The following is a 275,216-nucleotide window of genomic DNA, read 5'->3' as shown; positions in this document are numbered from 1 at the left end:
TGTTGCCATCCTTCTAGTGCAGGCGCTTCTGTGATACTGTTGGATTGTGAGTTCCAGGATTTGGACCCAGCAATGATGGAATGGAAATATTCCATCATTGCTGTATGTGGCATTCAGTTGAACCTGAAGGCCTGCTGCCTTTGTCCTTGTGGATGAGGTTGCAGGTTGGGACTGCCTAGGCAAGTAACCACAGTGTGTTTGTCCATGTGCCACTACCTCTAGTCTTTGAAGTTTTGTGAGAAATGAATGTTTAGGTTGATGGTTGTAATTGTTATTTGAACTTGAGTACTCAACTTGTTGCAGAATGTTAACTGGTATTGGGAATAATTGCAAACTCCAGAAATGCTGGTGCTGAGCATATTTGTATATGTTTAGAGAAAAAGGACCAATCTAATTGCAAAGCTTCTTCCTATCCCAGACCAAGCCTTTCTGGAGGTTATTGCCTTTTAGTCAACATTGGGAAATGAGCAGGAAAATAATTAGGAGCAGGAATGGACCATCTGTCATCCCAGCCTGCTCCATTCATCAAGATCATGACTAACACCTGCTCTGTTCCTTGCATTTCCATATCCCTTGATTCCCTTTTAATATCCAGAAGTCTATCAATCTCTGTTCCAAATGAACTTGGTGGTTGAGCAACTACTGCAGCCCTCTGGAGTAGGGTATTCCAAAGATTCACCAACCTGAGTGGAGAAATCTCTCCTCATCCCTGTTCTGGATGGCCTACCCCTTATTCTGAGACGCCCCCCCCCCCCCCCCCCCCCCCACCATTCTAGATTCAGTTGGCCATGATATCCACCTTATCAAGCCCTGTAAGGATTTTTAAAGTTTCTATTAAATCGGATCTCTTCTGAACTGGTCTCAATCATGGTAGTGTAGTGGTTAGTGTAATGCTTTACAGTGCCAGCGACCCGGGTTCAATTCCGGCCACTGCCTATTCTCCTCGTGTCTGCGTGGGTTTCCTCCGGGTGCTCCAGTTTCCTCCCACATTCCAAAGACGTACAAGTTAGGAAGTTGTGGGCATGCTATGTTGGCGTCAGAAGCATGGCGACACTTGCGGGCTGCCCCCAGAACACTACACAAGATGCATTTCACCATGCGTTTCAATGTACATGTGACTAATAAAGATATCAATCTCTCCTCGTACAGTTTCTCCCTGGGTTACAAATGCCTGACATGTGGACACCCTATACCTACCAACGAGCATTTGGGGGACCAGTGGGATGGATTAGCTGGCTCCTGCAGGGCTGCAGGCATCTTCTGGGTGAGAACCAGGCATTTCTCTGTGCCTTCTCTCCCCAGACTGCTGCCCCTGCTCCCTCTGGAGCTGCAACAATCAGGCTGGGTTGAGCAGGGCTGGGTTGAGCAGAGCTGGGAGCACTGAGGAGACTCACTTGCTCACTCACTGACTCGGTGAGGCCGGCTGGCAGCTGCTCTTCCCGAGCCTGCTCGCTCTATTGCCACAGCTGTTTGTGATCTCCCATACATGGCAGTTTTCCAAATTACAAACAGTTCTTGGGAACAGAACCCTGTTATAACCCTTATACTGCCTGAACTGCAAAATAGCCATCCCAGGAATCACCCAAGTTGATCTTCAATGTATTACTGAAGTGGTGTGTATCTTTTTTAATTTAGTTGACCAAAACTACACAATACTTTAGATTTCATCTCAGCTAGACTCTATATAATTACAGTAAGACTTCTTTACTCCTATTCCTGTATCCAAATCCATTTGTACCACTACAGTACCCTGCACCTGGTGTCTTTGCTGGTGTTGCAAATAACCGATTACTTGCATTGCTGTGTGGATTTTTTTCCCATGTATACTACATGAAACTTAATGCTTTAAATGGCAATAGCTGAATAGAATTAACATCATGAAAGCTAGTGAACTTGTGCAGTGCAGATGTGGGGCTAGGCTTTGGCTCAATTCTTGCACAAAAAGCAGAGGGAGTCACTCTACCTGGAACTATTATTTAAGCAAGCCTCACTCTGGATATTGGTTCTATTTACCATTTGGTGCAGTTTCTCACTTGTAGAAACCCATCTAAAGATTTGAAGGATTGAAAATCATGTGGCTAGGGAATATATTGTTCATCACCACCACCACCACCCACCCCTTCCAAACTACTAATGGGGAAAAGTCAGTAAGTTGCAAATAGAAAAGGGCATTAATTAAGAGTAATTGATGGAATTGGAAAAGTGTGGCGTTCCTATAGTGGAGTGGGTGTCTGAAGTTGAAAGTGGAACTTGAAAATGCTGGGTGTGCATTTGAAATGCCTTAAAAATAATTGGTTAATGGATCAAGAACTAAAGAAACTTTTGGATCTGGAGATTATCTTGCTGTGTACTTTGAGAAAGTTGGAGACGTAAGATGGACCATAGTTTGTATTTAGGTATTTGAAAATTACATGCATCTTGCAGTCAGTACAAGATGTAAGTGTGTAGAACTGTTCAGATTGACATGAGCAGGAAACTTTCTTGCCCCCTCCCCTCTGTTTTCATGTGCAATGTAAGTTCAAACAGTGTCTCCAAGACTTGGAATACTTCAGCTACTTGGTCCTTACTAGCCCAATGTGTTGTCCATGCCGTGCACATTTTACAGCCTTCAGATGCAGCAATTCCATTAGATTTTCCAATTTGCCCATGGCAGCAACCCAACATCACCCCAGCTGGAATTGGACACCACATGTGTTCGTCTATACATCTATTCCTAGATGTATAAATTCCCCAAAACATTTCCCAGTTCTTTTTTACTTGCCACAAGATGGTGCCCTAAGACTGGGCTCAAATGCATCAAGCTGAATTGGAGATCTCCCAACAGAACAAACAGCAGAAGTAAGAGCATATTTAGGTAAGTCACAGGTGTTAAAATGAGTTAATAGTAATAGGAGATTTCAATTTCCCCAATATTTACTAGGATCACAGTGTAAAGGGATGTAATTTTAAAAGTGCATCCAGGAGAGCTTCTTGACCCAGTACATAGCAAGTCCTCCTAGAGAAGAGGTCTAACTGATCTTGGTCTTTGGACTGTGGAAGGAGGGTCAGTGAGAGCATTTTGGAGAGGGTGATCATTGCTCTGTAACTTTCAATCTAATCATGGTAAAAGACAAGGATAGATCAGAGATTAAGGTCCTAAACTCAGGAAAGACTGATTTCAACATTCTATTTTACCTTATGATGTACATAGAATAGTACAGCATAGCAATAGGTCCTTTGACTCACGATGTTGTGCTGAACTAATTAAGTAATTAAATGCTTAAATAAACTAACCCCTTCTGCTTACACAATGTGCATCTCTCTCCATTCTCTTCAGATGAGTTATCCAATTAATCCCATTCCTGTTGTTTTTCCATATGTCTGTAATTTATTTTCAAGTAGTTATCCATTCACAAGTCATTAGGCTGAAACATTAGCTCTGGTTCTCTCTCCATAGATGCTACCTAACCTGCTGGGTATTTTCAGCATGTTTTCATTTGTCCGATTCTCTTCTGAGAAATGCCTTTGAATCTGCTTCCCTTTCAGACAGTGCATCCCCAAGTAGAACAGTTCACATAACAGAATGTGGGAAGATATTCTGTAGCTAGTTATCTTAAGTTTATGGCCTCAGGTTTACTGACACCTGCTCTGGAAACTGCTTTCCAGAAATATAAAACCCAACCTCAAGGCTTTTGGACTGAGAACTGATCAAGGTGGTAAGGTGAAGTCTGAAGTCAGGCTGGACCTCTGGAATAGAAGAGAAGAGCAACAGGCAACACCAAGCTTGATGCACAACTGATGATGAATTCCTGAGCCTTTATTCAGATACCTGTGAGATGGTAAAAACCCTAAGTACTAAATGACCAAAGAACTGTGTGTCTATGCTGACCCTTTCCAAGAAAAAGGTCTTTCTTATTCTCCTTGGTGTTTCCTTAATCTCGCTGGGACCAGAGGCAGATGTACTCTGGACCAAGCAGGGACACCAACTTCTGTCTTCTACAGAACATTTGGTTAAACATGGCAGCTTTCACAGACATTTCTTTCTAGTGTCAGCCTGTAAATGACCAGATCTATAGAAATTTAAGAAACAATTTTATCATGGTATGATTTGATGGCGAGACATCTGGTTTAGTACTAGGACCACTGCACCTAGATCAACTGTGATAGAGATACCTCCTCTGCTCCATTGGTTGTGCTCAGGGATTTTCAAATTTGCAGGAAATTTCAACGTCCCATAACCTTCTAGTTTGAATAATGTGTTGCCTTGAAGAACCAGCTTCCCTTGGACATTTTTCTTTAAAAAAAAGTACTTGGGACTGGAGTTAAAATGGTCTCTATTTATGATGTATGATTTTGACTCCATGGAAAGACAGGAAGTTCTCTATGAAGAGACATATGTGGAATGGAATTTTGCTGTATGAGGTGGACACAAGTTACTGGGTAACCAAAAGTAATGAGCACCAGGTGGTGGGCCTAATTCCTTTGGTACTACATAAACTGGGAATTTGAGGTTTAAATGTGAAGTGATTAAAATCTGTGCTCAAAACAAAGTTGTGCACTCAGCAAGTCAGGCAGCATCCATGGAAAGAGAAACAATCTACATTACTGATATGAGACACTTCATCAGAACAGATACTGCCTGACCTGCTGAGTGTTTCCAGCATTTATTTCAGATTTCCAGCATCTGAATTTTTAAAACACTTTCATTAAATTCTCTGCATTTGGATAGTTGTTGAAGATGAACAGTGAGACGAGGGTTAGTTTGTGTCATAGCTGGTATTTCTTGAAGCATACTGAAGCAGGCAAGAGGTGAAGAAGAATGTCCCCTCTGCTTTGAAAGCAAGGTAGAAATATGCATGAGGAAAACCTCTTCAGTTACACAGGATAAATGACTGTTATCAGGAATGATAAAAACCAAGCTCTATCTGTTAATTAATTCCTGTGCTTATCCTACAAGTTCATCGGATCTATCTTGCTTTCAATGAGAAAATAAAATCATTAGATCTTAGTCCAAGTTTAAAACCATGGAGTAAATTTATTTAACAAATGATGAATGAACACATGATAGTCCCACAATATATTATCGAATTGGAGGCAAAAGTCAATTTGGTCCAAAGAAACTACTTCCTCTCCATCAAGGGTCTGATCTTGACTGCTGAGTAAATTAAGCAGAGAGGAGTTAATCAATTAATGACTTGATTTTCTTTTCTTTTCATGATTTTTAACCATTGTTATTGAAATAGTCTTGAGTGATTAATGGTGTAGGAGTTCATTCAGCCTTTGTTGACCTCACTCCATTGTCCATTCACAGCTTGTCAATTGGGCATTACCAAGCATCCCTTGTGGGAGCATTAACCACAATGGACCAAGTTGCCACTCTTCTGCTGTAGAAGTATATATCTGTAACACAGGGTGTAGGTGCAGCTAGTTTAAAAAGTTGTAAAAGAATAAATGTCCCTGTCTTATTAAACAGGTCAGACTTGGTTTCTGTAATTGAGCAAGTTGTCTTGAGAGTGCAAGAGCGAGCATATGCTGATAGCTAGGAGAGACTTCGTTGACCTGCTGGCTCACAGTGGAATGTTTTCCAAGACATTAGTGGCTGGCACAGTGGCAAAGCAGTTAGCACTGCTGCCCCACAGCTCCAGTGAGCTGGGTTCGATCTTGACTTCCAGAGCAGTCTGTGTGAAGTTTGCACATTCTCCCTGTGACCATGGGGGAGCTCCCACAACCGCGCCCGCCCCCCCCCCCCCCCCCCCCCCAGGTGTTTTGATTTCCTGGCACATCCCAAAGATTGACTGCTGGGAATTACCCTTAAAGTAAGGGGGTGACTTAAAGAAGCAGGATGGAGTTGATAGACACGTGAGAGTGCGTAGTTACAGGTAAATAAGTTGAGGTGGTATTGGTGGGATTATTCTGGAAACTGGCATGGACTTGATGGGTTGAATGCCCTCCTTCTGAGGGGTCACAGCAAGTTTCAAAATTAGTCAAGAAAATACTGATCTGTCACGTAACCTTAGAATTAGCTAATACAGGTCACGTAATTATGCCTAGGGTATAATAATTACTGTGTGTATTATGATTTTTAAGTCATCCAGAACTCTTCATCCAAGTAACTTCCTTGGATATACTCGAATAAACCAGTGAACAAAGGAACTTGAGTTTTGTCTGATCATTGCAGGATGCCAAGAATAACTAATACCTTCTAGTATAACCTGAATCACTAGGTTGAATTCTTGTACTTCCAAAGTGTTTGTGAACCACCCTGCAATGCCTTCCTTCTAATTGCACATCACTTTGATTCTAATTGAGCAAATCTTTGGTCCACCACAGTATTGTAATGGGAAAGATAAAGAAGTTGGTTCCTGCATTTTGTCCAGGCAATGGCTCACTGCTTTCAAGTAGACATATAAGTAAATGGGTTTAAAAGAAATCATAGTGCCAAAGTGGTGAAATTGCTGGATTAGAATCCAGAGGCCTTGGTTAATGATTTGGAGAGACAAATACGAAATCTATTATTCACCGTATTAAATAAATGAGTTAAATTATAACAACAATGGTGATCATGAAACCACCTGATTGTCATTAATTGTACCTGGATCTCTGAGGTCCTTCAGCGAGGGAAAGCTGCCATCCTTACCCAGTCCTACCTAAATGAGATTCCAAACCCAACAATATTGTTGACTATTAACTACCTCCTCAGTTCAGGTAATTAAGGACGGATGATAAATGCTTGCACTGCCAGTGATTTTAACATCCTTTGAACATATAAACTAAAATACAGGAAAGAATAGAGGACAGAATGAAGTAGTTCAGAAACAGGAGAGATCAGGTGGGGAAAAATACAAAGTCAACATTGGCATGCAATATACATAACCGTATGAAGTCTGGTAAATAAAGTTTGGTGGTCTGCAGGTAGAAACTACTGCAGGGGATTATGATATGATAGCAAATAATGGAGACCTGGCTTAAACAAGGTGAAGATTGTGAATATGGAATCCTTAGCCACAATATATTCAGGAAAAAATAGGAAGTGGGAAAACAGAGTGAGGTGGGAGTATTGGTCCAAGATATTGTTTATCCTTGGCATGCTCAAAAGTTCAACAGCAAAATTTGGGCAAGTTAGGAAGAGGGGAGGAGCTGTTTCATGGCTGGATGTATACTATAAGTAATGACATAGTAGAAAATCGATAGTATAGTTAGCCTAATGTCAATGGTGGAGAAACTTCGGGAGCGATAATCCTGGAAACAATTATTATTCACTTAGAAAACCATTGGTTCTCATTGACAGACTGTGTGAAATGTGACCAATTTGAATGAGTTCTTCGTTAAAGAAACGAAGAGAATAAATGAGGATAGTGCAATTAATCTTAATATGGACTTTCAAAGAGTGTTTGATAAATTACAATTCAATAGATGCTTGCAAAATTAGAGGGGATTAAAGAAATAGGATTGATACAAAATTAAGTGCAAGACGAGAAGCAGAGTGATTATTTTCAGATGAGCGATATTGTACAGTAATGTTCCCCAAGGGTCAGCATTAAGACTACCCATTGCTTTAATATGACAAGGGTACACCAAAGGAAATTTCTAAGTTTGTGAATGGTACAAAACAGGGGGAAGTAATGAACACTGAGGAGGATGGTTACGGTCTTCGGGAGCGCATAGACACTGGTAAAACAGCCAGATGAAATTTGACACAATTGTGAAGTAGTTCATTTTGGAAATGAGAATGCAATATAGAAGACCAACAGATTGCTAGCTGTGTTGAACATATGGGATCTTTGGCCATTTCAATGGAAGCAAAGGGAATAAACACGGATCTTTTTCTGAATCTTTATAAATCTGTCACCTGGAGTACTTGGGGCAGCATACTGTGGCAAGGTGATTGGGGCCTTGAAAAGGAGATATTCTAGAATGTAAATGAGGGATTATGAGCAACAAATTGGGAAAACGATTATTTCTACTTGGAGAGATTTGGGCAGGCACGGTAGTGTAGCGGTTAGCGTAAAGCTATTACAGCGCCAGTGACCCGGGTTCAATTCTGGCCACCGTCTGTAAGGAGTTTGTACGTTTTCCCCGTGTCTGCATGGGTTTCCTCCCACATTCCAAAGACGTACAGGTTAGGAAGTTGTGGGCACGCTATGTTGGCACCAGAAGCGTGGCAACACTTGCGGGCTGCACCCAGAACACTCTACGCAAAAGATGCATTTCACTGTGTGTTTCGATGTACATGTGGCTAATAAAGATATCTTATCTCTTACCTTAAATGTCTTCAAACTTATAAAGGGGTTTAATAGACTGAATGAGGAGAAACTGTTTCCATTGGCAGGGGGGTCAAGGACTCAAATTTAAAGACAAAAGCAAAATATAATGAATGTTGTAAGTCTGAAATTAAATTAGAAAAGGCAGGGCATACTCAGCTAGTAAGGCAGCACCTCAGGAGAGTAAATTAGAAAAATCATTGACAAGAAATGTTGACTCTCTCCACAGACACTAAGAACACACACCTCTCTGGTTTTATAATACTAGTGCAGCAGAATATTTTCCATAAATAAAATGGTTACTTTGCAGTTTGGTGGATAGACAGTTTGCTGTGTGCCCAGATTTCAGCTTGCTGACAGCTGTAATGCTGTGGCGTCCCCAATTCCCCACTGGAAGGAATAGGAACCAGGAGCAGAGACTCTGTGTACTGTCAGTTAAGGGGAAGCTGACACTACTCACAGAGTGATAATCATTCAATGGTCTCTCTGGACTGCAATATTTGTCAATCAGCCAGAATAATTATAACAATGCTGAAATTCAAGTGTGCAGAGGGTTGGAAGCGTGAGATTTCCTTTTGGTTAGCATGTAGCACGGAAACATGAAATCTGGCCCCAATATTCTGCAGTGTTATTTTTCTCACAGACAGCCACCATTCACCATCATTGTGCCATGGACTGAGTTCTCTATGTTCTCTGAACAGAAAATAATGTGTTCACTTTGTTGATATTTGCGACATAAACTGGCGTAATCACATTTTGTTTATTCATTTTCTGGAATGACGGGATTGCTGGAAAGGGTTTTCCACAGGAATATACTAGGGCTGTATCATTTAAAGTTTAGAAGAATGAGCAGTGATCTCATAGAAAATTCTTATTGGACATAATACAGAGGAGGTTCCCCCTGGCTGAGTTTCAGAATAAGGGGAAAGCTGTTTAGGATTGAGATGAGGAGAAATTCCTTCATGCAGAGGAAATGAGTCTTTGGAATTCTCAACTCTGAAAGGTATGGATTCACAGTCATTGGGTTCATTCAAAACATTGATAGATTTCTGGATCTTAAGGGAATCAAATGATATGGGTTTAGTGCAGGTTGTTAGGTTAATTGGCTGTTGTAAATAACCCTTAGTGTAATAAACTGGTGGGAGAATCAAAAGAGTGTTATGGTGCATGGGTGAGACAACTAGTTACAGGAATATAAGTGGGGGAATGGGATTGCTCAGAGGGTTGGTATAGACTTGATGGGCTGAACGGCTTCTTTCTATTGCATAAGCAAAAACGGAAAATGGCGGAGGTAGAAGATCAGCCATACTCTTGAAAAATAATAGAGTAAACTTGAAGGGCAAAATGGCCTACTCCTGCTCCTCTGTCTTTTTTTTTGTGAATAGTCAACATTTATTTTAAATGCCAAAAGGTGAGGGGGCAGGCTTGGTAGTGTAGCGGTTAGCGTAATGCTATTACAGCACTAGTGACTCAGCTTCAATTCCAGCCACTGTCTGTAAGGAGTGTTACGAACCAGTAACAAAGGAAACACTCCGAGTCATGTGTAAGTGGTAAAAACTATTTTATTAATAACTACTTATGATAATAAGAAAAATAAAAGTAAAAATGTTAGATCTTAAACATTAACCCCAAAAACTAAACTCAAAGTGTGCGTGTGCGTGTGCGTGTGTGTGTGGCAAATTCCCAAACTCCAAGTCCAGGAATAGTTCTCAAAGTTCAGTTCAGCAAGCCATAAGGTGAAACGTGAGCAAAGGCTTCTGCAAAACCACCGTTGACTGAAGACAAAACGTAGAGAGAAAATAGAGAGTAATTATGAAATCCAAATGTCCCACTTCAGAACCCAAACGACACCTCAATCATGGATGATCTTCATTCCTTTGTTCTGAAGTACCTGCCACCCCGAAAGGCATCCAAGATGTGGCTGTCCACATGAATACCTGTTTCCCTCTGCAGGTTAACGATGAAGTGGACTCCACTGGATTATTCCATAAATCCATACGTGGATTGTAGTGACAGATACAGTTATTGTTTCTCATCCATCGATACAGAGACCAGCAGGCTGGTCTCTCTCTCTCTCACGCTCTCTCTCTCTCTCACCCTCTCTCTCTCTCTCTCTCCACCCCCCGCCGCCCACTGACTCCGACTGTCTGCTCCAAAAATGTCATTATGCCCCCCACACACACACACACACACACACACACACACACTATGCTCTATCTTAAAGGGACATTCACCAATAGTAACCTAGTCTGTAACAGGAGTTTGTACGTTCTCCCTGTGTATCTGTGTGGGTTTCCTCTGGGTGCTCTGGTTTCCTTCCACATTCCAAAGACGTACGTGTTAAGGAGCTGTGGGCATGCTATGTTGGCGCCAGAAACGTAGAGACACTTGCGGGCTGCTCCCAGAACACTCAACGCAAAAGATGCATTTCACTGTGTGTTTCAATGTACATGTGACTAATAAAGATATCTTATCTTATCTCTTATCTTACCATCTGTCAGCAGTTGAGAGCAACTCTCTACCATTTTCTCTGTAGCTTCCAGGATTCCATAGCAGCTTTTGCCTGGCAGCCCAGAAACAGCTACCATGGTTGCTATCTGGAAACAGTTCAGCAACAAGCTGCAGGACTGAATATTCTCCTCACAACCCATCTGCACACAATTCCCAGCTTCTTGAAGGAGCTGCTCACATGTTGCATTTGAGAAAGGAGTTCCAGAACTCAGATCGGGCACTGAGGAAGGAATGTACTGAATGGAATCCTTCTGTGGCCCAAGTTCCGCTGATTCTGTGTGTCGACCGCACCTGCTGCACTGATGTCTGCTACAAGGCTGGAGGATATCACCTGACGGCCTTTGTACAGCAGTTTGTTGGAAGCCAGCACTGGTTAAGACTCCGGAGCCATTTTCTTTCACTAAGACAATGACAATCTTAAAAAAACTGATTTATTTGTCTGACTTCCCCCTCATGCTCCTGTTGCTACAGGAATCACTCCTCCACAGACAGGATGCCCAGAAAGTCTAATCCCACAGACTATAGTCATTCAATAAGATCAGAGCCAATATTCCCCCTCCACTCCACTTTCCGATCTTATCCCATATCCATCAACTTTACTGGTGTCCAGGAATTTGTAATCCTTTGTTTGCTTCTTCCCTGATGGAAGATTATCCTACTACTCTGTGCTGCCCTTTATTACCAGACATATTTCACTGGAAGGATAGAGACATAAGAGACTGCAGGTGCTGTAATCTGGAGCCAAAAACAAACTGCTGGAGGAACTCAGTGGATCGGACAGAATCTGTGGAGGCAAAGGAATAGAGGAGATCCTCGAAACTCCCTTTGCCTCCACAAATGCTGCCTGACCTGCTGAGTTCCTCCAGCAGTTTGTTTTTTTGACACTTGAAGGATATGCTGATTGCATTTGATACAGAGGTTTCAGGAGGCTGTGTGGAGCATTAACAAAGAATGATAGTATTAAAATAAAAAAAAGCTGCACATACTGAAATGTTAGACACAACAGACTGCCCCGGTTCTTCCCCCCCCCTCCCCTATTTCGTTCCAGTCCTGATGAAGCGTCCCGATCTGAAATGTCAACTGTCCATTTCCCTCCATAGATGCTGCCTGGCCCACTGAGTTCCTCCAGCTTTTGTGTGTTGCTCCATGCTGGAATGTTAACTGTTTCCAATGAGTGTCTCCAGCATTTTCTTTTTGTATATCAAATAGAATTGTTAAGGCAGACACTGTTGGGGCCAAATGGCAGTTTCTGCTCTAAAATTCTAAGTGATACCCGTGCAAATTATAACTGAGTGCCCCAAGTGGCGTACAATTTCCTGCAACAGTGAACCTTTCTGTGGGATATCAAGGCATTTTAGTGCACATTTGACACACACCAGTGGTTACCCGGTCCCTGAATGGGAACTCCCTTTCGCGGTGCCTGTTTCCAAAATTATTGCTTAAGTGCTGGATTGGCTTAATTTAGAGAGTAAAACTGAGATCAGTATTTGGGAATTTTACATCACTCCCTTTCATTCCCCCCTCCCCCACCCACCTACCTTCCCCCTCTCACCTGGACTCACCTATCACCGGCCAGCCTGTGCTCCTCCCCTTCCCCAACCTTCTTATTCTGGCTTCTGCCCTCTTTCCTTTCCAGTCCTGATGAAGGGTCTCGGCCCAAAACGTCCACTATTTCCCTCCATGGATGCTGCCTGACCTGCTCAGTTCCTCCAGGATTTTGTGTGTGTTGTTGCAGATTCCAGCATCTGTGGAATCTGTTGTGTCTCCATATTATATTGATAAGCATTAAGCAGAAGGGTTCAAGCCCTTCCCTGTATTATCACGGTGTCCCCTCACCTTTGAGGATAGTTGAGGTGTAATAGGGCTGTGTATCCCCCAGGGAAACCACAAAGAGATTCAACAGGGAAATAAATATTCCCATAATATTATTTGCAGACATTCTGAAAGTAAAAATTAGGTGTTTAAATTCTGTTGCTTTCTAAATCTTACCCAATCTAATAGGTGTATCATAAGTATCCCATTGTGAGAAAAAACTCAGTGTTAGATGCAGGTCTTTTCAAATGTCAGATTTGTCATCGGCCATTTCTTACAGGACTTTTGCCAAGCGTTTGTTGGGAGTTATAATGTAAGGATGGGGACCTCACCTCACTCTCCTGACACCTTACACCTTGGCCAATCAATGCAGGAAGGGCATGTTTTGGGAATGGATGCAATGCAACTTTACAGGGGCTAACTCTAAATGCTATTCTTCACAAAGGTTACAGGTAGCTCTTACAAGCAGGTGGAAAGGATGAACATATAAACAGGGCAGATTTTGATGCAGAATTAAATTTAATCTTTTAACATGTAAACTCCGTGAAGTATTCAAAGGCAAAGTAGACCAAAATATAAGATAAGAGATTTATTTATTAGTCACATGTACATGGAAACACACAGTGAAATGCATCTTTTTGTGTTACTGAGAATGTGCTGGGGGCAGTCCGCAAGTGTCGCCGCGGTTCCGGTGCCGACATAGCATGCCCACAACTTCCTAACCTGTACGTCTTTGAACGTGGGAGGAAACCGGAGCAGCCGGAGGAAACCCACGCAGACACGGGGAGAACGTACAAACTCCTTACAGACAGCGGCGGGAATTGAACCCGGGTCGCTGGCGCTGTAATAGTGTTGCGCTAACCGCTACACTACTGTGCCGTAATGCAGATAGGTTTTGATCTGTCTGCTAAGGCAACTATCTCGGTCGTTATGTAAAATTCAAACAAAACAATACACAGTATGAGAAATAAGGATTCCTGCTCTGATTGGATAAACTCCTGGAAGATGCCTTGCCTTGGACTCCTCTAGTCCCATGTTCCTGTCAGTTTCCCATTCCTTGAGCCTCTTCAAACCAACTGGAAAATAACAGACTCTAGATTATCCAACTGTCAAACAGTCTACCCCTCCCCCAGGACACCACCATTTCTTTTTCTAATCGATTAACATGTTCAAAGAAAATGGCAGAACCCCTGCACAATTTTCTTGCCTGGAAGTTGTTCGCAGTTGTATACTGGCGATTAATCTTCAATTCCAGTTGTTTTGGAGATTTGGCAACCCTAAGGTGAGAAGAAAAAATTAACTGTTTATAATTGTAGAGTTTCCAGTTGAACAAATGTAATGGCTGTGCCCCAAAGTTTCACATCACCACCTTATACTGGTAGATTGACGTCAATGTGAAAAATCTGTTGTAAGAACAGAATGGAAAACATAATTGCATTGGCTTTCAAGAGAAATTGTACTTGGTGCTAAACAGAGGGGTGGGGGAAAGAGGTTCTTTGTTCACCTTTGGTTGCTGAGCAGTTAGGTAGTGAAACACATCTAGTGTTACATATAATACTTGCGAGCAAATAATTCTTCACCTAATTCAGCAAATAATTCCGTCCTCCTTGAGGGATCTGCAGTGGAAAGGGTGAGCAGCTTCATATTCCTGGGCATCAACATCTCTATCTTGGGCTCAACGCATTGATGCAATCACAAAGAAGGCACACCAGCGGCTCTACTTCATTAGGAGTTCGAGGAGATTTGGTATGTTACCAAAGACCCTTGCAAATTTCTACAGATGTACGGTGGAGAGCATTTTGACTGGTTGCATCACCGCCTGGTAGGGAGGCTCCAATGCACAGGATCGAAAGAGACTCAGCCAGCTCCATCATGGGCACAACCCTCCCCACCATCAAGGATATCTTCAAGAGGCAGTGCTTCAAGAAGGCGGCATCCATCATTAAGGACTCTCACCATCCGGGACATGCCCTCTTCACATTGCTACCATTGGGGACGATGTCCAGGAGCCTGAAGACCTACGTCCAACATTTTAGGAACAGCTTCTTCCCCTATGCCATCAGATTTCTGAACAGTCCGTTATTCTTCTTTTGCACTATATATTTACTTTTGTAACGTACTAATTTTTATTGTCTTGCACTGTACTGCTGCCACAATACAACAAATTTCACAACATATGTCAGTGATAATAAACCTGATTCTGAATTTTCAGGACTATGGAGAAAGTGCAAGGACTGACTCCATGGGATAAATGGATATCCATCTGCACTATAGCAATTCCAAAATTCTATACCATTAAAACGGGTATTAAACAGATGTACCAACATTGACAGTATACCAATAAAATATCCATCTTGAGCTAAAGTTGTTGTCCAAGTTTCTCTCATCGGGGTGTGGAAGATAGATTATTCTTAAGAAGATCCTTTATAACTAAAGATATTAAGGAGTTTGGAAGAAGATAACGCATATAAGATGTGATGACTTAATTGAAAGGTAGAAAGATCTTGGGGATGAATCTCCTTGGGATGACCACTTTGTTTCAGAACCGTCCAAACCGGAACCTTATGTGGTGGATGGTGCTCTCCGCACAGGGGACCGTTTGTCGGGGTCGGACCCGCCGCCAAGGCCTAGCGAGGGCAGGCGCTGATTTCTGCGTCGATCGGCTGAAGGTTGAAGAAGAAAAGAGCCGAAAGTGGCGGCTTCACGGAGAATGGAGTGAAGGCGGCGGCCGCTGTTTGATGCCGGCGGAATCCGGTGCGGCGGCGGATTGTCGGAGCGCGGCCCCGGGGCTGAAGTGGCGGCGGTCGGAGAGCGGGAGGCGGGCGGAGGGCGGTCAGGATGAACCTGGAGCTGTTGGGTGAGCATGGAGGGAGGGAGGGAGATGGAGGGAGGGGAGGGGAGGGGAGGGGAGGGGCTGTGAGTGGGGTGAGGATGGGGAGGGGGTGGAGTGGAGGGAGTGGGGGGGAAGGGGCTGAGGCAGGGAGGGAGGGAGGGAGGGGGGGAAGGGGCTGAGGGAGGGAGGGAGGGAGGGGGGGAAGGGGCTGAGGGAGGGAGGGAGGGAGGGGGGAAGGGGCTGAGGGAGGGAGGGAGGGGGGGAAGGGGCTGAGGGAGGGAGGGAAGGGGAAGGGAGGGAGGGAAGGGGAAGGGGGGGAGGGGGGAGGGAAGGGGGGGAGGGAAGGGGGGGAGGGAGGGGGGGAAGGGGGGGAGGGAAGGGGGGGAGGGAGGGGGGGAAGGGGGGGAGGGGGGGAAGGGAAGGGGAAGGGGGGGAGGGAGGGGGGGAGGGGGGGAAGGGAAGGGGAGGGGGAAGGGGGGGAGGGAGGGGGGGAGGGGGGGAAGGGAAGGGGAGGGGGAAGGGGGGGAGGGGGGAGGGAGGAGGGAGGGAAGGGGAAGGGGGGGAGGGAGGGGGGGGAGGGGGGAAGGGAAGGGGAAGGGGGGGAGGGGGAAGGGGGGGAGGGGGGAGGGAGGAGGGAGGGAAGGGGAGGGGGGAGGGAGGAGGGAGGGAAGGGGAAGGGGGGGAGGGGGGAGGGAGGGAAGGGGAAGGGAGGGGGGGAAGGGGGGAAGGGGGAGGGAGGGAAGGGGAGGGGAAGGGGAAGGGAGGAGGGGGGGAAGGGGGAGGGAGGAGGGGGGGAAGGGGGAGGGAGGGAGGGAAGGGGAAGGGGGGGAAGGGGAAGGGGGGGAAGGGGAAGGGAGGGAGGGAAGGGGAAGGGGGGAGGGGGGGAAGGGGGAGGGAGGGAGGGAAGGGGGAAGGGGGAGGGGGGAAGGGGAAGAGGGAGGGGGGGAAGGGGAAGAGGGAGGGGGGAAGGGGAAGGGAGGGAAGGGGAAGGGGGAAGGGGAAGGGAGGGGGGGAAGGGGGGGAGGGGGGGAAGGGGGGAAGGGGGAGGGGGGGAAGGGGGAGGGAGGGAGGGAAGGGGGGAAGGGGGAGGGAGGGAAGGGGGAGGGGGGGAAGGGGGAGGGGGGGAAGGGGAAGAGGGAGGGAAGGGGGGAAGGGGGAGGGAGGGAAGGGGGAGGGGGGGAAGGGGAAGAGGGAGGGAAGGGGGGAAGGGGGTGAGGGAGGGAAGGGGGGAAGGGGGTGAGGGAGGGAGGGGGGGAAGGGGGTGAGGGAGGGAGGGGGGGGAAGGGGGTGAGGGAGGGAGGGGGGGAAGGGGGTGAGGGAGGGAGGGGGGGAAGGGGGTGAGGGAGGGAGGGGGGGAAGGGGGTGAGGGAGGGAGGGGGGGAAGGGGGTGAGGGAGGGAAGGGGGGAAGGGGTGAGGGAGGGAGGGGGGGAAGGGGTGAGGGAGGGAGGGGGGGAGGGGGGGAAGGGGAAGGGAGGGAAGGGGGGAAGGGGGAGGGAGGGAAGGGGAGGGAGGGAAGGGGAGGGAGGGAAGGGGAAGGGGAGGGAGGGAGGGGAAGGGGGAGGGAGGGAGGGGAAGGGGGAGGGAGGGAGGGGAAGGGGGAGGGAGGGAAGGGGAAGGGGGTGAGGGAGGGAAGGGGAAGGGGGTGAGGGAGGGAAGGAGAAGGGGTGAGGGGGGTGAGGGGGGAAGGGGAAGGGGTGAGGGAGGGAGGGGGGGAAGGGGAAGGGGTGAGGGAGGGTGGGGGGGGAAGGGGAAGGGGTGAGGGAGGGTGGGGGGGGAAGGGGAAGGGGTGAGGGAGGGTGGGGGGGGAAGGGGAAGGGGGGAGGGAGGGTGGGGGGGAAGGGGAAGGGGTGAGGGAGGGTGGGGGGGGAAGGGGAAGGGGTGAGGGAGGGTGGGGGGGAAGGGGAAGGGGTGAGGGAGGGTGGGGGGGAAGGGGAAGGGGTGAGGGAGGGAGGGGGGGAAGGGGTGAGGGAGGGAGGGGGGGAAGGGGGTGAGGGAGGGAGGGGGGGAAGGGGGTGAGGGAGGGAGGGGGGGAAGGGGGTGAGGGAGGGAGGGGGGGGAAGGGGGTGAGGGAGGGAGGGGGGAAGGGGGTGAGGGAGGGAGGGGGGGGAAGGGGGTGAGGGAGGGAGGGGGGAAGGGGGTGAGGGAAGGGGGTGAGGGAAGGGGGTGAGGGTGTTGAGGGAAGGGGGTGAGGGAAGGGGGTGAGGGTGTTGAGGGAAGGGGGTGAGGGAAGGGGGTGAGGGAAGGGGGTGAGGGAAGGGGGTGAGGGAAGGGGGTGGGGGAAGGGGGTGAGGGAGGGAAGGGGGTGGGGGAAGGGGGTGGGGGAAGGGGGTGAGGGAGGGAGGGGGGAAGGGGGTGAGGGGGGAAGGGGGTGAGGGGGAAGGGGGTGAGGGAGGGAGGGGGGGAAGGGGGTGAGGGGGGAAGGGGGTGAGGGAGGGAGGGGGGGAAGGGGGTGAGGGGGGAAGGGGGTGAGGGAGTGAGGGGGGAAGGGGGTGAGGGAGGGAGGGGGTGAGGGGGAAGGGGAAGGAGGTGAGGGAGGGAGGGGGGAAGGGGAAGGGGGTGAGGGAGGGAAGGGGAAGGGGGTGAGGGAGGGAAGGGGAAGGGGTGGGGGGGATGAGGGAGGGAAGGGGGTGAGGGAGGGAAGGGGAAGGGGGTGAGGGAGGGGGGAAGGGGAAGGGGGTGAGGGAGGGGGGAAGGGGAAGGGGGTGAGGGAGGGAAGGGGAAGGGGTGGGTGGGATGAGGGAGGGAAGGGGGTGAGGGAGGGAAGGGGAAGGGGGTGAGGGAGGGAAGGGGAAGGGGGTGAGGGAGGGAAGGGGTGGGGGGTGAGGGAGGGAGGGAAGGGGAAGGGGGTGAGGGAGGGAGGGAAGGGGAAGGGGGTGAGGGAGGGAGGGAAGGGGGTGAGGGAGGGAGGGAAGGGGAAGGGGGGAGGGAGGGAAGGGGGTGAGGGAGGGGGGGAAGGGGGTGAGGGAGGAAGGGGAAGGGGGTGAGGGAGGGAGGGAAGGGGGTGAGGGAGGGAGGGAAGGGGAAGGGGGTGAGGGAGGGAAGGGGAAGGGGGTGAGGGAGGGAAGGGGAAGGGGGTGAGGGAGGGAAGGGGAAGGGGGTGAGGGAGGGAGGGGGGAAGGGGAAGGGGGGAGGGAGGGAGGGGGAAGGGGAAGGGGGTGAGGGAGGGAGGGGGAAGGGGAAGGGGGGGAGGGAGGGGGGAAGGGGAGGGAGGGGGAAGGGGAAGGGGGTGAGGGAGGGAAGGGGGGAGGGAGGGGGAGGGAAGGGAGGGAGGGGGAGGGAGGGAAGGGGAAGGGGGTGAGGGAGAAGGGGAAGGGGTGAGGGAGGGGGGAAGGGGGTGAGGGAGGGAGGGAAGGGGAAGGGGGTGAGGGAGGGGGGAAGGGGGTGAGGGAGGGAGGGAAGGGGAAGGGGGTGAGGGGGGGAAGGGGAAGGGGGTGAGGGAGGGAGGGAAGGGGAAGGGGGTGAGGGAGGGAGGGAAGGGGAAGGGGGTGAGGGAGGGAGGGAAGGGGAAGGGGGTGAGGGAGGGAAGGGGAAGGGGGTGAGGGAGGGAAGGGGAAGGGGGTGAGGGAGGGAGGGGGATGAGGGGGGAAGGGGTGGAGGGGAAGGGGTTGGGTGGAGGGAAGGGAGGGGTGAGGGAGGGAAAGGGAGGGAGAGAGGATAGAGGTAGGGAAGTGGGGAGGGGGAGTGAGGAAGGAGTAAGGAAGGGAAAGGGAGGGGAGAGAAGGGGTGGTGGGGGAGGGGAGAGAAGGGGTGGTGGAGGAGGGGTATGTGGGGAAGGGAGGGGGCGAGGGAGGGGTGCACAGGGAGTAGGGGAAATGGGGAGGGGGTACAGGAGGTGGGGGAGTGAGATTGAGGGGGGAGGGATTTGGTAGTGAGCAGGGAGGAACGGATTGGGTGGGAGAGTGAATGGAGAGGGGATTGGGGGTGGGAGAGGATGGTGGAGAGGGGGATTGAGGGGGGAGTGGTTTGGGAGTAAATGGAGGGCAGAAAGGGATTTGGGGGACGGGGGTTTGAAGAGGAGGGAGTTGAAGGAGAGGAATTGAGATGGGAGAGGGATTAATGGGGAGGGATGGGGGAGTGGGTGTGAAATGGGGAGTGAAGGCTCATTGACCCAAAGCTGGGTCTTCTCTTTTGGTGCTGCCTTTGGGGGGGTGGGGAGGGCAGCATGGAGAGCAGTCAAGTGGGATGAATTAGGGGCAGCCAAAACGAATTTGGTAGGGATTGAGTTGGAATGGGGGAGTGGGCAATCTAGAAGGCGGCAAACCGGGCTAGCTGGGGGTTGGAGAGTTGAAAGAAGCAATCAAGCTGGGGAGGTGGGGGTGTCGAGGAGGGGAAAGCTGCCAAGCCGGTGGGGGAAGGGGGTGAAGCTGCCAAGCCGGTGGGGGGGGGAGGAGTGGCCAAGCCAGTGTGGGAGGTGGTGGAAGCTGCCAAGCTGGGAGCGAGGGGGGAGGGAGGCTGCCAATCCAGGGGAGGCAAATCGCATAACTTGGGCTGTGGATAGGGCTTTAAACCAAGTCGTGGGGGGTGGGTTCAACAGATTCAAAAATTATGGATAAAGTAAAAGGGAAGGAGAGTGCAGGAAAGGTTATTGAAGTCTCCAGAATAAAGAATAAGACAGAAAGTTAGAAAGGGATAAGAAATTAACTTCAGGTGACATGCAGACAAATTTGAGAGAAAATACAAAATAAGGTAGATGAGCTCATAGTGCAGTTAGAAATTGGCAGGTATGACATTGTGGGCATCACAGAGTCGTGGCTGAACGAAGATCACAGCTGGTAGCTAAACATCCAAGGATACACATCGTATCAAAAAGACAGGCAGGTTGGCAGAGGGGATGGGGTGGCTCTGTTGGTAAAAAATGAAATCAAACCCTTAGCAAGAAGTGATATAGAATCAGAAGATGTAGAATCCTTTTGGGTCGAGTTAACAAACTGCAAGGGTAAAAAGACCCTGATGGGAGTTGTATACTGGCCTCCGAATAGTAGCCAGGATGTGGGGTACAAATTACAACAGGAGATAAAAAAGGCATATAAGAAGGGCAATGTTACAGTGGTCATGGGGGATTTCAATATGCAGTTAGATTGGGAAAATCAAGTTGGCACTGGATCCCAAGAGAAGGAATTCGTAGAATGCCTATGAGATGGCTTTTTAGAGCAGCTTGTGGTCAAGCCCACTAGGGAAAAGGCAATTCTGCATTTGGTGTTGTGCAGTGAACCAGATTTGATTTAGGGAGCTTGAGGTAAAGGAACCCTTAGGAGGCAGTGATCATAATATGATAGAATTCACCTTGCAGTTTGAGAGGGAGAAGCTAAAATCGGATGTATCGGTATTACAGTTGAGTAAAGGTAACTACAGAGGCATGAGAGAGGAGCTGGCCAAGGTTGATTGGAAGGGGACCCTGACAGGGATGATGGTAGAGCAGCAATGGCAGGAGTTTCTGGGAGTAATTCGGAAGACGCAGGATCATTTTATCCCAAAGAAGAAGAATCATTCTAAAGGGATGATAGGCAACCATGGCTGACAAGGGAAGTCGAAGACAGCATAAAAGCAAAAGAGAGGGCCTACAATATTGCAGAATTTAGTGGGAAGCTAGAAGACTGGGAAGCTTTTAAATACCAACAGAAGGCAACTAAAATAACAATAAGGGGAGAAAAGATGGAATATGATGGTAAGTGAGCCAACAATATGAAAGAGGATACCAAATGTTTTTTCAGATATATTAAGAGTAAAAGAGAGGCAAGAGTGGACATCGGACCACTGGAACATGACACTGGAGAGGTAGCAATGGGGAACAAAGAAATAGTGGACAAACTGAATCAGTATTTTGCGTCAGTCTTCGCTGTGGAAGACACCAGCAACATGCCAGGAATTTGAGAGAGTCAGGGGGGCAGAAGTGAGTGTAGTCGCTATTACTAAGGAGAAGGTGCTTGGGAAACTGAACGGTCTGAAGGTGGATAAGTCACCTGGTCTGGATGGGCTACACCCCAGGGTTCTGAAAGAGGTAGCTAAAGAGATTCTGGAGGCATTAGTAGTGGTCTTTCAAGAATCACTAGATTCAGAAATGGTTCCAGAGGACTGGAAAATCATAAATGTCACTCCACTCTTTGAGAAGGGAGGGAGGCAAAAGACAGGAAATTATAGGTCAGTTAGCCTGACTTCAGTGGTTGGTAAGATGTTAGTCCATCATTAAGGATGAGGTTTCAGGGTACTTGGAAGTACATGATAGAATAGGCCGAAGTCAACATGGTTTCCTTAAGGGGAGATCTTGCCTGACAAATCTATTGGAATTCTTTGAGGAAGTAACAGGCAGGATAGACAAAGGAAAGTTATTTGCTTGGATTTTCAGAAGGCCTTTGACAAGGTGCTGCACATGAGGCTGCTAACAAGATAGGAGTCTATGGTATTACAGGAAAGGTACTAACATGGATAGAAGATTGGCTGACTGGCAGAAGGCAAAGAGTGGGAATAAAGGGGGCCTTCTCTGGTTGGTCACCGGTGACTAGTGGTGTTCCACAGGGGTCGGTGTTGGGCCTGCTACTTTTCATGTTAAATGTTAATGATCTGGATGACGAATTGATGGCTTTGTGGCCAAGTTTGCAGATGATACAAAGATAGGTGGAGGGGCAGGTGAGGAAGCAGGGAGTCTGCAGAAGGACTTGGACAAGTTGGGAGAATGGGCAAAAGAAGTGGTAGATGGAATACAGTCCGGGGAAGTGTATGGTCATGCACTTCGGTAGAAGGAATAAAGGCATGGAATATTTTCTAAACAGGGAGTGAATTCAGAAATCAGAGGTGCAAAGGGATTTGGGAATCCTAGTGCAGGATTCCCTGAAGGTTAACCTGCAGGTTGGCTCAGTAGTAAGGAAGAAATGCAATGTTAGCATTCCTTTCGAGAGGTCTAAAAATAAAAGCAAGGATGTAATGCTGAGGCTTTATAAGGCATTGGTCAGACCACATTTGGAGTACTGTGATCAGTTTTGGGCCCCATATCTAAGGAGTGGTCTGCTGGCATTGGAGAGGGTCCAGAGGAGGTTAATGAGAATGACCCAGGTATGAAAGGGTTAATGTGTGAGGGGTGTTTGATGGCTCTGGGCCTGTACTCGCTGGAGTTTAGAAGGATGAGGGGGGATCTCATTGAAACCTACCAGATATTGAAAGGCCTGGATAGAGTGGATGTGGAGAGGATGTTTCCAGTAGTGGGAGATTCTAGGATCAGAGGGCACAGCCTCAGAATAGAAGGGCGTCCCTTTAGAATAGAGATGAGGAGGAATTTCTTTAGCCAGAGGGTGGTGAATCTGTGGAATTCATTGCCACAGACGGCTGTGGAGGCCAAGTCATTGGGTACATTGAAAGTGGAGGTTGATAGGTTCTTGATTAGTAAGGGTGTTAAAGGTTACAGGGAGAAAGCAGGAGAATGGGATTGAGAGGGAAAAATAAATCAGCCATGATCGAATGGCGGAGCAGACTCGATGGGCTGAATGGCCTAATTCTACTCTTATGTCTTGGGGGGGGGGGGGTGGGCAAGCTGCCAAGCCAGGGAAGGTGGGGAGGGGGGAGAATGGGGGAAGCAGCAGCCAAGCTGGGGGAGTATATATGTGTGTGTGTGGGGGGAGGGAAGAGTTGGGGGCATAGCAGCCATGCTGGAGGAGGTGGGGAGGGGGGCTAAGGGAGAAGTAGCCAAGCAGGAGGAGGGGTGGGGTAAGCTGCCAAGATGGCGGTGGTGCAACCAACTATCTGCTGAAGGAACTCATTGGGTTGAGCAGCATCTGTGGGAGGAAAGGAATCATCGACATTTCGGGTCGAAACCCTGCATCGGGACATGAAACCCTGCAGGAGTCGTGTCTCGTCCACTCGTCCCTCCCAACTGATCACCCTCCTGACACTTATCCCTGCGACTGTACAAAGTGCCTCACCTGTCCCTACACCTCCTCCCTCACCACCATTCAGGGCCCTGGACAGTCCTTCCAGGTGAGGCAGTGCTTCACCTGTGAATCCAAGGGTGTAATTTATTGCATCCGGTGCTCCTGGTGCAGCATCTTCTCCATCAGTGAGACCCGATGCAGATTGGGCGGCCGCTTCGTCGAGCACCTTCGCTCCGTCCGCCGCAAAAGCCAGGATCTCCTGGTGGCCACCCACTTCAGTTCCACATCCCACTCCCATACTGACCTGTCTATCCACGGCCTCCTCTACTGCCACATTGAGGCCAGGTGCAGGTTGGAGGAACAACACCTCATATTCTGCCTTGGTAGTCTCCAACCTGACAGCCTCAACATTAATTTCTCTAACTTCTGGTAACCCCCTCACCTCTTACCCCTCTTTTCTTCCTCCCCCTTTTTCCCTCATTCCTGTGGTCCCCTCATCCCTTCTCTTTCCCTTCCCCCGCTCTCATGACCTGCCCATCTATTCCCCTCCTTCCCTTCATTCCATGGTTTACTGTCCTTTCCTACCAGATTCCTCCTCCTTCAGCCATCTGCCTCTTCTACTGTACCTCTCAGCTTCTTACATCACCCCTCCATCCCCCCTCACCTCCATCCTCCCTCCCTCTCTCACTTGCCAGCTTGTGCTCCTCCCTCTCCCCCTCCCCTGACCTTCTTATTCTGGCTTCTGCCCTCTTCCTTTCCAGTCCTGATGGAGGGTCTTGACCCAAAACATTGACTGTCCATTTCCCTCCACAGATGCTGCCTGACCTGCAGAGTTCCTCCAGCATTTTGTATGTGTTGTATCTTTAAAGCTTGAAACCATGACAAAGTTTAAGATCTATCATGTACGCAGAGTAGGGGTAAAAGCACTTTGAATAATTTTTGGTGATGTGTTTTGATATTTAAATTGATCTGTTTTCACTTTCGCTTTTTAAACAGAGTCCTTTGGACAGAACTATCCAGAGGTATGTCATTTTTAATATGTTATATTTTTCTTTTATTTGTTAGACTAGCAGCAATCTGAGTAATATAAATGCTTCCTATAATTTGTGATTTTATTTTAGCACATTGTTTCCTACTCTTTAGGCTTACTATATTGGTGCGGGAGAGATGGGTTTCTATTCATGGGACATTGGTGCCACTACCGGGGAAAGAGGGAGCTGGACCCTTGAGATGGGATTCACTTGAAATGAGCTGGAGCTGGGATTAAATCAAATAACTAGGGCTAAAGAGACGGCTTTAAACTAAAAATTGTATGTAAGGGTTATAGTGAGGAGAAATTTTTTAAAAAGGTAAGAAAAAAGAAAAAACAAGATGATAATGCAGAGTGGTGGAATGGTGTCAGAGTATGTCAGGAAGGGACAGAACATGCAAATGTATGATCATAACCTCCATTTAGAGTCAGAGCAAGGGAAATGGTGGCAACAAAATTCCATGCCCTTTATCTGGACGTTTTCAGCATTCGCAGCAAGGTTGATAAGTTAATGATATGAATAGAAATAATTGGCAGATGGTTGCAAATTTATCAAGGTTGGGAAATAAATATTGCAGGAAGATTAACTTTTAGAAGACAGGCAAAATGGATAGTAGGAGAGATAGCCCTGATAATATATAATGGGATTAAGGTCAGTGGTGAGGAAGATTAGAATCACTGTTAGTGGAGCTAGCAAACAGAAAGGAGCAGAAAACAATGATGGGAATAGGACAGCATAGAGATGCTGCAGTCTGTGTTTCTCAGCTCCAGTGACCTGTCTTCATTTCTGATCTCCTATGCTATACGGAGTTTCCATTTTCTCACTGTGACCTTGTGGATTTCTTTGGGTGGTCCAGAAACTTCCCACATCTATTGGGTACAGGAGTTGGGATATTATGTTGAAGTTGTACAAGAGGCTGAATTTAGAGTATTGTGTGCAGTTCTGGTCATCTACCTATAGGAAAGATATCAATAAGCTTGAAAGAGTGCAGAGAAAATTTACCAGGATGTTGCCAGGACTTGAGGAGCTGAGTTATAGGGAAAGGTTGAATTGGTGAGAACTTTCTGTGGAGTTCAGGATAATGAGGTGAGATCTTGTAGAGGTATACAAAATTATGAGGGGTATAGATAAGGTGAATGCATACAGGCTTTTCCCCTCAGGTTGGGTGAAACTAGAATTTAGAGGACGTAGGTTTAGGGTGAAATACATAAGGGGAATTTGAGGGGAAACTTCTTCACTGAGAGGGTGGTGTGAGTGTGGAATGAGCTGCCAACGGAAGTGGGTTCAATTATAACATTTAAGAGAGGTTTGGATAGGTCCATGGATGGGAGGGGTTTGGAGGGATATGGTCGAGGTGCAGGTAGATGGGACTCAGCAGAAGATCAGGTCGGCATGGACTAGATGGGCCGAAGGGCCTGTTTCTGTGCTGTAGTACTCCATGACTCAATCCCAAAGACTTGCTAGCTATTAAATAAATGGGCTGCTGATGTAAATTGTCCTTGGTGCAGGGCGGGTGGTAGAAGAACTCGTGTGTGTGGTGGGGTGCTGGTGGTTAATGAGCGTGTGTGAGAGAATCGGTTATAAGGAAATAAGTGGGGAATGGGATTGCCCTGAGACCTGGCATAGTCTTGATGACCGAAATCTGTATCATAAGGAAATAGGAAATATTGTTTAGAGTCCTCAAATAGGCCATGGTATAAATCAGAAAACTAGAGAGGCAGGTAACAAAATGACAGTGGCACTGATCCTGATTTTATTGAATGGTGGAATAGGCATGAGGGGCTGAATGGCCTACTCCTGCTTTTTTTAAATTTTCTTATGTTTCACCTCTGATTGTTTTGATTCCTGCCATAGAATGAAAGTCCTTCCTTTCAGTTGGCATTTTAAAATAATTGCATTGGTTTGTACTTGAAGTTGGTAGTAAAAGTCTCTAAGTACAGAACCACCCATTACTTGCCTTGAAGGAAGCACAGATCTAAAAGTTAGTATTAAAACCATATTTTATCTCTGAATTTACACCATAATCTGGGCTAACATTCTGCTACAGTGGTGCTGGGGCTAACATTCTGCTACAGTGGTGCTGCACTACAAGAAATACTGTGTATTTTTTCACATCCTCAATGTCATAGGGTGATTCACACAGTTCTTGCCCCACACAAACTTTCCCAGCTGACTACTGATTCCATCCTCCCTAGCTGGTGTCTGAGGTTTGAGACCTGGGCATCATGCTTGACCTTCCAGCAGCATATTTCTCTACATCATCAAAACCACCTACTTCTACCTCTAATTTTTTAGTCACCTTCTTTCATTTACCGTTGAAAGGCTCATTAATACTTCTAACACCTCTAGTCTCGAATATTTCATGTTGCATCCTTCTTAAACTTGAGCTCATCCAGAATTCTCAAAGTACCTTGGTTAGCACCAGGTGTGCTTGATGACTTACATTGGTACCTTGACACCTTGAATTTATAATTCTCATGGTAGTTTTAAATCCTCCAGTCCATCCCTAAATCAGTGACTTTTGCCAGCCTTCCAACCTCCAAGAACTTGGTTCCCCCAGATCTGGTCCTGTGCACCCCCATTTCCCTGGACCTTTTGTGTTTGACCTTGTCAGTGGAAGAAGCTCTTGAATTCCCTGCCTAGATCTCCTGCTTTCTCCAACCTTATAAAAAATACTTATTGATCAGAGTTTTGCTCACCTAATATCTGCAGGTGACTCACTTGAAGTTTGTCTGGTTCTCCTTTGTAGCTTCTTGAAATGTTTTTAAAGTTAAACTATGGTTGCTATGTAAATGTAAGTTTATATAGGTGTAAGACTGCTTCTCTCTCTGATGTGTCTCAGTGCAATTTTTTTTTAACATGTAGGAGGCAGATGGAACTCTGGACTGCATTAGCATGGCACTCACCTGCACCTTTAATAGGTGGGGTACGCTGCTGGCTGTCGGGTGTAACGATGGACGCATCGTCATTTGGGACTTCTTGACAAGGGGTATCGCCAAGATCATCAGTGCGCACATACATCCAGTTTGCTCGCTATGGTAAGTTATTATTTGTGTGGGTTTGCATGTGTTTGTATTTAACAAACTATATGCATGTTGCAAAGCCCCAGACTGACTCCTGGGTTAGAGGGCTTGTCCTATGAAGTAGGATTGCCTTACACTGTCTAGGCTTTAGAAGAATAAGAGGTAAGCTCATTGAGATGTATCAGATTTTGGTAGGTGCTGAGGGAATGGCTCCTTGATCTTGAGAGCACTGTGACTCCTGTCATATTCCTTCAGAATAATGGGTTAACCATTTAAGCCTGATATAAGGAGAAGTTTCTGTATGCAGAGGGTTGTAAATCACTGGAATTCTCTGCTTCCATGGGCCTGTGGGAGCTCAGTTTATTCAAAGCTGAGATCAGTAGATTTTTTTTGGGATTCCCTCTTGGGATTGGAGGGTATGGGGATAGGGCAATAGAGCGTGTAACATATAGGATCACCAATGATCTTGCTGCATGGCACAGCAGGCACATTGGGTGTTTATAGACTGTTCCTGATTCTTATGTTAGTTCCCTCTTTTCCCTTATTTTCTTCCCCCATTGAAACTGGTCATCCCCACATCGCCTCCTGAGCTAGATAATTCTGTCTACGAATAAGGAAGTAGAAGAATATCACTGTGCTTTTCTGTTTTCTTGTTCATTCTCAATGTGCACTCCTATAATCTGTCCAATTCCTTTTGCCTTCATGCAACATTTCCTGTTATCAATGTGGTTAAATATTGGAACAAGGATGGTGCATAATCTGCATTCTGCAGAGTCTCTCGTTAGTAGAGAATCATCCTTTTAGTGCTCAGCTGCAACAATCCCTACTACTGTTTGGCTACCATTAGAAGTATTTGAACTAATCTTGTGCATATTTAAAATCACATTTTATTATCACCACTTTGGCACAATTCTCTCTTGGTGAATTGCTTTAATTTTGGCATTTATCATGTTGAGTCTTTTAGTTTGATTATGCATTGGATAGATTTTTTTTACCTTTTAAAGCAAAAAAATGTTCCTAATAAACCTCCTTTTCCCTTAACCAGAGAGAGTTATTTTTTATTTTGTGTGAGTGCTTTAATATTCCATTGACTGAAATTTGTTAAGGTGCAATAGTTAACATAGTGATTATATAAAAAAAAGAAAAAATACCCATGCCAAACAAAATATTGGGTTCCTATCTCTTTGTTAACTAACATATTTATATCTTGTATCTTGCAGTTGGAGCAGAGATGGGCATAAACTAGTCAGCGCTTCCACTGACAACATAGTGTCACTCTGGGATGTTCTGTCTGGAGACTGTGACCAAAGGTTCCGCTTTCCTTCGCCTGTTCTCAAAGTGCAGTTCCACCCCAGAGATCAGTAAGTATTCCAAGAGCTGGGATAGATTTTTGGTAAGAGGCAAGTTGTCATGGAAGTAAAAACTCTCACAGCCTTAGTCTGCAGAACTTCCTTGGTACTGTGAAAGTAAGATTTGTGATGCACTTTTCAAACACTTCTAAGTTCCTTGCCAAGTTGTTGGACGATTCTTTCTCTGTCACATAGACTGTAGGAAGTTTACTTCTTCTATCTTCTTACTGCTTGGTGCTAGTATTGAAAAGTCTCACATATCCCAAACTTAACAGCAAGTGCTTTTAGTTTTATGCCTTTCCTTGCTGCCTTGCATACTCCAATAGTTCCTGATTCTGTTGTGCACTCTTTCCTGGGTGGTGTTGAGAAAGAAATTCTGAAGTGTTCTGAGAATGCCGTCACCTGCAAGAAAGTATTCAGCTTTGGTTCAGCATCTCTCTTAGTGTCAGGGGAAACGTTATAGTGCCAGGATTTGCAGAAGCCAAATCTACCACTCAAAAACAAATTCCTGTGGATGCTAGAAATTTGAGTGATAAGCTGGAAACACTTGGCAGGTCAAGGAACATTTGCTCAGAGAGAAACAGAGTTAATGCTTCAGGTTGATGAATTGTTTTTCATATCGAGGCCTTTGCTGCTGTGCAGTAGTGAGGAAGTTTTTCACGGTTGGAGGTGCTGCCTTTTGAATAAGACATTCAGCTGAGTCACTATCTAGACTTTCAAGTGGACATGGAAGATCCTGTAGCACTAATGTGAAGAACAGGAGGAGAAGTAACCTGTGCAAGTATTTATCCCTCAGTTGACATTTCTATAAAAAACAGATTATCTAGTCATTCTCACATTGCTGTTAGTGGGAGCTTGTGTGTAAATTGTTTCCTGCATTTCCTACATTACAACAGTGACTATACTTCAAAAGTATTTAATTGGCTGTAAAATGTTTTGAAACATTTTATAATATGAAAGGCACAGTGGAATTTATTTCTTTTTTTAGAACTGGAAATTGGCAGAACAGTGGCAGGGAATAAAGTGTGAAGGAAAGGGTGGAGTGATTAATGGTGATGGGGATATGATGGGCCAAGCTCTTTTAAAAAAAATGGATAAGTTCAGACAATGTGTAAGTAACATTTCCAACATCAGCTCTTCCATAAAATGAGAATAATGGCTATGAAGTGAGGTTAATGGGTAATTGATGTGTTTACAGTCTGTGATAACTCTTGCCACCAGTTGTCTGAATATATTCAGCATTGTTTGTAGTTGTTTTGGTGTTTGAAATATGTCTGTTTGGATTCTGAAAGCCATTAGTGGGTTATTAGTATGTGATAAGGAAAAGGTTGTTTCTGATTGATATTTGCACCAACAGGAACAGAGTTCTTGTCTGCCCGATGAAGTGTGCACCAGTGTTGCTAACTCTGTCTGATTCCAAGCACGTAGTTCTGCCTGTAGATGACGATTCAGATCTTAATGTTGTGGCATCTTTTGACCGACGAGGAGAATATATATACACAGGGAATGCCAAGGGAAAGGTGAGTATTACAAGGAAGCTTGTTAAGTTTTGATGTGATTTTTACAGATTCTTTAGGAGAGGTGAGCTGTGTTGATTGTGTATTTATACAAGTAAAATTTAATTTTCCTCAACACCAATCTTCTAAAAATAAACAATTATAAGATAAGATTTCTTTATTAGTCACGTGTACATCAAAACACACAGTGAAATGCATCTTTTGCGTAGAGTGTTCTGGGGGCAGCCCACAAGTGTCGCCACGCTTCCAGCACCAACATAGCATGCCCGCAACTTCCTAACATCTACATCTTTGGAATGTGGGAGGAAACCAGAGCACCCAGAGGAAACCCACACAGTCACGGGGAGAATGTACAAACTCCTTGCAGACAGTGGCCGGAATTGAACCTGGGTCACTGGCAATGTAATAGCATTACGCTAACTGCTACACTACTGTGTATCAGTTAGTTGCTCTTTTCAGTTCATCCTGATGAACCATATATGAATCAAATTCCAAATTTCCCATGCTCTGTCTGGCTTTATCTGTTGGTCTTTTCATAGCATTGGGGAGGGAGATTGGCCTATTTTATGGTATCCGATCCACCACTTGCCAACTCCTTGCCCTCTTCTTGAAAGCTGGGGAACAGTTCTGCAGTAGGATGCGATCCATTGACCTGCCCCATGACATCATCCTTCTGTGAGGTCTTACGGTGAAAAATTATTTTCTGTCGGTGAGGAAGAGGGAAAGAGAGATGAGCACATCTAACCCTGATCCGGACATTTCCAAATAAATGCCAGTGATGGTCAGAATTAACAACCCTAAGGCTTAAAACTTCCTATTCCATGAACACTGATGCCGGCCACGATGCTTTTATTATTCCACTTGGATAGGTTAGCTTAGTAGGCATAGATTAACAAACAAGCCCGGGATATCTTTAGCCTGCTAACCTGATGAGCTGCTCCAAGCTGTTATTGTTTTGTGTGTGGGCCATTTGTGGGTATAGATTTGCCTTGTCCCCTCTCAGTGCTCTGGCATACATTTACAGTTTCGATTTTTATCATTTGTAAACTTACCAGTGGTGAAAAATAACACTGTCATATAGAGCACTATAGCCTCCTGCCAACTCCTGTATTCTGACTCAATTTCCTGTGTGTTGGTAATGCTAACATGTGGCTTTCATTTTCAGATTTTGGTGTTAAAAACTGATACACAAGAGCTGGTGGCTTCATTCCGAGTCACAACGGGTACCAGCAATACCACTGCTATAAAATCCATCGAATTTGCAAGGAAAGGCAGGTGAGAAATTCACTGTTTCTCAGATTTCACTGGTAGTGAAACAAAGAACTTTGTTTTCAATCAGTGGTACACATCTGTCAATTGTTGTGCAAAGCCTTGGGGTATTCAATGGTTGGCCAATGAGAGAATTGAGTTCCAGTGAAAACTCACTGCATGTAATTCTATTTGCATGAAATTAAATTTTAATTTTCATGTATTTTTTTTTCTTTTTAGTAGTTTTCTCTCCTCATCAAAGTGAATAAACTCCTTACTTGAGAACTGGTGATGGCAGGTATCCTCTGGCATCACATGCAAGTGGCTGCTGTTCCTGAGCCTTCATGATGCATTGCCAAACTTTGGCTGTGGCAGTTACAATAACCCCAGTAGGCTTGTGCTTATGCATATACATTCCTCATAGGGTTTTTTGTTTGTTCATTCATTCAAGGGATGTGGGCTTCACAGGCTGAGCCAGCATTTAATTGCCTGTCCCAAATTGCCCTTGAGAACATGGGGGTGAACGTCTGCAGTCCTTGAGGTGTTAGAGAGGGAGTTGACCCAGCAATGGTGAAGGAATGCTGACAAATTTCCAATTCAGGATGGTATGTGGCTTGGAGATGGATGAATGAAACATCCAATCATGATTATTCTCCAGTTTTATAAAAGTCATTATTCATCTCCTTAAAGAAGCAGAAATATAAAAAAAATCCTCAGAAATTGGTATTGGAGAACATAATTCGGTCTGATCTATTGAACAGAACTGGAGTAATATGGACTTGACCCTCCCCCCACCTTCCCTTCAAAATATTCAGTTACCAGCATTTTAAATTCCCTTTTTTCTCCCTTGGAAATATAGCCACTTGACTTTACCACGTACATTTCGGTTTGTATTTAAATGCTTTGTACAACTCAGCAATCTTAAGGTGAATTTCACTGCATTTGCTCATGCAGGCAAGTTAATTCCTCCTCTCCTCAATGTGACAGTGTATTTACTTTCTCTAAATTACTCTTTTCCTTCCTGGCAGCTGTTTCCTAATTAACACAGCAGACAGAATCATTCGAGTGTATGATGGCAGGGAAATTTTAACCTGTGGGCGGGATGGTGAGCCTGAACCAATGCAGAAGCTGCAGGACCTGGTGAACAGGTAATAAAATTGACAATTCAGATGCAATTCCCAAACAGCTGGTTGTGTAACAAAATGATTATGCTTGCTACAAACACAGATGTGAGGTTAGCTGCTTATTAACTGCATGTTATTTTAGTCCTAAAGATGTTCCTAATGCTCAGGTTTGAAATTGATTTGAACATCCGATGCAAACATTCAGTTTCATTCATTTCAGTATGATTGTTTTGATTGTTCAAAAAAAAATCAGTGAGAATAGACAAATTTTATTTTTCTGTATTAACTTCCCAGATACCTTGCCCACACATTTCAGAGCCATGTTTTGCTAATAGTTGTTTAATGATGAAAAAAAACAGACATTCTTGTGTTTTGTTTAAAGCACTTGAATCGTCTGCATGTAGAAAATGGGTGGCGAGAACAATGCGTAAACACCAGTTCACCAGTTTCCTGCATGTTTTGTTTTCTTTGAAACAATGAATGTGTATACTTGAATGGTGTGAAAAGAGGCTCCATTTTTGCGATAAGGTCTCTCCAATTTATGTGATGTGGTGGATTATTTAAATCTCAGAACACCTTGGAAGAAGTGCTGTTTCTCTGGTGACGGAGAGTACATCTGTGCTGGATCGGCACGGCAACATGCACTCTACATCTGGGAGAAGAGCATAGGAAACCTGGTGAAGATTCTGCATGGCACACGGGGTGAGCTTTTGCTGGATGTAGCGGTAAGTAACCAATCATGAATGGTTCATGTTGTCATCATCTTAATTGCTAATGGCCATCAAGAGCTGCTGCCAGGATTCCTCTTCTAATACCAGCTGAATAATCCTATGGAATCTTTCACAACTAAAAACAAGAATAAGGCATTAATTTCAAGCCCTCTGAGAACCCTACTGTGCATTTTAATAGTATTAGTGTGAACTATAAACCTGTAGCCATCCTACAGCATTTAAAATATTTGACACTTTATAGTTTGAGAGTAATTGATTTTAAAATATTCTATTTAGAAATTCAGGTGTGTTTACATTTAAGTCATCAAGGTTGTATTTTTACTTGTTTTTTTTTCAGTGGCATCCTGTGCGACCAATCATTGCTTCGATATCCAGTGGGGTTGTATCCATTTGGGCTCAGAATCAAGTAGTAAGTGTCCAGGACTCATTTTAATTTCTTAGATTCTGGATCTGTATAATGCTTCATTCAGATGACTTGTGCCAGATGAAAGCTATTGGCTTGCAAATGGCCCTCCTACACTTGGCGTCCAGGTTCCTGTGCGTGGCTTGGTCATTGGAGTGAGCTAGGAGTGGATGAACCCCAGCCTGAGCAGCCATTTTCAGGAGTAAGGGAACGATAAAAGCACTTGTGGAGATTATTTTGGTATAATAATTAAAAATGTTGTTGATCCACTCTGTGGATGGCATTTTTCTTTTGCTGATTTATCAAAAAAAACACATCTAGCAAGCAGCCAATTCTAGCCACTAGGAAGTGTTAGAAAGTGGCTACTGGACATGTCTTGTCCCCCGTTTCTTCATTGTTACCTGGTTCTGGAGGTGTAGGCTGACAGCTTTTGAGTGAACAGTTTGCTTTGGATGGCAAGATATGTCAGTCTTTTGTCCTCTAAGTTCACTTTCAAGCAAGTTCCGCAGTCTTTGAGCTGTACTTCTTACCCCTCAATTTTTTTTTGTTCGATTTAACCATCTGGGGATTTGAGGGTAATTCCACAGAGCGGACAGTAAAAATGGGAGTAACCATAAAATTTTTTGAATACAAGTAAGGTGAATCATTCACTCAATTTAAAAGACTGGCATGACCAGCAGTGATGTATTGTTTTTTTTCACCTTGATTTTTCTGTGCAAATCAGCCTTTTATTTCTAGAGAAGAACTGCTGATGCTGGAATCTAGATGAAAAACACTCTGATGCTGGAGGAACTCAGCAGGCCAGGCAGCATCCGTGGAGAAAAGCAGGCGGTCAACGTTTCAGGTCAGGACCCGAAACCATCGGGTGAGACCAAACACAGATGAGGTGACTGTTTCGCAGAACACCTGCGCTCTGTCCGTAATCACGATCTGCATCTCCCCGTTGCCAGTCACTTCAACTCCCCCTCCCACACTATCACTGATATGTCAGTCCTCAGCCTCCTCCACTGCCAGGAGAATTCCAAGCGTAAACTGGAGGAACAGCACCTCATTCTCTGTCCTGGAACCTTGCAGCCTAATGGCATGAATATTGAATTCTGCCGCATTAAGTAATCCCCACAACAACCCCCTCCACCACCCCCCCCCCCCCATGCTTTTTTTCCCTCTTCCAGCCTTTCTCTCCTTTTCTCTTTTTTTCCCTTTTCTCTCCTTACCTTTGACCCATCCCCCAGTGGATCTGCTCTCCCCTCCTCCCCTGCACCTGCCTATCACTATCTCTTACCTGCATCTACCTATCACTACCTTGTGCCCACCCCTGCCTCCCCTCTTTTGTCCACCTTTCACTACTCTGCTTTTCCCTCCTATATATTGGGCTTCCGCTTTTCCTGTCTTCAGTCCTGAAGAAGGGTCCTGACCTGAAACGTTGACCACCTGCTTTTCTCCACGGATGCTGCCTGGCCTGCTGAGTTCCTCCAGCATCATTGTGTTTTTCAGCCTTTTATTTCTGGTTTGGACCTTTGTCGCATCATATCCTGAGTGGAGCCTGTTTGCCTAATCTGGTTGTATCTTTTTAGGAAAACTGGAGTGCTTTTGCTCCAGACTTTAAGGAGTTAGACGAGAACGTTGAATATGAAGAGAGAGAATCAGAGTTTGATATTGAGGATGAAGATAAGAGTGAGCCAGAGCAGACTGGTAAGGATATCTGTCTAGCTTTGCTGAGTGGCTATTAATGAATGTACTACTGCACCTGCTGAAACTTTGGTGTTACATGTGTTATGATTAAGGCAGCATATTGAGCAATAAAGATGCAAATGACTTGACCATTACATGACCACTCATATCTCTAATTAGATGAAAATGTTGCAGTCAGGCATGCTGCTAACCAAATTTATTTCAAAGGAGTTTAACCATATAGTAACGGGTTTACAGCAAGGAGCCAGTATTACACTGCTTGGCCATACTTAAACTGTTCAACATTTTAATACGTGTTCCACAATCTTTTAAATGAGCCCTTGTAGATATGCAGTGTGGCAGAGCTTTTCCATGGAGCCTTTCTAGTATTCCATACTAGGAAACTACCCTTGATTATACTGGGATTTAAAGATCAATTTTAAAATATACAAGGTCAAATCAGTTCTTTCTTACTATTCAAGCTTTTGGGTTTTTTTCTTAATTCTATAATTCAGCTGAGCACTCAAGTTCTGGTGGATTTGCTTATTTGATTGCCTGTCACATTATGAATTGTGAGATAAATTCTCCTTTCTGTTAATTCACTTCCAAAAATTTGCTTTCTGGTTCTCTTTTTGGCTTGGCTTCAAGCACAACCTGAATGTCTGTTGTGAGTCCATATGCTTTTACTTCCATATAGCATTGGGGAATTGCTGATGTACTTGTGAGTGCGTGCAGCACTGTTCAAGGAAACAATCTGGGTTCAAAAGTCTCCATTGGATGTTAGATATTGGCTTCAAAAATAATATTCTTAATAAAACTTATTGAAGGTTTATTTCAATATTTTGCCAAATTAATATATGTGAATTGTGACAGACTCTACTTCTCTTTGAGTTCATTATCTTATTGTACTGATAATCTGCTTTATCTTGTGAAGAACTGATGTTCTTTTAATATCGATTTTTTTTTTCTTTTGTCCTATTTCTATATGAAATAATTTTAGGTGGAGATGCAGCAGAGGATGAAGAAGTTGATGTGACATCTGTGGATCCTATTGCTGCATTTTGTAGCAGGTAGCTAACTGCAACCTGGCGTCTGCTGTTGAGTGATGTGGCAAATCAAACTTTCATTCTAAGGCTGGGAAATTCCCGTGTTGCTTGCGGATAATATTTGTTTCAACATCAAATTACCTTCTGCCACCTCTCTGATGTGTTTTTAAATATTTGTTCTTGAAACACAGCCATCTTTGAGAAGTCCAGCATTCATTGCTCATTGTGGTCATGGTGAGCTGCTGACTTGAACTGTTGCAGTTACGTAGTGAAGCTGCTCAGATGTTGTTATAGGTTTGAGAGTTCCAGGATGTACTCTCTGCACGTTGTTCTGTATTCAAAGTAAAAGTGAGTACTTTGCTGATACAGAATTGCTCTTCTTTTATGTACTTTGAAATTCTTGTGATAAAAGCAGAAAAAGCTGTAAATACTCAACAGCTCCTGCAGCATCTGATGAAAGTCAAAGTCGAGTTTATTGTCAGATACAAAAGTACATGTATGCACAGGTGCAATGAAAAACTTACTTGCAGCCGTGTCACAGGCACATAGCATCATATAAGCAGCATTCACAAGAAAAACATAAATTAAATGTAAATTATAAACAATTTTTGCAAGAAAAAAACACAATTAGAACAACATAAAAACAAAGTCCATCTTAGTACAAAGTGATCAGAGTGGTCTTAGTACTGCTAAGCTGTAGTGGTAAGAACCGAATGGTTGAAGGGAAGTTGCTGTTCTTGAACCTGATGGTGTGGGACTTCAGGCTTCTGTACCCCCTGCCTGATGGTAGCTGTGAAAAGTTGGCATGGCCTGGACAGTGGGGATCTTTGATGATCTGAAACTTTAATTCAGTTTCTCTCCAGATCTGCTGAGTATTCCCAGCATTTTCTATTATTATTTCATATTTCCAGAAATTCAGGTGACTTTGAAGCTCTTCATATTTATGTACCAAGCTAGCCTATAGGAGTATATCACATCGTGTGGTAGATGTTAGGACCAAATTGTTAGAGTATCACGGTGTGGCAGTCGTGGGAATGGAACTGCCCATAATGATTTGGGCTAAAGAGGAATCCACAATGGGGTCTTATTTCTGAATACCTTTCCATGATTTTGGTCTTGGGAATATTACACCATGCTTTAATTTGCCAAAATCTGGCAAAATTAGTTTCAGAGCAACTACTGTCTATTGAAGAGCACTACTTCAAATTGCTTTATATAAAAAAAATTGTATGTATTGATCTTGAGATCTTTCTCAGGATAGGATACCCACAACTGAGCATACACTAATCGTAATATGTTGGTCTAATGAGCTACTAGTGAATACTTCTCCAATACAGGATTACACTTTCTGTTATTGATGCACTAGTACGCATATGTGCGGCTGGATTCTTGGCAGTCTTCAACATTTCGTATGGAATCACGGCTGGAAAAAGTTGCTTTCTTTTTTTTAACTGAACAGAGCAGTTTACAAGTTTGAGTGTATCTGTAGTATTGTTTATTGCATTATTTTGTTGCAGTGATGAAGAATTTGAAGATTGCAAAGCCTTGCTTTACCTTCCAATATCACCAGAAGTGGAAGATCCTGAAGAGAATCCATATGGACCTCCCCCTGAGCCAGTGCAAGTGAGATTGGTGCCTTAGCTCAAGGGTATAAACAGGCGGGGGAAAAGAGATAAACTTACATAGTTGAATTCAGTATTCTTGCAAAATAGTCCTTTGAATGTAGGGAACAGGTTACAGTAACCTTATTTGTAATGTTGTATTTGGGGAGTTTACAATGTAAACCAGTTTGAAAGTTTGGCTCTATTAAGTATTGTCTTGGAATGTTTCGGGATAATATTTATGAACATCTTGAGCAGAATGAGAAATTGTATGTTAAGTGTTGGGTGTTTGGGAGGAACCAAGTGCCTTTTGATGTTAGATTCCAAACCACTAGGTTTTTCCTAACCTCACTAACCTCATTGGTGATTGCCATGATGGTAATGGAATTGTTGGTAATGCAAATGACCAGGAATGGTAGATCTGGTTGTCATTATCTGGTCCCTAACCACCAGCTCTGGCAGTTGACTAACACTGAACAAAACATGGCGCAACCTGTATGCCATATTTGAGTCTTAGATGAGCTTCTGAGCATTTCTGAATCACTGAAAATTTATGAGACACAAGGAAGATGTTTGGCCCACCATGCCAGTCTAAAAAGAGCTATCCAGCCATATCAGATTCAGATTAGTTTATTGTCACATACACCAGGGTGCAATGAAATTCCTTGCTCGCTTGAAGACCACAGAGTAAGCAGTGTACATGGTAAGAATGAATACAGCGACGAATGCAAAACAACAGAATGGTGCAAAGGTTATATGCCACCTTTCAGCATTTGATCTATAGCCCTGGAGGTCATGGCTATCCAAATGATGCAGATTTTCATACAGTGACATCCAGATCCCTACTTCCCCTTTTCCTCATCTCCCATATAATCGTTCTACCGTTTACTTTAGATCTGTGCCCCAGGGTTTTCAACCCTCTGTTAAGAAAAGTTGGCTCTTTCTAGCCCTTCATAATTATATACCTCTCAATTAAATCCTCCCCTCTGTTGCAAAGAAAACTCCCTTGCTCTTCTAATCTTCTTTCACAGCAAAGGCTTTCTAGTCCTGACATCTCGATAAATCTCCCCTGCACCAACTCCAGTGCAATTAAGTCATCCAAAGTTCTTGCTACTGAGGTGGACATCCAGGCCCTTATGCCTGCACAGTATGATCATGGCTGTTTCTTATATATATATTATCTCAGCCCCATTTCCTGCATTAATCTCAAATCCCTTGATTCCCTTACTATCTAAAAATCTGTCAATCTCTGATGGATGATGGTACAGTCTGGGTGTACTGAGACACAAGAGATTCTGCAGATGCTGGAATCTGGAGCAACACAAAATGCTGGAGCAACTCAGCAGGTCAGGTAATGTCTATGGAAGGAAATGAACAGTCGGTGTTGTACAGTCAAAGTGTACTGACCTTTGTTGGCTCACGTCCAAATTAGCCTCGAATTTAAAATTATTCTTGTTCAAAGATCCTTCCATCTTCTAACTCTCCCTGTCTGTGAACTCCCATCCAGCCCTATATAACCTAAAGAAAGATATACTTGCCTTGGAGTTGGTGCAGAGTTACCAAATTGTTTCCCGAGTTAAAGCTTTGAGCTATGAGGAGAGATTTCATAAGATTGGCCTATATTAATGGAGTTTACAAGAGAGGTGATTGCATTGTGACAGACTCTTGAGAGGGGTTTTCAGACTAGGTGTTGAGAGGCTATATCCTCCTATCTTCACACTCCCCTCCCCCACCTTGCTCCATCTGTTTTTTTTTCCCTTTTTCCTCTCTCTCTGTCTGCCTCCATCTATCACTCACCTGCTACTATCTTCCAACTCCACCCCCCGCTCACCTCCCCTACCGGGCACTACCTGTCTGTCATCTTGCACCCTTCCGAAGTCCACCAATCACCTTGGAATGCTTTCTTGCCACTCCCCTTCTCCTCTTTATTCTGGCCATCCCGCCTCTCCACTCTCAGTGCTGATGCTGGGTTTTGACCCGAAACGTTGACAATTCCTTTCCCCTCCACAGATGCTGCTCGATCTGCTGAGTTCTTCCAGCAGATTGTTTGTTGTTCCAGATTCCAGCATCTGCAGTCTCTTGTGTCTCTATTTCTTATGTTGTTGCCCTTCTCTGTCTCTCAGGTTCTGGCCTGTTGCATGTTTCTAGACTGTCAAGGCCCCGAGATCTAATGTTCTCTTCCAGTATCTCTTTCTCTCCTTTTCAGACTCTCCTTGAAACCTACCTGTTTGATCAAACTTTTGATCACCTGTCCAGGTATCTCCACATGTGTTTCTCTGTCGGGGTTTGATTGATAATAGTCCTTTGGGATTGCTATCGAAGGCATATTTGATGAACCTTAGTTTTTCAATTCCAATATCTGGCTCTCTGAAATGAAAACTTGCTGTCTTTAATTCTGAAGACAGTTATTGGAAATTTACTTACTCTCGTGTATATGTTGCTCAACACTTCATTTTCATTTGCCAGTTTCCTTAGTAATTTGTTCTTTCTTGTTCCTTATGTTGCGGCCTCTTTCTTCATCACGACATGGTTATTGTTACTTTATTTTCTTGCTTGTACTATACCAACCCTGCCATGGGTTGCATTTACCAATTTTGTGACCACAATAAGACAAGCATACACAAAGTAGGGTAGCGTTACAGTTGGTGAACTGTGCTTACTCCTAAAGGCTTTTTATTCACTGATATTTTGGCAGAACCCTGGAATTGATGACCTCAACAACCCAGAGAAAAAGAGGCAGGCATCAACTGATGGATCGCAACCACCCAAGAAGAAACCCAAGATGACTAATATTGAACTACAAGGAGTACCATCTGATGGTAATTGGTTTACTTGTTCTTCATCAGACCAGTTACTAGCATTTTCTTCTTTCTTTTGCTGTCTCTGTGCCTCCTGTCTGCTGCTTTGTTCAAATGCTGAACGTTAGTGAAGGTGTCATTTAAAATGTGCCTATGATGCTCTTTGGGAAGTTGAGAGGATTAAGAAGTACTGTGATTGAATGACTGTGTTTTTGATTGTGCTCAAATACCTCAAAGTTCTTAATGCTCACTTGTAAAGAAAAACATTGCCTCTGAATTTGACCCTCTCCCAACTCCAGCATTCTTGATAGGTCTCCAGACCCTTTAAATCATTGGTTGGTAATCACAAATGGCGATGCTGACTGAGTGGCATTCCGCCCCTCCTATCCAAGGTATTGGAGGTATTGATTTGTATTGTAGTTCTCCAGTTCTGGAACTAATTTCCCTGAAACAAGCAATTGACTCATATAGCTTAGTGCCTCTTTGGGCATTATATTAATTGACTGAGGTTTTAAGCTGAGTTCTTTGCTCCTGATTAATTAGATTTTTAATGGAATTTGCACTGCCCAGAAGGATGGTAGAAGGAGATTCAATAATAACTTTCAAAAGGTAATTGAATATGGAAAAAAAAATGGAGGTCTCTGGGGAAAGATTGAAGTAGTGGGATTAATTGTTCAAAGTACAGACATAATGGCCTCCTGCATTGTAGAATTATATTTAGTTACGTGTGTGTGTGTGTGTGTGTGTGTGTGTGTGTATCTAATATATTAATAATTTTGCAACTGCATGTATTTTCTTTCCTTGTGAATGTCCCCCTCTACTTGTCCTTGTATGATACTCTCAAGGGATAAGATTTGCACCAAGTATTTGGGCCTTCCCACTGGTTCATTCATAGCAGCCATAAAATTTCCTCTGTGTAGGCATTCTTTAGACTACAGAAATATGTCACACCATGTGAACTGCTAAAAAGACTCTTCAGCACAAATGTTAAAAGAATTTAAACTTGCCTTTCATGGCACGGAGAATGAGTTCTGCTGTGGGTGAGAAAAGATCCATTGATTTTGTGTTTTCTTTATATTGTATAAATATTGCTAACCAAGGAAGATAAGAGTTCAAGTTGCAGCTTTTACTTTTTTCGAAAACAAACTTGTGCTTGAGTGCAGTGGGATTTTGTTCAGAGGAGACGAGTAGGGGAGTAGTATGTGGTATTAGGGCCAATATCTACCCTTCAATAAGCATTTAAAAATAAATGATCTAGTGTGTATCTGTACATTTTTTGTGGGAGCTTTCTCTGCACAAATTACCTGCACTTCTACATTTCAGCTGTGACATTCCATAATTTCATTAGCTGCAAAGCACTTTGGGACGTCCTAGAATCATAACAATATTTTCTCTATAAATGCAAGAGCTTTTCATCCCTTAATCTCTTACTGAGTGTGGAATGATCAAGGCTTTATCCTAAATCTTTCTTTCAAGATTTGGACTAATAAATGTAGTAAAAGGGGAAGTAATGACTTCCTGAAGTGCTTTTCTGATAGGAAACAGTGCTCATTATATAATGAGAAGTACTTATGTGGGAGATTGGAAGATATTGACCTAACCTGTGCCCTTAATTGTAAACACAGCCCAGTCTATCACGCAAACCAGCCTCCCCTCCATTGACTATCTACACTTCCCACTGCCTCGGGAAAGCAGCCAACATAATCAAGGGCCCCTCCCAACCCTGTCATTCTCTCTTCTCTCCCCTTCCAATGGGCAGAAGATACAAAAGCTTGAAACCACGTACCACCAGGCTCAAGGACATCTTCTGTCCTGCTGCTATAAGACTCTTGAACGGACCTCTCTTACGATAAAGATGAACTCTTGATTTCTCAGTCTACCTTATGATGGTCCTTGCACTTTATTAGTCTACCTGCACTGCACTTTGTCTGTAACTGTAACACTACATTCTGCATTCTGTTATTGTTTTCTTTTTGTGCTAGCTCAATGTACTTGTGTATGGAATGATCTGTCTGGATGACATCCAAAGAATATCTTTTCACTGTATCTCGGTGCATGTGACAATAATGAACCAATTACCAATAATACAACTTAGTGGTCATAGCCTGACTTGAAATCCATTTTTATCTGTTGCTTCTCATAGGTGCAGGTGAGAGGGTGAGATGATGTTCAAAAGAAATAATGTTTAACAAAATGCTGTATAGAGAGTGTAAGGGCTCCTTGCCTCTAAATCACATGACCACTCGAGGATTTGCAGTGACCAGCTGTGTATTTTCAGACTCTTTGTTGATTTTTTTTTGAGAAGTTTAAGAAATAGAAACAGAAGAAGGATCAAATGAGGGTAAGTAAACAAGTATATGGAGCAGCAGTTGCTACATCTTCAGGGCTGGCTCTGGGTTCAATCCTGACCTTGGGTGCTTTCTGTGCAGAGTTCGCACATTCTCTCTGTGATTGAGTGGATTTCCTCTGGGTACTCTGTTTTCCTCCTGCATCCCAAAGACATGCTGGTAGATTAATTGGTTTTGGTAATTTACTCTTTAGTGTGGGGTTGTAGTGAAGAGAATCAAAAGGATCATCACATATGAGGAAGAATACATTATGGGGTAGAGGGAAGCAGGGAGACGAAGAATGGAACTGCTCCTCTGAGAGCCACCAACGGATTGAATGGCCATTTTTATCATTTTAAGTGTAAGGTAAGAAGATATAAAAGACTACGATGGAAGAGATCATCGCAAAGAATTGTATGGAGACAGTTTGAGCCTCTGGAGTTTTGAGCATCTAAATCTAGATTGCCATTGTGCAGATTAACAAATGAAAGAGGGATCACTGGCTATCTATGGGTAGCAGTTAATATCAAGAATGTTGACTGACCTTAGCATCCACCTCGCCCCTTCCAACCATTCTGCTGATCCTGAACCAGTTGCTTCCAAGGCCAGATTAATGCCACCTCTGTTTTCTCTTGCAGAAGTTCACCCGTTGCTGGGTGTGAAGGGCGACGGCAAGTCGAAGAAAAAGCAAGCGGGCCGACCAAAAGGAACGAAAGGTAAAGAGAAAGATTTCATTAAGTCGAAAGCCTTCAAAGGGGACAGAGGTCAACCTTTGGAAGGAGCAGTGAAGGGCAAGGAGCTGGCGGAAGTGGCCGAGCCACCCGCAGGTAAGGACCATGGTGGGAGCTCCTGCAGCTTGCCTGGTACCTGTGCTTTCCCTTTCCCTCTTCCCTTCATTTCCTCTGGTTCCTGGTTCTGCTTTTGCATGGGGGAGGGTGAAGTGAGTTAGCTATGTAATTGCATGGATTTACATAGAATTTGCAACACACAACCAGTGTGCTCTGCTCAACTGGCCTGCTGATGTATATGCTCCAGACAATGCTCCTCCCATCTCTCTTCATCCAATCATATCACCTTATCCTTTTCCCCCTTGTGTGTTCATCCAGCTTCCCCTTAAACATATCTCATCTACTCACCTCAGCTACTCCATGATAAACCACAGTAGGCCTTTTGATGGATGTGCAGAGTCTTTGCAAGGTCACCATAGTACTGACGTTTTTCTGCAAGTATTTATCAAATACCCTTTTGAAAATTACTTGTAAAGTTGTTTCCACAATTTTTTCAGATGCAGTGCATTTAAAATTGCAATAGCTTGCTGCATTAAAAAAAAACAATCTATTCATTTACCCTGATTCTTTTACCAGTCTTCTTAAATCTTTGTCTTCTGGCATTGTTCCACTTACTATAGGAAATGATTATTCTGTTATGCTCTTTATTATTTGCTGCCCTGCCTCATTTAAAAGGTCATTCCCAATCTTTCCCATTCACTGATGACTCCCAATACTCCCATTTACAATTTCTGTGCCTGGTGGATGAACCCAGAATGCACTCGATTCTACTGGAGTTGCACAGTGAGGAAAGAGAAAAGCTTTGGCAACTACTACACCTCAACTCAACATTCCATACTGTTCAATCCATTGTAAACTCATCAGAAGGCACAGATTTAAGATATTTGGCAACAGAACTGAAGGTGACATGAGAGAAAGCTTGCTTACTTGGTTAGGGTTTGGAATGCATTTCTAGGTGAGATGTAGGTAATAGTACTCAAAGGAAACCTGGGAAAAAAATACGTAGGGTTACATGAGTGAGACTAACTCGATGGCTGTTCTAGATAGTCTGTGCCGAATGTTGGGCAGAAGGGCTACATTCTGTGCTGTAATATAATGGATTGGCTTACCTGTCATTAGTTCATTTTACTCTATTTGCTTAATGCAATGACTTTCAAACATTTGTGGGAAATTTCCGCTACAGGTGAACTGTGGTTTGAAATGTATTAAACAACATGAACCACCCTAGACTTGGAGGTAAAACATTTTAAACTAGCAGGCACGGTAGTGTAGTGGTTAGTGTAACGCTTTACAGTGCCAGCGACCTGGGTTCAATTCCGGCCGCAGTCTGTAAGGAGTTTGTGTGTTCTCCCTGTGTCTGGGTGGGTTTCTTCCGGGGCTCTGGTTTCCTCTCACATTCCAAAGACATACAGGTTAGGAAGTTGTGGGCATGCTATGTTGGCACCAGAAGTGTGGCGACACTTGTGGGCTGCCCCCAGAACACTCTACGCAAAAGATGCATTTCACTGTGTGTTTCGATGTACATGTGGCTAATAAAGATACCTTACCTTAAGAACTGAAATCAATAAAGCATGCAGATTGCTGAATCACATAACTCAAAACAATAGAATACAAGGCAGTGGAGACACTGATAAAATTATGCACTTTAAATACTTTTTCCTGGTGGCCAAAGGCAATGAAGTTGTTCAAGTGTTGGACGCAATGCAACAAGAGCCAGTTGTCTTATAGGTAGGGGTCACTTATGGAAAACTTGCAAAACATGTGAACGTAGCCTTAGAATGGAGGCATCTGAGCAGTGACGTATATCTAAGTTCCAAATTATTGCTTTAGGAGAAGCGGTATTTAAAACACAAGAGTAAAACAGATATAAGTTTAACAAAGTAAATGGTACATAAGATCACAATAAACAGAAGCTGGAGTAGACCACTCGTCCCTGCCCCACCGCTCACTCTTTTATCTCTGTACCGCTTTTCTCTGCTAATATCCTCTGATTCCCGTAATATCCAAAAATCTGTTGATGAATCTGTAATGCATATACTCTTAGGTAGAGAATTCCAAAGGTTTCTGAACTTCTGGGAGAAGGAATTTCTTCCAGCTCAGTTCTGAATGACTGACCTTGTTTTGACATTGTAAGCCTGTGTACTAGGGAATCCAGCTAGGGGAAGCATTACCTCTGTGTTTACCCTGTCATGTCCCTTAAGAGTATGATATGTTTCAATTAGTTCATTTCTCATCCTTCTGAACTCCAGGCTCATAGGCCCAATGATCTTTTAACTGATGATAAACTGCAGCTTGTGTAATCTTAATGTTGTATAGACTTCCAATTGGAACAATGAAGACCAAGAAATATGTTCCCCAGTGGAAGGACTCTGATTTTACTTTGTTTAGAAGGATAATTAAAGAAGTGAAAATTAAAAGCTTGCTTAACTGTGATTATTTTGTAATCAAGTTAGTTTTGTGGTCTGATGCCCACCAATAACTCTGTAAGAATGTTAAAATGATGTGTTTTCCAGTTAAAGGATCTTCCACAGCATTGTTGCGGTGTCTTGGAGAACAGATGGCACAAGCAGAGTACGGTTTTGGTGATAGGCAGTGAGTTTTTAGCAAACTAAATGTTAATCTTTTGACTGGAACTCTATCATAATGATTTATTAAAATTCCATTTTCTTAAAGCAAAACCAGAAAATTTGTTTTAGGCACAAGATTTTCAATGTTACGGATTAACATCCAGAGATCAAAATTTTGTATTTCTGCAACCTAAGTGTAAGTTCAGCCTTCATGCCAATGAAAGTTGATTTGGAATCTCTGATAGCAATTCCTTATTCGCTTCAAGCCTTTTATTGGAATATGCCCTCAGAATATCAAAAAGCTGGATTATATTTGCCAGGGAGTTTTGATTAAGTGAAGAGTAATGAAAGTGTGATGTTAAGTGTGATGTTAAGTTTGATAGAATACGCAAGCTATTGAGAGTACTTCAAATACTGTTCTGTATCAGTATCCATTTCCGCTGCATTTCTCCCAATTTTAGACCCATTCCTCTTTCATTAATACAGAATCAAATGGCACATGAGCATCACTTTAGCTTGCTGGCCTGTTTCCTCCCCATGGAGTTCTACTCCTATGCCCTTCTACTAAGCATGGTCTTGCATATAAACTTTTTGAAACTCTGCTGCTTAGCAACATCAGTCTAGGTAACTAAGCAACTTATGTTGAAGCCAGAAGTCGAAAATTAAGAATTTGCTTTATTCTCATTGTCAGTCTCATCAGGTGTCTCACTTTTCATTTCTGTGTTTTTGGGTTTTTAGGAGGAGCCGTTATTTCTGACCTGCTGTGAGGTTGGGAGAAGATACTCCTTCATCCCCGCAATTATTGTGCTGCCTTCGTACTTTAGTAGGTATGATGCAATATCCAGAAAGAGTATGGCTGTTGGTCAGTTTGCATACCAAAGCCCTAAAGGACCTTCGTGAACCAGGAGACGCTTTCCCTTCCACCCTCCCGAAGAACTGTGGGCCTTGGAAAGTCGAATCAACTGGACATCTTGAGCAATTCACTGGGAATGCCAAGCTTCTGTCTTCAAATGTCATGGAGTAGTGTTGCATTTCACATTGTACCATAACAGAGGGCACTTACATCAGAAACATGTGCAAGGTTCAGCAGAGTGCATAACACTTTTTTTGGGGGGGTTCTCTTAACCTTGTGCAGTTTTGCATTTGAAGAGTTTTCTATGAGTAATTCTTTTAGACTCTGGAAGATTATCTGCTTTGAACACTGATTAGTCTGGTGCACTGTAAAGACCCATGCAGTCCAATTTCTAAGGATGAATCTCTCTCTACTCCATCACTCATTTTTTTTTAAATAACAAATTTGTAGTAATTTCTGGATGCCTTGGTGTTTATATTTCTAAGCTTTTGTATTGTTAATCTGATGACTAGCTGACGATGAAAGGCTAAATGTCATAGATTTTGTTCTTTGTGCACGGGCTGGGCTGATAATACTGTTTCGGACTGCGACTGATACCTTTATTGAACTGGAGTTGAGGTGGATATTGTCATTTCTGAGTTTCTATTGCCTCCATGTTCTCTTGAAGTCTAAATCATCCACTTAGCAGCTGTGTGGTGTCCTCTGCTGCTTGCAACAGATTTGGTCCTACCCCGAACATGGGCAGGCTCAACCTAACCAGACACTGTCAAAATGCTGTCACCTACCTCTCGGGTCCTCTGGAACCTGAAATTTTTCAGTTTTCTCTGTAATTCTCTGGCAGGAGACTAGCTGATTCGCAAACAGTAAAGATCGGTTACACTTGGTCTGCTGCTTCTAATAGGTGAAGGAGTGATTGTCCAGTAGACCCAGGGAAGTGAGATATAACTGCCTCCCGTAAGGCATGTGTTGCTCTCGTCTTTGGGATCCAAGACTGCTGAGCTGAAAGTTGGCTTTCTAACCTTGGGAGGGCAAAGAGGTCTTTGCCCCTCACAACCTACGAGTGAGGATTAATGCCATGGATTATAATGGAATGGTAAATGCCAGAGGTGTGTCCATGCTTATATGGCCTTCTCACTGCCCTTGCAATCCTTGGTGGGTTCATTATTAGAAGGCCCACCAGGGTTCTGGCCTGGGTGTCATACTACAGTGTAGAGAACAAGGAAAACTGACCAGAAACGTAGATACGAGGAATCTGGTTGAGATGGGATAGCCTGTCAAAGCTGTGATTTAGTTTTGATTTCATGTCCAAAAAGAAAAGCTTGACTCTTCTAATTGTTCTCAGTAAATTAGACCCCGCACGGTTTTCTCAATTGTTCAGCCTTGCAGATAGAGGAATGGGTAAATGAGAATTGTTGCTTACAGTTGAAAAATTCTATGACTTTATATATAATTATAAATTTGGGCAGCTTCTCAGAGCCACATGTCACAGCTAATGAATGGCTTGCAGGTGTTTACACATGTGGTATTCCTCCTCTTCCCCATCCCATACACAAAACAATATAAAGATCCCGTGCACACGACACCTAAAACACCCTGCTCCCCCCTCTCAGGTTACCTGCTCTGGTCTTTCCTTTGGCCATACTGGTCGTCGTTTAATGATTCTTTATTTTTTTTCTTGATCCTGGTCTATTTATTCAATGCAAAATAACATGCACAGCTGAAGGTGCAAAAGACATGCCCCAGATTGCATCTTCAGAACTCCTTGGTGTAAAAACCTGAGTCTAAGTAGGATTTTCTCAAGATTTAGTATCTGCATTCTTCACAACACTGCAGCCAAGAATTGAACTGTGGCTCTGTGCTTCTGTCCCTGTAATAGCTTAATTCTGTGATGCCATTTCAAAATTTCCACCTTCCACTTCTCTGATTGATCTCTTGTGGTAGGGAGGAGTTCCCTTCTGGAGCCCTCATCTATCATGGATACCACAAACAGAGAGGGAAAAAAATGGAATAAAATGTAACACTTTATTTTTAAAAATTGTGGTTTAACACACACCCTTTCTGAACTAGTCTGTGCTGGCGTTTATGCTCCAAACAAGCCTCCTTCCATCCTTTTTCATTCAACCCCATCTCCATTTCCTTCAGTTCCTTATTCCTTGTGTTTGTCAAGCTTTTCCTTAAATACGACTTTGTTAATCTCCTCAGTACTCACTGCAGGAGCAAATACTACATTCACACCAGCCTCTCTCTCCTTATCCTGTTCTAATTTATCACAATCCTTACTTCTGCAAGCCTGATTTAATGATATCTAGAGGCTTGGCCTATAATAATGCAACAGAATGGTCTGGGATTGAGACTATTTAGTTTTCGTCCCACATAGAAGTAAGCGTGTTAAAAGGTATCTTATTTCAATGCAGCAGTCCAGTTACTTGCTTTGTAACTTTTATTTAATTTGCAAAAAAAAAGTTCTTGAAGACTCCTACAGAATTGCCCTAAAAGCTTGGTTTTTTTTGTTAAACAGTTAGATGGTGGTATAGGGAAAGAAATCCTTACAACTCTTAACAGCACAACTATTCCAGATTTCAGTACAGTTAGGTGTTGTGATCTTCTTGATGAGTTCTTCAGAGAATGGACAGCAGTTCTAGATTTGTCCTCTGACACCACCAACTCACAGCTGGACTGCTTTACCTTCTCCTGATGTGTTGTATTCTGATGCTGCAGTGAACCCTCTCTGCGCTGGTAAGAAATAGCTTCATATAAACCCTACAGTCACTGGTTTTATTAAAAGCAGTTGTTGTTGTACCACCTCTTCCATTTGGGTCAGGTTATTTCATAATTATCCTTTTTAGTGTTGATAGAATAAAACCTGCTCAGTCCTCTGCTGCATTCAAACTGAACAGGTTGATAATATGTTTTGCGTGGAGGATTTGAGTGATTCGGGCAGTGTGGTATTTGGTAACTAATGCCGCTGTACAGAACATGTAGAAGAATAGTTTGAGCAAATGTGCATACATTTTTTTATTCCTGTAAATAATAAACATTAATCTGGTTTTAAATGTGTTTAGTCAATTTTAAACAAATTTGTTAAAAATGTATTGACAGGAAGTTGAGATGAAATAAGAATATAATAAGTAGAAGACAGAAAAAATGTTTTCCTGCGTTCCTCAAAATCCTGGCTGATCTTTACCTCTGCATCTACCATCAAACCCCTTCATCTACCATCAAACCCCTTATCAATTTAGTCTGTTTCAGTGAGAGCAGGGTTCGGTCCTGATCTCTGGCTCTGTCTGCATGGAGTTTCCACAATGTCCCTGTGATCATTTGGGTTTCCTCTGTGTGCTTTCGTTTGCTCTCACATCCGAAAGATGTATGGGTCGGTAGGTTAATTGGTCACTGTAAGTTGTGTAGTAGTGGGTAGGCGAGTGGTGGAATCTGTTGATGGGAATATGGGGAGGGAAAAAATCGGCTAGAGTTAGATTCGTGTAAAAATTGTGCTTGGTGCTCAGTGTGGACTCAGTGGGCTGAAGAGCTTGCATTGCTATGTGACTATGGCCTCTAATTCTTCTACCTGTGGAGAGTCTTGGCCTAGTCTGCTTACTCTTGCCTCACTCTAAACCTGTCATCCCCGGAATCAATCTGATGAATCTTTGCTGCTCTCTCACTTCCGTAGGTAGGGAGATGAGACCTGTGCACATTATTCCAGACGTGGTCTCACTAGCGTCCTATATAATTGGGCAAGACATCTGTACTCTTGTACCCAAATGTTCTTGCAATAAAAGCGAGCATATCATTTGCTCCCCCCGTGCCCCCCTGCCAAATGCTTGGTGTGCCTGCATATTAACTTTCATTGACTGGGTGCCAGGTTGATGTACTTATGTATGGCATGAGCTGTCTGGATGGCAGGCAAACAAAAGCTTTTCACTGTTTCCTGGTACATGTGACAATTATAAACCAATACCAGTTTCCTGTGAACACCAACACCTTTCAACCTCTCACTAGCCAACAATGCATTGCTTTTCTATATTTTCCCCATGAAAGTGGATGACCTCACAATTTTCCACATGATATTCCATCTGCCACTTCCTTGTCCATTCACTAATACACTTCCAAATCATTGGCTAAGAAGAATTGTGACTAGGAATGCTTACTGGGTCCATTCCTACTTCACTAGTTTACATCCAAAAGGCTCAATGCTTTGACTTGCACAATGTAAATGTCATATAGCTTTTTCTAATTTCTGTAACTCAGTCCATTTCCCAGTTAGTTCAATCCTCTGTTTCCTTCTGGCCACTGTCCTTTATCTCTCCTTGTCCCCAGCAGTGTTTTATTAACTCTGGGGAGAAAAAAAATACTGATTTTCAGTTAATGCTATAGGCAAAGTATTTTTGTTTAGTTGGGCAAATGGCTGGAGTTTCCAAATATCCAAGTTAGGGTTAGATTTCATGGTTATAAAGATGGAAGAGTTTTCAGGGACGAAGATATGAAAGGCTAAGGAGAGATTTGAAAATATGGTTGAGAAATTTAAAAGCTAGGCATTGCCAGACCAGGAACAGTGTAGGCCGACCAGGTCAGTTGTGTTAGCTTAACTGGACATGGTGAGGCAGGGCACATGGTAAGTTCAGTGATACTAAAAGATCAGTTTTAGTGTGAAATACAGAAATGTTAAACAGGGAAATTTTCTGCCTTGCTTATGCTATCTTTCCACGGACCAGTTCTCACATCAGTTTAAATAGATATTTCATCAGGAAGGTCATTGGGCCATTGTGATGAAACACCAGCATTGTTTTGCTGGAAGGTGATTTTGAGGAGGGTGAATAAAGCTCTGAAACATTAAGATTTTCACTTTTCTTGTTTGGCATATGGTTAGTAACCACACAGCATGGGATTTGAAGCATTTGAAACTTGATTGAACAGGATAAGTAACTAGGTACCTCCTTAATCAGACTGCAGGATGGTGCTATTATTAGCAAATGAACTGAGAAGGGAATGTAAATTGGGGTAGTTGATTTCAGAAGAGATGGAATGAGAGACCAAGAGAAAGATGATGTAAAATGTAAATAACATTAAAGATCAATAATTAAAACCCAAAAGAATAAGACTTAACATTGGTATTAGTTAATATTGTCACTTGTTAAAAAGCTAGTTGTGGTGAGTTCAGTTTGTATCTCAAAATAAACTCGCACATGCATGCTGCACAATGTACTTCAATATTGAGGCAGACTAAGATTCCATTTTCCTGATTAAGGTTTAAACAGTGCACTTGGACACCAACATCTTGATATTCACCCCTTACCTGAAGCAAGTGCACTATTTGAACATAATTGTGAGCAGCATTGGCCTACTAGTTACTTTGACATCAAATTCTGGACCATTGTACATCTGAAACCTTACTGATGTTGCCGTTGTGTAAGCTCACCCCGTATTGCTCCATTGTGCTGGTGGTTGATGTAATAAAGACTTATTAAAATAGGGTAATCTGCAACACTGAAGCCCCTCCTCTTATTCCTTCCCCCTACCCCACTAAAGAAATGCCACACCCTTGTGCTTCCCTCTACCTTGTCCTCATCTTTTTTGCTTTCCTTATTCATCAGGCCAACAGCCAAAGGGATATTAGTACCCTCCCTCCTGACTTGGAGAATATCACAATCACTGGGCTGTTGTTGGTCAGCGCAAACCCTTGTAGCAAAACCTGCGGGCTGGGATGGAGGTCCGAGTATTACTGTGGCTTCAACCAAACCGGGAAGATGAATAACTGCATCCTAAAAAACTCCCTGTGTCTGATTAGCCAGGACTGCAGTCTGATCGCCAGGACCACCACCGTAGGAGCCACCTTAAGCATCAGTTGCTTGGATGAGACGATTGAAACTTTAGGGTCATCTGATTTCATCTTTGTCTGGAAGATTGCAAGAGGACTTGTGACCACGGATAAATATCTATTCAAAATCTTCCTATTAAGAGATACAAAAGTACCATGGATGATAATAATCAAGGTATTAATTTGTCTTATTAAAAAGACATTTACAGAAGCAGTTGATATAATTTAAATTGGGACAGCTGGCCATCTGGAAAATATGGAAACAAGAATCCAAAAAAAAATCTATTCAGAGCTCTAACTCTCTTCCCTTGTCCATCCCTTTGATGGTTATTGTTATATCATTAATACTCCTCCCTGATTATATTTTTTGAAGCACTTCATAGCTTCTGAGGAATACAGATGCTGAACTTGGCCATTATGCCCCCTCACCCTCGTTAGCTCAAGACTGCCTTTCAGTTCTTTGCACCAAATCTCTTGATGCACTTCCCTAATGAAAATCGGCATCATGAATGTTTAAATTGACCTCCCATTTCCTTCTGATAAAGTGTTCCAGTTTTCCATTACCCTTTATAGAGAAGTGCTTACTGGTTTCATTTCCAAATGGTCTGCTTTAATAATAAGATGCCAAATCATGTTTGCTTTGGCCAGTGGTTTGGAAAGGAACTGGCAGCAGGCAGTTGCTCTCTCTTGTCTAGGTTCTGCACTTGCTGTAAGTCTGGGACGTGCTGGTGACAGATGCCAGCAAATCTGTCTCTCTATCAATCACTGGGCTCCATATAGAGCCTAATGGTGGAGCCATGTCCTGTTGTGGTTCCCAGCATTACATAGGGTAATCCACCTCTCTGATTCTGTGCTAGTCAGACCACATACCTGGATGGGGTTTCTGGGTTGGAGATTAGGTGGATATTATTGTTATTTCTTTCTTATATTAACAATTTAAATTATTTCAGTGTTTAATGAAATATTAATTCACTTTATCTTTTAAACTTTAATAATTTAATTCAACGTCAATATTTTTATGTCTGTGGAGCTAACCTGATTTGGCCCACAATTATTTTGACTTCTCAGAGTCAGAATCAGATTTATTATCACTGACTTATATGAGGTGAAATTTGTTGTTTTGAGGCAGCAGTACAGTGCAAAGACATAAAATTACTATAAATCACAAAAATAAATAAACAGTGCAAAAAGGGATATTGAGGTAATGTTCATGGAGCATTCAGAAATCTGATGGTGGAGCAGAAGAAGCTGTTCCTGAATAATTGAATGTGAGTCTTCAGGCTCCTGTACCTCCTCCCTGATGGTAGTAACGAGGAGAGGGCATGTCCCAGATGGTGAGGGTCCTTAGTGATGGATGCTGCCTTCTTGAGGCACCGTCTCTTGAAGGTGTCCTTGATGGTGGGGAGGCTTGTGCCTTGATGAAGCTCATCGGAAGAAATAGATTTTCTCTCCCTACTCATCTAAATCCAATTATCATTTTAATCCATCTACAGCCGTGGCACAAAATTAATAAAAAGCATGCTTAGCCTGCTCATTCGATCTTTTGAATGAGCAGGCTAAGCATGCTTTTATTAATTTTGTGCCATGGCTGTAGATGGATTGCAGCTATTCACTGAAGCAGATCTGTCACCGGCATTGTGTAAGTTTCAGCCATTTATATAGAACTTGTATGGACACCATGGAGAACCGACTGAGTTTTCAACCAGTAAAGACTTGACCTTGCCTGGAACACTTAATCACTTTAATTATTGGTTGGATCCAACCTCAGAATCAAACAACAAAGAACAGCCATTCAGTGACTACAATGACAAGCCCCATAAGAATTTTAAACATTGCAATGCAATCCTCTCGTGTTCTTCTAAGCTCCAGAGAATAAAGGACCATTGTGCTCAATTCATCCCCAGAGCGCATCCTCTTATCTCAACCTAGTGAACCTTTGTTGCATTATCCTCCATGGGAAATGCATAGTTCATTAATGAGACCACCACTCTACACTGTAGTCCAGATGTGGCCTTGCCAGAGGTATGTATAGATGCAGCTGGGCTTACTCTAATACACTATCCCTCGCAGTAGAGGCTATCATACCATTTGCAAAAATTATTGCTTGTCATTCCTTTTCATTAATTTACACATTCTTTGCTTTTATATACAAGACCCACAAATGCCTCCAGATCCAAACTCTCAATAAATTCTGTTTTTTTTAATTCTTCCTAGCAAAGCTGGTAATATTGCACTGTGTCACGTTATCCTCCATCTGCTGCCGCCTTGCTGAATCACCTGACTGGTTTGTGTCCATCTGCAGCCTCTTTACATGCTCCCAGTGGTTTACTTTCCCAAATACTTATTTTGTTGCTAGTATACTTGGATAAACTGTACTTAGTCCTCAAGTCATTGAAATAAACTGCAAATAGTGGAGACACAAGCCCAATATTCCATCCGAAGAAAGCCATTTTGTTTATTGTAGCTTTCTGGTGGAGGTATTCAATTAATCCTATCCTTCTGGTCTTTCTCCATTATTGTATAGGTCTGTTCTGTCAACAATGATATAAATATCTATTGTGTATGTTAATGTTCCCTAGATTAGTGAATCAAATTGGTAAAAGTTATGAAAAAGCAAAATGCTTATGAACATTTTTATGGGCTTCATGTAGTTATAAGTTACCTTTAATATCAAAACTAGAGTGGAGTTATCATTTCAAAAGCTTTTTGGTTAATCCAACACACGGACAATTTCAGCCATTCGAAAAGTACATGTGAAGGATTTGTTTCAATTGACAAAGGATTCCGTGTGGAGAGATTTCAGTTTTTTTTTCATTCAGGAAAAGACTGTTAACCTTTTACAATCCAATAACTCCACCGAATGTCCTCTGCACAGTGCCCTTGTATACAAATCATCTCTGATAAATGGTGGCTAACTTGTTTATGATGAGTTCACAATAATGACACATGATGAGCTTTTTTTTTACTTGGAACTGAATCACCTGAACTAAAGCAATTAAATAAAATATCTTGCAGAATATTGTCCTATATATGTGAAATTACTCTGACTTATAAGGATTGCTGTACGTAATTATAACAAACTTGGTTATGCTCACATTTGCTCCCAATAATTATGTGCCTCAGGTTCCAGTGGGATTGCAACATTCCCACTTTCACTCCAATCATCATAAATCCAAGTGTAACTGATGATGTCAGAACATTCTATCACCATGGTTTCACTGATTGTTTTTGTTTGTTCAGTGATGTCATCACTTTGCTTATTAATGGTTACTGAGCATATAAATTAATCCATGGTTCCCAACTTCCTTGCATTATAATCACACCAAAATAATTTGCACCTTATCCAGGGCACAATGACCTTCCCACAGCACTGGGCTTCATTCATCACTCAGTATATTGAAACATGGATTAAATTTGATTGAAAAGCAAAATACTGCAAGTGCTGGAAATTTGAAAAAAATTGAAATTGTTTTTCTCTCTGCCTCCACAGACACCAGCTGACCTGCTGAATCTTTGCAGTGTTTTCTGCTCTAAGTGATCATTTTTTTTCCCCATTCCCTGAGATTGCCAGTACTGTATTGAAGATTCCTAGCTCCAATTGTGATATTTTTCCTTCGGAGCCATTAACACAACCTTACCCGGGAATTCCTGTGCCCCATGATTTAGAGCTTGAAGCATCTTGTATTGTACATCTTTTGTGTACGTGTTCATGACCATCAAAGCAAATCTCTGAGCACAAGCTATAAATCCCCCAAACCTGGCTCTTGATTTGTGTTTATATTTAGTACAAAATTGTCTTCCTACATGATCTTTTGCTCTTAATTCTTTATTTCATGGATGCTACACATTATTTATGGTGTCTCTGTAATTATATCTTATTTTATGACTAAAATTGACCATGAGGCTGTCCATTCTCTTTCCCCCTTAAGGACGTCAAAGAGAAGAATGCCGGGACATACATGTGCCAAGTGCAGAACGCCAAAACGATGCAAGTTGTAAAGCGAGTGCTTATTGCAGTCCGAGTCATCCCTGAGAACTTGGTCCAACTGAATTATCTCAAAGTTCTGTCACCTGAGCAGAAAAAGGAGTTACAAACCTTGGAGGGCAACCCATCAAAGAAAGAGAAGAGATCATTCTGGAGAAATGTAAAGGATCTCTTTAAAAGTACTAACATGGCTGTTCGAGTGATTGTCACTGGTGTGGTAATAGGGGGAGTGTTGGGTATAGTTTTTGTAAGCTTATTTTTATACATGTCAAAAAAGAAATGAATAGATATTTTTTTATTGACTTTAATAACACTTGCAGCACTGGAGCATTGCTGTGCATGGTGACGTGTGCATTAGCTTTGCACTCAACCCATCCCCCTCTAGATTTGACAGAATGTTGGCTGAGAGGGGAAAGCACAGCCTCACTAAACAAGGAAAAAAAATGAGTTCATGTTTAAAGTCTCATTCCCTGTTGTGTCCTTCTGCAGAGGATGGAATTAGTTGGGAAATTATTCTGTTTTTGCAAGTAACCAATCAGATGTGGATACTTAGATCTGGTTAGATGAAGTGGGATGGGTTAAGGCTCATTGAAATGATTGGACCAGTTGAATTACATGGACTATTTCTGTTCTGTAAACTCAATAAACAATAGAACTTTATCTGGCATGCTTCAGACTTCTCAAAGTCAAAGTCAAGTTTATTGTCATATGCACAAGTACATGTATGCGCAGGAGCAATGAAAAACTTACTTGCAGCAGCATCACAGGCACATAGCATCAGAAAAGCAGTATTAACAAGATTTATAATTTTAATTTTAAATTTAAAAAATTATAATTTTGTTTTATAAAAAAAACAAAAAAAGCATTAACAACATTAACATAAACATAAATTATACACAATTTTTACAGGAAAAAACAATTACAACAAAAAAACAAAGTCCATTTTAGTGCAAAGTGATCAGAATGGTCATAGTGTTGCTGAACTGTAGTGGTGATTAGAGTTTTGCTGGTTAGTCAAAAACCGGATGGTAGAAGGGAGGTAGTTGTTCTTGAACCTGGTGGTGTGGGACTTCAGGCTTCCGTACCTCCTGCCCAATGGTAGCTGCGAGAAGATGGCATGGTCCGGATGGTGGGGATCTTTGATGATGGATGTTGCCTTCTTGAGGTAGTGCCTCCTGTAGACACTACCAATGGTGGGGAGGGATGTGCCCGTGATATATTGGGCAGAATCTACTACTCCCTGCAGTTTCTTACGTTCCTGCGCAGTCGCATTGCTGTGCCAGACAATGATGCAGCCAGTCAGGATACTTTCAACAGTACATCTGTAGAAGTATGTTAGAGTGTTCAGTGACAACTGAACCTCCTACAAAAATAAGTACGCTGGCACACTTTCCTTAAGGTTGCATCTATGTGCTGGGCCCAAGACAGGTCATCCGATATGTTAACGGCCAGGAATTTAAAGCTGCTGAAGTTAACAATCAGCCCTTTTGCTGACGTTGAGGGAGAGGTTGTTGTTGTGGCACACCTCAATCAGGTGCCCTATATTGCTCCAGTAAGCTGATTCATTGCCACCTGTGATTCATGCAACAACAGTGGTGCCATCAGTGATTTTGAAGATGGCATTGGAGCTGTGCTTAGCCACACAGATGTGCGTATAGAAAGTAGAGCAGGGGGCAAAGCAAGCAGCCTTGAGGTGCTCCTGTGTTGATGTTCAGCGAGGTGGAGATATTGTTACCGATCCTCACTGATTGAGGTCTGCTGATGAGGAAGTTGAGTATCCAGTTGCAGGGGGAGGTACAGATGCCCCAGTCTTGAAGCTTGATGATGAGTTTGGATGGGGTGACTGTGTTGAATGCTGAGCTTTAGTCGAGGAACAGCAGCCTCCTACGAGTTCCTGTCGTCCAGATGGTCCAGAGCAGAGTAAAGAGCCAGAGAAATCACATCTGCTGTTGACCTGTTGTGGTGGTAGGCAGATTGGAACGGATCCAGGTCATCTCTGAGGCAAGAGTTGATTTGCACCATAACCAACCTCTCAAAAAGCTTCATTATGGTTGATGTAAGCTCTACCGGATGGTAGTCATTGAGGCAGGTCACTACGCTCCTCTTGGGCACCAGTACAATAGATGCCGTTTTGAAGCAGGTGGGAACCTCAGACCGCAGAAGCAAGAGGTCGAATATGTCTGTCAATGCTCCAGCCAGTTGGTCCGCACAGGTCTATAGTACTCAGCCAGCTACGCCAACTGGGCCAGACACCTTTCGTGGATTCACCCTCTTGAAGGATGCCTGGATGTTGACCTCAGAGACTGAAATTACAGGGTCATCCAGAGATGTGGGGGCTTGTGCGGGTGTGTCAGTTCTCCCTATCAAAGCGTGCATAAAAGGCATCGAGCTCATTTGTGAGTGATGGGTCGTTGCCACTTATGTTACCCGATCTCGCCTTGTAGGAAGTTATATTGTGCAAGCCCTGCCACAGCTGTCGAGGTTCCATCTGTGATTCCAGTTTAGTCCGAAATTGCCTCTTTGCACTCACAATGGCCTTCCGGAGGTCGTACCTGGACTTCTTACATGATCTGGGTCGCCAGCCCTGAATGCCACAGATCTAGCCCTCAGCAGATTACGAATCTCCTGGTTCATGTAGGGCTTCTGATCGGGGAAGACTCAGACTTTAGTGGACAAGCAGATTTTCCAAATCATGGGATGTTATTCCATTAATACTCCAAAATACTTTTGATTCACTTTTTTTCCCCGGTAACACAGAAAAATAATACATTTTCCAGTGAAGCCAGTTTGTTTCAAAGTGCAGGAAACAAGGCCATGGGATGCTTGGGAAACAGAACCAGCTCAGTTTCAGTGGCGTGTAGTGAACATAACTGGGTGAATTTAAAGGAAGTGTGGGAACTGGGGCCCCGGTCAATGAAACAATGCTGGAACCAGGGTCCTGGTGAATGAAAGTGAAGGTGGGAACTGGACCCTAGTGTGTGGAAAGGAGCGCAGGAACCAGAGCCCTGGTAAGTGGAAGGGATTTTCAGAACAGGGGCTCCAATGATTGAAGGGAGTGCAAGAACTGAGGCCCCGGTGGGTGAAAGGGGAGTGTGAGAATCAGCACCCGGTGAACCAGGGACTGAACCATCAGCTTGTCTGAATAGTTGGATAGCGGATTATTGGAGGTTTACGCTAATCCGTTCTGATGGTTTTGAAGAAAAAACTATCTGGGACTGCTTGGATCCAATTTTGCCATCTCAAAGAGGACAATGCCCTTCACTTAATGAGTACTGAGACCAAGCGGAGAAAAAAACATGTTTATTCAGTAAATTTGAAACAATAAAGATAAAGCCACCAAATAATTTCTTTGGGACCATAATTAATAGAAGAACAGAAAAGGTTGTAATATTTTCTGTTTTTTTTCTCAAATTCCCTGATTTTTAGATGTGCAGAAATTACATCTACAGAACCCTACCCTAGATGCACAAAGCATTTTATCAGTAAATGAAATAAGACTGTTTGTTCTTTTGATTAAGTGAATAATTTCTGCATTGAAGTGTTCCTGCCAAAATATTGTAATCTAATTTTTTGTTATTTGACTGGACGTCATGAGGATTTTGAAGAGAATCTGACATAGACACTTATCAAGTTAAAAGGACTTAAGACTAATGAATTCTTTAAACGGTTTATATATAATCCTTGGAATAACATTTGCAAAGCCTATTACCCAAGAGGCTTCCTCTCTTGTTAATGAAAAGGTTCTATGGAACAATGGAACCAAATACAACAATCCATCTAACCCACATTGACCTAAGTGTGGGTGATATGTAAACTAGTGGAAACTACAATAAGTTGAATGTATTCAACACCCTGTCATGCAGTAAAATCTATCACTGGTTATTTTCTGGAAATTTGACACTGAATCACATGCAGTAAAGACATAGTTGTCAAGTACTTCATTAATCAGCATGGTCCAGTAACTATCATCAAGACAATGCTGAGAGATGCCCAGCCCAACACTGGGCAGCACTGACAGAGCAACCAGCACTAATATCGGGATAGTGCTTCGGAAGCACCTGCCACTGCTTAACATAATCTGGCACCTGTCAAGTCAAACGTGTGTTGGATAAAGATATGTGCTGTACAAAGATAATATAAGATGGATTGCTCCATTAATGAAGAAAGTTCTAAGGATTATTTTAAGTGAGCTGTGGGAGAAATGAGTATCAATTTATGGGCATTGGCACAAGTCCTGGAAAAAGGGGGTATACTTTTGGGAAGGGCTTCACTTGGGCTGGGATCAATTCCTTGACATAAATAACTAGGGCTGTAGATAGAGCTTTATACTAAATAATTGGGGTGTAGGGATGGTATGGTGTGAGGTGTTGATCCTGTGATTCAGGTGAGGTAAACTTAGCATGGTAAGGAGAAACAACAAACTAGCTTTACGATGATGATAAGAAGAGTTTGACAGTATATAGGTGCAGAGGTTTTGGGTGGTTAATACAGCTGCTGCCTCAAATCTCTTGCAATGTGGGTTCAATCCTGCTCTCCGGTGCTGTCTGTGTGGACCTTCTCCCTGTGGTCCCATGGATTTCCACTGGTTTCTTCTCACATTCTAAAGAAGTGTGGGTTGGAAGGTTAATTGATCCCTGTAAATTGCCCCAAGTGTGTAGGTGAGTGGTAGCACCTGGGAGCAGTTGACCAGAATGTGGGGGAATAAAGTGGGGTTAGTATTGGATTAATGTAAATGGTTGCTTGATGGTTGGCATGGATTCGATTGGCCGAAGGGCCTGCTTCATGCGGTATGATTCTATAATACTGGAAGGCATAGATTTATGCTGAGGTGGGGGGGGGGTGCAATTTAAGGGTGATGTGCAGGGCAGGTTTTTTACACAGAGCGTGGTTGGTGCCTGGAACACACTGCCAGAGGTGGTGGTGGAAGCAGACACGACAGTGGCGTTTAAGAGGCATTTAGACAGACACATGGACATGAAGGGAATGGAGGGATATGGATGATGTACAGACAGATGGGATTAGTTTCATTTGGCATCACGGACAGCACAGATATTGTGGGCTGAAGGGCCTTTTCCTGTGCTGTACTGTTCTATGGTCTTAGCATCTGTAAATAGGATTAGAGTAGGAAAAATTGTTAAAAAGTCAAAATTAAAAGCTCTTTATCTGAATGTCTGCAGCACGCTTAACAAGAATTTATGGCTCAAATGGAAATAAATGGGTTTGATCTGATAGTTATTGCAGAGGCACAGCTGCACAGTGACCAGGTCAGGAAACTGAATCTTCCAGGTACTTAAAGGAAAAGAGAAGGAGAAGGGGGAATCTCTTTTGATAATGGAAGAAGTCAACACAATAGTGAGAAATGAGCTAGCTTCAGGAGATCAAGATGTAGTATCAGCTCTTTGGGGCGATAAAGATACAACAAAGGAAAAATGTCACTGCAGGGAATTTCTTTTGGCTCCTAACAGTAAGTATAATATAGAACAGAGTATAACTCAAGAAATAATGGGGGCTTGCAAGAAAGCTTCTGCAATAACTGTGTGTGAATTTAATCTTCATATATATTGGACAGATCAACTGGCAGATGTTGCCTTGAAGATGAGCTTGTAAGGTATACTGACAGACAATATGTTGTGGAACCAACGAGAAACAAGTTATTTTGCATCTGGTCATCTGTGATGAGATAGGATTAATTAATGATTTCATTGGTTGGAGAAGAGTGATTGTAATGTGATAGAAATTCACATTCAGTTTGAGAATGAAAAACTTGGGTTTGAAGTTGGTGTCTTAAAAATGAGTACAGCAATTACAAAGGTATGAAGAAAGACTTGGCTAGAGCGATCTGAGAGAATAGATTAAATGGTAAATGTGCAGTAGTGAACATTTAAGGACACATTCATAATTCTCAACAAAGAGGAAATGCTGGATCTTATACCTCAGTCAGGTGAAAGCATGAACACCAATTGTAGAGCAAGTAATATTGTGGATAAAGAAAAAGTCAGAGTTTGGAAGGACGTAAGGTTGGAGGAGGTTATATAGGAAGGGCCAAGGCCAGGGGTTCTAGAATTCTTTTCAGAGTTGCTTTTCCGATGTGCCAGTAAAGGTTTAATGACTCCTTATGCACTGTAACAATCATCTCTTCTATATTTCTAAACTTTCTCACCAACTTAGCCCACCATACTGACTTTCTCACAGTAGGATTCAGCTATAACTTAGGGAAAGGTTTCAACTCACTAAATAACGATCTATAATTTACATAGACTGCAGTTATTGTGTGGGAATGATTCAGTGAGAAAGAAAAGATTAATTTAGTGCTAGGTGTCTATTTAATATCCCTCCATCCTCCTCTCTCAGACTAAAGCAGTTGTGTTTCTATACAGTAGTCACAGAGAGCAAGGGGCTATAGACCATTGTCCCATCAGCAGCTGGTGAACCATGTGCCAGCAGTTCTTGAATCGTCACCCAATTGTCAAAAATCTTCTTGTTTCGTTTTCTGCTCGCTATCCTCTGGCTCAGTTCAATAATACTAGATCCTGTCCTTCCGTTTCCTGTCGTCTGTGCACTTTCATTCACAATCTCCAGCCTGCTTTGCACCTTCATTTCTTTCTTCTGCCTCTTCTCTCTTGCCTGTGCCCAGTGTTGCCGTCTCTCCACCCGGCTCCAGTATCTTCCCAACTTTATCTCACTCAGGTTGTCATCGTCAGTAGTCATGCCCGTGCGTTCTTCTCCAATCTTCATTGCACGGTCTTTGAGGAGTTGTTCTCTCAGCTGTTTCTTGGTGGTGAAGCTGGTTCCAGTGACATCCAAACTACCGCCTGATCTGTTCGTTCCTCTGCCATCCACACCATTGTCGGACAAGCTTGTGCTACACTCAACCGCTGTCTTGTGCTGTACCAGCCGCATGTAGCTCTGATAATGCCGTGCGCGTTGTGGAATGTGCACAGAGCCCTGACCTGAATCAGACTCGAGGTTGTACCTTCTGACTGGTGATGAATCCGGCCCAGTTTTCTGCTTCTCCTCCTGCTCACTGTTTTCCCCCTCAGGGGCACTATTCCCCCTTCTGGTGATATCACAGACTGGACTAGGTAAAGAGTGCTGAGCTATGCTGGGACCACTTCTGAGAGGGGCAGTGGTATAGTTTTGATGGAAACGTTTGGATCTGTTCACATTCGGGGAGCTTTCACTGGTGGCAGGGTATGACTGTAGGCTTTTCTGCTGGTCCATAACTGGTGCCCTTTCTGTCAGATCAGAAGCTTCACCTGACCTGTGTTTCTTTAGTCCATCTTCTTCCTGAGATTGTCTCAGTTTAGCTTTGGGGTTGTTTTCCCATTTGCTTTTAGTCTTCACTTCTGTCAGTGTGTTTTTGCCCAGCTCAGACTTGTTTCTGCTAGTGTACAGTTGCCACTTCATCTCCAGGACTTTTTGAAACCTCTTGTACTCCCTGTGACTGATACTGTAAAAGCCAGAGTCGCTCCATTCATCAGAGGTGATAGAATCCCTGAGACAGGGCTCATCGCTCATGAGCTGGTCACTGCTGCGGCCCAGCTCCCGACATCTCTCACAGTTACCTTCTTCCCCTGTGGCATCTTGTTCTGACTCCTCCTCATTCTGCCTGCTACTGTCCATGTATCCCAGTCCACTGTCCTTGTCTTGAAGGTTAGGAGACTCACATAGGGTATCTGCATTTGCCTTGTTCTCCTCCTGTGCCTAAAATACAAGAAACAAAACAATTTAGCTGTGGCTCAGGGAAAGTCTGAGGTTAGTCTTTCTGCTCTGAGTATGAAAACTGTAAGTTCAAGCTCTAAGCAAATTCTCATCTGGCACAACAGTGTGGTAGAGAGAGAGTTTTGCAATGTCAGAATTGCTGGTCTTCAAATAAGTTAAGCTGAATATCTATCTGGCAGCTTAGATAATGTCAATATCCAATGATATAATTTTCTTTCTTTCTTTCTTTTAAAGGTTATCATATTTAATAACCGATATTCACCACAGTAGTGTAGCAGTTAGCACAGCGTTATTACAGCACCAGCGACCTGGGTTCAATTCCGGCTGCTGTCTGTAAGGAGTTTGTATGTTCTCCCAGTGACTGCGTGGGTTTCCTCCGGGTGCTCCGGTTTCCTCCCACATTCCAAAGACGTACAGGTTAGGAAATTGTGGGCATGCTATGTTGGCGCCGGAAGCGTGGCGACACTTGCGGGCTGCCCCCAGAACACTCTACGCAAGGATGCATTTCACTGTGTGTTTTGATGTGCATGTGACGAATAAAAGATATCTCTTCCTTTGTGTAAAAATTGCTCCCTGGCCTGGCTCCTTTTTAAGACCTGGATCCCTTGATTTCCCCACTAGATGGAGCAGTTTCTCTCAACCTACTTCAACAAATCTTTCAACAGTGAGAATCTTGGTCAGATATCTCCCTCAGTTTTTTTTGAGGAAGTTACAGACAGATTCTTGCAACTTTCCCTCATAGCTTAAACCAATGTCATTGTGTGAAACTGCAGAATACTGGTCTGAGACAATAAATATAGTAATCAAAACTGAAAACAGCATTGAGCTGGTATCTTACCAGAGGAACTGAAATTGGAATTGGTTGGAATCTATTTTTGTCACATGTACCGAGACACAGTGAAAAACTTTTGTTTGAGTGTCATCCAGGCAAATCATGACACACAGAAGTACATCAAGGTCGTAAAAAGAAAACAGAATGCAGAATGCCATATAGTGGTCGCAGAGAAAGTGCAGGGTGCTCCACATAATCAAAGCATACTGGCCTAGAAAATTGATTAGAGTCATAAGAGACAAAGAGTCATAGAGTACTACAGCATAGAAACAGGCCCTTTGGCCCATCTAGTCCATGCCGACCTGATCTTCTGCCTAGTCCCATCTACCTGCACCCGGACCATATCCCTCCAATCCCACCCCCCACCCCCCCATCCATGGACCTATCCAAACTTCTCTTAAATGTTACAAGTGAACCCGCATCCATCACTCCCGCTGGCAGCTCGTTCCACACTCGCACCACCCTCTGAGTGAAGAAGTTTCCCCTCAGGTTCCCCTTAAATATTTCACCTTTCACCCTAAACCTATGACCTCTAGTTCTAGTCTCACCCAACCTGAGGGGAAAAAGCCTGCATACATTCACCCTATCTATACCCCTCATAATCTTGTACACCTCTCTAAGATCTCCCCTCATTCTCCTGTGCTCCAGGGAATAAAGTCCTAACCTATTGAACCTTTCCCTATAACTCAGGTCCTCAAGTCCCGGCAACATCCGTGTAAATTTTCTCTGCACTCTTTCAAGCTTATTGATATCTCTCCTATAGGTAGGTGACCAGAACTGCACACGATACTCTAAATTCAGCCTCACCAATGTCTTATACAACTTCAACACAACATCCCAACTCCTTTACTCAATGCCCTGATTTATGAAGGCCAAAGTGCCAAAAGATCTCTTTACGACCCTGTCTACCTGTGATGCCACTTTCAAGGAACTATGGATCTGTATTCCCAGGTCCATTTGTTCTACCACACACCTCAGAGACCTACTGTTCACGGTGTAAGTCTTACCCTGGTTTGTCCTCCCCAAAGTGCATCACTTCACACTTGTCTGCATTAAATTTCATCTGCCAGTTTTCAGCCCATTTTCCTAGCTGATCAAGATCATGCTGCAAGCTTTGATAGCCTTCCTCGCTGTCCACTACACCCCGAATCTTGGAGTCGTCTGCAAATTTGCTGATCCAGTTTACCACATTATCATTAAATCATTAATATAGATGATAAACAACAACGGAACCAGCACCGATCCCTGCAACACACCACTAGTCACAGGCCTCTTGTCAGAGAGACAACCATCTACTATCACTCTCTGGCTTCTCCCACTAAACCAATATTGAACCCAACTGACTACTTCACCCTGAATGCCAAGCAACTTAACCTTCTGGACCAGCCTCCCATGCAGGACTTTGTCAAAGGCATTGCTAAAGTCCATGTAGACAATGTCCACCGCCTTTCCCTCATCGATCTTCTTGGTAACCTCCTCGAAAAACTCTATAAGATTAGTTAGACATGACATGCCACACAAAAAAACCATGCTGACTATCCCTAATCAGGCCCTGTCTATCCAAATACTTACGTGTCCTGTCCCTTAGAATGCCTTCTAATAATTTACCACTGACTGACATCAGGCTCACCGGCTTATAATTTCTGGGCTTATTCTTAGAGCCTTTCTTAAACAATGCGACAACATTAGCTATCCTCCAGTCCTCCGGCACCTCACGTGTGGCTAAGGACATTTTAGATATCTTTGCCAGGGCCCCTGCAATTTCTGCACTAGCCTCCCACAAGGTCCGAGGGGACACCTCATCAGGCCCTGGGGATTTATCCACCCTAATTTGCCTCAAGACAGCCAGCACCTCCTCTTCCATAATCTGGACACGGTCCATGACCTCACTACTCATTTGCCTCAGTTCTATAGTCTCTGTGTCTGTCTCCAGAGTAGATACGGATGCAAAAGATTAATTTAAGATCTCCCCCATCTCTCTTGGGTCCACAATATTATTCTGTCCTTGCTGTAGCTACCAGGAGATGCTACTAGCTTACGGGAAGCCTATAAACTTATCCCATGACTGTTAACCATTTATTAATCGTCTTCGCCCATATTGATTCTATATTCTATACTGCCCCCAGAACACTTGTGCAAAGGACACATTTCACTGTGTGTTTCGATGTACATGTGATTAATAAAGAGATCTTATCTTTTGATCATTTGGGCTTGGATCATTTCCTATTACTGTACTAGTTACCTGGGATATTCCCCCACATCCCTTCTTCTCCATTCTGCCTATTTTCAAAAGTGTCATACCCTGGAATAGTCAGTCCCCTTGCAACCACATTGGTTATTAAATCAAACGGATTTACCTCTATTTGTACTGTTAATTCATCTGTCATACAAATGGTTCTTGCATCAAGATAAAGTGCATTTCAGTTTGACCTATTACCACTTCCCAGGCTTGCTGGTGCACTGTTTTCATTAAACACTTTGCCCCTTATCTGTACCCAAGCTACAGTACTATTCTTTTACCTCAGTGGCTAATCAATTATCAGGAAAGAACAGAACATTTTCACTCATTTCTTATACATAATTTATGTTTAAAAAATTGACTGTCTTTGATGGCCAGAGAATAATGAAAGTGGAACAGTATTGGTTGGATTTCTCAGTGAATCAGAGCACAGAGGCTGGCCATTCAGTCCATAATGTCTATGCAAGCCCTTTGAAGAGGCTATTCAATTAGTTTAGCTCCCCTACTCCTTCTCTTGTAAAGTTTTTCTTTTCTTATTTGTTTTTGGAAGTTACTATTGAACCAGCTTCCACTGCTCTTTCAGGACAAGATATTCAAAATCATTAAGTTGAAGTATTTCCTCAACACACTGTCTGGTTCCTTTGTGTACGGCAGTATAGAAAGGAAAGGCACCAGCGTAAAATGATACTTCTGCAGACTCTACACATTAATCTCTAACATCTCCCAATCCAGAGGCTCTGGAAGTCTCTGGATTGGGAAGCAGTTCTCAGTTACCTCATGGTGGTGTTCACGTCCCACCCTAGGGGCAGTGTTGGGAAGGTGTGTGCTAGGGCTGCAATGGAGGTTGGCTGTAGATCCATGCAGGAAATAGCATCTGTCCAAGGAAAAATAAATGGGAATCAGTAAATGTTCCTTATCATCCTTAATGACATAGAATCAGACAGCAGAGAAACAGGCCCTTTGGCCAATCCTACACTAAATCCGTTTTATTCTCCCCACATTCCCATCAGTTCCTCCCAGATTCCATCGCTCACCGACACACCAGGGGCAATATACAGGGACCAATTAACCCTTTGACCCACACATCCTTGGAATGGGGGAGGAGAGTGGAACAGCCAGAGGAAACCCATGCAGTCACAAGGAGAACGTGCAAACTCCGCACAGCACCAGAGGTCAGGATTGAACCTGGTTCACTGGAGCTGTGAGGCAGTGGCTCTACTATCTGCCCCACTGTTCTTCCTCCTTCAACCTTGGCCCAGCATGGGTTGAGGGCAGTCAACGGTGCTGTGTAAATTATATGAAATAAGTATATATGAAATGTGTCCACCGAGAGTGTTGTTTACTAGGCCGACATTAATTGTCTTTCACAATTGCTCCTGAGATGATGTTCAGTGTCTGGTGAAGGTGCTCCCACAGTGAAGATTGGTAAGGAGTCTCCTGATAAATCATAAGAAATAGGGGAGAGAGCAGGATGCTCGATTGGGTGATGATGATGGAAGAACAACCGTGTGTTTCTCAGTCAGGATACTACTCAGGTGGGGAAATTTGTGGGTGGTGGCAGATGCATTCACATACTATACTCACTTTCTTATTTAAAGATCACAGGATTAGGAGGTGCTCTGGAGAAACCCTTGACAAGTGGCTGCAGATAGAGATATAGAGTCATAGAACTATACAGTAAGGAAACAGGCCCTTCAGCCCAACTCATCCATGTCGATCAATTTGCCTTTAGATAAGTACATGGCTAGGAAATGTTTAGAGGGATATGGGCCAAATGTGGGCAAATGGGACTAGCTTAGGTGGACATCTTGGTCAGCATGGACCAGTTGTGCCCAGAGGCCTGTTTCTGTACAGTATACTCTATGTCACTGAGCTAGTCCCTTTGGCCTGGGTTTGGCCCATATCCCTCTAAACCTTTGCTATCCATGTCATGTCTGAATGCCTCTTAAATGTCATAATTGTATCCATCTCCACCACTTCCTCTGACAGCTCGTTCCATATTCCCACTACCCTCTGTGTGAAAAGATTGCCCCTCAGCTCCCTTTTAAATCTTTCCCCTCTCACTTTAAACATATGCCTTCTAGTTTTGGACTACCCTACCCTGGGGAAAAGACTGTGGCTATCCATCCTACCTCTGCCCCTTATGATTTTATAAACCTCTACAAGGTCACCCCTAAGCCTCATACATTCCAGAGGGAAAAGTCCCAGCCTATCCAGCCTCTACTTATAACCCAACCTCTCCGTTCCTGGTAACATCCTTGTAAATCTTTTTTGCGCCCTGTCCAGTTCTAGCAGAGCGACCGGAACTGTATGTGGATGGGAAGTTGCAGATGGTAAACACTGCAGCAACTCTTGAGATGGTGAAGGGAGTGAACACTAAAGTAGCGGAAGGGCCTACTTTCTCCCGGATGATGTTGAGCTTGTTGAATGTCAGAGCTGCACTCATCCAGGCAAGTGGAGAATATTCCATCACACTCCTTGTAAATGGTGGAAAGAGTCTGGGGCGTCAGGAGGTGAGTCACTTGCTGCAGCATACCCAGGCTATAACCTGCTCCTGTAACCACAATAATTATGTGGTTGTTCCATTTATATTTCTGGTCAATGGTAACCACTTGACCTTCCTCAGTCTCTGCTCCTCAGCATTAATCCAACCTTATAACTTCCAGGTCTTCTTTGATAGTTCAGTTTCTCAAGCTCTTCTGATGGGTGCATTCAATTAGACTCCCTCCCATGCGATTTCCCTTCTACTTTTAAATGTCACAATAGTACCCATCTCTGCCACTTCCTCTGGCAGCTCGTTCCATATATCCACCACAGTCTGTGTGAAAAGGTTGCCCCTCAGGTCCCTTTTAAATCTTTCCCATCTCACTTTAAACCTATGCCTTCTAGTTTTGGGCTCCCCTACCCTTGGGAAAAGACTTTGGCTATTCACCTTATCCATGCCCCCTTATGATTTTTATAAACCTCTACAAGGTAACCTCTCAGCCTCCTGCACTCCACGGAAAAAAGTCCGAGTCTATCCAGCCTCTCCTTATACTCCTTTCACGGGGTACAGTGACAGTGCAGGAAAAAGCCAGTCCCGACTGGATCATAGGTGAGTAACACATCAGGTAGCTTACGCACCCATCCGAGAGTGAAGTGGAGCGTAAGGCTGGGGGTACTACACCCGTGTAACTGGGTAGATCGGTCTGTGTAGCAACATCTATCCTCCGGCTGTGCCAACTGCACACGTTTTTCCACAGCACTTGTACAACAATGTGCCCTCCTTCACTCTGGAATACTTCAATCGCTTCGTTGTGCGTGTCTTTAGAAATGTCTTCACCATTCACCTGTTGGATTAATAAGAACATATGAAACATTGCTGGGTTTGGTATTGGTACTGGTATTGGCTTATTATTGTCACTTATGCCAAGGTACAGTGAAAAACTTGTCTTGCATACTGATCATACAGGTCAATTCGTTACACAGTGCAGTTACACTGAGTCAGTACACAGTGCATTGAGGTAGTACAGGTAAAAACAATAACAGTACAGAGTAAAGTGTCATAGCTACAGAGAAAGTGCAGTGCACGTAGACAATAAGGTGCAAGGTCACAACAAGGGAGATTGTGAGGTCAAGAGTCCATCTCATTGTATAAGGGAACTGTTCAATAGTCTTATCACAGTGGGGTATCACAGCTGTCCTTAAGCCTGGTGGTACGTGCCCTCAGGTTCCTGTATCTTCTACCTGATGGAAGAGGAGAGAAGAGAGAGAGCTATCTCAATGACTCAGTGGGCAAGATGCACAAATTGGGTCCAAACAGAATTGCGAGTTGAATCCTCAGTCATAGAGTGATACAGCAGGGGAACAGGCCCTTCGGCCCAACTCATCCATGCTGACCCAGATGTCTATCTGAGCTAGCCCCATTTGCATGCATTTGACCCCTATCCTTTATGCTTTTTCTATCCATGTCCCTGTCCAAATGTTTTTAAAACATTGTAATGCACCTACCTCTACAGCTTCCTCTAGGAGCTCGTTCCATAATACCCACCACCCTGTAAGGAGTTTGTACATTCTCCCCGTGTCTGTGTGGGTTTCCTCTGGGTGCTCCGGTTTCCTCCCACATTCCAAAGACGTATGGGTTAGGAAGTTGTGAGCATGCTATGTTGGTGCCGGAAACGTGACGACACTTGCGGGCTGCCCCCAGAGCACTCCAAGCAAAAGATGCATTTCACTGTGTGTTTCGATGTACATGTGACTAATAAAGAAATCTTACCTCGTCTCTGTGTGAAAATGTTACCCCTCAGGTCCCTTTTAAAACTTTCCCCCTCATCTTAAATCTATGCCCTCTAGTTTTAGGCTCCCCTACCCTGGGGAAATCTCTGTGACCATCAATGCACTGGGATGGCTGGGGGGAGGCATTTTGCAATTGGCTGCAGAGCCTCTAATGTAGATGGCTGGGAGAGAATGCACACCATCAGATGTATCACACCATTACACAATGCAGACATTACCCAGATATTCCTTCCCTAGAGATGTAGCTCTCTTTGTAGCCTGGGCCAGAACTCTATGTGTAATGGTCATAGAGTTTTACAGCACAGAAATGGGCCCTTCAGTCCACACTGTCCATGCCCATTTAGAGTAATCCCATTTGCATGCATTAAAACCATATCCTTCAATGTCTTGTCTATTTAATTATTGGTCTAAATGCCTCTTAAACATAGTAGTTGTATCTGATTCCACCTCCTTCTCTGGCAGCACATTCCAGAGGGAAGTTATTGTCTGACATTGATCATTGAAGATATGCTGAACTAGATCCAGTTGCCTAATGAGGTTGGACAAGGATTCCCCAGACCCTAATCGGCCTTTAATTGTTTCTTTCACCTTCTGCAGGGTCTCCTGACTTTTGGATGGAGTGGGACTGTTGCAAAGCAAGTAGAGCTGTTGCCTCAAAGGAGCCGGGTTCGATTCTGACCTCCAATGCTGCCTGTGCAGAGTTTGCACTTTCTCCATGTGACTGAGTGGGTTTCCTGCCACATCTCAAAGACGAGCAGGTTAGTAGGTTAATTGGCCAGTATAAATTGCCCCTAGTGTGTAGGTGAGCGGTAGAATCAGATGGGGAGTTGATGGGAACGTGGAGAGAATAAAAATGGGTTAGAGTAGGATTAGTTGTAGATTGGCACCTGTTTCTGTGTTGTATCTACCTATGACTCTGTGGAGGTTGTTAATACCATGACCCTACACAATTTATCACAGCCATAGGGTGCTAAGGGATGTTTTCGTTCACTTCATTGCTTGAGTGGAAGCATATTGGTTGATGAATAATGAGTCCAGGATTCCACCACCCATCATTGATATGTGCATCAGTTGTGGTTCAAGAGACAGCCTCTTGCCTCTGAGCGAGAAGGCCATGGTTTCAAACACCACTGTAAAGACTTAAGAATAAAATCCATTCTGAGATGGTGGTAAGGAAAGGCTGATTACCGTTGGGCAAGGTACTAAATTGAATGAAAATATTCCAGGAGATTATTTAGCCAATATTTATCCCTGAGCAGCCATCATCTATTAGTTGTTAGAAGCACAAGAGTGTCTTGAATCTGGAGCAACAAACAAAAAGCTGGGGGAACTCAGCGGGCCAGGCAGCATCTGTGGAGGGAAATGGACAGTCGATGTTTCTGGTCAAGGCCCTTCATCTGGACTCAGTCTGTCAGTTGCTGTTTTGGCTTCCAAAAGCCAGCTTAGGGCTTTGGGACCTGGAGACATGAAAGGTGCTGTAGAAAGGTAAATTTTTTTTTTAATTTCTTTTTTGGAGTGGTTTAAAACGATGATGAAACAAAATTAAAATCAGGTCGTGACCTCTCAGCTGAGCCCAAGACTCATCTCAGTTGAAGTGATGCAGGTCATTAGACTGTGATGTGTGTAGACCAATGGAAGTCCATAGGCGAGTCGGCTAATTCTATTACCAACTGACTGGGTTAATGCAAAGTGCAGATGAAAGTGTGCAAGTAATGAAATATGAAGCTGTAAGTAAATTGAGGAAATCCATAACATAATTACGCCAGCCATTTATTTTTTCCCTGAAATTGGATGAAAGTTGACATCATTAAAGGGGGCGCAAGTTGATTGATGATGTAGGGAGATAATGCAGGAAGTACTGAGCAAGTGAGAAGGTGGGAAGTGAGTGGGAGCAGGAGAGACAAATGTGATCACATCTCAGACTATAACCTTCAGATACATAACACTGCAGTCACCTTGCCTCATTCAGCACCCTCCCTGCCCCTCCATATTCCAGTTGCTCCCTTATCTACAGATCATGCAAAAACAAAAGCTGTGGAAATTTGAAGTCAAAAATTCTGGAACGCTGGAAATAGCAGCTCAGGAGGCATCTGTGGAGAGAGGAAAAGAGTTAACATTTCCACCAAAAGGTTAGAAATATTATACTTTAAGGGATATGAAGTTAATGCTGGAAAGTGACACTGAGGTAAAAGATCAGTCATGGTCTTATTGATTGGCCGAGCAGACACAAGGGACTGAATGGCCTACTCTTATATTTTATTCAACGCACAAAATGCTGGAGGAACTCAGTGGGTCAGGAAGCAACTGTGGAGAGAACTGGAGAGTTGACGTTTCAGGTCGAGACCCTTCCAGATGAAGTGTCTCCACCTGAAACATTGACTGTTCATTTCCCTCCATAGATGCTGCCTGACACCCTGAGTTCCTCCAGGACTTTTTGTGAATTGCTCCAGATACATCCAGCATCTGCAGGATTTCTTGTGTCTTGACGAAAGGATTGATGGTCTTGGGTGGTAATGGATGAGTGCAGAAGCAAAAGTTGAGGAGGTGCATGGGAGCCGTGGAGTTGTTATCTGTTGAACTCATTGTTGAGTCTGGAAGGCTGTAATGTGCACAGTCAGGGGATGAGGAGTTTTTGCTCAAATGGACTGGTAGTGATTGTGGGGAGAAGGGAAACCAGAGTTCCAGCACCTGTGATATCTTGCTTTTATTTTAATGTTTCATTCCCTGCTCTTCTCCTCCCAAAATTCTCAGGATGGGGAAGTTCCTGTGAGAATTTCACTCACCCCTTTCCCAGTTCTGATTCTACTGTGAAGTTATTGACCTGAAGTGTTCATCAGGTGTTTCCCTCCACAGATGTTGCTGGACCTGCTGTCCATTCCGGTTCCACAGCACCAGCTCCTGAGCAGCTGGTTTATGAGAAGCATCAGGCAGTCATACTTTCTCGTCTTCTCCTTGAGGATAGGAGATTGGGGGGTCTGATTGGGATGTTGAAAGTGTCAAATATATTAGATGCAAGATGCATGAAGAAGTTGTTCCTTCTGGCTGGGAAATCAGGAATAAGGGAGCATAATTTTAAAACTGTAAGGGTCCATCTTGGAGGGAAGTCAAGAAAGATTTCTTTGCTCATTCTTTTTCATATTCTTTTAAAGCAAGAAGGAGGCCATTCATCCCACTGAGTTGATGCTAGCTCCCAGAGCATTTCCATCAGTCCCTTTCTCCCACTTATTTCCAAGTAACCTATTGTCTTACACACACCCATCAAGTCCACCCTGATACTCCGTCTGCCACCCACACTTGGGTAGTTTACACCACTCAGTTAACTCATCCTTTGGATGTGGGAGGAAACCAGAACACCCGGAGGAACCCCACACAGGGAGAACGTGCAAGCTCCACACAGACAGCAACCAAGGTCAGGATTGAACCAGGGCGGGTGGAGCTGTGAGGAGGTGGCACTAACTGCTGCTCCGCCACGCCGCCGAAAACATGGGACTCTCCTCTCTGGTGGCTGCGGTCAGGGCTGAGACTGGGCAGATGGGGGTGGTTTGGTTGAGGGGATCCCTGGATATGGAGCAGGGAGTGGTCAGCCTCTGGCACAGGCACCCAGTCAGACAGACTCACATTCTCAATAAAGTCAGTATGTTGTGGAGCACGGACGCATGCCCATTAAGTCTGCACTAACCATCCAGCACCCGCCTCTGCTAATCCCATTTTATTCTCCCTGCATTCCCATCAACTCCCCCTGGACTCTCCCCCTCACCTACACACCAGAGGCAATTTACAGCTGCCAATTAACCCACTAACCCATATGTCTTTGGGATGTAGGAGGATACTGGGCAACCCAGGAGAAAACCCATGTGATCACAGGGAGAACGTGCGAATTCCACACGGACAGCACTGGAGGTCAGAATCAAACCCAGGTCACTGGGTCTGAGGCAGCAGCTCTTCCGACTCCACCCTTCATCCCAGTGCACGTTCTCACATCACCAAAACCGCACGTGGGGCAATGTCCTGCCTGCTAAACCTTAGTGAGGGTAGAACTACCATTTCCATAGTCCCTGTAGTCTGACAATTGTCCACTAACTTACACGACTTACTCTAGACACTGGGCTAAATATGGAGAACCCCCATAGTGGAGGGACAGGACTGCCCTTATCCAGTCAGGTGACAGAGTAGGTTTGAGGAGCTGAATGGTCTCCTCCAGTTCCTATGTATTTCATAGAGTCATACAGCATGGAAACAGGCCCTTCGGCCCAACTCATTCATGCCGACTGTGTTGCCCACCAAGCTAGTCCAATCTGCCCCCATTTGGCCCAGAGCCCTCTAAACCTCTCCTATCCATGTACTTATCTAGACGGCTTTTAAATGTTGCTAATGTGCCCGCTTCAACCACTGTTTCTGGCAGATCATTCCATATAAGCACCAACCTTTGTATTTAAAGTAAAAAACAAACCCTGCAGATGCTGGAAACCTGAAATTAAACAAAAAACAGAAAATGCTGGAAACACTCAGCAAGTCAGGCAGCATCTGTGGAGAGAGTAACTCTGTTTCAGGTCCAAGACCTTTCCTCAGGACTCCCACATACAAAGAATGGAAGACAGGGTTCCTGGTGACCACGTCATGTACAATTACCACCCAGCTGTCAGCTTCCTCTTGAATTAAAGCAAAACCCAGGTTCACTTTCTGTGACCAACAATGGTCACCCTATCTGTTGTGCCTGACTCTGCTGTACACACCTAACCCTTCTCCTCAGCTACTGGGTGCACTGCTACCTCTTCTTCTGACAACTCCGTGCTCTTCTGCCTGTTTGCTCCTCTGGCCACTGAGGGGCAGCAAAGCACCAGTTGATGAAAGGTCCTAACCTGACAGTTGGACTAATTGACAACCCTGGGTAATTATGTTTATTACAGGGATGCAAAGTTGCATTTATTTTGTGCCTATGGTGCATTAAAGCTACCCAAGATGTTTTATTGAAGAGTAATCAGGCTAAAGGTCTCCATTGAGACATATGAGGAAATAAGAGCAACAAACAAGATGCTGGAGGAACTCAGTGGGTCAGGCAGCATCTGTGGAGGGAAGTGGCCAGTCAACGTTTCGGGTTGAGACCCTTCAACTGGACTGGGTCCAGATGAAGAGTCTTGACCCGAAACATTGACTGTCCATTTCCCTCCACAGATGCTGCCTGACCCGCTGAGTTCCTCCAGCAATTTGTTTGTGGCTGCATATTCCACGTCTGCAGTCTCTTGTGTCTCCCTGAGGACACAAGAGGTTAGGTGACAAACTTGGTTAAGGTGATAGGTTCTAAAGAACATCTTAAATAAGGTGGGAGAGGCAGATCGTTTTCAGAACAGAAACAAGAGTGCAAGGATGCCCTCTATAGCTTGGGCAATTTTCCCAATATATCAAACCAGACCATGGCTTGACTCCTATTGATGTGCTGTTAGGGAGAGAGACGGGGGTGGGTGTCGGTGAAGAGGAAATTCAGTTTTCCTCAGTGCCTGTGATCCAAAGAATGTGTCCTGAGCCTTGCAGAAACCCTGCCAGTAGCACAGGTAGATTCAGGATCAGGCTTTGGTGTGATGCAAACTGTAGTTGAATAAATGCTCAGCCCAACATAAGCACTTGGAAGAAATATGGAAGGAAGGCAATACCAGCGAGGAACTGAAAGCTGACTAGGAATCAATGCTAACTTTTGTACCTAATATACTGGAATGGGGCAAACATCGCAACCTCTAACTCAAGGGGCACAGTGACCCATGTCCAACCCTGACTTCCAGTGCTGTCTGTGTGGAGTTTGCACATTCTCCCTGGGACCATGTAGGTTTCTGCTGGGTGCTCCACTTTCCCGCCCACATTCCAAAGATGTGCAGGTTGGTAGTTAGCTGGTGTAAATTGCCCCTTAGGTAGCAAAGTGCCAAAAAGAAGCAAAGAGGAGTTGATGGGCACCTGAGAGAGAATAGATTGCAGGGCTTTCAGGAAATAAGCAGAGAGGCAATGGGACTGAAGGGATTGCTCAGTTGGGAGCTGACATGGCTGAATGGCCTCCTGCTAAATTGTTATAAGTAAGTAATAGAAACAATGATTCATATGAACCAAGTTGAAACAGACACTGATGTTGTGTACAGTCTGGTTCAACCCTGGGCAATCCGCCTACGTTATCCCGCTGCCTCCAAACAGATGGGGGAGGAACACAGACGGTGGCATTCTGTGAATAATAATCTCTCCTTCACATGTTTGAGTGCATGTATCTGCATTGCTTTGAATTGCTTGTCAAATATTAAATCCACAACAGCGGGATTTTGCAATGTTTTCAGAATTAGAGGTGAGCTCTCCACTGACAGATCATGGGTGGGAGGAATTTATCTCCCTTGATGATTTTGTATATCAGCTCTGAGCAGGTACCTCAGAAAGCTGTCAGTTCCTCTCCACTGCTACACAGCAAGGCACACTCAATGTTCTTGGTATAACCTGCAAAAACTCCAGATGCTTTCACAGTGCTCCCTTGCCTGAGCCAACCTCTCAAATTACATCCTCTTTATTAAAGAACAAAACACAAAGCTGATAAAAGGAAAATTCCACATGCTGGAAACGCAAAATGAAAACAGAAAATTCTGGAAGCATTCAGGAGGTCAAGCAGCATCTGTGGGGAAAAGAAACAGGGCGTACAAAGTACAGAGCAAAAAGCAAACTGCTGGAGGAACTCAGCGGGTCAGGCAGCATCTGTGGAGGCAGCGGCATGGTCGATGACTTGGGTCGAAACCCTGCAACAGGACTTGCCCTGAATCGTCGACCATGCCGCTGCCTCCACAGATGCTGCCTGACCCGCTGAGTTCCTCCAGCAGTTTGCTTTTTGCCTTACAAAGTACAGATTCTGCTGACAGGTCATTGACCGGCAACGTGAAGGTTGCTCTGCTCTTCTCCAGTGCTGTCTGACCCACTGAGTCTTCCCAGCTTTTCTGTTCTTACTGAGCGCTGAATTCTGGACGTGCTGGGTCAGTGGGATCTCCTTGCTCATGTCCTTTGCAAACTCCACTCCCTCCCATTGGCTTAAGCAACCTGTTCCCTCAGTTCCCAAATAATTTGCTTGTGGATATTTAACACATTCTTGCGCACAGATTGAGTCTGTAGATCTAAGTTTCCAATTGAATTATAGCTCGTTCTGTTTGTTCTGTTTAAAGGCTGCCTCCCTACTCCGATGTTCCACACCATTCTTTAATGAAACCATTTGTTGGGCTGTATTTTGCCTGTATCCCTGCTTAAGGCTCGACAGTGAAAGCTTTTGGGATATTTGGCTGTGGAAAGTATCACAGCCAAGCTAATCCAGATCTCATTTGAAGGTCTTAAAGTCATACAGTCATATAGCAGGGCAACAGACTCTTCAGCCCATTGCGTTCATGCCTGAAAGTGGCTACACAGGTTGATAGGGAGGTAAAGAAAGCATATGACATGCTTGCCTTTATTAGTTGGGGAATCGAGTTCAAGAGTCAGGAGGTTATGTTGCAGCTTTATAAAACTCTTCTTAGGCCGCATCTGCAGTATTGCATCCAGTTCTGATCACCCTATTATAGAAAAGATGTCAAGGCTTTGGAGAGCGTGTAGAAGAGGTTTATCAAGATGCTGCCCAGATTAGAGGGCATGTGCTATGAGGATAGGTTGGACAGACTTGGGTTGTTTTCCCTGAGCGGCAGAGGCTGAGGGGAGATCTGACAGAAGTTTATAAAATTATGAGAGGAGTAGATAGAGTAGACAGTCAGTATCTTTTCTCCAGGGTTGAAATGTCTAATACCAGAGGTCATGCACTTAAGGTGGGAGGGGGTAAGTTCAAAGGAGATGTACAGGGCAAGTTTTTTACACAGAGAGTGGTGGGTGCCTGGAATGCACTGCCAGGGGTGGTGGTGGAGGGAAATATGATAGAGGTGTTCAAGGGGCTCTTAGATAGGCACATGAATGTGAAGGAATTGGAAGGATATGGACATTGTGCCGGCAGAAGGGATTAGTTTAGTTGGCATTTGATTACTAATTTAATTAGTTTGGCACAGCATTGTGGGCCGAAGGGTCTGTTCCTGTGTTGCACTGTTCTATGTTCCAAATTCTCCAATCAAGCACCCAATTAGACTAATCCTACACAAATCCTACTTTATTCTCCCCAAATTCCCGTCAATTCCAACCCCCCACCACCAAATTGCACCACTCACCTACACACTGGCGGCAATTTTCAGCGGTCAATTAACCTACCAACCGGCACGTCTTTGGGAAGTGGGAGGACATCAGAGAACTCTGGGGACAATGCACGCAGTCACAAGGAGAACGTGCAAACTCCACACAGACAGCACCAGAAGTCAGGGTCACTGGAACTGTGAGGCAGCAGCTCTGCTAGCTCTGCCATTGTGCCAAGGGTTATTGTAGAAAGGGTCACAGTATATTGTTAAGAGGCAGGAGTCATGACTGATCTTATCTATTCCTGATTACTTCCAGCTCTGATTTGGAAGTCTGCAGGTTAAAATTGTGCTCCTGAGACTTCAGATCCAGTCGAGGCTAACATTCTACTGCAGTGTGAGGGAATGCTGCACAGTTGGAGGTACTGAGTCCCTGATGCCATCTTAGGTGAATGTTAAAGAACCCGAGGTTCTATTTTGAAGAAGGTCATGGGGTTCAAGGTTAGGAGGTTTAACCAGGATGCTTCCTGGATTAGAGGGCATGTGCTATCAGGAGAGGCTGGACAAACTTGGGCTCTTTTCTCTGGAGCGCCGTAGGCTGAGGGGTGATTTGTTGGAAGTGTATAAAATTATGAGGGGCATAGATAGGGTGGACAATCAATATCTTTTTCCCATTATTAAGCGATCCAATACCAGAGGGCATGCATTTAAGGTGAGAGGGGGTAGGTTCAGAACAGATGTGAGGGGTAAAGTTTTTTACTCAGAGAGTGGTGGATGCCTGGAATGCATTGCCTGATGGCTGTGGAGGCAAATTCATTGGGGGCTTTTAAGAGGGGCTTGGATGGGCACATGAATGAGAGGAAAATGGAGGGAAATGGGCATTCTGTAGGTGGGAGGGAGTAGCTATGTCAGCACAACATTGTGGGCCGAAGGGCCTGTTCTGAGCTATACTGTTCTATGTTCTATGTTCTCCAATATTTATCCCTCAACAATGTAACTGAAATGGATTATCTGGCTATTATTCCATTATTTTTTATGGGGAGTTTTCAATGTGCAAATTGGTTGCCACATTTCCTGTATTTCAACAGTTAATTGCACCTTACTGGTTGAGATATGTGAGGCTGTGAGACAAGTACAAGAATTCTCCTTATACAGCAAGATTCTGGGGTGATCATGATACTTTTAACCCATCCGATATGATCAGCTGATCCTATCTGATCTTTGGGGCTCAGACATGCGCTTGAACCCTTTGGGGAGTCTGAGGAGAACTAGGGGATAAAGTGAGAAGTGAGCAAAGAAGGGAAGAGTATCTCATCCCCAGCAGACTTGGAGATGACATTCTCGCCATGGGAAAGTTAATGGTGACTTCAGCCTCTGTTGTCCATCTGTGTTCCTCTTCTTAGCTACCCAGCTAATAAAGCTTAGTGCCAGCAATGCAAATTTGGATTAATCCCTTCTAATCCCTGGTGAAACTTTGATTTTGTCACCTGCTTCTGAAATGCTTGTTAATAATTAGAAATGCCTAGCAACAAATAATTAGACTGGATCCCTTCTTAAATCTGAAGTAGAAATCTGTAGTGTTCATTGGATGTAAATGATTGCATTAAATCTGTCTACCCCATACTGAAGCTCACTAACCTCATTCATTCTTGTCTATTGCAAAGAATAAGCTCTTATAATTTAATGTTCAATATTGTCAATGAATGTGTTCTAACAGGGCTATGCAGTGACTGGTAATTAAGAGCATGTTATTGCTTCTTTCATCGCCAAAAGTTGCTACGTTACAACAATGAGTACACTTCACAAGTATTTTATTGGCTGGAAAGCACTTTGTGATCTTCCTCCCTTTATCATTCCTTTCCTCTTTTTCCTTTCTTTGCTAATAAGTTATTATCCCTTTCCACAGACTGGCACACAAGCTGCCATTTTCATACCAGACCAGACAGAAGTCTCAGTCGAACCTGTGGATCTACACCAGCTGTAGTTTCTCCCTACTCTGCTGAGGATAGCAGAGAAGAGATGTGTATAGACAGTCCCCGGGGAGTCGGTCTCGGAGTCAGAGAATTAAAGGGAACACATCTGACACCTCAAAGCCTCAGACATTGCGTGCACTGACAATTCTTCACTCCAATCATTTTTCCTCAGTGCGGCCCACTGGGTGCTGAAGTCTCTGACTGACACATCCCCATTTCTAAATTAATTTATATTCTGTAATAAGAAACACCATGTGGAAAATACTTAATGTTGCCATCTTTAGTTGTGTTTTAAAGGAGAGCTAAGACAATTCAAATGGCTTTTCCCCTCCTGGTTGTGCGGCTGTGACTGCAGAAATGTGTGTGAAAACATTCTTCATCCTGGTAGTGAAGAATGATTAAAGCTAAAGGCTCTGTTATCAAACCGCCAAGTGTCTCACACTCATTCTCCAGTGGCATGTTTATTACTGTGGGTGACATTGGCAAGGCCAGTAATTAGTGCCCATCCCTAATTGTTCGTGAAAATGATGCTGAATTGCCTTCTTGAATTTTGGACAGGCAGTGGCAGGACATTGACAGATCTATTCCACTTTCTTCTCTGCTGGTGTCTAACTCTGGCTTAATTCACATCCCTCTCACCTCCTATGTCCAAGCTTCATAAGCAATTCCATACACTGTGCACTAGCGGGTAGGTATTACTGAGTCCCCTGTATTCCACATTTAACTTCTGGAGATCAAACATTAGGTTCACCAACCCAAATGCTTCTGATGCCCTTAAGAACAGCAGGCTTTAAACTTTTCTGTGGTGGGTGCAGCACTCAATAAATATTAACAGATGTGGAGAGACCCTCTATAAATATTGATGTACAGTTAGAGACATTGCACATATTAATCTAAACCCTGAGAGCCTGTGTAAATATTAATACACATCCTGAGACCCTCTTTAAATATTGATGTACAATCAGATCCTGTGCAAGTATTAATCTATGCCCCGACAGACTGGGAAAATATAGATACCAGGTACTGTTGGTTTGTGTTAATCTATCTCAGAAATACTCTGTAAAGATCATTGTACATCCAGAGATACCCAGTTTCAGTTTTCTCCTTGTTAACTTTTACTTATTTGTCTTCAATCCAGGCATTAACATCCCAGTAACATAAGCGTGACACAAAAGTACCCAAGGTGACTGTCTTTCAAGGAACCAGTCAGTTTTCAACAAAGATTGCTTAAGATGCCTTGAACAACCTTCTCTGCTTCTCTTTCCTCTGCCCTGCCTTCATGTACAGTGTAATATGCACTATAATGTGATTTTGACTCTGCCGCTGGAGACATTAACTTGTTGGTCTGTAGCTGGGGCCTGGACAAACAATTTGGTTTGTGAGGGCAATATATCAGCCCAAACTCTATTACCATAATGCAGAGCACAAATGGCCAAATCTTGTTAGGCTCAGACAGCACCCATCCTCTTAATCAAATCTATTAGCTTCTTTCAAATGTCTTTGTGCTTTGTACACAGACAACTCCATATGCAAATACAGCCCGCAGTCATGAATTGTCAGCTGTGTCTCAGTGGGTTGAACACGCACGACATCGTGGATCCAAGTCTCACTGCAGAGACCTGCGAACAATAACCCAGGCTGTGTGCTCTGGTGTGGCACCGTCAGAGGTGCCAGCCTTCAGACGAGGAGTTAAACAGAGGCACTCCCGGTAGATGTATAAGATCCCCTAGCACGACTGTGGAAAGTTGGTGACACCTTCTAGTACTTTGACGAATATTTATCCCGAAGCCAATATCTCCAAAAGCAGATCATCTGATCATCGTTCAAATCAGCTGCTTTATTTCCTATATTACAATGTATTGTCTGGGCTTCAAAGACACTTAACTGACCATGAAATCTTTAGAAGATTCCTTCACTCAGACAGTGATGAGTCTTTGGAATTCACCATATCGGAGGGCTGTGACATCTGAGTCATTAAATTTGATCACCACAGCTTTCTGGATATTAATGGAATCAAGGGACATGGCAGGGAAATAGAGGTGTGGTGGAAGAGCAGCCATGATCTTGACGAATGGTGGAGCAGGCTTGAAAGACCGGATTGCCTGCCTCTGCCATGGAGTTCTCATGCTCTTGTGTTCCTATTCCCAATTCGGCTTTTAAAGTTTAGACTCAAGTTTCGTTTGAAAGTGATTACTTAGCATGTCTCCATCGTCCTTTCATGCAGTGACTTCCAGTTCTTGACTTGCTGTGTCAATGAAACACACAGTTCTCTGCCAAGCTCCAGCTCTTTCGCCGATTACTTTAAATCTGTTTTCCTTCACTAACTCCTGAGGGCAGGATTGCCAATTCAGAGAGAGAGAGAAAAAAATGCTCTAGCACACTGCTTTGGGATGAGAAAGCTGGATTGAGATGAGTTATCACCAGAGACGGGCTCTTAGATACATTGATCTCTCTGAACTCAAAATAAATCAAATCTTAAATAAACAAGTTAGCGCTTTTGTTATTGCCATCCTGTTTACCAGATCATTTCAAACATTTATCACCCTTTTATACAGCAAGAAGGCTCTTCTGATAATCTATTTCAATTTTACTTTTCACTAATTTCTATTAAAATCCCTCTGGTCCTATTTTCCTGCCTTAATTTGAAGGAGCAATTTGGGTTTGCCTTATCTGTGACATTTTTTTCTCATCCTTTAGCATTTAAGTTTCCCAAAAGACTATTAACATTAAAGCAAGTGCTAATGAGTTGGAGTGCGACAAAGCAGTCGCTTGACAACAAAGCACAGAAGGAGGCCATTCGACACATTGTGCCTGTGCTGGCTCTATGAAGAAATTAACCCCATCACCCTGATCTTTCCCAAGAGCCCCATAATGGCTTCCTTTTTCAAAGATTCATCTACCTTTTAGTGGTCATTCCACCCATCGTGTCCATACTAGCTAACTGGGGAGCAATCTCATCAGTCCCCTTCCTCCCTCCCTATTTTCCCTTTCCCCATTCTCTTGTGTCCACGCCCCTCAGCTCTGCATTATGTTTTGTTTCATTAACCTAGGATAAGTGATAGTTTACAGGAGCCAGCTAAACTACAGAATACCTTTGGGATGTGGGAGGAACCGGTGGAAACTCCTGCAGACATGGAGGGAATGCACTGGCTCCACGCAAAAGGTCAGGATCGAAGCCAGGTTCCGGGAGCTGTGAGGCAGCAGGACAGAAGAGGAGACGGCAGATGCTGGAATCTGGAGCTACAAACAATCTGCCGGAGGAATCAGCAAGTCGAGCAGCATCTGTGGGGGGAAAGAAATAATCGATGTTTCGGGTCAAAACATTGCACCAGGATTTCAACCTGAAACATCGACAATTTCTTTTTGTCCCACAGATGCTGCTCAACCTGCTGAGTTGCTCTTGCAGGTTGGTTGTAACAGCATTAACTAATTCACCATCATGCTGCCCTTAATCTATTGACTTTTGAACGTTATACCATCCTCCACCATCTACCAGATTGTGGGGCGGCACGGTAGTGTAGCGGTTAGTGTAACGCCATTACAGCGCCAGCGACCCGGATTCAATTCCGGCCGCTGTCTGTAAGGAGTTTGTACGTTCTCCCCATGTCTGCGTGGGTTTCCTCTGGGTGCTCCAGTTTCCTCCCACATTCCAAAGACGTATGGGTTAGGAGCTGTGGGCATGCTATGTTGGTGCCGGAAGTGTGGCGACACTTGTGGGCTGCCCCAAGAACATTTTTGTGCAAAAGATGTATTTCACTGTGTGTTTCATTGTACATGTGACTAATAAACATAGCTATCTATCTATCTATCTATCTATCTATCTATCTATCTATCTATCTATCTATCTATCTATCTATCTATCTATCTATCTATCTATCTATCTATCTATGTCTGTCTATCTATCTACCTATCTACCTGTCTGTCTGTCTGTCTGTCTATCTATCTATCTATCTATCTATCTATCTATCTATCTATCTATCTATCTATCTATCTATCTATCTATCTATCTATCTATCTATCTATCTATCTACCTGTCTGTCTATCTATCTATGTCTGTCTGTCTGTCTGTCTGTCTGTCTGTCTGTCTGTCTGTCTGTCTGTCTGTCTGTCTGTCTATCTATCTATCTATCTATCTATCTATCTATCTATCTATCTATCTATCTATCTATCTATCTATCTATCTATCTATCTATCTATCTATCTGTCTCAAGCAGCTTACTATAGATCATAACAGCTCTCTGCATACAAAAGAGTTCATTCTCTCTCCCCAACCCTACCTGGTTTCTTTGCTCATGATTTTATTTTCTGCCTCATTACTGACCCTCTGGCCGCAGGTAACTGCTGCTCTGCATCCACTCTACAGTAACCCTTCACTTCTAGTAAATGTTCTCTTCACTTTACTTGCTCCAAGGAGAACAATCACCATGATTCTGGTGCATTTGCTTCTCTGAACAGTGCATTGAACTCTGAGCAGGGGCTTTAAGTTGGCTTAATACCTCAACCAAGATGCAGCAGTGAAAGGTAACAAACTGTATCTTTATCAGGCAGCTTCTACCTCTCAGCTTGGTCTCAATGTTTAGTCAGCGGTGAAATAAAAATTTCACAGAAGTCACACAAACCCACAAAATGTCATGACCGAGGGTCAGAGCCTCTGACGGTGCAGCACTCACTCAGCACTGACTCTGGGACTGTCTGTCCTGATTACACACAGTAAGCATCTCTGGTGGAGGCTTGAATCGACAGTTTTACATCACAGGGTCAGGAGTGCCACTGCTGAAACACGCCTTGACAATCTGTCATTGCTCTGCTGCCTGGGTGGCACTTTTGTCTTTGCTTGTGGGTATCGAGTCCCACAGCAGGGATTTAATCCGTATGTCCAGGCTGTTTTCCCAGTCCTGTACAGCCGCAGTGTTTAAGGAGCCGTCTTTCGGAAGGACTGTTGAACCAAGCCTGCCTTCACAGCTAAGTGTAAAATAGGTGTCCTAGCCAACATTTATCCATCAACCCACAATCATAAAGAGACACTGACACAGCAACTCACGTAGATTATCTAGTTATTACTTCATTGCCATTTTCGGGAGCTTGCTTTGTGCAAATTAGGTGCACGTTTCCCATATTACAACATAACACTTTAAACTGCTACACTTCAGAGATTGGGTTTACTTCGGTTTCATGTTCAGTGCAGACAATCTGAGCTGAACACTTCTGTGTTCTATCTTCTACTTGCTGTTCAGTGCTTTGAGACATCATGAGATAATGATAGGTGCTTTCAAATTACAAGTTTCTCTCGCTCAGTATTGATTAATGACAGGCCTTACCTTGACTTGGTCACAGGAGGACAACATCAGCAGCATCATAATGGACCTTGAGGGTTGGACAAGTTCCGAAGAACGAGAATCTTACACAATTGCAAGGCTGGGCTGTTGAAATTTGCGATATGAGGGAGGTTTGCAAAGTAAATGAGATCTCTTCAAATGACCCTTTTTGCTCTTTCCTTGCCACTTGAATGGTGTCTCGGACTGACTGAAATGGACAACTGTTGGGCTTATTTAATGAAGCCCATTTGTTTATTTAGATTGGGGGAGGGGGCAGGGGAAGTGGAGACTGAGAAGGTTTGAAGCCCTCCCTGCAGGTCAACCTCAGCTGAAGCTTAAGGCACATTTATGGGTGCTAATGAAGGGACTGATGTGCCTGAGTGATTTGCCTAATGCCTTCTCAGTGTGTTTGGTGAATAAATTATTCCATGCTGTGGGCCTCTGGGCTGTAACCATCTCCAAAATAAATTACAAAGCAGTTGATAGCTGTAAAGGGAAGTGATTTAGGAAATCCTCTTCAATTTTCTCTGTCAATCCGATAATCTTATTGTCTCTGCAGGACAGCCATTGTGTTTGGACTGTGGCTAATCTAACTCATAGCTATCGGGAAACAAACCCAGCTCTGCATGGGAAATCCTACATGGATCCTTAAAGTATTTCATTAACCAATTACTCCTGAAGTTTTCAGACTAAGCCATGTGTTGACAAGTTAAACATGCAGATCTGGCCTATGGGGTTCTGGGGAAAGGGATTGAAGAGTTGAGAAGTAATACTTGTAAACAGTCCGATAGATTTTTTGTTAAAGTTCTTTTTGTTTTGCTGTTTTTCTCTTTTTCGAGCTCTCACCTTCTAATTCCCTTCCTTCAAATGCTGTAATTTCTCTAATTTGAGAAACGTTTTCTGAGACACTTCCCAGGAATGTATGGAAAATAGACTGAGAGCTAAAGAAAGCTGTGTAAGGAAAGGTGATCAAAGCTCGGTTGAAAGAAAAGGTGGAATATAGAAAATGTTTACAGTGTCTTAGTAAGTATGGCATGGAGTTGGATTCACCCTGTGAGAATGGGAGCATCTCTCTCTTGTCCACTTCCTTCATCTCTCAAGCACTCTATGTTTTCATTCCACACATGGTACATGGTGATCCCCACCAAGGAATCCACTACAGACCTGTTGTCAGTCCAGACAGAGTTAATGTTTCAGGTCAAAGGCGGGTCTTCAAGCTGAGACGTTAACTCTGTTTCTCTCTCCACAGATGCTGCCTGACCTGCTGAGTGTTCCCAGCATTTCCTGCTTCATCCCAAATGACCTACTCACCCACCCCATCAAACACCACCTGCCTCGCCAGAGTCTGAGGATCCCACGAAGGACTTCTCAGCTTCCTCACAACCCACTGAGGTGCAGTGGAAGCAACTTATCCTCAATCCCGAGGGACTGCCTAAGAATGTAGAGGGGCAGAGTTGTTGAGAAGACACAGAGTTTCTGAGCAGACTGAAGAGAAAGTGTGGAGTCCCTCATGTAGAGAAAGTGCCATGGATCTCAGTAGAATGTAGAGGAGGTGCAGAATTTCAGTCAAACATAGAGCCTCTCTGCAGAATGTAGAGGTGTGTTGAACAATGGTACCCATCGCATTGCCTGTGTCCAGCTTGGAGCCTGTGCAACATGTTGCTGCAGTCCAGATTTACTTTAACAGTTAGTATTTAATATACTTTCCCAGTTTAAATTGAGCCGGTAGACATCTGACAGTGTCAGAATGAGAGGAACTGCAGAATATTGATTTCTATTGCATTACTGCCAAATAACAAATGCAAAACATACTTTAAATAGATGCATGGAAAGCGAGTTGTGTTGGTGCTATAACATATCGTGAGCTGCATTGTGGCAAATAGATTGAGAATCGTTGCTGTGGATTCTCAGTGAAATATAGAGAGGGTATAAAAATAACTAGCACATGAGAGAATCCATTTCCATTTCATATAATGCATAAAATCCCTGTCATTTGTGACTTTGGGATTTCATGTCCTATTGTGTTGGCTTACAAGAGCAGGAATTATAATACTGAACAACAACAAACAGGCCACAGTTGCAGGACTGTGTCCGGTTCTGGGAAAGCGAGGGCACATTTTGCAAAGTGTCTCAGCACTGTGGCAGACACAAGAGACCGACAAGAGGAAACTGGTAATGGGAAAGCATTAATGAGGAAAAGACTGGACAATATTAGGGTAATTTTTCCTGCAGCAGAGAAAGATGAAGGAAGATAGAATTATTGTTGAAATTATGAAGTGTTTTGTTCGTAAAAGAGGAGTCAGTAAAATTGTAACTAAGGTTGAGGAGAGAGGGTGCAAGGACTTTTTATATAGTGCACTGAATGCTTTACCAGGACTGCATTTTAAGAGAAGTGTTGATAATTATTTGAAGCAGAAGTACTTCGTGTAAGCATAGGTCAGTGTGAGTAATTTCAGATTTGCTCCTACAAAAACCTGAGCCAATTGCAATGGTCTATAATTCTCCTCCGATTCTACCTGTGCACAAATCTCAGCTGAGATTGCAGAGCATTAATGAGGGAATGCTGCTCTGGCAGACCGCTATCATTTGGGTAAGATGTTAAGTCAAGATCTGGCAGTGTGTGCGGTTATATGGGAACTCATTCCTTCCACTAACTGGTGTGACATCAACAACCTAAGCCCTTTATCCTAGTACTTGCAGGCACGGTAGTGCAGCGGTTCAATTCCGGCCGCTGTCTGTAAGGAGTTTGTACGTTCTCCCTGTGTCTGTGTGGGTTTCCTCTGGGTGCTCCGGTTTCCTCCCACCTTCCAAAGATGTACAGGTTAGGAGCTGTGGGCATGCTATCTTGGCGCTGGAAGTGTGGTAACACTTGCGGGCTGCCCCCAGAACACTCCACTCAAAAGATGCATTTCACTGTGTATTTTGATATACATGTGGCTAATAAGATATCTTATCCTTGTCTTATCTTCTTCCTGACCTGCACTAAGTGCCTAGTCTGGCAATGCTTCAGGTTCCCAGATTCTTATCCTTGGGTTGGATCTGTTTCCAGCCTCACTTCCTTCTGTCTGGAACCCCCTCCGCTCTGCAATTCCCTAAACTTTTATACTTTCTGCCCATTTATGCCCCTTGATTACAGGGCCTCCCTAGGTTATGAACATCTGACTTATGGACATCCCATATATACAACCGAGCATTTGGGAGACCTGCGGGACGGATGGGGATGGATTTATTGGCTGCTGTGGGGCTGCGGCCATCCTCCAATGGGCGGGAACGGGTGTTTTCCATGTGCCTTCTCTCCCTACTACCATGGCCCCCCTCATCCCCCCACCACTGAGCCACAACAATCGGGGGCTGGGTCGAGCCGAGCAGGAGCCATGAGCACCAGGCAGACTCACATGTTCTGGCCTTGAGTCAGTGAGGCCAGCTGGTGGCTGCTCTTCTTGCACTTGCTCACTATCCTGTCACAGATGTTTCTGTCATTCTCTCCCACACACTTTCCGACTTATAAACAGTTCGGGTTATGAACAGTTCTCAGGAACAGTCAGAACCTGGGGACTGCCAGTATCCTCAGTTTTAATCTCTTTGCAATTTATGTCCAGGTCAAAGCCCTATACTCTAAAATTCCCTTCTTAAGCCTCGTTCTCTCCCTTCTTCTTTAAAATTGTTCTTATTACATACTGCTTTGACTTAGCTTTTTTGTCACCTCTCCCAATATCTGTTTTTGCTCAGGGATGTATTTTGTTTAATTATGTTCATGTTTTGCTATTTTGAAGAAGCTAAATAAATGCAATTTGTTGTATTGTTGAACAGTAATTTACAAAGAGGGAGGGTTGGGTTGGGAAATAACCTCAGAATCTTTGTCCATAAACTTTGAAATTCATTTTGGAGAGGGGTACAGAGAAAAGGAACATGAAATCTGGTTGGGTTATGTGGATATCTGATGAGATGATGAGATGAGATGAGATATCTTTATTAGTCACGTACATCGAAACACACAGTGAAATGCATCTTTTGCATAGAGTGTCCTGGGGGCAGCCTGCAAGTGTCACCACATCTCCAGCGCCAACATAACACACCCACAACTTCCTAACCCATACGTTTTTGGAATGTGGGAGGAAACCGGAGCACCCGGATGAAACCCACACAGACACGGGGAGAATGTACAAACTCCTTACAGACAGCGATGGGAATTGAACTTGGGTTGCTGGCGCTGTAAAGCGTTACACTAACTGCTCTGACACAGATTAACTCGTTGGATAGAAAACCCTCTGGCATTGTCTGGAAAAGATTTCAAATCTCTATCCTCATTTTCAGAATTGTCAATGAAAAATGAAGAGGATGCCCTAAGTGCAATTAATAAGCAACAGCAAATTTTTTGATATCAATTCAACAGATATTTCTAGTGTGCATGATGAGCGAGTTGCTTTTAGTCCAACACCAACTTAACCAAATCATTTCCTTCACTCATTGCCACAAACAGCAATTTGTACTTTCATTGCAAATTCAGGGTGGTAAAATGTCCCAAATGGTTCTGCAAGGGCAAAATCCAACAAACTTTGTTACTCAACCACTAAAAGAGATATTGGAACAAAAGTGTCAAAAGCTTGATCAAAAAGGTAGGTTTTAAGGAATATCTTCCAATATAGACTGAGAGATTTAGGGAGTAAATCCAGAGTTTTGGGTCCAGGTTGCTGGAGTGAAGGTACCAACACTGGAGAAAGTCAGAGATATGCCTGAAGCCAGGACAGGAGGAATGTAGGGATTTTGGAAGGTTGTGTGCCTAGAGGAGGCTACGGAGCTTTAGAGAGTTGAGGGATGGAAAGACTTGAAAGCAAAATTGCAGTTCATGAGTTAAGTCATTCATTAGATAGTAGGGTCTACACATACATGTCCAGGTTGAATGTTATGGAGTCAATACAGCTTGGAAACAGGTTCTTCCAGCTCAAGGTTTGCATTGACCATCAAGTACCTATTTACCACCTCATTCTATCTCATTTTATTCTCTCCACGTTCCCATCAGCTTACCCCAAATTCTACTACTTCAGCTACACCAGGGGGCAACTTGCTGTGGCCAGTTACACTGGCTAGCCTTCACATCTTTGGCACGTGGGCGGAAACGGGAGCACCCGGGGGAAACCCTTGCTGTTATGTGGAGAATTTGCAAACTCACTGCGGATAGCACAAGAGGTCAGGATTGAACCCAGGTCGCTGGAACTGTGAGGGACTGCTCTACTAGCATGTGCCATTGTGCTGGCCCATTTCTGATACCAGAGTGATGGATCGACTGAACCGCCATACTACTGAATCTTGGCTCTGTGTTCATCGCTCTGCTACACTAATTAACCCTGAGCAGGCAGAGCAAAGTCAAATGTAACTCTGAATGGCATATAACTGCAGAATCTTTGATTCTTGACCAACAGTGCCACATTTCTAATGTAACTTGTGGCCTTCAATGTGATTGGGATGTCCTTAAAATGCAGTTTCTTCATATATAAGGGAGTTGAGTTGTACAGAGCCTTGATTAGACCTTGGCTCGCTAATGTGTTCTATAGTGGCATCACAACACGGGAAGATGGATAGGTAGATATTTTAGATAGATATTATTTATTAGTCACATGTGCATTGAAACACACAGTGAAATGTGTCTTTTTTCGTGACTGAGAATGTGCTGGGGTGCAGCCCGCAAGTGTTGCCACCCTTCCGGCACCAGCATAGCATGCCCACAGCTTCTAACCTGTAAGTCTTTGGAATGTGGGAGGAAACCGCAGCACCCGGAGGAAACTCATGCAGACACAGGGAGAACGTACAAGCTCCTTACAGATAGCAGCTGGAATTGAACCCAGGTCGCTGGAGCTGTAATAGCATTACGCTAACTGCTACACTACTGTGCTGACACAGATTGATCTTGTGCTACAGATTCACCGGCACAGTACCAGGGATGAAGATAGACTGTGAATCACACAAACATAGAATTAGAACACAGAACAGTACAGGAACAGGTCCTTTGGCCCATGATGTCTGTGCCAAACATGATGCCAAAATAATTTTAAATGTCTTCTGCCTGTACATGATCCATATCCTTCCATTCCCTGCACTGACTTACCAGTGGCGATAGAGAGAGGTTTTGACATTACTGCTGCAAATTGTGCAAGTACATGCCATTTGCACAGAAGCATGTCTTAACAAGATATTTGAGGTATGTTACTTAAGGTCTCAACTAGCCTATGGCCTTGACTTTGAGTCTGGGACCTCTTGCAGACAGTTAAGAATTCTTCTCGCTATTCACTCCCACCTCAACCACATCCCACCCCCTTCTCCACCAGTCTCAGGTGGGTTTCTGATCATTTCTCTGCATAAGACTCCCCACTCCACTCTCACTCAACCTCATCGGATAAGTTTCACAATTACACCCTCTTCCCCCACCACCTAGTTACATGTCTGATCCTTGAAGTCATGGCTTTCCCCAGGCTCAAGGTAGAACGGCCCAGTCCTCTCGCCTCTCACTGGGTGAGGGCAGGAAGAATTCCATCATTCAATAACATCACGACTCTTCTATTTCAATTGTTTTCCTGTACCTCCTCCATATTCCTTGATCCACCAATTAACCAAAAATCTATCCAGTTCAGCTTTGACTGCACTCAATGACTGAACGCAGATTTGCAACACTCTGACTGAAGAAATTTCTCCTCATTTCAGTCTTAAATGGCCAATCCCTTATCCCCAGCCGGTGATCTCTGAACTCCACACCCTCCAGTGTAAGGAAACACATCTCAACATTTAAGAAACTTAATAATTTAAGAAGCATTTGAACGGAGTCACTTATAAAGTTCAGAAATTTTCCAATTTTTACATGAATTTTGCAGGAGCCATAACAGAGCAAAACAAATAGAAAATGCAGACCGGATCTCAAAATCACAGCATTAAATTTACTTTCACTTCTGGTGTTTTCAAACAAATTTAGTTGCAGAACTATTGGATTTGGGAGTAAGTGTGTGGGCTGGGTTGGAGGCTGAGGATTCATTTGGGTGAAGTGTTTGATGGATGGGAAAGAGAGAGGGCATATGTGGCAGCTTACTCACGGACAAACTTTCCCATATTCCAAAGTCACGTTGCAGAGATAGGCAGGGACTGGGCAGGAGAGCCCAGAGGGAATGAAAAAACAAAAGTGAGACATTTGGCATTTATAAACTGGCCAACACTGACCATCCACCCAACTCCCCCATGGAACAGATGGTATAAAATGTGTGGCACAGACCTCCTGCTGTGTGTGGCCGCATCAATGTTGTTTGTTGATGTGATTTGCTGGTTTTTCAATTAGTGAGGAATTGAAATGCCTGCCTTTAAACTCAGGCCTCCCATGAAGCCACAAGCACAGCTCCTCTCTTTCTTTCTTCATTTCAAAGAAACCTCAATCAGTCATCACCGCTATTCACTCCCAACTTCAAACCTTCCCCTTCATCAAGATAAAATCTCCACTGTAAATCCTCCTCAGTGCATCAACCAGATTTTAGGCATAAATGTATTGCTGCCTGGTCATTGAATGATCTCTTTAAATTAATGTTTTTAAAAAAATACAAGCTGTCTACGACGTCTTGGCACAGGAGAAAAGAGTAATATAACAGTCAAAGTAGCAGCATAGTTGTGGGAGCAGATACTGTTCTCTGCAGCAAAGACAGAGCGTCTCAAAGGATGTGTTGCCTGCCTAGTGCCAGGGTTTAGGACATTTCTTCCTGGCAGGAGAAGGACTTGGAGTGGGGAGGGGAAGGATCCAGTTGTCAAAGTCCATATAGGCACCAATGGCATTGGGAGGACCAGGAGGGAGGCTCTGCTCTGGGATTATGAACTACTTGGGGCAAAATTAAAAATCAATACAAGGGCGATAATCTCTGGATTATTACCTAATACGTGCAAATTGGCAGAGGGTAAATCAGTTTTGAGAAGTAAATGTGTGGCTCAAAGATTGGAGGAGGAGAAATGGGTTCTGATTCATGGGGCACTGGCACCAGTAGAGGAGAAGGAGGGAACAGTTCCTTTGGGATGGGTTATTTGGACCATGTTGGAGCAGTGTCTGGCTGAATCCCATAAATATGATTGTAGAAAGTACCTGAAGCAAGTTAGAGAGAGGTTGCAGAAACAAAGGACTGCAGATGCTGGAACCCAGATGAAAAATGCAATAATGCTGGAGGAACCCAGTAGGCCAGGCAGCATCCTTGGGGAAAAGGAGGTGGTCAACGTTTCGAGTCAGGACCCTTCTTCAGGACTGATGGTCAGTCCTGAAGAAGGGTCCTGACCCGAAACGTTGACCACCTGCTTTTCTCCACAGATGCTGCCTGGCCTGCTGAAATCCTCCAGTATCATTGTGTTTTCAATCTAGAGAGAGGTTGGGTTCTAGTAATGCGAAGTTAATAAATGAAAATGAAGTGAAAGAGTAGTGTGGATACTGTGAGTAGTGATGGCGGTTTAATAAAAGATGTTGTGGTTAAGGATCCCCTATGGAGTAATGATCACAACAGGATAGTGAGGGGGAAATGAAAGTGTGACAGGTAGGAAGAGAAGAGAGAAGCAGCAGAAAGTAACCTGGAGTAAGTAAAAAGTGTAAACTGTCAAAGCTTAAGGCTCTTTATCTGAATGCACGCAGCATTCATAGCAAGGTAGATGAGTTAATGGCACAGATGAGTGTGATCTAACAGCCATCACAGAGAAGTGGTTGCAGGATGTCCAGGACTAGGTGCTCAATATCCACCTAATTCAAGATTCCAAAAGAACAGGCGTAGCGGTTAGCGCGATGCTATTACAGCGCCAGCGATCAGGGTTCGATTCCGGCTGCTGTCTGTAAGGAGTTCTCCCCGTGTCTGCGTGGGTTTCCTCCGGGTGCTCCGGTTTCCTCCCACATTCTAAAAGACATACGGGTAGGTCAATTTGGGTTTAAAATGGGCAGCGCGGAATCGTTGGGCCAGAAGGGCCTGTTACCACGCAGTAAATAAAAAAAAATTAGTAGGCTAAAAGGGAAAGTAGGTGGGATATCCTTGTTAATCGAGGAGGAATAGGTACAGTACTGAGTAGTGATATGGATGTAGTGGATAATGACATGGAATCGGTTTTGGGTGAAAACAGTGAATATTAGAGGAAAGAAGACATGGATGGGAATGTCTATAGGCTCCCAAGGTGTTCCCTTTCACTAGGACAAAGTACAAATGGGGAAATGTCAAAAGCGTGTAAGAAGGGAACAGCAATTATCATGGGTGATTTTAATCTGTATGGATTGGACTAATCAGACTGCTAAGGGTATCAGGGAAGGGGAGCTTGTGAAGGGTATCAGGGATTGTTTCTTAGAGCAGTATGTTACAAAACCTACCTGGGAACAGCTATTTTAAATTTTGGTATATGTAATGAGGTAGGATTAATAAACAATGTTATGGTTAAGGGTCTCCCTGGGAGTAATGATCTCAACATGATAGAATTCTGGACACAATTCAAGGGCAAACACCCCAGGTCCATAACTAATGTCCTTAACTTAAATAAGGGCAATTACTATGGTTAGGAGTGGACTGGGTAAATAAACTAAGGGAAAGGTCAGTGAATGAGAAGTGGCAGATATTTAAACACTCAGCAGAAATGCGTTCCAATTAGAAAGGGGGGATCCCAGGAGAAAAATGAACCCTCCACGGTTAACAAAGGAGGTCAATGAAAATATTAAAGATTATAACAAAGACTAGAGCATACAAAGTGGCAAGGGCTAGTGGTAGACCAGATGACTGGGAATTTACAGGAATCAGCAACGAGACACTAAAAAATAAATAAGAAAATTGACAATGAGAGATAACTGGCAATAAATATCAAAACAAACAGCAGAAGCTTCTATGGATCTATAAAAAAGGAAGATGAGAGGTAGGGTAAGTGCAGGACCCCTAGACAGTGATAATGGGGAATTAATAATCGGAACAAGGAAATGGCAAATGAATTAAATCAATACTTTGCATCCATTTTCACTGTGGAGTACACTGCAAATATCCCAAATGTTTCTGAAGAGCTAGTTTCAAACAGTATGGAAGAAATGATAATGATCAGTACAACGAAGGACAAGGTATTGAAAAAAATAATGGGACTTATGGGAGATAAGTCACCAGGTCTTGATGGCTGCACCCAAGGGATTTAAAGGGAACATCTGCAGAGATGGTGTCACCATCGGTTGAAGATTTTCAATATTTACTGAGTTCTGAAAGGCACCAATGGATTGGAAAACCAAAAATGTGACTTCATTGTTCAAGAATGGAGGATGACAAAAAGCGGGTAACTATAGGCCCTTTGGCTTAACATCTGTTGTTGGCAAAATGCATCTAATCAGGGAAGAAATAACTAGTCATTTAGAGAAGCTTAATGTAATCAAACCGTCAACATTGTTTTATCAAAGGTAAATTATGTTTGACCAAAATGCTAGAGTTCTTCAAGGACGTAGATGTAGTGTATTTGGATTTTCAGAAGGCATTTGACAAAAGGCTGGTGGACAAGGTAAGAGCTCATGGTATTGGGGAAAATGTGTTAGCATGGACTGAAGATTGGTTATCACATGGAAGAGAAAGAATTGGAATAAAGAGGTACTTTTCAGGTTGGAAGGATATAACTATTGGAGTGCCCCATGGATCTGTTCTTGGCCCGCAGTTAGTTATGATTTAAATTAAGGAAATGAAGGAGGAGGCAGAGAGTAAGTTACCCATGTTTGCTGATAACATGAACCTAGGTTGGAGGGCATGTTGTGATAAGGAATTTAGGACTCTGCAACAGGATACAGATAGGTTGAGTGAGTGGGTGAAAACTTGGCAAATGGAGTTCAGTGTGGGAAAGTGTGAGATCATGCACTTCAGTAAGAGGAATCTGAAGGTGGATTATTATCTAACTGGAGAGAGACTGCAAATGAGCAAAGTGCAGAGGGATCTAGGTGTTCTTGTGCATGAATCACAGAACGTTAGCAGACAGGTTCAGCAAGTGGTTAGGAAGGCAAATGGGCATATTGGCCTTTATTGCAAGAGAGTTGGAGTTTAGAAATAGGGAAGTATTGTTACAATTCTACAGGGTTCTGATGAGGCCACAGCTAGAGTGTTGGACAAAGTTTTGGTCCACTTATTTAAGAAAGAATATATTGGCATTGGAAGTAGAGATTCACTTGGCTATTTCCAGTGATAATGGGGTTGTTTTATCATGAATATTCAAAGAAGTTAGATCTATATTCTTCAGATTCTAGAAGAATGAGGGGAGATCTTATTGAAAGATATAAGATCCTGAGGGGACACCATAGATGTTGAGAAACTTTCACTACTGTGAAAATCTCAACCGAGGAGACAAAATTAGAAGATTATGGAGTGATTATTTGAAACTGAGGTGTGTGGAAGTTTTTTTCGGACAGGGTGATGAATCTCTGGACCTCTCTATCCCAGAGGGTTGTGAAGGCCAGATCATTGGAAGTATTTAAAGAGGGTGTAGATAGTTTTTTGAAAGGTCAGGGAACTGAGGGCACTGGGAAACTGGCACGGAAAAGGAGATGAGGCTGGGGCAGATCAGCCATGATTATTTTGAGAGTGGGGTAGACTTGAGGGGCTGATTGGCCTACTCCTGCTCCTATTTCTTATGTTAATTATGTTCCGTTCTAATTATTAAACGTTAGAACATCTAGTCTAACAAGCCTCTTCATCTGAGAGAGTGTTGCACTGTCAGAAGGACCGGACTGAGGGAGCAGTGCACTTTTGGAAAGACACATTGAGGGAACAGCGTACTGTAGGAAGGGCTGTAGCGAGGGACCATTGGACTATCAGGAGGGCTGTGTTGAGCCAATGCTCATTTGTGGGGAGGGCTTCGCTGAGGGAACTCTATACTGTTGGAAGGACTGTAACAAAGGAACAGTGCATTGCCAGATGGCTACAATGAGAGAGTGCTGCACTGTCAGAACGCTGTACTGAGAGAGGGCTGCACTGTCAGATTAAACACTGAATCAAAGACCCCACTCACCCGGGACATTCTCTCTTCTCTCCTCTTCCATTGGGTAGAAGATACAGGAGCCTGAAGGCATGTACCACCAGACTTAAGGACAGCTTCTACCCCACTGTGATAAGACTATTGAACAGTTCCGTTATACAATGAGATGGACTATAACCTCACGATCTATCTTGTTGTGACCTCGCACCTTATTGCACTGCACTTTCTCTGTAGCTGTGACACTTTACTCTGTACTGTTATTGTTTTTACCTGGACTACATCAATGCACTCTGTACTAACTCAATGTAACTGCACTGTGTAATGAATTGACCTGTACAATCGGTTTGTAAGACAAGCTTTTCACTGTACCTCAGTACAAGTGACAATAATAAACCAATACCAACACCAATACAATGAAGGAGCAGTGTACTATCACAAGAAAGTCTGTATTGAGAGAGATGAGATGGTATGAGATGAACATCAAAAGACACAGTGAAATGCATCTTTTGCGTAGAGTGTTTTGGGGGCAGCCCACAAGTGTCACCACGCTTCTGGCGCCAACATAGCATGCCCACAACTTCCTAACCCGTACGTCTTTGGAATGTGGGAGGACACCAGAGCACCCCGAGGAAACCCACACAGACACAGGGAGAATGTACAAAGTCCTTGCAGGCAGCGGCCGGAATTGAACCTGGGTCGCTGGCGCTGTAATAGTGTCACACTAACCGCTACACCACCGTGCCTGCCCTGCTCAGTTGCTCTGTTGAGCACAGTGCTGCTCTGTTGGCAGAGCTGTACTGAGAGAGCACTGTACTCTTGGAAGGGCTGCACTGTTAGAAGGGGCATGCTGTGGGAGTGCTTCACTGTTGGAATGACTACAGACAAGGAACACTGCACTGTTGGAAGATCCATGGTGAGAGAATGCTGCAATATCTGAGAGCCACCTGCTCTCTCTGAGAATTCTACACTGTATTGCTGCATACCTGGGCTTGATTTCCTGAATTCTCCAGCTCAAACTAGGAAACCCAGTCCACACCTTAAGTCAGGAGTCATTGTCACAATTTAGTCTCATGCCCATATACATGGATGAATCACACACAGATTTAATAATCACAGTGAGATTGAGAGCATTTCTGCACAGCCTGTTCCTGTGCTGTACTGTTTGATGTTCACAGTGGGGATGGGACTCCCATGCTGTCCCCTCACACCAATTCTCTACAGCTTCAGTAGTAGAGCTGTCAATGTCATACTTGCTTTCAGTTTGGTATGGGGAAGCATGACACTAAAACCTTTCCCAATCCCTTTCCAATGGACTCCTTGTAGCTGACGGAGGGATCAATGTTATACTTTTCCTCTCTCTCACTTTTGGCCCAAACTTTAGCTCAAGAAGCAAATAAATAGCCTGCAGGAGATAATTAAGTAGAGAGGTCAAGTGGCAACTGCCATAAAAGTGTTTAAGTTAATGACACGTGGGAGTGTATCTATTTATGAAGTACTGCCGTGTGTCTGAGTGACATCTGGGAGGGGGAATTGCTGCCTGCCAAATGGATTACGCGCTTGACAATGTCAAAAAGCTGATGAAATAGCAGTGGTATCTCTGTACTCTACTTCAGGAATATCAGTGAAGTGGGTGGGCTGGGGCAGAACCTGAAGATGTTGTTTCTGAGGAAAATTCCTTGCAATGCCTGACCTCCTTGTTTGTGGAGATGACTTCGCTGGCAGGAGGTCCAGTGAGACAACAAACAGAGACAGCAGGCCAGAGGAACTGCCCTCCCCTTGGAAAGGAATAAGAGGCCCTGAGTTGACCCAACATGTGATTACGCTGGTGGATGTATGGCCGTGGGGAAAGCTGTGACAGGAAGGAGACCGACAGACTCTTGCTAATGGATCCTGTGCCAGTGCTGATAAATGTTCTGGTGTAAGTTCTTTGACCTGAAGTGATAACTCTGTTTATCTCTGTAAAGATGCGCGTGGACATGCTGAGTATTTTATGTTCCAATGCCGGTGTTGAGGGAGTGTTTCAATGAGGTGCGCCATTTTGTAGATGAGTTGTTCATCTAAGACGCTTGTGATAATTTTCTCCCACCAACCCTTATCCCTCAATCAACATCAGAAAAAATAAAATGTGGCATGGTTGTGAGTATATTGTTCTTTTTGCAATCTTGACCTGGGAAAATTGGTTGCTGCATAGAGTCATAGAGTTAAACAACAAGGAAACATGCCCTTCGGCCCAACTCGTCCATCCTAGCCAAAGTGTCTAGCTGAGGTAGTCCCATTTGCCTGCGTTTGACCCATATCCCTCTAAACCTTTCCTATCCATGTATTTCTCCAGGGGTATTTTAAGTGTTGTAATTGTACCCGCCTCTACCACTTTCCCTGGTGTCTCCTACTCGTTATGATAGTGACTGCACATCAGAAGCATCTCATGGGCTGGAAAGCACTTCGGGGCCTGAGGTTGAGAAAGTGCTGGAAAAACATGTCCCTTTTGTCTATAGTCCTGTGACCCTGCCGCATGGAACCATGAAGCACTCACACTAATTGGAGGGTGTCCCTAAGGTGTAAGGTTCTGTTCTTGTTCCATTCACAGTCCCTGAGTTGAGAACCTGAGGCAACGCAACTTTGAAAAAAACAGCTTGTTGTCTGTTGTTGGTTTTACTCTGCAACTGCCAGGTTGCTTATCCTCCATCGTACAACAAGGTCTTGCATTTATATGGCACCTGCAGCATATTGAAACATTCTGGCAATCTGAAAGTTGACACCAACAAACAATTTGCTGAAGGAACTCAGCAGGTCGAGCAGCATCTGTGGGAGGAAAGGAATTGTCGATGTTTCTGGTTGAAACCCTGCAACAGGATTGAGAGTAGAGAGGTGAGGTGGCCTGTATAAAGAGGGGAAGGGGAGTGGTGAGACAGGAGGTTGAGGTGATTGGTGGACAGAGGAGGGGTGTAAGATGGTGCCAGGTAGGGGAGAGGAGAAGGGGTGGAGTTGGGATGAAGTAGCAGGTGAATGTTAGATGGGGGCAGATAAAAAGAGAGAGGCAAAAAATATTGAGGGGCAGACAGACCAAGGTGTGGTGAGGGGAGGGTGAAGAGAGGAGACAGCTACTGTAGGGAGATAAGCAGGAACACAAAGGGCAGCCCATTGTTGGACTCTGATAAATAAAGGAGGCGAGAATGGAAACCATGAGGGGAGAGGTGCATGGCAGTTGGAACCAGAACCAGGTAGGGGAGAGGGTTGAGGGGAAACCTGTGGGTGAGCTGTGTATGTAGTGGGTGGATGGAACCAGGAGGGTGAGGGGGACGAAGATGGGTGATGGGAGGCTGGGGAGGGGGGTTGAGGGAAAGGGGATGAAAATGGAAGGACCAGAGGAGGATTGGAAGGAGAAAGGAGAGGAAAGCAGGGGGAGGGGGAACAACCCAGTGGTGGGGATAGTTATGTAAAACTAGAAAACTCAATGTTCATGCCACCGGGTTGTAAACCACCCAGGTGGAATATGAGGTGTTGTTCCAGTAGTTTGTGTTGGGCCTCACCCTGGCAGTACAGAAGGCTGAGGATGGAGACGCCAATGTGGGAATGGGTAGGTGCATGCAACTGGGAGCTCGGAATGGCCAATGGGGCTGAAGGGGTCAGGTCACGGAGGGAACTGCAAGTGAGGGCAAAGATCTCGAAATCAGAACCATTGATTAGCACACATAGTGCTGAGAGGCCAAGTATGTCTCACTTTGGAAATAGTTGTAAGAGACAGTGTTTTGATTTCAAGTAGAATGGATTTCAAAGAGCTATTAAGAAGATCATGAAGAAAATCCAGGTTGGGGGCGGCACAGTAACATAGCGGCTAGTGTAACGCTATTACAGCGCCAGCGACCTGGGTTCGATTCCCACTGTTGCCTGTAAGGAGTTTGTACGTTCTCCCCGTGTCTGTGTGGGTTTCCTCTGGGTTCTCTGGTTTCCTCCCACATTCCAAAGACGTACAGGCTAGGAGCTGTGGGCATGGTATGTTGGTGCCGGAAGAGTGGCGACACTTGTGGGCTGCCCCCAGCACATTCTTAGCAACACAGAAAGACGCATTTCACTGTGAGTTTCAATGTACATGTGACTAATAAATAAATATCTTATATATCTTATAGGGGAATTTGAGCAGGTCGGAATGCAGTATGAACAGATTTTCTGAAGTTTTGAAAGGCAAGGGTATTAAAGGCTATTGGACCAAGGTGAGTAGCTGGAATTAAGATGCAGATTAGCTCTGATCTAATTGAATTGGCCGAGGAGGATGAAATAGCCCAGTCTTGCTCCCATTGTTCTTGACAACACAGACCATGTTCTATATGTTCAACTCTAGGGCAGTGGTTAGATTCACCCAGGGTGTAGTGCAGTCTACAAAGTACTGGAGGAGAAACCATTGAGCTGGGCAACCACTTGACTTTGGTCTGGAGGCTGACTGCATGTTTACCAAGGAGGAGAATGCAGGTAGCGATTGGAAGGAACCCTAGAATGGCTCCTCAGTTAGTGCCAAATGTTATCACATAGGGCAGGAGTAAAGGAAACATCATGACAAAGCTGGGACGAGTAACGGTGGGACAAGTAGGCCTGTTACAGAAAGGATGACGGAGGAGGGCGATTTGGTCAACAACGTGAAGAGGTTGAGAAGGTCCAGGAAAGACTGGGGAAAGTGGGGTGAAACAGACTGAAGGGATTCGAGGACAGGGAAGTGGAGGACCTTGGTGGCAATGATGCATATTTGGAGTCTGAGATATTGTGATGTGGGATAACAGAGGGTAAAAGACAGGATCAGTCCATTTAGCCGAGTAATTCTGTCACTGTGACCACCTACCCCCTTCTCTCACATGTGCTTGTTTGTAACCTTCACTTAAGCCTCATCCTCAAGTTCCACATCCTCTCTACTCTTTGAATCCCCATTATATTTCTTGGTGAACATGGTAAATCGATGGCTTCTGGTTGCCCTCTTGTCCACAAGTGGATGCAATCTCCTTCTAAGTATTCTATCTAAACCTTTCATCATCTTAAAGAAGAACATCAGGTCATCTTCAGCCTTCTTTTTTCATGAGAATGGAGCCTCAGTCTCTTCATCCTTGCCAGTTAGGTCAACCCTCATGTTTCTGCTATCACCTTGGAAGTCTCTTCATTGTTTCTATAACATTTTAAAAATATGGCCACCAGAACCATGCTCCGGCTGTGGTCTAACCAAGGTTTGGTAAGGTATGACATAAGTTCTATTCCTCTAGAAATAAATCTTAGCTTCCTTTTTTTTGGAGCAACAAACAATCTGCTGGAGGAAATCAATGGGTCAAGCACCAACTGCGGGAGGAAAGGAATTGTTGATGTTTTGGGTCAAAACCCTGTAGTTGAGTCCTGATGCAGGGTTTTGTCCCGAAACATCAACAATTCCTTTCCTCCCACAGATTCCAGCATCTACAATCTCTTGTGTCTCCTTTCTTTTTGCCTTGATAACCTGTTGTGCAATCTTTAGTTAGAAAGTGGAGAGAGTAGGGACTGAGGATAGGAAAAGGGAATGGTGGCAGAAGTTTTGACGAGGTGGTGATAAGGACATCTTTGAGAAATATCAATTCACAGTCTCTGTGGTTAGAGCTGTGGAAAGATCTGTTGGCTATTGAGGAGCAGAACTCGGGAAGACTGAAGGAGCTGGAGGTGGTTCTCACAGAAGTGGGTTCTAATAGGAGCAGGCAGGGAAGAGCTGAGAGATGCTAAAAGGTGTCAGCTAGGAGAAAAGATAAAGATTAGGACTGTGGAAGCCGGTTGCCCGGAGACACGTTCAGATAAATTTCACTCAAGCCATTTGATAATCTTTGTAATACTTTATTAGGAAGAGGTTGCGAAGGCCAGATTTTTATTTATAAATCAAATACAATATAGTACATTAGTGTGCCTGATGATCCGAGTTGATGAAGATGATTCATTCAAATTGAGGCAGAAATCTCTTGAGTTTCTCCATTAGAAATTACTAATCCCCCAGTTAGAATTACAGATGTTGGTCCTATTATTTTACCAGTTAATATGAAGCATTAATTAAAGAAAATAACATTCATTTATCTTAATTAGTGAATTTATTTACATATTTCCACCAGTTGTCAGACCGACTCCCAAAGGCATAGCTCCAGGAACTGCCTACCTGCTTTCTTTTGCCAGTGGCAGAGTTAAGTCCAAGCCTCCATGGCTGCCCTTTACCTCACTGGGCACTCAACAAGTTAGGGTCCAGCACAAGAAGTGATAAACCATCAATGGATGCAGGTAACAATTTTGCCAGAACCAAAGCACAGCAATACAGGGACAAGAATTCATCGCCTTGAAATCATTACGTCATGCTGTGAGCCCACATCCAATCCATATCCATCATACCCTGTTTATCCACCAGCTCTACTACTTTCAATATCTTGGCTGAACAGAATCTACCAATCTCAGTTTTCAGTTCAAATGTCCAATTCCATATAGTGTCATGGAGCCTTCAACACCTAGCCAGATCATTGGTAAAGGCAGATGGGACCAGCTTAATCTCTGATACCTCCAACTATACAGTGCTCCAACAGGACTGGGAATTAAGTTCACACCTTCACTTTAGGGAGTGCAACACCACAGTGTCTTCAACTAAAGCCTAATGATTCCAACATTTGGCATAAGGCTTGAATGCTGTTAGTGAAGTGAATGAATCTCTGACACACTAATGATGAACCAAGCATACTTACTATTAGGCTTTCAAAGCACTGAAGTTGCATCAGTGACAATTCCATCTAAGAATGTAGCTGCCAGCTCCTTTCCTTGGTGTGGAAGTGAAGGTAGGGAGGCAGAAGGAGGTGTAAGTGGGCAGCACTGCTGTACTAGCTCAGAAAATTGTGCATGGCACCTTTAAAGTATATTACCTCACAAAAGGGTAGGATATATCATACCCAGTAACGTTCTAAACCATTGAATTAATAGAAGGATAGATTGGTATCAAATTCCCAGATCAATGGTCTCACTCGCTATAGCTGTCACATGATAAAAATTGACTGTCACTGGGTCATATGACTCACAGAAGGGCAATGAGTACAATAACGATACAAACTTTTCCATGCCATTAAAAATATCTTCCTATTTGGGAAATAAGTTCATAGGGAATACAGTCTGTCACAAACAATTAGCACCAAAGCTCTGCATGGTAGTTGTTTAAAATAAGCATCTGCCCACAACTTGACTCTAAGCTGAGCTTCAAGCCATACATCTGTTGCATCTCTAAGAGCTCCAGAGCATCAACCTTGCCTCAGCTCATCTGTTTCAGAAACCCCATCTCCCTGTTCTGAATGTGACTGTTCCGATGCACTCCTGACCAGTTACAATCCTCAAACCTGAGGTCTAGCAAAACTCAGCTGCCTGAGTCTTGAATGCTAATCACTGTTCATCCAAAACCACTCCTTTTGCTACCTTTACCCTGGTTAAGCAAAGCCTCAGTTTTAAAAATTGTCATTTTCAAATTCCCCCTTTCCTTTCTATGTAATTTTAAACATTGAGTGTTCAATGGAAACAGGCCATTTGGCCCACCATGTCCATGTCAACCAGTCAATACTCATTGTATTAATCCCATCTTCCAGCATTTGGTCATAGCCCTCTATGCCTGGACAATTCAAGTGCTTATCTAGACACTTCTTAAATGTTGTCAGCGACTCTGCTTCCACCAGTATTCCAGGTACTCACCACTCTCTGGGTAAAAAAATCCTCATCAGATCCCCTCTAAATCTCTTACATCTTACCCTAAATCTATGTACTCTGGTTTTATTTACCTTCGAGATGGGGAAAAGTTTCCTGCAATCTACACTGGCTATACCCCTCATAACTTTATATACCTCAGTCATGTTCTCTCTTAACCTCCTCCGCTCCAGGGAAAACAGACCTAGCCTCTCCAGTCTCTCCTCATAACTGCAACATTCCATCCCAGTGATATCCTGTTGAATCCCCTCTGCACTCTCTCCAGCAGCTTCACACCTTTCTTATACAGTGGTGACCAGAACTGCACGCAGTAGTCTAGCTGAGGTCTGACCAATGGTTTACAGAATTAGAGTATAACCTCCCTGCTCTTGTATTTGATGCTCCAACTAGGTTAATCAATAGAAGGCCTTCAGCCTGAGGCCTCCAATCCTGTCCCCAGCAAATTTCTAGCTGTCAGGGCCCTAAGCTGCAGAATTCCCTCCCTCACTTCTCTACCACTCTATCCTTCCTTAAAATGTTTCCTAAACATTTGCCTATTTATTCTCACTTCTCACGTGGCTAGCTGCCAAATTTTGTTTGGTAGTGTTTGTGTGAAGAGAGATGCATGATTTGGCATATTAAAGTTCTGTTGAAATGCTAGTTCTTGCTGTTGTATCAAACTCTCTCTGCAGCATTTAAATAGCTGTGCTTCGTATGTTGCTCTTTAACCATCAGAACTGTGGGAATACCCTCACAAGTGGACTGCATAAAATGACTCATCACCTCCATATGAGGAACAGGCAATCAAAGACTCCGCCCACCTCACTCATCAGGTAGAAGATACAAAAGCCTGAAAACATGGCTCAAGGACTGTTTCTATCCCACTGTTATAAGACTATTGAATGATTCCCTAGTACAATAAGGTGGACTCTTGACCTCACAATCTACCTCATTAGGACTTTGCACCTTATTGTCTACCTGCACTTTCTCTGTAACTAACACTTTATTCTGCACTCTGTTATTGTTTTATCTTGTACTACTTCAATGCACTGTGTAATGAATTGATCTGTATGAACGGTACCCAAGACAAGTTTTTCACTGTACCTCGGTACATGTGACAATAATAAACCAATTTACCAATTTTATGGGCAATAAATGCAGCTCTTGCCAATAATCATCCATGTTCTGTGGATCTTCTAAAAGCATCGACATGTGCAATTTAGAGCACTATATTGCTTGAGGGAACAGAATTGACAAATGCTTTATGTCTGGAAAAAATATTTACTGTAGGTCCCATGGTGGGTGTGATTGGAAATCACAGTTGTTAGTATTGAATGATCCTTCGCCACCAATTCAAAAACATCTACTCCTAATTCAAGTAAACCAATTTTGCCTATTTACACCTCATAGGGATGCATTGCTTATGGGACATGAGGAACAATTACACTTCTTTCCTAATTCTTCCCCTGCTCCCCCAAGACCCTAACTCACAGGGGAGGCCATAGGGTTGGAAACCCGTTGGCACCATATCCCTACATCTGAATCAGCTTCAACTGAGAGTGCTGGGAAGCTATGCAAATGTCAGGCACATAACTGCCAGCTTTAATTCTCTCTTTCTACATTTTTCAGCAATCAATTAATGACCCAGAATAAGAATCCTACTTAACTTCTCCCCAGACTTGGTGATGCCTACGCATGCTCTCGGTCACCTGGTGAAATTTACTAACTGTACAGAGAGTTGGGGGCTGAGCTTTCTGTGCTTCATGGCCCAATAAAAAATTGTCAGTGTCTTCATCCTTTGGATCACAGAGAGAATTTGTTTCAGGTTTAGCCTCACATAGTATGTCTATTACAATAATGAAAGAGGTCTGGGAAGGTACTAAGTATATGTGGGAATACTAGTCACTTGCAATACCCATCATGCATATTCAGATGAGATGAAGTTATTGGAACTAAATGTGTGTTGAGTACGACCAGTGGCTGATACCTTTACACATGTTTAGCATGACCAAACAAAGACTAACTTTCTTCGCTGCTCTTTCCATAACCCAGTACAACTCAATTCAACATGTTCCTCTGCCCTGCTATATCCAGGTTGAAGCTTTTGTCTTTGACAACAATAGTGTTATAGGCAGAGGCCTTTGGTACTTGGCCACACCATTGTAAATGTCCATCCCATATTCTACTATGCTGAACTGTTAACCAGACTTGATGGAATTCAGGAAACTAACAGTAAAAAGTTCAGGATTTGGGAATCTCACTTGAGATAGAATGAGGTTTAGAGAATGAGGCACAGAGGGCAGTTTGTAAACTTCTGGTCACTGCTGCTTCACTCATCCCTTTGCACAAAACTCTCAATGTGTAATCCCTCCTGATATGGAAGGTATCTGTAAATTTGCATCCAGCACGTATGGAAAGATGTGATGAGAATTAAGCAGTGAGTGGCTGACAACAGACTTTCTAGGACCTCCAAGCTATTATCAACGGGTCTGCTCACTGACTGCGGTTGTGAATGTCAGCATTTTACAATAGTGTAGGCCAGTATTCAGCCAGTCTTCATCTCTCAGCAGGGACGTGGTGACATTTTGAATGGCACACACCCAACAGTCTCCATCTCCCTTCCACTGCACAGGCCTCACAAAACTGCCCTTTTGGAGACTGCCAACACTGCCCCCACCAACCCACCAGTACATCCCACTTCTGAGACTCAGGTTCAGCTTAATCTCCTGGGAATTAAACTCGCATACCCTTGCAGAGGAAGCGAGTCCCTGGATTAGGACATGTGCATGATTTTCAAACATTGAGCCAACAGTCAAAGCACTTGGCCTCTATGCCTCCAGTTAAACCAAATAATTAAATTAAATAAATTAAACATATTAGTCTCCTCCCCATCAAGGAAGAAGTTTAACTGTGACCTCATCCTGTGCAAGCCAATAATCAACCCCACCTAAGTGCTATAAGCCTCTATTCTCACACCTCTCTTACTAAAGGTTAAACTTGTTTCATCTACTATGTCCTTCCATCCTCACAAACCAATCACCATCCTCTTTACTACCTTACCCTACCCAATCCTACTCTACCCCACCCTATTCTACCCCAGTGGTCATTCACAGCTTCACATATGGAGCCAAACTGGCACCACTAGCCAACAAACTACAAGGCTTAACAAAAGCTGATCGCTGTTTCACTGCATTAGCAAGCTTATGATTGTTGCTGTATTACTTCTCATCTTGAATTCAACTTCTGATTGGTTGTCAACCCGCCTTCCATTTTGACATAAGGTGGTACCAAGGACATCAGAAGATGTCACGATCCTGGCAACCCCATAATCTACAATGACAATAACATCTCTTCGTGATGGGAGTGGCTAACAAGATCAAATCAGCATTGTTCTGTTAGGTTACGGTTCATCTGAGCTGACGTTTCTTGTCCAGCATTTGGATTACTCATTTGCAAACTATACATGCTCAGTTTTTCTCTTATTTTTTAAGTAATCAGAATAATCTCCCAACATTGTTTGTCCACACAGAAAAGGCTCTTTGGGGGCTCAAAAGGTAATGGTCACAATGACCTTGAATTGACAATGAAGGGCAGGTGATTTCTAAGGGCATCTGATTAAATAACGTAGTGAGTTCTGTGATGTCTCCATCTCAAATTCTTGGGTTAGACTTTATGATATCTCAGGCCATTGAAAGTTATCTAGGAGCAGGAGTAGGGCATTCAGCCCCACGTTTTCCCCTGATCAATTAGATCTGTACCTTAACTCCCACTAGCTGCATCAGTTAAACCTAGTAAACCTCACCTAACTTTGCCCACACTCATATTGTTAACCCTGGTGGGAACCACAGACACCTTCTAGAACTGGCCTCAGTGAACTGCGAGTGTGGACCAACCCACAGAAAATGCGCAGTCAGAGGCCAAACCTGTTCACCCACGTGTGTCTTCCATTGAGAGTCACCATGACAACCATGGGTCGTATCGCAATGTGTTCAGAAGGAAAGCTCGTGTAACAGTGGTTCTGATGTTGGAAGGGGTCACTGTAGTGGGTTGGGGTTAGTTTGGAAGGAGTTGTCATTTGGCTAGATTCATTGGTCAAGTGAATAGGAAGAGAAATTCAGGAACTTTCAAGATCCAAGAGCCAAAACCCAAAACCAAAAGAAGTGAGATGTGAAATTGCGCAAATGGGACATGTTCCACAGAGAAGCTGGTACATCACAATACCTTCTTGGACCTTGGAAACCCTGCAGCCAAAATCTCCTGTCTGGATTGGGCATTGTATCTACAAATGTACAACACTGTGCATATAAAAAGAGTGTTTTATACAGCTCAATCTCTGATATTTTATCGTCCAATTTAACTCCCCAGGTTACAACCTCCAAATCAAATGGATTATGAAATCTTATTGTTGATGTTTCCCAGATTATTTCTTTACAAAATTTTTTTTAATGTTTCTTACCCCAGTCAACAAATGTATGAAATTTTCTACCTAAAATCGTAAGACAAATGTCAGGTTTTTTTTAATACTATAAACAGTTTGGTGTTGGATGACTCATCCTTTGTTGAAAAATGGCGTGCAGCGACGGTTCAGGTGAGTGGTTGCAATCAGAGTTCCAGGCAGCCAATGGCAGTAAATGTTAGTATGGCAGTGAAGAGAGCGTTGTGGAGGACTTGCACCCCTGAGTCATTTACCATCATGCTGGTACCTGCAGGTCAAGAATGATGAGATAAGACTTTAAAAGACTTGTGCAAAAATGGACACGCAAACGTTCACACATTGAAGGCTGTCACCTCATGTACAATAGCACAGGTCAGTAAATGTTAACTCTGTGGCCACCTCTGCTGTTCTACAGGTTGTGTACAATCCTCTGTGCTTAGATATGGGAGAGTTGTCAGCAAAATGAGAGGCTCTGAGAGGTGAGGTGTGCCCTAAATGTGATTGTATCAGGGAATTGGAGCTCTGTCTATACTTCTTGCTGCCTTGGTATAATAGCCAAAATAATCAAAGATTCCTCCCACCTCAAGACATTCTCCCCCCTCCCTTTGGGCAGAAGATACAAAATCCTGAAAGTACGCACCACCAGGCTCAAGGATAGCTTTTATCCAGCTGTTATCAGACTATTGAATGGACCTCTTGTATGATAAGATGGACTCTTGACCTCATAATCTACCTTCTCATAGCCTTGCATCTTATTGTCTGCCTGCACTACACTTTCTCTGTAACTGTAACACTTTATTCTGCATTCTGTTATTGCTTTTCCCTTGTATTACCTCAATGTAATGATGTGATGAAATGCAAAACATTTTGGCATGCAAAACATTTTGCATGGATGGCGTGCAAAACAAAGTTTTTCATTGTACCTCAGTATATGTGACGATTATAAACGAATTTACCAATTTAGCAGTGTTGTAGCCCGACTCCAAATCACTGGGATTCTCAAATGATGTGAAGGACCAGTGAATTTACACCATACATTGGGTCATAGTAAATGACAGCTGGTATATAGATGTACGTAGCTGAGGCAGGAAATTCCCCTGATAAATTCCCTGTGCTTACTGGGGGAAGTAATCTTGGTTAGAGAGGAAGCAGAGGTACAGCCAATTCCTAATTAGCCTTTAAACTCTGGTGTGGATGATTCATGGTAGCACATGTAACAAGAGTCATAGAGTCATACAGCATGGAAACAGGACCTTTGGCCCAACTGGTCCGTGCCGTCTGTGTGTTCTATTGTCAACCTGTTTATTTTAGTGGAGTTATGAACTTTACTACAACAGGGTGACACAGGGGCACATGCTGCTGTGCCATAGCTTCAGTGACCTGGGTTCAGTTCCTGACCTCGAATGCCATCTGTGTGGAGTTTGTACATTGTCTCCATGACCCCGAGTGCTCTGGTTTCCTTCCACATTCCAAAAATGTGCTGGTTGGCGGGTTAATTGGCTGCTGTAAACTACCCCTAATGAAGGTGGGTTTTAGGAGAATCAGTGTGTTGATGTGAGGGTGAAGGGGTTACTGGGAAATAATTGGGAGAATGGGATTGATTGCTTTGAGAGCTAGTATGGGCTTTGTGGGATCAATGGTCTGGTCCTATGTTATATGACAAAAAATGAAAATGCACAGGACACTGTGTCCTACGTTTAACACCATTTTCTACTCCCATGTGGGCATGGACAATAGACTGATGTCCAGCCTTAAGGTTGTGTCAGATCCTGAACATACACAGGTGAACCTGGCTGCATGAAGATTGAATTCTCAAACTTTCGGTAACCGCTCCCCCTCTGTCCCTTTTCCCCTTTTCTCTTTTCTCTCTCCTCCAGATCCACCCGGGCCCCTTCACTCTATCCCTTCCCCCCCCCACCCCCTCTGTCTGCCCATCACCCACATACTCCTCCCACTGGTTCCCCTCCCCACCTCCCTCCCTTATTCCAGGCTCCACCTTCCTCTGCTATCAGGTTCCATCATCTTCAGCCCTTTGTCACTTCCACCTAACACCTCCCAGCTCCTGACATCATTCCCACTCTCCCCCCTCCCTCAAATGACTATCACCCCCCTCACCTGGATCCTCCTATAACATAGAACACTGCAGCACGGTACCGGCCCTTTGGCCCACTATGTTGTGCTGACATTTTATCCTGCTCTAAGATCTATCTAACCCTTCCCTCCCACATAGCCCCCTATTTTCCTATCATTCATGTGTCTATCTAGGAGTCTCTTAAATGTCCCTAATGTATCTGCCCCCACAACATCTGCCGGCCGTGTGTTCCACTCTCTGTGTAAAAAACTTACCCCTGACATCCCCCTTATACCTTCCTCCAATCGCCTTTAAAGTATGTCCCCTCATGTTAGCCATTGTTGCACTGGGAAAAACTCAATCTATGCCTCTTTTCATCTTGTACACCTCTATCAAGTCACCTCTCATCTGCCTTCTCTCCAAAGAGAAAAGCCCTAGCTTGCTCAACCTATCCTTATAAGACATGTTCTCTAATCAGGGAACATCCTGGTAAATCTCCTCTGCACTGTCTCCAAAGCTTTCGCATCCTTCCTGTAATGAGGTGACCAGAACTGAACACAATACTCCAAGTGTGCCTGCCAGCTCTTGTCCCACCTCTTACCCCCACCTTTTTATACTGGCTGTCTCTCCTCTTTCTTTCCAGTCCAGATGAAGGATCTCGACCCAAAACGCCGACTGTCCATTTCCCTCCATAGATGCTGCCTGACCCGCTAAGTTCCTTCAGCGCTTTGTGTGATAACCCAGGCCAAAGTAGTGGTGGGTGTGATCTGCGCTCTCGCCAGCTGAACTCTGCCAGAAGTTGAACCTCAGAGGTGGGTGGGAGAGGAAGGCCACGGGCAGGAAGCTGCAGCCAAAGCGACACAGCAGAGAATCGGATCCCAGTGACTGGGTAAGTTATATGGATGAGGGTGTGGGCAAGCAGCAGGCAAAGGTGGTTGGGTAAGGAGAAGGCCTGGTGGGGAGGGAAGCATTTTGTTAAGCCCAAGGAAAGACTGCTCCCTCTTGTAAACCAAAATAAAATGACCTCCAGCTAACAATACCTGCTCCCGACAGATCTGACCTGATGAGGAAACTATCATTCCACTCATCTGCCTATCACCCCTCCTCACCTGGATCCACCGATCACCTGCCAGCTCTTGCTCCACCCCTCCCCTTCACCTTTTTACACTGGCTATCTCCACTCTATCTTCCAGTCCAGATGAAGGGTCTCAACCCAAAACGTCGACAGTCCATTTCCCTCCATAGATGCTGCCTGACTTGCTGAGTTCCTTCAGCTTCTTGTTTATTGCTACCGTTCTACCTGCCCTTCTCCAGCTCTCAGGCCTTGAAGTAACATTGCAGATAACATCTGGTTGCATACCGAAAGAAAATCGTCCTTGTGTTCATGCAGGTCTCCCATATCATGATATGATAAGAGGCAGCAGGGTAACAGAGATTAAGTTATTCCCCTCATTTTCACCTCTTCTTATTGCCATTCAGGGGAGTTTACATATGAGCCAATAGAGTCTTCAGGCATGAGTGAAGGACAGCTTACTTCATGTTTAAACATCCTGTTTATCACAAACTTCTGACATGCATAATAAAATGGGTCAGATTGATGCTCTCCCATGTTTACAAGCAGATGAGAACTCAACAAACATTACTTATTGGTGACGAGGTATGAGGTAATGGTAACATGATCTGTCTGGAGCCTTTCGGATGTTCCCTGTGGGAGTAATCTGATCTGTGGTTGGTCTCTGGAGAGTCCCCAGAGTGAAACAGACAGAGAAACAAACACTTCAGCAAGGCCCAGGGGAAGGGGAGAAAGAGGCTGTCAGGTGGGGAGAACCAGGCTGAGGAGTAACAAAGGGACGTCCTGGCCTTGGCAGGGACATTTCTGGTCTTTTTGCCCAACTTTGCCCAGAACCACCTCTCTGAGGAGTCCCACTGAAGTTCTCGGAAACCCCTGTGATAACTCATGGCCAAAGTGTAATCCCCTCTTCAAATGGACTCATTTCAATCTCACTCATTTCACGTCAGGAAGTTGTCCCACAATTTATATATAAAAGAGATGAGCTGCAGATTCCAAGTGGCAGAATGAAGGCACTGGTGTAAATCTGGTGCAAGTGAAAAAAGTGTGGTGATATCAGCCCACCCCACCCCACAAACCTGGTTGAAATTGCAGGGAGAGGCTGATTTCTGAAATTAGCAACAACGTGCCCTTCTGTTTTAATCAATGGAGCACAGGAGTCATTAACACTGAAGCGAGTTCAACCGCCACGAAAAAGACTCCAAAAGGCGCAGACTTCCACCTTGCCTCTCCCCCTCTGATTATCTCTATTTATTTCAACTTAACTTCCTTTCTCCAGCCCCCACTTACTCCCAGTGAAGCAAAGTGTCCACACAAGATAAGAGATACCAATTTGTGGAGGATACAACATAGACCTACAGTGGTTTATTTATATTTTTCTTGTGAATGTTGTGTGTCTGACGCCATGTGCCTTGACGTTGCCGCAAGTAAGTTTTTCATTGTACCTGGGAATACATGTACTCGTACATATGACAATAAACTCCACTTTGACTTTGGTTAGAATGTGAATTGGCTACAAAAGGAATATATGGGATCAACAGAGTAGTTAGACGGAGGAAATTAAATGTAGAGGAATAGGAGGAAGCTGATATAGACCTGAACAGTATTTCGAGTCAGATGGGCTGAATGGCATGTTTCTGTGCTTTACTTTCCATATATGTATTCCATGCATTGACTATGAGCAGCTAGGACTTATGCACTGGTTAAAGATAATTAGGCATCCAGTTCAAAGCAACATTGCTTCTGCAATCACTGAAGTCCATTCTGGGTTAGTTAAGAGTCCTAGATATAACACAGAAACAGGGCCTTTGGTCCACCAAATCCATGCTGAGCACCAACCACCCACTTGTACACTAATTCAACTCTAACTCATTTTATTCTCCCAACTTTCCAATCAGCTCCCCCAAGATTCTACCACACACACCTACACACAGTGGCCAATTATCCTACCAACCTGCACATTTTTTGGGATGTGGGAAGAAACTGGAGCATCTGAAGGAAACCCATGTGATCGCAGGGAGAACTATGAAAACTCCACATGGACAGCATCCGAGGTCAGGATTGAACCTGAGTCACTTGAGTTGTGAGGCTGCAGCCCTACCAGCTGTGCCACTGTGCCATCACAGAGGAATTACTTCCAAACCTTGGACAGATCTCCACAGTGAAGCAGTACAAGGTTTCTTATATTTTTCTGGGCCTTCTTAGAAAGAGTACTGATAGCGGAGCTACCAGTAGTGAGTGAATTGCCTCTGCTCAAGCCCACTTCACTTTAGGACTGGAAGCATTAGCTGAGTTGGGAGAAATCCACTCCTTATAATTGGGCTCAAACCCCGTCGCCAAGAATCCTTGTGTCCATTCCCACTGACTCTGTCACCAGACTCTTCCCAATGTTCTGACTTGGGATGCACTCACCTGAGCTTTTGGATATCCTGATTTTAGCGGCTGCTCCATCCCCTCCCTCTCCCGAGGCACGGATCACCACCAGGTAGCTCAAGTCCTCAGAAAACGGCAGCTGCACAGAGTTTTTGCTGGTTTCTGTAACTTTGATAGCCGATTCATCTTCAGGCTTGTACAACACCTAAAGCAACAAATGGCTTTGATTAGAAAATCTCTTAAAATTGTCAGAAGCAGAAGCAAGAGTCGGCCACAGAGCCCCATGCAACTGTTCCACCATTCAGTGAGTCCTCCAGCTCATCCCTATTTTCCTGCACCATCCTTGAATCTATCGGTTACCCAAGTATCAATTGACTTCAGTCTAGAACACACTCATTCACTGACCTTCCAAGACCTTTTGACTAGTGAATTCCAGTTTTGTAACCTCTTAACAAAGAAATATCTCCTCATCTCGGTCCTGAATGACTGACCCCTTTAAGCCAAGGATCTCTCGCATTTATCAAGCACCTGTTGGAGCTACTCAGAATGCTTTGCAAAAGGTTAATTACTTCCTGACTTGTTTGGTGGGGTAGTTATTAGCCAGGAACTTGCCTAGTCCCCTTCCCCTGTTCCCCTGTACCCTTCCCAATTTACTCTCCTTCCTGTCAACTCCTCTCTGGTTCTTTTGGCCACATGCCTACATTAATTTACAGGAGCCAATTAATTGACCAACACACCTTTGGGAACTGGAGCACCAGGATAAAACCCACGTGGTCGCAGAGGGAATGTGTAAACGCCACACGGAGGACATTCGAGGTCAGGATTGAACCTAGGTCCCTTGAGTTGTGAGGCAGTAGTGCTAATTGCTGAGGCACCATAATAAGGAAATGAAGGGATATGTGCAGGAAAATGGCGCTGAGGTAGAAAATCAGCCAAGATCCTATTGATCAAAGACCCAGATGGCCCACTCTTGCTCTTCTGTTGTACATCAGATTTCAATAGCCATAGATCCTGGATAATAGGAACACAATATCTCCCACCTTGTATCCTTCCACAGTAGATTCATTCTCAAATGCCTTGACGTGGTCCCATTTGATTCTGACCCAGGAGCCGTGTGCCTTCCAGGTGATTTTACTTGGTGGCCGGTTTGGAGCTGAAAAGGCAAGAAAGCGTCAAATCAAACCCATAACTTCAAGTGACAGGGGATCCGACAGTTCAAACAGTTCGCAACAATGAGGAGCTTCTGCTGAGTCGCCCACCACCAACATCAGTAGGGTGGAGTAGGAAGTCACCATGGACCAGAAACTCAACTGGGCCAGCCACATAAATAGGGTGGCTACAAGAGCAGGTCAGAGGCTGGGTTTTGGTGAGTGATTTCCCTCCAGACAGCCCAAAGCCCTTCCACCATCTACAGAGTGTGGTGGAATACTCTCCACTTGCCTGCAGCTCCAACAACATCTAGGACTAAACAGCCCACTTAATTAGCTGTCCCATTATTTTGCCCTACAAGAGAAATTCCACCTATTGCCTTCCCTGCCACCCACCTTCTCAAATGCTTTGACTAACTTGTTTCTCTTTCTCAGTTCTGATGTGGTGCTCTGGACTTGAAACGTTAACTGTTTCTCTTGCCTCAGATGCTGACTGATCTGCTGAGTTTTTCCAACGTTTTCTATTATATTTCAGAATTCTAGCATCTGTTGGCTTTACGGTTTCCACTTAATTTGTACCCCATCCACCATCCTAAACAATCAGTGGCACACGGTGACTGCAGTGTGCACCACCTACAAAATGCATGGCAATTACTTGCCTAGGCCACTCTAATAGCACCATCCAAACCTAAAACCTTAGCCATCAAGAAGGACACAGTCAGCAATCACATGAGAATCACACCTGCATATTCCTCTCTAAGTCACATTTTATCCTGACTTGGAAAGATAGAACATAGAACAGTACAGCTCAGGAACAGGCCCTTCAGCCCACAATGTTGTGCTGAACTAATTAAGCTAATGATGCCTAATTAAACTAATCCCTTCTGCCTAGACATGGTCCATATCCCTTCATACTCTGCATATTCATGTGCCTATCTAAGAATCTCTTAAACACCTCTATCATGTATCTGCCTCCACCACCACCCCTGGCAGCACATTCCAGGCACCCACCACTCTCTGTGTAAAAAAACTTGCCCCGCACATTTCTTTTGAACTTTTTCCCTCTCACCTTAAATTCATGCCTTCTCATATTAGCTACTTCACTTCAACCATTTGATTCTTGAACTATCCCGGACAACCCTAATCACTTCAGTTTAGCAATACTATGACCACTTTGCACTAAAATGGACTTAGTTTTTTTTGTTCTAATTGTTTTCTTTCTTGTAAAAATTGTGTGTACTTTATGTTTAATTTATGTTTTTCTTGTGAATTCTGCTTATATGATACTATGTGCCTGTGATGCCGCTGCAAGTTCATTGCACCTGTGCTTACAAGTACATGTGCATATGACTATGAACTTGACTGACTTTTGACCGTGGGATAAAGATACCGGCTGTCTACTCTCTCTATGCCTCTCATAATTTTGTAAATTTCTATCAGGTTTCCCCTCAACCTCCATCACTCCAGAGAAAAGAACCCTAGTTTGTCCAATAAAATATATTGCCTACCCTTCTTTGTCACAACTAAATGCTATAGTCCCCTTCTCAACACTAGAAACACTGCAATGATTGAAGAAGATGGCTCACTACCACCAGTTAGAGATGGGCAATAAATGTTGGCTTCATTAGTGACACTCACATCCTGAATTTATTTTTAAGAAGTTCAAATGAACATTTTCTGCAAAGAACATGATTGGTGTCATTTACTGTTAATAGAGAAAAGCAAATTTGCAGGTAAGAAATTTATTCAGATCTTAAGAGGTTCCAGCTGTACATAGTTATCTGCTGTTAATCTCTTATTATGTAAACTATGGGATGGGTGAATGGAGTTTTCAAATCTCCCAAGAGCCTGGTTGAGTATACAGTCTCAGGATGTGTGTAAGAGAAGCAAAACAGCTCCTGTGCAGGAAATGATCGCCTTAACTGGGGACTTCATCTGTTGTGGGAGGGCGGAGGGTGGAGGCATTTTACAGGTCTTGTATCTTATTTGGTGGGCAAGGGAAGATCTCCTGATGTGATCTGCTATTGTCTGGAGTGGCTGAAACTCTATGGGGTCTCTGTTTTAAAACAAAAACAGAGAATGCTAGAAATACTCAGTAAGTCAGGCTGCACCTATTGGAAGAGAAACAGCGAACGTTTCAGGTCGAAGAGCCTTCATCAGACCCTTCGTCATTCTGGTGACCTGAAACATTAGCCTTGTTTCTATTCCCACAGATGCCGCCTGACCTGCTGAGTATTTCCAGCATTTTCTGTTTTTTATTTTAGATTTCCATCATCTGCAGTTTTTTTGATTTTTGTGTTTCCTAACCCAATACCCGATGACGTTCTGGCTAAATCTCATGACCAAATAAAGTTTAGCCTATTAGTTATTTTTGCCTTCAGAAACAAGGATGTGTTTATCCTTAGGATGTGGATGATGTTTGTAAATTAATACTTATTGCCCTGGGAAAATTACGAGGTCACCAACATAGTATGGAGCCACATGGCAGGTTGACCAGGTCACAGAGATGAGATGTTCCTTCCCAGTGTTGATATTGAATAGGCTAACATTGGTATTTTATCTTCAGTAGTATCAACATCCTTTAATAGATCCAAGTATTGAGTAAAAATGACAAAAAGCATATCTCTTCCATTGGGTAGAAGATACAAAAGCTTGAAAAGACGCACCACCAGGCTCAAGGACAGCTTCTACCCCGCTTTTAAAAGACTCTTGAACGGACCCCTTGTACGCTAAAGCTGAACTCTTGATCTCACAATCTACCTTGTTGTGGCCTTTGCACCTCATTGCTTACCTGCACTGGACTTTCTCTGTTACTGTAACACTATACATTCTGTTATTGATTTTCCCTTTGTACTAACTTGATGTACTTATATTTTGAAATGATCTGTATGGATGGCAAACAAAACTAAATTTTTCACTCTATCTCGGTACATGTGACAATAATAAACCAATTACTGATTAAAGTTAGATCAGCAAACAAGGGCAACAGCCATTTTTATTTTGCCACATGTCCATTAGAGGCAACAGTGGGATTACCACATAAGTTATCCATGGAACCTAAGGCCCGAAATTTACCACACCTCTGTCCCTTTCCCCTTTAATTTAGATCAAGACATACATAAGATAAGACATACATAAAATTCAATATAAAAAATCCAACGTTAACAACAGGACTGTAAAACATTTTGTTATTTAAAGGTTCAACTTAACTGTTGGGCTTTCCCATCCGTTAAGAACAACACAATAGGTGGAACTACAACATCTCTAGGAGATGATAACATATTTTGAGGTGCATGCTCACCAGTTTCAGCAGAAGTTGAGGATCATTCTGGTTCCAGTACATTTTCATCTACTTTGAAATGGATATAACAATCTGAAACATGGTGTTATTACTTCTGCTTCACTGGTTTGGAACACACAGCAGCTCCAAACACTGGCTTCACCAAATCTGAATGCATTCTGATACATCTTCCCATCAGTAACTTTGCAAGTGTTGGTCCTTCAGTTGGATGCGTTGTGATGGAGGAAATGTGCAACTCAAGTTTTTCAATTTTGTCTCTTGTCATTTTCTCAGTCTATTCTGAACTGCTCTTTCTGCCAAACCGTTTGAGGTGGGGGTATGGATCTGAGTGCACACGCTCAACTCCATCGAGAAGTTTGCCAAATTCAACACTACTGGCGCTGTTCCCAGTGGCATCAAATAACTGTGGAACACCACGTGTGACAAAGGCCATTCTTAACTTTGAAATCGTCGCCTGAGGAGTACAAGCATCCATGGGAACTGTTCCCATTCCACTTAGTGCATGCAACTACTACGGTCATTAATTCTATCAACTGTCATCACTTTGACTATTCCATAGTCAACTGATTCAAGCACAAAAGCACCAAACTGGTCTCAGTAAAACGTGCTGCCGCACAGCCCCAGAGAAAGAACTCAAATCTCACAAAAGATAAGTAACATCTACTGATAGCATCCTGGTTAGTCTCATCAGCAATCATAATGGCAGCTTTCAATGGATTTAAATATCAGGTAGAAATGACATAAATATGGAGCCATCATTGTATGATGTACCAACCCCAGAGAATATCCACCTTTATTTTACACTCATCCACTAGAGAGCATTGATAACAATGGGATTACAACACAGGTTTTAAATTTAGGGCAGTAGGATCTTGTGTATTACAAATACACTGGGGGGGCTTATAGGGAGTTGGCACGCTGGGTCACACCTTCCAAGCCAGCTCCCACTAGATGGTAACTGAGCTACAGTGGTCTGCATCTCCTGGGAGCTGATGGATGAGGGATTGTTGTATTGGTTGAGATGTGCATGAAAATGTTGAACACCTTTGAGGTGACAATGCTCGTGGCCTTGGAAGAGCTGCCCATAATGCGAGTGCTTCAACGTTCTGTGGATGTGGCTTCTCCAGATGCTACTCTATTGCAGTCTATACCATTCGTCTCAATGACTTCCTCTAATTAAGGTTCCTCCAAAATTACCTGCAAGATTTATTAATGTTTTATATTGACGGATCCCTGAATTGTCGAGGATTTGGACCCTCCAATTACAGTCATAAGAGTCATAGACACATGTAGCACAGAAACAGGCCCTTTGGCCCACCACGTCCATACTGACCTTGGCAGTTCAAGAGCTTGACTGTTATACTCTCCAACTGTTCAACCCTAAAGTGTGGGCACCATACTCACGTGCTTTCCTGGTGACAACGGTGGTAGAGGGGCTGGATGGCCCACTCCCTGCACTGTTGTAGGCCCTGACCTCCACGTGGTATAGAGTGCTGGGCTTCAGGCCGCTGACCCGGGCTGAGGTTTCTAGCCCCGGGGTCCGCACTCGATCCGCCGATTCCTCCTTATCATTCTCTCTCCAATACCTGATCTTTGGAGTTGGGAGGAAATGGAAGGATATAAAAAAGGGAAAAATAGAGAGTGTTACAAGAAAATACTGAGCTGAAACAGAAACCCTGTAAACTTCTGGTTGGGTGAGGGCAACTTTACCTCTGTACATTGGGCAGTTGAGAGTTGGATGCATACTTTACATCTCTCCACTGAAGTCAACAGGACCAAATGTGTGGTTGAGGTGTTGTCCCCATACTCCTGCATCCTAGGCAGACTCTCACCATTTTACTTGAGCTTGGGAAGTGGATGTCTATAGGCTATTTGACTATGGGAGACTCAATCTTTCTGTGCTCTGCATCTGGCTGAATTCCCTTAGCAGTAGTTGGATGAGATTTTGCTTTATTTCTCCTCTTGGAGCATTGATTTCTACTGTGCAAGCACACAGCCAAAGCATTCTCCAGTCAATGAAAACAGTTGTAGTAAGAGAAACAGTAGCCAATCTTCACACAGCAAAGTCCCACAAACAGTGAATTGATAATGACAGATTGTCTCTTTTGGTGACAGAGGTTGAAGAACATTGGCCAAGGGAGAGAGAACAACCCCACAAGACACTGCTGTGGGATCTTACACCTAAAAGAGCAGATGGAACTTAGGTTAGTTTCTTATCTGAACAACCAGCACTGTGTTGGGAGTATTAGCCTAGACAAGGTGCTCAGCTCTTGCTGTGCAACTTCAACCCCTAACCTTCTTACTCAGAGGTGAGAGTGCCATCCACTGAGCCATGTTTAATTTCCGTTAGAACCTTCCCAATTATTTCTACACTTACTAATCCAAGAATAAGAGCATTTTGCCAAAGATGCTTTGTTTAATAAAATGAACATCTTGGAAATAAAACTGTTTTCTTCAGTTCCTGTTTGTGTGAAGTATGGAGACATTAGGGGATCACTGGGAAGGGAAGGCCTTTGATCACTGGACAGGTTTTTTGTAGGGAATGGAAGGGAATTCAATGGGAGGTGTTTGGGAGCAGCTCCATTGAACTCTCTACAGTCTGGATACATTTCCCTCCTTGCCAGACAAAAGGACAGCTCACCTCGTAACCCAGCAGTATGCCGTTCATCGTGACCTGACCGACTGGCTTCCAGCTCACCTCGATTTCAGAGGAGGAGAGGCTGTTGGCTGTGACCTCAGAAGGGGCAACGCTGGGCTCTGAGGACAGAGAATAAACAGTTCAGAAATAAATCAAATTCAATGAGAGCTGAAGGAAACTTGTTGGAAAATTGTTACAAGATTGGAGAAGCTCATCAGGTTAAGCAATAAATATGTTCAACCTTTTGAAGAGAGTGCAGGGAATTACTAGACAACCAGAATTCACCGTCTTCATTGATAGATGCAGGTGGATGAAAGCATGGAGGGTTACTGATGCCCATTAAGTTCCCTTCCTTTCTGATATGGAACCCAAGAGAAATTGCATCCTAATTCCATTCCGAAGTGAAGTGTCTAATTCTGGAGACCATATCTCAGTAACAACAAAGCATTGGTTAGTTTAGGGTAATGACAAAAAGAATCAAAGGACAGTTGATGGGCATGTGTGAGAGACAATAAATTGCAGTACTACAGCCAAATAAGGAGAGAGGGAATGGGACTAATGGGATTGCTTGCCTGGGAGCTGGCATGCATGTGATGGGTCAAATGGCCTCCTTTAGAGTTGTTGTAGGTAGAAGGTGCAGAGAGGTTTAATAAACAGCCATGAGAGCAGAGAAGCTATTCTCCTTGGAGCAAAGATGATAAAGCAGAAATTTGCTAATTTATTCAAAAGTTCCTATTAGTAGGAGGGCTGGTATTCATAAATAAACATATCTAAGCTGAATAAAATTCAGTGGGGAGAATATTTAATTCTTTGCCAGCAAATTTCAGGGGAGCACGCCCATCATCCCCGAGAAGGTGAGGAAAGCAAATTCAATAATGTGTGAAAAGGAAATCATTGCAAAGGTATGGGGAAAGAGCAGGGGAGCGGAACTAATTGAGTAGTTCTTTCAAAGGGCAAGTACAGACACAATGAGCTGAATCTGTGTGGTTTACCCATGTTTCATCAACAAACTAGGAGACTAACACACAGTGAGGTAATAACTGGCCCAGTTCAGTAGTAGGGGTGATCACGAAGAGGTGGCATCACTGGACTTGCCTTCTTCTGCAGAGTAGACGATTGTGATCTGGCTGTATGGACCCTGACCCTTGTTGTTGAAGGCCTTCACCTTCACCTCAAATCGACTGTAGGGCGCAATGGTATCATTCTGGTAAACGTATCGGGAAGATTCTGCACCCAGGACTTTGGCGTTCCTCCACTCTTTTGTTCCCTCCTTTCGAAAGGTGATGATGTAACCAAAGCCTTCACCGTTCTGGTACTCGCGTGGCATGGGCTTAAAGTAAACCATCAATAAACAGGAATGTCAACACCTGGAGCAGTTTTATAATCACATCCCACCTCCTGGCTGCCTTTCCACAGTCCAGCATGCCTAGAACCCTCATTCCTTCCCTGCACCACCACATCCAGATCACTTCATTGCCCGCCTCAAGTAAGCACCCATAATTCATGATGCTCAACTGTGGATATCACTGGGCTATTCACTCACAGGAGAACCACAGGTGAGTATGATCTTCAACCATTATCCATGCTCAGACACACACTTCAGCTGGTGATCTCCAATGAAGGACTGGTGGGATTTTTTTTCTCTTCCCTATGCCAGGAATGCTGAGACCAAAATGAAGGACCCAGTTTTTTAATGAAGGACCCAGTTTTTTTTTACTGGACAGGGAAAATTGGACAGGCTAGAAAAGAGAATGTCGGGGTCATCTGGCAGAGAGCTTTAAGATCATAAAGGGTTTTGATGGAGTCGGCACAGATACTTCACATGGATGAGATTAGAACTAAGGGACATAAATGTTAGATAATTACTAATAAATCCAAAGGGGAATTCAGGAGAAGCTCTTTAATCCAGAGAGTGGATATAATGTTGAGTTAATACCATTGGGTGGTTGAGTTAAGTAAAGATGATTTGGAAGGGAAGCTGGTTAAGTACAGGAGGGAGAAAGGAATAGAAGATTATGCTATTAGGATTAAATGTTTAGATGCTGGGGAATCTGACCCATTAATCTATTGTTGTCAGAATGCTGGCAATTTGCAACCTGTATATGTTTTTCAGTCACAGAGTCAGAGTAATATAGCACAGAAACAGGCCCTTCAGCCCAACTTGTCCATGCTGAGCAGGGTAGCCACCTAAACTAGTCCCATTTGCCTGTGTTTGGCCCGTATCCCTCTAAACCTTTCCTGTCCATATATGTATCCAGATATCTTTTAAGTATCATTATTTTACCTGCCTCAAGTACTTTCTCTGGCAGCTTATTCCAAATACACACCACCCTCTGGGAAAAGAAGTTACCCCTCATGTTCCTTATAAATCTTTCCCCTCTCGCCTTAAACTGATGCCCTCTAGATTTTGGTTCCCTTGCCCTGGGAAAAAGACTGTGTGCATTCACCCTTTCTAAGGCCTTCATGACTTTATACAACTCCATAAGGTCAACCCTCAGTCATTTACGCTCCATGGAATAAAGTCCTAACCTGCCCAACCTCTCCCTATAACTCAGGCCCTCGGGTCCTGGCTACATTCTAGTAAATCTTCTTTGTACTTTTTCCAGCTTAATGACATCTTTTCTGTAACAGGGCAACCAAAACTGTACACAATACACAATATTCCAAGTGCGTGCATGCATCCTTCATCCCAACCTTTATGGTAGTAAGAAGGAGAAAGCTTTGCTCTCCTATTTGAATAGATAAAGCTCAGGACAGACTTCCATTTATCATTTTTGGTTTTCTTCCTATTCTCCAGCTTACCACGAGCACCCTACTGCAACATGCATGGTTGGCATCCCAGACTTTATACTTACCGCCCACAGTATTGTGACCTCATGCTGATCTCCACCTCCCCCACTAATATTCGACGGAGCCACAGTGGGAGCTAAGAGACACAAAGAAGAATATTTCTAAATATAAAAACACACCCGAATACAGAAGATTGTGTGGCATTGTACTTCTATTCAGACTTCAATGCTAATGAAAATACTCAGAGATATTAATTTGTTATAATCTGTTCAACGCTACTGCACAAGGTTATCATATCCAACCCAGTGACTTATTACATTAGCACTGCAGCTCCCATATGGAAATGTGTGGAATTAGTGTGAAATGAGTGTAAATGAGTGCTTGATGGTCAACAAGGACTCAGTGAATTGATGGGCCTAAATAATGAACTTCTGACCCTAATCTCCACATTGGAAAAACACACAAATACCAAAAGGACCAATAAGCCATATTAATTTGTTGAAAATATGAAATAAAAAAAGAAATTGCTGAAAATACTCCATGGGTCAGGCAGTATCTGTGGAGAGAGAAGTAGAGTTAATGTTTCAGATCAATGGGCTTTCATCAGAACTGGGATGATTTAGAAACTGAACATGTTTGAAGTTTCAGAGAAGGACCAGGAGTGGTGAGACAAGGGAATATCAGTGATAGGGCATGGACTAAGAGAGTCTGTGATCCAACTACTGGCTGAGAAAGAGTGGTGAAGGCTTGTTAATTGCAAATGATCTGTCCGAAGGAAATAAAAACAGAGGCTGAAAGAGGATAAAGAGGAAAGGCAACATTGCTGGAACTCTGAGAGACAACACTGCAGTTGCTGAAAATTTGAAATAAAAAAGAATGCTGGAAATACTCAGCAGGTCAGGCAGCAGTGAGAAAAAATGAGTTAATGTTGCAGGCTGATGATCTTTCATTAGAACTGGCCTCTTTTGATACAAACTGCAAAGGCTGGTTATCTGAAATTGTTAAATTCAATGTTGAATCCTAACAGCTGCTTTGGGCCTGGACGGAAGAATAAATAGTTCCTGGAGTTAAGGATCTAATCTTTTGCAATCATTACCAATCTTCCTAGTTCTGATAAAAGTGCTTCAGCATGAAATATTAACTCCATTTCTTTCTACACAGTTGCTGCCTGACCTGCTGGTCGTTCTAAGATAAGATAAGATATCTTTATTAGTCACATGTACATCAAAACACACAGTGAAATGCATTTTTTGCGTAGAGTGTTCAGGGGGCAGTCCGCAAGTGTCGCCATGCTTCCAGCGCCAACATAGCATGCCCACAACTTCCTAACCCGTACATCTTTGGAATGTGGGAGGAAAGCTGAACACCTGGAGGAAACCCACGCAGACACAGGGAGAACGTACAAACTCCTTACAGACAGCGGTGGGAGTTGAACCCGGGTCGCTGGTACTGTAATAGCGTCATGCTAACTGCTACACTATCGTGCCTGCCCACTTAGTTTTGGTTCTGGTCAGCTGGAGGAGGAATGTCGGTCTAAACACTGGGAGAATTTCTTTCCTTTCCTTTAATTGGTAGTCGGGGATCTTCTAATGACTTCCTGAACAGGTCCATGGGGACTCTTACGTCTTATCTGAAATTCAACATCTCTAACAATGCAACACCTTTGCAGGCATCAGCCAAGATTAGGAGCTGGTCATTTAAAACTGAGGTATGTAGAAATTTCTTCATGCAGAGGGTGGCCAGTCTTTGGAATTCTGTGCCCCAGGGAGCTGTGGAAGCTAGATCATTAGAAATATTTAAATTGGAGGTAAATAACTTTTTGAAAGATTGGGGAAGTGAGGGTTATGGGGAATTGGCAGAGACGTTGAGGTCTGGGGCATATCAGGCATGGTCATATGGAATGACAGTGCAGGCTTGAGTGTCTAGGTGGCCTACTCCTGCTCCCATTTTCTTGTCTTCTCATGTGTAGGTACTGTCCTTTGAGAACACAATGTCTCTCAGATGAATGCAAAGCTGTTATCACAGTATTTGAAGCAAAACAGGGTGTTCCCATTGGGTGGCACTTGATCAACACATAAAAAACTATTCTTTACAGCTGCTTTTGGGAGCTTGCTGCGAAAAAAATAGCTACTGCTTTTTCTGCACTATATTTCAAATCTACCTCATTGATTGGGAATACCTTAGCTGTGTAAACTCAAGTCTTTGTTAACTTGTTACTGTGGTGTGCAAGCCTAGAATCGAGTATCTCACATTTTGAACCAGAGAGGCAAGCATCCTAACAGCTGTGATAGTTCAATAGTTTTCAGCCAGGGGACATCGAGGGGTGGCAGGGAAATAACAAATCTCACGTTATTATAAGGGATTTAATTAAATTTGACAGAATAAGCATATTGTAATTTCCTCCAGGACTTCCCTTGCTCAGCTCACTGATTGAACAATGGCACAATTCCAGCCCGATACACCAAGCAATAGATTTTGCAACTGGAATCTGTGGCCCCCTCAAATCATTAAATCTCTACCCATGCTGCATTGGTCACAGAGTTGGATGCAGGAACAGCAGGTCAGAAATCTATGTTCAGTCATTTTCACTGGATTTTATTTGAAGGCTACAATTGCAGGTTAACCAGCACAAAATGTTTTGTGTTCTGTTTATCCTGGGGTGATTATCAATGGAGCAGATTTAGTTCATGGCCTGTCCGTTTGAAGATTAGTTGGTGGATCATAAGCCCCATCAGAATTTCAAGCTTTAGTTCCTGGGGTGCAGATCTGACTTGCCGCAGTATCACTGGGGCAGCACAGAGGCACAGCCACTAGAACGGCTACCTCACCACTATGACCCGGGTTCAATCCTGACGACCTGTGCCGTACAGGTAGATTATACACCTTCCCTCTGTGACTGTGTAGGATTCCATTGGGTGCTTCTGTTTCCGCACACCTAAAGATGTGAGGTTTGGTAGGTTAATTATTAATTGTCCATTGTGTGTAGGTGGGTGATAGAATGTGGGGAGAGCTGATGGGAATGGGGGGGAAATAGGTGACAGGGAAAATTAATGGGGTTCTCTGTGAGCTGGCACAGACTAGATGGGTTGAATGGTCTCCTACTATGTCATTAGGAAATACAGAAATACACCTCAACTGTTCCTGTCTCAAATCAACAGAGACTTTAAGAAATGGTAATTGGCTTCCTTCTCTATCCTAGGTAAATATGGAACACTGGTTGCCATTGACTTTCAAGCATTTTGTCTTAACACAGTCATTTTTTTAGGACCTGGGTTTCACTAGCAACACCAGCATCTCTAATTTCGCATGAACTGCACAGGTTGCTTGGCCATTGGAGAGGGCACAGTAAGAGCCCAACATATTGGTGGTTCTGCAGTCACGTTCAGGCCATACTGGGTAAGGATGGCACTTTTCCTCCCTTGGAGAACTTCAGTAAACTAGATGGGCTTTTATGACATTCTGGTGGTTTTTTGGTCATCATTACTAAAATTCCAGATTAACAGCTGAATTTAACTTCCATAATTGCCGTGGTGCGATTTGAATCCAGGTCTCTGGATTATTTGTCCAAGTTTCTAGGTTCCTAATCCAGCAATTTAAATACTGTACTCCAACCATATTCATGGTAGATGTTCAAAACTCTCAATTGTGATGGGTCCTCCTTGAGCATGAACTGCTGGTTTTGAACAGAAAATGTGACCTGGAGAGGTGAGCCGGCTCTAGTGATTGAAGGCACAGGGCCAAGCCTCAACAGGCCTTTTCCTGTGGACTCTGTAGGATTCGGGCATATCCCAGGATCCCAAGATCCAAGGATGATGCTGCAAGAGGCGTTTGGCATCGTACGCTCTTTCCTTGATACTTGGTTTCAAATGGTGATCTATTTAAGATAGGTCTGTACCACTCACTAAATGCAAAAAGTTTGGAGGTCTTTAACTTAAATTCTTAGAGTCATAGAGTCATACAACACAGAAACAGGCCCTCTCGCCCATCATGTCCATACCGGCCATTAAGCACCTATCTATGCTATTTGCTGCAAGTGGAAGAAATTGGCTTCAGGCTTCTTTTTTGGCCAGAGACTATGTTGAGGCTCTGTGAGATTGCACCAAAGTTTGCCAGGGTCTCTGGGAATGTGCCACTGTTTGATAAACACTGTGACAGTGCACCAATATTTCCTGGGCTTCTTTAGGAATGTGCCGTTATTTTTTGTTGGTGTGTTATCAAATGTTTGTTTTACCATTTTGATGAATGGTGCTTGACTTGAAATGTTAACCCTGTTTCTCTCTCCACAGATATTGCCTGGCCATGTTGTATAATTTGCAAAATTCCAGCATTTTCTGAGTTTCCAGAATCTACCCTGTTAAGCTTTTGCTTCAACTTGCCAATATGTGCTGGAGTTCCCCTGGATGTTTGAGGAACTTGCATTAACTCACACTAAGTCATTATTAAGGGATTTCAAATTTCACCGTGGCCTACCCTTGTAACGTCCTTGTGCTGCAAATTCCTCTAAGATCCCTTTACTTTTTCTGTCCTTGTTTCACGATTGTCCGTGGTTTTAATCCCACCACTAATGGCATATGTTCTCTGGAGTTCTCTCTCTATGCAACCCCGCTTCTCCATCTCTTTTTAGCTCCTTTTAGATATTCCTGATCTATTCTTTCACCTCATTGCTGTCAATCTCCCGTTAATTAGCCTAGGGCTTTTTGCTACTTTAAATCGTGCCTTGTTATTATTATTTATTATTATTATTGGTTTATTATTGTCTTGTGAAAAGCATTTGTTTCTAGGCCATCCAGGCAAATCATGCCATACGTAAGCACATCGAGGTAGTAAAAAGAAAACAAAATGCAGTATATGATAACATATCATATCATAAACAGAATATTATAATTCAAGCAAGAGAATGTATTGAGTGCTCTGCTCACACTTACCTGCTTCTTTGGTGCGTATAGTCTGTGAGGGCAGGCTGGGTTCACCTGTCCCCAAGATGTTGTTGGCTATGACTCGGAATTCATAATCCATCCATGGGACGAGGTTGATTACCCAGGCTGTCTCCAGGTTGCCTTCTATGTGCTGTGGAGCTTAACAGATGTAACCAAAGAATTAGATAATTGGCTCGTCCTACTAGAATGTGATGGGAGTGAGGGACGTGCAGATCAGTGCTATGTCCTGATTATGGGAAGGTGAAATCATAAAACCTTAAAAAGATTATAATGTAAAAGATAAAAAGTCATCAACTACCCCAATTAGAACAGGGTGGAATTGACTTATAAGATCCCTGTCTTTTGAAATGTGAATTGAGTCCACAGCGGACAATTACTGCCAACCCTACTTACCCACCCATAACAATGCTGCCGAAACATCATAGGTCGGGATCATGTACAGGCAGAAGAGATTTAGTTTAATTCGGCATTGTTGGCTGAAGGGCCTGTTCTTATGCTCTATGTTTTAATGCTGGGGTAAGGGAAATGCACAGTAGACACTTTAACCCCACAAAGGCCCCCTTCCTGATTGGCGGACAGCGCGGATTAGCAATTCTGGCTGGGCGTCATCCTTGGGTTTTAGAACACGCCTACAAGCATTTAAGTAGGCTTGTACCTTTTCCTGCACTGTATCCAACATCAAATAATCAAAAGTATAGAAACTAAATGACTAGAGAAACATGATTTTCAATGCCCCCTTTAACCCTGAACCCAGGATTTATGTTCCTTCAGGATTTTTGCTCACAGCAGTTTCAGGGAGATTTAACTCCTTAAAAAAAAACTCTAATCCTTGAAGAAATCTCGTTAACTTTAATCTCTCTAATTCCATCAAGAATTCAGCCAGATCCTGGAGAATTGACTCCCTGAGCAGACAATGTTGAAACCAAGCCTTTGCTGACTAGGCCCAACACTGGGCTGAGAGGTTGTAAATCTCAAACACCCAGAGACATGAAAGTACAAGCGCAGGAGAACTGAGAACATTAGAAAAATAAATAAAAAAGAACGGCATTCCCCAAACCACAACCACCCACGGCCAATTACTTCAGATGAAAGGAAGATGTTCACATCTCTGCAAACTAACAGCTCCTGGAAAATTTTAGTTTGGCCTTTTGAGAGATTAAAATGGAAATTGAGCCCTACTGGATTGAAAATGATTGACTTCAACAGTTTCACTGTTACTTTCTGGGAACAGGAGGCTGTACCACTCTGTAAACTGTCAGGGGTGTCAAGAAAAAGTGAAACCAGTGTGGACAACAGGTTGGACCCTCTAGCATCTCCATGGGTGGAATCTGCAGACTCTGGATTTTCCTCTTGGGCAAGGAAGTAGATCAAAGAGCTGATGCAAATCAGATGAAAATAAATGTTAGAAATTCACCTGGGGGCAAATAAATGTTACAAGAGAAAGGGAACAAAAAGGACCAATTTTCAGGTTGGATGAACTCTGGATATTCAGTGATTGATATCAATCAAGGATATCTCAGTCCGTCCACCACACAGTGCAGGATGAACCCTGCATCGGTTGAGTTACAAGAGACTGCAGATGCTGGAATCTGGAGGAACACACAAGATGCTGGAGGAACTCAATGGGTCAGGCAGCATCTATGGAGGGAAATGGGCAGCTGATGTTTCGGATTGAGACCAGATGAAGGGTTTCGACCCAAAACATCGACTGTCCATTTCCCTCCAAAGACGTTGCCTGGCCCGTTGTGTTCCTCCAGCATTTTATGTGCTGCTCCTGCATCGTTTGAGTTGGTTTTGCACATACCTGCAAAGAGATGATCGATGTTAGGATTTAGTGTTTGGAGTACTTCTCTCTTGGCTCAATTTGGATTCAGGGACATAAGAAACTAAAACTAGGGGACAAAGCTTCAAGGTAATGGGCTACCTATTTCCTACAATATGAGGAGGATTTTCTTCTCTCTGTGTGCTGTGAACCTTTGGAGCTGACAATACTGAGTCGTTAATTATATTAAGGCCAGACATAGACTTTGCACTCTTGGGAATCAAGAGATCTGTGGAACAGGTGAGAAAGAGGAATTAGATCAGCTATGACCTTACTGAATTGTGGAGGCAGGCTAGAGGGGCTACATGACCTACGTATGCTCCTGTTCTTATGTAGGACCCATTCAGCCCCTCAGCCACCATTCAATGATCCTCACCTTTAATCCAAACACATTCCTTGGCTCCCCATCCATTGGCAATAAACCATCAGTCTTAAGTTTATATTGACTAATGCACTTCTTGGGTGAGTGTTCTATCATTGTTTGATGAAATATTCCGATGGTTCCCTCCTGATAAGGTTTGGCCCCAAGCTTAAGGTTACACTTTGTGTCTTAGAGTCCTTGCCACCCCCTCCCCAACCAGAAGCACTGACAATTTAGTTCCTATATTAATAATTAAATGCATGCATTGCTGCTCAGTAAAATGGGGAGCTCCTGTTGCTCCATTATTGCCTTGCCTTCACATGCACCTACACAATGTGTCCTTAAAAGGGTGGATAAAATAACGTAATGATGCTACGCCCACTGGTGAAGAAAGTTTTGGTCTACGCTAACAATTCCGTTCAGAATCCTGCAGGCTTTAATCAAATCACTGTTGTTATTCCACACAGTAAATGCAGTCCCAAGCCTGTAAAGAGAACGGACAGAGTGTGGTGTTCACTATTACCTGTCCTGACACTCTTCCACTCCTCAGACAGCGGTGTCCTGGCTTGTATCATGTACCTGCCGATTGGGCTATGGTTGTCGTAGCCTCTGCTCCAGCTTAGCAACACTGAAGTGTCATTGATTTCCTTCACCACAACACCTCCTGGAGGACCTGGTGGACCTGGGCAATAAAAAGAACAATATATGTCTATATATCTCCAAGCCACTGCCCACAAGCATCTGACACCTAGATGCACTGGGACGTAATAGATGATCAAAAGCTTGATCAAAAAGACAGGTTCTAAAGAGCATCTCAAAGGTGGAAGGAGAAGCAGAAAGGTTAAGGGAGGGAGTCTCCTGAGCTCACGGTTGGTCACATAGCTGTAATTAAGGTAGGAATTGAAGTTGATTGTGACTGAACCGGCATATCATTTAGCTCTCCAACACAAAGCTACAGTACGTGCTGTAGATGCTGGAACTGGAGGAGTCTAGTAAAGTAGATGACTTAGGGGAAAGTAGCAAGGGGTGGAAACAGACTGAAACAAAGGATTTTCCAAACCTGCCTCAGTTGTAGACCTTAGGAAAGGACTAGAAAATAAACAAGGGGCTCCTGAAGTCCCACCCCACTCGGTTCAGGAACAGCTACTTTCGTACACTATCAGGTTCATGAACTGACCTGCACATCCCAAATCCTATCTCATCAATGGAACACTACGGACCATCTCTTGTCTCTGATGGTGTTTTATTGCACTAATGTCTTGTTTTGCAGTCTTTTTCTTCACTGTCTTGTATAATTAAGATATAGTTTATGCTCTTGTGTGTTTGAATCTATGTGCCTGTGATGCTGCTGTAAGCAAGCTTTCATTGTACCTGCACCTCACCATACTGGTATACAGTACATGACCATAAACTTGACTTGACTTGACTACCCCTCTATGCCCTGCTCATTCAAGTACCCATCCAGATGTTGTTACTGTTCCTGCCTCCACCACTTCCTCTGGCAGCTCATTCCAGGTACCAACAACTCTTCGTGCGAAAAATTTACCCCTCAGATCTCAATTAAGCCTCCTCCCTTTCACCTTAAATCTATGCCCTCTAGTTTTAGTCACCCTTACCATGGGAAGCAGACACTGGCTATCTACCCTCTCTATGCCTCTTATAAGAAACGGATGTAGTAGACAAAATAAAACTAAAGCAGTTAAAATGGATTTAGAACTTTTTTTACATATTGATTTTTTAGGATGTGAGATTCACTAGCAAGGCCAGCATAGGGTGCCCATTCCAAATATGCAGAACAGGAACGATTGAATTGATCATTCTCAGGCTCGAGAGGTTAACTGTTCATACATTCCTGAAACACAAGATGCTTTCTTACCACAAAAATGGATCTGTATATGACTGTGGAATCTAAGGCTAAATTTATGATAAAGTCAAAACCAAGATCAATTGTAAGTCAATTGATCTGAAGCAGACCCTAGATCAATTAGAAGGCCTTCCATAATGGGGTGAAAATGCTAATATTTCTGTCTGCTTCCCAGAAAGTAAAAACTTATTATATTTCTGTCATTGTTTTTAATGCAATGGAAAAATCTGGAATTGTGGTGATATGATGTTTGATGTTAAAAGGTCAAATTTCAACTTCTGTATATCTAACTAGATTAAAAGTGGAATCCATGGACTGAAAGGGTGGTTAAAGTGGATTTAACAACAACGCACAAAAGGAAGTTAGTTGCATTAATCACTTTGCACTAAAATGCACCTTGTTTTTTTTTGTTCTAATTGTGTTCTTTCTTGTAAAAATTGTGTGTAATTTGTATTTAATTTATGTTTTTCTTGTGGATGCTGTTTCTATAATGCTATGTGCCTGTGATGATGCTGCAAGTAAAAATGAAAAATTTGGTTGACCTTGGTTGAAAAGGAGAAATTTACTGCAGAGAAAGAGCAGAGGGGATATAGACTATTTAAATAGCCCTTTCAAAGGCACAGAACATAGAACATAGAAGAGCACAGCACCGGAACAGGCCCTTCACCCCACGATGTTGAATTAAGCTAAATCTCTCCTGCCTGTACGTGATCCATATCCCTCCATTCCCTGCATATTCATGTGTCTTTTTAAAAGCCCCTTACATGCCACTACCCTTGGAGCCTGTTCCAGGCATCTACCACTCTTTGTGTAATAAAACTTGCCCTGTACATCTCCTTTAAACATTCCCCCTCTCACATTATGTGCTCTAGTATTTGGCATTTCTACCCTGGGAAAAAGATTCTGACTGTCTACCTGTCTACTATGCCTTTCATAATTTTATAAACCTTTATCGGGTCTCCCCTCAGCCTCCGCTGCTTGAGAGAAAACAACACAAGTTTGTCCAACATGGAGGCACTCAAGAAAGACTGCAGATGCTAGAAATCCGGAGCAACACACAAAGTCTGCTGGAGGAACCCAGTAGGTCAGACAGCATTATGGAGGGAAATGAACAGTTGATGTTTTGGGCCGAGACCCTTCATCAGGCCAGTCCCGATGAAGGGTTGTGGTCCGAAACGTCGACTGTTCATTTCCCTCCATAGATGCTGCCTGACCTTCTGAGTTTCTCCAGTGTTTTTTGGGTGTTGTTCCAAGTTTGTCCAACCTCTCCTGATAGCCCATACCCTCTAATCCAGGCAGCATTCTGGTAAACCTCGTCTGCACCCTTTCCAAAGCCTCCACATCCTTCCTGTAGTGAACTGAATGGCCTTCTGTGCTCTATAATGAATTAAGAATCACTAGAGTATAGAAGAAAGATGTACTGTTTTTCTGCATGGTGTCACTATAATGTTAACACTAAAATAGCAATAATTGGAAAATTGAGTAATTGGTTGTCTGAACAGTCAATGAACCCACGCTCCTGATATTCTTACTCACATTGCTCCACTTACCCACAGCCTATTGGAAAACATAAAAGCACTTTATTATTTAGGCATAGCGATAAATGAGGTACTAACCTAGTATGTGCACTGAACAGCAAAAATAACATGTAATACACTGGACTAAGGAATCCGACAATCAAAAGATCAGATCCAAATTCTACAGTCCTGCCGCATCTAGGTGTAAATGGTGGTGGTCAATTAAACAACTAATAAGAGGAGACCTCAAGAATGTCCTTAATCTTCAACAGTGGCAGGGCCCAGCAAGTGAGTGCTAAGAACAAGGCTGAAACATTCGCAACCATCTCCAGACATAAGTGTGGAACAGGTGATCCAGCTTGGCTTCTTCCTGAGATCCCACCATCACAGAAGTCAGCCTTCAATCTATTTGATTCACTCCATGTGATATGAAGAAAGCTCAGAGCACTGGAACAGCAAAGGCTATTGGATCAGCAGTATTCTGGCTGTATTACTGAAGACCTGCACTCCAGAACTAGCCATGTTTTTAGCTAAGCTGTTCCAATACAGCACTGGCCTTCATGTGGAAAATTGTCCAAGTATGTCCTGTCACAAGTAGCAGATCAAATCGAAACTAGGTAACTACCACCCAATCAGTTTACTCTCAATCAACAAGTGACGGAAGTTATTGTCAACAGTACTATCAAGAGGCACTTCCTTGCTTATAAACTGCTGACTGCGGCCTGGTTTGGTCTTTGCCAGGGCCACTTGTCTCCAGACCTCATCATAGCCAAAGAGCAGAATCCCAGATGAACTGAGAGTGACCACCTTTGACATCAATTCAAAGGACATCAGAGGGAAAACACCCCAATGATTTCAATCATACCTTGCACAAAGGACAATAGCTGTGATTGTCAAAGATCAATCATCCCAGTTGCAGGCTATCATTGTTAGAGTACTTCAGGACAGTACCCTCGGCCTAAATATCTTCAGCTCCTTCGTCAACGACCTTCTTTCCATCATAAGGACAGAAGTTGGAATGGTTGCTGAAGATTGCACAATGTTCACTTCTACTTGCAACTCCTCAACACGTGTTCAGCAAGATCTAGATAACATTCAGGCAAGGGCTGATAAGTGGCAAGAAAATCCATGTCACGCAAGTGCCAGAAAATGATCATCTCCAGCAAGAAAGAGAACCTTATCATCGCTGCTATTACCATCACCAAGTTTCCCAATATCAACATCCTGGGGGGGTCACCAATGACCAGAAGCTCAACCAGACCACCGTGGCTACAAGAGCATGTCAGAAGCTGGGTATCCTGTGTGAGTGACTCACATTCTTGACAACCTATGATCTTTCCACCGTCTACAAAGCTATTCTTCACTTGCCTGGATGATTATGACTCAAAAATCTTTGTAACAGCCAGGACAAAGCAGACTGAATGGTTGGCACCCAATCCATAACTTAAGCCTTCAGTCCTTTCACCACCGGCACACATTGTTTGGAATGTCTTCCATCTACAAAATGCATTGTAGTTACTTGCCTGGGCTACTCCGACAGTATCTCCCAGACCCATGACCTCTACCACCAAGAGGGATAAAGGCAGCAGGCACATGGAAACACCACCACCTGCAGGCTTCCCTCCAAACCGTACATCATCCTGTCTTGGAAATCTATTTGATTCACTCCATGTGATATGAAAAAAGCTGAGAGTACTGGAACAGCAAAGGCTATTGGATCAGACAGTATTCCAGCTGTATTACTGAGGACTTGCACTCCAGAACTAGCCGTGTTTTTAGCCAAGCTGTTCCAGTTCCAAGTTCCAGATCCAGGTCCAATTCTGGATCTACGTCCTGGAATTCCCTATCTAGCAGCATTGAGCAAATACTTTTCACAGAACAACAGCAGTGGTTCAAGCAGGTAGCTCATTACCACCTTCTCAAGGGCAATTAGTGAAGGGCAATAAATGCTGGACTAGCTCGTAAAGTCCAGATTCCAAAAAATAAACCAAAGAAGTGAATTGGATGATTCTTCACTGTTCGTCAAAATGACTTTTACCCCTCCACAGTTGCAATGTTTTTAAATGATAAACAAAAATTTTGAGGGGAAGTAAAACATACTGTGTGGAATGCAACAACCAAATTCAATGGTTAAATTGCATCACGATTTTTATTAAAGTGTCCAGGAAGTGTAACTTCAAATAAAAAGAAACTGCAGATGCTGGAAATCTGAAATAAAATAATCAGAGTGGAAAAAAATTCAGAGTTAACATTTCAAGTCCAAAATTCTCTTTCAGAAGTATTGTTACAATCTTACAAAGTGCTGGTGAGACCCCACCTGGAATATTGTGCACAGTTTTGATCTCCTTATTTAAGAAAAGATATACTGGCATTGGAAGCAGCAGGAGATTCACTCGGCTAATTCCCGGGATCAGAGGGTTGCCCATGCTGATATCTTACGATTAATATTCAATTCTTAGAGACTCCAGGCCAATTCATGAGAGTTTGGGAATACCATTTGAGACTGAGTCAATGGTCAAGGGATTCCAGGAAACCAGATTAGAAGGATTTAAATGTGTTCCTGGAGTTACCATGGCAACAAATTGCCTACCCAGTGTTGGGGCCAGCAAACTGGTAAAAAAAAATGACATTCCCAGAAAACAAATCCAATCAAACCTTGTATTTGCCTTGTTTCTTCAAGAAAACGAAGCTCTGGGGAGTGATTGAAATGAAAAACGATCCTAAAGGACCCTTCCCCTTTAATTATTTGATGAAAAGAACCTTTGTGGGATTGAAAGCTCATGGAAACATCTGTCACACCAGCTGCCTGCTGGATCTGGAGGCCCGGAACCCACTGAAGTAACCAGTCATTTATCTACCTGCAACTGATTGTATGTCATTTCACTGTGACACTTTCTGCATCAAAATGATTTGCAATTAACATGGGAGGTTGAAGGAATTAATATACATCAGTCGGATATCAATTAAAAACTGAAATTCAAATCAGAATCCTCAGTGATTTGAATCAGAGTTGTTTTAAAACCTAGTGGATTGACAGAGGGTCCATCCATAAACAACAATAAACACTCTATGCAATTATTATGTAGTAGTGCTTTGCCATCCACTTTTCTTAACTGAAGAAAGTAACAGGGGAAATGTGCTCTCAGCATCTATCCTGTTAAAACCCCTCAGAATGTCACATATCTCAATAAAATCATCTCTTATTCTTTTAAACTCCAATTGAGTTTAGGCCCAATCTACTCAATCAAATAATGCAGCCCAGATCCCAGAAAGTTACTGCATGAAAAGAATTCTCCTATGGGTCTATTACTAATTACCTTGAATTTGTTTATCACAGAAACAGGTTCATTTTAACTAAACATTTCATGATGTTGAACACCAACTATTGAATCTACCCTTAACCTTCTCAGTTCTAAGTAGAGCAATCCCAAGCTCCTCCATCCTTTCAGGCATCAAAAGGCAGACCATTATCTAAATAGAGAGAGATTGTAAATGAGTGGAGTACAGAGGGATCTAGGTGCTATCATGCACGAGGCACAAAAAGTCAGCAGACAGGTGCAGGAAATAGTTAGTTTGGATTGGCCTTATAGTTGGCACAGGCGTTCCTATACTGTACTGTTCTATATTCTATGAAATCAAATGGCTTGTTGGCCTTTATTAGAATCTAAAAGTAGAAAGTATTGTTACAATTGTACAGGGTGTTGGTGAAGCCACAGCTGGAGTTCTTCATACAGTTTTTGTCTCATTATTATAGAAAGGTTACACCAGAATTGGAGGAAGTCCAGAATAAGATTTAAGGACAGCTTCTACCCCACTGTGATAAGACTATTGAACAGTTCACTTATACAATGAGATGGACTAAGACCTCACGATCTACCTTGTTGTGACCTTGCATCTTATTGCACTGCACTTTCTCTGTAGCTGTGACACTTTACCCCGTACTGTTATTGTTTTTACCTGGACTACCTCAACGCACTCTGTACTAACTCAATGTAACTGCACTGTGTAATGAATTGACTTGTACGATCGGTTTGTAAGACAAGCTTTTCACTATACCTCGGTACAAGTGACAATAATAAACCAATACCAATACCAATAAATTAACTAGGCTAACTCCTGGGACGAGAGGCTTATACTTTCATGAGTGATTGAAGGAGTTGGATCTGTTTGTGTTCAGAGGAATCTTGCACATTTCCAATAAACCAATCAACATCCCTTACCTCTCACCACCAGCATTGCAGATGCAGAGGCACTGTCCACCACAGTCTGGGCAGTGCATGTGTATCTCCCAGAGTGTTTCAACTGCGCGTTGGTTATCTTGAGGTCTCCAATAGTTTCCCGCTGCAAAGAGAGGGAAGGAAGTAGGTGAATAAGGGAGACTATATCATGGACCACAGGTAGAGCAACACCCCTCATTACTGGGTGTTTAGCCATTCACTCAGATGGGCATCTGGAAGCTTGTCATTGCAACTTGCCCAACTCAGCATGCTATTGCTTTACACCATCCGATGTTGCCATTCACTTGCCAAATCCACCATCGGTAATGGCATCTTAGATCTTGTAGTGCAGAAGCAGGAAGATATTAGGAGCTCAGTTCCTGAACTCCTTTAAGTTTCAGAATAAGGTGGGAATTACAATCACAATGTTTAAAAGACATTTGAACAGTTTCATGGATAGGAAACGTTTAGAGGGATATGGGCCAAATGCAGGTAAATTGGATTAGCTTAGGTACACAACTTGGTTGGCATGGACGGTTGTGTATATGTCCATGCCGACCAAGTTATGTACCTAAACTAGTCCAATTTAGCTCAGTTTCCATGCTGTATAATTCTATAACTCTATAATAGACATGACTGACCTATCCCCTGATGGCGCTACAGTATTTCCTGGCACTTTCTACAAGCTCCCTGTAGAACTGACGCAAAGCTCTTGACGCTGCCCACATTAGGTCCCATTCACACATCATCCCAGTGCTCACTGCTCGCGTCTGGTTTAACAACACCTTGGATTTACAATTCTCACCCGTGTGTATCAGTGCAAGGTTTATGTGAAAATAATTGAGTGTAAACAGGGCCAGGTTCTGCTGGATTGCACTGGTCCTTTTAGCTGCAACTTGGTGCAGCCAATGAAAGGTTTCTGGGCACAACTTTCATTTGGCACAACTCAACAGTTTCAAAGATGGGGAAACAGATCCCAACCAGAGAAGGAGCCACGTTCCCCTCACTACTTGGAGATTGTGTGGCTTCAAAACCTTAGGGAGACTCCTTAAAGGAAGCTGGATAGAATCATAGAGATGTACAGCACAGAAATGTTGGATGCCAGACAATGGGCGGGTTTCAAATAAAATTCATTTTTAAACTTATTATGGCTGGTTTTTGAACTTGGATCTGATTAGAAAATTATTCTGTGTTGTTTTTAAAAGTTATTTTCAATAATTATTTGGTGGATCGACACTTTGATTTAACATGCTTAATTTTTGTGATAATAAGCTGCATTAATCAAACTTCATCAGAATCAGAATCAGTTTGTCACATAAATAGCTTAAGGGATACTTATATTTTTAATTATGCTGCCCAATTATATAGGTTCAAGAGAGATTTCCTGTTCGATAATATGGAATATGCAAGAGTTGGACAGAGGAAAAGATTCAAGGATTTGCTCAAAGCTTCCTTTGAAGAAATGCAACATCGCCACTGATTCTTAGAAATCTCTGGTCTTCAACCATTGAGAATGGAGATGGAGTGTTGGAGATGGTATTGACAACCTTGAGTCCATTCATCAGGATTACACAGAAGTCCGGGAGGGAGCGCACTACCTCACAAGCAGCCCGTAAGACAACTCCATCTGTAAAACTGTTCCCACATTGGGCCCATCAGCCACCTCAGAACCCAGAGAACTACAGTGGAAGTAAGGCATAATGGGTCCCAAGGGACTACCAAAGGAGAAGATGGTAAGCTTGTGGAAAGAGAAGGTTCAAAATGGCTGGTGCCAATTTGTTCCAGAAATGCCAGTGGTGCACAAACACACATATAACTCATCTGCCATGCTGTGACCAGTCAGCAGGTTTGGAGCACCTTCTCATTCCTTCCTTCTGTAGGGAGTTGGGAGGTAAATTCCACCGAACAAAGCACAGCAAGGAAATCTGAAAAAGCAGTCAGGATGGCAAGGAAGCAGAGAGCAGGGGAGTGGAGATGTGGAGCTTATCACGAGGGGACAAGTATGAGGGAGTAGAAGGGGTAGGTGCATAATGGTATTGGTTGGTATTGGTTTATTGGTTTATTATTGTCACTTGTACCGAGGTACAGTGAAAAGCTTGTCTTACAAACTGATTGTACAGGTCAATTCATTACACAGTGCAGTTACATTGAGTTAGTACAGAGTGCATTGATGTAGTACAGGTAAAAACAATAACAGTACAGAGTAAAGTGTCACAGCTACAGAGAAAGTGCAGTGCAATAAGGTGCAAGGGCACAACAAGGTAGATCGTGAGGTCATAGTCCATCTCATTGTATAAGGGAACCATTCAATAGTCTTATCACAGTGGGGTAGAAGCTGTCCTTAAGTCTGGTGGTATGTGCCCACAGGCTCCTATATCTTCTACCCGATGGAAGAGGAGAGAAGAGAGAATGTCCCGGGTGGGTGGGGTCTTTGATTATGCTGGCTGCTACACCAAGACAACGAGAGGTAAAGACAGAGTCCAAGGAGGGGAGGCTGGTCTCCGTGATGCGCTGGGCTGTGTCCACAACTCCCTGCAGCTTCTTGCCATCTTGGGCAGAGCAGTTGCCATACCAAGCCATGATACATCCAGATAGGATGCTTTCTATGGTGCATCGGTAAAAGTTGGTAGAGTCAAAAGGGACAAACCAAATTTCTTTAGCCTCCTGAGGAAGTAGAGGTGCTGGTGATCTTTCTTGGCCATGGCATCTACGTGATTTGACCAGATAGTGCAGAGAAAAACCTGTTGAAAATCCAACTCTCTTGCATTTGTTTAGAAAGTGCTAATTTATTTTGAGCTGCTGCAAAATAAATGATTAAGTAGGTAGTTCTAAATATTTTAATTGCTGATTTATTATGCACTGATGTTCCTGTAATATTCATGCTTAGGAAAACAATTATTAACTAATGAATGGTATTTTTGCTTGAATGGTTCAGATATCCTCGATAAATCCCTCTTTTCTGGGTGAATGGATCAAGATGTTTTTCAAACTAAGCAGTGTCTCTATAATTCCCTTATTCAGTAAAAGGTCCCAAGATACTTCACATGAGTGTTATCAAAGATCAACACCCAGCAACACAAGGAGATGCTAGGACTGGTGACCAGAGGTAAGAAGTAGGTTTTTAAGGAACACCTTGGTGAGAGAAGCAGAGGAATAGAGGGGTTCCAGAGGGAATTCCAGTGCTTAGAGCCTTGGCAGTTGAAATCCAGGTCACCAGTGGAGGACTCAGTGATCTCAGAGCATTGTTGAGCCAAAGAGATGAATCATAGATTCATAGAAACATACAGCACAGAAATGAGCCCTTCAGCCCACCACGTCCATGCCGACGGTGATGCCCATCTAACACTAATCCCACTTGCCTCCATTAGGCCTGTATCCCTCTGTGCCTTTCTGATCTAAGTATCTGTCCAAGTGCCTTTTATGCATTGCAACTGTATCTGCAAGGGTGAAGCCAGGGAGGGAATTGGAAATAAGGATGATAACGAGGTTCACAATTTGCTTTGCCAAACTTTCACTCAACTGTTGAAAGTGAAAATTAGCCCCTTTTTTCCCTTTAAAATTTTGGAGATTATAATAAGGTCCATCATTACACAGGATAATCCCTTTTCCATGAGAAGTAGAAGAATGGATCATTTTCTCCATGACTGACTAACCAAAATATATTGTGAGAATGGGGCTAACTGGAAATAAGTAAAAATGAAATAATTACAGATGACAGAAATCCGAAATAGAAAATGCTGGAAACACTCAGCAGGTCAGGCAACATTTGTGGAAAGAGAAACAGATAACGTTTCAGGTTGAAGATCCTTCATCAGAACCTTTTATTGAAGCAGGAAGTGAAATAAGATTCCATGTGTCTCTGTCTTTTGCATTCAATACTCTGAAAGATAATTCGAACTTTGATGGGAGCTGAGCAAATGTCTGCTCTTCTCCATGATCAGTGACTAACCACATCCTCAGAAATCTCAAGCCAAAATGGTTGATGTTGGTTGCAGATTATTAATTGAGGGGAAAAACCAGGTATATATCTCATTCCAAGACAAGCCTCAGGGCCAAGGGTGTTGTTTCTTTGGTGTTTGTACTCACCGTGGAAACACGTTGGTAGTGCTCCCGCGATATGTCAAAGTCGATAGGTGAGTCGTTCACTGACCAGGTGAATGTGAGGTCCATGGTGGGATCGTGGCTTGCATGGCACTGCAGAATAATCTCTTCTCCGAGGTTGATGTCAGCATTGGATGGAGCCAGAGTGATTTTAGTGGCATCTGTGAGAAAGAGGAATGGAAGAAATGAGACAAGGAAGCTGACTGTAGAAGGGAAAATTGGAGAGCAGGAGAGAAACAAATGGAATCAGAATGTGCTTTAACTGTCAGAAAGGGAACTGAGGTGTCCTAGGTTTGCTGTCCATGCTTGAAGCAGACTAACCTCTGACTGATATGGTGCCTGTGCTGTTAGCTTTTCCCAGAAGATTCTCCGCAAAACAGGTGTACTTCCCTTCATCTGTTCGGCTTATGTTCTGAATCCTCAAGGTGCCATCTGGGGTTATGGTCACTCTGCATGAGAAAAGCAAAGAGGTTTATAGGGGAGACATTGGTGAAAAGTGCCTTCAGATCCAGCCTTCTGGCCAAATGTCCAAGTTTATTGGTACCTAAGTGGATGGCAACGAAGAGGATTGTATTCATTCTTGATCTGCTCACAATTTGCATCTAATTCTGGCCACATGCTCTGTTGCACAAGTCCCACATTACTCTCTGTCCTTTGCAATGTATGTTGGCTTCCTATACCTTAGTGTGTTAAAGGCTTGTACTCATCTTCAAGCTTCTTGTTTCATTGAATCTGAGGAAATTTCTTCAATGTACATCCTGACCCAGAACAGCATCACGAGCCCCCACGTTCCATCTCCCCCTTCCTGTAATTATGGCCCATACTTTCCTACACTGCTCCATCGATCATTGCTGAGCACTCAGTTGCTCTGTCCACTGTATTTCTTCCCAAAAACATATCTCCTTGCCTGTGGATGTTTCAGGTGGAGATGCTGAGTCAGGTCATGATGTCGGATCTCAACTTGAAACATCGACAATTCCTTTCCTCCCACAGATGCTGCTTGACCTGACGAGTTCTCCCAGCAGATTGTTTGCTGTCTATCCACAATTTCATTCAACTACCCATTCCCTATGTCATTTTAATCTTTAACACTATTACGGCGCCAGCGACCCGGGTTCAATTCCGGCCACTGTCTGGAAGGAGTTTGTACGTTCTCCCCGTGTCTGTGTGGGTTTCCTCCGGGTGCTCGGGTTTCCTCCCACATTCCAAAGACGTATGGGTTAGGAAGTTGTAAGGATGCTATGTTGGCGCTTGCGGGCTGCTCCTAGAACACTCTATGCAAGAAGATGAGTTTCACTGTGTGTTTCGATGTATATGTGACTAATAAAGAAATCTTATCTTATTTCTTTCACTTTTAGACAAGGGGCCATTGTTCCTGATAGAGCATTCTCCAACAACAGCTAATAGGAAAACAGTTCTTCTTAGCTCTCAAAGAATCATATTGTCCAGAAGTAGGCCATTCAGTCCATTGTGCCTATACTGGACCACTGCTTTGCATTCTCTTTCCCTAAAGTCATGAAAGATTTTCCATTTCATCCCCAATTCCCTTTTGAAGATTACTACCTTCAACCATCTTCTCATGGGAATGTAACTAGAAATCAAAACAACACAATGTGTGGAAAATCTTTACCTCAACACCACCTCCGGAGAGGGAGAAGAATGGTGGGCCATGGAGAGACATCAGGAGGGTGGAAACAACTGAAAAACTTGTTTAAAATGTCAGCATAGGAAGTCCCCACACCACCAAGTTCAAGAACAGCTACTTCCCTTCAATCATTCGGTTCTTGAACCAACCTGCACAACCCTAATCACAACAGTTGAGCAACGCTATGACCACTTTGATCACTTTACACTAAAATGGACTTTTTTTTGTTCTAGTTGTGTTCTTTCTTGTAAGAATTGTTATTTATGTTTAATTTATATTTTTCTTGTGAATGCTGCTTATATGTGCCTGTGATGCTGCCACAAGTAAGTTTTTCATTGCACCTGCGCACACATGCAATTGCGCATATGGCAATAAACTCGACTTTGACTTTTATCATGTTGCATCCCAAAGAATCAACGAACGTGCTCTTCAGTCCCAATCTGTGTTTCCTATAACCAACTAAACATCAGTCTAATTTTATTCCTTCCAAACCATGAGATATCTTTATTAGTCACATGTACATCAAAACACACAGTGAAATACATCTTTTTGCGTAGAGTGTTCTGGGGGCAGCCCACAAGTGTCGCCATGCTTCCAGTGCCAATGTAGCAACCCACAACTTCCTAACCTGTACGTCTTTGGAACGTGGGAGGAAACTGGAGCACCCGGAGGAAACCCACGCAGACACGGGGAGAACGTACGAACTCCTTACAGACAGCGGCTGGAATTGAACCTGGGTTGCTGGCACTGTAAAGCCTTATGCTAACCGCTATGCTACCGTACATACACCTTGAATCCTGGCTTCATCTGGCTTGCTCAGTGATAAAGTCCCACATCCCCACTGACGCGAGGCACATCTAGTAATTCTTTTATTCGCTCACCTGCTGTTGTTGGAGAGAATTTCTGTTCCTTTGCTCCAAAGGATGCTTGGTTTGGGCGCAGACCGCGGTTTGCACTCGATCAGCACCTCCCCTCCACGGGCCGCTGGAATCAGCCTCCTCACTGGGTTTGTTTGAAAATCCGGACCGAAGGCTGGGATTGAAATATTGTAAAGCACTGAACTGAAATATCCTAGAGAAATCAGATCCAAGTACAGTTCTTGATACTGGACTCTCACACAGTGAGGGATGGCTGGCTTTCACACTAGGCTGGACGCTGGATTCTCACACAGTGAGGGACGCTGGATTCTCACACAGTGGGAGACACTGGATTCTCAGACTGTCGTGGATTCTGGACTCTTACACAGTGAGGGATGGCTGGCTTTCACACTAGGTTGGATGCTGGATTCTCACACAGTGAGGGACACTGTATTCTCACACAGTGGGGGACACTGGATTCTCAGACTGTCGTGGATTCTGGACTCTCACGCAGTGAGAGATGGCTGGCTTCCACACTAGGCTGGATACTGGACTTCTACACACTGTGGGATAACGGACTCTCACACTGTGAGAGACATTTGAACTCCTTCCCACACCATGCTGGATAAGGGATGGCCACACATTGAGGGCCATTGAACTCTTGCACAGTACTAGAGCCTAGATTCCAAGACCATCCTGGGCATTGTACTCTCACACTGTGAGGCTCACTGGACTTCTGTGTAGTGGTTACACTGGATTCTCACACAGTGAGGGACACTGGATTCTCAGACTGTCATGGATTCTAGACTCTCACACAGTGAGGGACACTGGAATCTCACACAGTGAGGGACACTGGACTATCAGACTGTTCTGGATTTTGGACTCTTACGCAGTGAGAGACACTGGAGTCACTGGGCTCCCAGAGTGAGATTCCTGCACAGTTCTGGACACTGGCTTTCTCTGTGTGTGTACCGTGAGAGACACTGTGCTCTCCACAGTGGGGTAGTTAACACCAGACTCTCACAGAGTGCCCAACTCTGCACCCACCAGTGCTGGAAGTTCCATTCCTGCACATTGCTTGGCTGAGTAGCACCATCTTTTCATTTAGGTAGCAGCAACTGGAGTAGCTACTGAGGGAATTCCTACTTTACACGCAAGTTTGTCAGAGGAAGAGCATTTGGTGCAGAAACACTTCTTATGTTGTGTGCGAGAAAGCACAGTAAAAGGAGGACGCAACAAAAGCTCTCCCAAACATGGAAAACTGGAGAGTGTCAGATCCAACATTTGAGAACGACCTTTCACAAACACTAGACTAGGTCTTGGTTTCGGGCTAGAATGTTCTCAGCTGCTTTGTGAACCTTCATCACCCAGTGAAACTCTGTGAAGCTTTCAGTAATTTCATGGATGGCAGACTAGGAGCTGTGGGATCTGTGGACTTCCTGTTAGCTGCACCAATGTTCAACCAACCTTCTACTTTCAACTCTGCATTGGCGTAAATGGTTCCATGTTTGTTCTCAGCGACGCACTGGTACATTCCAGAATCGTTCAGAGCCAGTCTTGAAATTTTCAATGCGCAATTATTGACTTCAAAGCGGCTCTGAAACAGTCAAAGTGGAGAGTCTGAGAGAGGAGCAGGTAATAAAAGTGGAAATAAAATTTGGTCTGAGCAGCCACCACTCACTTCATCTTAATAAGACTGGTGGATTTGGTCGATTGCTGATCAGGAAGTGGACAATTGGCTGTGTTTTCCTCTTCTGGTGACCATGTGGTTAATTCCTACTGGAAACTGATTTGTGGAGGGCTTGGGTGTAACAAAGGGATGGAATGCAGACATTTAGCAGAGGGGTCTTCCATTCCTAATACATGAAGACTTCAATCTCACTCCTGGATGTGTGGGCAGGTGCCAGGCCCTGAATATGTAAATTACTGCCTGGTATTACATAATATTTAAAAGATGTTGTTTGCAGACCAACAGTTATACATGGGAGATCATTGCTACCAATTACCCTGTATTATTGTTTTCCAAAGACTGAGAATAGTGATAGATCAGCACTTTTCCCCTCCTCCTTCATTGCAGACTTTCTTAAAGTCATTCAGCACAGAAAGATCGATGCCTCTTATCATCTTGTACACCTTCATTGTCACCTCTCATCTTCCTTCTCTCCAAAGAGAAACGCCTTAGCTCGCTCAACCTATCCTCATAAGACATTGTCTCCAATCAGGCAACATCCTGGTAAATCTCCTCTGCACCCTCTCTAAAGCTTCCATATCCCTGCTATAATGAGGCGACCAGAACTGAACACAATACTCCAAGTGTGGTCTGACCAGAGTTCTATAGAGCTGCAACATCACCTCGTGGCTCTTGAACTCAATACCCCAACTAATGAAGGCCAACACTCCATACGCCTTCTTAACGACCCTATAGACCTGCATGGCAACCTTGAAGGATCTATGGACGTGGACCCCAAGATCCCTCTGTTCCCCCACAATGCTAATCCTGCCATTAACCTGCCTTCAAATTTGATCTCCCGAAATGTATCACTTCATGCTTATCCAGGTTGAACTCCATCTGCCACTTCTCAGCCCAGCATTTTATCAATATCTTGTAGTAATCTACAGCAATCTTCTACACTATCTACAACATCACCAACCTTTGTATCATCAGCAAGCTTACTAACCCACCCTTCCACATCCTCATCCAAGATATTTATAAAAATCACAAAGAGCAGGGGTCTCAGGACAGATCCCTGCAGAATACCACTGGTCACTGACCTCCAGGCAGAATATGCTCCATCTACCACCACTCTCTGTCTTTTATGGATGAACCAATTCTGAATGAGGTTCTCACACATCATTGGTCATTGGACTGAGTTTCTTTGGAAAATGTGAAGATACCAAAGAGTCTTTGCTAATCTGGACAGCAAGTGGGGCCCTGGAAACAAGGTGTGCTCTGGATGCCACTAAGTGTCCACTTTACAATGCTGCCTTAAGATAACCAACATAGTTCTTGCCAATATGCCCAACAGGGTTGAGCTTCTTGAGTCTTGTTAGAGCAACATTCGTCTAGGCAATGTAACGGTTAGCATAACACTATTACAGTGCCAGCGACCCAGGTTCATTTCTGCCGCTGTCTGTAAGGAGTTTGTATGTTCTCCCTGTGTCTGCGTGGGTTTCCTCCGTGTGCTCCGGTTTCCTCCCACATTCCAAAGACGTAAGGGTTAGGAGCTGTGGGCATGCTATGTTGGCGCCGGAAGAGTGGTGACACTTGCTAGCTGCCCCCAGCACATTCTCAGTAATGCAAAAAGACGCATTTCACTGTGTGTTTTGATGTACATGTGACTAATAAATAAAAATCTTAACTTAGCTTATCAAGAGTATTCCATCACACAACTCTTAGGTTACTTTCTCAACCAGATTCAGAGAAGGAAGGAGGTTGACATCTAACAGACACCATCCAATGCAACGTTGACTAAATGATTGGCATCCCATCCAAGTTATATCTCCACTCCCTTCACCAGCTCTGTGACAGTGCCTCCCATAACCCATGAGCTCTTCCATACATGGGTAGCAGATGCATAGGATAAGATAAGATTTGTTTATCAGTCACATGTACATCGAGACACACAGTGAAAATGCATCTTTTGCATAGAATGTTCCAGGGGCAGCCTGCAAGTGTCCCCATGCTTCTGGCGCCAACATAGCATGCCCACAACTTCCTAACCCGTACGTCTTTGGAATGTGGGAGGAAACCCACGCAGACACAGGGAGAACATACAGACTCCTTACAGACGGTGGCTGGAATTGAACCCGGGTCGCTGGTGCTGTAATAGCGTTACACTAACCGCTACACTACCGCAAATGGATTCTCCCAACAAAACTATATGCTGTCCTAACTTGGATGTAAGTTGACATCCTTTAGTGCAGTGTCAAAATCCCAACAGCACAGTGGGACTAACTGCATGATATGAACTTCAAGTGTTCATGAAGAAGGTAGCTCACAACCACCTTCTTAGGGAAAACTAGAGAATGAGAAATAGCTGTTGGTGTTGCTAGTGAGTTTCCTGAGAATGAATGTATTGAACAAATCCCTTCTGGAAAGGATGGGAGAGAAGCCAGCAAGGAAATACCTATATGCAATACATACATAAATCCAAAGGTCGATGAAATAAATGGCAAGAAGCCAACAACTGTCCAATATGATTATCCCAACAATAACAATGTGTAACTACAGAGACAGTTCTCTTAAATCCATATTCATGATGACATGCTGCCCAGACGAGAGGAAAATGCTGCTAAATGTGCACACCTTAGAGGTTAAAGGCAAGCCATTTCTCAGCCACCTGCAGGTAGGCCGAGGCTTTCCGGCAGCCGCACACTTCCACCACAGGACGGAACCGATGTCAGCCTCGGTGTCGCTGATAATTTGTAGCCAGTCTGGCTGAGCTGGGGTGAGAAAACAAAGAGAGAGAGTGAGAGGAGAAAGGTCACGGATCAACTGGATACCTTACATCTCCGCCACTGGATACTCAAAATGCTCCTAACACTCTTGCTTTCTATATTTCCATCTGTCGCCATTGCCATGTGGATTCCTCTTCAATCAATGGGTGTTGCAGGTTTGTTGCAAAGAAAAATCAACTTTTATTTAAATTAAAATAAAGTAACTGCATAACATCCAGGAGGAAGTCATGTCTGGACTTATTTGCTGCCTCATCTGTGTAGAGTTTGCACGTCCTTCCTGTGACTTCATGAGTTTCCTCCGAGTGCTCTGGGTTCCTCCCACATCCCAAAAACATGATGGTTGATAGGTTAATTGACCACTGTAAATTGCCTCTGGTATGAGTGATGGAATCTAGGATCAAGTTGATGGGAATTGGATACAAAAGCCTGAAAGCAGGCTCAAGGACAGCTTCTATCCCACTGTTATAGGACTATTGAACGGTCCCCTATTACGATAAGATGGACTCACAATCTACCTCGTTGTGGCCTTGCACCTTATTGTCTACCTGCACTGCACTTTCTCTGTAACTGTGACACTTGATTCTGCATTCTGTTATTGTTTTCCCTTGGAATACCTCAATGCACTTTTGCAATGAAATGATCTGTATGGATGGCATGCAAAACTCAGTACATGTGACAATAATAAACCAATTTATCAATTTACTAATTAATTGGTTTAATTGATTTATTATTGTCACATGTACTGAGATACAGTGAAAAGCTTTGTCTGCATGCCATCCAGACAGATCATTCCATACATGAGTACATCGAGGCAGCACATAACAAAAAACAAAACGCAGAATAATGTGTTACCGTTACAGATAAAGTGCAGTGCAGGTAGACAAATAAAGTGCAAGGGCCATGATGAGGTAGATTCAGAGATCAAGAGTTCATCTTTCATGTATAATATTCATCTTCAGCATATAATGTTCACCCTTAACGTATAAAGTTCAGCTTTAGCATATGTGGAGAATAAAATTCATTTGGGTAAGATTAGTGTAAAAATGAGTGCTTGATGGTCAGTGCAGACTTGGTGGGCCATAGGACCTGTTTCTTTGCTGTACCTCTCTACGACTTTATCTCATTACAATTTCCTTCTTTTCTTTCTCATGGACTAATCTATTTTCTTGTGTATCATTGCAGGTGTCCTTGACTATCCTATGTGGTACTGAGTTCGATTTGAGAATGAATAAGAAATATCGAGAACAATGGAGCAATGGAAAATAATGTTAGTTTTGTGTACAACCCAATTTTGAGTGAAGATTGGTCTTGATGTTGGTCTTTGATAGAGTAATCATCCACACCTTTGCCTATTCAGTGGATAAAGGATACTTCATGGAATGAAATAGGTTTCCTAGTTTTAAGAGATGAGAAGTATTTGAATTAACAATGCATTATGGCTTTGCTAATGCTCTTCCACTGGGTTATCACTGAATCTGGACTGTTTTACACAGGAAACTCATCAGCTGCCTCACTTTCTGTGTCTCCTTTTTGACTTTTTATTTCTGTGGTAAATATGAGGGATTGTCCACCAAAAATTTGGCTCTGATTTCATTATAGGAAGGATGTGGAAGCTTTAGAGAGGGTGCAGAGGAGATTTACCAGGATGCTGCCTGGATTGGAGAGCATGTCTCATGAGGATAGGTTGAGTGAGCTGGAGCTTTTCTCTTTGGAGAGAAGGAGGATGAGAGGTGACTTGATAGAGGTGTACAAGGTGATAAGAGGCATAGATCGAGTGGACAGTCAGAGACTTTTTCCCAGGGCGAAAATGGCTAACACGAGGGGACATAATTTTAAGGTGATTGGCGGATGGTATAAGGTAAGTTTTTTACACAGAGAGTGGTGGGTGTGTGAAACACACTGCCAGCAGAGGTTGTGGGGGCAGACACATTAGGGACATTTAGGAGACTCTTACATAACCACATGACTGATAGAGAAATGGAAGGCTTTGTGGGAGGGAAGGGTCAGATAGATATTAGAGCAGGATAAAAGGTCGGCACAACATGGTGGGCTGAAGTGCCTGTACTGTGCTGTAATGTTCTATGTTCAAATAAAAGCAGCAAGTGCATTTATATGGAACCATTGATGCAGTTAAAGGTCCCAAGACACTTCACAGGAGAGTAATCAGACAGAAACTGATATTGTGAGCACATTTGGGGTAGGCTATAAAAGGGCATTTTAAAGAAGGAGAGAGGTAGAGAGGCAGAACAAAATAGGGACGCAGTTCCAGAGGTTAGGGCTGGGCAATTGAAGGCATGCACATGGATGGTGGGGAAATGGGCATTCCAGATGCACAAGATAGCAGGGCAGGAGGACTAGTCATTTGTCACCAGATTGTGGAGATGGAGGAAGTAACACAGATATGGAAGGTGGCGGGTTGGAGCAAGGAACACCTTTAGCTAATGGTTGAGAATCTAAAATTGTGGCACTGGAGGCTAACTAAGTCATCTCGCTCTAGAAAAGGGAGAGAATAGGATGGTGCAAATTAGGAGATGGACATCAAAGTGCAATGGGAGTTATAGAGGAGAATAGATAGGAACCAGGTCAAAAGTAGTTTTTTTTGTGGATGTAACATCATCCACACTATGCTGTTATGGGCACCAATTATCAGATTATTATTTAGGGAAATCAGTCTGATGGGGATAGGAAATGCTGTAAAATGTGAGGAGAGGGTACCAAAAGCTGGTGTCCATTCAGCAGTTCTACATGGTGTTACAAAATGAACTGTGATGGAATCAGTTTGAGCAGTTTTTTGTGCAAAAAGAGTTCCAGTTATCAGCTAGGAGGGTAATTTGATGACTTATATGTCCCCAGCTTTAATTGCTTCACCACTGGCAGCTTGTCTTCAGGGTCTAGGGCTCAGAGCTCTGGAAGACTGCTCTCCATGTTGTGTTCCTCATTTTGAACACACTTTAAAGGCAATTTGAAGATTTTGATCCACTGCTCTATCTCATTAATCTAGTTTAGTGTCAAATTTTGTCTGATGACCCTCCTGTGAGGCACCTTGGGATGTATTACTGCATTAAGGCAGATGTTATGACAGAGCATTTTCGAGTAAGGAGACTTCCATGGAATATCCGTGGGCTTCAGAATATTGAATATTCAGTACAGTGAAGAATAGGTCCTGACTGGGAAAAGGTTGGTTGGCAGTCCATAGTGAATGTGACATGACTGCAAATTAGAAGATGGAAGAATCACACTAAGTGGGCAGTGTTGGGAACTGCCAAAAGGGAGCCCAATGCTTAAAGTGTCATTGGTGATGGGTTTGCTTCATGATAACTGGCTGACTGTCTGTCTATAAGATCCTATCAGTATATGTGAGATTAACTTTTATATATTAAGAGTTCAGAGATGCTATCGATTCCCTACTTTGTTTCAAGCATCAGCAGCTTCACGAGAATCAACTCATCAACTTTGTGGTCAATAATTCAAACAACTTGGAGTAACCAGTCCTGACAGGGGACAATGTCCCGAGGCTCAGTGGATGAGCTAGCACAGGAATGGTATGTGCAGAAATATGCCCAGCACCAGTCTCATTTGACACATGACACACTTGTGGTCAAGTGGACTCTTGCTCCCAGACTGGAGGGCAGCCTGACTCAGTAAGACACCCTTGCAATTCTCTATTACTTAAGAGAGGTCCCTGGCCTCTGTTTGTTGTCTCCTCAGAGCCAAACGTGACTGGAATCAGCAAGTCTCAGCAGCTGTGGAGTCAAACATTATATGTGAAGAAGAGACTGAGTAACCTGCAGTCTCAGGAACATTATACCTTGGTGTTTGCTTCACAAATGAACCTTATCATAATTAATAGCAGGTATAACAGACTTGCATGCAAATAAGTGACCACACTTGTGTCTTGCTGTTAAAAACCATGTCAATACCAAAAATGTTAGAGTTAAGACTATACTTGCTGTCAGTTAATGTATCCAGAGCCAGCAGCACAGTAAACTTTCATTAACATAACAAAATGATTTATTCCTCAGTCTCAGATATGACTTCAGAGAAGGGAATGTCCACTTCTCTTTGTTAACCTGGGCATGTAATTGTGACTCCTATCTTGTCCTCAGGTGGCGAGGTTTGGAGGTTGGTGGGAGTGGAAGGAGTTGGGTCACTTAAGATTCCTCCTTTATTAGCCCTGTCAGTTTCATGGAGCCACGATTAGAAAAGGAGTTCACAAGAAGTTTCAATGGTTAAACTGGAGAGCTTACAAGTGGATTCATGCTCTACCTTCCTGTTCGTTTCTCAAGCTGCTGTAATAAACAGACCATTGATGTTCTGATTGTGGAAGGCGCATTATATTCAGGCAGGGTAAACCAAGAAAGTCACCACAATGAAGGCTGGGTCACTGAGGATTTATTGGCCATCACTGCAGAGACAGTTGCCATGTGTTGGACCCCGACATGGCCAACAGTATTGTGGAACATTTCCAGTTTAACCATGTGAACCATTAAATTTGGAACTAAATTCAACTAGAACCTAATTTTGTTTTGGAGTTTTCACATTGCTCCACCTATATCTTACCATCACTGAGCTCAATGTCATCTCATTGGTGTCAATAACCCACACCATTAAGCATTTGATCCACAGTTATAATGTTAATATTGAGTGAGATTCTTCTCAAAAATTTGATCTTCAATAGGATTTCAAAGGTCACACCCATTCAGGTCTTGCACTGCCTTTAGAAGCACACAGTTTCAAAATGTGCAATTTTAACCCTGATGTGATATGTTTCTTGTAAATTGGTTGATGATAATGTTTAAGTAACACACACAAGCACAGAAGATGCAGAACCCCACAGGAATGATATATGGCAATGGGGACAACATATCACAAGAAATTATAAACCAGAAATTGCAGAGGGTTGTGGTCACAGGTCAGTCAGCACGAAAACCAGCCTCCCCTCCATGGACTCTGTCTACACTTCTCGCTGCCTCAGAAAAGCAGCCAACATAATCAAAGACCCACCGACCCTGGACATTCTCTCTTCTCCCCCCCTCCCATCAGCAGAAGATATGGCAGTTTGAAAACATGCACCACCAAACTCAAGGACAGCTTCTGTCCTGTGTTATAAGACTATTGAATGGACCTCTTGTACGTTAGAGATGAACTCTTGGCTTCACCATCTACCTCATCGTGGCCCTTGCACCTTATTGTTTACTTGCACTGCACTTTCTCTGTAGCTGTAACTGTAGCACTATATTCTGTGTTCTGTTATTGCTTTTCTCTTGTACTACCTCGATGTGCTTATGTTTTGAAATGATCTGTATGGATGGCATGCAAAACTAAGTTTTTCACTGTACCTCAGTACATGTGACAATAATAATCCAACACCAATACCAATACCATAACTGGCAAAAGTGAGCCCCAGATAAAAGACCCAGTGAATGTCTTAAAAACTGTTCAACTCCTTACCGCTGATCTGGGAGAGATAGGCTGCTCCTTGTTAAGGAGGTAGAACTGGCTGTGACTGGCTTCTAATGTCCTCAGAATTATGAAGATGGATAATAAATGTAGCCTGCCTGCATTTTCCTGCCTCTAAGAACTAATTCTGTTTTGTGCCCAGCTCTGTCAGATCTCACTGCCTGTTCTTTTGTCCCTTGGATAGAACAATACAAATCTTCTCACCATGAACAATGATTCTCCCCTGTGTTGAGTCCTTTCCTTTTGAGTTTTCTGCCTCACATTCATATACACCTTCATCCTCAAACTGTACATCGGGTATGTGGAGGATGGGCTTGTTTACAGATTTCAAAATTTTTGAGGGCATTGGTCCATCCAGCTTCTTCCATTTAATGGTGGGCACAGGACTGTAAGGAAACAAACACTAGATTCATAAAAATGAAAGACTTGCATTAATATATCACTTTTCACAACCCGAGGGAGTCCTGAAGCATTTTACAGCCAATGAAGCACTTTTACAGTCACTCAAGGAATGGAGGAAAAATTTTGGTCAATTTGCACACAGCAAGCTCCCTCAATAAGCCAAGCGTTCGAGTGATATTGGTTGAGAGGAAGGTATTTTCCAAGGCATCAGCAGAATTCTGCCATGGGATTTTTCCATGTGCTTGAAAGGGCAGATAGAGATTAGTCTATCTCATTCAGAACACAGCACCTTCAACACTGTACCACTTCCTTGGTAACTAAGGGAGCTTAAGTCTCTGGAGAAGACTTCAATCCTTGACCTTCTAATTGCCCTGAGAAATTTGTGACATTTCACCATTTGATGAATTCCTCTTTGCTTGCAAACCATAATTGATCCATAATGAGAACCTGATTGGCCAGCACTGATGCATTTCTGTTATTAGTCCGTGCTTCATTCCAAATGATCCAGAATCTAAATTAATTTTTATATTGCTCTGAAGGCACCTTTGGAAAATATTCTCGTTCTTGGATATATTTTCCCTGCTCTTGAAAACTTGGTTGAAGAAACTTTTCAAAGGAACTCAGACCACAACAGTGACAGATCAGTGCTGACAATGATCACTGAAAACAATTCACATGGATCATATTGTGGCTTATATGCATTGTGTGGGATCTCCAGACAATGCAGAGCCAAAGGATTTACATTTCAATGTGTGCAGCCCACAACTAGCTGAATACCTTTGAGGTGTAGTTCAGTCCAGGAAACATGATGGGCAACCAGTACACAACAAGGTCCCATCAGCAGCGATTTAATGAAAGTTTGATGGTTGAGGGATAATCGTAAGGTGAAAAAGTTAGAACAATCATAAATTGTCATCTTGAACACTCATCAGGCAAGGAAGTACAAGACATATGCACCCCCGCCTCTAATTCTATCTGCTTTGTGCCCAGCTTTGCCAGATCTCACTGTCCTGTCCTTTTGTCCCTTAGGTAGAACAGTAGAACTCCTCTCACCATGATCGATGATTCTCGCTTGTGTTGAGTACATTCCTCTTGGCTTGGAATGGTTCCCAACAATGGCTGGAAATAAAAAGCCTTCCCGGAAACATATTATCAGTGATCTAACATGCCCACTTTGTAAGAAAGCCCTAATCATTTATTTATGTTTTCAGGATCTTGGGTGAGGAGGTGGGAGTGGAGGTGGGGAGTGATGGTGGTGATGCAAGGATTGAATCCAAGTTGGTCCAAACAGACGATGAGGTTGGTATGTGTCTGGCCCTCAGTTTCCTCTCTGGTTACTCCCAGAGGGACAGGCCCCAAGATTGGAGATGATGCTCTTGTACTTGACCAGTTCCCTCCCTCATGTATACTGTCCACAATGGTCGAGTGGAGACTGAGGTCAGCTAGTTCCTTGGTCCTTCTCACAGTATCCTCCTGGAGTGTCTCCACATACAAGGAACTAACAAACAAAGGAATGTTAAACCTACTTGCCCATTTAACCTTTAAAATGGAAACAAATGCATTTGAAAAATGGAATGAACATCAATTTCCTCAGGGCTGAGACTCAGGCTAAACTATCTAAAAACAGCACAGATTGTGTTGCCCATGTTACTTGAGGTTTCATTACATGATGGCAACTCCCTTCTCTCACCCCACAACATCAGCATCTACCATTGGTCACTGAGCTATGGTGCCAATTGGAAAGCAAAGAGGGTCCATAAGACCTAATTGAATTTTATCAGCCTTTACCCCCACCAACCCTCTCTCCAATATTTTTATAATTAATAATGCTCCAAAAAATGAAATGAAGCACACTTTTTTTCTTTTCCTCCCTCCTGTATGTTGCTCAGACCATCCTGGAGATCAACCTCCAATTCAGAATCAGAATCAGATTTATTATCACTGACTTAGATGATGTGAAATTTGTTGTTCTGTGGCAGCAGTACAGGGCAAACACATAAAATTACTATAAATTACAAATAAATAAATAGTGCAATAAAAAGGAATAATGTGTTCATGGACCATTTCAGAAATCTGATGGAGGAGGGGGAGAAGCTGCTTTTGAATGGTTGAGTGTGGGTCAATTCTTGCAGGATCCAAGCTCAACCCAAAGGGTTAGGAACCCAAATCATACATTAGGTTGTACTGGGTTATTATTAATTCCAAGGCTTTTCAGTTGTCCTTCAGAGGAATGAAACTTCTACCATTCCTTTACAATATATGGGTGAAAGATAAATATTGGTCAGGACACTAAGATAAAGTCTCAAACCCTTCTTCAAAGTAGTGCTCTAGGATTGTTCTACCCACCTGAAAGGGCAGAGGCACCTCTGTTTAGCATTTTATCTGAGAGGCAGAACCTCTTGACATTGCTGCACCCCCTCAATACTAGCAATACCAAGCAACACACACAAAATGCTGGAGGAACTCAGCAGGTCAGGCAGCATCTATGGAGGGAAATGAACAGTCGATGTTTTGGGTCGAGACCCTTCCTCAGGACTAGCAAAGTCAATCTGGATTTTGCATTTGGATCTCAGGAGAAAGACTTGAACCTTGTGGTGCTCATTCAGAGGTGGATTCACTGCTGATATTCACCCCTCTTAGTGGTGTTAACAGGACTGGGTTTTTCAAACACTTCTTTTCAAATAAACAGAGCGGATCCCGTCTCACTTGGGGCTTTAATGGCTCTGAAAATGAGTCCTCTAACATGTTCCATTAAAAATCCTTTGAGTGCTATTATCACTCAGCCATTAGCTCAATTATTTTAAATGGGTGACAATTGTATTAATAGTAAGATACTAAGATATTTTATTAGAACACATTAACCTGTGTGCTACCTCAGAATGTAGAGATGTTTAGAAACAAATGGGCTTTTTATTATAATGCTGTTAAAAAATCAAACAATTGTCACTTCAGAAATAGTACATTCTAGCTGAGACATCCCATAAAGTTAATACAAGCTTACCTGCGGCTTGTGTTATGCACTAGAATTATCAAGTTAGATAGCTTTTCCCCAGGGTTTCTAAGTCTTATATCTAGATTTCAGCAGGGCGTTCTTCGTACAACTTCCACAGCTGACTGATATTCAGTGAATGAAATTATGTCAGAAACAGTGAGTAAAAAAAGAAACAATAAAAGCAGCAGTGATTCGGAGAAGATTTCTTGTTGTTATCAGTAAGGAACAGAATTTTTCCACTAACTGCACTGAATGTCAATCCCTCCCAAAGCAGGCATAACATGAGCCGGATGAATATTAAACCACAATCTACTCTGCACCAAGTGCTTTCGTTAACTCAGTTTGATTAGGAAGGGAGCGCCACAGATTTTACCATGGTAATTCCGCTCTGTTATGGATTTATTTATTTCACTTCTGCCGACTATAAGATTTAAATCCAGGTGAAGTGAAAAGAATTCACTGAGAACATGGCATTGTCAATGTGACAGTTGTGTTATCTTTACTTAGTGAGCGAGAGGGGTAGGAAGGGGATAGGGGATGTGATCAAGATGATCTATTGCCCAGCTGTTGAAGAAACAAAGAGACTGGAGCCATTTTATATACTGTCCCAGGACCCCAACCGATATAAGAAAATAGACCAAGCATTTAAAGCAGGCATCCTTATGACAAATCCCTAAATAAAGGCAGCTCATAGTGCACTGTTGCTAATGGGTGTAATTAGTCAATTGACTTTATCTTCAGGCCAGTAAATCATCCAGTCCCAATATTTTATACCTTAGTTAATTTTCCATAGGAACCATCTGCATTTTTGAAGGTGTGCATTAATAGTCAATAGAGATACTGGTAAACTGGCAAGAGGGTCAATGCAATGGTTGTGTTCTTTGTCAGTGATCCATCAGTTCAAGCCCTCCTCCTGACGCCTGAAGTCAATGTTTGGGCTTGATGCAAAATGCACTGTAATAATATTGTGTGTTCTTTCCTTGAACAACATTTTGAAATTAGATTTTCTGAGTGAATGGATTATTGCATATGTCTGGCCTCCAGTGAGATTAAGGGAGGGAATATATTATCAGTTCTGTCATTGAACAAATCAACAGATTTGTACCAAAATCTCCTCTCTGTCATCTTAACTAAACTTTAAACATGTAATCTATTAAAATTGAGGAAGGAATGAGTTGGTAAGCTTGCTTGGTGTTTGTACCATTACACTGGCAATGGTAATGATAGAGTCATAGAGTTATACAGCATGGAAACAGGCCCTTCAGCCCAACTTGTCCATGTCAATCAAATTGCCTACCTGAGCTAGTCCTATTTGCCTGCATTTGGCATATATTGCTTTGAACCTTTCCTAGCCATGTACCTGTCCAAATGTCTTTTAAATGTTGTAATTGCATCCTCCTCTACCACTTCCTCTGGCAGCTCGTTCTACAAACCCATCACTCTCCGTGTGAAAAAGTTGTCTCTCACTTCCCCTTTAAATTTTTCCGCTCTCACTTTAAAACTATGCCCTCTGGTTCTGGACTCCCCTACCGTGGGAAAAAGACATTGACCATTCACCTTATCTGTGCCTCTCATGATTTTATATACCTCTATAAGGTCACCCCTCAGCCTCCAACTCTCCAGGGAAAACAGCCTCAGTCTATCTAGTCCTCCAGTCACGGTAACATTCTTGTGAATTTTTTCTCCATCCTTTCATGAAGCTCATAACAAACAGGTCTACAAATGTCAGTGTGATTCTTGTATAACTTCTTCTAGTGAATGCCAATCTGTGTCATCCATTCTCTCTTGCTCTTCATCCAATCACATTGTTCTTCCTCCCCTCCCCTCCTCTGCAACTTAAAACATACCTGTTTTCTCAATTTCCACAGTTCTGATGAAAGGCCTTTGGCCTGAAATGTCAGCTCTCTATCTCTCTGCACAAATGTTGTCTGACCTTTTGAGTATTTCCCATGCTTTTTGTTTTTATCTGCAGTTTTTGGCTTTGTACTCCCATTCCTCCTACTCTTTCCATAGGGTCCTGGAAAGTTTTCTTTCTCAAATACAGGTCCAATTACTGTTCATAGACTCATTGGGTCATGCCAACCAAGATGCCCATCTAAGCTAGTCACATTTGCCCGCATTTGGCCCATATGCCTCTAAACCTGTCCATCCATGTACCTGTCCAAATGTCTTTTAAATCTTGTTATTGTACCCACCTCTACCACTTCCTCGGGCAGCTCATTCCACATACAGATGAATTTCTGTGTGAAGAAGTTGTCGTTCAGGTCCTTTTTAAATTTTTAACTCTCACACCAAACCTCTAGTTTTTGATTCCCTTTCCCTGGGAAGAAGACTGTGTGTGTTCCCCTATCTGTGCCCCTCATGATTTTATTCACCTCTGCAAAGTCACCCCTCACTCTCGGAATAAAGTCCTAGCCTGCCCAACCTCTCCCTATAAATCAGTCCCGCCAATATTCTTACAAGTCTTCTTTATACTCTTTCAAGCTTAGTGACGTCTTTCCTATAACAGGGTGACAAAACTGCACACAATACTCCAAGTGTGGCCTCACTAATATCTTGTACAACTGCAACATAATGTCCCAGCTGCTATACTCATTGCCCTGACTGATGAAGGCCAGTGTGCCAAATGCCTTCTTCTCCACCCTATCTACCTGTGACGTCGCTTTCAGAGAACTAACTCATTCTGAGTTACAGAACAAAAACCTTGTTCACTTACTTTCCAAGGGCAAAGCACTCCAGGTTCAGGGATTGTCCAGCCAGGGCATAGGTTTCTGAGGGAAATTTTACTCGAATGTGTGGAGAGTGAGTTCGAGCATCACCTGCCAAGTGAGAGAAAGAAACAAGTTAGTGAGATGCTCAGTGATGAAGGAGTTCAGATGCCCCAAAAGGTGATGGAAAATGAAGGAACAAAACAAAGTTTAGTTCATATTCTAGCTTCTCGATGAATCAGTCTACCATCTTTCAATGCATGCTGAGTAGACATTACCCCTGCGCTCAACTTCAAGCTAATTGCAGCAATTGTATGAAGACAAATTTACTCTTCTAGAATCAACATGGAGTTCAACAATTTCAGATAATGCTATTGTTGTTTATGCCTCTTTTAGCTGCATCTTTTGTTTTTTCACTTGTCCCATTAAGATACCATTTATATAAAAAAGAAAAAATGCTGGAAGTATTTAGCAGGTCAGGCCTTATCTGTGGAAACACAGTCAATGATTCAGGTCGGAGACCCTTTATCAGAACTGAAAGGAAAGCAAAATAAGCTTGGAAAACTACAGGGAGGGTAGAGGAGGAGGGGGTGTCTCTGACAGGGTAAGACTGGGGAGGCAATAAGGGTACACTGTACACAAGGTTATCTGGTTAGTGAGTGAATGGGAGCAGTTAGAGGGTGAGAACATAGACAAAAGAAGATGGACAAAAGAATGTGGGGGTTGCAAAATGCAGAGCAGGAAGATGTGCCCGGCAGGTCAGGGCAGGCATGTCCTCCGCTCCCAGAGAGAGAAAAAAAGAAAGGAATAAAAGGGGAACCAAAACCAGACTGAGCTAATATCATGAATATTGCCTTTTATCCTCATTCTTTTTGTCATTTAACTCACCTGCCTTCCACCCTATCAATTACTTTCCCTTTTATCTTTTCCTTGCTGCTGTCTTTTCCTTTGTCTTACAATTTGTTTGCCTTGAAATTTGGGAAATTAATGAAATGAATTTTGGAGGCAGACAACAATACAATGACACTGCAACACACCAGGGTCAGCACCATTGACCAGGGATGCATTTCAATGCAACTGTATCTTAAGTATTTTTTAGCTCTGGGGTTAAAGGTTCCCCAAAAACCTATTACTTTTGAGGTTTCCAACAGTGGGGATAATTTGCTTTAGGTAAACTGGAAGTGCAGCAGATCTCCATTTCCAACAACCAATTTCCTGGTTTGTATCCAACCTTGAGATCTGGATTTCCGACATGAACTCTCCTTGTCCTCGATGAACTTTTGGTGATCTATTCTAACTTCACTGTGAAAGAGCACGTGAGTGGCCAAACTTATTTTGATCAAGAAAGTTCCTGGAAAGCATTCTTGGATTTTTCAAAAATGTTGACATGAGTTATTAAATAAGGCAAGTTGTTGACTGAGTCCACAGCAGGTTTTGCCATTGCGTTTCCTCCTTTTGTCTTCGTTCCCGCTACTCCATTCCACTTCCCCTTTGCCCAATCTCGCTGCTGCACTGACCCACTGTCATTTTAATCTTGCACAACTGGATATTCTTAATTATGAATTGGAGGAAACCAGAGGAACCAACTTTGTACTCACCGAGGGTCCCCACAGGAGCACCTGATATGGAGCTTTTTGGATAGAACATAGAACTGTACAGCACAGGAAAAGGTCCTTTGGCCCACAATATCTGCACTGAACATGATGCTGGATTAAGCTAAATCTCTTCTGCCTGTACATGATCCGTATCCCTCCATGCCCTGCATATTCATGTGTCTAACAGCCTCCTAATCACCACTATTGTATCTGCTTCCACATGGCAGCCCATTCCAGACACCCACCACTCTCTGTGGGAAAAAACTTGCCCCGCACATCTCCTTTAAACTTTCCCCCTCTCACCTTAGATACATGTCCTCTCGTGTTTGACACTTCTACCCTGGGAAAAAGATTCTGACTCTCTACTGTATCTGTGCCTCTCATAATTTTATAAACTTCTATCAGGTCTCCCCTCAGCCTCTGACACTCCAGAGAAGACAACCCAACCTCTCCTTATAGTTCATACCCTCTAATCCAGGCAGCATCCTGGTAAAACTTTTCTGCACCCTTTCCAAAGTCTGCATCTTGATGAAACAGTTGGATAGGGAAGGAGAGCAAAATCCTAGTGGTTCACTTATTCTTTGGGACAGAAATCTCTGTTTAGTCTTTGAGAAGATGCGATAATGCCAACTACTGAATTGTAATTGAATTGTGATTGTAATTGAATTGTTGTCTGCTGGGTGCATTGCATTACACAGAGCAATGCGGAAGAATTTACAAGAATTAGTGTGAGTGGGACCTGACAGGCATACTGTTAAAAATTGTTGGCATCAGTACAAGGGGCTGAAAGACTTCCTAGTGTGCCGTATCATTCACAGATTCCATGGGGGGGAAAGGCTTCTTAATCTCTACACTGGGTAAGTGTGAATTAAATTAGCTAATTAAAGCATAAATTGTGCACCTAAACCTCAGACCTTCCAGATATCTTAGTAGACCTAATTGAATCACACTGGCAAAATTAGTGTTTCTTGTAGGTGCTTATGTTGTGTGAACTCTATTAGTGTCAGGAAGGGAAGAGTTTCTGTAACAAGCAATGGTGTTAATACCAAGTTTTGCTTGGTCATCTGGAGTGATGTTAATTGCAAAGCCAAGTTCCTTTTAGTCTTCTAACAGTTAACACTCACTCACGTGACACATTTCTGCTCCTACACTATTTGACCTTGAGGATGTTATGGCGTCTGTTGAATTAGAAGTGATTTTATTGCAGGAAATGAATGCTTATTCAACATTTGTTCATCTTTGAGAAACAGGCATTGTTGGCAAGGCCAGAATTCAATACCTTCCCTAGTTGCCCTTGAGAAGCCACCTCTTTTTGAAACCATTGAATAAAGACAGATAGCAGGGAGACTCTGGGCTGATGTTTCATCCATTGTGGCAAATCAAAATACCATGGGGAATCAGTCTCTTCAAACTATAGGAGAGAAAATCAGAGCCAGGGTAGGATATTCAGCCCATCATAGCTGTGGTCATTCTCTGAAAGAGCTACTAATTAGTCTCCTAACCCTGTTGCTTCCATTTTTAATAAGTAGATAACATTGATTTAAAAGTTAATATTAATTGTGCTTCTATCATCCTGTTAGACAGTGCATTCCAGAACATAGCACTAGATAAAAAATGTTTCTCCTTATGTTCCCCTGAGAATAGTTAGCATTTCTAGTATTGTCTGTGTGATAACAGTCAGACTTGAGAGGCTGAATGGCTCAGTTCTGCACTTCTTGATGTCACCAAGTTGTGTCAGCATGAATGTTCCTGTTGACTGCACTGATGTGTTTCACTTGTAGCTCATTACTTTTTTATTAAGTCGTGCATGTTACAATTTACAAGAAAAGTCAATTTTTTTCTAAAAAAATTCTGTACATTCAGAAAATTTATTGTGATGTACTTATTTGTGCTTTTGCTTTATTAGTTGCAATTGGTAGTCACCAGCTCTTCGGGTTACCAAGACGATAGCCAACTTCTAAAGAAGAAATGGCCACTTGAGCCGGTCAATAAATGCATTCCTTCCAGTCCAGGCCACATTATGAATTGACAATAAAAGTCATGATCTTGTTACTTAGGGTCAGAGAATTAACACTGAGGAAAAGAGAATGTTGTCTATTTTCCTTGGATCTTATCAAAGAATATGACATCATTGAGTGTAAAACCAGAGTGCATGATGTGGAAGGGGGTCATTTAAGCCATTGTGTCTGCTTTTCATAAATATAAGTATATAGAGCCTACACACCACACTATTACCTTGTAGCTTGGTCCTCTGAACCTGAGGATCAACAGCAGGTAACCCTGGGCAACTGCATCAAAGTAAAATAAGAGGATGAAGAGCAAAGGTTTAAACTGGCAGAAAGTGAATTGGAGACTGATGCAAAGAATTATTTCTTTAAAAGGCAATCAAGGAAATATGTCCCCCAGTTGACCAAAAACTTACTTGGACCAGCCAAATAGACATTACTGGCACATTAATTGCTTGGTATTCTGTGGTCAGTGACTTTTTACGAACGCCAATTGCCTTTGCGTCACCTACCGACATCACAAATGTGCTGGTGTGATCTCCACTTGTATGGATGAGTGTAATTCTAACAACACTTAAGAAGCTTGATGCCAGCTGGATTAAACAGCTCATCTAATTGGCATCTCACCCAATACTTTAAATATTCATGCAATGTTGCTGCATTGTGTACCATCTACATGATCCAATACAGTAACTAACCTTTGACAGCACTGTATTTGCAACCTCAAACCCTAGGACAAAGGAAGCAGATGAACTGGAATACCACTGCCTCTATGATCCCCTCTAGGTCGCACACACCATCCTGCCTTGGACATATATCACCATTACTTCAACATTGCTCAGTCAAAGTCCAAGTACATCCTACTAATAATGCAACACACATCCTGACTTCAGCAGTTCAAGAGGGAGTGTCTCCAAGAACTTCTTTGGGGAAATTAGGGATGGGCATAAGATGGTGATCTTGCTAATGATGTGCTTATCCAATGAATGAATAAATAAAATAGTGATGAAATTATGCAATTTTATATCTTGATTGAAAGTGATTTATTTCAATCTGAAACCAGGCACTCAAATTCAAGTGAAGTAATCTATAAAGACGAGGTGTGTGTTGTCTATGGCATATTGGGAAACTATATTTATAGTATGACAGTAAACCAGCAATGGCTAATATTTAGAATCATAGAGTCATAGAATTATACAGCATGGAAAAGGCCCTTCAGTCCAACTCGTCCATGATGACTGAGTTGCCTACCTAAGCTAGTCCCATTTGCCTGCATTTGGGCCATATCCCACTTAACCCTTCCTTTCCATGTACCTGTCTAAATGTCTTTTAAATGTTGTAATTGCACCCGCTTTACTACTTCCTCTGGCAGCTTGTTCCATGTACCGACCACCCTCTGTGTGAAAAAGTTGCCCCTCAGGTCCCCTTTAAATACTTCCCCAAACATCTTAAGCCTATGCCCTCTAGCTTCTGAGTCTCCAAAGAAAGACTGTGACCATTCATCTTATCTATGCCCGTTATGAATTATAAACCTCCATGAGGTCACCCCTCAGCTTCCTTTGCTCCGGGGAAACAGCTCCAGCTGTTAAATAATTAATACAAAATTTAAAACAAAAGAAATCCTTTTTGGCACAAAAAAACAGGAAAAAGTGGTTCAAAAAAAGTAGTTGAAAATAGTGTTAGGTCAAAGAAGAAGGTTACAATGCAGGCACGGTAGTGTAGCAGTTAGCGTAACACTTTACAGTGCCAGTGACCCAGGTTCAATTCCGGCCACTGTCTGTAAGGAGTTTGTCCGTTCTTCCCATGTCTGCGTGGGTTTCCTCCGGGTGCTCTGGTTTCCTCCCACTGTCCAAAAGACGTACGGGTTAGGAAGTTTTGGGCATGCTATGTTGGCGCCGGAAACATGGCAACACTTGCGGGCTGCGCCCAGAACACGCTATGCAAAATGATGCATTTCACTGTGTGTTTCGATATACACGTGTCTAATAAAGATATCTTATCTTATCAATGTTTGCAGTAAATCTGAGGGTGGGGAAAAATATCAGACTAAGACATTGATAAGGAAAAGGAAAGTAACGTACAAAAGTAATACAAAAATAAAGAATACAGGCTTTAAGACTCTTCCATAGATACATAAAAAGGAAAAGATTTACAAAACTTGATGTGGGTCCCTTACAGATTGAGACAGAAATGAAGAATAAAGGGGCGGTTGAGAAATTAAACATGGCTTTGCTTTCACAGAGGAAGACACACAACAATACTCCTAGAAATATTGGTGAGCAACAGGTCCAGAATGAACAAGGAGTTGAAAGAAATCAGCAGTAATTAAAAAAAAGTATTGGAAAAAGATAATGGGACTGAAAGTTAATAAACCCCGAGGATTTGATGATCTGCCAGGCATAATTTTCAAAGAGGTAGTGATGGAGATAATTGTTTCATAAGTTGTTGTCTGCCATACATCCATAGATTCTAGTATGGTTCCCAAACATAGGAAGGTAGCAAATTCAATCCCATTGTATAAGCAAAGAGCGAGAGAGAAAATGGGAATCATTTATCCTCAGTTTCAGTAATAGGAAAAAGTGTTAGAATCTGTACTACGGAAGTGGTAACAGGACACTTAGAAATTAGCAATAGGATTGGGCAGAGTCAACATGCATTTATGAAAGGGAAATGACATCTGACAAATCTGTTAGCATCCTTTGAGGTTGTAACTAGCAGAACAGATAAGGAGGAACCAGTGAATGTGGTGTGTGTGAACAATTAAAAGACCTTTGTATAGGGTCCCGAAACAACCTCCACATTTCTGCGCTGCATTTACCAGAAAACGTCTGTTCCCACTTTACACTCCCAAGTTCTTGCCTAATGCCATTTTAATTTTCACTCCCCCAATTAAATATTTTCTCATAATGTCTGTTCCTGTCATTGTGCCTGGCTATGTTAAAGGTCAGGGAGTTGTGGTCACTATCCCTGAAATGCTGGCCCACCTAGAGGTCTTTCACCTGACCAAGTTCATTGCCTAATACCAGATCCAGCATGGCCTCTCCTTTTGTCGACCTGTCCTTCCTGGACACACCTAACAAATTCTGCCCCATCTGAACCTTTTGCACGAAGGAGGTGCCAATCAACGTTAGAGAAGTTGAAGTCACCCATGACGATAACCCTGTTATTTTTCCACCTTTCCAAAATCTGCATACTTATCTGCTCCTCAGTGTCCCGATGGCTATTTGGGGGCCTATAGAATATTCCCAATGATCACTCCCTTCCTGTTCCTGACTTGCACCCCCACTGACTCAATAGACGATCCTCCTATGATGTACTCCCTTCCTACAGCTGTAATATTATCCCTGATTAGCAATGTCACCCCCCCCAACCCCTTCTACCCCCTTCCCTATCCCTTTTGAAACATTTAAACCCCGGAAGCTCAACCAGCCACTCCTGTCCTTGCACTGATGTACTGCCCATATACTGATCCATGCTCTAAGTTCATCACCCTTATCCTTAACACTTCTCAAGGTAAACACATTTCAACCCATCTAACTGATTGCATTTATGCCCCATCCCCTGCCTATCCTTCGTCACATTCTCTGCACACATCGCATCTACTTCTACACCAACTGATCCACCTTCTAATCTAACACTCTGGTTCCCATCCCTCTGGCAACCTAGTTTAAACCCTCCCCAACTGCTCTAGTAAACCTTCCTGCAAGGGCATTGGTCCCTCTCCAGTTCAGGTGTAATCCGTCCCTTTTGTATAGGTCATATCTTCCCCAGAAGAGATCCCAGTGAACCACAAATCTGAGCCCCTGCCCCCTGCACCAACTCTTCAGCCACTCATTAGTCTGCCATATCTTCCTATTCTTTCCCTCCCTGGCACATGGCACACGCAGCAATCCAGAGATTTCTACCCTTAAGGTTCTGCTTTTGAGCTTCCTTCCTAATTCCCAATACTTACTCTTCAGGACCTCATCCTTTATCTTACCTATGCTGTTGGTACCAATGTGCACCATGACTTCTGGCTCCTCACCCTTCCCCTTAAGAATGCTGTGCACTTGGTCTGAGATGTCCCTGACCCTGGCACCTGGGAGGCAACATACCATCCAGTAGTCTCATTCTTGTCCATAGATTCTCCTGTCTGTTCCCCTAACCAATGAATCCCCTATCACTATCACACTCCTACACTCCTCTCTCCCCCTCCCTTTCCCTTCTGAGCCACAGAGCCAGAGTCCACGCTGAGACCAGAGACTCGGCTGCTGTGGGTCTCCACCAGTGACTCATCCCCCCAACAACATCCAAAGCAATATACTTGTTATCAAGGGAAACACTCACCGGGGTATCCTGTACCAACTGCTTATTCCTTTTCCCACCCCTAACAGTCACCCACTACCTACATCCTGCACCCTAGATGTAACTGCCTCCTGGTAACTTCCACCTATCATCTCCTCAGCTTCCCGAATGATCCAAAGTTCATCCAGCTGCAGCTCCAGCTCCCTAACGCAGTCTGTAATGAACCGCTTTATTTTAAGACTAATCTCCTACTTTGAAAACACCCTAGCCAGTGGAAACATCATGCCTTCATCTGACCTGTCAGGCCCCTTAAGAATTTTTTGTTTGGATAAGATCATTTCTCATTCTTCAGAACTTGAAGCTATAGTGCCAAATCTGTTTAATTTCTCCTCATAAAACAATCCCCCATCCCAAGAATTAATCTGGTAAACCTTCTTTCTGTACACAGTATTTTAGATACCAATTTACCAGGGCCCGAAGTAGTTTCAGTAAATCATCTTTATGCTTGTATTCAAATCCACTGGCAACAAAGGCCATTTGCTTTCCTAATTGCCTGTTATACCCAGACATTGACTTCCAATGATTTATGTACATAGCCACCCAGATCTCTCCAAACAATCTTTTAGTCCCTTGCCCTTTTAAAAAATACTCTGTTTTTCAATTGTTTTTCTACCACAGTGAATGACCTCACATTTTTCCACATGATCTTCCATCTATCATGTCCTTGCTTAGCCTGTCTATATGTCCTGGAAGCCTTTGCATCCTCCTCACAAATCACACTGATACCCTGCTTGGTATCATCAGAAAACTTGGATATGTTGCACTGATGCGGATTGTGAAGACGATGGCCCCACAATGTTCCTGCAGTGACTCATTAGTCACAGCCTCTCAAAATGAAAATAACTCATTTATTCTAACTCTCAGTTTCCTATCCATTTACCAATCCATAGACTGTGTCACTTTAATAACCTAATCTCATTTGCTCTAATTTTGTCTCATAACCTCTTGTGTGGTACCTTACACAAAGGTCTTTTAATTGTTCACACACACCACATTCACTGGTTCCTCCTTATCTATTCTGCTAGTTACAACCTCAGAGGATGCTAACAGATTTGTCAGATGTCATTTCATAAATGCATATTGACTGCTCAATCCTCAAACATAGTGACAAGACAAATGGATGAAGATAGTGTGGTGAATGTGGTAAATATGGATATAGCAAGGCTTTTGATAAGGTTCTCCATGGTAGGCTCATTCAGAAAGTCATGAGGTATGAGATCCATGGAAAATTGTCTGTGTGGATTTGAAATTGGCTTGCCCACAAAAGGCAGAGGATGGTTGTAAGAGGGGGAAGATTTGACCTGGAGGTCAGTGTTCTAGTGGTGTTCTGCAGGGATCTGTTCTGGGACCCTTGCTCTTTGTGATTTTTATGAATGATTTGGGTGAGGAAGTGGAAGGATGGGTTGGTAAGATTGCAGAAGATACAAAGGTTGGTAGTGTCATTGATAGTGAAGAAGATTATCATAGGTTGCAATGGGACTTAGTCAGGATGCAGGGCTGGGCAGGGAAGTGGCAGATGGAGTTCAATCCGGAGAAGTGGGAAGTGATACACTTTGGAAGAATGAACTTTAAGGCAGAGTACATGATTAATAGCAGGATTCTTAGCAGTGTGAAGGAACAAAGAGATCTTGGGGTCCAAGTACATAGATCCATCAAAGTTGCCTCACAAGTGGATAGGGCAGTTGAAAAGGCATATGGTGTGCTGGCCTTCATTAGTCGGGGGATTGAGTTCAAGAGCCGAGAGGTAATGTTGCAGCTCTATCAGACTCTGGTTAGACCATATTTGGAATATTGTTCAGTTCTGGTCACCACATTATAGGAAGGACGTGGAGGCTTTGGAGACGATGCAGAGGAGATTTACAAGGATGCTAACTGGGTTGGAGAGCATGTCTTATGAGGAGAGGTTGAGTGAGTTAGGGCTTTTCTCTTTCGAGTGACGGAGGATGAGAGGAGACTTGATAGAGGTATATGATTATGAGAGGTATAGGCAGAGTGGACAGCCAGCATTGTTTCCCCAGGGTAGCAATGACCATTACTAGAGGTTACCCATTTAAGGTGCATGGAAGAAAGTTCAGGGGAGATGTCAGAGGTAGTCTTTTTACACAGAGAGTGGTGGGTACCTGGAATGCACTGCCGGGGATGGTGGTAGAGGCTGATATGATAGGGTGGTTTAAGAGACTACTAGATAGGCACATGGATGAAAGAAAAATAGAGGGTTATGGGAGGTCAAGTAGAGAGGGGGATAGATAGAATGTGGATAAGGTTTATATAGGTTGGCACAACATCATGGGCCGAAGGGCCTGTACTGTGCTGTACTGTTCTATGTTCTGTGTTCTATGTTTGTATATCTACAGAGATTGTTGAGTATACTTAAGGCAGAAATCAATACACTTTTGAATGTTCAGGTTTCAGGAGATATGGAATAAGGACAGGAAAGTGGCATAGACGTAAAAGATCAGCATGATCTTAATGAATGAAGCAGGCTCAGGGGGTTGGACGGCCTGTTCCAACTTATATTTCTTATGGTTTTATAATAAAAAATTGTGAAAAAGGTGGGCATATTCACTGCAGTGTTCCTAATAGAATAACTACAATCTTTTCTTTCTGGATCAATAAACTCAGATCATTTGAATAACCTTCCTCATCTTTATTTATCTTTGGAAAACTATTCTATAAAGGATGATAATTTCTGTAGTATTTGGTTTCAAACAGCATCCATCTCCAACAGTCAATTTTTGAAAACTCCACAGTGTCTTTCTTCGTTAGTCTTTTTTTCCCATCATAAAGAGACAGCTCCTGCTGGCATTCACATGCTAATATATTGACTAAGTGGTCAGTTGTGATGGATATTCAAGGGGACTGTGCTACTGCTGCTGCTCTTTGAATGTAGGCGGACATCATCATCAACTTTGGTCCTGCTCTCAATGAACAGAAACATTCACACATCCCAGTAAGGATCAATGGATAATAATGAGCAGCTGCAGTCTCAAACTGTTTGCCCTTCCCTAGCTAAGAGGCAGTGAAGATTCCCAACTCTAATGCCGGTGATAACCTAGCTAACTCAGTTCATACCAGGAATTGCTTGCTTGTGTTTATCTTAAAGCCTTCATGAGCTAAGGATTAACTGAAGGGGTTGATGCTTCCACTAGAGGTACCGAGGGCTATGGTGGCTCAGTCACTGCGTTCATTCAGAACAATGGAGAATGGTTCGCCAATGTTCACAGTGAATAATAATACAAAAGGAAGTAGCTGCAACTTTGAGCAATTGCATAGGAGCCCTTTCTGTCCAATTCTTTGGGAGAAAGTTTGCATTCGTTAAATTCGTTAATCTACTTCCTTTATTCCAAGTAATTAAGAAACAAATATGTTCTCAACCTCTGCTCCTCCAAATTGGGATCAGATTTCTGGATTTTAAGGGGATTAAGGGATGAGAGGGACAGGGCCAGGAAATAGCACTGAAGGAGAAGAGCAGCCATGATCTTGATGAATGTCCCTTCTGCTCGCACTTCTCATGTTCTTATGTCACTTTAGAAGAGCAGTAAGAGAACACACCATCAGCAAGGAATTACAGGAATTAACACCATGACTAATAATCACACAGATCTAACAATAGGTGCCAAATCTAAAACCAAAAATAAAGAAGATAATAATTTCTGACCAGAACACAATCCATTTTGGGGTGAGATATAAGAATGATTTAAACATAATTCATTGTTAAGCAGTCTTACTTTGACTGCCCATGCAAAATAACTCAGTAAACCCGAGAGGTTGCTTGTTGACTGGACCAAGAGTGTGAAGGTACACTGTAAATCAGGACTAATCCCAATTCGGAGGAGCACAGATTGAGAACACATTTGTTAACCACTTGGAATGAAGGAAGTTGATGAATGAAATCTTGAAACTCAAACTTAACAAATGCAGACCTTCCCCCAAATAATTGGACAGAAAGGGCTTATGTGCAAGATATATTCAAGTTTCAACGGCTGCCTTTTGTATTATTATTATTATTATTACTATTCACAGTGAACATTGGCCAACCAGTCTCCATTGCCCTGGACAGTGTTCAGTTTAATGATAGTTATACTGACAGGTAGAGATGCAGAGGGATAACAGGGGATTTGTGTGGAGTGTAAGAGCAATATGGGTCAGCTGAATTGCTGAATGGCTGACTTTTCTGATTTTATGTCATTCTACATGAAATTAATTGCCTTTTTTCTGCAAAACTCCATATGCATTGGGATGACATTTCCTTTTGCTGTAACAATGTAACTCACTGCAGAAGTGGAGGAAAATATTAAACCCTATGATTCAGGTATAACAAAGAATTATTACAGAACTTATTATCGATATTTATGCCCCCTTGTCACAGAGCGAATGATACAATATCTACTATACTGATACTCTCACATGCCTGTTGTAACAATAACAATAGCAGCAAAAGCAGGCAGCTAATGTATTTAGTGCACAAACAATCTGTTGGATGTACTTGACAAGTTGAGCAGCATCTGTGGGGGGAAGGAATTGTCGACGTTTCGGGTCAAAGCCCTACATCAGGATGTCCTGCTGTGTCCAGTGTTCAATGTACCAATACCAAAACCTGCTCAAAGTAAGACCTATTGCACTGATACCTGCTATATCCATTAAACTATGTACCAATAATTGCCATATCCAATATACTGTGCACTAATACCTGTTGCAACCAATACCCAATGTATCAATACCAATAACTGCTATATCCAATATCCAGTGTATGAATGCCAGTTTTTCCATATCCAATATCCTCTTGCATGAATATCTGCAGTATCTAACACTCAATGTATCACTGAGGATGGAAAATGCCATGTGAAGAAATTATGAAGAATTGATTTGAGCAATTTGAAAGGTTAGTTTTGTGCCTTTTCTTTGATTTGAAAATGGCAATAAAAATAATTGAGAGATTTGATAGTTCAGCTTTCTGCCAGCGACTCACATCGCCAATGGCAATATTTTGCTAAATTGACTGTTTCATATTATATAAGCTGTCAGATAACTGCTGATGACGCACCTGTGGTCATTTAACTGGGGCACAATGTCACTTATAATGATAATCTGGCCAATCATGAGACCCAATGCTTCAGATAATGAATGATGCATTGTAGAGTGTGAATAGTTATAAATGCAGTTTTATGTTACCAATGCATCATAAAAGTGCAATTACAGTTTGATGGAGACACATAAATGAGTGACCTGTATCATACTAATGATAGTGTGCAGGTATTGATTTAGTAATTGATCGATATCAATGAGCATGATGGAATTACAAAATATTTCAGATCCATTATTTCCCACACATTGCCGAGACATCAACTGTTACTTAAATAACTCTGAAGTGGTTGGCTAGCATCTCACTCTAGCCATTACAAATGAAATACAATCTCAGACTAGAGATACAACAAATATCATGGTAAGTACATCCCAGGTTTTGTGTTAGTCTGGGCAGATTCCAGCAAGTGGCTTTTCTGGATTATTTAGAGTCATAGAGTCATAGAGTTATACAGCACAGAAACAGGCCAGCAAAACAAAAGAGCTGGTCATTGACTTCAGGAAGGGGGGCGCTACACATGCTCCTGTCGACATTAATGGTGCTGAGGTCGAGAGGGTTGAGAGCTTCAATTTCCTGGGAGTGAACATCACCAATAGCCTGTCCTGGTCCAACCATGTAGATACCACGGCCAAGAAAACTTACCAGCACCTCTACTTCCTCAGGAGGCTAAAGAAATTTTGCATGTTCCCGTCAACCCTTACCAATTTTTATTGATGCACCATAGAAAGCATCCTATCTGGATGCATCACAGCTTGGTGTGGCAAATGCTCTGTCCATGATCGCATGAAACTGCAGAGAGTTGTGGACACAGCTCAGCACATCACGGAAACCAGCCTCCCCTTCATGGACTCTGTCTACACTTTTGCTGCCTCGGTAAAGCAGCCAGCAAAATCAAAGACCCCACCTACCCTGGACGTTCTCTCTTTTCCCCTCTCCCATTGGGCAGTAGATACAAAAGACTGAAAGCATGTACGACCAGGCTCAAGGACAGTTTCTACCCTGCTGTTATAAGACTATTGAATGGTTCCCTAGAACAATAAAATGGACTCTTGACCTCACAATCTACCTCGTTATGACCTTGCACCTTATTGTCTACCTGCACTGCACTTTCTCTGTAGCTGTTAACATTTTATTCTGCAATCTGTATTGTTTTACCTTGTACTACCTCAATGCACTGTGTAATGAATTGATCTGTATGAACGATATGCAAGACAAGTTTTTCACTGTACCTCAGTACATGTGACGATAATAAACCAATTTCAATTCCAATTCCACGCTCTTTGACCCAACTCCTCTATGCTGACCAAGTTGTCAACTGAGCTAGTTCCCCTTGCCTGCATTTGACCCATATCCCTCTAAATCTTTCCTATGCTGTCTTTTAAATGTTGTAATGTACCAGCCCCTACAGCTTCCTTTGAAAGCTTGTTTCATATACGCATCACCCTCTGTGTGAAAAGGTTGCCACTCAGGTCTCTTTAAATTTTTTCCCTCTTATTTTATGCCCTCTAGTTTTAGACTTCACTACCCTGGGGAAAACACTGTGACCGTTCACCCTATGTATGCCCTCAGGATTTTATATACTTCTATAAATTCACCCCTCAGCCTCTTATGCTCCAGGGAAAAAAGTCCCAGCCTACCCAGCATCTCCTTATAACTCAAGCCCTCTAGTCCTGGCAAGATCCTCGTGAATCTTTTCTGCACCCTTTCCAGTGAAATGACATTGTTTCTACAGCTAGGTGAATAGAACTGCATACAATACTCCACGTGTAAAGTTGTAACATGATGCCCCGATTACTCATTGCCCTGACAGATGAAGGCAAGCATGCAAAACACCTTCTTCACTACCCTCTACCTGTTGCACCACTTTCAGAGAACTATGTACCCTCAGTCTTTCTGTTCTACTACAATCTTCAGGGCTCTACCATTTACTGTGTAAGTCCTGCCTTGTTTTAACTTACCAAAGTGCAACACCTCACACTTGTCTGAGCTAAATTCCATCTGCCATTCTTTGGTCCACTTCCCCAGTTGATCTAGATCCTGTTGTAATATCAGATAACCCACTTCAATGTCCACTACATCACCAGTTTTGGTGTCATTCTCAAATTTACTAGCCGTGCCAACTACACTCTAATCCAAATTGTTGATATAGATGACTAACAACATTGGACACAGCACCAACCCCTGCGGCACACCACTGGCCACAAGCCTCCAATCTGAAAAACAACCTGCTTCAAAATGGATCTTTACCTTTTCTATTTTTGGTTGGCTAACAGAGTGTTTTTAGAGCATGGAATGGCTGCGACAGGTCATGGTTGGTTCAACACATCCTTCAACAGAAATTTGGGTAATATTGTAAAACAGGGAAGAACCTAGCTTCATAATGTTTGTAATGATGATCAGGGATTCATCTGAAGTGCTCAAGGCAAAAGGGAAACACAGATGGGATGGGCTTAATATTCTTCTTCCATGTTGTAAGCTTCTTTGTTGACTGTACAGTTTGTCAAATAGTACAGGCAAACATTGGTAGATACTTATCTTGATAGGAATTAACGATCTGGGTCTTTCAGATAATGTGATTTATTATTATTAAATATCTCAGAAATACAGACTTCACCAAATGCATATTACTCCTTTACATATTTAAAATGTGAGTAACTTTTTTACTTGATTTCCCCAGATCTTAAATTCATTTAAACGCTGAACAAACCTTCCTCCAAATTTCATATTATTGATATTGTGATCACTAACTAGCATGCAAAAATAAAACGCCACAGCTGTAACTGTGGCAACAGTCACTGGGCATTGACTAACTCTTGTTTACTTAACAGGATGTGAAGGTTTTCTTATGAATAATTTCATAGTACAGCCAGAATGGATCAGTACAGAACTGGATTGCTGACAATTAGCTAAGGTTAGGATTTCGATGTGGCATTTCAGTCTGGCCTTAAACTCCACATCCAAAAGCCACACAAGTAACCCATGTGCGTACATCTCAAAATATCCCTCATACACAAAGAGTGTTTATTTATTAGGTCAAGAACAAAATGGATAAAAGAAGCCCCAACAGATGGAGCATAATATTAGAGCATCTGGCAGATTTTTGATGTCTGGCATCTTTTCGAGAATTTACGTTCCATCTGTTTAATTAACCAGTACCACTAATCTTACCAACCGCTGTGTGTGTGCTTGTTTGTTGTGCTGTTTATTTTTTTTGCTGTTTTTTCACTATACTCCTGATATTTATTACTGCATATAGTTTATCTAGATAGTTCAGGTCTCTTATATTGTTATAATACTGATATTGTATATTTAATTTATTGATATTATATATTATTATATTATATATTATTGATGATAAATTTTATATATTAATATGATATATTATTATATGTTTATTGTAATATTGATATTATTAATGTGACAGGTAGATGGACAATCTTTATTTTAAGTGTGTGCTTGCATATGTGTTTATAAAGAAAAAACCTCAATGAATTGTAGAGTCATAGACTTATACAGCACAGAAACAGGCCCTTTGGCCCAACTCGTCCATGCTGACCAAGGTGCCATTTGTTTGCTTTTGACCCATATCTCTCTGAACCTTTCCTATCCATGAACCTTTCTAAATGCCCTCTGGATTTAGACTCCCATACCCTAGATAAAAGATTAACTATTCAATTATATGCTCCTTGTAATTTTATATACCTCGAAAAAGGTCACCCCTTAGCTTCCTGCACACCAGGGAAAACAGTCCCAACCTGTTCAAGCTCCCTTTATTACTCAAGCCATCCAATACTTGTGAATCTTTTCTGCACTCTTTCCAGTTTATGACATACTTCCTGTAGTATGGCAACCAGAACTGCACACAATATTCCAAGTGCAGTCTCACAAATGTCTTGTACAGCTGTAAAGAAACACTTTCATTTACATACCATCTTTCATAACCTCAGGATGTGCTTTACTGACAATGAAGTATTTTTGAAGTGCACTCACTGTAGTAATGTAGGGATTTCAGCAGCCAATTTTGCACAGCAAACTGCCAGAAATAACATTCTGCTAATAACAGGGGAACCTGTTTTAGTGTCTGTGATCTCAATAGCTACTCTCTTTGCTTACAGCCTCAATTAAACACCATCACATCACTCACTGAAATATTTGTCAGGAGGGTAATATGCATCTCGTAAAGCCTCTCTATCTGCCTCCGTCTGTCTCTGTCTGTCTCTCCCCATTTCAGGTGGATAGTTGAGAGTCTCAGATAATGACAGAACTAACTACTTGCATAGCCAAGACTTTACCATTGTCAAGATTGGCTTCAAATTTAGGGTTCAAAGAAGCAGATGGAGGCCATTCAGCTCCTCAAACTTATTCCACCATTCAATTCGATCACATGTAATTCTCCATTCACCTCCCTGGTTTCAGAGATAAAATCTGTTTTAACTCCACCCTTGGACTTCACTCTGTTTTAACCACAGACTCTGGCAACTGATCATTATTAGGAGACAGGAGACAAACAACGGAATTAACTTACTGAAAGTAATAAGTACTGACCCACAGATTGTACAGCCAAAGGAATGGACTTGCTGAAAACGCTGGTTGTAGTGTAGTCAATGTGGCTGGTGAGATAACAGGAATGAGCCCCTGTATCTGAAGCCTTTGCTTTAGCGATGTAGAGGTTCCCTGTCACTTGTGAGATGAAGTGGCGGTCATCCGGTGTAATGAAGTTTGGGATATCATCGATAAACCAACGATATGCAGGACCTGTTATATAAACCAACATTAAAAGATAAATCAATCATCTTGTCAGTACTTAAGGCAAATTACCAGAGATTAAGGAAGTTGGACGAGGATGATAAATAAATCATGGAATTATAGTACCTGAACTAACTCTCTAAAAGAGCTATCCAAGTGGTCTCACTCCCTCTACACTGTCCCCATTATTCTGCAAATGTTTCCTTTTGATGTGCTTATCTGATTCCCTTTTGAGAGTTAGTATGCATCTGTTTCTAAAACTCTTTCAGGCTGTGCATCGAAGATCATAACAACTCACCTTACGATAAAAGTTCTCCTTGTCTCTCTCACATTGTTTATTTTCACACTCTGGTTGTTTTGAACCTCCTGCTGGTAGTAACTTTCTTTTGCTTTACTCTATCAAAGCCCTTCATAATTTTGGATGCCTCTGTCAAATCTCTTAATCCCCACAAGTGGTGCCAGACTTCTCAATATTTAAAAATTAAGACAAGGAAACCCACGAAATTGGTGTTGGAAAGGTAAACTGCAGATGCTGAGATTTCAAATATTCTGTTCAACAAAAGGTGCATAAAAGACTTCAAAGGTTGACAACATTCATTGCATGAGAATTACAACTATTGACTGAGACAGACAGAAAAGGCAGGACCCCCAAACCCAAAATAGAGAAGGTTAGAGGTTGACCTAATAACAGTCTTTAAAATAATGATGGGTTTTGATAGATTTGATGTAGAGAAAGTGTTTACTCTTGTGAGGCTATGGGTAATGCATCTTAGATGGTTGCAAATAAATACAAAAGAGAATTCAGAGGAGTGTTCTTTACCCTGAATGCACTTAGAATGTGGAATTTGCTATCATGTGCAGCAGTGAAGATCAAAAGCACAGATGCATTGAAGGGAAGTTGCGTAATTTCACGAGGGAATAAGTAATGGAAAATAACACTGATAAAGTGAGATGAGCAATGAGAGGAAGCTCCAGTGTAGCTTAAATGAAGAGAATCAGATTGTGATTGATACCTCTCTATGGCTGTGCTTCCGGGAAGGAAATCTGCGACACAGTGTGGTCTAAGTATCATTGTAGGTGCAACAATGTGATTGACTATAAGCTGCCCTTTGAAATGGTCCAGCTTCAGGGGCAATTAGAGATTGACAATGAATGCTGGTCTTGCCAGTGGTATGCACAGCCAATGATCAAAATAAGGGAAAAAACATTGAAAATTCAACAAGGAGGGAACAGTGAACTCTGTGTGAGCACTTATCAAAAACAAAATATATGGACCCTGGCTCCTCCACCATTAACTGACTGCATCCAAGAAGGAAAATGGCTTGTATTTGTCTGGCCAAGGTTGATCACCTCTTCTTAGACTGATGAAGCATTAACTGATATTCCCAAGTCAGGATGGTGTGAAAACTTTGAGGAAAGTAGCAAGTGTTGGAATATCCACGCACTTGTTGTCTTTTAAGTGCTGACGTTGAGGGGTTTGAAGGCACTGTTGAAAAAGCCTTGGCAAGTTGCTGCAGTTTATCCTTTTGGTGCTAGACACTGCGGCCAGTGTTGGAGGGAGGAAATGTCCAAGGTGGTGGATGGACACCTATCAAGCATGCTGTTTGTCCCACGTGGTATTGCACTTCTTCAGTTAGTACTACACTCATTCAGGCAAGTGTTAAATCACACCCCTAGCTTGTACCTTGTAGATGAAAGACTCTGGGAAGTCAGGAGATGAAGCACTCACTGCAGAATAACTGCCTGCTCTTGCAGTCATAGTATTTATGTACTTGGTTCACTTAAGATTTTGGTTGTCAGTGATGGAGGAGTTGATGATGGTAAAGAGGATGGAGATCAAGGAATAGTGAATGGAATTTCCCATGCTGGAGATGGTCAGTGCTTGGCTCTTGCATGGTGTGAAAGCTACTTGCCTCTTGCCTGTCCAAATCTTAAAGGGATATAGGTCTTTCAACATGTCGGCATTGTTGGATTTGACTGTTTTAATTAGTTTTTTAACATGTATAGTGTCTAATACACCTCAAGTGGCTGCACAAGGAATGGCCGCTTCCCAGCTTATTGGTTCGTCCATCAGGTAAGTATGTGTCTTCTCATTGGTTGGTTTGGCCACAGGTATCTAATAGGTTTCCTGATTGGACTATTGTTAGCTAAGGAGTACCTCTTATCTCAGGTATAAAAGGTGTCGCTTTTTGTTGATCACTCTCTTGCTTATCTCTCTCTCTTGCCTCAATCGCCCTCTTGCTCACATCTGCACCCCACTACCCGCAGCCTCCCCCCCACACCACCCCCCCCACCCGGCCCAAGCTCATCTTTGTCTCGGCTTATCTCCTAGTAGTAAAGCTAGTGTCATGTGCTCTGTGACTATTTCTTTGTTTTAAACTTTTCCAATAAAACTTTGTGAAGCACCAAGTCGTTTTCAACTCATTCCTGGACTCCTGAAAGAACCTGCTGATTTGAAAATAACCGGATCTGACAGCATGGACTGCTTCATTTTGGAAATGGAATTGAATGTGCAATCATCAGCAAATATTCCCACCTTTTTTGATGGATGGAAGATCCTTGATGCAGCAACTTTCACAGCCAATGAAATCTAACCAAACTAGAGTCACTATAAACTAATAGAGTCATGGAGTCATACAACATGGAAACAGGCCCTTCGGCCCAAGCTGTCTACACCAATCGAGATTCCCTCCTAGGCTAGTCCCTGTGTTTGGTCATATCCCTCTAAATCTTTCCTATCCATATACTTACCCAAATTTCTTTTAAGTGTTATTGTGCCCACCTCAAGTACTTTCTCTGGGAGCTCATTTCATAGACGCACCAACCTCTGTGTGAAGAAGTTGCCACTCGTGTCCCTTTTGAATCTTTCCCCCTCACCTTAAATCTATGCCGTCTAGATTTTGGTCCCTTTCTTTGAAAAAATAATTGTGTGCGTTCACTCTATCTATGCCCCTCATGATTTTATACATCTCTATAAGGTCAATACACCTCTATAAGGTCAACGGCACAAAAAAAATCAGATGATCTGCATTACATTTTGCTGGTTATAGAACCATAGAACCATAGAACAGTACAACACAATACAGGCCCTTTGGCCCACAATGCTGTGGCAGCAATATGGTTATTACTGGCTGGGTATAAATTAATTGCCAGCTTTTGGACTTTACAACAGTAACTACCCTTTGAAAGTACTTTATTGGCTGTGATTTCCCAAGATCGTGAAGGATATAATATAAATGCAAGTCCTTCTTTCTGTTTAAAATATACTCAAAGATTTGACACTAAGCAACCTGAGTGGTTGTTTCTGCTACACTGTACCAAATAAAAGATTGCTATCTCGTGACCTGGCCGGCTGAGCTTTGAATCTTTGCCTGGGATGCTGAGGTTCTTACTGGGTTTCTGCTGTGGACTTTGCAGTACTCCACATTGTTAATTGGAGCAGATGGACTGCATTGTGTGTGATTTAACTTCAGACTTCGATACTCTGATGAATGAACCAAGGTCCTTAGTGCAGGAAACATTCAAGAGAAAGGATAAGTGCGTGTTGGTGGGTATTACAGTACAGGGGAGTGCTGCACTGTCAGCAGTACTGACTTTCAGACGTGCTGTTGCACTAAGATCCTTTCTGATATCTCAGGCAGATGTAAAAGATCCCTCAGAACTACTTCGAGATGAGTGAGGAGCTCTCCCTGTTGTCACGCGCAATATTCATCCCTCAACCTAAAGGTTGACCTGGTTACTAATACACTTTCTGTTTGTGGGATCTATCTTGCAGTGTAATCTGCATTACCTGTATAACTACACTTCTAAACAGATTTGAAATGCTCTAAGGTACCTTGACGTTTTTTGAATCATAAGAGAAACTATGTTAATATAAAGGCTCCCTTTCTTTTAAAAACTTCAGCTTGAGAGAAAACCAAAGGTGGCAAAGAATCCCATGGTTTTGATTGGCCCCAAACATATATCTTACAATGAAACATTGGAAGGAAAGCAGTTTACTTTGTATGGTGATTACCTGGATAATGTGGGGGTGGATTACAAGGCAGGACCACCCCTACCCCTTCTGGTACCTTTATCAGATCCCGCTCCTCTGTTGAAAACTGTGAAAGATCTGTCAATAACAAGAATGAGTCAGATTAAGGATGGGTCACTGAGAACTTTCAAAGATGCTTTTCACATTTCACCACATCATTACATTGTGGAAGTATCATGGAATTTGTCAGATGTCTCAGGGTCAAGGTAACCACCAGGTCGGATCGGTGGTAAAGAAAGCGAATGTTATGTTGGCATTCATTTCGAGAGGTATAGTGTATAAAAGTAAGGAAGTGTTGATGAGGCTCTATGGGGCACTAGTGAGGCCTCATTTGGAATACTGTGCGCAGTTTTGGGCCCCACATCTTAGGAAGGACGTGCTGACGTTGGAGAGGGTTCAGAGGAGATTTACGAGGATGATTCCAGGAATGAAAGGGCTTACGTATGATGAGCATTTGTCGGCTCTTGGACTGTACTCACTGGAGTACAGAAGAATGAGAGGGGACCTCATAGTGACATTTAAAATGTTGATAGGAAAGGACAGAGTAGATGTGGCTAGGCTGTTTCCCTTGGTGGGTGAGTCCAGGACCAGAGGGCACAATCTTAGAATTAGAGGGTACAGTTTCAAAACAGAGATGAGGAGAAATTTCTTTAGCCAGAGGGTGGTGAATTTGTGGAACTCCTTGCCATGTACAGCAGTGGAGGCCAGATCAGTGGGGGCGTTCAAGGAGGAGGTAGATAGATATCTAAATAGTCAGGGTATCAAGGGATATGGGGATAAGGCCGGAAATTGGGATTAGAATAGTTTCCCCCCCCCCCCATTCCCCATTTCTCATTTCTTTTTTCCCTTTTCCTTGGAGCAGACTCAATGGGCCGAATTGCCTGCTTCTGCTCCCTTGTCTTGTGATCTTGTGACTTGCTTCCACTCCAGTTCCATTTGTTTTGAGGTGACTGAAGAGTCCCATTCAGGATCGATGGACACTGCTACTCGTGGCGCAGGTGAGTGGGAGGGTTGTTTGTGAAAACCCATGTGACCAAGTTGTAACTGATGTGAGCTGGCTCTTTGTTGCTCTTCCTCCCATGTTGTTTAACGGAAAGGTGACTGGGTGTAATCCCAACTCCAGAACAGAACCTTGTCACTAAGCAGTGGTTTTAGACTCCAGAAGATATCACTTCTGAAAAACATCTTTTGTTGACCACAAATACATTCCAAAACTTAAGCAACATTAAAGAAAGGCTAATTAACCCAATAATGGTTATGGAATAACAACAAACAATCTGCTGGAGGAACTCGGCAGGTTGAGCAGCATCTGTGTGGGGAAAGGAAATGTTGATGCTTCGGGTCAAAACCCTGAGTTTCCTGATGCAGAGATGCAACCAGAAACGTTGACAATTCCTTTCCTGGCACAAATACAGCCTGACCCACTGAGTTCTTCTAGCAGATTGTTTGTTGCTCCAGATTCCATCAGCGGTGGTCTCGTGTGACCCCAGTGGTTATGGGATGGAGGTGGTGAGGGTGGGGATATGGGACAATAATGAGGGGGCAGGTGTGACTGGTGTGATGGAGAAAGGAGACAGGTTGGTGGCTGTTAGTCAAGCTCTCTCACTATGACAGGAATTCAGGCTGCCAAGTTTACAGACTGTGACCAGAATCATCTCCTTCTCAGCTGTTGTGAAGGAGGACTTGAAGCCAAATTTTTCACAGTGCCCTTTCTCAGATCCCACAGGAGATTTTCCATTTGCCAAGAACTATTGTAGTAAGATATTGCTTTCCAGTACATACTTATATCTGTCTTCATCTTATCAAGAGAGCAATGGGAAACTACACAGGTTTGCCTATAGGCAGTAGATTAGAATATCGGCAAGCAGATTGGAAGTAGAAATGGAAAGATAAGGCTTATAGTAGAGATTGTCCATGAGCAACTGGCCTGAGAGCACATTACCTCCTATGAAATCTGTGGCTGGCAGGGCGAATAATTTCAATCTATTAGAATAGACTGGCTTTAACACAAATCAAGATTTGGAGGAGAGGTAGCTATCTATTATTATTGCAATACCAATATTCTGTGAGAGCTTTCTGACTGCTTGAAATCAAGGCATTCACTTTATTGTGACAGTGGAAGGTTTCATTTCCTTGCTGAGCAGATGGACAGTTGATCTGCTTACCAGACTTCTGCCAATAATACTTGGAAACTGGAAGGACTGCAGGGTGGGGTCATCCAGGAATTGGCCTTCCTTGTCCAGAACTGCCTTTGGTGCTTCCACAAAATGCAAGAAGTTGGGACCCGATACTTACTGTGGAGGTGGATCAAGAGGCAGGAACCTCACTGTGCAAATCACTGAATCAGCAGTGTAGTTTATCAGGCACTGATAAGCCGATATGGAGTCACAGAGAGATACAACGTAGAAACAAACCCTTTGGTCCACCAAGTCCGCACCAACCATCAAACATTTTTACACATATCCAATTGTAACCTATTTTATTTTCCCATCGACTCATCCTCCCCGCAGATTTTCTCATTTATCTATACACATAGCAATTTACAGTGGCCAATTAACTCACCAACCCAACAGTTTTGGGATGTGGGAGGAAACTGGAGCACCCACAAGAATACTGCATGGTCGCAGGAAGAATGTGCAAACTCCACACAGACACAACCAGAGGTTAGGATCGAACCCTGGTCACTGGAGCTGTGAGGCAGTTCTACTGGCAGCAACACTGTGCTGCACTCTGAGCAATCCTGTTTAGGTTTGGTTTCAATATAGCTTTTTGTTGCATATTGGAAATCTTTATCGCTTCCTACCTCTTTAAGGTTAGAGAACTACATCTGAATCAGAGAAGCAAGAATCTTTGACCTTAGGTAACAACTACTGAAAGACTTACAACCGAAGCGCAGGAAGGCTTCTTTGCTGATGACTGTCCCAATTTTGTTTGTTGCCAGACACTGATAGGATCCAGGATCTTTGGACCGTGTTGGGTTACTGATCACTAGATTTCCTCCAACCAAGCTGTAACGTTTATCTCCTTCGATGTTAATTTCTGTCCCATTCACCTTCCACCTGCAGGGAGGAACGAGACCAGAGACATTGATAAGTAGGTTCCTAATATCACAATGGTCAGATATTTAGTCTGCAAAATTGTAAAGGGTCTTAAAGGAAGTGGCAGCAGTGACAGTGAAGACATTGGTTGTAATCTACCAAAGTCCGCTGGATTCTGGAGAGGTCACAGAAGATCAGAAAGCCACAAGTGTAATGCTATCCTTCAAAAAAGAGGGGAGACAAAAGTCAGGAAACTCGGCCAGTTCGGCAGACATCTGTTATTTGGGAAAATGCTGGAATCTATTATAAAGGAGATAATAGCTGGACATCTAGAAAGAACAATTAGAGTTAGCATGGTTTTATGAAAAGGTTTTATGTTTGACAAATTTTCTTTGAGGATGTAACAAACTGTATGGTAAAGGGGATCCAGTACATGCAATGTACTTAGATTTCCAGAAGGCATTTGATAAGATGCCACATAAAAGGTTATTGCACAGGAATCCAAAGGGTTGGGGGCAATTTGTTGCATTGATAGGAGATTGTCTAAATAGCAGAAGAGAGAGAGTTGGGATAAGTGGGCCATTTTCATATTGCCAATCAGAAGCTAGTACAGTAGCCACAGGGATCAGTGCTGGGGCCCCATCTATTTACGATCTATAGCAATGATTTGGAAGAAGGGGTCAAGTGTACTGATGCAAAGATGGGTGGGTTAGTCAGCTGTGATAATAAAAAGAACCTGCAGAGGGATATGGATAGGGCAAGAAGCTGGCAGGTAGAATATCATATGGGGTTATCCACTAAGTAAAGAAAAATGAAAAAGCAAATTTCACAAGATCACAAGATAAGGGAGCAGAAGCAGGCCATTCGGCCCATCGAGTCTGCTCCAAGGAAAAGGGAAAAAGAAATGGGGTGGGGGAGAAAAAAACTATTCTAATCCCATTTGCCAGCCTTATCCCCATATCCCTTGATACCCTGACTATTTAGATATCTGTCTATCTCCTCCTTGAATACCCCCACTGATCTGGCCTCCACTGCTGTGCGTGGCAAGGAGCTCCACAATTTCACCACCCTCTGGGTAAAGAAACTTCTCCTCATCTGTCTTGAAACTGTACCCTCTAATTCTAAGATTGTGCCCTCTGGTCCTGGACACGCCCACCAAGGGAAACAGCCTAGCCACATCTACTCTATCCTTACCTGTCAACATTTTAAATGTCGCTACGAGGTCCCCTCTCATCCTTCTGTACTCCAGCGAGTACAGTCCAAGAGCCGACAAACGCTCATCATACTTAAGCCCTTTCATTCCTGGAATCATTCTCGTAAATCTCCTCTGAACCCTCTCCAACGTCAGCACATCCTTCCTAAGATGTGGGGCCCAAAACTGCGCACAGTATTCCAAATGAGGCCTCACTAGCGCCCCGTAGAGCCTCATCAACACTTCCTTACTTTTATACACTATACCTCTCGAGATGAATGCCAACATAGCATTCGCTTTCTTAACCACCGATCCAACCTGGTGGTTAACTTTTAAGGTATCTTGTATGAGTACCCCCAAGTCCCTTTGTACTACCGCACTATCAATCTTCTCTCCTTCTAGATAATAATCTACCCGCTTATTTCTACTTCCAAAGTGTACAACTGCACATTTCTCAACATTGAATCTCATCTGCCATTTCCTTGCCCATTCTCCTAAACTGTCTAGGTCCCTCTGCATTCTTTCTATTTCCTCTATGCTCCCTACTCCTCCACTTATCTTGGTGTCATCTGCAAACTTAGCCACACAACCATTTATTCCATCATCCAAATCATTGATGTACAAGGTAAAAAGGAGAGGCCCCAACACCGACCCCTGCGGCACACCACTAGTAACCGGTAACCAACCAGAACGAGATCCTTTTATTTCCACCCTTTGCTTCCTGCCAACCAGCCAATTCTCCACCCATTTTGCTACCCTGCCCATAATTCCATGACCTCTCATCTTATTAATCAGTCTCTTGTGAGGCACCTTATCGAAGGCCTTTTGAAAGTCTAAATACACAACGTCTACCGCCTCTCCCTTATCCACCCTACCTGTGATTTCTTCAAAAAACTCCAATAGGTTGGTCAGACAGGACCTCCCCTTCACAAAACCATGTTGACTAGGTCCTATCTTGCCTTGCGCCTCTAGGTATTCGGTAACCTCCTCCTTGAGGATAGACTCCAATAATTTTCCCACCACTGACGTCAGACTAATAGGTCTGTAATTGCCTTTGTGCTGCCTCCCACCTTTCTTATACAACGGAACTACATTCACTACCCTCCAGTCCTCCGGAACCATGCCAGAATCTATCGATTCCTGAAAAATAATCGCCAATGCCTCCGCTATCTCCACAGCCACCTCCTTCAGAACCCGGGGATGCACCTCATCCGGTCCGGGAGACTTATCAGCCTTAAGCCCCTTTAGTTTTCCAAGCACCTTCTCCCTATTAATCTCAATTGAACTCAGCTCCAATTCGTGAGACTCCTGACTAACGGGCACATTGCTTATGTCCTCCACGGTGAAGACCGATGCAAAATATTCATTCAATTCCCTTGCCATCTCACTATCATCCATTATAATACCTCCTGCACCGTTATCAATTGGTCCTATGTCAACCCGTGTCTCTCTTTTATTCCTTATGTATTTAAAAAAACTCTTAGAATCCTTCCGAATGTTGTCCGCCAGCTTCCTTTCGTAACTCATCTTTGCCTTCCTAATGACCTTCTTAGTTTCTCTCTGCAGATTTTTAAAATCGTTCCAATCTTCTGTTTTCCCACTAATTTTTGCTACTTTGTACGCCGCCCCTTTTGCTTTTATTTTATCCTTCACCTCCCTCGTTATCCACATCTGTGCCTTTTTTCCATTCAAAACCTTCTTTTTTCTTGGAATATATCTGTCCTGCATTGTCCTTATTTCCTGTAGAAATTTCTTCCATTTTTCCTCTGCCGTCCCTCCAGCTAACTTACTCCTCCAATCAATTTGGGCCAACTCATCTCTCATACCTTTGTAATTTCCCTTATTCCACTGAAATATCGATACACCAGTTATCAGCTTCTCCTTCTCAAACTTGAAACTAAACTCAATCATATTGTGATCACTTGTTCCCAGTGGTTCCTTTACCTTTAGTTCCCTAATCACCTCGGGTTCACTACACAGCACCCAATCCAAAACAGCCGATCCCCTGGTGGGCTCCTCAATAAGTTGCTCCAGAAAAACATCCCTTAGACATTCCACAAACTCACTCTCCTGAGTACTACCGCCTTGCTGCATTTAAAGGGAGTGGGACTGCAGAACGTTACAGTGCAAAGAGATCTGGGTGTCCTGGTGCATAGAAGGTTCAGAAAGTAATTCAGAAGGAGGATAATGCAACAATGGTCTTCTTTGCAAAGAGAATGGAAAATAAAAATAGGAAGTTCCAATGTCACTTTACAGGGAGGTGTTAGGCTTTACTTGGAGTACTGTTTACATTTTTGGTCTATATTTAAGGAAGAATACACTTGCATTCATGAAGAAGGCACATCAGCGGCTCTACTTCATTAGGAGTTTGAGGTGATTTGGTATGTCTCCAAGGACTCCTGCAGATTTCTACAGATGTACGGTGCAGAGCATTCTAACTGGTTGCATCACCGCCTCATATGGAGACTCCAATATGCAGGATCAAAAGAGGCTGCAGAGGGTTGTAGACTCAGCTAGCTCCATCACGGGCACAACCCTCCCCACCATTGAGGACAACTCCATGAGGTGGTGCCTCAAGAAGGCAACATCCCTCACCATCTGGGACATGCCCTCTTCTCCTTTCTACCATCAGCGAGGAGGTACAGGAGCCTGAAGACCCACACTCAATGTTTCAGGAACAACTTCATCCCCTCCACCATTGGATTTCTGAACAGTTCATGAACCCATGAACACTATCTCATTATTTCCCTTTCACACTATTTATTTATTTATTGTAACATTGTAATTTTTTATGTTTTGCACTGTACTGCTGCCGCAAGACAACAAATTTTACGACATATGTCAGTGATGATAAACCTGATTCTGATTCATTGGAAGCAGTGCAGTGAAGGTTCATAAGGTTGATTTCTGGGATGATGTATGAAGAAAGGTTGGGCACATTGGGGCTTTACTCATTGGATTATAGAAGAATGAGTGGTGATCTTAATGAAGCATAATAGATTCTGGAGGGGTGGAGATGGAAGGGGGATTTGAAAGGGTGGATACTGAGAGGATATTCCCCCAGTGGTGGCATCAGAATGAGGAGGAGTTTCTTCTCTCAGAGGGTTGTGAATGTTTGGAAAAGGAGTCATTGAATATATTTAAAGCAGAGGTTGGTAGACATTTAAACTATACGGGATATGGGGAGAGAGCAGGAAAATGCTGTTGAAAGGTGGAGCAGGTTAGAGGCTGTGATTGGCCTACTCCTGTTCCTGTTTCTTGTGCTTTTTATGTTTTTAAAACCACTGCCATTCAAGAAGCTACACTAGCCAAAATTGGTTCTTATTCACCTTTATCATTCATCCAAATTCATACCTTCCTATTGAACTTCATTGGGAGAAATCACTTCTCAAACAATGGTTTATCGGAACCCTTGATATTTCTAACCCTAACTGATCCAGGGATTGTTTTTTGATTCAATGCAAACCCAATAAGTGGTAAGGGAACCCACATGCTTATGAAGTGCCTTATCTTAGAAACACCAAAAGACATTTCACATTCAATAAATCACTTTGCAGTGAAGTGACTGTTGGCAAGGCAACAAAGCAACAAGCCGACTGCCACCATTATCATGAATCCTCAGATGGCTCATTCTGTTTCTGACTGTAAATTAAATTATTTTACTTTTAAGCAAGCTCAGTTGGTCAGAGCAAACTTTGCAATCTTCTTTGTGTGCACAAGCACTTACATAATATTTTTTATGCTGCCATACCTGTATGTAGCGGGTGGGCTGGCACGCACGTGACAGTTCAACTTCACTTGCCCTTCAGCTGATCCTTCAGGATACAAAGTGTTTTTTGGCTGCTCTACAAATACTGGCCCGAAGTTCCCTTTGGCGCCTTGGACACCAGCCCAGTCTGTAACAGAGGAACAAGGTGCATCAGTTCTCAGTGTTTGTTTGTTTTTATTTTCCTGGATGTTGCTGACAAAATGTGGCGTTTATTGTCCATCTCTAGTTGCCCTTGAGAAAGTGATGGTAAGCCACCTACAACTGAATGAACTGATTGGTCATTTTGGAGGGCATTGTAAAGGTCAACACAGGGAGTTACATTATAGGTCAAATCAGGTAAGGTTGGCAGATGTCTTTCCCTGAAGGACATTCATAAAGCAGATGGGTTTTTGCAACAACCAGTGGCTTTTTTGGTCATCATTGCTATGTTGTTTTTCCAAATTCCAGATTGTTAACTAAATTTAAATTCCACTGTTGGAGTCTGAACTCAGCACTCTGGATTGTTAGTCCAAGCCTCTGGACTATTAATCCAGGAATTTAACCACTGCACCTCCACTCACCCACATTACTGTATATTTCTTCCTTTCTTCTATTCCAATAGAGCTGACAGAACTCATTACTGTTGCACATATTAGAATAAGATTTTTTTTAATGTATTGCATTGCGGGGATTCCAAAATTATTTCTTAGCATGAAAGTTGAAATTAATGTCAAGGGGAGATTTTTCTTTAAACACAGTAATTTGATACAATTTGCGATCTCTGCCTGAAATGATGAGGAGGAAATTGATTCAATAATAACTTTCAAAAGGGAATTGGATAAGTACTGGAAGGAAAAAACCTTGCAGGACTATTGTGAAAGAGAGGGGGAGCGGGACTAATTGGATAGTTCCTTTCAAAGAGATGGCACAGCCAGAATGGACGAAATAGACCCCTTCTGTCATTCAATTACCGCTTGATAAAACATCAGCTAATTTCATTGTAGTTATCAATGAAATTAAGTTTGGAATTGAGGTGGAGTGGAGATAGAAAGAAGAGAGATATGAAACAATATAGATATACCCATAATGGGGAAGACATTAGATTAGAAAAGCCAAACGCAGACAAAGCCAGTGAGATAAGAATGATAATGGAAGAGACCAATACAGGAATCAGCAAAGGCAAAGGAAATAAATTTTTTAGCTGATGATGTGTTAACACCAGCAGTGAACTTGCAAGAATAAATAACATTAAATAGGAAAATCCAGGCATTGCAAAATTTCTGAATATGTTGGCTAAGAAATTGTTGTGCATCCTAAGGGATGACTACTGGGGGAATAAATTGACTAACGTTTCACAATGAGCATATTCTTTGCTTGCCAGATGTTGTACACAACATCTGAATGGAAGGGAAATATATTAGGCTTGCTTGATTGCTGGAAGTAAATGTGGGGTGAGTGCCTGCAGCTGGGTACAGTCTAAAGGAATTGATTGTAGCGCATTACCCACAATGAAATATTCATGGCAAATCCAGTTAGTTGAACTCCAAAGATGTTTGGACATTTGAAAGTCATATTAATTATGCTACCTTGTGGAGAGATGGGTTGTTCGTGTCCAGAAAATGCACAACAGACAAAACGTGCAGAACACAGAACACAAACACATGGTCAATCCATACGCTGCCTCAAGAAGGCAACATCCATCATCAAAGATCCCAACCATCCAGGTCATCTCGCAGCTATCATCAGGTAGGAGGCACAGAAGCCTGAAGTCCCACACCACCAGGTGCAAGAACAGCTACTTCCCTTCAACCATTTGGGAGAGAGAGAGAGAGAGGAAGAAGGGGAGAAGAGGAGGGATAAAAGTGAGGGAGAATGAGTGACATAGATATAGAAAGGGAGAGGGAACAACCGTGAAAGAGAGGGAGAGAAAGAGAGAGAGAGAGAGAGGGAGAAAGAGAGAGAGAAGAGGTGGGATAAAAAGTGAGAGAGAATGAATGACAGACATAGAGAGGGAGAGGGAGCAATAGAGAGAGGGGGTAGAGAGAGAGAGAGGAGAGGGTGTGACAGAAAGAGAGAGAGATACTGTGACAGAGAAAGTAAGAGAAAATGACAGAGTGTGAGAGAATGAGAGAGAGAAAGTGAGAGGGAGCAGAAGTGACAGAGAGAGGCAGAGGGAAAGACAGAGAGGTATGAGTAAGAGAGGAGGAGTAAGAGAGAGAGAGGGAGAAGCAGTAACAGACACAGGAAAAGGGAATGAGAATGAAAGGGGATTGCTTACTTGTAAGAGAGATTAGTTCATAAGAGGTACAGAGCTGTGTTTTTTTTAATGTTTTATGGCAACACAGGTAGGGAATTGATTGAATCTCACTGACGAAACCACCTTTGTACACTTACTTTTTTCAATAGATATTTGTCATATTTCATGCTGCAGTTTACCTGTCAATAAGACAGAGTAAGTAGTCAACTCCACATATATACAACGGGAGGTCTTATTGCTGTTGTTAACTAGATATTGCACTCCAGCTCAAAGAGAACATGAGGTCCACCTATGGGAGTAACTGGTGATGCTGATTCCAAAACTTGCAAGTCTTTAACATTGCTGAAAGCTTTTTCTAATTTGATAGAGCCATAGACTCATTTTCAATTTTTTTTCTTTTGTTGGATGTATTAAATAAATACTTTCTCAGTTAAAGAAAGTAAGTTGATTTAGTGCTGACTGTGAAGAAGCCTTAATACTAAAGCTGCCTGAATCAGCACAACATAATCCTGCTGTGCACCAACTATTGATTCTTCGCAAATGTCATTGTTCAAGGGGAAATTTGAGAGTAAAGCTGCACCTGAGGAAGCAAATTTAACCTGAAACATTCAAGCAGCAACTGGGTGTTAAATTAATCCAGTTATATCTGTCTCTTAACATCAAGTTTAGCAAGATTCCAAACATGAACGACAACAGAACTGACTGGGTGTAACTAAGGCCTGAATACCGGGAGGTTGACCTGGGAGAGGACACTGAAGGAGTTCTGACAATGTTAACTTTAAAGTGCTGTGGGATGTCCTGAAGCTGTGGCAGAAGCTATAGAAATACATGGTCCCTGATCTGAAATGTTAACTGTTTCTCTTTCCACAAATGCTGCCTGGCCTGTTGAGAGTTTCCAGCATTTTCTGTTTTTTTTATTTGAGAAGACACTGTCATTGGTTTGCTTATCCTTCCAGTGAATTTGGAGGATTCTATAGAGGCAAAGTTGATGGTACCTCACACTGTGCCCTGAGGTGCTTGCTGTTGGGAGTTCGGGTTTCAGAGGCATTTGGAGCTCGCTATGTTGAGTCTATATGGTGGTTGGTATGCAATGACTATCCAAGCAAAAGAAAATCACAGAGAGGCAATTTCCACTCTAAAGTATAAAGTTTGAGACCTGAAATGTCAGGACCTTTACGGACAGTTCCAGTAGTGGGAAACCTGGACGCTGCATTGCCATTAGAGCCTGGAACTTAAGATGCTTTGACATCAACATTGTCACCCTGAGTGTGGCATGACAGGCAGTAGGTGACTAGGTTAAAGTACAAAGAGTGGTTCACCTTCTCCTATAGGGCAAACCAGATGAGGAATGTTATCTTCACGGACTGAACTTTGCCATCTAGAATGAGCTAGTCTGGCATCACAGTGACTCTCACTGTAGAATTAGTGAATGTCTTCAGCTCAATCTAGCAAAAGCACTACAGTCATTAGTGCATACACCCCAATCTTGGAAGCCAAGGGGGTCTTCTATTTTGACCTTGAAAAGATATTTATCAATTTCCTGGAGGGAGACAACCAATCCTTTCTGGGTGACTTCAATGCCATGGTGCAGGAAAATGCAACCTTTGCCAATGTGTGATTGGAAAGGAAGGAGTAGGGAAGGCTAAATGCACTGGGGCTCTTCTCTCAACAAAGTTCTTGGAGAATGGTCTTGTCATATTCAATACCCCGTTTTGTCAGAGAGACAAGCACAGGACCTCATAGCACCTTCCCAGATCCAAGTATCAGCACTTGATCATCTTCCGATCAAGTAACTGCAAGAAGGTTCTTGCCATGACAGGTGCTGATGACTGTAGGATTGACCACTATCTAATTTATCATCCATACCATCTAATCCACTCTGTAACCTCCAGCACCTAATCCACTCTGTAACCTCCACCATCTAATCCACTCTGTAACCTACACCAACTAATCCACTCTGTAATCTCCACCAATTAATATCAGCATCACAGAAATACTTCTGCAAGAAGATCAATGTTGAATCTCTCAAGGACTCCACTAATGTAGTTCTCTCAAAAAAGCCTAGCGACAAAGTAGACTGTTGATTTCTCATAATATTGTAGAAATCACCTAGAATGGAAGGTGAAGAAAGTAAATGGTTGTTGAATGGTCTTCAGACCTGAATTGGAATGGATATTACGATACTGACATTGCACAAACCTCAGAACATCAACCGGCCATCATTTTGTTGCAGGAGTTCTGAGATAAAACAAGACCTGCATTGGCCTGCAAGCATGTTTTATACTGTAGAGAAGGGGAAAGAACAAAGGGTGTTAGGGTGGGGACCAAGAGAGACCATAACACAAATTGTGATGCTGCAGATAACAAAGAGGGCACAGAATGCTTGTCAATTGCAAACGATCTGTCTGGAGTAGGTTAAATGGAAGACACCCAATAGTTCTGAACGTCTTGTCTGAAAGCTGAACAAAAAGAATAAAATGCTATCCTCTTAGTTTTCTGAAGTAGATGTGCCAGTGTAGACATTCAAGTACGAACGAATGTTAGCCAACAATAAAAACGGAAAATGCTGGAAACACTAACAGGTCAGGCAGCATCTGTGAAAAGAGAAACAAAGTTAATGTTTTAGAGTCTGATTCCCTTCGTCAGAACTGGGGAAAAGAGAAAACAAGTTAGTTTTTGGTTGTAGAGAAGGTGGGGAATGGATGAGATGAAATGAAATATCTCTGATGTGGTGAGACCAAATAGATTGATGTGGCAGTTAGAATTTGTAGCCCAGTTGGAAGGGAGTTAGCTAAATAGCTTCTGTCAACAAGTGGTGGGTGTAGATTCTGCCGGAGTTTAACACCAAATTAGGACAAGTAAACTAGCCAACGGTGAGAACAAACTATAGTAAAACTCCGTTAATCAGGCACACTCAGGACTTTTTTGGTGCTGGACTGGCAGATTGGGGTCGTGCTTCAATATACTTTTAATTCATTTTTTTAGATAGTAACAGTACAACAATGTTTTCCAGTGAATACAGGAGATGAATTTAAAGGGATCTTGGAAACAGGGCCCCAAGGGAACCAGAGCCCTGGTGAATTTAAAAGGAGTGTGGTAATTTGGGGCCCAGTTTGCTACAGGGAGTGGAAGAATTGGGGAACCAATCTGCTAGGGGGGGGTACAAGAACTGGGGTACTGGTGTGCAAGTGCAGCATATGGGGTCCTAGTGTGGTCGAGTGAGCATGGGAACTGAGGCCTGGTGTACTAGAGAGAGCACGGGATTCAGCATCCGCTAAGTTAGACGTTAAACCATCAGGATTTCTGAATAATTCAGGAGTGGATTATTGGAATTTTACTGTAAGCCTCTCGATTTCCATACTTGAATCAGGGGTGGAGAAGGAGGTACACTGAGGCTAATGGGGAATTCGAGGGAAACTAATGTAAAATTATCGTGTAGGGGAGAAAGATCAAAAATCAATGAAAAGGGAAGAGTAGGGCAATTCATACCAATCCAGAGGAGCATACCGATTTGGGAAAAAATATGTTTCACTGCAATTAGAATGAAAGAGAGATCTGTTTAAACTAGGGCATGGACTAAGAGATTAAAATAACCAGGTTTGAAGCCCATAAAAGCAACAGAAATATAAAACAACAGGAGGACCTAAAAATAAATAGAGAGATTTGGCAGAGTGTAACTGTGGCAACATAGATTGAGGTCAGGGAAAGTAAAAGAACATAGGTAATTATTGATTGTTGTAATAAATATCTCCTGGAGAAGAATAGAGGATAGTCAAGGGATTTTTTTTTCCATAAAGGTTGTCAATAAAAAACTAAACATTAGCCTTGTCATTGTAACCATTCTGATCATGATCAGGAAAACAGCAGAGTTGAACAGGAAGCTATGAACAAATATGGATTTCCATGGGAAATTTTCCACTTTCAGTTATTCCTCCGACCCACATTTCTCAGAGGTATTTGACCTCAACCTGTGCTGGGACCAGCTCACTGGCATGATACTTCACTTACCCACACTGGACCCCAACTCCCCAATCTTACACAACATCTGGGTCCGAGCTTAATGCATTTTATGCACATTTTGAACAGAAGGGGATTGGTATGTCACCAACCACCCCGACAGCCTCCAATGAACCTGAACCCACAGTCGCCGTTGAGGACGTAAGATCAGTCTTCCGGAGAGTGAACCTGTGAAAAGTATCTGGCTCGGATGGTATCCCTGGCCGTGTCCTCAGATCCTGTGAAGATCAGTTAGTGGGGTTATTTGCAGACATTTTTAACCTCTCTCTGCTTCCAACCAAGAACTTCTAATTCTTTTGTCCACGTTGATTTCCTTTATAAGGCAGTAATTATACCTCCAGGCTGGCTGAAGTGGTTGTCCAAAAACAAGAGGGCATAAGTTTAAGGTGAGAGGAAGGAATTGTAAAGGGGATTTGAGGAGAAAGTTTTTTATGCGGAGAGTGATTAATATCTGGAACTCACTGCCAGAGGAGGTGGCGGAATCAGATGCAATCACTCCATATAAGAGACATTTAGACAGGCTCTTGAATAGGCATGATATAGAAGGACATGAACCCAATGCAGGAAAATGTGATTAGTATGCATGGACAAAAGGTTCTGCATGGACATGTTGGGCCGAAGGATCTGATTCTGTGCAGTATGATTCTATGACTTAATCCAACCAGTTCAGGTAGCTTTCACCTAACATAATGGTCACACAAGGTAACCCAAGAATTGCCCTGGGCAAAGCCCTAGTGATAGAAACTTATCATCAGCCACGTTATCTAAATAGCCAATAGAGTACTTCAAGGGAACTGAGATTCAGAAGTGGAGTACAATACCCAGCTATTAATATGTTTTTAGCACTAGCAATTGAGCATCAGTCTCTCTTTACATGCTGGATCACATTTTGGATAGGTAGAAAACTCTGCACCAACTCACACTAACAAATAGCCTTGGCATGTCCAAAGCCAGAGTTCTACCTGAACTGGTTGGACCGAAGGGCTGGTTCTCTTTTCACAGATGCTGCCTGACCTGCTGAGTCTTTCCAGCATTTTCTGTTTTTATTTCAGAGAATCTGAACCATGAAATCATTTGCTTCTGGATTTTCAGAACCTTCGACCTAGGAATGACACTTTGTGCATTGCAGCAGTGACTTCATTTCCAAAGTACTTCACTGGTTGAAAGCCACTTTACACATAAGAAAAAGGGATAACCTCTTAAACATGCATACCACTAAATTAGATTGTGGCTGATCTTTATTTTAATTCTAGTAACATGTCGTGGTTCTATGATCTGTACTGTTCTTGGCAGTCTATTGACCCCCCCCCCCCATGTCGTCATGCCCCAAACTCCCACCTCTCCCTCATCCTCAACAAGGGGAGAGTTCCAGTCTGGAAATTAAATCTTATCCATTATGGTGTGTAAATTGATGGCTATGTTTTGCTTGAAGGACAAATTGGAGATGACAGAAAATTGCAAGATTGAATCATTCTTGCTTTAAGATTTTGATTTTGAGGTTTGTTCGTTCCCTGAAGCACTGAAATGTGAACTGTGCATTTACAGATAGCAGCTGCTGTTGTATCGGTCACACTGTCTGCTGGGGAGAAGGTCAGCTTGGTTAAAGTGCACCCTCCAAGGTGGTCACATACGGAGCATCAAGGCTGCCATGGAGATGAGGGAAAATGAATGGGGCAAGGGGTGAACCATGGATGGAGGGTGAAACAGTGCATTGGACATCTGATGGGGCTCCTTTGCTGTGTTGTGATCAGCCCTCTGCCACTACAAGCTGCAGAAGCATCAGTGACAGAGGTAGGTGAACAGTGCAGGGATACTGCGATCTTTCTCAGTGTTGCCAGTGTGTCAAAGGGCAGCAGATATGAACGACTACAGGGGACTGAGTGAACATAAAATCGATGTATGGGGAAATGACATCTGCTCCAGGATGAATTGTAATGGGAGGTCATTGGCATCGAATGATAGAGCACAGAAACAGGTCCTTCGGCTTGCCCTGTCCATGTTGAACATCGGACACCCACCTATACTATACCAAACTTTCAGCCCTTGGTCCACAGCCCTCTCTAATCCTTGGAAACTCAAGTGCTCATCGGAGATACTGTATAAGTTGCAAAAGTCTCTGTCTCCGTCACTTCCTCTGGCAGTGTGTTCCAGGTTCCAACCACCCCTCCAGGTAAACAAATTCTTCCTCTGATCCCCTCTAATCCTCCCACCATTTAGTTTAAACCTATGTTCACTTGCTTTATACTCTTCTGCTAAGGGGAATAGTTTTTTACTATCAATCTTAACTTTGGCCGTTGTAATTTTGTATACCTCAATCAGGTCCCCGCTTAGCCTCCTCTACTCCAAAGAATACAAACCCAGTCTATCCATAACTGAAAAGCTCCATCCTCAACAACATTCTGGTGAATGTGATGCTGCTGCAAGTAAGTTTTTCTTTGCACCAGTGCATATATGTACTTGTGCATATGACAATAATCTCGACTTTAAGACTTTAGTCTCCTTTGCACCGTCTCTGTTACAACCAGGTCCTTCAGAAAGTGTAGCAACCAGAATTTCACACAGTACTCTTGCTGTGGCCCAACTAATGTGTTGTATAGATGTACCATAACCTCCTTACTCTGATATTCTGTGCCCCAGCTAATGAAGGCATGTATCCCTCATGCTTTCTTAAACTCCTTATCTACAATTCTTACCTATTTTTTATGCCACTATCAAGGACCCTTGGACTTGTACACTGAAGTCCCACTGTTCCTCAATACTCCCCTAGGGCCCTTCCATTCAACATATATGTCCTGGCCTTATTAATCCCACAAAATGCATCATTCTGCACTGATGAGGATTAAATTCCACCTGCCATTGCTCTGCCTATTTATCAACTCATCAGTATCATTCTACAGGCTGTAAGTGAATTGTTCAATTTCCTGTTGAGTGGGAGTTCAGCCAAAACTGGGAACAGCCACTTCAAAAAATGTGCAATATGTTTTTTTGTGAGCGATTTACGCATAAAAACAACTGTAAACTATTTTTGCAATCCAACTTCTCAGTGTGGATTTCCACTATCTTATTTGGGAAAAGGTGCTTCTTAATTCCTCTGAGAATCACAGCTGCCATTTGGAAAGTGGACACAATTTCTGTCCACTTGGAGTTCCTGACTGCATGGGACATCATGGATTTCTGGAAGGCACCACATTAATGCATTGAAGTAAAAAATGCTGGAAACACTCAACAAGTCAGGCAGCATCTGTGGAAAGAGAAACAGGATGAACGTTTAGGGCCAAAGACCCTACATCAGAACTGGAAAACTTTCCCAAATCTGATGAAAGGTCTTTGACTTAAAATGCTAACTCTGTTTCTCTTTCCACAGGTGCTGCTTAACGTGTTGAGAGTTTTCCAACAATTTCAGATTTACAGCATTTGTAGATTTTTGATTTTCAATTACAGTAATGTCTGTTTTTTTGTCTCAACTTAGAGGATTTAGGAGCAGGTTTAAAACCTTAAGCTCTCCTAAGAAAGAAATTGATGCAACAGTATTGAACGTTGGCCTTGAATAGAATGAAAAATCAGTTGACGTGTACAAAATAATGATGGAAACATTCCATGCTGACCAGGAGGCATTTAAAGGATGCTCCTGCAGTGTATTAATTGGAATCCATTCTGGCAAGAATAAAGCAAAATGCCATTGGAAGTCATTTGTTAAGTAGGAGAATTTAGAATGTTATTTGGATCAGCTCAGTTCTTTCGAATGGGAAATTGTAGATGATTGAATTGATGAAATTATAAATTCAAGCTAAAGCTAAGAAGAGCAATAAATGGAGGAAAGCAACCTTTGGGATTCGTGACTAATGAGGACTTCAGCAAGAGCAATGCTTTCAAAAATATACAGTGAAAAGGCTGAGAGAAAGTATACCCACAGCACAACTGAGATAGCGTGAAGCTGGAGTAAGAGAAAAGATACTGAATAATTCTTCACATCTGTCTTTGAAAGAGAAGACGGTTTAATGAGAGACTGAAAAGCACGTTTAGGGAGTCCAGTGCAATAGTGAGGGAATGCTGAATTATTGGAGGTGCACATGAGATGTTAAACCAAGGAACTCAGTCCTCTCAGGTAAACAAAACAAACACAGGACACTAATTGAACAAGTGAGGAGGATAATACTCCCTGGTGCCCTGGAAAATATTAATCCCTCACCTATACCATTGCTAAAATACATGGTTGGTCATTATCCCATTGCTATTTCAGGTGGCTCACTGTACTCAATCTGCCTAACATAGAGGTCATTGAGTCATACATTCACCTTACCATCAAGTACCCTAATCCTACGCTACTCCCATTTTATTCACCCTATATCACCTTCACATACTCCCAGATTCTACCACTCACCTACATGCTAGGAGCAATTTACAATGACCACTTAACCTCCTGACCAGCATGTCTTTGGAATGTGGGAGGAAACTGGAGCACCCAGAGGAAACCCATGCAGTCACAGGGAAAACGTACAAGTGCCACACAGACAGCACTGGAGGTTAGGACTGAACCCAGGTCTCTGGACCTGTGATGCACCACTGTAACAACTATGTTTTCTACATTACAACTGTGACTACTCTTCAAAAGTATGCCCCTAGTGTGAGGTGCTTTTTGAGTTGTAAAAAGGCACTAAATACTTTGCAACTCTTTTGTTTTCTTTCAAAGAATTTTCAGGAATAACAAAGAAAATTTAGACAGTATTGCTATATTCAGAGAGTTTACATCTATAATTTTATGCTAAGTGCCAGTATTTGCTCAGTGGATAACAGTCTTGCTTCTGAGTCAGAAGATTACAGGATTAAGTCCTGCTCCAGAGACTCGAGCACTTAATCAAGGTCGACAATTCAAGGAGAGCTGCATTGACAGGAGTGACAATTTTTAGATGCTAAAATGAAGTTCTCAGATGAGCATAAGGGACTCCACCACATAATTTAAAGGACGGGGAAATCTCCCTGGTGCCGTAGCCAATAGATTGGCCTCAACAAAAACAAAAATAACAGCTGGTCTTGTCATTATCTCAATGTCAATGGGAGCTTGCAATGTACAGAATAGCTGTTTTGGCTTCTATGTTGCTTCACTGACTACATTTTAAAAGTAATCTGTTAGCAGCAATGGATGTCGTAATGATGTGAAACAAGTGAAGATCAGAAAGAAAATTGTAGATGCTGGAAATCTGAAACAAAAATGCTGAAAAGTCAGCATTTGGGGAACTGGAAACAGAGTTATTTTTTCAGGTTAAACATCAGAACTGGGAAAGACAAAAAAAGGTTGCTTTATGTTATAAAGAAGTTGGGAGCAGGGTTAGGTAGGACAAATGGGAATATCTGAAATAGGTTCAGGCTAGATGCTGTCAGATGGTGACAAAGGAGTGTGATGTGCTGCTACTAGCAGGTCAGGGTGTGTCAATGGAGAGGGAAAGCAAACTGAGCCAATATCACAAACTGATGACATACAAAAAAAATTTCAGTTTTGATATGGACAGAGAAAGCAAGTTATCAGAAGCCGGAGAACTCAGCATTAGTTGGAAGGCTGCAAGATGCCAGACAAATGATCTTAGGTTTGCATTGGGCCTCTTTTACAGATAGGACTTCATCTGGGAGCCATCTGTTTATGACATTGGCCCAGTTTTGTTTTCATCCCTCCTCTCCATCTCGTTTCACAGATGCTGCCCGAGTGTTTCCAAACCTTCCATTTTTGTAGCATTAAATCAAGTTATTGATTTATTTAGAGGAGTACAAACTGGCTGGAGGGAAGTCAACAGAAAGTAAAAGAGAGGATGAATTTTTGGTCAAAATCCCAATGGGACTATCCCAAGAGGAAATTAACCGAAAAATTCACCCCCTATCCAAAATAAACATTCACTTTAACTCCATGGGTATGTCACTACCTGCAGGTTCTAATCCCAGATGGACACTAGAATTATTTGCAAGTATATTGGCATTAATAAATGCCTTCGTCGTTCTGTGTAAACACTGGAGCTCCTTACCCAACACCACCTTGTCAAGGGCAATTAAAGATGTATTATAATATATGTTGGTCTTGCCAGCAGCATGCAAATTTGACAGATAGGCAGAAGTAAAGCAGGTTTGGGGAGATGTCTACTGTTCCCTTTTCTTACGTTCTTATGTCACATTTACACTGCTCACATTTTGCGCTGAGCTAATGTACAACACTCCAGAGACCTTCAGTTTAAAAAGAAGGCATTTTTCCCTTTGAGAAATGACTATGGATTGCATCTGCCTCCTGTGGTTTATAGCAATACCTTTTGGACGTGTTTGATTCACACTATCGCATTGGTTCACTGGAACCTACTGTAAATTAATGGTTGAAGCTGTCTCAATGTTTAAGAAATGTTGAGTTTTTGCAGCAAATGACTGCACAGCAGTCAGATAGTCAGGCTGAGACTCACTGCTCAGCAGCACTCGTAACATCAGGTTGTACCTGTGGGTCTAAGCACTGCAAGACTAAGCATTTTTAGGAGAGGAGTGAATACCAGAAGTTGGAAAAACAACAGACAACCAAGTTCATATCAATACACATGGAAAAACCTTGGGATTAATTGCTTTTATATTCATTTGCCTTCAGTTACTGCTGAGGGCTGTGAGATGTTCCAGAACCAGTTGATAGTTATAAGAATTGCTGAGATGCCTTTGGACGTTCAATAAGTGAGCAGGGACTTGGTATACCTCAGAATAAAATTAAAAAGTCTCCAGCTCTCTTCCCTGGAGGGCTGTGGACTGAACTGGTGGAGCTTGCTAAGATTATGCAGAACTTGATAGTGTGAGCAGAGCAAAACTGTTCGTAATTCTGAGGAAAGTAAAGTCATAATCATATGGTTCCCCTCTAAGCCGCACACCATCTGATTTGAAAAATATATTGCTGGTCCTTCATCATTGTTGGGTCTAAATCCAACAGGACTGTGGGAATATCTTCACTGGAATGACTGCAGTGGCTCATAATGGTGGCTTACCACCATGTTTGCAAGAGCAACTAGAGATGGCACTTTGGTTGGCATGGATGAGTTGAGTTGAAGAGTGCTGTATGATTCTATGAGATGGACAATAAATGCTGACCTTATCAATGATGCTCAGATCCCGAGAAATGAATAAGTACCAGAACGATCATTGGTGATAAATCCGAGGGGGAACTCGACAGAAAGTTTATTACCCAGGGAGCAGTTGGAATATGGAAATCACTGTCATGGCTGAAGCCACGGTGAACTGATGCATTTAAGGTGAAGCTAGAATACCACATGAGGGAGAAAGCCATAGGAGCTTATGCCATTAGGGTGAAATGAGGAGGCAAGGGAAACTCTGAGGAGAATAATGAACATATTAACACAGAAATTAGGAGCAGGTATAGGCTTCTTGCCCCTCAAATCTGCTCTGTCATTCAATAAGATTATGGGTGATCTGATTGTAAGCTCAACTCTGCATCCCCACCTACTCCTGGTCACCTTTCACCCCCTTGCTTATCAAGAATCAAATTACCTTTGTCTAAAAAATTATTCAAAGACTGAGAAAGACTCACTGAAGTGAGTGACCCCTATTTTTAACAACGACTTCCTAGTTTTAGATTCACCGACAAGAGGAAATATCCTCTCCATATCACCCTATCAAGACTCTTCAGGGTTGCATTTCATTCAAATCTCCTTTCACTCTTATAAACTGAAAGGATATAAGCCTAGTTGATCTGATCCAGTTATTAGTTATCTGAAGTGCTTCCAATGTGTTTACATCTTTCCTTAAGAAGAAAACCCACTTTGGATATGATACTCCAGATTTGGTCTTTTCAGCGCCTTATGTATCCTCCAACCCCTGTATTCAATCCCTCTAGCAATAAATGATAACACGCTGTTGGTTTACCTAACTACTTGTTGTACCTTTTGAGCGTCGTGCTCCAGGACACCCAGATCCTTCTGCATCTCAGAACTCTGCAATATCTCTTCATTTAGATAATATGCTTCATTTTTATATTTCCTGCCAAACTGGTTAATTTCACCTTTCCCTTATTATACTCCATTTGCCAAATCTTTGTATAAGAGGCATCTCGGCAGGTACTTGAATGAGTGGGACATAGAGGTACATAGAATTAATGCAGGTAAGTGGGATTAGTATAGATAGGCATGATGGTTGGCAGAGATACAATGGGCTGAAGGGCCTGTTTCTATGCTGTACAACTCTATGACTCCTTGACTAACTTCTTGACTGCCATTATTACTCTTCATCTCTCCCCAAATTGCTTCTACATCCAGGGTTTCCGAGTTTCAATCATTATTGCATGATTACTATCATTATTTAACAGATACCAGTTGGGTCTAATGGACTGTTTCTCTATTCTAAGATTTTAAGTTCAAAAAAAGCACACTTTATAAGTGTGTAATGAAACAAGATTTGAAACATGCACAAAAAATATTTGGAAATTCTCAGCAGGTTAGGTGGCATCTGTTGGGAGAGTAAAACAGAGCGATTTTCTCAGGTTAGTGACCATTCGTCTCCATTGCATTGCTGAGTATTTCCAGCATTTTCTGCTTTTATTATGAAATTGTGAAATAATGTCCAGACAAAAATAAGTGAGGAAATTTGTTACTTCACTCAGAAGTTAATGGTCAATATTTGTTAACATAGCAGCAGAAATAAGAGCTGGAAAGGACAGTCCAACCCCTCAGAATGGAGGAATATTGGAAAATCCTAGTTATGAGGAGAGCCTGTTCTACCTAGTGTTATATTCTTTGAAAAAATTAGACTGAGGAGAGATTTAATTAGGGTGTGCAAGATTATGATAAGCCTAGGCAGGATAAACAGGAGTGTTCTGTTTCCATCAGTGAAATGTTATGGAGCCCAGATTTAGATTAATTAGTAGGATTAGAGGAGAATTGTTTTTTTTCACTTAGCAAGTACTGGAGGTCTGTGAGGGTTGTGGAGGCAGAAACTCTCACTATATTTAACAAGTACCTAATGACAAAGTGTAACCTATTCAAAGGGCCAAATAAACTCTTTCTGTCCCATAGATTTTGATATCTCTATGAGAGCGGGGCTGAATATCTTTTATTTGACTGAGAAGGTGGGAAGTTTCCACGTGGCATGGGAGTGGGTTGGTAGGTGCAGTGGAGAGAAGTGCTAAGAACTAATTGACCTGAATTTCTTGTTGCCTGATTAGATTGGGGACTTGCAAATGTTTGTTCCTGGCTGATACGTTAAGGATTGTGGACACTCCTTGTCTTCAAACCAGCGTTTTCCAATGTGGTTCAAGCCTTGTGCATTCAGAAGAAACAAATTTGATTTAAGAAAGGCTAAATGCTATTATTAACAGATCAATCAGAATGTATACTTTTACAAATAAGGCAAAGATTCCTTGACTGGGAAGATTATGTGGGATGATTAGTGGCAAGACAACTGTGCAAATTCATTGATTAGAAATAGATCGAAGGGGATGTCATTAAAATCTCAGTACCAGTCAGATCCTAAGGCTAGAGATGGAGATTACAGATGCTTTGGAGCAGGACCTTTGTTTAAAATGGCAGTCTAATCCTTCTCTGATTACTCAACCAAGTCAGCTGAGTTACAAATTACAATCGGTTCAGGCCCCGCAGAACAGACTTTTGAGGACTTTATCCATGCTGATCCCAATGCAACACTGAGACAGTGCCTTCTTCTTGATGTAGAATTAAACTGTGGACCACTGGACTTTAAAGATCCCAAGGCATTTTTTGAATGTTTTAATTCTTGTATTCGTGATTAATTATACAAACTCGCTGCTGAGCACCTCACACACAATAGTAGCTTTCTTTGTTGTTACACTGACATAACAGACATGCTCAGAACCATACACAATCTTAAAAAGAAAATACACACTGTTCTTGAAAGGGAAATATAATAACAGATCAAGATGAGAACTAAAAGTTGGATCCATTAGCTTCTGTCATTTGTGCACAAATTGTGCCTAAAAATTAGGGAACTCAGGTTAGATTGTGCTAGTTATCATTTCTGGGAGAAATCAAACCAAGCAGGAAATTGGCACAAGGACTTCAGTGCACGATTCACCATGGCATGCCTGGTGTTGACCCAGTATCTGTCACATACCTAATGTGTCATAGGTTGCCCATTATGTGCGTCCTCCCTCTCAGACATAAACTGGAGATTACGCAACCCATGATCTTTAGAGAATAGTCATAATGAGAAACTAGGAACACATCAAACGGTCTCCATTCTGACATTGATGTCTTGTATACTGCATCAGATTTCAGTGCCCAGGGTACTGGAAATTTGTCATTGGATTTCCATCACTGATTGCAGCCTTTTTATACTCAACACACTGAGCTTCATGCTGTAATCTCTGCCTCACTGATCATCCTTCTTCACCCATACGCCTCTAGTCCCCTTAACCCTCCTTCCTTCTTCCCTGCTCGGTCCTTTCTTCTGTCCCCGCCTCCTCCTTCCCCACACAATTGTCTGCTCCCCATCGAGTTACACTTGATGAATGGACCTACGTCACTGCAAGGTGAGGGAAGTTGGCCATCTTGTGAGGAATCCAGTTGAGTGTTGGTGTTGCAGTTAACGTGTCCAGCACACTAAGGAAGAGTGAAATCTAATTTCTCTGCATACATGATTCAGTCATCATTTATGCATTAAGCAATATGCATATCACTTGGTTGTTATCTCATTGCCATTTATGGGAATTTTTTTGTGGACAAGTTGGCTCTGCTTTTCCTACGCTGTATATTTATACCACAAAAGCACTTAATTTGCTTTACAACACTTTGGAAAAGTTTCAGCTTGTAAAAGGCTCTCTATAAAGGTACGTTATCATACTAGCATAGAGCCATAGAGTCACTCTGCATGGAAGCAGCCCCTTTGACCCAACTCGCCCATGCCAACCAAAGTGTAATGGGGAATCTCAGGGAAACAGGATTGCAGTAGTGCAGCACACTGGGAGATATGGCTGTCCGAGTCTGTCAGTAGGTCTGGGGCTTCCATGTCTGACAGTGAGGTGTGGAAGTCCTGGACTTACTGCTGTTTAAGTGGCTGAACAGTGACCCTGGATAATGTCAGATCAGGGATCTGTAGTGAGTGTGAGTAAATGGAGTCAGGGTCCTTATCATCCATGATCTAACTCAATCGTAGGACGGACTTGAGGGATGGGATATTCCTGCATTCCAGATGCACAAAGGCTCAAACTTTCACTTGTTGTCAGAGGCTCCTTTCACTAACTGAGTACACGTCACATGTAGCAGAGCTTACCTGTTAGCCAGCTTGTGACTGAAAGCACCAAGGCAGGACTGATTGACCATCTCATCCTGAAGATCACACACACCGTGCCACTGCCGGCAAACTGCGAGAGAATTTCTGGCACAGAGCTTGCTGCTGATTCCCTGCTGTATGTCAGTGCTCACCTGCAAAGCAAAAACCATCAATTCATATTTAAGATGAGATTAATCTGTGCAGATTTGAATGTCTAGGCCATGAAATAATTCTTCAATCTTTAAGCCACCACACATACTGAAGAGAGCACTGCATCATGGCAGGAGTGTGGAGGTGTGGTGGGCAGGGTTTGGGTGGATATGGGCTAGACGTTTGTCTCCAGCTGGATTGGATCAGACATCTAATGAAGCATTTGATATTTAATTCCATTGGCCGCAATGGACAATTTTTTTATTCATACTCAATATGCAGGCATTGCTGGCAAGGCCAACATTTCTGATTGCTTCTCCAATTAAGAGCCAATTACATTTCTGTGACTCTGGAGCCACACTCAAAACCCAAGTAAAATTGGCATACAGGCCCCTCCGGGTAATGAACGGGTTCGGTTTTCACAGATGTCCATAAGTCAATTTTGTCCATAAGTCGGAAAATACACAAAAATCACCTGATATGGTAAACACACCTCCACAGTATTGTAATGAGTGGCATCAAAAACATGTAAGACTGATAAGAAAGAACAATTACTAAAAATGGAGAGAGAAAGGAAACTAGTTCTGCCATTTGTAGGAATGAGCGTATGTATGGATGTTGGACTTTTGAACTTATTAATATTATAGGAGTTGATTTGTATGTATGGGAGACCGAAAGTCAGGAGTTCATAATTTGGGGATGTCCTGTATTTCCTTTATTAGTGAACCAGATAGGTTTATTAAGGGTACATTTGACCACTGGTAATTTTAATTCCATATTTATTTTCTTTTATATAACTGAATGTAAATTCATCATCTGCAGTAGAGGGATTTGAAAAGGCGTCTCTGCATTACATGTCCAGTTCTCTTATTTATAAGGCCAGTAACATTACCATTCTTGTTACTGGGTGCCTTAAAACAGCAAGCTCTGCATATTGCTTCCAATGAAACTAAATACTGCCCCTTCAGTACCACACATTTTGTACTACCTTCTGAGATAAATCTCTACCCCAATGTATAACTGCAGAACTAAAGCTGGTTTTGGATTTCTGTAATAGTTATGTCAGTGCTTTGAGTTTTGGACACATGGATTTGCGGAGGCAGCAGCATTGTAATGAAACTCTACTCACTAGGATTTGGTGCTCCTGCTAACCGGGGCTCCCAATTTTTATCGACACTCATATAGTATTTCCCGGCATTGCTACATCCCAATCCTTACTAGAATCATAGATTCTTTGCAGTGCAGAAGTTTGCCTCTTTGGAGGGTGGTCCCATCAGTCCTGTTCCTGGTTTAAGGCAGCTGGAAGATGTGACCACCAATGGGGCTTCTGGAGGCTTTCTCATTCTGATCACCAAATTGTCAGTTGCTTTCTTGTGCAATTTCACAAAACACCAGAGGAAATTTCCCTGCCTTGTCTAAGATAACATCAATGCAAAATGGCTGGAGAAATCTGGTTTACTCTCAGCAAGTCAGCAGGCAAGTTATCCAAAATCAATTCAAATGATCATTAGCCATACTCCATTTCTTTTGACCCTTTCCAACTGCTGATGTTCTGCTGAGTCAGAAGTGTTGGTGCCAGACAATCCAACCTGGGTGATTTTGCAGTGATTTCCTTTAATTGAGTATTTTCCTTCAATAGGATGCTAATGGTTGGTGTATTGGAAAAGCTGCTGATGAGTATATGGCTTGTGGTTAAAGGTGCAAAGGTGATGTGTTTATCATGTATCCTTTGCAATAATTCATAAGTGAGTATGCTTGGGCTTTGAATGCTTTGAGGAATAATCTGTAGAAGTGGAAGAAATGGAGCAACATGGAAATGAGATACAGTTCAGTAAGGATATACTTATATTCCTGGAATCTTGCCAAATGCACTCTTTCCTCTTATGACTGCACTCATTTGTATAAATATGACCTACTCCTAGAAGGGATAGCATCACAGTTCCATAAAAATAATAATTTCTATACTACTATAGTGCTGACTGATAATAGCCCTGTGAAGTAAATGCCAAGAGTATTTTGAGCACCATCTCTCCCAAACCATACCTTCTCTTGCCGTTCGCTTCAATTCTAATTACGCTTGGATTACCATGATACACAGAGGGGGCCACATAACCAAGACTTTGCCATGATGATAAAAATAGAAACTACCCACACAATGCTCAAGTCTTTCTGGACCTGAATAATAGCATGCGATATGGTTGAACAGTGTTCATGTTACAGAAGGCCTCTGAGCTAATGTTCATGAAGTGTTTGTTCAAATCCCACAGAGGCACATGGGAAATTTCAATTCAACTAATTAAAAAAATAGCTCAAATAAAAAGAGGTCAGTAATGGTGACTACAAAGGTTCCACTTTGTTATGTAGTTTATGTAGTTTTTGTTATGTAGTTTATTAATGTTCTTAAAGGGAAGGGATCTGTTGATTTTAGCTGGTCTGACCTATATGTGACTGCAGACCCACACTGGTGTGATGAACACTAAATTGTCCCTTAAATGGCCCAACAGCACTTGGTTTATAGGCAGTCAAGAATGAGCAATAAATCACAGCTTTGTTAGCAATATTTATATTGTGTGAAAGAATAAAAGGTATAGGATAGAATCAGCCACAGTCATTGTTGATTCCCAAATGAATGTGAACCTACTGCAATGCTCTCAGAACTCTTCATCCAATTTCTCCAACTTTTTCAGCATCTTGGACCCTTAGCCCCAAAATTCCCTGTCTCTTTAACACTTTTGCTTCCTTTAAGACTACTTAAAATCTACCTCTTTGACAAGCAATTGGTCAACTGTTCTAATTTCCCTTCTTTGATCTGATGCCGGTTTCCATCTGAATATGATTCTACGATGTTTTGGTGTGTTAAAGCATTTGAACAGGTAAAAGCGATTCAACCTCTCAAACCTTTTCCTACATTCAATTATATTTTGGATGTTCTGAATTTTAACTCCATTTACCTGTCTTGGTCCCATGACCCTTAATACCCTTGTCTCACAAAAATCTAACAAAGATTTTGGTTTTGTCTTCCTTTTGTCAGAAGAAGTGCTTCCTAACATCAACCATGAATGACATACTCTCATATTAAGTTTACTCCCACTTTCTTTGGACTCTCCCACAAGTTGTTCTAGGCTGAGGTCCACCAAGCACAGGCACCTCTGAAGTTAGAATGGTTCCATATGCTATTGATAAGAGGAGTTGCTTAGTACCTGAAACAGAAGTCTTCATTCTCACTAGTTGTTGGTGACCTGGGCAACCCATCTGTGGAGGTGAACATTCACACTTGCATTCACACTTTGGCAGAGCAGTACAGGAACGAGCAACATTGTAAGGCAAATAGAACCATCTGTACAACGCCTGGACACCAAGATGCAGTAGCAGAACCACTTTATCAAGTGGCTGACCATTGAGGTGGCATTAAGCTACTCACAAGACTTATTCTTCTAACACGATAATTAACTATTAATAATATCCTCAGTAATGAGAGTTAGCCATCAGACATCATTAATGTTCTTTAAGCACCATTCCTTTGCAATTCCTTAAAAGCTCAGCAGCCCCTTGTGATTTGAAAGTATTAGTTAGTATCGCCTTTTTTCTGTAATGGATATAGAGAGATCAATACTGCCTATACATGGCTGATAAATATTACATTTCTCTTTGTCTGACCAAAGCCCTTGTACTACTCACTCACATTGACTCACACTCTGGAGGCACTTGGCTGGCTTAAACCATTTGTTCTGTTACTTCCTCTGGCTTTCAAAACCATGCAATCATGTAATGATCAGAAGTCAAAATGAGACACATACCCATTATTTTTCGCTACTCCTGGTACTATCAGCAAATATTTCCCTTATTCAAATCAGGAATTAGTAAAACCTTCATTTTTTTTGATATTTTACTGTCTCTGATACACATTATAACATTTTTAAATGTTCTTCATTTTGCACTACAGAATATTAGCTCCCAGGGACTGGTTGATAATTCTTTCCCAGTTTGCATATTAAGGGCACTTGGATGAAATAAGGTGTAAGGAGGCTGATGTGGAGTAAATGGTCAGGTTCTGCAGAGTCGATTCAATTCTATGTAAAAATGGGTGAGACTTTTGAGGAGAGAGGCTGAAATGGCAACACTGGATCAGTCCATTGTTATACACCCTAAAGAGTCTTGGTCATAGCAGGCAAATTAATGTAATGGCCATCGTAATATGCCTTGGTCAATGTTGGAACTTTCCTGCTTTCCTCCATCCCATCACGGATGAATTTCACAGGTGAGATAAAACGTGAAAATGTCAATTTTTCCTTTGTAATATCAGGGATTCAATGCAATTGCAATCACTCCACTGAACCCAGGTAGGTGCCTTCAGAAAATCTACTGTAACATCATCATTTCACTAGAACTCCATTTTGTCCAATTCCCTCCAGTGGTGTAGAATCCCAATGGACAAAATCTTTCCCTCTTCCTTCCAGCTGTGGGGAATTTTGTAGACCAAAACCTTACCCAATTCATTCCACTGCAGAGAATTCCAATGGACTAAATCCCTCCATTCACCCCAACAGTACAAAATCCCAATAGGTTAACTTCCACTCTATGTCTTTCAGTGGTATGGATTCCCTGATCCAGAATAATCCATTGTGAATTGTTTTATGTTGTGTATATTGAGATTAGCAATGTAAGCCTTGGATGATGGTATGTTCTGTATCATTTAGTATTTTTGGGTAAAACTTGTTATCAATGCTCTTTCAGTATTTTCTTGTTTGTTTGATTAAAGCTAAACTGCTGAGTAAAAGCTTTAATGTGCCTCTTTGCAAATCTTAGGAGCCCTGAGCCCAGCGTTATACTTTCTTGGCAAAGAAACCCCGAGATTCAGCTCTTCTCTAAATTCGATTGTGGTGGGAAGTCTGCTAGCAGTTTTGGTTGCGCAGAAGGACTTCCAAAGCAGCACATTTGGAAGACAGAGCTGGTTTTAATTAGACTCTACCATTTTCTTAGATAGTACTACTTTGCCAAGAATTGGATTCTGTGCAACAGTTAGTGCTAACACCCACTCAGTTTACACCCAGGAGCTAAAAGGTGTGATTCCTAACAGTAACATGCTCAATTTAGCACAGCGTTAGACAAATTACTGCACACCAATCTAAGGACAATAAGTCTTTAAAAGCAGCACAGAGAAGCAAAATACATTATGGATACCATTGTGGAGACAGAGGCTGCAAGGGAAAGGTAGGCAGCTCCCACATACACTTAAATGGACATATAAGTACTGGTCAATGAAATACCTGCCAAGAGTCAGGTCATTTGTCCTGGGAGTCATGGACACTTGCTGGGTCAGCATAAGAAGGAGGTGGCTACAATTGTGCCATTCAAAAGAGCAATGCATAAAAATATTTCATGTCTTCAGATCATTGAGAACTGTTGTAATGAGCCACTTCTGTAGCTGGATTGGGATTCATTAGTTACATTTTTACAATCATTTCAGGCAGATCTGCAAAGTAACGTAAGTGTCATCTGGGCTCTCCCATCTGATTATTGGCTTACTACTTTGTTGGTAACCAGTGGAGTGTGAAGAAGGTAATTGGGTTTGCTTTGGGCATTATGATTTGGCAGCCTTATTGTGAGAAGCTTCTTCCTATCAAAGATCCCTTACATCTCTTGTGTCCAATGTTTGCTTCCTCTGCTCACTTGGAGACAAGGCTGTGGATGCTGAGTAGGGTTATCCTCCCGGTGGTTGCTTCCACCATGTTGCTCCTGTTGTTCTTGGAGCTCTGCACCTTGGGTCCTGGGTCTCCTTGCTGCTCTTCCACCAGTAAGGGTTGCTGTCTTCTGTTTGCAAGATTGTCCAGGATACTGCTATGGAGTCTCCTCACCTGCTTGGCACACTCTTTCGGATTCCATTTAGGCAATGGAATCTCATTTTTAGAGGTCTAATGGTATTTTTCGTAGCAATTCTGATCCCTGCATGGTTCTTGCTGTGTCTGCAATCAGCTGCTGTGGTTGGAAAGTGCACAGGTAGGAGAATTACAGAGTGGTCCTCATCTCCTTGCATCCATCACTCTGAACAGTGCTGCAGCTAAAAAAGGCTGGCAGTGTGGTCTCTCTGAGGATGGATGAGTTGAGTATTTCCCAGAGACATGGCAATGAGAAACAGGAATGATGATCCACAACCACTTGCACACTGTGGGAGTGGAAACCTTTCCCTTTGATGAAACAGTCTGGATGATTAAGGGGATTCCTTATGGGCACATGAGTGCAATCACTTGTGGGAAGCCAGAGGTGCCGGCAAATTACGGTGGCCAAGGTGGCACCTGTTCCTCCTGCAACCAAAGCAGGCTACCTTATTTCTCTGTGAGTACCTTGGTGACCTCTCTGTTGCAGCTGTGAGCAGCAGAGAAGCAGGCAGAGATCTCTTATGGTTGCTTGGAAAGATCCTGTGATAAGGAAGTCAAGAGCCAATGTGACCTTGATCTGGATGAGAGAGTAGTCCAGATACATGCATGCATCCCTGCGTACGTTAAAAGATGAACTCTCAATCTCCCAATCTACCTCATCATGGCCCTTGCACTTTATTTCTCCACCTGAGCTGCACTTTCTCTTAATTGTAACACTATGTTTTGCATTCTGTTTTCTTTTTACTACATCAATATAACTATCTGGCATGATCTGTCTGGATGGCAAGTAAAACAAAAGCTTTTCACTGTATCTCGGTGACAATAGTAAATCAATACCAATACCAGACATAGCTGAAGGTCTTTCTCCAGCATTACATATAACTCAGTGATGACAGCTTTGGAAGCTTGTCCCCACAAATATATCGTTCATTGGATAGGTCCTTGTAACATCTGGGAATATAGTCTTTGATGGTGGACCTTTTGCTCTAAGATCTCTTACCCATGCTGAATGATAGCTTCAGCACACTCTGTGGATGGTGTCTGAGCAGCCTAGAATGGGTTCTGAAGCTGCCGAGTCAGGTATCCCAATGTCAGCAGTGGGTCCCTTTAAATAGAGAGAAAAGCAACAAAATAGTGTGATGTGCTCATATGAGACTGTCTGAGGAAGATCATAAGCTGCATCTTTGATCTCCATAATATGCTGATGAGGAAGGAAATTGGCATTGTGCAGCACTAACATTGCTGGGTGTGCGTCTGACACTGCAAAAACATGTGGTGTGCTAATGTGAATTCCAGTCCAATTCTGCAATGGGCATGATTTCTCTTGGAAACAATTGCCAGTTCCATTTACTCCAAGTTTACATTGATTTATGTCTGACTTGTTCATAAAAAAATGAGCACTAATCGATCTAGTTTCTAGGCTTTTGATTTCAATGTATTTTCAAGTGTTTGAGGCCCAATATGGTGAGGTTGCTGAGTAAACTAAATAGCTATTTTTCCTTATGTTTGGTTTCAGGTGATATTTATGACAGTACCAGGGAGCATTGTTGCCTGACAGGGTTGGGCAGCTATGGGAGTGGCAATGATCTTGACCAAGTGGTCTTGGTTGGGATGGGCGGGCTCAGAATCTCAAAGAAGACAGGAGATGGCAGAGACACGGAACTTAAGGTGATGGAATCCCCCTGAGATGCTGTAGTCAGAAACCATCTGGGTCCATGGCTAATTTTAAAGATAAGTGCTCTATCTATAATAGTCCTGGTCAGGACAGTATCCAGTGCCCTGTGACAGGAGACTGCTCCTTGATAAACAGAAGTAATAAGGACATTTGATATGGGCAGTGCTTTACTTATTTGTAACTGGTGCTAAAAGAAGGCAGTACATGATCAGGTTGTAGTGGTTGTCCATTCTTTCATATTGGCCTTCATCGAGGTTTTTCATAATAAGACGTGCTGTTGCAGGCTGTCTTAATGAGTGTGCCTCACTCCACTGTCTAATTCAATGCAGAAATCCTATCAAAATACAATTAACGAGTTGCGATTGTTGATTCTTAAGCTGTTTATGTAATTTGTGAAATTCTAATAGTTACTAAGCCTCTCCTTAACTGCAATAAGTAAGCAAGGAAGGAAGACACAAGGGAAAATCAAAGCTAGATTTATTATACGTGAAGGATGGGTCAGGAATCTGCCCCTTTCATTCAAAGCAAGAGAGATACAAGAGAAATCCTTATGCAGAAGGACATAAAGCGGAGGAGTTTTGCATGAATCTCATTCAATTGGTATATGAAATGTTAATTCATATAAACATATGAACAATGAGCAGGAGTAGAATCCTTGGGTCTGTCATTAGAAGATAAAGTCCTCCACTAGTTCATCATTCTCAGTTGTCCTTACTATTCCTTTGCCATTTAACTTTAAGTTGCCTTGTTTAACATTCTGAGGTGTCTGCATCTACTTTGAGAATAAAAGGTTCCCATATCCACCAATTTGAGAGAAACCTTTTACTTCTTAGGGGGAGATATCCAGTACATTGCAGAATTTTGCATGCATGCTTCTGACCTTTGCTCTTTAATTTTTATTCTTCCAATTTCAAGAAGCAAGTTGGGTCAAAGGGTAAACATATCTCAGTCACCAGGGTAAAAGATTAAAATGCTTGCTATTGAATTTTTCCATCTAAGTGGCTTGCCTCAATCAGAATTTGCCACACAGAGCTGGGTCACTCCAATCCACTAATGAGTGAACCATTCAACCATTAGATCCCCAAACAACATCACAGAAGAATTAAAATTGTTGCACAGAGAGAGAGGGAAATAGAAGGGAGTATTTCTCCACTGTTCCATTCACATATGTCTCCTGTGCTTGAGGACAATTGATCCCATTGACCTCTCTCTTTCCTTCCATCCTTTCCACTGCCACATTATTCCCCATCTCTATGTCCATCCATCCCAGTAGCCATCCAAGAAGCCTCTTTTCCTCCAGCTCTACATGTTGTGCATTTGACACTTCTTTTGGCCCATCATTGTGTCTTTAGCTGTCTAGCCAGTAGAGCTCCCTTCTTCAACCTCTCAACCTCTCCACTTCTCTCTTTCTCCTTTATCCAATCCTTCTTTGAGCCAACTTAAAAGACATTTGGACAGGTACATGGATGGGGAAAGTTTAGAGGGATATGGGCCAAACGTAGGCAAATGGGACTAGCTTAGCTGGATAGCTTGGTCAGCATGGACGATGGATAGCATGGGTCAGTTGGGCAAAGGGCCTGTTTCCGTGCTGTATGACTCTGTGATTCTATGACTCCATAACCCTTTTACCAAATCTTTGGCTGCTTATTCCCCATTTTTCTCTGATAATGCTCCTGTAAAGTGCCTCAGAATATCTTATAATGTTAATAGTAAAGCTTGCTGATGTTGGGTACATGATGTTCTCCTGTAATAAAATTATGCTGTGTTTTGCTAAAATATTTATTCTTATTCCAGTAGGACAATCCCTTGAGCCTTGCTGCCATGACATCATCAGTATGCAATGTCTCTGAGCGCTATGTAGTGGTTCCATAGAAAACAGTAATGTCAAGTTGAAGAACCTACCTCCAACTAAGAGACGTGCAAAATCAGCTACAAAGTGTTAGCCTTCGATCAGTGGATAATCCTCTTGTGGAAGTCAGAACGTTGTTGGTTTAAATCCAACTTGAACAGTTGACCTATGGTTATACTAACAGTGAGGGAAACTACTGAAGGAATTCTACACAATTGGAAACACTGTCGTTTGGATAAGATTTTAAACTGAAATTCTGCCACTCCTCTGAACTATCCTATGGTGCCACTTGAAGAATTCCAGGTAAACTGCCTTATATGAAAATCAAAAAAAAACAGAGGCTGTAAATCTGAAATAAAAACAGAAACTGATCTCCTTCCCCGTTCTAATGAAAGGTCTTCAACCTGAAACATTAGCTTTGTTTCTCTCCCCAGAGATGTGGCCTATCCTGGCTAATATTTGTCCCTAAGTATAATCTATAAAACTGACTAGAGGGCCATATAATTCAATGCTCTTTGTGGGAACTTGCTATGCATAAAATTTCTGCTGTGTTTCCTACATTACAGTCGCAACTATATTTCAAAAGCTAATTCATTGGTTGTAACTTTGTGAAGTCAATGCTTTAGAAATGCAGAGACTTTCCATTTCTTCACTTGTGTGGGGTCGCATTTTAGCACAACTACCAGATTTATTGGAAAGATGTTGTATTCTACCTCCCTTTGTATTGCTTCCATAATGCATTGAGATAGTCCTCATTCAGGGGATGAGACAGGTCCAACATGGGTTTTCATGTAACTAACCTCATTTTTCATTCAAACATCAGGGTGCAGTCCTGCCTAATTGCTTTATCGGGAAGCACTTTCAACATGATGGGCTTTTCATAAGATTCCATTCCCTTGAAGAATATTTTATAAACAGGAGGGAAAAATAGAATATGTCCCTGGATACAAATGGAACATCTCCATGTGTAACAAATTAGAGAGACTGGATTTATGGTGGTAATACTCGAGGGAAGTAGAAAGTATTTTGTGGATTTTTATCTGAGCCAGGAGCCCCTATTAATTGGGAAATAAATTGCATCATCAGAGAACTGCAGATGACAAAGACACCATTTATCATTTCATTCACTGAAGACTATTAATAAAGGAATATAGAATATTCAGTTTGCAGAACTGGAAGGTTTGTAGTTTATATTCCTCTAGCCCAGGGCTATCTCCACAGTTTAGTCATTAGACTGTTAGAAGCAGCTCACAGCTGAAGCACAATCCCACTTAGTGAACTGCTCTGCCTGGAAGCTAACACTGTCACAGATGCCTAGTCCCACAGTCAAAAAAAAACTGTTCTTTAGTCTATTGTAGGTCTGCACTAAATCAACTTGAAAAATTAGTCATGGTGGCCAGCTCAAGGATTCTACCCAGCTGAATTCCAGTGTAGCTAAGGCCAAATAGTGCTGCGGACCAAGACTTTGTTTGCACATCATGTCAAATACTGCCCCTTATCCCCACTGCATAAAATATAAAGCACACGCAATTCTACCGTAACTGGATCAGATGCTCCTCTCAGTCTCAGCGTCTGAGTACAGGTACTTGTCAGTGTATATTGTGCATGCATGTTAGTCTCTGTGTGTACGTGTGTGTAATTGAGTGTATAAATTTGTGTTCATGTGTATGTGAGAGTATGTGTGGGTTTTTTTATAAGTGAGTGTGTAAGTTTGCGTGTGAGTCTCTATGTCTGTACGTGTGTGTGACAGAGTGTGTAAATGTGTTTTCATGTGCATGTGTGTCTCTGTGTATGTGTGTGAGTGTAAGTTTACGTGCAAGTCTCTATGTAAGTATGCGTGTGATCGAGTAAGTATGTGTGTGTGTGCACGTATGCGGCAGTTATGTGTGTATGTTTGTGTACATGTGTGTGAATGTTTGGTGTGTTTGTGTGCCTGTGCATGTGTATGGATTTGAATGTGAGTGTATGTGTCTGCGTGTTTGTGTGTGCATGTGTCTGCATATGTGTGTTTGTATGTGTCTGTGCATGTGCTTGTACGTGTCTGTGCATGTGCATCATCTGTTGTGTGAATATTTGTATGTGTGTGTATGTGTGAACATTTGTGTTGTGTGCGTGTCCATGCACATTGTGTGTGCACTTTGTGTGTGCATGTGTGTTCATGTGTGTGCATGCATTTGCATATGTGTGTGTATATATATGTACGTGTGTTTGAGTGTGTGTGTGCGTGCATGTGTGTGTCTGTGTGCGCGTGTTTGTGTGTGTATGCGCGTGTGTGTGCGCGTGTCTGTGTGTGTGCACGCGCACGCGTGTGTGTGTGTGTGTGTGTGTGTGTGTGTGTGTGCGCGCGCGCGTTTACCCTCATCACTTCCTGCATATGGAGCTGTAATTACTTTTCCACCTCAGACAGTTGGCTGGAGTCCGGCTCAGTGGAGTTCGGAATGATACTAGTTTTCATCCATGCTCCATTCATACTCACACATTCTTAAAATTAAAACAAAGGCAAAAGACTGAAGTTGCTTGAAACCTGAAGTAAAACCAGATGCCAGAAATATTCAGCAGGTCAACCAGCATCAAGGAAGGGGGAGAATGAGTTAATGTTTCAGGTCATTGACCTTTCACCTGATGCCTCCTCAGCCTCTGTGCCTTGCTGACATCGGGTAAATATTTACCCTTGCTTCTAAGCTCCCAGCAAGTACAGTAGGCACAAAGTGGCAGCAGCATCCAGTTTTTCACGGGATGCCTATTTCCATCATCTGCAGTATTTTGCCTTAGTTTTCATTTAGAAATATCTGAGGAGTAAATAGTGGGATCATCCTGACCCCTGCACCAGACCCATTGCCACTGACCCAGGGATTCAGCAAAACTGTTCCGGGTGCAAAAGCTTTTTGATCTACACATGCAGCAACTAATGAGGACTCGCACACACAGGCACACACACATGCACATGCATGCACACATGCACACACATGCACAATCACACACATGCACAGAGAGAGAGAGACACACACACATGAACACACACACACACACTCACATGTGCACACACACAGGCACGCACATATGCACAAACGCACACACGCATGCATGCAAATATGTGCACACACATATGCATGCACGTACACACGCACGCGAACACACACACACACATATGCACAGAGGTGCGCACACATACACAGAGGTGCGCACACATACACAGGCACACACACATTGTAGAGACCCATTGAAGTGCCATAATCTGTTTCCATCTCTTTAACATCATACACTTTTGTTTTATGTGTAGTTTGGAATTATCAGTGTGAGAGTTTCTGCTATTCAGTTGTGGAACATTTTCCAAATTTTCCAATTATTGTGCCTGTTATCACAGTAAAGAATCACAGGTCAGCTGAGCCTACTTAAATGTGGTGAAGCTCTTTTTACACTGCCCATATGATACGGTCTCTAAAGAGAGACCATTTGTGCATCACCATAAATCTTTCAAATTATGGTCTCTCAATGGGCAACAGTTTATCTGGTGCTGAATTATGAACTCATTCTCATTAGGAAATGAATTAAAATTGGCTTGATTCACTTCATAGGGAAATCCTGGAGCCAATTCCTATCCGACACACCTGGGTCTCCATCAAACTCTGATCTACAACACACCAAGACATTCAAAACAGATCCTAAATCCCCTATCAATAAAACAAAAATTGCACAACTCCATATGCTCCCCATCTGGCCTTGTTATGTTTTTTTATCTGGAGCCTTTGCTGCTAACTCTTCAGAAAGCTGAGGCCAGGCAATTACTTGTCCCTGGTTGCCTGGTTAGGTTCACCTGCTCTGTAACGGGTAAGAGGTGAGTCAGACCCTGACACCTGGGGACGGTGATGAGGTAACCCAGCACTGTCTTTCTCCCAGCTCTCAGCTTTATCTCACTTTGCACAAGAAGTAGGCATGGAGAAACCAGTCCCTTGAGTAGTAATTAAAAAAAGCTCCACGGGCCCTGAATGGTGGTGGAAGGAGGTCGATGGAAAAATATTAGGTAGCATAATTACAATCTGTTCCTGAGACCCTCCTGCAGCAGTATGTTATCTCCAGACTTGGATTCACCTTCAGATACCTGCAGCACTCATCATAATGTCCATCGCAGTGATAAGCCTATTGAACGGTTCCCTTATATAAGATGGACTCTTGACCTCACAATCTACCTTGTTTGACCTTGCACCTTATTGTCTACCTGCAATGCACTTCCCCAAAGCTGTGACACTTTAATCTGTATTCTGTTATTGTTTTTACCCTGTACCACCTCAGTGCACTCTGTGCTACCTCAGTGCACTGTGCAATGTATTGATCTGTACGAACGGTATGCAAGACAAGTTTTTCACTGTACCTCGGTACAAGTGACAATAATAAACCAATACCAATACCAATAATGCCTAAATCATTCCATGATCTTGATTCTCCCTGTCTTTGTACCCTCCATCAACTCTACAAACCCTTGAGAACCTTCTGGCCTCTTGCGCATCTCTCACATTTTTTGCTTGAGCATTGGTGAGCATACTTTCTGTCACCAAAGATCTAAACCTTAGAATTCCATCTCCAAAACTCTGAACATGTCTTCCTCTCTCTCTTACCTGACCAAGCTTTTGGCCACCTGTCCTGATGTCTCCTTAATGTCTAAGTAATTATGCCGCTGTGAGGCATCAAGGGATGTTTTAGAACATCAAAGGTGCTATGTAAATGGAATCAATGCTATTGCAAGGTTGCTGTAGTCATAGCACAGTAAAACAGAGCTGAGACAAATTGTAATAAAAGGTTTTACTTGGTAAATTTTAAGTCTGCTGAGGCAAGTCTTTTTCCCAGGGTGCAAATGTCATATACTAGCGAGCATAGCTTTAAAGCGAGAGGGGGAAAGTTTAAAGGAGATTTACAAGGAATGTTTTACCACAGTAGTGGGTGCCTGGAACATGCTGTCAGGGGAAGTGGTGGAAGTAGATACAACAGCAACATTAAAACGGATACATGAACAGGCAGGGAATGGAGGGATGTTGACTATGTGCAGGCAGGTGGGATTATTTTGGATTGACGTCATGGTCACCACAGACATCGTGGGCTGAAGGGCTTGTTCCTGTGCTGTACTGTTCTATGTTGTAAGATCATTTTAAACCAATGAGTGAAAGCCCATGGAGTGCTCACTTGAGCTGTCTGGACAAACCCTGAAATAATGTGCAGAAGTTCCAAACTCCTCAGATCCTCAAAGTGTGCCCAAAGCACCTTTTATATAAAGCAGCTAAATAAGGGAAAATCTTCAAGTGCCCCAGCCACAAACTGAGCCTTGACTTTTAGGGCTCTTGTCATTGCTTTCTCATTCCGAGCAATAGCTGCCAATTTAAATGCTTGTTTTGGAATTTTGGGAAGTCTCTAGATCCTTAGCTTTACTTCAAGGCTTGAGAATAGAACAGCTAATATTCCAGAGTCAGCATGCCAGTTGTAAGAACATCCAAATTAAACTGTCTCGCTCCTTGACTGTGGCCCTCACACAGGGATCGATGGTTGGGAGAGGCTGGGCAAGCACAGATTGGCTGTCATCCTTGGCTGTGCTGTTGAACTGGGTAGATCATTCTTTATCCTTTTAGCTCTGCATGGAGATACAATGCACCAGCAAACTTGGCCACTTTTTTCTCAGCTGCTGGTCAGGATGCACACCTGATGGGAAATACTAAGCCATGCAGGTCTGGGGCCTGTACCATGCATGGCTGACCAACTTCCTGAAGTTCTCCTCAAACAGAAATTACGGTTGATGAGAAGGATGAATGCCCCTTGAAAGCAGCCTCCAGGGAAGTCAGCGAGGGGCGTGATTCTGGTGTCCTTGGATGTAGATATAACATTTTCCTTTTTGTCCCTGTTTTTACCTGTCTTAAGGATGAAATTCGCTCAAGTGTCAGGGATATTTCAATAGTTGCCATTCTCACTTCTGAGCTGGAACATTATCATTGATATTGAGCTCAAAAGGTGACGGTTCAGAGGTGGGAAGTGCTGCACTATTGGAGAGATTGTCTTTGGAGAGTGTTGTAATATTGGAGGGGTTGCCTTGGGGAGTCTGCCTGTCAGAGATATTGCCTTTTGGGTAACACTTGAAACCTCGGAGGATATAAAAGATCATGAGACAGTTTTGAACAAGAAAAGGACTGCTTTAACCAAACTCTGGATCATACTTATCCCTCAATCACTAAAGCTGATTATTTAGTCATTATCGCATTGCTGATTGAGGGATTGCAGAAGTGAGTGGCTGCATTTCCTACAATACAATATTAATTACACCTCAAATATATTTCATTAGCTGCAAAATATGCTGCATTTGAAAAAGGCACTATAGAAATGCAAATCTTAATCATTGGAGCGATGCATGGCTTCATAGAAAATGAGCAAGAAGCAATTTTATTATCTGATCAGAATTAGGAATGGGATTAAATGTCAGTTTTGCCAGTGATACCAGCATTCCAGGGAATTAATTCACATTGATGGCTTTGTGGACATGGCTTGGGTTGTATTCTCAACAGGTGTGAAGAAAATGATCTGATCTTGTCTTACAAGCAGGAGCAAATGCTAAACTAGCTCCTTTTGTGGAATCACAGTTAATGATGCACTGCACAAGGAGGCCACTCTGCTGACTGAGTTCACATGGGGACTTAATCTGTAGCAAATTCCACCTTCAGCAATTTTTTACCAAGCTGACTACTGCCAACTTTTCAAATTAGATATTTTTAAAACTGTTAGTCCATCTGTCAATAGTACTTTGCAAATTTGCTCTCCTTGTCCATGGGTCCATTGTTGGAATTGTCTATCTAAGGATGGAACTTCACACAAAGAAGCAATAAGCAAGTTAATAGTTCAAGTGCTGTCAACCAGCATCAACAAATATTTATTAATTAATTATTGTGTGGATTTTCCAGTATTAAACACTTCAAGTTATGTAAGTTTTTAATTTAATGGATCTGCCTGGTTCTTTACCTTGGTTTAACTGTTAGCTTAAGAGTAAGGTAACATGTTTAGGAAGGACCTTATCACAGCCTCAAGGCATTCCAAAGAATATTACAGAGTGAGTTAATTTGGAAATACAGGCACTGATCTGCAGCTGCAGGAAATTTGTGCATTGGAAGATTTCATAGTAAATGGCTTATGGTAAGATACAGCACAGAACAAGTCCTTTGGCCCATTAAATCTGTGCCGAACATCAACCACCAATTTACACTAATCCTACATTAATCCCATTTTTTAAATTCTTCCCACATTCTCATCAACTCCCCCCAGATTCTACCAATCACCTCTAACAAGGGAAAATTTACAGCAGCCAACCTGCACGTCGTTGGGATATGGGGGGGAAAATGGAGCACCCAGAGGAAACCCATGAGATTACAGGGAGAACATGCAAACTCCATGCAGACATCACCCGAGGTGAGGATTGAACCTGGGCTTCTGGCACTGCGACACGGTGGCAAAACTAGCTGTGCCACGATGCTGCTCTAGAATTGTCTCAGGGAGGAACATTGACCATGCCTCTGCTTCTTGAATAGGCTGGGAGAACCACTCACCTTCAGAACAGGAGCCAAGCTTACCATCTCATCGAACAGACAGTACTCATGATCTGTAATCCAACACTATTCTATGTGCCATCTTCTTCTACACTCTTGATATTGCCCTCCAATGTCAAATGATTAACTAAACTAGCATCCACTGTTTTTGTGGGAGGGAGTTTACACTTCGACAATGCTCTGAATAAAGGAAAGTTTTCTCATCTCTCTCCTGAGTAGCCTGGCTTTGAATGTACACCCTTATCCTGGATTCCCACACTAAAGGAAACTATTTCCATTTGGTAACCTTATTAATTCCTCTCTAGATCCTAAAAACCTCAACGGAATAACCCATTAATCTTCTATATTTCAAGGAATACAAGCCTAATTTATGCAATCTTTCTAACCTTTGGTAACATCAGAATCCCCCCTGCAATTCCTCTCTTTAAATGTTAAAGTTTGTTTTTAAGCTACAGTATCCAGAAATGTAAACAGTTCTGTCGCCTTCTGGATTATTGTTTTCTGCCTGGTTGTTCCTTGTTGGCATTCTATTCCTTTTTGCCCCTAAGTCTCTTTAGATCTTCAAAGTCACTGGCTTTTTTCCCTATATCATCTGTGGTGGAATTCTTGGTGGAGGGAATTGCATGAAACAGTGAATGAAGTCATTGTTCATCTCTGCCCTGCTCCAGTTTATCTGCTGCGGAAACAAAATCACTTATCCCTACCAATGTTACCCCAGTCTTGGCTATTCCAATTTTCTCCTGACTGGAACAACTTCTGTTGCTCCTGTAAAAACTCATTCAAACTTCTGACACCCATATTTTAACTTATATTGAGTTCTGTTCACTCAATTATTCCCATGCATCTGGTGAATTACATTGGCTCCTGCCTCTGACAATGACTCAGTTTTAACATCCAAACCCTTCTCTGTCTCTGCAGCCCTACAACTGTCTGAGGTCTCGAAGACTTCCTGCATATCCTTCATCTGCCTTTCCTGCAGTTGTGGAATTCCCTCTGTAAACCTCTCTACCTCACTGCCTGTGTCTGTTGCCCTTAAGATGCTCCTTAAAATCTCCCCCTTTTACCAACCTTTTGATCACCTGTGCTTCTTCTGTTCAACGACGTCCTTGTGAAGCAAGTGTGGATGTTTTTACTACTTTAAGACCACAATATACCAGAATATGCTAGCTGTCAGAGGAAGAGGTTGAGGTAGATATATTAACAATATTTAAAATACACTTGGACAGGTACACAGTTAGAAAAAGTTTAGAGGGATATGGGCCAAATGCAGACAAATGGGACTAGCTTAGATGGTCACCTTGCTCAGCATGGACGAATTGGGCCAAAGGGCCTGCTTCCATGCTGTATTACTCTATGACTCTAATATAAATATGAGTTGTTGTTTTAGAATTAGTGAGCGGCTTTCACAGCCTCTAAGCAGTGACCCAACCGCAAAACAGATCAGGTTGATGAAAGAGGAATCGTGGACGGTCTGAAGTGCTAGCAGTAAGGTCTGGAGGAGGTTTCAACGTCAATACTGTAAAACTGAATCACGTGTGAGGTAGGATCCAGAACTTATTGATAGGAGGATTGTTTAATCAAAGATCCCTCCCACCCTGGACATTCTCTCTTCTCCCCCCTCCCATGGTAGAAGATACAAAAGCCTGAAAGCACATACCACCAGTCTCAAGGACAACTTCCACCCTGCTGGTATAAGATTATTGAATGGTCCCCTTGTATGATAAAGTCGGCTCTTGACCTCACAATCTACCTCGTCATGGCCTCGCACCTTATTGTCTGCCTGCACTTTCTCTGTAACTGTAACAGTTTATTCTGCATTCTGTTATTGCTTTTACCTTGTACTACCTCAATGTACTGATGTGAAGAAATGATCTGTATGGATGGCATTACAAAACAAAGTTTTTCACTGTACCTTGGTACCTGTGACAATAATAAACCAATTTGCCAATTTGCTTACACAATTTTGCTAAATGTCAGGTGCCTTACTGCATAGAGCAAAGCAAGTTCAAACTCAGGCAAAGACTTGCAGGATTACTGCATCGCACTGATCCTTGTTTGATGACGATATTGTGCGCAGAAACTGTGCTTCATCGCATTAACCTTTAGTTATTTCAAGAGAACTGCATCAAAACTTGGTTCAACTGCACTAAGAGTATTGTTCTAATCTCCACTTTATGGCTGTATAGAGGGATTCAGAGAATAAGGAGAACAGTGAGGCTGGAACTGAGGGGTTATTGGGAAGGAATCAACAGGCTGGAGTTCTTTTCTCTTGAAAAGAGAAGGCTGAGGTGTGATGTTGGATCTGTTAAAATTACCAAGAGATTTTAGTAAGGCAGGGATAGAGAAGATATTTTCACTCATGGGGTTGACCATAACTCCAGCCCATAAATATAAGGAAATCACTAATAAACCCTAAAGGGAATTCAGCAAAAACATCTTTACCCCAAGAGCAGTCATAATATGAAACTCACTGTCACAGGGAGTTGAGCCAAATAGCAGGATTGCTTTTAGGAGGAAGCTGGATAAACACCTGAGGGATAAAGGAACAGCATTAGCTGTAGGGTGAGATGAAGGGGTGGGGAAGACTTATATGGAGCATTAATTCAAGCACAAAAATGTTGGGTCTAATGGTCTGTGCCAACTGCATATACTACGCATTTGTTTTACCATGTTAAATTCTTATAGATTATGAGACAAATATTAATGCATTAGGATCCTTGAGAATATAATAAACTTATACAATAAACACCCACTCAAAAATTGAGAATTGTTATCAACAACCTTGGAGATGTGTTGCCTGGCAGTGAGGTAGTTTATGGGCACACTTCACATCTGAGCAGTTAATAGTTTCATGCCTCTGGGTATTTGTCATAAATATTCGTATTTATGAAAGAGCTTTATGAGCTCTAAAGCAGGCAGTGAGGTGCAGCAATGCACAATGTTTCACCTGAAGATGAGGGGAAAATGGATTTTGTTGTATCTCAGCTCTAAGTATTGTGCCTTCTCTTAGTTACACTTGAGTAGTAACTGGTGCCATGTCAAGGCATATTGCCAATAAGGGAGGATGTGTTGCCAAGATGGGAGGTACGTTGTCATCAATAGAAGGCAAATTGCCAATCTTCCAATCTTTGAGGTTGGAGCAAATTTCTAGTAGATTGGAGTTGTCTCTGCTAAAACTAACATTCATATTTATTCTCATCTTATATTACCAAGTGAAAAACAAGTTATTCAATTGTACGTCAATCACAGAAAATTAAATAATAAAAAATGATAATGAGTATGAGAAAGTCAGTGGAAGGGCTGAAGTGGTAATCATGTCATTTAACACTCAAGATATCAAAACGTTCCCAGGCCGAGAACAGCAAAGCTCACCCTCAACAGATTCAACAATATGCGTCAACTACAATCTATGATAATAGCCACTGTTTAACCTCTGCAATGTTCCTGTTAACTTCATGAATTGGCCCCTGAACTCCAGAATTCTCTGCTTAAGCCTCACTGCTCTCCTCTGTAGGATGCCTCTTAAAATCTCTGATTACCTATCTTAAAGTAGCTCAGTGTCAGATTTTGAGTGATAACACTTCTGTGAAGTGGCTTTCACCACAGGGTGTGTGCTATGTATAACTGTGTGCTGTTGCTTTTCTTATTAAAGGAAAGGTACACTGGCTTGGGACATGGCACTGTGAAAGTTCATTAGATTGGTCTTGGGCTAAGGGAAATTGTTTATGACAAAAGATTACACAGATTGGGACGATATTCTCTTGAGTTTAGAGACATTAAAGATTCTGAAAGTGCATTAAAAGAGAGATGTTGAAAGGCTATTTCACCTGATGGCAGAGTCTGCACCAAGAGGTCTTGGTCTGGGAATAAGGGGTCATCTATTTAAGGTGGAGATGAAGAGGAATTTTTTCTTTCAGAGGAATTCTCTGAAGACTTGTGGAGGCTGAATCACTGAATGTGTTCAACACTGAGAAAGATAGATCTCTGGACTGTAGGGGAATCAAGGGTGCTGGGGATCAGACAGAAAAGTGGGACAGATCATATCAGCCAGGATTATACTGCATGGTGGAGCTTGTTTCTGGTCTCTGTTTCAGGCTCTCGTGTTAGTAACGCTGTATAAATGCAACTTGTTGCCATACCTACAATGTTTGTTTGCTCTTTCTCTCTCTGTCATAGAGAGTCACAGAGAGATACAGTACAGAAGCAGGCCCTTCGGCCCACTAAATCCACCCCAACCATCAACCACCCATTTACACTAATCCTACATTAATCCCATTTTTTATATTCTCCCCACATTCTCATCAACTTCCTCCAGATTCTACACACTAGGGGCAATTTACAGCGGCCAATTAACCTACCAACCCAGACAGGCTGAGAACAGCAAAGCTCACCCTCAACAGCTTCAACAATATGCGGCAACTACAATCTATGATAATGACCACTGTTTAACCTCTGCAATGTTCCTGTTAACTTCATGAACTGGGCCCTGAATTCCAGAATTCTCTGCTTAAGCCTCACTGCTCTCCTCTGTAGGATTCACATGTCATTGAAATATGGGAGGAAATAGGAGCACCCAGAGGAAACCCGTGCGGTTCCACACTCCATGCAGACATTTCCAGAGGTCAGGATTGAACCTGGTCCCTGGCACTGCAAGGCAATGGCTCTACCAGCTGTGCCACTGTGCCACCATCTGTCTTTCTCTCTTGGAGAATGCCAATCTACTGTGGACTTCTGTCCAGTTCTGGATGGCTTGGTGATGTGGATTGGATCAGTCTGGACTGGATTCAGTGCCATCCTAGAAATCATCTCTTTGCTGCTTTTTCAATCTTGTATCCAAACTACAAACCAGCAGCTGCATTGTCCTCCATCAAGGAAGGAGATGCACTTCCCAGGTGCTGGTTTGCTCTTGCTGCCAACTGACCGCAGAATATCACTGAGTGTAACCACAAAGTTCAGAACCCCGCACTCTCCTCTCACTTTGACCTGCACACAGCTTCGGAACAATTAAACTTCAATAAAAGTGAGTGAAGCAGGGCAATCTGACTGAAAAAATTATTCATACAGACTGATATAGGTGGCAGTGCTAGACAAGATCCAGCTACATGAGGAGTAAGTCTACTTAGACTGCTCGATTGGCTTTTTGCTACCTCACTATTTATCAGTACTCGTGTATGCCTCGCCAGCTGTGCCTGCCTTTAGAATTATGTTAAAAATAAAAACAGAGTGTGCTGGAACTACTCAGCAGGTCAGGCAGCATCTGTGGAAAGGGGAAGAGAATTAACGTTTCAGGTCAAATAACTTTTGTCAGAACTTTCCATGTTTTTCTTAAAGTTGCTTTGTGCCTTTTAATTGTAAATAGAACAATTTAAAAGGAATTGCTCACCCACACTTCAATATCTCTAAAATCCTTGTATCATAGAAATAATAATTTAAAAAGATTGATACACTCATAACATGACTGTTCAACACAGCTGGCGAATTTGTTGTGTGATTGAGGCTGCCAAAATTGAATGGGACAACTTGTCCTGCTATTTTTCTTCTGATTGTTAATCTTAAAAGCATGCTGTAGAGAGAATAATACATGTTTTAAAAATCTGATTTTTATTATTTTTTACACATGGGATAGGGACATTGCCAGATATGCAAAATTTTTATGGGGCAGGATTGGGTAGATACAGGTCGGAGATTTCCCCTGGCTGAGGAGTTGAGAATTAGCCACGGTCTCAAAATAACGGACAGGCCAGTTAGGACTGAATGGAGGAGAAACTACTTCAGGTAAATAGCAGTGAGTCTTTGAACTTTCCTTCCCTGGAGGGCTGTGGAGGCTCAGTTAATGACTGCATTTGAAACAGAGATTGATTGATTTTTCAATATTAGAGGAATTATGGGGATAGAACAGGACAATGGAAGGTCAGCATTGAGCTTGCTAAATGATGCACCAGACTTGGGGTACTTATAGCCCACTCCTCCTTCTTATGTCTTAAAAAACACTTCCTGACATCGCTAAATTTCCTTGAGAAAGTGTTGGAAGGTCCCTTCTTGAACTGTACACTCCTGGGGTAAAGCTATTGCCACATTGCTGAGGAGAACAAACTTTGAGAACTGATGAAAGGTCACACAGCAATGATGAATGATTGGTGATATATTTCCAAGATAGGACAGTGGGTGACTTGGAAGGGGACTTGGAGGTGACTGTTTTTCTATGTACCCACAGGCTTTGTACTTCCAGGAAGAACTCCTAAGCTGTGGGTGTGTGCATGAGGAATACAGCCCCCATCACCAAGAATCATTTAGCACAGTGAGGATGTCTGCTTATGTGCATTTGCATTTAATGTGTGGTCCACCACAAGTGATCAGATTTAAATTCCTTTGCATTCCCCACACTCAATTGTCATGGTCATGTGCATGGTACAGTATGTCCCTCCTTTGTGCCCTCCATCAAGTGAGTTGGGGAGTGTATCACTGGTCAGAGTTGTGAGGTGTAGTTTGGGTGTAGGGTGGATGGTCAACAGTGTGACTGGGTGGATGACCGCTGGGCAGGTTAACAAGATGGGGTGGTTTTAGAGTCAGGCAGGTAACTTGGGGTGCGGGATCAGAGGAATGATGGGTTGTTGGAGATGGAATCGGGGGGGGGAAGTGAGATAGAAATGATGGGGTGGCACAGTGGTGCAGTTAGTCGAACTGCTACCTCCAGCTCTAGTGACTGGGGTCAATCCTGACCTCTGGTGCTGTCTGGGTGGAGTTTGCATGCTCTCCCTGTTACTGTGTGGCTTTATTCTTTATGCTCTGATCTCATATCACATCGCAAAGATGGGTGGGTTGGTGGATTAATTGGCCACCATACATTACCCCAACATGTAGATGAGTGGGAGAATTGGGGTGAATTGATGGGAATGCAGGAGAATAAAATGGAATTAATGCAGGCTTAGCGTAAATGGGTGCTTGATGGTCAGAATTTACTTGGTGGGCCGAAGGGCCTATTTCCTTGCTGTCTGAATCTATGACTTTTTGACGTGGGTCATTCAGGGAATGGTTAAGGACATCAGCAGCAAGTGAGGATGGTGAAGAGGTGTGCGTGTGTGTGCGTGTGTGTGTGTGTGCGTGCGTGCGTGCGTGTGCGTGTGTGTGCGCTTGTGTGCGTGTGTGCATGTGTGTGTGTGTGTGTGTGCTTGTGTGTGTGTGTGTGTGCTTGTGTGTGTGTGTGCTTGTGTGCGTGTGTTTGTGTGCGTGTGTGTGCGTGTGTGTTGGGAGAGGGATGTGGGTGACAATGAAAAGTTAAGGAAGGAACATGAATAACTCAGACCCACTGGCAGCCACTTTAACTGCCTTTTAACTAAAACCAAATCTGGCCTCAACCCTCCAGTTAAGACTTCTTCCATTTTCCACTGCCAGAGAGTAACTTACTGCCGGATACCCAATGATTCACCTACCCCTTGCACCTATAGTGTTGATATTTTTGGTCCAGTTAACTTTCAGATCATTTTCCATTTGTGAAATTTAATTCACTGGAAATTTCTTTCTGGCAATGTCAGTGATGATCAAGCCCAGTTGTGCCTTTCTGCACTATAATGTAACAGGAGGAGAGATGTAGGCAGATCCTTGGTTTGATTAGTAATTAAGAAATAGACTTTAGGATTGTCCACCCATCATCTATCCATCCAGCTTCTCAAGGATACAGTATTGAAGCCTCAGTAGATTTTAAAATCCTGATTCCCCTGTCAGCAGTTGTTGATAATACAGAGCCATTACTGACATCAGTACAAAGCATTTGGACACATAGAAACAGTCATTTGTTTTTAGTATGAAGAATGTGATCAGCGATAACAAAGCCAACTTGTATTTCTGGAGAATTCCTCGTTTATGGAGGAGATTGTGAAAGGTCTTTATAACAAAGGAAAGGAAACAGTAAATATTGAGTCAGAAAACCAAACAGAAAAGAAGGGCTTCAGCAGAGGTTTCATGGAACATGGATTCAAGTCCAGCACAGAATAAATTAATAGAATTAATACTTCCACGCTAGTTGTTTAATTCCATTTTGATGCTCGCTCATACTCTATCGTAGACATTATGCTTTTCTCCTTTCTGATGAAGATGTGGTGCAGTGAGTTGGAACATTGCCCTTTAATCTTGAGAACATTGTGTTAAAATCAGCACAAATAGAAGGGATGAAATGTCATAACAAGAACCATAAATTATCTTTGCTCTTTTCATTGTCCCCTTGTGCCAGCAAGCATGCCTTGGCCAAGGCGATGATGAGGTGGCATCCTCCAAGATTGAATGCCATGCTCTTCCTTGATAAGACAGTAGATGTACAAAGAGTAAAGCAGGGCTTTCCCTGGGATTAAAATCCCTCACTAAATGGCTATGAAACAGATTAGATCTGTTGTAATGTCAATCCCCAATCAAAGGTGTAAATCTTCTTCCAGCTACAAAATGAAAGAGTTTCAAGTTGTGAGAGATATCATGAAAAGACCAAGAAATTAAGATGTAGAGAGATAATGCGTTAATGTATATAATTATTGCATATTACATAGCAGCTAAATCACAGACTTTGGCACAACTGGTCAATGCCTGCATTCATGCTCCACTTGAATCTCCTCCTCTCCCTTTATCTCATCCCAACAGTATATCCATCTATTTTTTTTCCTCTGGTGCATTTATCCAGCTTCCCCTTAAATACAATCAGGCTGCTTGCCTCCGTATGATTCCCAATCCACTTTAAGTAAAATACTTTTTTTACTATTTCACCTTTGTCCTGCTTGAGGCAAGGGGTGAGGGATGACAACAGTGGACTGAGCATGTATCATTCAGCCCACTTAATGTTCTATCCACTGACAGCAATGTGAAGCTCAGCTAAAAAGAGCTTTAAATTAATGGCTTTATGAGCCTTGATCTGCTGAGACCTCTGTTGAGGCAGCCTAAATTAATTTTTCTTTTAGTGACTTCTTATATTGTTCAGTCTTTTTCTATCCTTCTCACTTACTCTCGGATCTCTTTCATTGGCAAGTCCCAGTTCAGTGTATCTTTCAAGTGCGTTAATGTACTAAGTTGAACAGCTATTGATAAATAGGTAGGGGGATTGTGAGGGTGTTTAATGTGCTTGTTGCTTCTGAAGCAGGTGGCCAGCAATTTTATGGTGTTGAGCAGCTGCACCCCAGAGCAGGGAGCTGATATCATGTCTGGCTAAGCATATTTAAAGGGGAGGTCTTAAAGGGGAGGTGCACCGTGTGTGCAACAGGTGAATGCAAGTCTTTTACAATTAAAGTTAACCTAGAATCATTGAGGAAAGGCAAAGAGAGAGGCCTCTGCAGGAGGTCTTGATGTGATGGGGAGTAAGGATCTATCTGAAAAGGGCCAGGAGGACCTCCACAGGCAAACTTCCTGAAGATGGTGGATGCAGTCAATTCCAGGAGTCAAGTCCCAGGGACTGAATGCTGTGCTACGAGGTCATATCACACAAAATGCTGGAGGAACTCAGCAGGTCAGGCAGCATCTATGGAGGGAAATAAACAGTTGACGTTTCGGGTCGAGACCCTTCATCAGGACTGGAGAAGGACTCCGGTCCCGATGAAGTGTCTCGACCCGAAACGTCGACTGTTTATTTCCCTCCATAGATGCTGCCTGACCTGCTGAGTTCCTCCAGCATTTTGTGTGTGTTGCTCCAGATTCCAGCATCTGTAGATTCTCTTGTGTCTATGAGGTTATATGTCCAGTCAAGATGACAGATAGCTTCTTCGAGTGGACGATACAAGTGAGTGGGACAGTGGCACAGCTAGTAGTCCCTCACCGCGCCAGAGACCCTGGTTCAATCCTGACCTCAGGTGTTGTCTGTGTGGAGTTAGCACATTCTCCCTGTCACTCTGAGGGTTTCCTCCGACTGTTCCTGATTCCTCCCACAACCTAGAAATGGTGGGGCTGTTGGTTAATTAAAATAAAAACAGAAAATGGTGGAAATACTCAGCAGGTCAAGTGCATCTGTGGGAAGAAAACCAGAGTCAATGTTTCATGTTGAAGACCCTTCATCAGTTGATTTTTCGACCTGAGAGGATCTCCTCCTTTAATGAGAGGAAAATAGAGGGAGATGGGCATTCTGTAGGTAGGAAGGAATAGCTATGTTGGCACAACATTGTGGGCCGAAGGGCCTGTTCTGTGCTGTACTGTTCTATGAAACATTAACTCTGTTTCTCTTCCCACTGATGCGGACTGACCTGCTGAGTATTTATAGAATATTCTGTTTTTATTTTAGATTTCCAGCATCTGCAGTTTTTTTTGGACTTCCACATGGTAGGTTAATTAGCCTCTAAATTATCTGTAATGTGTTGGTGAGTGGTAGAATTTGGGGGAGTTGATGAGAATGTGGGAAAAATACAAAAAAAGGAATTAATGCAGGATTATTGCAAGTGGGTGGTTCTCATTGGTAAAGGATCTTTGGGCTGAAGGGCCTGTTTCCGTGCTGCCTAACTCTTTGTCTCCATGACTCTGACGCTCAGTGCACCACCTCCCTATTGCCCACCTGTCGCAGTATTTAGAAAACAGAACATTCTTAGATGTTCCTCCCCCTCATACACTCAGCACTCCTCCTAATTTCCCAGCTTGTATACACTGCCATCTGTTCAACCACCACTACTGCAGCATTCCGAGCATCGCATGGTACAAACGTAGGCAGGCACAGTAGTGTAGTGGTTAGAGTAACGCTATTACAGTGCCAGCGACCTGGGTTCAATTCCGGCCGCTGTCTGCAAGGAGTTTGTATGTTCTCCCCATGTATGCGTGGGTTTCCTCTAGGTGCTCTGGTTTCCTCCCACATTCCAAAGATGTACGGGTTAGGAAGTTGTGGGCATGCTATGTCGGTGCCGGAAGCATGGAGACACTTGCAGGCTGCCCCCAGAAGACTCTACGCACAAAGATCCATTTCACTGTGTGTTTTGATGGACATGTATCTAATAAAGACGTCTTATCTTAGCTTACATAGTTGGAGACAACATGAGATGATGGTCAAGGACATGGGCCCCTGCATGAAGTTAGTCAAGACGGAGGCAATGTCCATCCTGACTAAAGCAGCCGCAGAGAACCAGGTCCAGTGTCATGGTTGGGTCTCTCACTTCTAATCTTCACATCCCATTTCCCTGCTTGTCCCACAACCTCTTCAAACTGCGGACGGTGTGAGAATCCACATCTTACTTCTCAACTTACCCCCACTCAGCTACTCTCATGCAATGTTCCTTTCAGGTGACAGAGGACTAAACCTGACCAGGTAGATAGAGGATGGTGAAGGTGAAGGCAGACGATCAACTGGACTTAACAACATATATCCCCATGAACAATTAAGGGAACACCTTAGAACCTGATTCTGCATGTGGTCAACCACTTGGCAGGAATAGTCTGCAGTCAGAGTGGCCCTAAAGTGCACAGCAGGCACCAGCTCTACTGAGGGTGAGGTTGCATGCACGCTGTATAGTGGAAGACTCAAACAAAGACACCAGCTTGGGGAAGAAGCTAACTTCCAATGAAATTCTTTGTGTACTAGCAGGCCTGCCAGGAATCCTTAGTGCGGTATTAAAGAGCATGGAGGAGTCTGGCACTAATCTTGTACTGGGCTTTGAACAGAGCTTGAAATCCTTTCTTTCTAATACAGATGTGATGGGCAACTCCATTAACGCCCCCAATGTATTGACTGCTGGCTGATGTTCCCGTGTCCATTGGAAGCTCCAAGTGCTTCAGTGGAGGTTCAGCCTGGTGCCATGTAAACTTAGATTACGGAGTGGACAGTGGGGCAATAATCTAGAGTCTTGGGTTAATGATCTGGAGACACAAGTTCAAACTTGTGATACCTGGAGACCTTAGTTAATTAAATACATTTTGAAGAAGGATTTGTTATCAGTAATAGTGGGCATGAAACTATCAGGTTATCATGAAATTTATCTGGTTTTGTAATTTCCTCCAGGGAAGGTAGCCTGCCATTCTTACTCAATCTGACAAATATGTAACTTCAGTCCTACCGCAGATGCCTTTGAAATAGCCTGTTAGGAGAGGGCAGTAAATGCCAGCCTCATCAGCCATCGACGCCCATGCATAAAGAACATACTCTTGCAAGTTCAGACTCTTTCATCTTGGCTCAGCACACCAATGTTCAAAGGGGTTTCAAAGTCTCGCATTACCCAGTAACAAATGAAGAATGGCTGTTAAATGGAAAAGTGGGATCTATTTTCTCCAGAGACATGAAGTTTAAGTGGAGCTTTGATTGAGGTGATTAAAATCGTGAAATGTTTAGATGGAATAAATAAAGAAAAATGCTTCCCATTAGCTAAAGAGTTGATAACTAGAAGGCACAAATTGAAGCTGATCAACAAAACAACAAGAGGATCCATGAGGTAAAACACTTTTACACAAAATGTTTCAGTTTTGGGATCTCTTGTCCAATAGTGTAGGGAATACAAGTTCAATAGCAGCTTTTAAACAAAAAACGTTCCAGAAATTTTGAGAAGATACTGGAAATGGGATGAACTGCATTGCTTTTTGACATCATTGGCATAAACATGCTGGATTGAAAGGCCTCCTTTCTTGCTGTACTAGCCCATACGTCTATATTAGTCTTGAGATACTAGCAACACACTCAGGAGAACAAACCTTGTCAAACAATGAGCAGACTGGGCAGATCTATTATGTCACAGAGTTCTTTTCATCTACAAAGAGTATAGCACCTTCAGATCTTATTCCAAATTTAGAGCCTTAAGATATTTTTCTGAATAACAGATGAACAAGCAAACAAGTGATGCTATGTGATAGTTTCAGATTTACAGTCAAAAATCAAATGGATAAGATATAAAAACATAATTCAAAGCTAATCTTTCATATGAACTTTGAAGCACACACTTTGTTGTTTTTATCTGATTTTCTTGCTCATGTGGGAATTATAATAATTAATATTAAAATTCAAGCAGATTTAATCCCTTCTTGGAGTTTCCCGTGTACCCACTTTAACCAGCAATGAGGCTTCAAGCTGAATTTGACATTTAACAAGAAAACCAATTTTTTAAAATTTCCACAAACAGAGTTATCAAAATTTCCTAGAGTTTTAATATCTTTTCATTCACATTTAAAGCAAGCTTGTCAGTCAGCAACAACATCTTGGTTTCATATAGTGTTTGTAATATGAACAAATGTTCAAAAGTGTTTTACAGTACAACTTCAAATAAAATTTGATACCAAATCACATAGAGATATTAGTATAGGTGACCTAAAGGTTATTTTTCATTCACAGGATGTGGGTACCATTGATAAGACTGGCTGTTTTCTCTCATCCCCAATATTATTTTTCAAATATTAAACATTATTGATAAAACTTGCATATATAATGCAGTACATTCATATGTTGCCATTCACAGTATAAGGCAGATCATTCCACTTACTTATAAGATTAATGTAATGTATGAATTAGGAGCAGGAGAAAGCCATTTGGCCCCTCAAAACTGTTCCACCATTCAATAAGATCATGGTTGATCTAATTGTAAGCTCAACTCCACTTTCTTGTTTACCTGTTATAACCTGATACCCCCTCGACAATAAAGTATCCATCTATCCCTGCCTTTAAAATATTAAAAGACTTTGCTTCAACTACCCTTTCAGAATGAGAATTCCAAAGACTCATGACTCTCTGTGAAAAATAGATGCCTCATCTCTGTCTTAAATCATTGACAGTTTATTTATAAACAGTAATCCGTAATTCTAGATTCCTTCCCAAGAGGAAACATCATCTCCACATCCACCCCATCAAGACCGCTCAGAATCATATATCTTTCAATCAAGTCTCTTTTCATTCATCTACACTCCAGTGGACACAAGACATGCCTGTGCAACCAGTCACAATCAGTGCGGATCGGTAGAAACATCCCCGTGTCTGCGTGGGTTTCCTCTGGGTGCTCCGGTTTCCTCCCACATTCCAAAGACATATGGGTTAGGAAGTTGTGGGCATGCTATGTTGGTGCCGGAAGTATGGCAACACTTGCGGGCTGCCCCCAGAACACTGTACGCAAAAGATGCATTTCATTATGTGTTTCAATGTACGTGTGACTAATAACGATATCTTATCTTCTCCTCGCTGACAATCAACACAGGCACACCTCAAGGATGCGTGCTTAGCCCACTGCTTTCCTCTCTCTACACTCATGACTGTGTGGCTAGGCACAGCTCAAATGTCATCTATAAATTCATCAATGACGCTGCTGTTATTGGCAGAATCTCAGATGGCGATGAGGAGGCGTACAGGAATGAGATAGGTTGGCTGCTCGGGTGGTGTCACAGCAACAATCTCGGCCTCAGCATCAGCAAGACCAGGGAATTGATTGAGGACTTCAGGAAGGGGGGGGGGGTCGGGAGAACACACACCAGTCCTCATTGAGGGGTCAGCAGAGGAAAAGGTGAGCAGCTTCAAGTTCCTGGGTGTCAACATCTCAGAGGATCTCTCTCGGGCTCAACAAATTGATGCAATCGCGAAGAAGGCACGCCAGCGGCTCTACTTCATTAGGAGTTTGAGGAGATTTGGTATGTCACCAAAGACTCTTGCAAATTTCTACAGATGTACGGTGGAGAGCATCCTGACTGGTTGCATCACCACCTGGTATGGAGGCTCCAATATGCAGGATTGGAAGATACTGAAGAGGATTGTAGACTCAGCCAACTCCATCATGGGTACAACCCTCCCCACCATTGAGGACATCTTCAAGAGGTGGTGCCTCATGAAGGCGGCATCCATCACTAAGGACCCTCACCATCTGGGACATGCCTTCTTCTCCTTACTACGATCGGGGAGGAGGTACAGGAGCCTGAAGACCCACACTCAACATTTCAGGAACAGCTTCTTCCCCTCCACCATCAGATTTCTGAACGGTCCATGAACCCATGAACACTACCTCGTTATTCCTCTTTTGCACTACTTATTTATTTTTGTAACTTATAGTAATTTTTATGTCTTGCACTGTACTGCTGCCACAAAACAACAAACTTCATGACATATGTCAGTGATAATAAACCTGATTCTGATTCTGAACCTTTCCTTCAATGTAACTTGTCCATTCCAGATATTAGTGTAATAAATCTTCTCTGAACTGCTTCCTCAAATAGGGAGACCAATACCCCATATAACTGAAGGCTAACCCCCTTATTTTAGTTTTCATCTCTCCTGGTAGTAAACGTCATCTCTCCTGATAGTAAACAAAAGCATTCTGCTAGGTTTCTTAATTATTTGCTGTAACCACATGCTAGTCTTTTGCAAATCATGAACTAAATGGCCATATCCCTCTGTATCTCAATGCTCTGCAATCTTTCACCATTTAGATAATACTGTACAGGTTGTCCTTGGGTTACAAATGCCCAAATTATTTCCAATCCTACATACAAACAAGCTCCCGTAACATTATTAAATTCACAAGTCCGATGTAAGTACATATGTTCGTTCCTGCAGAACTAGTTTCCTCTCTCTCTCTTCGTTTTTAGTAATTGTTATTTCTTATAAGTCTTATGTGTTTTTTGATGCCATTCATGACAATACTGTGGAGGTGTGGTTACAATATCAAATAATTTTTGTGTATTTTCTGATTTTTGGACAAAATTGAATTATGGCCGTCTGGATAAACAGAACCCGTTTGATTCCCAGGGACGACCTGTATGCTTCTTTTTGTTTTTCATTTTCTCACAGTTGCTGCACTTTGTCCATCCATTTAACCTCACACATCAAGACGACATCAGATTTCCTTTGACATAATTTCCATGACTAAACAGTCTGAGAGATTTTTACATGGATCGTGACCTCTCAGTGTCCAGTGGCATCAGACACTTTAACTGTACATATCCCTATAAAATATTGCCTCATCTGCACCAAACTTCAGTGCATCTTTCAGCAACTTGAACTGGACCAGCCTATAAAGTTTTATCATGGACAGCTCCTTTCACTGGAAAACCAGGAAGTTTCAGGCAGTTGAGAGAGTCTTTTACCAAGATGATAATTTTCCAGCAGCAGTTGGTGTTTGTCTCAGTGTATGTCCCTGGGAACATCCCATAGAACACAAAGCCATGGAGTCCTTGTACAGCACAGAAATGTGTCCTTCAGCCCACCACGTCCATGCCAACCTTTTTGCCCATCTACACTAATCCCATTTGTCTGCATTAGGACCGTAACCTTCTATTTAAGTATATGTCCAAATGCTCTTAAACACAGTCATTGTATCTGATTCCTCTGGAAGAGCTCTCCAGATATCAACCACTCTTCCTGTAAAATACATACCTCTCAGATTTCCAAATTTTGTGTCATCCGTTTTGAGTCATAGAGTTGTACGGCACAGAAACAGGCCCTTTGGCCCGCTGTATCTATGCTGACCATCATGTCTATCTATAACTAATCCCACTTGGCTTTATTAATTCCATATCCCTCTACGCCTTGTTTATACAAGTACCTGTCTCTGTTCAACAACACTCCCAAGGACCCTGACATTCACTGTGTATGTCCTGCCTTGATTTAACTTCCCCAAGTGCATCACCTTGCAGATTATGCAACTGTTCAGGCTGAACCTCAGCAAGGACCATTGCACCTCACTCTGGGCTATCTTGTCATCCCAGAAATGGATGCTTTATTTCCAAAAGTATAATTTATTCATAATATATACAGTAAATACAATTGGGACAGACCTTTATCTGCATTAATTGCACCAGCAATTCAATGCATTTCCTTATAACATGTCAACGGCAGTCATGTTTTCTCCTTAAGCAATGTATCAGTGAAACATTGGAGAGCCTGATATACAAGGCCCAGCCCCTCAATGTCCAGTGGTCGCTGGACCTTGGACCATGGTTCTTCCACAACATGGATGTTTACACCTTTTAGCTCTGTGGCCTCCTCAACCATTAAGAAGGAAGTTAAGGATCAGTAACGTTGTTGTGTATCTGGAGACACCATTACCAAGAACAATAGGGTTTTTACAACAATCTCATAGCTTTATAGTCACCATCGTCGAGACTAGCTTTTTAAATCCTGATGTTTTAAACTGAGCTAACTGGATTTAAATTCACCAAGATACCAAGGTAGGATTTGAACTCCTGCCTCTAGCTCACTTGTCTAGTAAAATCACGACTGAGCTTTCAGCGGTGTGTTGGGGAGCATCTTACAGAGGAGAGAGGCTTGAAGCAGAGAGTTTTGAGAAAGAAATTCCAGAACTATGGATCTTGGCAGCCAAATGAACCAATCCGGTAATAACTGTTTAACTCTTAACATTCTTCCCAACATGTATCTGATGAAAATTGTAATGCTGCTTTGGGGTAGGATTAACTAGAATATGTCATAACAAGAATATGACTTGTAGTCAGATTTTAAACTATTTATGTGGTGAAATTTACTGGAGCAGCCACTAAATTAAAGCTAAAATAACAGCACTTCATTTTATTCACAGTCTCTGATCCAAGGCACGAGACTCATATCCTATCACTCTGTGCTAGCAATCCAAACCTCATTAAATAGCTTTCTCTTATAAGATTATTATCTTTATCAGGAGAAATTACTCTCTTCAATTTGTACATTTTGTCCTGAGTTTTATGATGCATATTATTAGAAATTAAGAGGCACTTGTATCAGAAGAATGCATTGCATGGGTGCAAAAGCAGAGAAAGATCTATATACCGCAAAACTTCAGGCTAAAATGAACTAACTCAATATGCACAAAATGCAAAATACATCTTGTATTTCACCTGTACACTTAGTGCAGGAGGTTCAGAGCTAAAGCCAAAGTACTTTGTAAACCTTAAGATCGAAGCCTTCGACCAAATGATTGGTTACACAGCCAAATATTTCCTTGTGGCTTGGTATGAAATTAAAATGCTTCAGTAAAGTGCTTTTGAACATTTTATCACATTAAAGGTCATCAATGTAAATTGTACAATAATTTGTGCCATTGGTATTTTCCAACCGTGGAGGGTTTTAGAGCTATTCATCCTTTCAAATTACTTACAGCATACTGTGCATACGTGAAAAAGAATAGTGAAACAGGATTATTTAACACTCTGAGGCTGATTAAAGGAAGCGTGGTAAAGGTGATCGAGTGTGTACTGTTTATGGAAAGGATGGATGGTTCTAACATGTACTGAATGTGTATATATCAGGAGATCACAATGCACTTCCCACAATCTCCCATCATGTGTGGAGAGTGGGAGTAACTGTCTATTAGCATATTCTGTAATTTGAAAATTAGTTTGGTTTTGTTCGGATTGAGATATGGGAAAAATGCAGAAGATACTGGCAATTTGCAAAGCCTCTGCCCAACCAGTTTAGTCATTTGATCAGCAAGTTCCTCTAAATAATAACAAAACACTTGAACAAACACATTTTTACATAATAATGTTAAGCCTTCCAGAATACGCTAAAGTCTCTAAAGATCTGTCGTGTGGCTTGAATTCATAAACAATGCAACCATTCCCTGCTTACCAATTGTACGATCAGTGCTTAGATTTCAAACTTGAAGCTATGTTTGTCAGAATGAGAGTGACATGTTTCAGTGGGGGCTTCTTGCAAGTTGGACCATCTGTATGTTTATTCTGCAGCCAAGAGACTGGGTGACCTACTTCTTCTCCCACTTTTAGCATTATTCTCACGTCACTGTTAAATGTGGAAGGGAATACCTCTAAGGACTTTGAAGGGTTAAAGAATAACTGTCAACCAACCAGGAGAGTCTAATGTCACCAACACATTATTAAGGCAGTTAGCCCCGCCTGTTATATCTCCAATACATCCTGCACAATTTTCTATCTCTTTAGTGTTTTTGTTAGAATTGATTTAAGAAAATAACTTTGCCACTTCAAAATGATGACTGTAAAGCAGGATCAAGGCATCACACACAACCTCCTTCACCCCCCACCTCCCCCATTTATTGTACAAGTTGACCATCAGGTCCAGTGGCTCAGCAGGTGACATGGCTCCATTCACCTACCCCTTCCTCTCTGGACATCCCCTCAATATTTGCTTTCCACACAACAAGCTTGGAATCAGCTCTCAAATGGGAAAATCAGAATGAGAAAATCAGTGAAATTTCTAGCCTCACGTCTCAGAGAAGCAGTCCTCACAGTTTAAAGATGTTTAAATAATTTTGTTCCTTTAATGCATAGATGCATCAAACTGTAACTGCACTGACGTGCCACAGGTGGGCATTCACCTTCACTTGTAACAAAGATCTCCTGGATTCTTTCATGTTCAGCTGTGAAGTGCAACACATTAAGTGTGTATCCTAATTTTACAGGTTTTCTTTGGCATCAGTCTAGCTGCTGGCTAGATAGTCTTATATAATTTAAGACACAGACTAAGATATTTCAACATAAGAGAGTAATGGAGATTTTAGCAACACTCTTTCTGGATATGTCAATCTGAGGCAGGGTTCTATGTGGTGAGTGACTCACCTCTTGATTTTCCAAAGCCTTTTTACCACCTGCAAGGCAAGTCAGAAATGTGATTCCATACTTTCCACTTGAACGCTGAAGAAGATTGACACTACTGAAGATAAAGTAACATGCTTGATCATCACCCCGTTGCTACCCTAAACATGTATTAACTCCAGCCCTGCTCCATGCTCACCATCTACAAGATGAACTATGTCATCTTGCCATGGCATCTTTGACAGCAATCTCTCAAGCCTCAGCTGTATGGGAACACCAACACCTCTAAGTCAAGTTATCTTGACTTTAATTATAGTTTCTTTCCTTTATCATCGTTGAATCAAAAGTCCTGTCAGCACAGCTTCATCAGGGTGGATTTAATGCTTTAGGAAATAATTCAGTGAAAACCTGGCAAGAATTATGGCTGGGTCAGATCACGTGAATGATTACATATATAAAAAAAGAAATGTATTCCCTACAATCACTTGCTGTATCCTATGAGTTTTGAATGAGCAGTATCATGTCAACAAGCACTTAATACATGAGGTACGATTTAAAGCGAGATTTCTGCAATACTGGAAAATTTGTAGATTTTATTTGGATCACGTTGTTATCTAGCTTCATCTTAAAGCTGCTGGTATAATTGACGAGAATCTTGTGTTATCTTCTTCTGGCTGATATTCTCTTATCTAGTCCTGCCTTAGAAGCATCTCAATTGCTCAATTTGTTTACTTGTTGGTTTTAATATCATCATGACCCAGCAGGTTTTCCAAGTCTAACCCAATTTCAACACAATCTCTTCCTCTCTTACTATCTCCTGGCAATTTGCCCACAAATCCAATCTTACCTCAACGTTTCTCTAATGTTCTCCGAGGCAAGCACCAACCCTACATTCCTGCCTCAGTATAACCCTTGAACGTTCAGATGCATTCCCCCGGATGCAAACCCACCTCCTTTCTGAGACTATTGCTGTGTTCACAGTTCTTCACTAACCATTTATCTAACCTTCATGAGCCTTTGCACTAAAAGTTAGATTAGGGAAGATATCACGTTATATAAAAGGTAGATTTTAAAATTCTCATCTTTGTTATTAAATATTCCATGACCTCACCCTTCGCTATCTCTGTAACCCTCTCCACTCCTGCAATTTTGATCCTTTGCGCACATCTCTGACTTTAATTGCTCCAAGAAAATGGCCATAGTTTCTACTAACTATGGCTCTAAGGTCCTTTCCTAAACCCCCCATGTTTCTGTACCCCTTTAAAAAGTTTCTTAAAACCTGCCTCTTAGGTAAAGCTTTTGGTCCTCATCTCTTATTTCACCATTTATGGCTTGGTGTGAAATTTTGCTTGTCTGTGAAGTGTCACAGAATTCTGTATGAAGATTGGCTGTAAAAAAATGTGCTTGTGGATATAAATCATTGCCTGCAAACTCTTGGACCATGTTCAGTGGCCTAAAGTGGCTGGAGAGTAACTTTACACATTCTTCCAATTTTAATCTCGATTTTCAACTCTCTTGTTTTACATTGCTGAGGGGACAGACACTGATAAAAAATCATGCCACAGATGAGATTGACTGTCTTTCCTGTCATATATACGTACATCATTGTCTGACCTGCAGTTTGCCTTGTGTACCACCTGTTCAATACACTGCACTCATAGGCGCTATGCAATGTCATCTTTGCACCACAGAAATACAATTATTGTTATAGAGTCATAGAGTTATACAGCATAGAAACAGGCACTTTTGCTCAACTCATCCCTTCTGACCAAGATGTCTATCCAATTTATTCCCATTTGCCTGCATTTGGCCCATATCCCTTGAAACCTTTTCTATCCATATACCTAAGGGTCTTAAATATTGTAATTGTACCAGCCTCTAACTGTTTCCTCTTGCAGTTCATTTCATATATTCACCACCCTCTGTATGAAAAAGTTTCCCCTCCGGTACCTTTTAAATCTTTCCCCTCTCACCTTAAATCTGTGTCCTCTAGTTTTAGACTCCCCTATCCTGGGGTAAAAACAGTGGCCATCCACCTTATCTATGCCCCTTGTGATTTTATATACATTACCTCTATAAGGTCATCCCTCAGGCTGCTACGCTCCAGGGGAAAAAGTCCCAGCCTATCCAGCCTCTCCTTATAACTCAAGCCCTCCAGTCCCAGCAACATCCTCGTGAATCTTATCATGACTTGTATAGCCTTGTTGTGTCTATTCTCTGCAATATTTAACACCCATTTCCATTAGTCTATTACTTTCCTATCCCATGTGATCATGGGATTTATAGGCACAGCTATTACATGCACTATTCCATTTGCACTATGCATAGCCACTTGATACTGGTCCTTTCTGTACAATTACTGATGCACCAGTTTGTTTGTCTCACTGCACTCTATGGCATACCATAAACATCTTCCCCTGTCCTGTATGCATTAGGTAAGACCACAGAAGCGTGTTCTCCATAGCGATTCAGCCTCCTCCGCTATCCTATTATTAGAGACTTTCCAAGTTGTGATTGCAACAGAAATCATCAGGGATTCTGTAACCTGCTTGTGGCCTTAGCCTATTGGAAATGAATGCAAAAACTACCATGAAAGACAGGACTGGAAACTTAACACAGCATGATATTTTTTAGCAAACCCCACAGATTTGTGTATTTATCGGCTGCAGACTATGGCAATTTTCACTCGAAAGACCTAAAGGCAGCGACCGTTATTTTCTGTGCAAACCTGAGTGACTTATTGTTATAGTGTAGAATGAAGGGGGATAAATAGAACAGGAATGAAAATAGGAAAAGATGTTCAAATAAGCAATGGACTGCCTCTGGGAGATAGTTGCTATTCAGTTGCTTACACATATTCATTGTTATAACGCTTAAGAGTATTAAAAAGAAGTTAAGGAAGAACTTTGTAATGCCCTTCAGAACCTTAGAACATGCCAAAATACAGCAATCCGTGGACATGAACATTGAATTCTCCAACTTCTGGTAAGCTCTGTCCCTTTTCTCTCGCCTGAGCTATCCAGTTCTTCCCAAGCTCACATCATCCTCTTTCACCCTGTCTCCCTCCCCTCCTCCAGCCCCTCCATCTGCCCATCACCCACACACTCCTTCCGCTTGTTTCCCCCCACCACTCCCCTGTCCTCCCCCCCTTCCTCCCTCGATTCCATTCTCCACTTTCCACTCTTATCAGATTCCATCATCTCGAGTCCTTTGTCACAGCCACTGATCACCTCCCACCCTCAGGTGCTTTTCCCACTCCCCCCTCCCCCATTTTCCTGTCACCTCTCCCTCACCCGGATCCACCCTTCAGCTGCCAGCTCTTGCTCTACACCTGCCTTCCACCTCTTCATACTGGCCATCTCCCCTTTCAGTCCAACCCAAAACATTGACTGTCCATTTCCCTTCATTGATGCTGCCTGACCCATTGAGTTTCATAGAACATAGCACATAGAACATAGAACAGTACGGCACAATACAGGCCCTTCAGCCCACAATGTTGTGTGGACCTTTAAACCTCGCTTAAGACTATCTAACCCCTTCCTCCCACATGTCCCTCTATTTTAAATTCCTCCATGTTCTTATCTAGTCATCTCTTGAAATTGACCAACGTACCTGCCTCCACCACCGCCACAGGCAGCGCATTCCATGCCCCAACCACTCTCTGGGTAAAAAACCTCCCTCTGATATCACCCTTGAACTTCCCACCCATTACTTTAAAGCCGTTTCTCCAGCCTATTGTGTGTTATGCCAAAATACTACACAGCTAATTAAGTATATTTGAAGAATAGTCACTATTGTCATGGAGGAAAAGCATGAGGCGATGTGTGTACAGCCATATCTCAGGAGCAGGAATGACATAATTATTTAAGGGGCATTTAAACAAGTACATGGACATGCAGAGAATGGAGGGATATGGATTGTGTGTTGACACATAGGCTTAGTTTAATTTGGCATCATGGTCTGCACAGACATTGTGGGCCAAAGGGCCTGTTTCTATTTTGTGTTCTGTTTTTCATGATCTGTTTTTTTTGTTGATGTTGGTTGACAAGTAAATAGTAGTCTCAATGCACCAAGGAAAAATCCTCTGCTCTTGTTCCATGGAATCTTTTGCAATCACCTAAGACAGTTGACAAAACCTCAGCTTAACATCTCATCCAAAACATAGGACCTATGACATTTTCTTAGTATATCACTAGCATCATCAGCCCAGATTTGGCACTCAGCTCTCTGGAGGTGAGCTTCAACCCACACCTTCTGACTCAGAGGCAAGAGCACTGACTGCAGCTGACTACATGGGAAGGAAGGCTCTCTGTAGATCCTCTTCCTTCTACCTTTCTCAGCCAACAAGCAGGCAAAACATATAAGCCCGAGAGAGAATCCACTTCCAGTTTTTACTCAAGCAAAACACAAAAGAGCAAAACCTGTGCAAAAGTGCTTAACATTATAACATCAGAGTAGATGGTAGATAATGGTTTACAATGGACCTTCGATTGAACCAATGTTGCCAGAATGCATTAAGAACTAAAGCTTGCCCTCATTAACAATCATGATTATTTCACTGAGTAGTGTTTGCGAATCTTTATATACTGAAAACAATTAGCAGATATTATTAAATAGTAAATGCTTCTCTCTAAAAAGCATTAAAAGTCACTGCATAATCCTCCCTGTCTGTGTCCTTGGGTTATCTATTTCTGTCTCCAAGTTTACATGCTTTTATGTAAATACAATGTACCTGTATGCTAATATGTTTTCCTTGTGGGACTATCTGTGTGTGGCATGTACATAGATTAATTTGACACAGTCTTCATATCCTCCAGGACATCCATTCCACTGAAATATAATAGAAAACCTCAGTGCACAAAAAATCCTCTGAATGGCAGAAACATCCATTTTTCTGAATATCAACATTGGCGATGTAGTATGAAACTAGATTGTATAAACAGGTCTAGCCTGTATTGTCAGACTCAAATCTTCCTTCGAAACATCAGAGGCTTTTCGATGAGATGCTTAGCTTTGAAATTCAGGAGCATTGTGGTTCCATATTAAGTTGCATGCAAGTTCTTGGTTATCATGCATTGATATTGCACAGTGATGAGATGCAGGAAGAACCATGGGATTGAGACTGACGTGTTCTCTCTGCCTGGCCCCATATTTTAAATAAAACTATGCTTTTGATATTTCTTATTTCCTGTCAGTCTCCCTCACGTTATCCCTCCATAAGCTTGCCACATGGAATAAAACTACCAGTTGGGCTGAAGGGCCTGTTTGTGTGCTCTATGACTCTACCAGTAATCCTGATTCACATGACAAATTCACCTTTCATACAGGGATACCACATATTAATATACATGTAAGCATGCAAATTAGAAACAAAAGAGGTCACTTAGTCTCTAGAGCCTGCTCCAATATTTAATTAAACACTGGCTGTTCTTACCGTAACCTCAACTCTGTATTTCCATCCACCCATAGTAACTACTTCTTGGTAAATGTACATCTAACTCTGCCTTTGAAATATTCAAAACCTTTGCTTCCACCGCCCTTTGAAGAAGAGAATTCCAAAGACTCATGACCCTCTGAGAGTAAAATGTTGTCTTATCTTTGTCTTAAATCGGCAACGTCTTATTTTAAACAGTGATTCCCCCACAGGAGGAAACATCTTCTCAAAGTTAAAGTCAAATACGAGTTTATTGTCACATGCGCAAGTACGTGTGTGCACAGGTGCAATGAAAAATTTACTTGCAGCAGCATCACAGGCACATAACATCACATAAGCAGCATTCACAAGAAAAAAACATAAATTAAACATAAATGATACACAATGTTTATAAGAAAACACATTTAGAACAAAAAAAAGTCCATTTTAGTGCAAAGTGGTTAAGGTGGTCACAGTGTTGCTAAACTGTAGTGATTAGGGTTTTGTTGGTTGGTTCAAGAACTGAATGGTTAAAGGGAAGTAGCTATTTTTGAACCTGGTGGTGAGGGACTTTAGGCTTCTGTACCTCCTACCCGATGGTAGTTGTGAGAAGATGGCATGGCCCGGATAGCGGGGATCTTTGATGATGGATGTTGCCTTCTTGAGGCAGCCTGTCCTGTAGATACTACTGATGGTGGGGAAGGATGTGCCTATGATGTATTGGGCAGAGTCCACTACTCTCTGCAGCTTCATACATTCCTGCATATTTGAATTACGGTACCAGACTATGATGCAACCAGTCAGGATACCTTCAACAGTGCATCTGTAGAAGTTTGTTAGAGTGTTTGATGACAAACTGAACCTCCTTAACCTCCTAAGAAAGTAAAGACGCTGGTGCGCCCAGGACAGGTCATTCGATATGATAATGCCTAGGAATTTAAAGTTGCTGACTGTCTCCACCGCCGATACCCCAATGTAGACACATGCACCCTCTCAAGATCTTATCCTTCTCACTTTTAAACTACAATGAACAAAAGTCCAGCCTGTCCAACCTTTCCTCATAAGACAACCAAACCATTCTAAAAATTAGCCGAATAAACCTTCTCTGAACTATTATGATGCATTAACTTCCTTGCCAAAATAAAGGAGAACAATACTGTACATAAGACTTCAGATGAAGTGCAATCTCCCTACATCTGCATTCAGTTCTCCCAGCAGTTGTTAACACCCCTTACTTCTTGCTGTACCTGTATACCGTTCTTTGCAAATCACGCACCGGGACACCCTCTCTGCAGTATCTCACCATTTAGATAATATGCTTCTTTTTTACTTTTCCTGCCAAATTTGACAATTTAATATTTTCCCACATTATACACCATTTGTGAGAACTTTGGCCATTCACTTAACTTATCTATATCCGTTGGTGGCCTCCTTGTGTCCTCTTCACAACCTACTCTCCTACTTATCTTTGTGTCATTGGGAAATTTAACAACTGTACCTTTGATGCCTTCATCAACTTCATTTCTATCACCCTGCACCATCTTAAATTTTCTTTTTATTTACAGCGTGATAACAGGCCCTTCCGGCCCAACAAGTCCGCGCCACCCATTTTAAACCCCAAATTAACCTACCCATATGTCTTTGGAATGTGGGAGGAAACCGGAGCACCCGGCGGAAACCCACGCAGACACGGGAGAACGTACAAACTCCTTACAGAGAGCGACAGGAATTGAACCCCGATCACTGGTGCTGTAATAGCGTCGCACTAACCACTATGCTACCGTGCCACCCACTGATTCCCAGTTAAACAAAAGTTGTTTTCAAAACTGCTCACGGCTTTGCCCCTCCCTGCCTCTGTCACTTTCTTCTCTGAGAAATCTAAATTCTTCCATTCTGGCCTCTTGATCATTGGTAGCTGAATCTTAAGCTTTGGAGACCACAAGCTCAAATTTCCTTCTAATTGCAACTCTTTCCTGCCTTACGGTGTTACTTAAAGGTTAACTAATAAAACTTCTGGTCATCTGGCCCAATATCTCCTCAGTCTTTGATAATACTCCAATGAAGCAACTTAGGATGTTTTTCTTTGTTCAATATAAATGAACATTGTTGTTATTAGAAGGATGGGTTGAATGGGGATATTATGGAGAAATGGGGTTTAATGGGAGCCTTAAGATGGGTTCAAACAGGAGAGTTAGAATGCGAGAGAGAAGGGCTTCAATGAGTGTTATGATATTGGATAGGGGCATTAGGCTACAAAAGAGTAGCTCTTCTAAGGGAGCATTAGGGTACTAATGAGATTGGTTTAAATGTTAGGTTACAGGATGGATAAGTTTCAACTGGATAGTTAGGATACTGGAAGATTTGGTTTTGTTGGTTAGGATACTGGAAGATTTGGTTTTGATGGTTATTAGGATACAGGACAGATAGGCTTCAATAGGAGAGAGTTAGGGTACAAGAGATGGCAATCAAGATGCCCATCTAAGCTCGTGCCATTTGCCTGCATTTGGCCCACTGGTTGGTGGGACACTGAAGAGAGATAGTTTCAGTGGAAGTGTTACATTACATGGATGGCTGGGTTGATGAAAGTGGTGTGATCCTAGAATGATGGACTTTGATGGCTGTGTAACAGTCTCTGACAGAGGAGCAATTGCACCGGTTTAATTTGCCAAGACTTCTTCGACAGCATCTACAACCCCTGAACTCTACCAAGATAGACTCAGTGGCCACAGGAGAATGCCATTACCTCCAATCTCGCCTACAAGTCACACAGCACTCTAGATTGAAAATATATCTCCAGTCCTCTTTTTTTATTAGTGAAAATCCTGGGGCCCCTGAGTCAACAGAACTGTGGGAGCAACTCCCCCACCAGGACTTCTACAGCTTGAGAATGCTGTTTACCACTCTAAACCATGCTGTTTACTATTGCCTTGTGAAGGGCAAATAGAGAAGAGCAACAACTGCAGGTCTTAATAACAACGTCCCACATCTTGTGAATGAGTGAAAAGAAATAGTTTTCAATGGGAAAATTCTGACTGTCTATCTACACCTCTCAATCTTGTAAACTTCTATCAGGTCTCCCCTCAGCCTCCAATGCTCTAGAGAAAACAACCTAAGCTTACCCAACTTGACCTGATGGATTTCTTAAATAACTTTATCTTTGCTTAGAACATTAACACAATTAACAGAAGAGAAAAAATAAGTCTCATCACCCTCACCTTCTCTTCAAAAAGCCAAAATATCACTACATCTGCTGGTAGATGATAAAGGAAGTAAACAAATCTGTTCCAACTGCATCAACTTGACTTTAAACCTTCAACCGTCCAGTCTAATTTTTCAGAGTGTTTGCAATTCTCTATACAGCCTAAATCCCCCAACTTTTCCTCCAGAGACCATGAAATGGGCAGCATTACTACCTTGCAAACCCTGTACTGTGTTTGGTGTCTGATCTGGTAGTTGACTTTGACACGTGTTTCAATTTTCAAGCTCCTGTCTACCCAGCCTGACCTGATCCTTTTGGGATCTTGACATCGACGGATGTTATAATGCTCAATATACCTGAGCCAGTCTTTCAATAATAAGGCTGCTTTCTTTTTAAATGTTTGTAGAGGGATAAAGGAATCCCTTCGCACTGCTGTTTCTGCTTTGAACAATGCTATTGATTCACCTATCACTCCACCCACAGCGAATGAAGAGATACCAACTTGCTGATCGTTTTCCTTCCATTCACATTCCTCCTTTCATGGTCTACCAAAGGAATAATATTAAAAAATAGAGAAAGTACTTGTGTATATATAGCACCTTTCCTGATCTCAGGATCTTCCAAAGTCCTTTATAAATAATCAATTGTTTCTGAAATGTTGTAATTCGGGAAACAAAGCAGCCAATTTGAAGAATGCTTGGTCCCATAAGATAAGATATCTTTATTAGTCACATGTACATCAAAACACATAGTGAAATGTATCTTTGCGTAGAGTGTTCTGGGGGCAGCCCGCAAGTGTCGCCATGCTTCCAGCGCCAACAAAGCATGCCCACAACTTCCTAACTTATACGTCTTTGGAATGTGGGAGAAAACCGGAGCACCTGGAGGAAACCCACACAGACACAGGGAGAACGTACAAACTCCTTACAGACAGTGGCCGGAATTGAACCCGGGTCGCTGGCACTGAAAAGTGTTACGCTAACCACTACACTACCGTGCCTGTGCAGATTCACCATGTTTTAAAAGTTTATTGGTTAAGGATAAACATGGCTGTGACACTGGGGAGGACTTCTGCTTGCTTTTGAATAGTATTCCAGGTTCATCTGAGACAGGCTTCAGTTTAGCTTCCCACCTCAAAATGTATTCAAGTGTCTGGAATAGGCCTCAAACTCAATAACTTCTGAGGCAAAAGTCTTACCAATGAAACCAAGCTTGTCATCATTTTATAGATCTTCTCAGATCACAATGGAGGTTGATGCTACACGCTTGGCTCCATTGGTAAGTATTCTGTTTATTACCATGTTGTGTGAAATTGTTCTTTTCTATCTTAAGGATCAAGGACTCTGAACACGAGCTTTGTAGACCACAACTAGCTTAATCACAAAGGCAAACGCGGGACAGAATGGATGGGAACAGACACACGCTCACTCACGCACAGGATACCACGAACATGAGAGGGGAAGCGCAACTGGGGTAAAATACACCCACACACACACACTGATACAAACAAGCACACAATAACAATGTACAACTTCAGGATATTACACTTCAATGCCTGTCCCACACTAGCATTGGCTCTAATACTACCCAGAGTCTGAGTGAAATGCTCCCTGACCATGTGGTGATGCACTCTTACCAGTGATCTCTGCGGCGTTGTCTCACTATTCCTGGGGTCGTCAAAAGAGGAAGGGCTAGTGGATGCAGCCCTTTTTATGGTGCTAGGAGGCTGGGTGGAGCCCCACTGTTGTGATTTAAATGAGCCAATGGTCTGGGCGTCCAAGACAAAGGTTCCTGCCACAGCCAATGGTCAGGCAGGTTCAGAGACAAAGGGCACGGGTCAGGCAAGTTCAGAGGCAGAAGGTACTCCCACACCTGAGGGGTGGGTGGAACTGCACCTTGATTGACAGTAGTATCACTTCTGATCAGAGGAGCAATGCTGTCCTCCGGTCAGCAGGGGTCAGTGTCGTTACTGTCACGTGACAGCCATGTGGATTTCTCACAACATTCCATCTGTCAGCAAAGCAGTTTAAATGAAACCAAAACTAAAAAGTTGCCTGTCACTTCATTGGCTTTGTGGTAATAGAGTCTTACAGTACAGAAACTGGCCATTCAGCCCACCACGTCCATACCAACCATCAAACACTGATGTACACTCATCCCGTTTTCTCTCTCACGTCTCCATCAACTCCCTCCTTTATCTTCCTGCCATCCACCTAGACTAGGGGCAATTTACAGTGGCCAAGTAACTTACCAAACAGCATGTCTTTCACATGTGGGAGGAAACCCATGCAGTCATGGGGACAACATGCAAACTCCATGCAGACAACACTGAGGATCAACCCCAGCTAGTTGATGCTGTGAGGCTATAGCATCACGCACTGTGCTGCTCATAAATGTAATAATGATCAGATACTCTGTCTTATAATGATGCTGGTTAAGAATAACCATTGCCAGACATCAGAGAGAGCTCTCTGCTTGTTTGTGAAGAGTGCCACATGTTCATCTGAAGAAAGCCCTCAGTGCAAAATAATGCATACATAGAGAAGTCTATAGCCTGTGAGCAATGTGGAGATGACAGAGTAACTCCAATGATTCAGCTCTGTTTTGCTCCATGCACTTACTCATCTCAATACAGGAAGAATGAGAATCCCTTACTGTCAGTGTCCTTATAGGCTTTATTACTTGTCATTGATTAGGCTCATACTGTTGAGCCTTGTCTTCACATGTCATCAATGACATGCTTTTGTGTATACTCCAGAGGATTGAAAATTGAGTTTGGGGAGTCCAGGCTTTGTCGACTTTACCTCGCTGGTCATTTAAACCACATGACTTTGCACAGGATTTTAACATGGAATTAATTTTATCACTGCACAGGCTCAAGGGAGCAAGGCTGAAATAACATTCTAATCCAGTTCAACAGAAAGGGGCAAAACACAAGGTAAATAATTGGATTGTGAATCTAGAGCTGACAGCAATGAGCATGGACTGTGAGCAGTGAGCATTTTTGCCTGCTGTTTGTTCAGTAAGCAGCTGCCAGCTCAGTACCCTCAGACGTCAATAAGAAAGACCTGCATTTATATAATGCCTTGCACAACCTTAGAACACCCCAAAGCACCTCACCACCAATGAAGTGTGATCACCGTTATGAGGTAGCAAATACTGTTCCTAAGCTGCACATTGTTTGCTCCTAAAAAACAATAAAAGCCCAAATTATCAATTTTTTAGTGATGCTGATTGAGAAACAACATCCATGCTCGCCTTCAGAAAGGGCCGTGGGATCTTTTACGCCTATCTGAGAGTTTAGATAAGGTCTCAGTTGATGAGCAGTACTACAGTGGAAAGGATTCGGGAAGAGGCATTGTGGCGAAATGTAAGCCTTGCAAATTCTGCTCCAGTGTTGCTGTGCGTTTTGAATAACAACCTGCAGTGAATGAGCTGAAGGCAGAGTAACAGCAGGCTTAATGCATCACAGGTTTATTCAAACTTATTCTGCATTTCCGTGTATCTTCTTGAATCATTTATTCCTATTCTTCACACTTCTGCTGAATTCCCTTGAATGAAAAACTCACGTTGTTGTGTCCCAGTCTTTCCATGACCTTGTCCTATCAAATCTCTACAACCTCTTGTATGCTTACATCCCAACACCAATTCTTCACTTATCAGCCACTGGGTCCATTAGGTGTCAGTTGTAGCTCATAAGGTAACACTCTGACTTTTGAGCAACATGTTTCTGGATTCAAGTCCCATTCATGTGAATTGCATGTGTAATCCAGGTAATAGAACATAGAACATGGAATAGTACAGCACAGAACAGGCCCTTTGGCCCACGATGTTGTGCCGACATAGCTATTCCCTCCTACCCTACAGAGTGCCCATATCCCTCTATTTTCCTCTCATTCATGTGCCCATCCAAGCACCTCTTAAAACCCCCCAATGAATTTGTCTCCACCACCCTATCAGGCAACACATGCCAGGCATCCACCGCTCTCTCAGTAAAAAACGTACCCCTCACATCTGTTCTGAACCTACCCCCCTCTCACCTTAAATGCATGCCCAATGTTCCAATGTAGTATAAAAATGCAGTACTATTAGGGATACTGTCTTTCAAATAAGATTTTAAACCAGGAATCCCCCTCATGCACACTGTCAGGAACATAGATAACCATTAACCAAGATGAATAGTGAAGTTCTTCCCTGGATACCTTTTATTGCTCAACCAACATCACCAAGATGGATTATTGTTGCTCGTGGAATTTTGCTTCTTGTAAATTGGCTGCTGCATTTAAGTAGTGGCATTATTGCAAGAGCCTTTCACTGGCTTTAAAATGCTTTGGGATGTCCTGAGAGGCTATAGAAATACATGGCCTCTGATCTGAAATATTAATTCTGTTTCTCTCTCCACAGATGCAGCCTGACCTGCTGAGTGATTCCAGTGTTCTCTGTTTTAAATTTCCAGCTTTTTGCGATTTTCATTAAGAAATAATTCTTTCTTTATCTTTCACCTTTGCTTTCTTGCCCCATCATCAGTTCCAGAGTTTTTAGTTTCCTCTTCCTTACCATCAATAACTCCCTCCCCAACCCTCAGTGCTGCACCTCTCAAACCCTATTTTAAAATCGATCTCCGTTGCCCAGTTTCTCATCATTTCTCTCTTAACTCTCCAATATTATTGCTCGACATCCCTTTTACTTCTGTGATTGATAATTGTCTGTTCACTATGTTAAAGGAGTTATATCGATATAGTTCTCATCATCAGTGCCAGGACAATAAGGTGCTGCTCAAGATAAAGGAAGAAAGGACCTGCATTTCTATAGAACCTTTATAACCTTTCATTATCGCCTAACCATCTCCACTTTTGAACATTGCATCTGAAAGACTGCATCTCTGACACTGCTGCACTTCTTCTGCGATGTACCTTAAGATCATAAAGTATAGGAGCCGAATTAAGCCATTCGGCCCATCGAGTCTACTTTGCTATTCAATCATGGCTTTTTTTTCAACCCCATTCTCCCGCCTTCGCCGTGTAATTCTTAACCCCCTTATCAATCAAGAACCTATCAATCCCCGCCTTAAATATACCACCGTCCTCTGTGGCAATGAATTCCACAGATTCACCACCCTCTGGCTGAAGAAATTCCTCCTCATCTCAGTTTTAAAGAGACATCACTTTATTCTGTGCTCTCGGATCCTAGACTCTCCTACTAATGGAAACATCTTCTCCACGTCCACTCCATCCAGGCCTTTCAGTATTTGGTAGGTTGCAATGAGATACTGGAGGATAGGCTGAATCTCTGGAGTGAAACCTGAGCTCACCACCTTCTGCCTCAGTAGTAAGACTGCTGCTAATGGAGCTATGGCTGCCACAGAACAACTTTATGAATTTATATAGTGCCCTTCACATCCTCAGGGTATCACAAAGCGCTTTGCAGCCAATGAGATCAATACTGTGTGGTAGGAAAGGTGCACAAACAAGTCACAGAAATATCTTGGCTTCACCAATGGAAGCAACCCTTGCTGTTCTCTCTCTCAAAGCAAAATGAAATCTAGGAACCACTTTCTTCTCTCGAGTTGATGCTTTCTCCCATACCACGTGTTCGAATCAAGCAGTCTGGGCTAGGAATTTGTTCTTGACACACAGAATGTCTATTTGTGGTATTTTACTTTGCACAAGATGGCTGTTTACTTGCTAACACAATGCCAGGCTCTGGATTTCAAATTCATTCAATAACCTTAATTTCAACCTGGGGATGAGGTGAGTTGCAGTAAAGGGGGTGAGGGGGGTGGGATTTCAGAATGTGTGAGATGTCTGGATGGCAGAGGCAGCTGGATGGGAAAACTGTGGCCAACATGAAGCCAACATGATCTGAGCACATCGCCCTAACTGCAAACCCAACACATCATGGGCAGGTTGCTCCCCACCATAGAAAGTATCTATAAGGCGCTGCTTCAGAAAGGCAACATCCATCATCAAAGATCCCCACCATCCGGGCCATGCCATCTTCTCACAACTACCATCAGACAGGAGGTACAGAAGCTTAAAGTCCCACACCACCAGGTTCAAGAACAGCTACTTCCCTTCAACCATTTGGTTCTTGAACCAACCTGCACAACCCTAATCATTACCTCAGTATAGCAACACTATGACCAATTTGACCACTTAGCTCTACAATGAACTCTGTTTTTTATTTGTACTAATTGTGTTCTTTCTTGTAAAAATTGTGTATAATTTATATTTAATTTATGTTTTTCTTGTGACTGTTATCTGATGCTATGTGCCTGTGATGCTGCTGCAAGTAAGTTTTTCATTGTACCTATGCATACGTGTACTCATGCATATGACAATAAACTCAACTTTGACTTTGACTGCTGCCCCTCTCCATGGCCGGTGCCAGAGAGAGGGTGAGCTGGTTGGTGAACAGAGCTGAGAAGTGGGCAATGAATGGGTGTGGTGAGAAATCAATAGACCTGTCTCTGGTCCTCAGCTGAGTCTCCTGGATCTGGAATTTTGATTTTTGCTGCTGTTTGTTACAGCACTGTGCATGTGAAAATCATTTCTTTAAAGGGGTGGAACATGATTATGATGATTTCCAGGTTGAATTGCGTTATCGTGGCAATTCACCAGCACAGCAGTCCAAACTGTGTGTGCACCAGTGATATGTGTTCCATGTCAGATCTACAGAGGCTGTTCCTTGTTCAATGCTTCTCAAAATCATTGCTGGAGAAATGTAGCTCTGAGATGCTCTCGGAAGAAGAAGATTTTAATGGTGATGTTTGGTCTGAGGCAGAATGATTTGAGTGGGTCCCAGTGTGGCTCTGGGAGCTGAATTTAGATAGGTCTCCTTTAATTTCCAATTTCTTTGCTTTCCTTGGGGTCCCCTCCATCCACCCTAAAAAGTTCACATCCTTAGCCAAGATCTCCTGATACCTCCATCCACCAATCCCTTGACCTCCAGTCCTTGATCAACCAGGACAAAGTCCGTGGACCTGATCACACCCACCTCCAGGAAAGGTAATTGGTAATTGGTTTATTATTGTCACATGTACCAAGATACAGTGAAGGACTTTGTTTTGCATGCCACCCAGACAGATCATTCCTAACATAAGTACATCGAGGTAGTACAAAGTAAAAAGGAAAAAGCAATAACAGAATTCCGAATATAGTCTTACAGTTACAAAGGATTCCAACAGGTCCCAAACTGACTTGATAGAGGTGTACAAGGTGATAAGAGGCATAGATTGAGTGGACAGAGACTTTTTCCCAGAGCAACAATGGCTAACATGAGGGGACATAGTCTTAAGGTGATTGGAGGAAGGTATAAGGGGGATGTCAGGGGTAAGTTTTTTACACAGAGAGTAGTGGGTGCATGGAATGCACTGCCGGCAGAGGTTGTGGAGGCAGATACATTAGGGACATTTAAGAGACTCTTAGATAGACACATGAATGATAGAAAAATAGGGGGCTATGTGGGATGGAAGGGTTAGATAGATCTTAGAGCAGAATAAAGTGTTGGAACAACACTGTGGGCCGAAGGGCCTGTACTGTGCTGTAGTGTTCTATGTTCCATGTCCTATGATGTCTCCCCACCCAACTGCTGAGCCTCTATCACCCTCGACAACTCCCCTAGACCTGCTGTTCTTCCTGGGTGTACCTCCTATTATCCAATGCATCGTGTGTAAAGTGTACAGTGCACAGTGCAATACACAGTGTGTAAATTGATGTGGTAAACGCCATTCAGAAAGAACTACCTCTTTTTGCATTGGGCACCATGGAAACTTTATGCAGCATCCCACATCCATAACACTCATTAGCATGCAACCCAATGTGGTATTGTTATATGATGATAAGCTATAGAAAGTAATCAATGCCACTTATTGGCATTGATTACTTTCCATGGCTTATCATCATATAACAATACGGTATATATGGAGGAGGTCATTTTGGTGAGTCTGTGTTGTCCTTCTCAAGGGATAATCTAGTTAGTCCTACTTCCACATTCCTGAATTTTTTTCTTTTTTGTCTAGCTCCTTTTCTGAAGTTACCATTGAATATGTACTTAATGGCGTATCAGGGCAGCCTAAAGTGTTTTACAGTGAGTGAGGTACTTTTGAAATGCAGTTGAGATTGTAACATCATAGTCAATTTCCACACAGAATCTCCCAGTAAAACAACAGTGTGATAGTGATCAGATAATCAGCTTTAGTAATGTTGATCAAGGGATAAATATTGGCCAGGATGCTAGGGAGAACTACTTCGGTCTTCCTCGAAAGTCAGTGCATGCTATGGGATCTTTATATCAATAGAGAGCACACAAGACCTCAGTTTAATATCACAATCAACAGTGTCTGCAACAGTGCAGCAATTTCTCAGTAGCGTACCGAAATGTCAGCCGAGATTTTTGTGCTCATGACTTAGCAGTGGGACTTCAACCCACGGCTTCTTGACAGAACCGAGGGTGTTACTGACTGAGTCACAATCTGTCCCCTCTATGTTATCAATCCTCCAGCCACTGGAAACTCTTATTTACTTTGTCCATACCCTACATAATTCTAAACAGAATGACTTGAACTTCCTTAGTGAGATCAAAGGAACACTCCTGGACAATACTGTATCTACTTCACTAAAGTGCATGATCTGGCCTTTGGTTGTGGAAATACAAGAGACTGCAGATGCTGGAACCTGGAGCAAAAAACAAACCCGCTGGAGGAACTCAGCGGGTCAGGCAGCATCTGTGGAGGGAAAGGAATTGTCAACATTTTGGGTCAAGACCCTGCACCAGGATGTTTTCTTTTGCCTGTGGAAACTTGCGTGCACTTAAGCTGCCAAATTTCCTTTGTCACAAGACCACTCCAAGATTGGCTCCAAGGAGCATCAGGTTTTTCTATGGTTGAGAAAAGCACATACAAAAACAAGATCTTTCTTCCTTCTGGAGATGTCTGAAATAATGACAAGGGAGAATTTGCCTGCAGAAGTTTGATATTCATAGAAATATGACAGAAATGAAGCAGTTTATAATAATCAGACCCCGACGAGCTAAGGCAGTCCTGAAAGCAAAGTCAAGTACAGGACCCTGTTCAGGCTGAATCATTATTCTTTTGTGAGCATTGGTGTAGGGAAGGGTGTGGGAGGACAAATCTGTTGATTGATCCCACACCATCCTCCCCACATAGTACTTTCAATCAAGGGATTACCTGCGGCTGATTTACAGATAATCTCCAGACTTCAAACACATTCTAAAAGAGTCATAAAGGCATGCAGCAGGGAAACAGGCCATTCAGCCCATCAAGGCCATGCTGACCAATGGGCATCCATTTGTATTAATCACGCCTTCCAGCACTTAGCCCATAGCCTTCTACGCCTAGGTAATTTGAGTGCTTGTCTGGATGCTTAAATGCTGTCAGCGACTCTGCTTTCACCACCCTCTCAGCAGTGCACTCCAGGTACTCACCACTCTCTGGCTGAAGAAGGTCCCATCAGGTAAATCACTTATCCCTTACCCCATGTCAAAGGTAGATAAAACTTGAGGTCATAGCTTCCTGTAGTCTACCCTCATACTCTTATATTCCTCAATCATGTCTCGCCTTAACCCCCTCTGCTCCTGAGAAAACACTTTATTTGACTCTTGTAATCCCTTGGTCAAAAATACTATGTGGGGATGGGATGAATCAACAGTTGTGTCCCTCCCCCACCCTGTAATAGAACATAGAACACTACAGCACAGTACAGGCCCTTTGGCCCACAATGTTGTGCCAACATTTTATCCTGCTCTGAGATCTATCTAGCCCTTCCCTCCCACATAGCCCCCAATTTTTCTATCATTGCTGTGTCTACCTAAGAGTCTCTTAAATGTCCCTAATGTATCTGCCCCCACAACCTCTACAGGCAGTGTGTTCCATGCACCCACCATTCTCTGTGTAAAAAACTTACCCCCAACATCCCCTCATATCTTCCTCCAGTCACCTTAAAATTATGTCCCCTCGTGTTAGCCATTTTTGCCCTGGGAAAAATTCTCTGACTGTCCACACGATCTATGCCTCTTATCATCTTGTACACCTCTGTTAAGTCCCCTGTCATCTCCTTTCTCTCTGAAGAGCAAAGTCCCAGTTTGCTCAACCTATCCTCATAAGACATGCTCTCCATTCCAGGCAACATCCTGGTAAATCTCCTCTGCACCCTCTCTAAAGATTCCACATCCTTCCTATAATGAGGCAACCAGAACTGAACACAATACCCCAAGTGTGGTCTGACCAGAGTTCTATATGACACTGGAAAGGATGAGGTTTACGGGTTGGGACAGTTATGTGTATATTTTACTGCAAGTTGATGGGTTTAGGTAGGATGAGGCTTGAATGGACCATTAACACTGGATTACCTTGGAACAGCCAAACTCTGTGCTGTAACTTCTGTGAAAATAGGGTTAATTTCAGCATAGAACATAGAACAGGACAGGAACAGGCCCTTCAGCCCACGATATCTGTGCCGAGCATGATGCCAAATTAAAATAATCCTTTCAGCCTGCACATGATCCTTATCCCTTCATCCCTGCATATTCATGGGCCTGTCTAAAAGCCTCTTAAATGCCTCTATCCCATCTGCTTCCACTACCACCTCAGGCAGTATGTTTCAGGCACCCACCACTCTCTGTGTAAAAAACTTGCCCCCTTTAATCTTTCCCCCTCTCTCCTTAAAGCTATGCCCTCTAGTATTCAACATTTATCCCCTCAGAAAAAGATCCTGGCCATTTTAGTAGATCTTAGCAGAACTAAAAGTGCTTCTTATTTTTTACGAGGAACTGGGTCCCACAAAAGAGTCTGGAGTTCTTTCATGTTCTCATGGAAGGGAACATTTATGAAAGCGCTCATTTTCTGTACGGTCAGTCTGCCCTGCACCGTTAATTACTGACATCTAAAACATGGATAGCATTCCATCATTACTATATTCACCATCCCTAGACCTCCAAATTACCTCAGAGTTCAAATCAAAAGCAAAACAGCCAGCATTCTCCCGTCTGTTACATCACAGGATTGCAAACCAACATTAATCTTTCCAGAGACTCGTAGGTAATGATGTCATCACTGTACTTTACATTCACGTTGCTTGGTGAATACCACAACCTGTGGTGGAAAACACTGAGGGGTGGAGGAAGAGAGGAAAGAATGAGAGGTAAGTAGGGAGAAATAGGGAGACAAAGACGGGGAGAGAAAGAGAGAGGGAGAGGCAGAAACATGGTGGGGGGAAGAGGGATGGAGAAAGGGAATGGTAAAAGCAAGCAGAAGGAGAGGCAGATGGAAGGAGAGAATGAGAGTAGAGAGAGAGAGAGGGAATGAGGTAGGACAATAGGGAGGGGGAGGAGAGGGAAAGAGAGAGAGTGCCAAAGGAAATGAGGGAGAAATAGAAAAGAGAACGTAAAAGAATATTACAACGTAGCGTAAGAGGAAATGTGAGAGATGAAAAGACACAGCAAAAGTGAAGAAGAGTGAAAGAGGTTGAATGGGGAGAGAATAGACAGAAAGTGTGAGAATGAGGGAAAGAGAGAATTAAGGATTGAGAGAAAAAGAGTCAAAAAGTGAGGAAAGGGCTGTGAAAGAGCGCAAAAGAAAGATAGAGTGTGAAACAGTGGGAGATGAAAGAAATACATGAAGAATGGTAAAGATAGGCACAAGGAGAGGTGGATGGAGGGAGAGAATGAGAGCAGAGAGAGAGAAAAACAGGGAGAGGGAAAGAAAGAGAGGAGGAAAGAAAGGGAGAGGGGAAGAGAGGGACAGAGAATGCAAGATGACGAGAGAGAGCCAAAGGAAGGAAAGTGAGACAAGTAGAAAGAATACAGAAGAGCATCAAAGAATATTATAACGTAGAGGACAGAATGAGAGATTAATAGAGAGAACAAACAAGACGGAGAATGAAGGAGATACAAACAGAGGAGAGAATGAAGGGGACAGAAAGAGAGTGAGAATGAGAGAAAGAGAGGCAGAGAATGGAAGAATGAGAAAGGAAAAAAAGAAAGAGAAACAGCCAGCAAAGAAGGGGTGTGTAAAGAGAGGAGAGAGCGAGAAAGCGATAGAGAAAGATAGAGAGAGAGAGAGAGAGAGAGAGAGAGAGAGAGAGAGGGAGTGAGAGACAGAGAGAGTGAGTGTGGGAGAGAGGGGGGAGTGAGGGTGAGAGAGAAACAGAGAGAGTGTGGGAGAGAGAGGGAAAGAGAGAGTGTGTGGGAGAGAGAGAGGGAGGGAGAGAATGTGGGAGAGATAGAGAGTGTGTGGGACATAGAGAGTGCGGAGAGAGAGAGAAAGAGAGAGAGAGAGGCAGAGAGAGAGAGAGAGAGAGAGAGAACGAGTAGAAAGGCTGTACCATATGGTGAAACGGGTACTGTGGAGGATGCTGTACTAATGCTGACACGATGGAAAGTGACCCAGCCTCTCCCCCCAGCTGTTCATTGCAGGCAAACCATCCAGAATTATAGGCAGAAATGTTCAGTGGCCTTTAAGTACAACAAATGCTGACAATAAATGCTTCATTTCTGTGCTTGCTGTCTCTGCTCTGTGCTACAGTGCATTGCAGCTCATCCCAGCAGCAGATGAGTGACACTGATACAATGCTGCTGCCTTAGATGTGCATTCAAAAGAAAACCAAATCTGTTCATTAAGAGCATATACACTGAATGAAGAAGATGACCCTACCTTGAGCATCAAAGAACACCAGAAGCCCTTGCACGTCCTTGAAGCAGAGTAACAGCCTGTCAGGAATTTTTTGATTCCCCCTTTTCTTAAATGTTATTCAGAGCCCTCTGCATGTGTTTCACTGGGCACTGCAGCAACTGCACTAGGATGAGCTCCTCCTATTCCAGTAAACGTAGCAGCTCCTGGGAGCCTTCCATTCGCTCAGCCCGAGGACCACTGAGGGGAGCTCTTCATGCATGATTCATGCACTGACAGTATTTACATCATTGTGATCCTCTCCCTCTCTCTTTTTCACTCACTTTCTCACATTCTTTCATGCACACATCTCTTTTTCTCTCTCTCTTTCTCTCACACACTTCTATCTTACTTTCTCCGTCCCACAAACTTCTCTTTATATCTCACTCCCTCCCTCGTATGTCTCTCTTCCTCACTCTTTCTCTCTCACTCACTCCTCTATTCCTTTGTTATTCTTTGTTACAGGCACAGTAGTGTAGTGGTTAACGTAACGTTTTACAGCGCTGGCGACCCGGGTTCAATTCCGGCCGCCGTCTGTAAGGAGTTTGTACGTTCTCCCCGTGACTGAGTGGGTTTCCTCTGGGTGCTCAGGTTTTCTCCCACATTCTAAAGAAGTACGGGTTAGGAAGTTGCGGGCGTGCTATGTTGGCGCCGGAAGTGTGGCGACACTTGCGGGCTGCTCCCAGAACACTCTACGCAAAGATGTATTTCACTGTGTGTTTCGATGTACATGTGACTAATAAGCATATCTATCTATCTGTCACACACTTCCCTTCTCATTCCCTCTTTCTCACACCTCTTTTTCTCACTCCCTTTCTCGCACACTTTTTTATGCCCTTCTCTCTCTTTCTTCCCCCCCCCCCCACACACATTTATTAAGTATGTCTGTTAGCTGCTACAGGGAATGTTATCTTATCGTTGGTATTGTTACAGTCTTAAGCTACCCTGTATCTTGCTCCATCATTTGCACCACACTTGTTGTTCAGTAGGACTGACCGATACAAATTAAAGCTGAGTTTACTTGATGGCCAAGTGGGTTAATGAGTGACAGTGATCTCTGCTCCAGAGGCCAGTTCAGAACTCACAACACTCTTCCTACACTCTCACTTTCTCTCAATCCTTCTCTCACCACTCCCTCATGCATTTCTCTCACACACTCATACACTCTCTTTCCCACTCCTCCCAATTCTCTTTCATGCATTCTTTTCTCTCTTGTGTACTTGTCTCTCTTGTGCACACTCTCTAATGTACCTCCCCCTCTCACATACATTCCTTTTGACTCCTTCACACTCCTCTTATCTCTCCCTTATTTCTTCCTTCAATCCCTGACATTCTTCCTCACACTCCGTCTCCTGCTCTTTCATCTCGTCTCTCTTATCCTCTTTCAACCTTCTGCTTATCTTTTCCTCTCTCTCTCTGACACACACACGCACAGACACACATACACAAACACACACACTGTCACACACACAAACACGCACACACAAAAACACACACACAAAAAACACCCACAAAAAACAAACACACACACAAGCACACACAAACACACAAACACACATACACAGACACACACACACGCACATATACACACAAACAGACACACACACAGACAAAAACACACACCCCACACACAAGCACACACACACAAACACACACACACAGAGGTATATTCCAACACACTCTGTGCTTCTCTCTCTCTCTTATACTTTTGCCTGTACAATCTGTCTCTTTTATAAACCCCTCCCCCTTCACTCTCTCTCTCTCTCTCTCCCTGTTTTTCACTCTCACACACACATTGCCTCCCTTGCTATGTACATGTACCTGTAGGTCTATATTCACACACATACTTGCCCCATTTAAGCAAGAAGTTGGAACAGAAGGCCTTAAAATGAGGCACAAACTCAGATTGAAATTCAATTCATCTTTTCTCCAGCGGAAGCTGGTATGTGACTTATGTTTAAATATCCTTGGTCTTGAATCTTTTATAAATATCTTTTTAAATTTAGATTTGCTGCTCACTGTTTGAGATGCAGCCACCGGTGGGGTGTCAATGAAGGCGATGTTGTTACCTTCAGGCTAAGGAAAACAAACTGAAATGTGTTTTTCCACCTTACCACCCTTTGCCCAAAGATGACAACACCTGGCAAAAGCTGTATCTGTCAAAGCTGTCGAGCTCAGCATCTGAGGCTTCATCTCTGAAGAATGGTCTGACGTTGACAGTTAATCAACATATTGACTTAAAAAAATTATTTTCTTATTCCTCCTGGCTTCCTCACTCCTGACCTCTGTAACTCTGTCCATGACTGCAACTTCCCAATTCTGGCTTCTTGATCATCCTCATTGGTGGCTGTGCTTTCAGCTGCTGGGCTCTATTCTCTTTGCTTCTCTCCACCACCCTTTAAGATATTCTTTAAAATCTACATCTCTGACCAAGTATCTACCCTGTAATGTCATCCTATGGCCTGGTGTCCAATTATATCCCGTGAAATACTTCAAGGTGTTTTCATACATATTGTCATGGAGTCAGAGAGTTAAACAGCACAGAAACAGACCCTTCGGCCCAGCTGATCCATGCCAACCAAGTTACCTACCTGAGGTAGTTCCATTTGACTCATATCCCTCTAAACCTTTCATATCCATGTACCTGCCTAAATACCTTTTGAATGCTGTGATTGTACCTGCTTGTACCACTTCCTCTGATAGCTCATCCCACATACCCACCACCCTCCGTGTAAAAAACTTGCCCCTCAGGTCCCCTATAAATTTTTCCCCTCTCACATTAAACCTATGCCCTCTAGTTTTAGACTCCCCTACCCTGGGAAAAAGACTATTTTCCTTATCTATGCCCCTCATGATTTTATAAGCCGCTATAAGGTCACCCCTCAGCCTTCTACACTCCAGAGAAAACAGTCCCAGCTTATCCAGTCTCTTCTTGTAACTCAAGCGCTTCAGTCCTGGCAACATCCTTGTAAATTTTTTCTGCACCCTTTCCAGCTTAATGACATCCTTCCTATAGCTAGGTGACCAGAACTGCACACAGTACTCCAAGTGCAGTCTCACCAATGTCTTGTCCAGCTGTAACATGGTGTCCAAACTCTTGTACTCAGTGCTCTGACTGATGAAGACAAGCATGCAAAATGCCTCCTTCATCACCCTGTCTACCTGTGTCACCCCTTCAGGGAACTATCTACTTGTACCACTCGGTCTCTCTGTTCTACAACACGCTCCGGGGCCCTGCCATTTACTGTGTGTGTCAAGCCCTGGTTTAACTGACCAAAATTGTGAAATATGAACTAAAGCAACACACACGAAATGCTGGAGGATCCCAACAGGTCAGGCAGCATCTATAGAGGGAAATGAACAGTGAATGTTTCTGGCCGAGACCCTTCATCAGGACTGGAAAGGAAGAGGGCAGAAGCCAGAATAAAAGGGGTGCGGGAAGGGGGAGGAGCATGAGCTGGAGGGTGATAGGTGAGTCCAGGTATGGGTGGGAAGGTAGCTTTGTAGGGGAGGGACAGGAAATGTGAGATAAGTTTGACCCAGAATCTCCAATAATGTAGGAGAATTACCAGTTTTGTTGTGGTTGCCAGCTAATTTTGGATCATTTAGATTTGGGCTACGACTCTCACACACCAATTGGCATGTGAATGCCCTACGCACGGACAGAACAATGTTAGAGTATTGGCATAGACCAAATAGAGCCTGTGGCACTTAAAAAGCATCCAGACAAACACTTGAATCACCAAAGCATAGAAGACTGTGGACAAATGTGGGAACATGGGACTAGCACAGATAAGTACAATAGTTGGCATGGATATAAAAGTCCTGTTTCTGTGCTGTACAACTCTGTGACTCTATGATTCCACGTTAGTGTCATGTCAATGGTATGGAGATTAGATGTGTTATATAAATATGTTGTTGTAGATCTCTTCCTCTGGGGAAAACTGCTAATTCCACATCATCTCCTCTTCAATATATGTAGGTAATATTATGAGCTCAGATGAACCACTGTGTTGTAAATCCATACCCTGTACATAAGAGTTATACAGTTAGAATTTGAACATAGAACATATTTGGCATGGTAGTATAGTGGTGAGCGTAACGCTATGCTATTACAGTGCCAGCGACCCGGGTTCAATTCCGGCCGCTGTCTGTAAGGAGTTTGTACGTTCTCCCCGTGTCTGCGTGGGTTTCCTCCAGGTGCTCTGGTTTCCTCCCATATTCCAAAGATGTACGGGTTAGGAAGTTGTGGGCATGCTATGTTGGTGCCGGAAGCGTGGCGACACTTGTGGGCTGCCCCTAGAACAGTCTACACAAAAGATGCACTTCACTGTGTGTTTCAATGTACATTTGACTAATAAAGACATCATATCTTATCTTATCTTATCTTACCCTGGGAAAAACTTTGAATGTCTACCCTATCTATGCCTCTCATAATTTTATAAACTTCTATCAGGTTTCCCCTCAGCCTCTGATGCTCCAGAGAAAACAACATAAATTTGTCCAACCTCTCCTTATAGCTCATACCTTCTAATCCAGGCAGCATCCTGATGAACCCCTTCTGTACCTTTTACAAAGTCTCCAGATCCTTCCTGTGATGGGGCGACCAGAATTGCTCACAATGCTCCAAGTACCTGTTCCAACAGAAATGTCAGTGCCTTACTTTCAATTGTTATGCAGTCAGTCAGGCACACTCTCCACTGTGACAAAGCCCTGTAGAACAGCCCTCACCGGTGAATGGATGGCAGATTTCCAGCAAAAAGTAACTTGGTGCGACATGCCTCAGATTAATAAAACTATCTCTAAATATATGTGAGAAGGTAACTGCAATTTGAACGGTAATTGCAACTTCTTCACTCAGAGGGTGGTGCGAGTGTGGAACGAGCTGCCAGCGGAAGTGGTAGATGTGGGTTCAGTTGTAACATTTAAGAGAAGTTTAGATAGGTGCATGGATGGGAGGGGTTTGGAGGGATATGGTCCAGGTGCAGGTAGGTGGGACTAGGCAGAAGATCAGGTCAGCATTGACTAGATGGGCCAAAGGGCCTGTTTCTGTGCTCTGGTGCTCTATGACTCTATGAATTTATATAATACCTTCAACATAGTAAACTATGTCAGGCCATTTCATCAGGGTCTAATCAGGGGGAAAATATTTTGAGGTAAAAAAGGGAGCAAATAGCAGAGGTAACTTAAGCAAAGGGAGGAAGAAAGCAGAGGGATTTAGATGTAGGAATTCAGAAGCTTATGACCCAGGCAGATGTGTATCTTTTTCCAATGATGGGGCTAAGGAAATACGACAATGTACAAGAGGCTTAGAACACAGAACGTAGAATAGTACAGCACAGGAACAGACCCTTTGGCCCACAATCTCTGTGCCTACCATGATACTCAAATAAACTAAACCTATCTGCCTGTACGTGGCCCCTCCATTCCCTGCAGTTCATGTGCCTGTCTAAAATGCCTCTTAAATGCCACTATTGTGTCTGCTTCCACCTCCAGCCTTGGCAGCCAGTTCTGGTCACCTACTGCTCTCTTTGTAAAAAAATGTACCCTGCACATTTCCTTTAAACTTTCCCCCTCTCACCTGAAAGCTATGTCCTCCA

At 42.9% G+C, this 275,216-nt stretch overlaps 2 protein-coding genes across 5 annotated transcripts; one reads left to right on the top strand and one right to left on the bottom strand.

The window, feature by feature from the left end:
- The first annotated feature begins 15,075 nt into the window (after positions 1–15,075).
- rbbp5 (retinoblastoma binding protein 5) lies at positions 15,076–52,747 on the top strand. Of its 4 annotated transcripts, none has more exons than XM_052034786.1 (16): positions 15,122–15,420; positions 24,253–24,278; positions 27,153–27,325; positions 28,531–28,671; positions 30,017–30,179; positions 31,342–31,451; positions 32,453–32,572; positions 33,120–33,273; positions 33,617–33,688; positions 35,257–35,374; positions 36,354–36,423; positions 37,917–38,022; positions 40,696–40,819; positions 43,764–43,952; positions 46,427–46,505; positions 47,219–52,747. In XM_052034786.1, the coding sequence occupies exons 1-16, from the start codon at positions 15,402–15,404 to the stop codon at positions 47,235–47,237; spliced, it is 1,683 nt and encodes a 560-aa protein (XP_051890746.1). In that variant the 5' UTR covers positions 15,122–15,401; the 3' UTR covers positions 47,238–52,747. The 4 variants fall into 4 exon arrangements, with proteins under 4 accessions (XP_051890748.1, XP_051890750.1, XP_051890746.1 ...); XM_052034789.1 differs by having other exon boundaries at positions 15,124–15,420; positions 43,764–43,841; XM_052034788.1 differs by lacking the exon at positions 46,427–46,505 and having other exon boundaries at positions 15,076–15,420.
- A 52,673-nt stretch (positions 52,748–105,420) lies between these two features.
- cntn2 (contactin 2) lies at positions 105,421–269,743 on the bottom strand. The gene is made up of 23 exons (XM_052034539.1): positions 269,602–269,743; positions 211,792–211,943; positions 194,256–194,400; positions 189,158–189,333; positions 186,257–186,352; positions 182,041–182,250; positions 164,476–164,578; positions 158,570–158,751; positions 152,754–152,890; positions 149,915–150,044; positions 148,472–148,622; positions 146,267–146,394; positions 145,931–146,106; positions 141,848–141,968; positions 134,770–134,928; positions 132,052–132,201; positions 127,192–127,262; positions 125,432–125,666; positions 124,340–124,455; positions 123,103–123,289; positions 118,290–118,402; positions 117,289–117,454; positions 105,421–112,004 (listed from the first exon to the last, which is right to left on the bottom strand). Exons 2-23 carry the CDS (start codon positions 211,844–211,846, stop codon positions 111,904–111,906), a joined length of 3,108 nt encoding a protein of 1,035 aa, XP_051890499.1. The 5' UTR covers positions 211,847–211,943; positions 269,602–269,743; the 3' UTR covers positions 105,421–111,903.
- Between the last annotated feature and the right edge of the window lie 5,473 nt (positions 269,744–275,216).

Source organism: Pristis pectinata, chromosome 20 (genome assembly GCF_009764475.1).
Source record: "Pristis pectinata isolate sPriPec2 chromosome 20, sPriPec2.1.pri, whole genome shotgun sequence".
Taxonomy (NCBI): Eukaryota; Metazoa; Chordata; class Chondrichthyes; order Rhinopristiformes; family Pristidae; genus Pristis; species Pristis pectinata.
The sequence above is the reverse complement of the archived record's forward strand: the minus strand, read 5'-3'. Positions and strand labels throughout refer to the sequence as shown.

What these genes read in the sequence shown, in the direction of transcription:
- rbbp5 (XM_052034786.1), top strand. An exon ending in CATCCAGTTTGCTCGCTATG is followed by an intron (nt 27,326 to 28,530) that starts GTAAGTTATTAT and finishes TGTATCTTGCAG; the next exon opens with TTGGAGCAGAGATGGGCATA. An exon ending in GAGTGAGCCAGAGCAGACTG is followed by an intron (nt 35,375 to 36,353) that starts GTAAGGATATCT and finishes AAATAATTTTAG; the next exon opens with GTGGAGATGCAGCAGAGGAT.
- cntn2 (XM_052034539.1), bottom strand. Translation starts at nt 211,846, where the DNA reads ATGAGATGGTCAATCAGTCCTGCCTTGGTGCTTTCAGTCACAAGCTGG. An exon ending in GAGTGCTTTGCCCTTGGAAA is followed by an intron (nt 158,752 to 164,475) that starts GTAAGTGAACAA and finishes GTTTCCTTACAG; the next exon opens with TCCTGTGCCCACCATTAAAT. An exon ending in TGCAGAGTTGAAAGTAGAAG is followed by an intron (nt 148,623 to 149,914) that starts GTTGGTTGAACA and finishes TTTCAATCCCAG; the next exon opens with CCTTCGGTCCGGATTTTCAA.